At 38.5% G+C, this 258,274-nt stretch overlaps 7 protein-coding genes across 19 annotated transcripts; 4 read left to right on the forward strand and 3 right to left on the reverse strand.

The window, feature by feature from the left end:
- Positions 1-5,006: 5,006 nt before the first annotated feature.
- On the forward strand, positions 5,007-50,655 carry RFC1 (replication factor C subunit 1). The gene is made up of 25 exons (XM_075091656.1): positions 5,007-5,141; positions 11,018-11,146; positions 12,922-12,997; positions 15,105-15,224; positions 28,597-28,829; positions 29,539-29,613; positions 31,433-31,510; positions 32,403-32,490; positions 32,585-32,877; positions 34,000-34,107; positions 34,621-34,800; positions 35,117-35,221; positions 36,355-36,751; positions 37,695-37,804; positions 39,385-39,499; positions 39,958-40,046; positions 41,065-41,202; positions 41,629-41,724; positions 41,895-41,993; positions 43,098-43,252; positions 43,369-43,486; positions 44,422-44,567; positions 45,017-45,230; positions 46,270-46,461; positions 47,020-50,655. Exons 1-25 carry the CDS (start codon positions 5,139-5,141, stop codon positions 47,113-47,115), a joined length of 3,453 nt encoding a protein of 1,150 aa, XP_074947757.1. The 5' UTR covers positions 5,007-5,138; the 3' UTR covers positions 47,116-50,655.
- Positions 47,962-98,085, reverse strand: WDR19 (WD repeat domain 19). 2 transcript variants are annotated; one of them, XM_075091654.1, is made up of 37 exons: positions 98,013-98,085; positions 96,472-96,563; positions 96,322-96,387; positions 93,348-93,473; positions 90,438-90,553; positions 89,732-89,847; positions 88,495-88,575; positions 84,272-84,384; positions 82,821-82,994; positions 81,561-81,631; positions 80,632-80,804; positions 80,420-80,534; positions 79,590-79,696; positions 79,053-79,175; positions 78,134-78,283; positions 77,437-77,584; positions 76,612-76,816; positions 75,881-76,040; positions 75,160-75,270; positions 74,800-74,909; positions 73,879-73,936; positions 72,779-72,925; positions 72,586-72,668; positions 71,185-71,268; positions 69,963-70,109; positions 69,428-69,552; positions 67,934-68,046; positions 66,956-67,024; positions 63,517-63,594; positions 57,475-57,571; positions 55,302-55,426; positions 54,574-54,655; positions 53,781-53,931; positions 51,538-51,661; positions 49,788-49,864; positions 48,938-49,058; positions 47,962-48,140 (listed from the first exon to the last, which is right to left on the reverse strand). In XM_075091654.1, exons 1-36 carry the CDS (start codon positions 98,055-98,057, stop codon positions 48,944-48,946), a joined length of 4,077 nt encoding a protein of 1,358 aa, XP_074947755.1. In that variant the 5' UTR covers positions 98,058-98,085; the 3' UTR covers positions 47,962-48,140; positions 48,938-48,943. The 2 variants fall into 2 exon arrangements, with proteins under 2 accessions (XP_074947755.1, XP_074947756.1); XM_075091655.1 differs by lacking the exons at positions 89,732-89,847; positions 96,322-96,387; positions 96,472-96,563; positions 98,013-98,085 and having other exon boundaries at positions 93,348-93,467.
- Positions 98,086-98,277: 192 nt separating this feature from the next.
- Positions 98,278-166,077, reverse strand: KLHL5 (kelch like family member 5). Of its 5 annotated transcripts, none has more exons than XM_075091658.1 (12): positions 165,888-166,077; positions 163,010-163,105; positions 131,121-131,303; positions 123,336-123,472; positions 122,697-122,893; positions 114,840-115,052; positions 110,632-110,818; positions 109,466-109,690; positions 109,012-109,174; positions 104,912-105,124; positions 101,897-102,068; positions 98,278-99,803 (listed from the first exon to the last, which is right to left on the reverse strand). In XM_075091658.1, the coding sequence occupies exons 3-12, from the start codon at positions 131,261-131,263 to the stop codon at positions 99,747-99,749; spliced, it is 1,707 nt and encodes a 568-aa protein (XP_074947759.1). In that variant the 5' UTR covers positions 131,264-131,303; positions 163,010-163,105; positions 165,888-166,077; the 3' UTR covers positions 98,278-99,746. The 5 variants fall into 5 exon arrangements, with proteins under 5 accessions (XP_074947759.1, XP_074947760.1, XP_074947761.1 ...); XM_075091659.1 differs by having other exon boundaries at positions 131,121-131,306; XM_075091660.1 differs by lacking the exon at positions 165,888-166,077 and adding an exon at positions 165,429-165,447.
- A 1,847-nt stretch (positions 166,078-167,924) lies between these two features.
- On the forward strand, positions 167,925-193,632 carry TMEM156 (transmembrane protein 156). Its single transcript, XM_075091662.1, has 7 exons — positions 167,925-168,051; positions 171,295-171,576; positions 173,108-173,368; positions 175,466-175,573; positions 178,722-178,823; positions 184,138-184,242; positions 192,296-193,632. The coding sequence occupies exons 1-7, from the start codon at positions 167,952-167,954 to the stop codon at positions 192,307-192,309; spliced, it is 972 nt and encodes a 323-aa protein (XP_074947763.1). The 5' UTR covers positions 167,925-167,951; the 3' UTR covers positions 192,310-193,632.
- Positions 193,633-197,498: 3,866 nt separating this feature from the next.
- Positions 197,499-234,606, reverse strand: FAM114A1 (family with sequence similarity 114 member A1). 4 transcript variants are annotated; one of them, XM_075091668.1, is made up of 14 exons: positions 234,198-234,606; positions 231,310-231,659; positions 229,090-229,177; positions 220,027-220,140; positions 219,759-219,862; positions 218,136-218,270; positions 216,130-216,282; positions 213,778-213,901; positions 208,485-208,567; positions 207,169-207,336; positions 205,793-205,932; positions 204,428-204,500; positions 201,661-201,714; positions 197,499-200,095 (listed from the first exon to the last, which is right to left on the reverse strand). In XM_075091668.1, the coding sequence occupies exons 1-14, from the start codon at positions 234,484-234,486 to the stop codon at positions 199,994-199,996; spliced, it is 1,977 nt and encodes a 658-aa protein (XP_074947769.1). In that variant the 5' UTR covers positions 234,487-234,606; the 3' UTR covers positions 197,499-199,993. The 4 variants fall into 4 exon arrangements, with proteins under 4 accessions (XP_074947769.1, XP_074947768.1, XP_074947771.1 ...); XM_075091667.1 differs by having other exon boundaries at positions 208,485-208,570; XM_075091670.1 differs by having other exon boundaries at positions 208,485-208,570; positions 229,094-229,177; positions 234,198-234,249.
- Positions 234,607-234,643: 37 nt separating this feature from the next.
- Positions 234,644-241,595, forward strand: LOC142056585 (toll-like receptor 1). 3 transcript variants are annotated; one of them, XM_075091671.1, is made up of 4 exons: positions 234,644-234,746; positions 235,172-235,364; positions 238,371-238,535; positions 239,506-241,595. In XM_075091671.1, exon 4 carries the CDS (start codon positions 239,581-239,583, stop codon positions 241,504-241,506), a length of 1,926 nt encoding a protein of 641 aa, XP_074947772.1. In that variant the 5' UTR covers positions 234,644-234,746; positions 235,172-235,364; positions 238,371-238,535; positions 239,506-239,580; the 3' UTR covers positions 241,507-241,595. The 3 variants fall into 3 exon arrangements, with proteins under 3 accessions (XP_074947772.1, XP_074947773.1, XP_074947774.1); XM_075091672.1 differs by lacking the exons at positions 234,644-234,746; positions 235,172-235,364 and adding an exon at positions 236,460-237,661; XM_075091673.1 differs by lacking the exons at positions 234,644-234,746; positions 235,172-235,364; positions 238,371-238,535 and adding an exon at positions 236,460-237,661.
- Positions 241,596-242,406: 811 nt separating this feature from the next.
- LOC142056583 (toll-like receptor 6) lies at positions 242,407-253,337 on the forward strand. Of its 3 annotated transcripts, XM_075091663.1 has the most exons (5): positions 242,407-242,957; positions 244,932-245,036; positions 247,926-247,983; positions 249,157-249,241; positions 249,358-253,337. In XM_075091663.1, exon 5 carries the CDS (start codon positions 249,448-249,450, stop codon positions 251,902-251,904), a length of 2,457 nt encoding a protein of 818 aa, XP_074947764.1. In that variant the 5' UTR covers positions 242,407-242,957; positions 244,932-245,036; positions 247,926-247,983; positions 249,157-249,241; positions 249,358-249,447; the 3' UTR covers positions 251,905-253,337. The 3 variants fall into 3 exon arrangements, with proteins under 3 accessions (XP_074947764.1, XP_074947765.1, XP_074947767.1); XM_075091664.1 differs by lacking the exon at positions 249,157-249,241; XM_075091666.1 differs by lacking the exons at positions 242,407-242,957; positions 244,932-245,036; positions 247,926-247,983 and having other exon boundaries at positions 248,884-249,241.
- The last annotated feature ends 4,937 nt before the right edge of the window (positions 253,338-258,274 follow it).

Genomic DNA, 258,274 nt, shown 5'->3' on the forward strand with positions numbered 1-258,274 from the left:
CCAATTAAAAGGTGATTTATCCCGTCTGTGTATGGTTGGGAGGGTAGCGCGTCCTTCCTCAGTCCTGCCCTGCTCATATATCCTACTTCTGCTGGAAAATTCTCCTTGGACTCGTGGGAAATTTTGTTGTGGACAAGAGATGTACGCACATCCCACTAATTAATAAAACGCAAAGCAAGTCAGTATTTCTTTCAAACACCTTAAACTGGTTTTCTATCCTATATAAAAGCCTGCTGTACAGCTCTATGTACAGCAGCAGTACAAAATTAATAGGGGTCTTTTCCAGTCCTTAAGCAATTTCCCTGGATTTCTTCAAATAAACACAATTAGCAAAGATAATTAGCCCCAAAAGATGCTATTCCGGTATTGATCAATTTAACAATCTTGGTATACACAGCTGGGGCATCAGTACAGCAAATATCTTACAGAGTAGTTAAGCAATATAATCATTTAATGTCTTTGAAATTACAGCAAAACTACATGTGTTGAGATACAGTGAATGTACTCTATAGAGTAAGACTGATGCCTGCCACTTTGCTTTTCTTGAGGTACAGCAGAGTGTATCCACACATTGACCACAGTTGCTGACAAGATTTGTGGAACGAGATAGCAGTGTAGAGTAACTTTACATGCAAGAAAGATAGGCACTGAAATCTGAACATGAATGGGAACAACTTACCACCTAGGTATAGCACCTAGGATGAATTAGCCCTGCTGGCATGTAGGCCATGAAAGTCCAGATGGACTGCTGGGCTACTGCCACTTTACTGCTCCTGCTACCCATGAGAGTGTGCTTGCAGCATTGCATAGTGCCATTGAGACATACCTTTAGTTTGACAATAAAGCTGATTAATCAATAGAAGATGGAAGACATTTTATTTATTTGTTAGTTACCGTGATTACTGGATGTTTGAATTCAAAACACCCATGACAGCTCTGTAACACACCCCACCGCTACGTATTGACAAGGTAAAGACAATAGGCTTCTCCCCACTAACTACAGCAGATCTAGCACCACTGGCATCTTATTGCAGACAATGTGTTGCATCTGCACGAGATGTGAAAGGTGCAGCAGTCACTTGTGCTCCCAGATGCCTGATCTGGAGAGTTATGAACTGGATTTCTTTCCTTATTACTGATATAACTGGGAACATGCTATAATCAAGATTCTAAAATGTTTTCCAGTACAAGACTCTGAATCCAGTTTCCTACTGTTTTGTCATGTCTAATTGTTTGGGCTGTAATGTTATTTGATAAAGTTAAAGAGGAGACAATTTAACTGATGAGAGTCATATAGTGACTTGAATTTGGAAGGAGTTTTTGATTAGCTGAGCAAAGAGTTGGGGAAACACTGTCACTGTTAATTTGGAAAACAATTAGCACAGATGAGTGAGATGTGATGGGGCTGTTGAGAAGTGAGGGTGAAAAGAGAGGAGAAGGGGAAGGATTTAATCATTGCACTAGCTCAAGCAGCAGAGCTGGTACAGACTTCAGTCCTGATGCTGTACGTGAACATCGACATGATGCTGCACCGTGGGATTTCCTACCTCTGGCCACGCAATTAATGAATCTGTTTTCCAAATGAATCAGGGCTGGGAGAGGCTGTGGTCTGCGGGGCACTTGCTGTCACTGTTACAGTAGTTGGGAAGCCTAAAGATTATTCAGTTAATTCTTAGCTATCCAATTTCCTTCTCTTCTTTGCCTCTGCCAAGGCAAGTGATTAAAATTGTGAACCCAACTTTTCCCCCGACCATTGATTATGCATTCTCCTTGTTTTAGGGGCTTGGCTCTAAAACCTGGGTTTTGATCTGCAGAAATGATGAACACATTAGTAGAAAGGAGTTTTGAATGTCTGCAATGTTAGGCTGAGTAGCCGAGTTAAGACACATTCATTCTGCATAGATATGCAAACTAGAGAGAGAAAAGACCTAAAGACAAAGTTCACTTAGAAGAAGTGTAATGTTTACGTTAACATCAGCTGCTCAGCTCTGCTAGCGTTAGGCGCTCAAAACAGCGCAACTTATGTAATTGCCCTCAACAGTGCGATGTAAATCAAGAACTTATCTTTACCTTATACCTTTACTTATGAAGCAAAAACTGTTTGAGATGGGATCAAGCCTTTTCTAAAGGCACATAATTGTGATGGATACTATAGAAAGCCTAATGTAAATAGAAACTAGACCACAGATTTACAAAGAATTTTTGGAATTTTTGGTCTGCAACAAAATGCTAATTCTTTTTTCTACAACATGAGAGAAATTAGATTTTTTTCTTTCCTTTAAAACTAGGGACTCTAATAAGTAGAATATTCCTTACAGGATTCCTCAAAATAGAGCCTAACTTCTAGTAAATGAGTATGTTAATGTCTATTAATGTTATGAAAAGAAGTAGAATTCAACCCAAACTGTCAGTTCCAGGAAACATGTTGTTGTGTTTTCCTGATCATCTCAGCATTATAACACTACACATCTTTAGGGCAATTCCTAACCCCTGAGGCCCTTTGGACGCATATGAAGCTCAGAATATCTCTGTTCCATTATAAAGATTTCCTAAATTATCAAGTGTATTGTCCCCTAAAATTATGTTACAGGTTTACCTGCTTTATACTTCAATTAAGTTTCAAATAATTCCAGTTACAAATGCTGTAGAGTAGTACAAGTAAAACATTACTCCAAAACTTACAATGAAAGGTGATTTCATTTTCAAAATTGTATCAGCATATCAAAATAAAAAGGAAAATAAAATGAATGAGAAAAAAATAACAAAAAGAGGAGACTATATTTTATTTTGCAATATAATAAAATTTATTTTTCTTATAAACCTCCTCCTCTCTCAATAAACAAGACAAAGCCTTCACTAATAATAACAACAGTAGTCCTGGTTTTGTCCAATAGGGGAAAAAACCCTAAAGCTTGAGAATTAATATTTCAATTATTTATTCATTTATTTTGGAAACTAGCAACATAAAAAGACAAATAGTCTGTGATTTTCAGAAAAGTAGAAAACAAATCTCATTTCTTTAATTATTTGTCTTAGTTGTAAATAGAATGATGACATTGAGTGTACTTTAGCTACTTTTTAAAAAGCTTTACTTTTAGTTGGGTAATATGCCTTTAAAACATGACCCGTGATCAATTATGAAGCTCAAAAAGGATATTGCCTTCATTTTATCTTGCAAAGTGCATCATAATACGAGTATTCCGTTTTGTTTCCTATGGCAGAGCAAGGTTTTTCCCATTTCCAGTGGTTTCATAGCCATGCATGTAGAAACAGAGGTATCCTTTGTCTCCCCACCATACCCAGGAGTGAATTACAGTCATTCCAGGTGTTCAGTCTGATCTCCTTTTGTAAAGGGTTAAACTCTTGCCTTCCAAGAAACATGAACATGTCACAAGCCCACAGATACTGCTCTGCTGGGTGTTATTCTAGGTAGCTCTGTCAACCACAAACAGAGATAACCACCTGCAATAATTCTTTTAGCATTATTTAAACAGTTTGTCTGGCTCTTACGAACGTCAGCCGTTTTAACTCCTCTTTAGTTCTGGTATCAGGAATCAGCACAGCTTTAAAAATTACATAACGAGAAGTAAATATGTAAATACAAACATATTGCTGGAGATGATTTTCTAAAGTGATATCAGTTTTGTTTGCATAGCCATTATAGTTGAGTGCATATGGAATAACTTGCAAAATGGGCTGAAAAGCACAGCCCGTCCTGTGGGTCTGCTTTTACAGCCTCGCTCTGTCATGTGTTTTTTATGCAGAAATCCAAATTCACAAGCTATGCTAATCTTGAAAATATGAGTCCATCTGACCGTGTGCATTCATAAAAGAACAGTAGCAATTTCTATACAAACAGGGTCTTACAATTACCTAAAGGCCAATTTAAAGAATTAAACAGGAATGGTAATAGTTATTTAAATCCCTGTTTTCTCAGATTGGACAAAAAGATCTGACTTTTATCTCTATATAGTTATCTTTGCTGGAGTTTGACCATGCCACCAAGTAGCGGCATGTCTCTTGTTCTTGAAAAAAACCCCTGTATACAAAGTATACAAATGATAGCACTGGAAATTGCACTGTGAGACAAATAGAAATTGAGCTCGTACTCTTCGCCTTTTTTTATGCGTTGTTTTCTAAATAAATGGCAATATTTTTAATGTCACAAATTCCCCCACTTCTTCTCCAAGACTAGCAATAATAGCAACTCAGTAGGTTGGCAGAATCTAAACGTCAGAGAAGTAATTATTGAGAGGGGAACTTTTTATTTGGTTTGCACAAGTTTATTCTCTCCCGGTATTGGGCAAGTAGAGGAAAAACATGGAAGAAAACATGCAAGATTTCATTACAAACTGATTAGAAATGAAACAGTCGGTGGGTGAAGATGAAGCGTAACTTTCCAGTTTCTCTTGGACTCCTCGGATGGGGACTCCAAACTCTCCTAAGCCTTAAGGCATGGGAGAAAATACCGTGGAGGAATTAAAGCCCGACGCTACCTGCACAACCAGGAACGAAGAAAGAAGGGACCAAATCACATTTATTACAGGGAACTGACTTTTAGGCGCTGTGCTGATTCAGACGGACTCCTGGTGACTGCACTGCCGAGTTATTAGCTGTCCACCTATTTAGGATGCTTCGTTTGCCCCAGGGCATCGCAACCCGATACACCTCACGGAGGCCTGGCGCTGCTCACTCGTTTGTTAACGCCTGCCAGCTCGGCCCTGTCAGAGGACACACCGACCCGCCGCGGAGCCGCGCGCCCTCAGCCCACCATTTTGACTCGCGCCTCCACGCGGGTTCCATCCCTCTGCCCCCAGGCCGGGACGGCCATAGCTACCCAGCCTTCCTGCCGGGGCCCGGTGGAGCGGTTAAAATCGGTTAAACCGCCACTGGCATCCGCACAGAAACCAGGAGCGGGGAGAAAACACACGGCAAGCGTACCCCCAACGGCCTCGGCCATACCCCAGCGGCCACGGAGCCCTGCCCCGCCCCGCCCCGCCCGTCGCGGCTGTGACGGCAGCGCCGCGCGCCGGGCTGCGGGAGTTGGCGCGAAGGCGACAGCGGTGGTGGGGGGGTGGTGAGGGAGGCATGGAGCCGGAGTCATCCCGCTAGCGAGACACACCGCCGCTGGCAGCAGCATGGTGAGCCCGCCCCGCTCGGGGACGCCCCCCCGCCGCCGTTCTCCCGCGGGCGGGGGAGGGAAGGGAGCGCTGCGCGGTGTGGTGTTCCGCCGGCGGGTGGGCGTCTTCCCCGGCGCGTGACTGCAGCCCCGCGGCCGTTGCGGCCCGATGGGGGCTGAGCCGAGGCGGGACCCTCTCCCCTGAGGACGGCCGCGGAGGCCCCGCGCCGCGGCGGAGCGGAGGGGAGCGGCCGCCGGCCCCGCCGCGCATCCGGCAGCGCTCCCGCGCTTCCCGCCGCTCCCATCCGCGGGGGCCGAGGCCTGGCTCCCCACGCGTGGCCGAGGGAGGCGCCGGCGATTGTGTCCTTTCCCCTGGGGGTGAAGCGCCTGAGCCTCCCCAGCTTCCCTCCCGCCTCCCGGGAAACCGGGCGGTGAGTTAGGTGTGGGCCCGGACCGTGCCCGGGCGGTGGGTGGGGAGGCTTCTCTGAACGCAGTCTGCCGAAGGTTTAACTCTTCCTTTAATTTCAGTAAGAGCATACACGAGGGCGTTTCTGCTGCCGAATTGGACGGTGTACGATATTTGCCGGGAAACAATTCAAGTGGGGAAAAAAAAACCCTTAAAAGTATAGAAGTAGGCACTTGTTTATAAATAATGACGGATGCAACCTTCAGTAGGACGTAAAGACTTTGTAAATACAAATATGTGTGTGTGTGTGCTTTCTAAAGTGCTGCTCGCTGGTGCAGCCGTTACAAGATAGTATCCCCTCTTCACCTCTGCCTCAGATAAATTTGCCGCTGCTCAGATGGAGTCTCTGTGCAGATGTTTTACTGGCTCGGCTACAAATGGCACTCAAAGACAGCTAGGTTCAACTTTGGGTTTGGACTCTTCATAGAGTTTAACCTTGCTTATATTTTACATCTGATGCACAGCAATGATGGGCAGTACAGTCTGAGTCTTTCACAGTACTGACAGAGGTCTGCCAGCACTAAGAATCCTGAAACAAACTGTGATATTTTTGTAGTTTGATACAGGGGTGGCCGATGACTTTAAATTTCTGTACAAGGACCAGTCTGGATCTCCTGTTCTCCTGCTATCACCTCTTTAGAAAACTGATGTTACTGGAAGACTTGCTTCTTCCTTTCCTGCCTTCCTGGGACAGTCTTTCTCCCTCTACCTAGTCTTCTGAATGTCACACATCTCACAATGTCTGGCACTTCCCTAGATGGAAAGAAGACACCCATCCTTCCGGGGGGAGGATGAGTTGCCTCAGCCCTTTCCCTTTTCAGTGCTGAAGAGAAAAGGCTGTACCACCATCAGTGCTGCAGCTGCAGAGATAGAGGCCAAAATGCAGTGATGTTAGTAACCGTGTAACCTGTTCTGCCTGAGCAGTGACAGCACAAGTGTATTGGAATTTGATATCATACCCTTGGAAACAGACTTTTAATGTAATGTCAGATGTAAGTAGCCCCTGTTGGATTGGTTCTGCAGCATCTTCTCAGCTGTGTTGCACTGATGCGTGTAGTTACACAATGAACTGATTTGTCTTAGAAGGGATTTATTTTTGTACGCAGATTAGTGGCCTGACCCCATTCACAAGCAGAGAGCTATACTGGTCCAACTGAGGGACTGAATGACCAGGAGTAGGGGCTACTTGAGCTGCCTCCAGCTGTGAGTGACACTCATATGGCCAGAGCTGTAGCATCAGCTGGTGTGTACTTAGAACTGTGACACTGCACGAAAAATACTGTATAGTACCTGTGCTGCAGTTACCACTATTGGTGAACATTAATTAAGCAGGGTTACCCAAGAAAATATTGGGAAGTGATACCACAAATTTGATTTCAGTTAGTGCAGTTTTTCTGGACACACCAGATGTCGGAGCAGAGTTTGCACAAAACTTGCACTGAAATAGGCAACTGTAAATAAATATGATTCTTTTGATGCAAGGCCCTCATGGGCACACTTCAGAATACCTGAAATAAGGTGCAGTACTTTCTATTGCAGTCATTGAGCTAGGTTGGTGGAATCCGGTTTTCTATCTTGTATTGTGTTTTGATGTGTAAATTGAATTATATGATGTTATTTTGGAAAATATTCTGCCTTAGCAGACGCTAGTCTTCTACAAACATTGTGCCTGTTATGGTTAGGCTGAGATGGTTCTGTCACCCAAGTGTTGGAGTAGTTGATCTTTGGTTTAGGATGCTTTTGAAATGCAGGAAAAAAGCCAGTATGGAGTGTTAATGACTTTTAAAACTGATTTTCTTGAGCTGGGTATTTATTAAAGTCTTAAAAGTCACTCTGACAAACCTTTGAGTAACCAGTCTCTGTACTACCTAGCAAAAAGGTTTCAGTTGCTATTAATGTTATTTCTCCTCAGTAAAACTGACGGATACAAAACTTTCAAGAGAAAACTTGCAACCTGACATGATTAATTTCTATGGCCTTCTCTTACTGCGTGAGATGGAGGATTTGAAGCAGTAGTCAAAACTTGCAAGAGCTAGCTGGCACAGCCATTACTGAGATCATTTGATTACTAAGATAGCTCAGCAGGAAGCCATGTACCTGAACACAGCTTTTTAGGCTGTTCAGATGCAGCACCTATGGGGAGCCACACTAATATAGACTCCTCACTTCTTTAATTTTAGTCTTCTGGGTGAGGGGACCACCTGGGACAGCCATGCTGGCATCTCCAGGATACCCAAGGCTGATGACTCCTTGGGGAAACGTCCCGGAAGGAAACTTGCAAGTTATATTGGTACATGCCTTTCCTTATTTCAGTGAGCACAGTTAAAAGCTAAACACATGCAGTTTTGCCACCTGGTGAACTAATATTTATATACCAATAAGATGGTCAGTCAGAGTATGTTAAGTAGATCAACCCAGAATAGAGGCAAGTGATCCTACGTGGGACCTAAGCTTATATAATACTTTATAAATAGTCTTCAGACTTGTAGGATGGGAATCAGTCCGATACATACTTATACTGCTTCATTTCTGCAATTAGTTATGCAACGAATTATGGATTTGCCTGGCATTGCTTAATAAATGGCATGAAAAAATTGTCCCTTATGAATCTTGGGTGAAAGCTTCATTGAAAGATAACTGTTGTTGCACTCTGGAGCATACTTTTCTCCTGAGCAATTCTGAATTCATCATCTGTTATGGTCCAGCAGTGGATAACAAGGTTGTGTTTTCTTGTGAAGAGCAAGGTAGCTGAAGAAGATTGGAGGTTTTGTAACTCTGAAGATTGAAGAAGGTTGTCAGTTTTCCTTTGTAGCTTAGGGCTGTATAGTTTAGTCACTCAGAAGTAGATGGTCTCTATGGGAAATTAGAATTTACTACCCAAATACAAACTTTTATTCAGAAACCTCTAGGTGGCTTGTGTGCTTTTATATTCACAGTATTTTCTGAAAAACACCTTAGCACAAGCATGTATCAGTAAAAGAAAAGGAAAAAAGCTGCCATTTTTTGAGGACTGAAATGCAGTTTGTGTGAAGAGGATAGAACGAGTTGTGTTAAAATAGGGAGGCTGTTTTGGAATACACAGCTGCTGTAGCACCATGGTATTTTCAAAGAAAACAGTATTTGTATGGATGGTGGTTTCTTAAGAAATAGGTAGAAGATGCTGCTTTGAATAAAACAAGCAAGCAAAATTGTTTATTCTCATTTGATCTGTTGATCTAATGAAATACTACCTGCGTTATGAAAGATAGTAGCAGTTGACTGTCACCCATTTATTTCGGATGTTTGTGAAGTGATCTGGGGAAAATAGCTTGTAAAGTTGACCCGGATTAGATACTATTTTTCAAAAGTTTGAAGTGGCAGTTTAGGTCCTCTACAGCACGTTAAATGTAGCAGGGCGTATAGCCATGGCATTCATTTTGTGACTTGAAGGTATTTATGAAGAGCTAACTTGATACCTCATGAGAACTGATGAGGCAGAAAATAATTTACGTGTTAAAATTTGGGCCTTAGCAGTTCAGGAGCTGTGATACTAAAATTGTGGAAGAAGCTGGGGCAGACAGGACAATTTAATGTATTTTCTTTACTAAGTCTGCATTGCTTAAATGGGGAGACAATGGTATTTCCTTGTATAAATGCATTTTTAAAAAATTAAATTATTGCACGCGGTGTTTGCAGAGCAGCTCACTTACTAGTTAACAGATTTTAGTTAAAATACTAGAATTAATAGAGCGTTACTATTGATCTAAAATTAATTCTTCTCCAGGTATTTTAAGACTAAAATTAACAACTATAAAAAAGAAAACAAAACTTAAGGTCACTTTATTTTGCAGCTATGTAGTAAGTATTTAAAATATTTTACTATGTCAAAGATCTAATGAGACTTGTAATCAGTTCTTCTCTTGCATATGTTACCTTAAGCCTGAAAGTAAGTCAGTGATAATGATTGAGTGATTGAGTCCATGAACCTGCTTTGAGACCTTTTAAATAGATGCTTTCTTGAAACCTGTTAGCTCTAGGTATCGACAGTCAAAATTTCAGAGCTTATATAGTACTACATTTATATTGTAGGAGTATATGTAAACTAGCAGAGTGTTGCAAATTTATGCGTCAGGGGATGAATTCCATAGATGGAAATGTGTGAAGTCTCATTAAGGAAGAATGCTTCCCAGTTTACCATTGTCTGTTCGCTGAATCCATATTATTATATGCAGGTAAAATATAATTTTTACAGGAAATAGCATTTCTGATTCTAGAAAATTGTTTTAAGCTAAATATACTAAATAAATCTATACATGTCCCATATTTTGTGTATGCTTTCAGATTACATAATCCATTGATTCTAAGCCCTATAGGCTCTGCTAATCCAAATCCAAACTGCCAGGGAGCTAGCTGGTAAGAGAACAGGAGCCTGAAACACCCCTTCTTGACAATCAGATCTATGGACATTTCTTAAGAATTTACTACTTTACTTGTAGTTCCCTGTAATCATCAAAAACTACCCAGATGAACTCTATGATGGGGAACAGCTGTCAGCTGGGTAGAATATAGTCCTGTGCCACACCTTTTACCTGCTATATATTTAGGCCACATGGGGTACTTTTTTTTCCTCTAAGATGGCTACTGCCCCTGGAGGTAGTGATACTAACCAGGTACACATTGTCTCAATTGCTTTTTAATAAAATGGAAACATTAGATTTTTTTTTTAGCAGAAGTCAGCTTTGGTTTTGTGTGTACAATATTGCTTTTAAAAATTGAAGGTTCAGCTGCTGATTTTTCAGATTTAGAATGCTTTTTTTTTTGCTTGTGCTGTTGTCAGATAATAAAACAAGGTTACAAAATGGACCTTTTTGGAGCTCTTCATATTCTTTCTCTTTATTTAAATCTTATTTAAATTTGTTTCTTGCTGGTTTTTTTTTTATTGAGATGAGAGTTACTGTCCTAAATGTATAAGAAGGTGGAGGATGCAGTATGTTCCACTACTTGCCTGCTTTCTGGTTCTTGGTCTTTTTTTATCTTTTTACATTGGACACTACTTCATACCTGAGTTGATCATTTTACCTATAGAAATACTTCGGACTAGGTTTATGATGATTAATTGGGGGAAGAATTAATTATACGTCTGTCTTAAGTCACTGTACTTCAGTGCTAATTGAAGTTTGTTTTGAAATGTGTATTTGTGAAGATGTCCAACTAAGGGAAAAATAAACTTTTTTTGGTGACTCAAAGACAAAAGAAAGGTGGTGGTGTGTCTGAGCAGCTATGTTTAAGTAGCTGGTCTTTGTTTTCTTGATTGTAAATAAAATGTCCAGGTCAACAAATATATATAAGGAGCTGCTGAGAAAGTAACTTAAGTGCATTGCTGTTTTGTAGTGTGAAACTTCTAAGAGCTATCTGTATTTAAAAATTGATAAATCTGTTTTCCCCTTTACTAGGATATCCGGAAATTCTTTGGTGTTATACCTCCTGGAAAGCAACAAAAACATGAGACTGTGAAAAAGAGTGAAAAAATCAAAAATGGTGAAGAACCTTCAAGTGGAAAGAAAAAGGGAAAGGAGGCTAAGGTTAGTTATGCTTTTCTTATTTGTGAAGTGTTTGGTTTCTCTGATGTAGGATTGTTCATCTCTCTAGCATTTTTTTAAAGTTGTAGTTCTTCCTATATACTCAAAACCAGACTATGTGTCAGTCATTTTTATAGGCATGTGAGGAAACTACCACTCAGTATTGACCTCTAGCAACAAAACTTTGTAGGTGGTGAAGAAATTTGACAATTTAAAAAATATTTGGGTTGTAGGGCAAAGGAGACGTAGGTAGAAGTTGTTAGGTTAGGTGCTAATGTAGGAACAACCTGATGTATTTGAAGTTATTTTAGCTGTAGCCATAGTTCTCTAAGTAGCTCTGCTTATTTAATTTTTAATTTAATTAAGATTGAGGCTTAAGTGCAGCAGATGCAGGCATATCATAAAGATGTCATGCTTTCAAGTAAGGTAAAAGTCTGTGGTGTAGGTGCTCTCTGACCAATCTTTGACATGGTGGTTTTTTTAAACACCTGTGGGAGAAACATTAACGCTGCCTTTCTTGGACAGGGTCACTTATGTAAATGTGATGCAAAGACCAAATTCTGTAAAATGACAGGTTAGGGTCAGACTGTGTTCTAGTCTGAGTACTTTTCATGTTAGTCATCTGTACTGGTATAAAAAAGAAAGGGAGTGGATAAAGAGGGCTTTAAAATCTCTTAGAGAATGGAAGGATTTCTAATAGGATGGAATGTTTAATGTGAAGCATCAAAATCAAGAAGTAAAATGTTACTTAAAATATTTTGACTGTATAATTTCATTTTTTTCAAAGTGAAAGTGAAGAGCCATTTAGTGGAACTGAAAGACAGCAGTTATGTGATCTATTACTTTTACTTCGCAATTCTTCAATTATATCAAGGATTTAACAGGTTTCAGATTAGAACTGAATGTGAATTTTAAAATGTGTAGTTATGTTTATTTAGAATTATATTTTTAGAAGCACTTACAGCTGTGTATGAAACAAGCACTATAAAACACTATAAAAAACTATAAAACTATAAAACAAGCATAGTTGGTAGTTTGATAGGCCCAGGTCTTATCTCTGCAGCTTGTGATTTTTTTCTAAACATCTAAAACTTGTCAATTTCTTAAAAAACCAAACCAAAACAAAAAAAACTCCAGTCACAACTTGGGACAGTTTAATACTAGCTGCTGCTAGATTGAACATGTTTGTCGACTGTGACCATTGGTGCAATCTTTTATGGTAGTTGCACGTCGTAATGGGTGAGAGGAGAAGCTGCAAGCAACCAGAACGCCGAATAGGAAGCCAGTCTAGCTTCAACTGTTGTATATGCTTTTTTACCTTTTCCAGGTGGCTATATTTTACTCTGAAGTTGTGCTGAATTCTGGTGGTTACAGCAAAGCCATATCCAGAATGGAACCAAAAGTGAAAGCTGAATTCTGTACCAGTAACTTATTGGCCTGTACCACCTCTGTTTCTGGTGGGATCATGCAATTTCTTTTTTGGATCAGAAGTTGCAAGTGCTTGAAAATCTGTTTGTGACATTAAACTTGAATATTTATTGTCAACACAATCATGTATGGTTTGCTTGGAACACGTTTAGCTTTATTGCTGCAGTTTCTTATTTCCTCTGCCCTGCACCTTTCACCCTCCCACTCATGAGTTAGCACAAGACTCTTCGTCAACGTGATATTGGGAAATAAATAATTTCTTAGAATTTGTTTGAAACTCATAAATTTGAATGTGTAACTGAGCTTGAAAGACCCGTTTACTGATTGAACTAATGGACTGTTATTCTTAGGTGGGTAATTCACCCAGTGAAGATGATTCCAGACCAAAGCGGATGAACAAGAAAAAAAGAATAATATACGATTCAGGTAGTGTTCACAGTTGTTTCTGAATGTTCCTTTGTATCTTTTGCATCAGCATTCAAGCTCAGTTAGGTAAATGGTACATCTGAAAGCAAGCTGTGGTTTGTTTGGTTTTTTAGTAAATGCAGTTTAAAACATTTTTCACAGTAATTATTGCTGGATAGCTAAATATCTTTGATAATAATAAGAGTGCAAAGTATGGCATGCATATAACATACGGTGCAAAGTAACTTTTACCAAACCCTCTGTTAAAACAAAAACAAACAAAACAAAAAACCTAAACCAAAAAGTCCATTCCCCCGTCGTTCCCCCCCCCCCCCAAAAAAAAAAAAAAAAGGAATTTACTACCTGAACCATCAAAGCTCCAGAACTTTCTTTTTGTTATGAATAAGTATATACATTGTGGGGAGGTTTAGGTTTCCTGTTCTGTTAGGGATAAACAACATCCTAGGCTGGGTACAGGAGGCTCATCATATAATATAATTTCACATTTCTCTACGTTCTGTGAACATAATATAGGAGATTGTTTTAAAAGGCTAATTTGTGTTTCCATATGCATCTTTCTCTATTAAAAAAATCTAGTAAATGTTCATCCTATAGTATTAAATTTACAGTATCAAACACGCAGAACATATTTTAAAGCACTGCTATCACATTCTAAAAATATTCTTTGGAGTATTATAATCAGGGAAACATCTTTTATAGTACTTGTATTTTAAAAAAAAATGCCAACAAACAAACCCCCCCCAAGCACCAAAAAGCATGACCCCATCCAAAAAAAACCCCAAACCCTTGCATATCTAGTTAGCTTAATTTAAAAGCTTGAAATTTCCAGCGTAATCTTTCTGAGCTGTTACATCATGTGACCCTTCTTTGATTGGATTCTAAATCCTGAATATTTCTTGTGAAACTGTAGAAAAGATTGCAGGAGTTTCTACAATTTTTGACTCCTACTGAAGACTGCAGCTTGAATTTTTAGAAGCAATCTTTCTAACTATAGAAGATGGCTTCTCCTTGTAGAAGAAAAATGATCACACATCTGTCAGAATAATGCTATAGTATACAGAAAAACATGTTCAAGTCTTCAAGAGAAACTGTTCTATAGACAGTTCCTGTTTAGCAGTGAGGAACAGCAGTAGAAATATTTCTGCATTAAAAGGTGGAGTAAAAAAGTAATGTAAAACTCAACTGCTGGTTTTAAAGTGCTGATACTGTCTAGATATTTTGCAAATTCTAGTCCAGTAATAGTGGGGGAGCAAAAGAGAAAGAGTGCTCTAAGTTCTTGAAGATGGAAGATTGTGTGTGTTTTACCTTTTTTTTTTTCTTTTAATAATTGCAATATATATTAGTGTTAAACATGGAAAAAGTTAAGTGCTGAAGGGTAGTCCTCTGTTACACTTGCTGGCTGCCTTGGCTTCTTCAGTTTGTCCTGCTTACTCATTCGGATGTTGGGATAAATAATCCATAGTAGTCTAAGTTTGGCATCTTGACAACTTTTGGGATACGGAAAATGGTCAGCAAGGTGAATGGCAGTCTGCCAGCATTTTGAAAAATCAGAGTACAACCTCAGGGATCTATTTTAGCCTGTTGTTAGCTTTTGGAATAGGTGTCATGGAATACACCAGCATAATATAATACTGTATAAACTTAATCAGGCTAATGAATCTATGTTGAAAGTTTGTTGTGGTGCTTTTTCTTCGGGGGGGGGTGTGTGTGTGTGTGTGTGTGTGTGTGTGTGTGTCAGTGGTGTGTTTTTTTTGTTTTTAAGTAATCTGATGTAGTACTCTTGATGGTTGCATTCCTTTTCAGAAAGGTTTTTATACAGGCATAGCAGTTCTTGGAATAAGTAAGAAAATATTTCTTATGTAAACAAAACCCACTGTCTAGACTGAGTTCTGACCAAACTTTTAGTCATTTATATTCTGGAATAAATGATGGCTAGGCTATTAGATGATGGAGAAAAATGAAGATGTGCTCTGACCTTCGATATGATATGTTTTTCTCACTCAATTGAATACGTGTGAAACCGTGTTAACTAATGTTATGTGATCTATTACTTAAAGCCTGTATGTATGTGGTGTACATCTACATTTATGTTGTGGTCAAAATACAGATTCAGAAGAGGAGGTGCAGTCAGTGAAAAAATCCAAGAAGACACCTGAGAAAAAAGCAGCTACTTCAAAACTTGGTAAAGTTCGAAAGCAGGATCCTGTTGTTTATATTTCAGAGACAGGTAATAGAAGAAATATATCATTATATGTTCAGTTGTAGGGGGGTGGATTATGTTACAAATGGGATGGATTGTTTCAGTAATACACTCTTAAATATGACCATAAAACCTAATACTAAGAAAGACAAATCATGTTCTCCTAAAAAAAAGCTAACCAAAAGCACTTCAGAGGTTTAGCCTCAAGTATTGTAAAGTCAGGAGCAGGGTAGAACTCAGGTGATGTTTGCTAGGTTGATTTAAATATGCATATAATTTCATGAGCTAACGCTTCCCTGGTTCCTTCCATAGGGGAAGGAGTTAAGTAAAGGAAATATTTTAAATATAGTTAAACTGCTCACTAGGACACTTTGTGAAGTGACTGTAGGCTGTCATAAATAGGTTTGAAAACCTCGATTTTTATTTGACTTGGTATATGACTTTCCATGTCTTTAATCTCTGCCTAATATGTTGGTAACTGCAAAAGTTCTTGGGTTTAGGAAAAACTGGAATTGGAAAATACAGTCGTAACAAGAACTTGCATTATACCTTGTATATACCATCCTATACCATACTTGTGAGTCCTGGATTTCAGCTTTCTAAATTCTGTAGCTATTTTTGCCCTTGGGGAAAGGAGTGAGTGTAATTAACCATTCTTGGTCATTTTCAGGTCTCCTGTAGCCTTCTGAAAAAATTGTGACAGTGATTAACTGCTAAGTTCTCAGCAGAATTTGATTTAGATTCAGTCTCTTCTTTTGAAGCTGTATAATTAAACGTAAAAGGCAATCTTAAGCCAAAAGTACCATTCAACTGAACAGATAAGGGCAAATTGTCAGTTTGATTGAAGAGTCTTATGCATTCGTTTTCATGTTTGCATGGTGGTTATTCCTTAAAACTGCTTGCAGTGTTGCTTCTTGTGTGATTCTTGACCTTGGTGCTCTCAAGAGGAGTTTGACTGTAAATTTATAGGGAAGACATTAATCTACTATATGGAAGTTTCATCCAGCAGAATTGCCACTAAATGTGTTTCCTTCCCACCTTCAAAACAAAAACTGATAATGATTTTCTCTGCCCCGCCCCCCCGCCCTTCCCATGTCCTTAATTCTATCATGAAGCAGTTTTGTTTCCAATTACTTCCTTAATATTGTGTATTTTCCTCTACTATATTGGAGATATTATGGAAATGTTTTAGTGGCATTAGCTACTGTTGTTTCATAGGTGAATGCCAGTTTATGTAGACTCAGTCTTTATTATGAATGTAGCATCCTTAAAGGTATGCCACCAGAATAGGGGAAGCTACTCAGGTTTTGTGAATTCTGTAAAAATGCATCTGAAAGAAGGTTAATAGAGGTTCTAGTATTTAGCTTAATATTTCAGTACTTCTTGAAGATGGACTTTAAAAGTACTTTTTTTGGCATCTGAGAGCAGTTAGCTGAATGTGTATGCATGTGCATATTTTTGTTATGTAGAGTTGTTTGGTGTTTTAAATTTTTTTCCTTTTTTTTATAATTTGAAATGCATATGAGTGCTTGCAACTTCAGGGCTGCTTCTACTACTGGTTGTTCCCTTATCCCATCTTAACTAAGAGATCTGCTAGTGGCACTTAAGCAAAGATTAAGAGTATACGTGGGCTGAAAGAATTCACTTACTAAGATTTTGACGATAGGATGAATTTAATTCCTGTCTTACTGAATGGCATAGATTGCAAGCATCTTAAATTTGACTCAGTTAATTTGTTAGATTAGAAGCTTTTTGAATTGTCTACTGTTCAGAGCTGATAGCATCCCAGTTTAAGTCTCTTGTCATGTTAGGTTCATTTTTTTCTGATTTGCTTTTAAAACAGAAAGGTGTCTTTCTGCTCTGGATCTATTGTCTTTTCACATTGATTTGTAATAACACAGATAAACTGAGGTATTTTGCCATTGGATACTGGTTACCACACTGTGCTCACGTGTACAACACAGGCTGTAGAATTTCCTGAGAGTTGCAACACTAGGTGGACACATTTTGGTCGCAGAGGTGTTTCTTAGAGTGGGTGAAGCATTTCTCACTACTTACCCTACCTTAGGCTTGAAGTGAGAGAGACTTAGCTTTTTGTCAGTTGCTGCTGCGGTTGGATGTACTTATTACATCTGGTCTGAGTTCAGCTGAGTCTGTAATGATCAGGTTTTCTGTGTTTGTCTCCTAGATTGGGTTTCACTACTTTGCTGGCATGGATTCTTAGAAACTGTGATAAAATTAACAGACAGGAATATTGATAAAACATAGTTTTCAAGTGTTAGAATTCCAGGAGTTCTTTTGTGATCCCTCTTTGAGTTTTAGGATGCATGAAAAGTAGACACAGTCCCTGGGTATATTATATCTTTTTTGTAAGATCATTTCTGAAAATAAACATTGCCTCTGTATAATCATACCATGTATTTTTAAAACAAAAAAAGTTGTTTGCTGCAGCATCCCATTAAAAGTGTGGCTCAGGGGGCTTTTTTCCTATACCTTCTTCCTCCTTAGGCTCTTTTTAGAATAATTGTTTCTAAGATGGATTGTGCTTCTTTTACATGTCCTAGATATTTGGCTTAGCATTAGCTGTACTATGTCATGTATTCAAATAAGCTCAGTTTTCCAAAGTATCCTGAACATTTTATCTATCTTGTTGGTCCTTTTACTTAAAACTTTGTTTCCTTTGACACTTTTGCCAACAATTCTTTCCTAATTAAAAAGGATCTTTAATGTCATTGATCCCAGAGTAGATAAATTATCAGGTTCCTGGGGAATAAACAGTGCATATTTAGGTTTATTATGCAATTCAAGGTGGTGTAATCAAGGTTTTCTGCACAGGGATACCATGGGAACACAGGTCAAGGTTATTAGTGAAAACCATGGCTCAAGGTTACTCTTTAGATAAGAGTGTTAAGTACACACAAGGTGGCCTTAATAGTCCATGACTAAAACAATGCCTTTATAACCTTGAGACTTAATGCTCAAATTTTGTTTATATTTAATCTGTATAAATTGTTTTTTTGGGCTTAATGGAGCTGTTAAACTGAGGGTGTTTCAGTGTTATTGATACAGCTATTGGCTTGAGGCAAACATGTTTTTATAAGAACAAGAATATAGAAATAGTAGATAGAAAAGATCCTAATGAAATTTGTAGGCATATGTCCTTTTCTCTTTTTTTAGTGTTATACAGCTGAAAACTTAAGAATATGCTTGTTGGACTCGCTCAAAAGTCAGAATCTCATTCTTGAGGGCTCTGTCAGTGGCAATGTGTTGAAAGAGCCTTTTGGCACCAGTCAGTCAGTAGAAGCTTGGTAGTTAATTGCCTCAACCTATTTTTCAGTTTCATGTGAAGCTTTCTTCCTGTTGCTCGAATTTCTTTTCAGCTCTTCAGTATAACTATGTGGGATATAGCTTTCTTGAAGAATGTTTGGGGAATTAACTTTTTGGTTTGTATAAGAGTGGATTGATGAGATTATTGCATTGCCTTTTTCTTATTAGCTTGTGAAGTTGTCTTTTTTCTTAAAATGGCAAAAAAAAGAATAGTTGATTTTTGTATTTGTATAAGAAATACTATTAAAACAAAATTAATTTAAATTGTTTACTGGTGGCTAAAGATAAAGTGAAGTTATTCTAGCAGGTAACAACGGGGGAAAAAAGAGCCTTTCTTTTTGATAGAACAGTCTCAGTAGATTGGGAAAAAATCCAAATGTTTGTTGTATTTGTTTAAAATAACACTTTGTTTGATTGTTTAATGAAGTATGGAACCTTGACCTTTGTTTGTAGAAGTTGACCTGTTATTAAGTTGTGTTGAACATTGTCTGGTTTCATCACAGGTGGTTATTTGGCAGGAATTGTGACTTCACTTTTACTGAATACTTAATCTTCCGTGTACATTGTATAGGGGTAATTATGCATATGTAGCAATTGCCTTGACCACTCGAATATTGCAAAATACAACTTAAAAAGAAAAAGCCCTGTTCTATTGGTAGGCTGAATTATTTACAAAGCTAGAAAAATCAAAGTGGTAGAAACTGAATAGGTTTGTAGGTTGCTGGAAGACTGTTCCTTGAGAGCTTAGAAGACAGGAGGAGAAGAATAGCTTGTGAATGTGCTTGCTGAATATAGACTCTCTTAATATAGAGAATACTGGGGGGGTGTGTGTGTGGTGTGTGGAACAACAACAACAAAAAACCCCAAACACCAGAAAAAAGTCAGTTAAGTACTGGTGGCCAAAAACCAGTCCCCACATCCAAACACTGGTTCAGATGAGCAACAGATTTTCAGTGAATAAGCGTGTTTTACATGGAAACATTTCATGGGAGAGTAAAAAAATTGTCACTGTTACTTCCTGGGCAATACTGTATATACTTATGGAAATTGCTATACTTATGCAAAAATGCATATGATAAATAGCATTCTGTGTACCAGCTTTCCTCCAAAGTGTTTCCTGAAAGGTCAGTCGAGAATATGTAGTTGGATTGTAAGGGAGTTTGACTTGAAATGCACTTGAGGAATGAGAGTATAGGTTCTGGCAGAAATCCTATGAAGAAACAGGGACTAGTGGTGCAGAGGACGATGTGAAAGGTATTTAGGAGTCAGCCTCATTAAAATTGATTTAGTTAAAGTTGGTAATACCAACAGTGCGACATAAGGGTCCTGTAATGGTAAATGTGCTGTTGTATTCAAACATAAGTGGTGAGAGGAGTGTTGCATAAATACGGTAAATGTATGCTACTATCTGGAGTTGAACAGTCAAGTAAGTGGAAAACAGAGGTGTGGATGTAATAAAATATAATATTTTTAATAGACATGATCTTTTTTCTTGTCTCTGCAGAATCTAGAATAACAGCAACATTGAGAAATAAATGTGTTAACTTTAAAAATGAATGGGATTTATTTATCAGAAGACAGTGATTACTTTAGGATTACTTTGTCAGCCTGTATTTCAAATGTGGCAGGATATGAAATAAATTCATTACAGTTTAATCTCTGTAACAATGGTTGTTAGATTTTAAGTTTTTAATAATGGGCCGGTTGTAGCACTTACTTTTAGAAGTACATGGTAATTTTTTACTACTTTTTGGAGGTATGTTAAAAGATGTTCTGGTCAAGTAGCTGGCTAGCTGTAGTACTGTGCTGTTCACTTGATATGTTTGGATTGCAAAATGATTGTTTTAATTGTCAATTTATTTTGAGGAAACCTTCTGGAAAATAATTTTCATAGATCCTTCGTGCTTGTTCCTTCTTTTAAAAATGGCTTCTGTGTAAAAGCTATTGGTTCTGTAGGCTGCTTTTGATATTTTAAAGCCCAAACTATTTTTTAATCTGTTTAGAAAAGGAAACAGGTTTCTTTTCAAATGGATTTTTTTTTTAGTAGAACTGTTTAGTGTTTGGGTTGTTAATGTGTATTGATATTAATGGGAAATATAATGGCATGAAGTACCGCTCTATTTAAAAGAAAACACCCCAAACTTCAGGCCTGTAGCAGACTGGATGTGTGAGCCTCTTAAATAGACGGATCGGTAGCTCCATGTGCTGTTACTTTACATTATAATTTCAGAGAGTTAACACTCTCTAATCCTTTTCTTTCCCTGAAAAGCAGTATGAAGTGAATTCTCCTTTTCCTGAATAGCTGGATGCAGAAGTTACCTTGGATAAGTGTAGTAAATGTATCTTAAGTCAAGGAACTGAGATGGTATCCTTAACCCAGTGTTAATTTGATTGCCTGATAGTTCTGTGGAGATAACCTGTTCTTGTAAGCGTTATACTCTTCCATGACTGCAACAAGCACTTTTATTGGGTTTTCTTTCCCTTTACTGTTTCAGTTGAATTTTTGCACGCTTTTAACGGTACAGTGAAAAAATGGAATGTCCTCGCTGTGAACTAGCAGTGAATTGCATGTATGCAGGCTGTTTTTTTCTTTTATTAGAGAAATACGCACACATTGTAAATATATTAAGTACCATGAGTGTTTACATTTTGCATTTCTTGGACATACAATGTAGTTGTATGTCTTCAGTGTTGTCTGCCTCATTTTTGATGTTGTGCATCTGTGTTATTTTCCAACTGCGCCCTGACTATTTTTCTCATGCTGGCACTTTGTTTGGCTCCTTATGGCATTAGTGTAGTGAAACACAAGAAGTATGTTCTGCTGGCTATTCATGTGCACATCGGAGCAAGGTGACATTAATGGTTGTGACACTGTAGGTGGTACAGGGTAGTAGAAACTGAGATCTCAAAAGGAGAGCATTTAGAGTAGTACCATGGAAATTGTAGTGTAGGGAACAGCCTTTTTATTTTCAGTCAATTAATGTCTCTCTTCCATCTCCAACATGACTTATGAACCCAGCTGAAGATTAGGTATATTAAATTTTTAATACTTAAACAGATTTTAATGTTTTTAGTCCTGTAAGTGCAAATGAATCTTACTTCTCTGCTGTGTGTCCTACATAAGACAGCACATTTTTAAGGTAGGACCTAAGAACATAACACAGAGGTAGTACTTATAAAGTACTTTTGAAGTAAGGTAAAACTTTATAAAAATACTGACTCGTGCAGGTTATTTCTGTTTATGAAGTTGCTCTGCCATTGAAAAAAGCAACGCATTGTTCTTTACAACATCAGTAATTCATATACTGGTATTGTAGGCATTTAAGAGTTATGGATACAAATAACTTATTTGCAGGTACCTTTGGTTTTTTTCCTTTTTTTTTAATAGCGGTTATGGTTCAGAGTTCACATTAATTTATTGGGGCTTTTTTAATGGTATAGGTATTATGTGGTGCACCTATGTTATTTGCTCTGTAGTTTTTCAACAGTTAAAAAGGTACGATGTAGGAGTTAGGGTTTTCTTGGTGTGTGTTGTGGTTTTTTTACAGGTTTCTTTTAGGTTTTTAATTATTTTGACAAAGATTGTGAAAATGGATGCCGGATTTTTGCACTTACTAAAGACCAGTGTTTTCAGAAGATAAAAAGTAGAATTTCAGAAGTTCTTGAGGTTCACGTTGTTTGCTGTAGAGGCTGTCTCTTTGTTTTTTCCAATACTTGCACAAAAGACCTTTGCTTAGAAATACTACTAACTTATTGTAACCATTCAGGATATTGCATTTAAATGATGTTTAAATGAAATTGCTAGTTCCCAGTTTCCTGAACAAACTTTCTGTGACTGTCATACTTAAATTTGTTAAATTTATTTGTTTTAAATTTTTGTGGGACCAGGGAATGAAGCATAGTACCTGTTAAAAATACTCTTTCGTTTGGACCTTCTGGTGCAGCAATTCAGTACTGACTTTTTTCAGTTCCTTTGTAGTGCACATGCATTCATCATTCCTTTTATAGTGACTATTACTGTGTTGACTGCTAATAGTTTTCTGGAATTACACTATTAGGCATTAAAGTTGCAATTTTCCACATATAAAGCTATTTTTAAGGCCTTTCTTCCTTTCAGATCTTATTGAGCTGCTTGAGTAACTGGGCTTGACTCAGTTAATGTGCTGGGGATTAGTTTAAAATGTAAATGTAAAAGAGGACCTTTTTTTTTTTTTTTGGCTAGACTAGTTAGTTTTGTCTGAAACAGAACACTCTGTCCTGAGTGGTTCAGTAAGCTGAGCTGCCTGAGTTGCAGCTGGAAAAAAAAAAAGAATGTGTTTATACTTGCCTGGATTATTTTCAAGTTACTTTTTTTTCCTGTTTCCTAATTATTCAGTTGACATTACTGAATATCCCTATCATGCAAGTAACTTACGGCAATTAAACTAGAACATGAAGTTTCATTGCACGGTGGGGATTCAGATCTGCAGCTGTGAAATAATAAAGCTGCTATTATGGTAAAAGTAACCGGTTCGAGTGAATAAAACTCTCTTTGATAAACTGGAAAGAGTTAATGGACCAATAACTTCTCATTGCATGCCAAGGTAGTACACACAGAAGTTTCTATGGCAAGTGTGAGTATTTCATTTGGAAGGAGTTGCAAAATTGATGGTTTTGCAGATGAATATAATTTACTTCAGCTTACAGATATTCAGCCTGCTCATATATTTAAATGGTCCCAAAACTTCTTTCTAAAGATATTTTTAAAAGGTAACTATACATATTTGACTAACAGTTTTCTTTGGTATGTACTTGACAGAAAGGTATCACAGGCTATGTAGTTTGGCACTGAAGTGTATAATTGTAATTAGATGTGGCAGTTACTGCATTAAGGTCTTGGATCCCAGAACCTTTTTCCTCAAAGTGAAAAATATGACGGAGGCAAGTTCTTGAAATTATCTTTAATAACTGGAAAATCCATATTGTAAATTGATTTCAGGGAAGTAAAGCTGGAATGGTTCTGGTAAGCTTTATATTTTTATAACAGCTTGGAACCTTGACATGTCAATATAGGAAAAGTGCTAACAATTATGGTTTAAAGTACATGTTTGTAGACATCTAAAATCAATTAGCTTGTTGAGAAATGACATTAAAAAATCTAAATGACTGTACAGACCAGTTTTTTTTTAAATGTAGGTTGCAACTAGGTTTTTAAATGATGAGGAAGATATGAAAGAAAATGCAATTTGCTAGTCACACATAGCATCTGTTCTTTTTGGAAAGAGTTACAGGGGTTGAGTATTCATAAACTTGATGGCTTTTTTGAGAAGTGGTGGATATCTTAAAGATAATCTTTTTAAAGATTTACTTTAAGCAGAAGATGGATACAAAACTTAGTCCTACCAACTGTTGGGACTGTTGAGTACTGATCAGTGCATATTTAAAATAATCAAAACCTGATACAGTGACTTCTTTTCATACAAATGTTATTTTCTCTACCCTCTGTTTTAGCTTGGACTATTCCTCTAGACTGCAAGTTCTTTAGGACAGGAGTTGTTTTAAGTACTTGTGCAGATGTGGTGCCATTGAAACCGAAGAATGTCCAGAATATTGTAATTTTATACAAGTAATGTAGATTTAATTACTTTTGGGTAAGATATAGTCCTTTAGCTCTGTTACAAACACCACTTTAATATGCATGTATCATAATAAGTTAGTTATTATTTAACCTGTAGATGCCCTGCCTATATTTTGAGTTCTTTTTATAAAATCATAGCAAGAGATTGTCTCTGCCTTAAAAATTTTGCATTCTAAACAGGAAGCAGGGACTTATATTCTGTACTGATGAAGAGCTCAACAGTACAGAAATAATAGATGAAGATGAATAAAATACATTGTTCTGAAGGCCACCTGAGGATCTCTGCTATGCTGCTTGTCACCATTGTCCCTTCCTGCAATAGATTGCTGCCTTTTTAGATTGGCTGATGTCATTCCTGAATCTGAGCCTTTTAAAATTATCTAATTTAAACAAATTGTTTAGAACAGCCTAGGTAGTTTTGATAGACCTCAGTTAGGGAACAACCATAGATTTGCTCTGTAATCCGCAGGTGAAACCCTGTTGAGAAGGGGTGAGGTTAGGGAAGAGGAAGAGCAATAATAGTTACAGGTGGGCTGCAGGTGTTAGTTTATTAACCTAATTGTGCTACTGCAAGAACAGCATATAAAATGAAAGCCAGATGTGCTTTAATGTCATGGAATAGTTCTTAAAACCCCCAGGATTTAAGTTGCTAGGGAAGTTTGTCCTTGTACATTGCCTGGCATAACAGGTCCCTGCTTTATGTGTAGTGTTTGCATCCAAGGTAATTAATAGCAATCTCCTCCTGGTTGTCATGCCTGTCTGTTCCATTAATCACATGATTAGCTTTCTCTTTGTTGCATCTACTTAATTTCCAGAAAACTCAACTAGAATACATGGTCTTGACTTGTGTGTGTGATTCAGAGCTAATCCTGAAAAAATACAGATGAGTATGCTCAGGGTATTTTTTCATGGTATAGCATATATATAAAAAAAATCTGTCGATGTAAATGGGAAATACTATTCTCGGAGTAGTCTTGTTGCACTATGCAAAGATTTTGCAACATAGAAGTGATCTAATTGATGATAAAATTGATTCCTGTTTCTTCCTTTGTGAAGTCCCTGCCCCTGGGTAAGGCTATCTCAACGGTTCACCTAGCAATTGCTGTAAGAACGCAATTAATCTCCAATTTTTGTAAGCTAAAGTCTGAGTTTTCACTTTCATTTTCCCACAAATTATTGGCTTGCTTGTGTGAGAGAGAATACCTCTCTCCTTTTAGAGGTCATATGCTGAGAAAAGCTGACCTGAACAGTCTTACAGCAATACTAGGTCTCTCTTGATATTTTTGAAGTTGTAAATTAAGTCACCTTCGTGCTTGTAAGGAAACTGAAAGTGTACCACTGATAAACTTTGTTGTTCAGGCCTGTGGCAGTAGGCACGTGTGAGCAGTTTGTTTCAAAGAAGAAGTCTCCAGGTTTTACTGAAAAAGTTGATGTTCTTAAGTACTTGAAGTAAGGGGAGTGCCTGGAGATGAGGCAAATTTGTGATGTGCTTATGAATTTACTGAACCTGGGATGAAAATGTAGCCTGAGTATCTGTCCCTTAAAGCATCTTTTGAAACCCACTTAATAGAATTGGGGTGGTTTTGTTTCCTAATGACTACTTTCATGTTCTCATTCTGCCTTTTCTTTATTTACATTTATAGATGACTGTTCATAAGTGCTGTGAGTCTCTCGTCCTTTAGCCACCACTTGCAGTCAATAAATGCGTGTAATCCTGTTGTTTCTAGGAACGACATAATTAAAGCAAAGCTCTAATTACTGGTAATACTTAGTACTGCCATCATAAATGACTCAAATCCACATTATTTTAATTAAAACCTAATTATATTTACTCTGTTTCTTTCTACTCGAGAGAAAGCAATATCCTGTTGTTTTTTGTTGTTAGTCAAATGGTTACAAATGAATAATGAAAAAAATCAATATTGCACACAGATCTGATAACAATAGTGATGGGTAAAGATTCCTTTCTAGCGTGGAACGGTCCTCAGCTTAAGAAAAGCTGAGAGTGGTGGAGCAGAGTAGGATTTGTATCTTCTTTCCAAGACAAATAAATGTAATTATATCTATGTTAACTCTTGAGTTTTAGTAGTAGGTTCATTTTACCTCTGCAAATGTATTTTCTTGTTAAACTGAAAAATTTCAAAGAAGCCAAAATACTTCTGAAGTTTGAGACAAGCAGTCTCCTATGCAGACCTTAAACTATTGTAAATTAAGAGCCTAAAGCATGTAGTGTCCAAATCTCCCAGATATGTAATCACAGAATCACAGAATGGTAGGGGTTGGAAGGGACCTCTGGAGATCATCTTGTCCAACCCCCCTGCTCGAGTAGGCACACCTAGAGCAGGGGGCACAGGAATGCGTCCAGGTGGGTTTTGAATGTCTCCAGGGAAGGAGACTCCACACCCTCCCTGGGCAGCCTGTTCCACTGCTCATGGCGCTAAGAGATTTACTGCTGCCTGGGGAAAGTAAATCATGTTGAGAATAGTAAAGCTTTTAGCTTTGTGGTAAAATGTGCTGCTGTCAACTGTGGGCCTGGGCTTGAGTTTTCTCTTCCATATATTGCTTTTTGAATTGAATTGACTAAAATGCTACTTTCTCATAGATAATTTTTTATTTTTAGGCATTCTTGATTTAACTACTGAAACAATTTCCTCCCTTACAGGTGTATCTCTGTTTTGTTTTTCTCTGAACTTTCTCTCCCGGGAATAGTCAGGAATATCCCTTTGTACCTGCTATATTCTGCTTAGTAAATGTTCAGCAGCAGAAAGTTCCAGCTGATGCCTAAAAAACTCTTGTTACTACCATCTATTGAGAAAAGGTGAAATAAAAAATAGTTTCCCTCCATCTTTGTCTAATATAACAGAAATTATAGTTGACAGACATATGACATAATCTAAACTTAGGGAAGAGATTAAGAAAACAAATTTTTGTATGAAAAGAAAAATGGGAGCTTAAATGAGAGATGACTGGAAATTGAATGTATTTTTGTGATAATCCTGTCAATTTAAGTTCAGTTATAAAACAGATGTTTAGAACATTATGTGTTTATGATATGTTGAGGGGAGTGTCTGAAATATCTCTATTTTGGGAAAAGTAAAACCAGACTTCGGTTAGAGGCATGCAAATGAGGTGGCCTCTGTTTCTGTTCCTCTCCTCTTTGTGCTTTATTCTTTCTGTGTCTAATGTTGATTTTTGGGATTTTTCCTGCAGTTAGCTTCTTGGTCCTTGCACACTGAGCTTTTAGAAGATTTCACAAAGAAAGTGCTTTTATCACTGGTCACAAAGTTTGTCTGGTGATGTTTGTCTTCTGTGCTGTCATATTAGTCTAATCATTTGTCAGTGATATCTGTAGGTTTTTGTATGCTTCAGTGATAGCGTTTCATTTGTATAACTGTCAGTAAGATTTCATGACATGACACAAAACTCTTTGAAGTCCTTGGTAATCTTTTTATGTTGATTGATTGTCTGAAGTGTTTGGGTCCAGAATGAATAAATGGCCATCATACCCTCTTTCTCTTTTTCATTGCTGGGAAGACCATGCCCTGGCTATTATAGAAGAGTCCTAAAAGGAAAGATTGAGTTTTTTTCAGTGGTCTGTGGGATAGTTCTTAATGAGACTGTGTATGCCATTTTCCTCCTCCTCTTAAATTAAAAAAACTATTTTGTATGCTGACCTCTTGTCTGATTCCTGTGTTCTGTGAAATGGCTGCATTTCTTTGAGATGGTTTTGACTGTACTGGAAGGAGAGTGTGTTTCAGCACAGAAATGTGGAGGGTGTAGAATAGCTTATAGAATCTCTAACTAAAATGGAAAAAAAAAATATGGTGTTAACGTGTTTCTTAAAATTTCATAAGCTGTGAGTGGTACTTCAAAAATAACTAGTAAGCTTATTTAAGAATCTTCTTGTAAATACAGTGTTCTAATATTTTCCCCTGGTTTATAGTGTAATATTGAGAGATTCTTAAGAATATACAAGTCTACAAAGCCTATATTAGCTGCTCTGTTAATGAATACTAAAAAGTCATAAAATAAATGTAGCTTTGTACTTCACCTTTTATGTGAAGGAAGAGTTGTGCTGCTCAATTTGATTTAGCATTAATTAAGGAGGGGGTTGAAATTTCAGTGACTTAGATTTTGTTTGTCATCTTCCCTGTGTAAGTAGGGAAGGCAGTCTTTGTGAACTTCTCTAAATGAGAGGTAATATATGAACACAAGAAACAAACTTTATGAGTCTTTATTTCAATACTTGATCTATTGAGACTTGAGCTATGCTATTAAAGGTGCTAAATACTATGTGTTATGCAACTCAGCCTTTCTTCAAATAACTTCTAAACACCTGTAATATTTTTTTAGGATCTGAGTTGATGTAATCTGCCAGAATAGTTCTCTTGACTGTTCTATTATAAAAACTTGACTTCTGTGTACTAGAAGTAATAGAGTACTCTTCATGCTTAGATGAAGAAGATGACTTTGTCAATAAAAGAATTTCTCTGAAACCAAAGGAGAATGGGACATCAGCAATCGGTTATCCAGGAACAACTACAGTGATAAAAGAAGATGTAAAACCACGAGCTAAAAGCAAACCGTTATCTCCAGTGAAACAGACTCCCACCTCAGCACTTGACTACTTTGGGACAAGTAGTGTCCAGCGATCAGAAAAGAAACTGGTAGCAAGCAAAAGGAAAGAAGTGAGTACTAGTGATGTTCCTTTAGGCTGCTCATGTGTCTGATAGCAGATCAGAATGGCCATCTTAATGACTGCAAGGAGGTACTTAACTGTTTGTCCTACTTAATGTTACTTTTTAATGACCAGTTGAGTATAACTTCAATTCTGATGATATGTGCAGGCATATCAAGTCCTCAAATGCAAGCTTAGAGTAGCATTTCCGTGTATGAGAAGATAGCATAAAGTTGCTTCTTCTCAAGTGACTTTCCTTAAAATTAAGTAGTTTTCTGAGATTAGTGAGTGGATGGGATGGCTTACTGTTGGGGGCGGAGGGCAGGAGGGAGAGGAAGGAGGTTATTTTCCCAAGCTTTATGGCACACATATTCATAGAATAACAAGGCACCAAATAAAGTATGGAGGAAATTAAAAATTCACAATGTAGTTATTGATTTCTCTTTCAAGCAGGCCAATTGTGATAGCCTCAGAGATGTTCAGCATTGTTTGAAGAAATGAGATATTTATATTATACCATGTTTTTGTTTTGAATAGTAAAATCTCTTGAACAGCCTTGTTTAATAGTGTTTAGGTTAGAGAGCTAGGAATAAAATCCTGTATGTCTCATTTCCAGTCCTTTTCTAGAAGTATACAAAATTAATCCGTACATATTAAATTATTATAATTTACACAATATTGGGGAAACTGAACTCTTGGTATTTTTTTCATAAATATAGCCTTCACAAAACAGAGACAGCACACTAGATGATGAGGCCATTGCTAGGCAACTGCAGCTTGAAGAAGATTCAGAGGTAAAAGCTCTACAAATTTGCTGCTGTGTGCCAAGAGCAGCTTGTTTAACTTAAAATTATTTTTCCTTAAGAAATTAAGATGGACTTTCCATGTATGCTATAAATAAGTGTAATAAAATTAATCTGTATGCTAAAATCTTGCCCATATGTGCAAACATAGTCACGCGGTTATTTTTATGGGCATTATTTCAGTCATGTAAACAGAACATCTCAGTCTATTTTCTGTCTTTCCAGACTTCCTTTACCTGTGCAGTTGACGTGTCTGTAATCTTGCTTTTCACACAGAATTCACTTTCTGCTTCCTCATGTGTTTTGTTTTTTGGCCTTTCATGTGGGCTTTATTTTTTTTTTTCCTTCATTCCCTGGAGTGAAAAATTAAAAGCCATTGTCATCCAGGATCTGTTTCACTTGTCGTCATCTGAGTTTTTCTCAGCTATAAGTCGAGAAAAGTGTGAATGACTGTTACGTGCATCTCCTAAACTTCCCTCTTTGAATCAGTGTGAATGTGAGTGAAAGGTACACTTGTCATACATATTTACTTGCTTTTGGGAAAATAAATTAATTTCTCATATACTAGTAATATTGAGTATCTTTTGCAATAAATACATTGTACATGCAAAACTTGGTCTCATCCTTGACTCCCCCAGAGGTGTGATGAATCTAGCTTTAATCTATTAGAAAGTTAAACAACCTGTCAGGAAAAACAAGGTTGTGTCTTTCTTTTGAACTGACCATACCTATTACACTCTCACTGTCTATAAGTATCACCACAGGAGTGTACTTTATTTCAGGTGTATCTCTGCCTCTGTCTGGTTTGTATTTGGTAGTTGCTGCCATTCCCCTTTGTCACTGTACACAGGGAAGGTAGAGGCATTTCATCATTATGGGCACATTAAAAAATGTCTGTGGCATACTGGTTTTATAAAAGTCATCTGTTTGAATCTTATAGGATGGCATGTTGGACTTCATGACAATTACGAAAGGATTTTTGTTGTTGTTTTGTTGAAACAATGGTCAATGTTTATTGGCAACAATATACACTCTTCAGGAATAAAAAAAAAATGTTTTCCCCAAGGGGCCATATTGGGTAGGGAAGGTAACCCGATGATGAGTTACCACTGTTGATGTTACACTTATTTTGTTAGGTGAAATAAAAATGAAACCAACCTGGCTTTTTTTACAATTAATAACTAACTTTATGATTTCATGTATGTTATTTGTTCTTACTTTTTCTTCTGCCAAATAAAATCACTTGTCAGTAGAAATATTAAAAAGTTAAAGTATATTTATTTCCATAAAGTAAACAGAACTGGCAACAAGAGCTGGGCTAAGGGCAGTAGCTAAATTTTCCAAACTGCCAGAATGTTTTTCATATGATATGTTTCTAGCAGTAAATGAGAATAAAACATTCGTTATTGAGACACTTGTAATATTTAACAGACATTGTTCCTACTTGTCTTTTGGGACGGCTTTTGGAAGTTTTCTAAAGCCACCAGGCTGCATCTTGGTGCAAGCTGGTTGTTTTGAGATCCTGCCTTCAGGTTTTGACTGTTTATTAAATGGAAAGGATACAGAAAAATAAAAAATATGAAGGGACAGAAAACCTTTGAAAAAAGATTATACAGGCTTATTAATGTTTCTAGTGCAACAAATCCAATCTCTGCTTTTCTCACTAGATGTACTTTTTCTAGTTATGTGCTGTGTTATTTTAGATAAACTTTTTGTCTTGAACAGCAAATGGTTTAAAAAAAATTATAGTAGAATCAAAACTTGAGACGTGAGCTTAAAAATCTTTTTATCTCCCTCCACCCCCTTTCAGCTGGAGAGACAGCTGCATGAAGATGAAGAATTTGCTAGAACGTTGGCCATGTTGGATGAAACACCACAGAAGAAAAAGGTTGAATTCTTTTTAAACTTCAGTTTTTAGCAATTGCATTGTTGAGAGTGTTCTTACTTAGACACCTAAGCTTTGTTTTGAGGCTTCCATACAAATGCATTACAAACAGTGAGAAAGTGTGTGCATGAAAATAGCATACTTTTTGTACTTTCCTCCTGGATTTTCCTCGCTCAGTAAATAGTGTCCTTCCTAATCAGAAGCAGGTATCATTGTGTCTTTGTGCTATCTGCTTCTGTTGAAACAGGATTTTAAGCTCTAGTTCTGAGTGAAGTGTGTTGCTGAAGAGAAACACTTTAGATCAGCATAGCTCTGTGGTTTAGGAGGGCCAGATCAAGTAAAATGAGTCAATGGCACAAGTTGGTGAAACATGATGGGAGTAAAAGGAAGGAGAATACTCTCCTTGCTTTGAGAGAAGGGGCAAGCAGGGATCTTGGCAGTTCTGAGACTAATCCCAGTGGTGGGTATCTTCCCAGTTCTCATAGCTTGTGGTGTAAGGCACAGTAAAATATTTGCTAGGTCTGCTACAGAATACAGAATGGAAAATATTGCTGGGATTTGCTACATCAAGGCTCTTAGAATTTAGGATTGCTGGTTTGAGTATAGGAAGTATTAGTATTTCGAGCCTAAGCTGTAAACCAGTTAGTCTCGAAGTTTACTGTAACCTGGAAGTTTGTCTGGCCTGTGACTTAAGGAATGATTATGTTCACAGCTGAGTGCAGAATTTGCTCATCTGCCTGCCTTTGATAGCTATTGTATTCTGATTAGTGATAGGGATCAGCTTTGTTAGACGTTATTCAGTTTGTTGTACTTAACAGTAGGGAAGCTTGGTGTTCTGGACTTCATGGTAACTCGGGACATGCATCTCTGACTTCTGCATTGTGTGTTTGTTTAGGCTCGGAAAGATTCAGGAGGAGAGCAAATAGTACTGAGCACCAAGAGCAGTCCTAACGTGACAAAAAGATATAAGCAGTTGGAAGGAGGTAGGATGTGGAATATAGAAACATTTCAGCAATTTATAGTATCAGTGAGATGCATTCTTACACATGTGCGGTCCTCCCTCTGCCTCCTTTCAAGGGGAAGCAACAAACTCAACAGGTGAAGCCAAGAGTTACACTGCCAAGCAGCAAACTAAATCTGAACGTTCAAAAGGCTCTCGTTTATCCCCACAATCATCTGATGGTAAAATAGCAAGAGAGTTGACAGGTAAGACCACGCCGTTGAAACCCAGCTCTAAGCTTGTGTCTCTGAAACAAAAAGAAGAGACTGCTGAAAAGGAGAGAGGTTCAGCATCAAAAGAAAAAACTACTTCAGGGAAAGAAGAGAAGACAACACCAAAGAAGGAGAAAATTTCTCCCAAGAAGGCTGAGGTAGGATCTATCAAAATAAATTTAGTTGACTTGGTGGAGTTTGCAGGAAAATAGTTCTCATTTATTATTGTTTATGTGTTACTTTTGTAGCTTGGTACTTTGAATCTTCTGGGCAATTTTTAAGAATTTGAATTCTGGTAAAGCTTTAAGTTCCGAGCAATTGTAAATATATAGGAAAAAAATTAGCTGGAAAAGCATAAATTAAATCTATGAAGGAACTGAGAGTTATTTAATGCTCAGTAAGGTATGCATATAAACTGCTAAGCCAGTTCAGTGCTTTTTCACATTTAATTTCCCTGAAAAAAAAAACAAATGCAAAATGCATGACTTATTTAATGAAAGATTACGGTTTCTGTCCACGTGGTGACCTTGTGGATCTGTACTGGCATTGTTTTGGGGTTGTGGAGCATTTTGGTTTGGTGTCGTTTCCCCCCCCCCCCAGTTTCCTGTTTATGAAGGATATTTCTTATGGTTGATACGTCGTTATGTAGAAATAGAATTTAGTTTTCTCTTAACCGTCTGATTCAGTAACTGTAATTATTGAGCACACTGTCAGTTATTGGCAACCTTAAAACATCCTTTTTAATCATAAGGTACAAAATATCCAATTTTGACACTTAAATAACAGTTGTAATTGGGAGGGAGAGCCTGCAACTGTAAAACTTGCTTCCAAAAATTTTTTACTGATTAAAAAGCTTAAATGTCTCTTAAAAGTAGAAATGCTACAAAGCAGACTTTATGTAAGTGTAGGTTTTGTCTATACCTGATCATCACTCTGAAATGAAATAGGATGTGAATTTAAAGCAACAATTTATGAATTGAGCATGTACATGTGGAATACAGATGAATGTATAGAAACCTGACAATAAGCAAGGGGTATGTATTTTTTTTAAACTCTCAGATGAGTTTTTGAAATCTTTTTAAAAAGAACAGCAAAAAATACCTCAAAACACAAGCACCAAAACCAGAACAAGCTTCGGTATTGCATGTTAATCTGTTTAAAAACAAATGTTATAACTTAGTTTTCCTTTGGTGCATAAAAATATCTTAAACTGTGATGCTTGGGTTTATTTTGTTGTTTTTATATATGTAATAAGTGTATTAATCCCCTCCACCCCCAAGTCTGTAAGTCCTGAGGACTCTGAAAAGAAACGAATTAATTACCAAGCCTACCGAAGCTTCCTGAATCGTGAGGGTCCAAAAGCGCTGGGTTCCAAAGAGATACCTCAGGTAAGTTTGGCTACAGCAAAATTCTATACGTAGAAGTGGAGTGTGTCATAGTCTTATTGTTCTAAGTGATCTAATAAGTATAAACTAAAATATTTAAAAGCTGATATTTTTTTCAAAAAGGAAGTATGTATTGGAAAAAACAAAATTGTAATGCAAAACAGTGACTAAATATAAGGAAATATACTAAGAAATTATGTTCGGTACTTGGTTTATGAAGTAATAATGATGAAAAATAGCTACTAGTCTTAAAGTTGAAGATTGCTGTTACTCATTTTACTGACATGCTATGCTTGAAGCACAGAGTTTTCCAAGGTCAGGTGAACAGTGTGTGAAGCTCTGTTGGTAGCTATTCCTTAATGGCTTTTGAACTTCTAAAAATAAGCCTATGCTACCTAGCTAAATAATAGTTATAAAGTTTCATAGGGTACTTGACATAGTAGGGGGTTAAGGTGAAGAGGTATTTGGTAGAACTGCATCCAGTAATGGCATTTTCTGCAATGCTCTGGTTGTCAGGGAGCTGAAAACTGCTTGGAGGGCCTGACATTCGTAATTACAGGCGTCCTGGAGTGTATTGAAAGAGATGATGCCAAGTCTCTGATAGAACGTTATGGAGGAAAAGTAACTGGCAATGTCAGCAAGAAGACAAACTATCTGGTTATGGGGCGAGACTGTGGCCAATCTAAATGTGAAAAGGTGAGCGTTCCTGTGCCTGAGCAAAGTAGGAATGAAACTGTGAATTGTTTGTTTCTAACTATTGATTTTCAGTATCTCTGCCAAAAAGAGGTAGTACTACCAATAAAGTGCATGTTAAAAAGGAAACGCTGCCTAATGTTCTAGGGCTTTGTTTTGTTTTTATTTATATGTATGCATATATGTATAGATATACATATTTTCAAAAACCCTTTTGTTGTTGTTGTGTTCCTAAACATAATCTTTACTGGAAAGCACTTTGAAGTGAATCGTGTAACTCCTGACTTGATTTGACTTTTAATTTTTACTTTTGCTCCAGGCATCAACTTTAGGGACAAAAGTTATTGATGAGGATGGCCTGTTTGATCTTATTCGAACTATGCCAGGCAAAAAATCCAAATATGAGCTGGCAGCTGAAACAGAGGTGTGTTATAAACTTAAGGGTGGTTTTTTTGGTGGTGTGGTTTTTTTTTGTTTTTTTTTTTTTTTCCTTTGGTTTGATTTTAATTGAAAGGTGTTTTGGTCTTCTGTTTCAGTAGCAGTAAGCCTATGATTGTCAGTTTAACCTTCTAGGTTAAAAGTATCGAAAGTGAATATTTTATATTTGTGTTTAAGACTTCTGCTTGGGAGCTATAGGGGCTTTTCCCCACCTTTTGTTTTTATACTCTGAGATGATTCTGTATTTTAGGTACCGGGCTGAGGATGTAATTGTATCTCCTTAGATGGTTCCAGTTTTAAACTTTGAGTATATGTTTATTTTTGAAATAAGACAGGCCCAATATAAAATCGTACTGTACACATAGTTTACATATGGTTGTCCTATGTCTACACATAACAGATTTTTTTTTTTTTTTTAACGTGGTACTTGAGCTAATAACATTAAATTTCTTCAGGGAATACTGTGAAAACAGTAACAAGTCTTTTGTATGCAAATTTAAATTTAGTCTGTAGTGGCTGATAAAATGTTATTAATCTCCATTACTCTAGCATGTTGTGCATTCAGTGTAGATGTTGCTTTGGTACTTCTGATGTGGCTAGACATGAATTGTTGTGTGTAAAGATACTGTTGGTGTCTTACGGAAAAGCAACTCTAAGCTTACTAACTAATGACTTCCACTCCCTTTGACTTGTTTTGGGTTGAACACGTTCTGGAAGCTTCACGGGTGTCTGGCCCATTTGTTCCAACCTTACAGCCTGACAATCTGACAGGCATCAGTTCAGCTTTTTTTCATTTACTTACTTATTTATTTTTAGTTTTTTTAAATGATGCATCAGGGAGTAAGGGGTTTCAGCCTTGTAAGGGGACTGCTCTTGAAATTACCAGAACATTTCCTGCCTCTTTTTTGTGGGTTGTGGTACAGAACCAGGTGGCATTGTGTTTGAGTGGTTTATTTTTCAGAGAGGAATATTTCTTTATCTGCTCTTGAAGTTTTTTTAATCAATACATAAGCTGTGTTACTTCTTCAGCACTCCTGTACATGTGTTCAAAGACATGTTTATTTACTAATTGGGTTTTTTGAAATTTCCCTTTAATTTTCTTACCTTTATTTTCCGAAGGCAAAGAAAGTGGAGTCAAGACCTAAAAGGACACCACAGAAAGCTGAAGCTGGAAGAAGGAATTTTAGCCCCTTCAAAAGGGAGGCTGATAATAAAAAATATAAGTCTACTCCTGAAAAAGGAGATACAGTCACATCTGTCAAGAAAGAAACCACAGCCGTTCGAAAGCTTATGGACTTTAAACGGCAGACTGTAGAGAAGAAAGAAGCTCCAAAACCAAAAGAGAACTTGGTTTCTGAGGTTAATGAAGATGGAACAGAGAGATTGCTATGGGTAGATAAATACAAGCCTGTGTCTTTTAAGGCAATAATTGGACAGCAGGGTGAGCAAAGCTGTGCCAATAAACTGCTCCGATGGCTCCGAAATTGGCACAAGAATACCTTGGAAGATGGACAAGGTGACCAGCATGGTTAACTTCTCTCTGTATTCTTCTGTGCCAGTCACGCTGCTTGGTTCCCTGGACTGAGGCAGGATTTTGGGTTAGCAGAGTGACTCTAGAAATTGGGAATGAGGCTGCAGTTGGATGCGTTCTTAGCAGCAGTTGAGCCTTGAGTAGTGGTGCTTTTTTTTTTTCCTTTTTTGTTGTTGAAGCAGTTGTTCACTTACCACCACTACCCTGTCATGTCCCACCTCCCTCACCCCCAAAAAACCCAACCCAAAACCAGAAAGGTGAACTGCATCTGAAGATATTTTTTTAAGTCTTGTGACAAACCAAAATAACCTACCAGTAATGTATGTAGAAATGGCCTCATATTCAGCTAGTGAATTCTTTCTCACCAAGAGGAATGTTGGCCAGTGCTAACCTGTTTGTACACATCATGAAAATACATGATAGCAACATGCCTACATGGCTGCCATCATGCACAGGGAAGAGATGAATTTCTAGGGTCCTGGTTCTGCCTGACAAGTAGCCTGTGTCACGAGTAGTGTATCATCCTGTAGACAGTTTTTTCCTGTGATTAAAATAGTGTTTAAGCATCAGTGCTATTGTAGTGGGTAGTGGGGTGGTTCTGTGTATGGGTTTGGTTTGGTTTGTGGGTTGTTTTTTTAAGTTTGTTTGTTTTTTATATTTTAATAATGTGGAGAGAAAATTGCAGAAGTGATTTTATTACATGAAGAGCATTTTTGCTATTTTTCACTTTAGAATCACTGCAAGTCTTAAACTAAGAGGGTTTAAACAGTTTTTTCCCAGTTAGGATGCAGACGCACATGGATTTTTCATATCTAGCCTTAAATGAGGAAAAACTCCAGTGATACTTGATGCCTTTAAAGATTTACATGAAGTCTACAGTTTGTATTGTAATACATACCTAGGTAAAACCTGGAATCTTCTCTTATAGCAAAGACCAATAAAGCTGGAGGCAAAGATGATGGTACTGGTTTTAAAGCAGCATTACTTTCTGGTCCACCTGGAGTTGGTAAAACTACTACAGCTTCTTTGGTTTGTAAGGTGAGTTCATACTAACAGTTGTTCCCAGCACTATTTGTTAGATATTGATGCTGTATGTAGATACAGATACAGTGTGCAGGTGGATATCCCCTAAATTAGCAGGGTCTGCTCCCAGCCTAGTTCCACCAGCTCAGAACAGGGTTACAGGTGAAAATACGTAGATATTTAGATACCTTTATCAGATCTGGGGCAAGAACGTCGCAATGGGTGTCTGAATTTTCCTGTTATATTGAGAGGAAGCATATTGGAAATGCTTTTCAAAAATTGTGAGCGTTCGGTGCTAGTTCTACAAGTGCTGAATAGTTGCACTACATTTAGTGGGAGCTGAATTCTAGCAAGCTTTTTTAAAGTTTCTGTACAGGCGGTCATGGTCTTTATATATCTAACAAAGAAGTCTTTCCCAGACTTACTATAAATTTAAATACTACTTTAGGATGAAAGAAGTTGACAGGGCTACACATCCATTTCTAAATATGAATTTAGAAATTAGTTTTTCCTAACTTACTGGAACACTGTGTCATGAGAATCGGCTGAGAACTCCATATTGTAGAAACACCATTAAAGCTAACTAACTAATCGTGGGGTTGTAACAAGTTACAGGTTATTTTTGTTCTTCTTTGACTTGCAAGAAGAATGTGATACTACTAGCTTGGAACAGTTGAGAGCTATTGTCAGCTGTCTGATCTTTTTGCTGGGAAGGAGTGATTACTTACCTCAGTACCTGAGTTGTACAGAGAAACTGCCAGTCTCCCCCCGCCATAGAGCTTTGCACTAGCAAGCTGATGCTACGCCCAAAACAAGACCTGCAGAGAAGCTGTATGTGCTGACTTCTGCTTATTTCTGCACTAGCGTGATCTTTCCTGCTTCTAGTTTCTAACCTAGCTTGCTCACAGCTGCTTCAGGTATCTGCAGAGCACTTTGCTGTACTCCACAGGAGCAGCCAACAAAACTGGGTTGTTCACACGGCAAGAACAAAGCTGTGTGCAGCTCACTGCTGTGCTGCGGCATGCCCCTGGCAGGGGAGTTTGCTGATAAAGGAGCAGCGGGGTTAAGCTCTCTCTGAGACTTGACAAGCAGCCCAGCCTCATTCTGAAGTGCTAGGACTGCTGGGGAGCTCGTGTGTTTCCTAGCTGTTAAATAGTTAAAAGCTTGTCTTTTCCTTCAGCTTTCAGAGGGGTCTGGCACGTTTCTTGTCCTTACTCTTTGGGCATAAGACTTTAATATGCAGCTGGAAATACCATGGAGCTTAGCCAGCCTTGGCTCATAGTTCTGTTTCTATCCCTGGTGGCAGGTTCTGTTAATCCTTCAGAACTGAATCTGTGCCACTGACTTCCCCCCACCTCCATAAAAAAATCCTCTTGAGAAAATATGTTCTGTGTCTGGTTTATAAATATTTTTGGAGTGCTAGAGAAAAGGAGTATACGGAGAGAAAGGAATCAAAGCCACAATTTATATGTGACAGAGGTGTTCTAAGAGCTTTCTGCTGGAGCTCTGAAATACTGTTTCTAATTCTGAGTGTCTGTATGCTCTTTCACTGATCTATGTTCTCATTTGTTGTGCGGTTTTTGTGTTTGGACTAGGAACTGGGGTATAGCTATGTGGAGCTGAATGCCAGTGACACTCGCAGTAAGAACAGTCTAAAGGAAGTAGTTGCTGAATCGCTTAACAACACCAGCATCAAAGACTTCTGTTCTGGTATGTCTATGGTTTGAAGGAGAATTTTTGTTGTGTTAACAGTCCAGTTACAGGAGGAACACAGCTTCCTTCTTACACAGTATTGTTAGGAATTTAACTTGCTGAACACATGGAGGGATCCAGCTCTAATAGGGATGGCTTCATTTAGTAAGCTGTTTTATTTCATCTTCACTTGTAGAATTAGGTCCTGCTATCAGTAGAATCAGTTGTTAATCTGCACAAACTACTCAAGAACTCTGCTGTTCTGTTGTATGGGGCTTGTTTCTTGGAAGATGACACGAGGTTATAGTCAGTTCTGTTCTGTGAATGTAGATTCATGTGATCAAGGGGTAGAGCAAGAGGTTCACCACCACCTCAGTTGTCTAGGATGAGCTTACTTAACGTATAAAGCATTGGGTAAAACTGAGCAAGACCCTATTTTATTCCCATCTCATTTTCTTGTCCATATTCATTTTCAGGCACATCCTCATCAGTTAGCGGGAAACATGTATTGATCATGGATGAAGTGGATGGTATGGCAGGCAATGAAGACAGAGGAGGGATTCAGGTGAAACTGCTATAGTTATTAGCTAATGCCATTGCTTAGAGTACATACCATATATAGTACAAAATATTTCAAGCCAGTCCACTGTCCTCAACACACAGTCCATAAACTGTACTCTACAGAGACTTTCTATCTGACCTATTTCAGAAGTCTCTGTAAGAATTATGTGTTGGGGGGAGGGAAGATACTTCTGTAAAAGAAGCCTGGAGTGATGAACTTGGGTGTGTGCACTTTAGATGTTTATTCCTGGACAAGTGAATCTATCCTAAGGTCTCTGTAGCTGACATCTACCTGCAGTGGGAGGTTTGTAATCGGACTGGGACAGTTGTTCCCTTCAGTAGGCAGTAACACTGAATAAATAGCGTGGCAGAAGCAGTATTCCCCTTAGCAGCTCCAGTTTTAGCTTCTGAAGATTTCCTACAGTCATGTGCAATACTGTGACAATAAATGGCATACAGATCTTTAGCTCAGATGTGGACACTTGCATTGCAGGAATATGAAATTGAACTGAATTTCACCTTCATTAGGGCAGGCAAAGTTTGTTCTGGTAAGCCCAAATGCTGAAGCCTCAGGGTGGAGCTCTTTGGGTGGGAAAGAGCTGATCTCTTTACTTCCTGCTGCTTCTTTGTTTGTGGCAGGGTGCAGTCAGGAAGATGTGTGCTCCCTCTGGGCATAGGCCAGGTCAAACTGACCTTTGGAGAAATGAATCTAGTTCTGCAGGTGGACGGTTCTACTCTGGGCTAGTGATCTTCATTGCTTCATGCAGAACAGTCCAAAAATGATTACTGGAAGTGGAAAGCAGAAGCGGGAGGACCACAGATTTATTGCAGCTGAGTAGAGCAGCAAATGAAAAAGTAGAAGAGGGGCTAGATTTTTCACTGTGCAGAAACAGTAGGAGGAGTTTTATAGACTTGCATCTGTCAAGGATCTGATTTAAGGCAGGGACTAATGCTGCTTGGTGTGACGTTTTATCATTCTTATTCTCTGAGGTATCTAATGTAATTTTGTGTTTAAATCACAGGAGTTGATTGGTTTGATAAGACACACAAAGATACCCATCATCTGTATGTGTAACGATCGCAACCATCCTAAAATTCGTTCCTTGGTCCACTACTGTTTTGATCTCCGTTTTCAGAGACCTCGTCTAGAACAGATTAAGGTAAGGTGGCTGTGGCTGTGTGGGCTGCACTGAACTACTATCAGTAACTTCTGTCTTCATGAGGAAGAATTCATACAGAATTGGAAACACCACTTAAAACTTCATGGATCACCTCATTGAGTTACTCTGCTTTTCGAAATGGCTTGTCTGAGGTTTTTCTTCCCAAAGAATGAAGTATCCCAAAGCCTTTCAGATTTAGAAGTCTATATCCAAATATTTTTTTTAAAATGGTCGTGAGCTTTTTCTTTTTTACACCAATGACAATGGACGACATGTTTATGAGAGAAAATTTAAATCATACATGCTTAAAAAAAAACCCCTAGAAAAATACAGTAATGCTCTTTCATAGATGTGTCAATGTGTTCTGTAGGGGGAAGAATTTACAGGAATTCTCTAGTGACAGTTTCTCAATTGTGTGCATTACAGGGTGCCATGATGTCTATTGCGTTTAAAGAAGGTTTAAAAATTCCACCACCTGCTATGCAAGAGATAATTCTGGCAGCAAATCAGGACATCAGACAGGTCAGTGCCAGTCCAGCATCAGTGTCTGTTCAGAGAGCCTGTCATGTACATGCCCTTGACTTCAATTTGAACAGTGTTGTTATTTTCATGTATAGAGATGAGGCTGTTTTCTGCTTGAGTCTTCCACTTAAATGCTGTTATGCTACCAGATTGTCAATTTTATTCTTTAGGTTTTACATAATCTTAATATGTGGTGTGCAAAAGATAAATCATTAACTTATGATGAGGCTAAAATGGATGGCAGCAGAGCCAAAAAGGATATCAAACTGGTAAGTGTAAAATACTGGACGGGCTTTTACTGTCATACTGCTAGATTTTTCTAATCTTGGACTATTTATGTTCAGTTACATGTGAACACATTTCTTTGGCATTTGAGCCGCACAAAATCTGTGTGCGGTTTCAAACAAGCTTTAATGTGCCACCAAGTTGTTCCCCTGTACTCGTCACTGGTGAGGCCCCACCTTGAATACTGTGTTTGGTTTTGGGCCCCTCAGTATAAGAAGGACATTGAGGGGCCAGAACGTGTCCAAAGAAGGGCAATGAAGCTGGTGAAGGGTCTAGAGCCACAAGTCTTATGAGGAGTGGCTGAGGGGGCTGGGGGTGTTTAGGCTGAAGAGAAGGCTGAGGGGAGACCTTATCGCTCTCTACAACTACCTGAAAGGAGGTTGTAGCAAGGTGGGGGTTGGTCTCTTCACCCAAGTTGTTATTAGTGATGGAATAAGAGGAAATGGCCTCAAGTTGTGCCAGGGGAGGTTTAGATTGGGTGTTGGGAAATCTGACTCTACTGAAAGGGTTATGAAGCATTGGAACAGGCTGCCCTGGGAAGTGGTGGAGTCACCATCCCTGGAGGTATTTAAAAAACATGTAGAGGTGGCACTTAAGGACATGGCTTAGTAGTGGACTTGGCAGTGCTAGGTGAACAGTTGGACTTGATGATTTTAAAGGTTTTTTTCCAACCCAAATGATTCTATGATTCTATATTCTGATATAATCACTAGGCTTTATAAGCATCTTCTGAAGGAAAGCACTGATAGCCTAGATGCAGGGGGCTGTCAAACTTGCCACAAATCATTGAAGAAGCTGTAAATCCAGGACTGAGTATGTATTTTGATGTACTGGTCTCTTACGTAAGATGCAATTACGAAGCTTGTACTCCTCATCCAGAGTCCTCGCTTTAGGCCATAATTCTCTAATATCTGAAGTAAAACTCAATTCTCAAAACCGGTGAAGCAAATACTGACCGTTGAACTTGTACTGATGAGTCCAGATATTGTTGGGTACCACCACTGAAGTAATTTTGTTGATATTGTGCTGTGTCTTATTGTTTGTGTTGACCTGCAACCCACTGACTTCTTGAAATATCATTTACTTAGGGCCCTTTTGATGTTGTCCGGAAGGTTTTTGCTACTGGCGAGGAGGCTTCTCGTATGTCTCTTATAGACAAATCGGATCTTTTCTTCCATGATTATTCCTTAGCACCTCTCTTTGTGCAAGAGAACTACATACATGTGAAACCAGCTGCTGCTGGGTGAGTTATTGCATAGCCTAAATTGACATAGGCTTTCGTGTCAGGGAGTAAAACTAGACTAAAATGTATCTGATATTTCTGCTTTGTAATAATGATAAATTTTGGTTTTTTTCCAGAGGAAATCTGAAAAAACACTTGGTGCTCTTGAGTAGAGCAGCTGATAGTATATGTGATGGTGATATAGTAGACAAACAGATCCGTAGCAAGCAAAACTGGAACCTTCTTCCGACGCAGGTGAGCACTTAACACTCATTTTGTGTCCTTTATGGGTGTCCAGTGTAAAAGACTGATCCCTTGAAATTGATGTTTCAGTATAATTTTATGACCTGTATAGTTCATGTTTCATGTAGTGTTCTGTTCTGCTGGTGAGTAGAGCTGTTCCCCATATTCATGTTATTGAACCCATGCTGTATCATGAAATGAAGTCTCCCGACACTTTGAAAAGCTTGAACTTTCTTTATGAAGCGTAGGAGCGCAAGGCATGCATCACTTCTGATGTGTAGTTACAGGCCTACTCTGTTTTATTTATGTGCTTCCCAGGCCAGTATTTCTCCCAAAGCACAGAGGACGGAAGCTCTGTCACTGCTTCTGTTAATGATCACCGAAACACTGACAAAGCCTGTGCTTAAAGGATTATGACTGGCATCAGAGAAAGTATTGTAGATGAAGTTGGAACAGACCTCTGGAGGGTGTCTAGCCTCCCCTGCTTAGTACAGGTCCAAACAGCTAAGTGCTTAGGAACTTAGCTAGCAGAGTTTATGTAGATTTGTGGTGGTCTTTGGAAATGTCTCCTTCACCGTGTCTGTCTGCTGGAGACGACAGCATTGTTTGTGTGAAGTCAGCTGCTTGTCTGGCTGCGCTTTCAAGTGAGAAACAAACAGGCTTTTTTTTTTTTTTTTAAATATTAATTGCTTTTAAACCCCAGATAATTTTGCAGAGATTTCAGAACATGGTAATGAATAGGGTGGTGGTACAAGAGATGAAGCTGTAACAGAAAACGGGTTGAGCAGAAGCAAGCAATGAAGAAAAAGCTCTCTTAAAATGAGCTGTTTCCACTGTGGAACTATATTCACTCTCTGCTTTCAGGCAGACAAGTAGGGTAGTGTGTCACTGTGTCAGCAAGACTAACGCATTGTGACGGGAGTTTGGCACGTGTGTTACTTTTCCAGGCTGTTTATGCAAGTGTTCTCCCAGGGGAGCTGATGAGAGGTCACATGTCCCAGTTTCCTGTCTTTCCCACCTGGCTGGGGAAGTTTTCATCCACAGGCAAACATGATCGTATCATTCAAGAACTGGCGATGCACATGAGCCTCAGGTAGTACCAACACTCCTCTTCTGATTTATATTGACACAGATATTTAGTTCTCATGTAGTTCATTACCTACTATTAATTCCTTGCTGCGTTCGGTACACACTTCAGTGTATATTCTGAGAGTATGCTGTCGGTGACACTTTCTTAGCATTTAATCTGGACAACAGACAGCAAACACTTTCAGTATAGTTAGTAGTACTGTGACTTTTCCCCCTCCCCCGAAGCTGTTGTTTCTCTAGGGACGTGTTTCCCTAGAGTGTTCGGTGTTGGAACGCCTTGCATCGGTTATCCCTAATGCATGTACGGGAACAGGAATGGCACAGCACAGCTTGCAGTTAACTTCTAGGGTAGCTGATTGTCTGTTTGCTGAGGCCCTGCCTACAGGTTGCTTGTGTTTAGAAGTGGGTGGTGGCGGTTGCACAGATTTACTTACTGCTTTCCATTTGACAAAGAACCCAGGCATGCAAGAGGACAGTAAACATGGAGTATTTGTCGTATTTGCGGGATGCGCTTGTCCAGCCCCTGAAAGAGTTTGGAGCAGACGGTGTACAGGAAGCTATAACGTTCATGGACTCTTACTGCTTGATGAAAGAAGATATTGAAAATATCATGGAAATAAGCACATGGGGAGGCAAACCCAGTCCTTTTTCAAAGCTGGATCCCAAGGTAAAATTCAGTAGTGAATTTTTTCCTTCTGTATCTTTAAAAAGAAATCCTAGAATAATAGCTGTGGCATGGATGTGCTGCTGGAAGGCTGAACTTGGTGCAGCTGCAGATGCGTAATGTTATTAACTGCAATTTAATTAATGGTAGTCTTTGCAAATCAGCTGTCAAACATACTGCTGAAGGTTTTAGGGGTACGTCCTAAAAGATAGTCAGGCTGTGCTTTGTTCAGCAGTCTTATACCTGTCGCTTCTGGTGCAAAGGATCGCTGGGAACCTGCTGCATCTGGGGTGTAGAAATGGAACAAAGAAGGGACAGGGAAAGCCAGTACCTCTCTGCAAGGAAGCTCCTGGCTATACACTGTGTCACCTTCGTGCATTGCACCGCCTTTCTTACCACCATGCAAAGGAGGAAGGACACACAACTGTGTGTGCTGCAGCAGTGTGGGCACTGAACTAGGAGGCTGGCTTGCAGCTGGCATCTTTCACAGTGATGCTCCTCCAGTGTCCAGCCAGGCCACTTCAGTGGTTGGGACCCTCACCTGGTACAACCTGAGCCTAAGCTCAAGTCCCTGCTACAAACTAGGCACGTGTGGGATCTGAACCACAATCTCCCCTGTCTCAGGTCAAGTTCTCAGGGAAAGAGAAGAATCTTCTCTGCTGATGGCTAAACCCATGCTACTGTCAGGTGTTTACCCCTCATCTGAATATGCAGTGGGGCATGTGCTCAGTGCTGCTGAGGGTAACTGGTGTAAGCGGCTGGGATTAGGTGGCAGCAGGGCAACAGTGCTGAAGTTGTCGGGGGCCCTAAGTGAGAAGTACCTGCCGATGCACGCTGAGGATTATGTGGGACTCATTTAAAATGAACCTTCACCGTACAGCTCTTGGATGCTTTGTGTCCTTTTGAGTGAGTGTCCTCTTCTACAAATCTTTCATCACATCTTCCCAAAGGAAAAATGATGTGGAGTCGCTAGCCAAGAGTTGGCTAGCTAATGATCTACAGTCCCTAAGTTGATGCTCAGTGTTTCCTTTCAACCTAACAGGTCAAAGCAGCTTTTACACGTGCCTACAACAAGGAGGCACATCTGACTCCATATTCACTTAATTCTGCCAAGACATCTAAAAGGCAGTCAGGATCTGTGGTGACCTTAGAACTGAATGAAGACTTGAATGTGGAGGAGATCCAGTCTGATGAGGATGAGCAAGATACTGTCGAAAGTGATGCAATGATTAAGGTGACTTAGTTTCCTCTGTGTTAAACTACCACACTAAACTGTTTCCGCTTAAGTTAAATTTCTGGGACTTGTGATATCATCTGAATTAAACACAAACCAACCCCGCAGTAGATATAAAATACATCATCTCTCAACTTTTAAATTCTTCACTAGTAGTGGTGTGAAGAAGTCTGATTTCTATCCATTGTCTTTTGCTTGAATGTTGGACCAAAGTGAGACATCGCTGCAAACTCAGGAATGCTGCGTCCAATTCCAAAACTTGGTATTTAGGTGTTGGTGGGGACGGTGCCATTGGTAAGGAGCAGCCACAGGCCTTCGCTTGTGGCCGTCACAGACGGCAATTCCAGTAATACCCTGTGTACCTATCACCAGATCAGGGAACTGCTGTCAGCCGTCAAGCCTGAACCTTGCAGAGTCTGTACTTCCTGGGGCATTCTAAAACTGGATACATGAAAGGGGAGGGGAAGAGAAGAGATGACTTTTTCTTTTAACACTGATTGCGTTTTGGCTTTTGTCCAGCTGCAGATAGATTTTCAACTATCTGTATATTCTTTGTAGCAAAAAAAGGTGAAGTCTTCCAAGCCACCAAAAAGAGAGAAAAATGAAGAAACAACAAAAAAAGAAGGGAAAAGAAAAGAGAAAACAAGACAATAAAGAGAATGAGATCTTGCTCTGGATGCAGCTTTGCTTATCGAACTTCTGGCAGGAACATGGAATGGATCCAGTGATGGAGCCAGGGAAGTAGAGCCAGTGCATTGAAAATGCTCCTCTTATAGAGGTGATGTAGCTGCCGCACTCTCTCACTATGCAGTGCTTACTCTGAACGTGCTACAGTGTTACAAGCTATAAATATCCCTGTACAACAGACATGGAGGTGCATGAATATTATGACAACATCATGCTTAGTTACCTGGCAGTTCTGCTAAGTCTTCCTAGGGCTTCACTTTTTTTTTAAAAAAATAAACACCCTGATATTACGAGGTCAACTCTTGTAAATAGTACATGATGCAAAAAGAAACCCCAAACAAACCACCAAACCCCAAACCAAAACTGCATATTTGTACATTAGAGAAATTAAGCAGTGTATAAAATTACAATAAAATGTTTCACAGGAGTCATTTAAAATTTTGGTTAAGTTCATGAAGTGTTCTGTCTCCCTCCCTTTCTTTTTTTTCCAAGGTTCTGGCTTTCCAGCATGTATGTGGTTATATTCTTTTCCTACACCTTCCCTTTTGCTTAGTTAAAGACACAGAAAAGCAGTGGGGGATTTTGTTCCAAAACGTGAGGAGCCTGTCCTTGTGAGTTGTATCTTCAATCAAAACCGGAAAGGAATACTTAAAAAGTAAGAAATGTGTAATAGAAAATAGTCATGAAAGTTCAGAACTGATGTTGGAAAGACAACACTAGTGTTGGGTTTTTTTTTGCCACTCACATACCACAGAATGTCCCTTGGTTTGTCTTTGCTGCAGATAAAATGCAAATTTTGCTTGGTAAGAAGAGTTAGTTATCAATCAGTTTTATTACTATAATAAATCAAAGTACAAAATTTATCAAAAGCTAAATATTTACAGGCTATCACAAAATAGAAATGACATGGTTGTTATTAAATCTAGTGGAGAAAAGATGTGTAATGTAGTGATAGAGCTTTCCTTGCTGCTTGCCAGACAACACTTGCAGGTCTGAAATAAAGAGAGGCAGTTAGTTATATCCCAAGATAATAAAGACTGTGATAGCAAACTACAACGTTCTCTCAGACTGGGAAAAAATAAAGTTATTGTTCTGTATATATGGTTTTATAATAGCATTTCTACAGTACTTTGTCCTATAGGTCAAAGTTTTCACACAAGGTGTTTGCACTAGTAAATCTACCTTCAAATGTAAAAATTACTGAGGAACTTTGTTAACTCATTTTCAGTGACCCAAAACAAAACCCAAGTCTCGGATCTAAGCATATGTTATAGACAGAGGGGTGGTCTCATTCTTTGAAATATAAGTATTCAAGCCAATACTATGTTGTTGTTATCGCGTGATGTATTCTTCTGTTTTGTTAAATGTAGAAGCTCACATCATGTAACCTGTGCTTGGGACCTGCTCCTTCTGTGTAGCATGCGTCTCCCTTCCTACATTTAAACATGTTGGTAGAGCTGTACGATTTGATGATGTGGAGATCTGTGCTGCTAAATCAGAGCTGGTGTTGAGGAGTATGTTGCAGAGGACAGTGTGATCAGAGGTGAACTGGTTTAAAGGCCCACAGCTGGAATGATTTAACCACCATGTTACTTGCAGTAGCAAAACCTGCTGCTGTTTGCAGGCCTGAGGGCAAACACATGATAAAGCTGAGCTTCAGTTACCTGAGGCAAGCACCCAGGCTGCAAGTTAAGATTCTTGAACAGGGCATTTCCCTTGCTGGGAAAAAACTCCCACTGTCCTCTAGCATGAGCCCTGTTGAGTAAAAAATACAGGCTCTAACACATACCTGAAGTTATTGGTCTCCTTCTTCTGGTTTGAGGTACTGTGTGCAATCATTTATTTTCTTCAGATGAACAATGTTAATCCTTTCAGAACACATTGGGCATATGTTTTCAGTCTGTAACATGCTGTTTTAAAAGAAGCGTGACTGGTCAAATGATAATTCTAACATTTTCAAAGGAAGAGCTGGGCCTGAGGCAGAAAGCAGAGACCAGAGTTCTGACCTACGCTAATGGGGCAGGTGCAGGCTGCAGCAACAGCTGCTTCTGTCTAGGCAGAGCAAGGGTTTGTTCATTTTTAACATTTGAGAATGGACATCGTGGCTGTTTGCAAGGGCATGAGGAAAATTTGGTGATTAAAGCATACACAAAGAAGCTTGGGCTAGAACATGAAGTTTCTGCAGCTTCACAGTTCCTGACAGCTGAACAGAGCTATCCCTTCCCATTCTCACACAGGTGATGACTGGGGAGATGAGATTCTTGCTGCCTTAGGCTGGGCCCAGTGCCTGTGTGGCTTGTTTGTGTTGGTGCCTGCTGCTGTGCCTGGGTTCCCCCCACCCCTGTATCAGGTTGTCTTCCTGGAAGGAGCTGAGAACTTACACGAGCCCCCCCCATCCACCTTCATTACTCTTCCTGTTGTTGGAGCCCCGCAGCTTGGGCTGGGTTCTTCTGTCATAGTTTTCACTCCACTTTGAAGCGATATTCTGTATGTTAGCTGAAACTGCCAAGTCAGGGGGATTCCTCTTCCAGCCTCCCCTCCCCCCCCAGCTGTTACATGTTTTTTACTGCCAAATGAAACAGCTTGCTGCTAAAATATGAACGGACATTGGAATTCTGCAACAGAAAAAACTAACTTACTTCTTGAATTCTGAATAGAGGGCAGGAAAGTCACAGTGTGGGCAGACGGTCCAGTCATCTCGTACCATATGGCGACCCTGAAGGCAAAAGCCACAAGTAATTCAAGGGCCTGTGCTGCCCTGGTACACTGGGTGTTTTGTACCTGTTATGTTGATGAAGTCTCGGCAACTGAGCTCTAAAGACAGACCTTGAGGAATTAAAAAACCCAAAGCCATAATGGTGTTACTGTAGTCTGATTACTGCATAACTTCTGTAACTAGAAGAGGAGCACTCAATGAGAAGCAGTGTTTCCATTATAATTTGCATTCCTTTTTTTTTGATTTAAAAAATAAATCTAAGAATGTATTGAATTACAGCTTTTAAAATTCTTTGAGATTGGCAGTTCTAGAATGTTATCTGTAGCTCTATGTCTAGAGATGCACGTAAATCTGCTGGGATTTTGGTGTTGCATATAGCACTCAAAAAATGCCCCTAAAGCCATGTCACCTGCACCCAGGGGAGTTGTATTCAATACTGTCTGACTGCCTGGCACTCGCCTCTTTAAACATAAATTATTTCCTCTGTTTTGGTATTGTTTACTAATTTGCTTTTGATAGAAAGAATTCATATGTACCTTTTCAATACTATAAAAACACACCAGCACCTTGAACTGTATTGAGACACTTACGCTCGAATACGATATGCAACAGTAGACTGTTTTGCCACTGACTCTCTCCTAAGATACTTAAAAAGCCTTGCTTTTCTTCCTTAATATTTCTGAAATGTACCAGTCATCTCATTATGCTAAACCAATAAAAAAATAGATAATTGCTATTAATATTTTTGTAAGACTTAATTCTTTAGTTTTAATAAAGAATGTTAACTCCAACATTTGATTCCTGTGCAAGTAACTTTTGATTTTTCTGTAATTCTAGTGTGACAAATCACTTGAACCTAATAAAAAAGTGTTAGTTATACAGTAGCTGACCTCAGTATAAATATTCTGTACTGATGCTGGTAACAGTGGGACGCATGGCTCTTCCCCTGGGAAATGCACCCCATCCCTACCTATCCACTCTGAAGAATCCTGAAACAAAAATGTTAGAACTTTGCGTTTCTGTAAGGATCAGTAATACAAGAAATGTTGAGGTCACAGGTGCTGAACTATTAATCTTGGAAGTGCCTAAAAATGCTGTTAGTCTGGCCCTTCCCCAAAACAGATTTTTGAAGCATGGTTTGTTTTTTATTTGAAGTCTTGGCAGCCCGGAGCTTAGGGGAGGAGAGTAGTGCCCTCCACAAGCTCCTATACATGGAAGAAGAAAGGGGGGACATCCATCTCTGCCATTATTGCTGTGCACACCGCAGCAGCTGAGCGCTGGGCTGGGCAGGCACCGGCACCAGCAGCACAATCCTGTCTGTGCTCTCCCAAACACTGGGTGTGTGCTGGGTGTTCGGAGGAGTCCTGGTGCACGCCCTGCCCTCTCAGCATGTTGAAGTCTTCCAGAACCACTTCATGATCTTACTGTCACCCTCAAGTGCCTGCAACTTGTAAGTGGCAACTAAGGACACTGTGATAGTTAAAGACAACAGGAATGGTCTTCACAGTTTTGGTAACAGCTTGGGGGGTAAAAAAAAACCCCAACAAACCAACCCACGAAAACATCCAGCTTGAATCTACTACCAAACCAAAGATGTTCCGATGAACTTTTAGAAGGAAAGAAAAGCTTTGCACTCGCGTTCTCACACTGCAGGAAGTGCTGCGGACACTTACAGTTGCAATACAGTAGGGGAGATTGTTTTTACAGCCAGGACACAAAAGTTCACACTCTGGGAGCTGGAATGCACAACAGGGACAGGCTGTTGTTGGCTCCTCTGCCTCTGTTGTGTCTGGACGCCTAGAAGTGCGATACAAATGTGAATAAAGATGTTTTACAATGCTGTCAATATTTAGCAAAGTGTTTCTCCTTGGAGTCATTTGCGTAGCTTCCAGTTGCTGTTTTATAGTCTACTATATAATTCCTTTTAACGAGCAACCAAACTTCTTCATAATTATGTAAATGCAGAAAGCAGGTATTTTCCATCTAACTTGAACCAATACAACCTGTTTAAAGTTGTAACATCATAATACTTTAAAATATTTCAAACCTCATGGTCTTTTTGTATAGACTATAAAGCTATGGTTTCTGTTTCAGTGTTTATCAGTGACGGGAGCGACCACAAAGACCTGAAGCAACAAGACACAAAACTGGCACCCTGGTAGACTACACAGCTTGTAACTCCGCCTTTCACAGGCTGGTTTTCACCCACGTGCCTGTCAGTGTGATGGCATGGCTCCTGGGCTGGGGGCAGTGGGGAGGAGGCGCCCTTTTTTCAGACCTTAATGTTTAATCTTCTATAGGTGAAGAACTTAGATTCGCTTTCAGCATATTTGCCAATGAAGAGGATAGATCTTTCCTAATGTTTAACCTAGGAACCTTGGAGAAAATTATATGGCTTCTTCAGTTCTCTTGGTATTTTCGTAGAAAGCCTAATTTCTCATTTTATTAGCCTGGGCACGTATGTTTCCCTCAAAATGGCCCGTCCCTTCGCCTCCACTTAAGAAATCCAACCTATGGATAAACATGCTAGATTAGGAATGTGTCAACATGGCTATTTACTTTAGAAGCTTACTGGAATGTTCCAGAGATAGATAATAACAACAAGGCAATAAGGAAGTACGTTGGATGACTTTAAAAAATGGTTAAAAGATACTGAACAGAATAGGATAAATGTCCCACAGGACACATCTGTGGTAACCTACTGCTGTGCTGTACGCTCATAAAATATAAGTGAAAATATTGTGATGGCACGGGGGGAAGCCAAAGCAAGGCCTGTTGGAAAAAAGTTTCCACATACAAGATGATGGACTCTGAAATGCTGTTGCTTAGGAACAAGATCTTAAAATTATAATATAGGCTATGAAAACATCAGCTCACTTTAAAAAGTCAAAGCAAATCAAGTAGGCTGGAACAGACCTACATTCTGCTACTATATAAATCCATGGGTTGCCCACATCTTAAATACAGTTTGTAGTTTGGTCCTGCCTCCTCCAAAAAGGTTGTAAAAGAGTTTCAGAGAAAGGCTGTAAGGACCAGTATCCTTAAAAGAATAGCTATATAAGCTGAGTCACTGCAAGTCCTGAAAAGATACGACTGACAAAGGGATAATGAGAAGAAAAAAAAAAAGGTGTCTAAAAAATCAGAAATGATGCAGAAGAGGCTAGAGCTCTCCCAAGAGGAAAACTATGAGGCATCACATTAAACTAGCCAGGGACCAGTCTTGGCACAATGGAACGTCCTGTCACAGGAGTCATCTGTTGCTAAAGGTTTACATGGCTTCAAGCAGAGAGATTGGCTAAGCTCATGGAGGGCGCAGAAACTTAATAAATCCCTAAACCACCCATATGGCCTCAGCAAGTCCCTGAGCCTCAAAAATGGTTAGAGCCTAGTAAAGTAAGAAAAGCATTACATATGCTTGCCCTGCTCTTACACACCCACCTACGCTTCCTCCTTCGGCAGCGAATATTGGCTAGGATCTGTCAAAACAGAACTTCAGATAAGGAAGAAAATATCAAGAATTAATCTATTTTATTTGCCCGTCCATTCTTTTTTTATCTTAGCCATTTACTCAGTAGCCCAACTCACAGGAGAGCGTACTGCTGATGCTGTAGTAGCCAACAGTTTACACCTACATTCCTAACTAGAGAACAACTAAAACCGTATGGCTGCACCTGTGGCTGTATGGACAAGAAGCAAAATGCTAGTGCTGGCTAGGAAGCATCTTACTTGCATGTTCCATTTAAGGTTTATCGCATCCAAGGAAACAGAAGAGCCTTTAACTTTCAGAGTATGGGGGAAATGGCTCTTAGCCTTCCAAATTTGAGACAGTGAAATAACATGAAAACAGGATAAAGCTTGTAAGCTTTATGAGGGAAAATAACATCACAAATAAAGCCTTGATATTAACACTGCTCACCTGACCATTGCCTCAATTTTCTTTTTGTATTTAAGATCTATTTTATTACGATACTCAGGTCTCATCAACATAGCAGCAAAACTGAAGGCTGAGTTCTTCAAGCCTGCTCTATGACACTCGATTACAGCCGAAGTCAAAATTGGCACAATGTCTGTAAAAGAACGAAACAATGATGTCAGGTATTTATTTACCAATATTAATGCTGAAAACCTTTGAGCTAATATGGCTAAAAAGGTCCTGATGAAAAATGACAGTATTTTGTTTCTTCCTCATGGTGCACAGTTGCACAATTTGTGCAATTCCTGTAACCATATACAAGAAAATAACAGTTTCACCTCTCACCGCCTTGCATTTCTGAAGCTCAGCATGGCAGCAGGAGTGTTTTGATTATAACCGTTTCTCCCAGATCTGGTCTGCGCTGTTTAAAGTCTACATTTCATTCTACATTTTCCATGTACCCAAAAAGTGTTTTCAAGAGAAGATTGATTCAAATTTTGTGATGAAGTCACAGCACTGGTCAGTTCACTACATACGATCCTGAGACTGTGTGTGTGGTTCAGGCAGCTCACGTGCAGGTACAGTGGGTGAGGACAGATTAAACTGCTGGTGAGGAGCCCATCCTGGAGGCTGTTTAACAAAGACCTATCCTGTGGAGGATGGCAGAGCACACTGTGTATTTAACACTTTGTTGTGTGCCCTATAGGATCACCGGAGAAGAATGTGCCTTCTAATGCAGTGATTAATGAATTGTCCAGTAGAGCACAGCATGCTCTTCTGTGCTGTCAGCACTTACGTGATGGGAACTTGCTGATGTTGTTGGCTACACGTATAAGCATACGTGCTCCCTTCATGTGATCACCACGTTTCACGTGAGTCTGGAATACAACAAATATATCAAATTAACTGCAGCCTTTAGAGAGCAATTCTTGCAGCCTGCTCTTGGCGTTCATCCTCTGGGAGCTTCACACCCACGGCTCTTTCATGACACTGAGCAGAGGCGTCACCACGCACTTGAGAAAGAACCAGAGACTTTACAGTGGGTCTTTCCCAGAACAGGCTTTCTGGCCTTCCACCCACTTGCCTGCTCTTGCCTCATGGCTTGTAGAGAGGGAGGCCAGAAGCTGGCTGTAGGCTGAATGGATATCCTGGGGAGCCGTGGGTTAACTATTAGAAAGCATTTGAGCCCCGCTTCTTAATTTCATGTACAGACAAGCAGCGATCTGCTTATGAATGATAATTAATAGCAGTAGTAGTAGCATAACATATTTGTAAGTATGAATGCAAAAGAAAGAGAGAAAGCGAGATGTAGGTTTTTAATTGTTCGGTATTTAAAAAACAACATGCTAATCGAAGAGACAGAAACAACCAAAAGGTATGGACTGTCCCTGTTAGCATGCACTTGGATTCTCTGATACAACTTATATGACAAAGTAATTTATATATACAGAGCATCCACACGTACAGTTCAATAAATCAGACACTGTGCAATTTATGCATAAATTCAGTTTCTCAATTCATTACCTTCACTAAAATATAGCTGTGTAGAATCATAAGGTTTGTAGCCATCTCAGAAGGAATTTTAATCTTCTGGGTCTTTAACTCTGAATACATACTGAAAAGAACATCATGTGCATTTCGGTAGTTTCCTTAAAAACAGAGAACACTGAATAATTAATTTCTCATAACAATTTCTTTACTAATGACATATACAGAAGCTGGACAGGAAATTATGTCAATTATTAGAGCAAAACATTTGCATGACAATTTCTCTGGAAAATCACAAGCAGTTGCTTGTCACGGTATCCTATACAATCAGGGACTTAAATATGAAAAAAAAATTACACCTGGAGAAGTTATCTAAACAGTAGCAAAATACGTATGTGGATGACATTTCATATAATGAAACTTAAAAAAGGGAAGACGCTCTACCCAATACATTGCTTCCACAAGAAAGAGGAGAAAAGTATTTTGAGAGCATTTAGAGATGTCACTTCTTTTTGTTCTTCAATGCCAGATATTCAAAAGCTGTTGTTTAAATGTTAATTTATCATTTGCTTTGGCAACTCCTTACCTCTGCAACCAAATGAACCCCAAACCTGTTAGAGAGGTAATTAAACTTTGAATGTTAATTCCCTAGATTATACTGCTTCAAGGTTACTGTCAAGGATTGTCCAGAAACCACAGAGTTTCATTAAATTATCAGTGTAGCTGAAAACAACCAGTGCTTAGTATGGGTAGTCTTACTCTTAGCTAGTTATTCTTGCTTTGTTTTGGGGTTTGTTTGGTTTTTTCCATTATTAAAGTATAAGGAAGTTATTACACTCTTTGCAGTTGGAGGCATTTAAAGGAAATTTCAGATTCAGTTATTTCACCAAACTTTTCCTCTGTCTCTCTATATTTCTCTATCAGCAAACAATTTTACTCTATAGAGCAATTTGTTATGCGCTGTTACACACTACAATTGAATCATCCAGTCGAATTTGCGTGAGGCAGCTAAATATCACTCCAGACTTTGTTGCTGGAAAACAATATTAATCTTTCATGCTGTGTTACTGACTCTCAGTGTAACAGGATCAGTCTTAAAATCTTGTGATTACATTAAAACAACATAAAGGAAAACTGCACATAAAATGGCATATCCAAAGGAAAATACCACACAGTTTGACTTTTAAGGAAAGAATAAACGATATTGGTGTAAACTTCAGAATCAATTTCACTGAGATCTCCTGAAGGAAGAGGAGGACAAACTAAAACTGTGCCTCTGCAGGGGAAACAGTTACTGCAAGATTGGTGATTTTATGGAGAGAAAAATTGTGTTTATTATTGCACTGCTGCAGAACACATCTATACTATTAGGGAATATGAAATACAGTATGGGATATTGCATTTTAGATATAAGTTTTCAGATTCAGAGAAGCTAGTAAATATTTAAACCCGTGAGCCATTACATTTCCTGCTTACAAAATTAGCACAAATGCATTATTCACTGCTATGATGAACTGGGAGATCATGCTTGCTAAGGGTTTAAGAGATTTTCCACTCTTTAGGCCAATGCTGAGGAGCAGTCCATAAATGTTAATTTGCCTGGGCTGCTCCTGAGGTTGCTGTTTTTCCTTTATAGATATTTTTCTTAACTTACTTGAAATGAAAAGCAAGCAACGTTATGGTAGGGCTGTTTCCATGGCTACAGAGGAAAATGAATAATGGAGGCCATAGCTATTTTGCTTCTAGCCCTGTCCCTTCTTATTACTTTTTCCTATTTCTTATTTCAACTACGTATTACAGGAGGAAAAAAGGCTTAAGCAAGCAGGTGTCTGATCCTTCAACAGAAATCATCTCCCATTGGAAAAAATCATGTGCAAAGACTAAAGGATCAGTGTCTAAGTTGGAAACTGCATGTAGAAACTGCAATTCTAAGATCTATGATATACAGAAAAGTTGCAGGCAATCTTAATCCCTATGTTTACTTGAATGCAATAAGGAATGCAGGTACAATTTTCTTCTTTCCAATATTTAATAAAAAGGTACGAGTCCCAACCTTTTCACAAAGGCTACTTCAATTTCAAAATTAAACTCTAATATAATTAAAAGCACTGATACATATCTTTTCTAAGTATAATCCTATATAAATAATGGCACTGTAAGTACTGCAAGGATGTCAGAGATGCTGTCATATCAGAGAAAACACACTTACCTGAACACTGCTCCTCCCTGGCAATTATTATAGCAGTTCTGGCAGCTTCTCTGTATTGCTTTAGTGCCATGTATAAGCGGAATAGGTACTTGGCATCCTTAATTAAATCATACAAAAGCAATTAACACTAACTGAACACATACCACTGCATTCCCTTTCTTTACCTGCCCATCCCACCACCACATTCTTCAAAGAAAGCGGACAAACTGGCTTGTTTTGTGAGAAGCTCTTCGTATCAACGTGCTTTAGCTACGCTATGTTCCCCTGTGAAGTTTTGGCCATTAGGACAGTCATATAAACACCCACTTTTAGGACCCTGGCTGAGTTGTGGCATTAGTTGTCAATATGGATGCAGAAAGCCACAGACCATTAGGCGCAGAGAGAGTTCTGCAGGTGGAAACCCGATAACTTCAGTCATGCAGGTTTTTTATGGTGCCAGAAAAGAACCAAAGGATTCCTTTTAGAAACTGAAATCTTGCTAGAAATGCTTAAATTGTGTTACAGATCTAGATGCGAACATTGATTAGTGTGTATAAGGATGACAAAACTTGCCCATTAAAGAGCATATTGTTTTGGGACCTGATGGCAGACATCCAAGACAGCTAAATGAATTAAAAATTCAGGGGACAATCGGCTAACAAAATGCATAAGATTTATAATTTGCTGTACTACATACTGTTGGTATATTACAGAATTCAAGAATGGCAAATGTTGCAGAGTCCACCCAAGAACTGGCAATCCAACAGCTTAACTGAACATCAAGAAAATTAGTGAAATAATTTTAAAACAAAACTTCAAAAAACAAGATAGCTCTATTGAAGAAAATAAACACGAGTTCTGTTTTTTGAAGTGTACTGAAATTTCTAGCAGACTAGTTAAAAAAAAAATCAACAAGAGAAAAGAGAACTGGTCTTTCATAGGGATTTTGAGAAAATTCTTAAGAGAGGTCTTTCCTAAAAATACAGCTAAATTACAAAATAAAATGACCTTGCTTATGATGAAAAGGAACTATTAAGTAAAAAACCCCCAAAACCTGGGCTAGTGCTACTCTTTTATATCTTTAGTGGTGATTTCTAAAATGGGATCAATAAAAAGTAAAGTCTGTACATGACAATCTATCTTTTAGCTAGTAAAACAAGATTAAATAAAGCTGAAATATTCTATATAATGGTAAGGTTCCAACTTAAATACAGATGAATCAGAAAAATCACTGGTAGCTTTATAGACAGCTTAGTGAAAAACCAAACCAATGAATTCTGCAACATTATTAATAAAAAACAAACACTGGCAATGTGTATTTTGTTAAAATGGTATAAAAGCGTCCTTAAAAAGAATTGTATTAATCAATGTTGTGCTGTTCTCTGGAATACTGTGTGCTTTTTGTATGCAAGTCTCAAAAACATAGCAAAAAAAGGCAGAAGTTAAAAGGAAGAGAACTACGAAAGATATAAAGACATTTCCTTATAAAGATGATGGCTGCAAAGATTAACTCCCTACTTGAGAGGCAAAGAAAAAAGATGACAAATCATAGAAATAAAAGCAAGAGAGGAAGACTGGCATACAGAAAAAAAAAAAAGCCATGTCAAATTCTTCTTTTTAACTTGCAATATAATGAAAAATATTGAGTGACCAAAAATAATTACTTTTACACTAATGATAGAGTACAACTTTAAGTAACACATGATCAAAATGTCGAACATCCATAGGAACCATAATTTAACAATAAGGAGTACTTTATCTGGAAAATAAAGGAAGCACAACTACTTATACTAGTGGATGTTATTTATCCACTGTAAACTTTCCTGCAAAAAGGAAACTCAGGCTGTTCCCTGAGTGGGGTAAAACAAAAAGTATTATGAATAGTAGGTTATGATGTAATTCTTCCAAAATTCTGACACCTCCATGTGACCACAGATGGCTGTTCCACTGATGACAGCAGAAGGCTGCACTTCTTCCCCATCCAGGCTGCTTCTCCCTTTTCTCCAGCAGGAGAAGGATCCTGCCCCTGCACGGACCAGTGGTCTTATGTGGCATTTTCCATGTCCCTAATTATACTTTACTTAAATAATATATTTAAATTACTTACATGGCAGTCATATGTAGGAAAAAAAAAAGTAGAAGGCATTTAAGAAAAATTAGTCTCATGTTTTACTTTCATATTCTTACCTTAAAGTTAGCCATTTTAAAGGCAAAAAATGCAGGAAGGAATTTTCAATTGACAAGACATTTCCTAATGTCTTTGGAAAATTTCATTATTGCAACCTGACTGATCTTAATATTAGATAGCCATGATTTTAATTTAGTTTTACTTTTTAAAATACATGTACTTAGCAAATATGCACACAGAAAACAGCAGAACCTTGCTAGTTAATGCTCCCTGAAAAATTACAATTACACGTGACAAATTAAGAATCTTTATATGTTAAAGTTAACAGATACAATAGTTGACATATTAACACAATAAATAGTTTGTAATTAGACAATAGTGTAGCAAAATTTTGGTAAGCATAATAATTTTGATAATATGTACTTCGTCCCACATAACTGCTGGCTGTGAAAGATTTAAAGCAATCAGGCTGCTGTGAGCGATGCCTGAAAGCATTAGCAAGTTTCTGCTGTATGGCTACTTTAAGTTTACTCTTACTTACAGCTTTACAAAAATACTACCACATAAAAGCTGCTATTCTCTAAAACCAACCCCATTTGCTTGATAATTTCAAAAACACTGACTCCATAGCATAATGAGAAAGATGAATTGTTTTTGAAGTAGATTTTTAAAACAAATATGCATGACTTGATATAATAAAATTTTGTTACTCACTGAGAGAGACTATGGCAGATTGGATTAAAGCATTCAGAAGAACAAGAGAGAGCTTTTAAACACGGGAAAGCAAGCTCTACATTGAAGTTCAAAACAATGTTAAATACGGCAGTTACAGTATTCACAAAATTCCTAAGTGTTTTCTAAAATCTTTAAAACCTCTTCACTACAGAGACCATACTGTAGCTCACTTCTCTTATCCAGTCCTACGCACGTCTTTCAAGCAGATGGCTAGGTTGCTGCTCTGAGACTTGATGCTCCAGTTTCTGTCCATCCAACTTTCAGCATAAATGTGAAATTAATTCTGCTTACACTGACGCTGCAGAGATTTTTTCATCTAATGCCTCCAACAGCTTCATTCCCTTCTGGTCTCTTGCAGTTGAATTTTGTTTGTTTCACTATGTTTTGCTTCTCTCATAATTTTATTAATGTTCAAATTTCGAATTACAGGTGAATAATATGAGGTAAATAATAGGAAATAAATAATGATAGCCACTGGGCTATGATTAATGGAATGAAATTTAAAAAGTCAAAATGCCAGATTCTGCACTTAGGACAGAGTAACGCCGGGCACAAGTATAAACTGGGAGTGGAATGGCTGGAGAGCAGCCCTGCAGAAAGGGATCTGGGGGTGCTGGTCGACAGAAGGCTCAACATGCATCAACAGTGTGCCCTGGCTGCCAAGAGGGCAAACCGCATCCTGGGGTGCATCAAACACAGCACAACCAGCCAGTCAAGAGGCGATTATCCCGCTGTATACAGCGTTGGTGTGGCCTCACCTGGAGTTCTGTGTGCAATTCTGGGCCCCACAACTTAGGAAGGATGTGAATGTCCTATGAGGGGCAGCTAAGGACTTCAGGCTTGTCTAGTTTGGAGAAAAGGAGGCTGAGGGGCGACCTCATTGCTCTCTACAGCTTCCTGAGGAGGGGAAGTGGAGAGGGAGGTGCTGAGCTCTTCTCCCTGGTATCCAGTAATAGGCTGTGTGGGAATGGTTCTAAGCTGCATCAGGGAGGTTTTGACTGAACATTAGGAAGCATCTCTTTACTGAGAGGGTGGTCAAACACTGCAACAGGCTTCCTAGAGAGGTGGTTGATGCTCCAAGCCTGTCACTGTTTAAGAGGCATTTGGACAATGCCCTTCACAACATGCTTTAACTTTTGGTCAGCCCGGGAGTGGTCAGGCAGTTGGGACTGGATGATTGTTGTAGGTCCCTTCCAACTGGAATAGTCTATTCTACCCTATTCCATTCCATTCTATAAAGAGATAGAGGGGGTTTGGGTTCTTTTTTAATTTTATAAAAGCAAGGTTGCCTTGGTCATCAACTGTCCAGTTTCTCTAGAATTCTAAAATATCAAACCCTTAATCTCTAGCCACCATACAATGAGGAAAGAGACAGAATTTCTTATCTCACAACAGAATCATAAACTACAGCTGTAATATTAGCAATGAAATAAAATTACTGCACCAAGACCGTGTCATCTCCGTTGTTACCAAACCTTACTCCCCTCAGTAAGGCAGAACTTATTCTTCCATATGTATAATTTTGCACCTGACTGTATTTACTCTGAGTTTGGATGAGACCTTAAATTCCTTGACTAAGGAATTAATTGCAGACTGCAATATCTGCACCTGAGGTCTGGCTTTCACAGTAGAGAAACACAGGTGCAGCACCACTTAGCTCACATTCAAGCTCTGCTTTAACAGGCAGCAAAACTTGTTAGTTCCATGAACTCAAACCCAAATGTGACTGAATGTACCACAATCTCTGTGGACATCAAAGCCAAAAGTGGACTGTAAAACCTGCTTTTTTTAATAGATTGAACTCAGAGAAACCAGACAGCCCATCAGCAGTCACTCTGCAAAAGAGCTGTTTGTCATCTTAACCTCAAATGCTGCTGTTCTGATGTCTAACATATTTACAGTGGACATATTTAATCTGTCCTGGTAAAAAAAAAAAAATCACACCAATGTAATAAGGTCAAAATCTACTTGTATTGTATACATAGCACAGATCTAATCTATGTTCTGCTTAGTCTGTGAATGATCCTCTTCCTTTATTTCCAAACCTATGGCATTGGCAACTAATACACAAAAATCTGTCAGCAAGTATCTTCCAACTCCAAAATGCATATACACAAAAAAGAAAAAGATGAAACAGTCTACCAGTCTGCCAAAAGCCTTTTATTACACCCAGTGAATGGTTTGCTTTTAACAAAGGAGAGGGAAACCCAGAAGAAAGTGCAATGGCCCTTTCAAAATTTTATTAATTTATCACATGACATTAAAAGAAGCCTCATAGCACAGAGCACCTCTTATCTCACAAAGCACCTCCTAAATAGCATAAAATAAAAGTATGTGAGGTTGTAAGGATCCAAAGAAGATTTTTTTAGGACAATGATGAGTGACAATGTAAAAATCAGTGTCCACAGTATTTTATTCTCCTATTAATCAAAACTTCCACGTTAGGAAGGTCTGTCACCAAGTGTCTTCAAATGTGCTTCCTGTTTTTTATTTTCCATCATAAATTAAATATGCAATTGCATTCTCCAACACAGAAGAGAAACTTGTGTTTTAGTTTTCAGAACTACAGCCTATATCCACAGATGAAGCTGACTATGAATAATCAATTCAAACTTTAAATAGTTCTACACAATAAGAAATCAAAAAAGAAAGCTTTTTTTGGGAACATGGTCATTAATCGCTTAAGAAATCAGCAAGTTGCTGGGCAATTTTGAAAATCTGTCCACAATTTTCTATGTCTTAAGTTGATGTATGATTACAGGAACTAATGTATCCTGATCTTTGGGTTTTTGTCTTTCACCTCCTATTTACTGCCTTACTTTCTTCCACTGCAACGGTTAGACCAACTCCCCACTCCGCAAGAAGGGATCAGTGCTGTAGCTAGCCTAGAGACACACACGTGCTTGACCATCTGTCTGGGAAAAGCAACAGCCAGCTGGCTAACTGGCACGAACAAAGAGCTAAGCCTGTCCAACTACCTGCTTTCATAAAGCTTGGAGAAAGATGATTATATCTAAGATAAGTTACTTTCTTATCTTTCTGAAACTGAAGTTACTGGGTCAATGACTCACAGAGTGATCGCTGCTCTTTAACGAAATGGAGTTAAAACATAGTCGGTGTCTACCAAGAATTTTAGGACAAAATACGCTTAGAGATCTTGTAGCACAGCAACGTGACACAAAGCGATAAAAATACAATACCTTGGGCATGCCGTCAGTCTCTCCCATAAGATAGTCTATCAGCTGATTTGTTAGGGCTTCATCTTTTGCCCGTCCCACCTATTAAAGACAGAGCAATTATAATATGAAAGAGAAAGGAAAAATACTTACAACAAGACTTTCCATAAAAACACTGAAAATAAACAGATTTAAAACATAATTTTTTTTAATTCTGTGTGCTCAAACCAGATGATTAGTTGGTTCATCAGCTTTAACATACAGTAGTTCATATTTATTTTCTCATGTGTTATGTCAGGGGATTATAACTAAATCAGTCTCTACCAGCATGAACTGTTCCTTTGCTTCAGTGTTGGGAAGGTGTCTGAATCTAGGGACCATGAGCTGAAACATGCTGTCACAAAGCTACATCTATCAACCTAGCACAATCTGTGTCTCAGAGGAATATTCAGCGCTGGGCACTAGACTAGAGCCAGCACTATCTGGCCAGTTGAAGAAACAGTCTCAAAAATATGGCTGAGATGTTGAGATTCCACAAGGATACATATGGTACAACTGCAGCAATAGTCTTTGGGCTGTTTCATAGCCTTTGGTTTATTCCTTTGGGCTGAAACATCTGGATCCAGAGGAAAGCATTAGACACCTCAAACTTCAGTCTTACAAGCCCTGCCAACAGCTCTTTGAGATGGAGGGCCTCAAGAGCAGCTGCACTGGCTCTAGGCAAAGTCAGATCTACTGTTTAAGAGTCTGAAAAAACTCTAGTAATACTTAAGATTTTCAAAGCTGTGGGTTCTTCAAGGGAACAGAGGCCGTGTGAGCATGGTTTGGATGACAGAAAGTGACAGTCGCAGAGGATGCTCAGATGGAAGTTGGCAATGGGCCCGCACAGGCTGGTTTCCAGCATATATTGTCTAGAAGGGAATCTCAAGAAACAGAGTAGGTTCACATGTACTGAGGTACAGCATGAGCTGGAGACCTGATGGCTACAGAATTTTGGAGATCATAAGGAAAATAACTAAGCAAAGATTGCTTCATACCAAATTTTTTTTTTTAGCTATGAACAAGAGATATTTAGAGATAATAACGATGAAACCCGAAAGGTGTTAGTAAGACAATGCTGTAACTGGTCCTCTGTCTGACAGTGGAAGCTGAGAGCAGTGGATATTGTCCACCTTGACTTCAGAAACGCTTTTGACACCGTCTCCCATAACATCCTCATAGAGAAGCTGATGAAGTATGGGCTGGATGAGCAGAACACAAAGTGGACTGAAAACTGGCTGAATGGCCAGACCAGAGGGGTGTGATCAATAACACAAAGCCTAGTTGAAGGCCAGTAACTAGCAGTGTACCCCAGGGGTCAACACTGGGTCCAATCTGATCTGGATGATGGGGCAGAGTACACACTTTTCAAGCTTACTGATGATACAAAACTGGGTGGAGTAGCTGATACACCAGGGGGCTATGCTGCCATCAGAAGGGTCCTTGACAGGCTGAAGAAATGGGCTGACAGGAACCTCATGAAGTTCAACAAAGGAAAGGGCAAAATCCTGCATGTGGGGAGGAACAACCCCATGTGCCAGTACATGCCGGGGGCCACCCAGCTGGAAAGCAGCTTTGCAGAAAAGGACCTGGGGGTCATCAGGTTGAACACAAGTCACCAATACGCCCTTGCAGCACAGAAGGCTAACGGTGTCCTGGGCCTGTTGCCAGCAGGTCGAGGCAGGTTATTGTTCCCCTCCACTCCAGGTGAGGCCACATGGTGTCCAGTTCTGGGCTTCTCAGTACAAGAGAGAGAAGGACATACTGCAGAGTCTAGCAAAGGGCCAGTAAGATGATGAAGGGCCTTGAGCATCTTACAGAATCACAGGATGGCAGGGGTTGGAAGGGGCCTCTGGAGATCATTTCGTCCAACCCCCTTGCTTGAGCAGGCACACCCAGAGCAGGGGGCACAGGAACGCGTCCAGGCGGGTTTTGAATGTCTCCAGGGAAGGAGACTCCACAGCCTCCCTGGGCAGCCTGTGCCACTGCTCGGTCACCCTCACAGGAAAGAAGTTTTTTCTCATATTGAGGTGGAACTTCCTGTGTTCCAACTTGTGCCCGATGCCCCTCGGCCTGTCATTGGGCACCACTGAAAAGAGTCCAGTCCCATCGCCCTGACACCCACCCCTTAGATATTTATAGGTATTGATGAAATCCCGCCTCAGCCTTCTCTTGGCCAGGCTAAACAAACCCAAGTCTCTCAGCTTTTCCTCATAAGGGAGATGCTCCAGTCCCCTGATCATCTTCGTAGCTCTCTGCTGGACTTGCTCAAGGAGTTCCACATCCTTCTGAAACCGGGGGGGGGCCAAAACTGGACACAGCACTCCAAATGTGGTCTCACTAGGGCAGAGTAGAGGGGGAGGATAACCTCTCTCAACCTGCTCGCCACACTCCTTTTAATGCAGCCCAGGATACCATTGGCCTTCTTGGCCACAAAGGCTCATTGCTGGCTCATGGTCAACTTGCTGTCCACCAGCACTCCCAGGTCCTTCTCAGCAGAGCCGCTTTGCAGTAGTTCAGCCCTCAGCCTGTACTGGTGCATGGGGTTGTTCCTCCCCAGGTGCAGGACCTTGCACTTGCTCTTGTTGAATTTCATGAGGTTCCCCTCGGCCCAGCTCTCCAACCTGTCCAGGCTGGAGAGGCTTTACTTTCTCCTGAGGAAAAGCTGAGAGAGCTGGGACTGTTGAGGCTGGAGAAGAGAAGGCTTGGGGTGGGGTGGTGGGGCGGATCTTGTCGATTATATAGATACTTGAAGGGAGGGCGCAAAGAGGAAGGAGCCAAGCTCTCTTTAGTGGTGCCCTGTGACAGGACCAGTGGCAGTGGGCACCAGCTGAAACACAGGAGGTTCCATATGAACATCATGAAACACTGTGAGGGTGACTGAGCACTGGCACAGGTTGCCCAGTTGGGGGGTCTCTCTCCTTGGAGATATTCAAAAGCCATCTGGACATGGTCCTGGGCAACAGGCTCTATGAGGTCCTGCTCGAGCAGGGGCATTGGATCAGATGCCTTCAGATGTTCCTTTCAGTCTCGACCATTCTGTGTTTCTGTGACAGAGAGCGAGAATGAAGGCGTATTGTCCTCTGTAACCATAGTGTGCAGACTGGAAAAACCTCGAAAACCGAAAAATCATATATGGAAATTGCTAAAAAAGAAAATTCTAAACTCAGGTGTCTGTCGCACAGCCACAAAAATCTGAATGAATTCATAAACCCTCCTTTGAAGACTGAAAACACATTTTCCTCTGGTGTCAGTATTCACTTATTCTACTTTTTAAATGTTTAGGTATCACCTTTAGTGATACAGTTTTCCTTCTACTTGCAATCTGTCCAAACAAACTCACTGACGCTAGGAAAATGTCACAATACTGAAGGTAAACTTCTTTAAAAGATGAAGAATTTTTTGTTTTATCAAAGTTGCTTACTGTTTCAATTGCCATTTCTATAGCCAAGTTATCTTCTGTGCTTGGACTTTTCATAAAGTGCTTTAATGCCTAAAAGGATACAGAAGAAAAGTTAGAACTGAGACACAGGAAATTCACATTTTTCTAATCTTTATCAAGTTATTTCTCTCTGCATTTTGACAGACAAGTGTCTCACTGAAGGCTTTTCTTGACTATCTTACAGCCATTTGGTTAACCACATTCACTACAGAGGTAGCAGCTGCTCTTACAGATACTCCTGCAAGAAAAGATGAGTTGAGCCTTTGCCAAATTCTGGTGTATACCTTCATCTAACTTTGAAAGATCTTCACAGCAATATGGTGAGAAGAAATTAATGATTAATGTGCCATTGGACCCCCCCCCGCCATGCCCCAGCTGAGCTGAAGGAGTGCTCACCTACAATGCTGTAATTTGCAAAAATCAGTAATATATTTCTGGTATGTGTTCAGTATGCAGAAGTCAAACATTTAATAAGCATCAGTTCACTGGTTTGTAGCTGATCAAAAGGAAGTGTGTCAATCGACATACTTCAATTAACATATTTCCTTTTTTAAAAAAAAGCTTTAAGTTGGCATGCTACAGTATTAAATGAATTAATTAGTCAGCAACCAAGTCTTCACTGCTCAAGCTAATAAAATATAAATAAATTCTAATTCTATGTTCATGACATTTAGAGGGTCACTGAGAATAGTATAGCATTGATCCACCTGGAGCCTCTACTGCTATGAAAAAGTTATGTGCATGGCAGTGTATAATTCACGGAATAAAATGTAGATAACTGTAAGTATAAATAGCTTGCTTTTTACATTTACGTTTTTTTTACACTTTTTAAAAATACCAGTATTGTCATCAGTTAAGGCAGCTAAAGTCTACTGTGATCCTCCCTGATGTTGAAGTACTGTATTTTGAATGGTTTCTATGAATGTTTGACTATCACTGTTTTATCCTTTAAGTACTTACCCGTCCATATTGACCACACAGCAAGAAAAATTTTCCCGCCTCAAAATGTTTCTTTTCTCCTTCAAAATACAGTGCGATGCTCTGATAATCTTCATTGGTAGTACTTTCAGAACCTGCAACAGATAGTTAGCAATGACAGCCAAGTATTCTTATTAAGTAAGATAAAAGCCCTACTGAAGGAACAAATTCCTATTCTACATTTTTTTCCTACTGACATTCAAAGAAAATCAAAGCCAGCTAGACTCAAATTATATGTTATACATTTTTTCCTATTTAATCAGACTAAATGTCAGACATTAGGAGCTAATATTGCAATGAAAAAATTGTTTCCATAGGTTTCATACCGCAATAGGACTCCTGTTTTTTTCACAGACATAATAAAATGGCATAACTATGACCTACTAATTAATTTTTCCATTATGTCTTGACAACAATAAAACAGAGCAAGTGATTATGATATTAGCTGAATTATTTGCACAGTTTTAAGGATACACAAGTATATCTTTATCGCACAGAACAAGACTACCAGGACCAATGTAACCATGTGGTAGCATGGAATACTAGTCTTCTAACCAAGACTCCATTTTACTGTATACGTCAAAAACAAAGACAGCCACTACTCCAAAGTTAGTTTTAAGCCCTCTTCCCACCCACTTAGGTTACAGTTTGAGACATCTTATTTTGGATAGGAGAGAAGGAAGAAAGCACAAGGAGCAGTAGAACAACAGTGGCCACCTTGACAAGCAGCTGCAATGGTACGTCACCAAGTTAGCTGTTACCAAGATTTTATAACCTTCATAACAAGAATACATTTTTTACACAAGAGAGGAATTGAAAATATGAGATAACTTGGTAGATACGTATGTGGAGCTGTTTCCACAAAGAATGGTGCCTGATGCAGGTGAAAAATATAAAATTTATTGCAAATTGACAAGCTAGCCACTGACTTGATGGCCTGAGGTAAAAGTCAGCTTCTCAGCAAGATCCCCTTTTTGTCTCTCACTGAGAGAAGAGGAGGCCACAAAGGGCCTTAAAGGGGAAAAAAAGGAAAGACAAGTGACACATACATGTTAGAAAATTGCTGGAACCATGAAAAAAAGGAAAGAGGGGATAAAAATCAAGAACTGTACCAGTAAAATTCTCAGTTTTGGAAAAGCAGTACTACATATACCAAGGTCAAAGAATGGGATTCCTCAAAGGACACAAGAAAATAGTCTAGACAAAGGCTTTACCTCTATGGATAAATCTCTAGCACAGGCAAGATTTGAAAACAACTTGGACTGAGGACCAAGTGAGATACCTAAACTGAAAGCAAGGCCTAGTTTATAGGCCTGAATTAGACACAGATTACCAAATCTGTCCATGGTGACTGGAAATGGAAAAGGCTGGGAAACAAAATTTCACACCCCTTGTCTTATGATTTCAAATTGGTCTAAACTAATTAAAAGCACAGCAAAACATACTGTAAACAAACTATTAACCTGGAATACTCACTGATGATATCAGCATAAATCTCCATCTTGTTGTGCTGTTGAGCTAATGTGAAAGCTTCATTATTGCACTTGGACATGACCAGGAACTGGATGGCAGAACCATAGTCACCAAGCTGCAGAAAGAATCTAATCAGAATGAACAAATTAATACCTTAGTACTAATTAGCATAATGAACACACCAAATGTTTTACGAATATAGTGTACTTTGTGGCATACAAATATGATACATTTCTAATCTACTTTAGGTTACTAAAATTAACCCAGTATAAATAATAGAGTATGGCAACTTTTATTATTGTCTAAACTTATTACTTCAGGTTAATATAATTTTAATCAGAAAGTTAAAAAAGGAGAAGAAATCAGTACCTGCTTAGCTGTCGAAATTTGAGAGAACTCAAACCAAGTAACTGAAATACAGAGTCACTGGCCAAGTACCAGCAACTGGAGTCTGATATGTTAGCAAGCCTCACCAACTTCCAATAAGTGCAGCCTCTTTCACCCTTTTTTTTTTTAACCTGCATAATATGATTGTTACCTGGCCACCATCTTTGCTCCATCAAGAGACTGTGTTTCTCTCACAATATTAACAGCCTTTTCAGGATTATTAAGGTGATCCAAATACAGACGAATTACACTGTCCCATTGTTTTGCATGCTCATAAGCTATCACAGCTTCCTTGTACCTGCAAAATAATAGTTAGGTATCAGTTTTTCTAACTTTTAACTAACTCTATAATACAGTGTGAAAGAAAAACACAGTATTTCACTTCTGAGAGGTTACTCTGTGACACTTTCCTTTCAGTTTGCATGTGATAGTCTTGTTCTGCATTTACCATGTTTTTTTTGTCTCTATTTCATTTTCTCTTGGGAGAACGGAAGGTAGACACAACAGAAAAATGTCTACCGCAATACTATTTTTGACATACTCTGCCAGCATCTCTTTTGATACATCTTAAAAGCAGTTCATCTGTTCCGTCAGCAAACATACTTTGTTCCATAAGTTTCATATGAAATCACTTGGGCGTGAGAGAACAATAAAAGCCAAACATAGGATAACTACTTGTACAACTTTAAAAACTGAGACTTCTTTTCTGTTCCGTAAACAAGATCAAGAAATTTCTCATTCTCACACTACACAATTGACATAAATAGTATTTTCTAGTTTCAGCAGAGCAAACATTTAGCTTTGGTGCTGTTTCATATTATAAAGTATCATTATTCTGAAGCACATTCACTTACAGGTAAGGACTAGTAGAAACTATATTCTGTGATTAAATGTAACATATTTTGGACTTTCAGTCAATAATTTCACATTATTCAATATTTTGCAAATGCAGCCATTAAGATGTAACAGTAATTTGCTTCTAGAGTAAAAATTTTCTTTCGTGTTTATTCCCCCTTTGAATGACCTTTAAAATCATAGCTAAGGAGTCACTAGAAACAAACTGAACTTCAATACTCTGCTAAGTGGAATATTGCATTGGGTGCAGTACTTTAAAACCCTTAATGATTCTTGTTAAAAAGACATTAATGCTTAGACAGGAAAACAATCAATTAGAAACACTTCTCTGATACTAGTGGAAGGTCCTTAAATTATGTTTAAAACTGTTACACAACACCTTCAGTTTACATATTTCAGAATCCATTTTCCCAAGGCTATTTTATACAAAATGTAAAGTCTTTATTTTAATTTATTTTACAGAAAGATTAACGTATAACAACAACGTTTTATAAAAGAAGATAAGCATTCAAATGCACCTGCCATCTGCTTCTTTGGCCTTTGCATATTGTAGGTGAATCTTTGGAGATGAAACATGAGGAAGAAGTTCACCAACCTTTGCCCTAGAAAGACAAGATAGTAGTTATTTAGTAAATTTATCTGGTTTCATATTTTCTCCAGTAAAGCAGGCATATTGATATCAACACTGAAAAGGAGGCTAAAAAAGAAGTAATTGAACATTATGTATAAGCTTTGAGGGCACTTTAATATTTTCAAAAAGCTGCGCTTTATAGATGTGAGAACTGGGAATTATAGACTGCTTCATGAACATACTGGCTTAAAGAATCTTTCTTGTCCCATGATTGTGTGCTTATGGCCACAGGTTGCACAGACAACTCCAAGCAATTAGAACCAGATTCTCTGAGTGATGACATCCTTAACAGCAGTGTGGAGGAACACAGACTATGTCAGTCCTTCCATAAATCTAGCTTCAGGAGTTGCACACAGTGACACGATCTATAAAAGCCACCAAACTAAGCAGTGGGCCTCAAGGCAAAGGGTGTGTGAGAGATTGAAGAGAGGCTGACCTTAGATCTCACCTCTCTGCCTAAAAGATAGAACACTCCCCAAACTGAACCTCATTCTGCCAGTACCTTCCAAAGCTTGCACCTCCCACCTTCCAAAGCAAGGCTATCATTATATACAAGCTGCCCTACTTAACAGTGTTCTCTGTGTCCGTTCTGATGCCACTGACGCTTCTATGATGGAATAAAATTTTCCTTAGTAAATGAATGTAATTTTCCATCCTAACTTTTAGAGCACTCATATGAAAGATGAGGGGTCTTTCTGACCTCTGCTCCAATCAGTTCTTAATATCAGAAGTCCATAAAAATGTAATCAGGGAAGAATTAAACCCTTAAATCTCTCAGTAAATTGTACTTTTCCACTGGAAACTTGACAATAAACAAATTCACTTAAAAAAATTAAAAATGTCTTGAACATAACACCAGTGATTTTGACTACTCATGATACAGACTCCACTTGAACCAGCAACTTAGAGTAATTTCCAAGTACCTGAATATTTGGTCTCAGCTATGTATCTTCTAACTGCAGAAGTTTAATGAACTAAACAGTAACTACACAAATAAAATTACTAAATTCAATGCGTGCATGCACACACACACAAGAGACTCAAAACTGCAGGTGACTTTAAACATAACACAAAAAAGAAAATACTATCTCCCATTTACAGTAGACTATATTTAAACAACAGAAGCTTCTGAGAGGACACTGTTCCTAATTAAGCGTAGGGGAGGGAACAATAAAGTCAATGAAACATAATTAGTAAGACATCTGGGCTATTCAGAGAATCATTCCTTTCCAAAAAGCACTACAGCAAGTCCCCTGAAGTATAACACTTCCCTGAAACCTGTACTTACCAGTTTTTACACCGGATGTATACTGATGCTGCCTTGTCATAATATTGTCCCCTTTCATACAGTTGAGCAGCTTCTGAAAATTGCTACAATATTGGAAATCATTAAAATATAATTTCTAAATCAAGATTACAAATAAATAAATAGTTTAATGAATTCACATATTCAGCTTTGCTTTATTAATTCTTTTGAATACCTTCATACTCTCCAGAATAGCTCCACAGTCTCTTTTTAGTAACCTACTGGGATGTTTAATGGCCTGGTTTACCCCTCGACGGATATCTCCCATTCGAATGGACATTTGAGCCACTCCAGCAAGGCAAGCTTCATCATGTTCCTGGTACTGGCAATCAAATGAAAAGCTGTAACTATACATTATACATCAGAAATATCAGGTCACAAAAGCCACAGTAACCAAGCACTGAAACAAATTAAGAAAACACTACATGGGCTTAGTTAAATAAATTTTTGTCTCAAAATTCTTGCCTAGCTGCAGCTGGCACTTATTTAGAAGAATGGAGCATAGTTTTCCTCTTAAGCTTTGTCTTTAATTTTTACATTTTACTTACAAGATCTGTCCAGACCAAGCATACATGAGGAGAACCTGTTTTACAGACAGCTCACTACCACTTTCCTCTTTCCTCCAAAACCAACAGTAGAGAAATGGAGAAACTATAAGCAGGATATTTCCTTTATTTTTTTTTAAAGGTGGTAAGGCCACTGATGTTTCATAAAGCCAAATGGCTTGAATTCACAAAACATTGCTATTTCCCCTATTATGTTCCCTTATTATCATTTAAGCTGCTTCATAATAGACATTTTGCAAATATTAGGGGAAATAATGCCAGAATAAGGGAGGATCTACTTATGTTATATTATGTTACTTACTATGTTACTTATGTTATATTATGTTTATTTTCTAACACAATCCTTGCTTGTCTCTATATAGATAACAATTCTGTAAAGAATGGAAGGAATAATTAAGACTTTTGTCATAACAATGAAAATCCTAGCAATATTTTCTCTGACATTTGCACGTCTATTATGAAACTACTCAAATTATAAAAACCTATGTCTAGTTATGCCATGTTAATACAAAAGCAATACTGCTTTATATCTAGAGAAAGCATCATTCTGTGTATTAAAAGAGAAGTGCAAAGACTATTGTCCCAAAAGCAAGTCACATAGATTTATAGCAGAATAAAAAAAAATCTAAAATCAAATTAGTCTGAAACATGACAACTTAAAATGTGTAGGATGGTATTACAAATGCTACCATTACTAAAAAAGAATTACCTTATTGTTTCCAGTGATTCCCTTCTCATAATGTGCCAGAGCATTAATATAATCACCCCTAAAAGAAAATTGGAATTTATATGGAAGAATATTTTAATAGGAAGAGATGGTTACCTTCTTACCACACAGATTATGCATGTATATGTCTTGCTTTAGACGTAATGATGCCATACAAGGTTGTGACGTATGCAAAAGATGGACAGTTACACAGTATATCATGGCACTTCCCATGCACTGAAAAAGTTGTTAGTCAAAGAGGCAGTCCATCTCTCAGTTCCATTATACTGAGACCAATAAACTTCCCTTGAAAGACAGGCAAAGAATCTGCACAATACATCTCAATAATCTCATCTCTACTTCCACATTTTTCTGGAAGATAAATGAAACTAAGCTTCTAAAATATCTAAAACTTTCACAACATAAAAACAAAGACAATTTTTTTTCCTTAAGAACATTCAGAACTCAAGTTACAGATGGTTGCATTGCTTCAACTGCCTCCACTCCTTCCTTTCTGTGACCAAGAAGTGTCCTTTCTCAGTGCTAGGGGCACTGTCAAGGGGCAAGAGCTGTCTAAAAGCTCCATTAATAGACAAGTGTTTTTCATCTTGGTTTAAACAGACCAGGTTTCATCTGGGAAGAATCAGATATAAAGCAGTAAACAATACTATAATATAGTGGACCTACCAGTCACAGAGAACCCAGATATACTGAAATTATTCTAAAGTAAACTATTATTTGCTAACATATGTCTCTAGCATGAAGTATTTCTTATAAAACTACTCTTCCTCATTCTATAGCTGCAAGACCTCACCGAATTGTCTCAACAATGCAGTCAGCTGAAGTATCTCAATTCCATGTTTTTCTAGAGAGCACGAGTATTGGTTTAATATTCTTATACTGCAACTTTAAAGGAGAACTTACATGAACTCAAGCTGCATTGCATATTCCTTTGATATGAAAGGGATTTGGTCTGGGGCCAAACGCCTAGCCAGCTGCAGTGCACTGTCCCAGTGTTGCAAGTCTTTTCGCATCTGTTAACAAAGAACAGTAACATTTTCTGATGCAAGTATCAAATTCTAAATTCTAATATGAACTTGATCTTATTCTAAAATATAGACCTAGTATTCTAGAAAGATTCAGCCAATCTGAGATAGATTCATCCTAAAAGAATGTCTGCCAGTCACACAATGGCAAGAACAAAACCATAAAAGGGTAAAATATTCCAACATTAAGGTGGAAATGAAAACGGCAGAAAAAAATTTATGTATCTTAAATGAATACCTCAAGTGCAGCAATAGGACAGGAGGATGCTAGATATAAATCCTGAGCCAGATTAAAATCACTAGTAAACATGGCAAGATGTCCTGCTAAAAGGTTGTGGTCTTCTATTCCCTGTAAAAAGATGCAATAGGAGCAAAGGTAGTCCAAAAGAAAAAAATTATTTTAGGTAACATAATCTAGTAAGCACAGTAAAACAAAATATCATTACATTTTACAACCATGTGTGTCGGATTCTACAAACCAGAAAAAGCCCTCACTTTCTTATTGTAGCTCAAAGCCATGACAGCTTATACTGTCTAAAATCAGCAATTTCCAGAAGTATATTTTTAAGTTACTATTTCACACACATTTTTTGATGTATAATTGCAGTCTGTTAATTTGCGTTGTGGTTTTTTTTTTTTAAATAGTAATACCAGCCTTAAACATTTTCTCAAAAATAACAAAGGGAAAAAGAGCTTCCAAATGCCCAAGACATGAAGATATTCCGCTGCTCTCAAGCAAATGCAGAAAGGAATGTTGTGCATTCCAGCAGAGACTGCAACCACTTCAACAGAAAACTAAGCAAGAGTTGTGTGGTTTGGACACTTTTTCCTCTGTAACTATTGAAGATAATTCACCTCCTATTTAAAAAACCTAAATCCCCACAAAAATAAGATTCAGCAATTCTTAAAGAAGAATTAAATCGCTGTACCTCCTACTTAAAAGGAACTTTACATTTTACCTTTATTTGCTCTAGTGACATCACCATCCCAGCATTACCAAATGTCCGATAAACACGTATCGCAAAATCCACCTCCATATGATGTAAGCAAGCTTTGGCCAGCTCATTCCAACCAGACTGGTCATTCAGAAGTCTGCACACCTCCCATGCTTCAGAAAACCTATAGAAGGTAAAACACATTTAAAACTAGTGTATTACTCATACCTAAAATTCCCTCTCAACACTTTTTTTTCCCCAATATGATGGAAGGGAAAATGTAAAAAGCATTTACTTCTAAGCCATGGAGGCAGAGATGTGTCAGGAAGAAAGGAGAAATACAAATGCATAACTTACAGTTCTGTTTCTCCTGTTTCTACCACACTTTTTCAGGAAACTGTCTGCTTTCCCTACTCTGGCATTCTGTCCATTATACTAATTTTGCATTCGTTCATTACACTGGGACGGAAGCATGCAAGAAGCACCTTCAGCCAGTTTTGTAAGAGCCACTGTCACAGACCCCCAAATCAGTCTTCAAAAAAATTACTTTAGCTTTGACTTGACAGTGGAAAAACAAATAAAGCACCGCTGGGTAACTTATTTTGCTTGGTCTGCATACACAGCTACATGGACTCATGGATCAACCTCATTTGTCAACAGTCAGCATGACATTTTTAAATCACCAGGATATGCTGCACTGAGCTACAAGCACAGGAGAAAACAATTTACACAATATAATTAAAATGCAGATGTACCTTTTCAACATTAAAGTCTGAGTAAGCATTTGTGTCAGCTCATTAGGTCCAAAATCTTTCAAATTGCCAAGGAAACTGTGAGTGCTTAGATAGATATTGTTTGTTTTCCCACTCTGAGTCTGACAAGTTAATTCTCCATTATACAACAACAAAGGTTTATGGGAAAAGGGGACTTCCGTGCCACCTGCCAAAATAATCTTTGATCCTAGATTCAAAGATCAGGAAGAAAAGAAGACATAATTTTAAAAAATCCTTACATGGTAAAAAGTGTAGCAAGCAGTCACAGCTGAAATAACATATATTTGCACGGTATTAAATCGAGGTCTCTAATTCTGGTAGTCACCATCTACTCTACAGTGCATATTTTTCAGCAAAGTAAATATACATAGCTTAAATCTTCTAAACTAGTAAGGGCATTTTCCAAATGTCTGTAGGTAAGTTTCTTAATATTTCTCTGTCACAAATACAGAAATTGCTATGACTACAATTTTGGTTAACAGCATAAGTGAACACAAGTTTTGTCACCCTGATCCCAATATTTTCTCATTAACATTTCAAAATACAACTGAAGCACAATGTGTAAATTTCGGACGAAAGGCTATAATGGCAAGAGGCTTAGGGAGTTAAGACCAAAATGCTTTGTTGGAGCATTACAGAGAAACCTAGAAAGCAACTTGTTTTCTATTCATCAGTTGCACTTCAAAAGTTCTGTAAATACTATTTATTTTTATATGCAGTTATGAAAATATTTAAGACAAATGAAGACTCAGAACATGTTTGACTTTATTAACTAAAGTAGTAAGTTTTAAGAAGCATTTACAATACCTTGAATTGCATTCTTATGAAAAACGTAAGTGTACACTTTGTCATCATCAAAAGCAATAAAAACACCTTTATCCATTGGCCAGTTTTCCCACAGGATTCCTTTAATAGTTGGTGAGAAGTTTGGAATCTCATATAATCTATCATCTACCTACAAAAAGTGCAAAAGTAAAATTACTAGTAAGTGACTAAGGAGACAAACCAAATATCCATCCCAGCTATGATTTAAAATAAAAAAAGAATATAAAAAGTGCAGAAATATGAAAATTGTATTAAGAAAAAAGTTTCTTATAAGCAGTGACTCTGAATAACATAATAGTTTAATTCAGAAGGAAAGTAAATGGAGAAAATGCACGATATATGAACGTTATTTACTTTTCTTAGAAAAAAGGTATGGGGACAGGCAATGAAACTGGCAGTGCCTGTTAATGGGCTAAAAAACCTGTATTTGAATACACAAACATATACATTTCTAAAAACTATTGATCAGGTCTTCAGTAAAATGAAATTGTTCTGATCTGATATGACAGATTTTATTCCCTTACATTACCATTACGTCATCTTCAAACCTCCTTGGCAGTTTCTTCTACCAGCATACATGTTGGAGTGAAAAAAGCTTCTTCATTCTCTATTAAGAACACTATACAGTTGAAGACCCTGCTTATAAATGTAATTGTATGGGTATCCCACACTAACTTACTGGACAATAGACAAAGCCATCACTTTTGTCATCTATGAAAGCCAATCTGGTTCCATTGGGATCTGGAAAAATTTTTCTCACACTGACAGGATGCCGATATTCATTCACATGTTGCCAGTCTTCAATGTAGAAATAATGAATAACTCCAGTCTAATGAGAAATAACAGAAAAAAACATTAATGACAACAGTAAGTGGCAAGTAGGTAATTAACTTGGTTGTAGTTTCTCCCATCTTAGAGTGCTGAGCATGAAAATGTTTAAAGAAAATACTTCCAGGGTTGTTTTTTGCTTCCTTCTTCATTCACAGCTGGTTTGGGCAGGATAGGAAAACTTGAGGCTTTCTGTGGGTGGGGAAAGCAGCAATTTGGGGGTGGAGAAAGCAGAGGTTTGAGGTGTTTTCTGTTGTGTTTGTTGTTTAGCTCACTCTGCTTTGTGGAGACAAGCTGTATTTACTCTGCAGTTCTCTAAATAGGGCAAGTGCCTGCCTTGTTTCTGAGAGCAGCTTAACCTTCAAAGCTGAAAAATCTGCCTCCAAGGAAGAACCACATATTCTTAAGATCAGATGTACCTAATTCAGGCGAGAAGAGCAAACTGATTTGTGATTAACGTTGTATTTCAATCAGTGTCGCATAAAGAACACTGAAAGTAAAAGGCAGCTTTTGAAGTCAATTTTAAAATTTGCACACATCAGATTGATCAGTTGTGAACAAACACTAGTAAAAGCAAAACTTAACCTTCCTGCCAAAGCATCCCATATAAATGCAACAGTAAAGGAAGTTGGATGCACTTTTGACTGTATTTGCATAAAGTTACTGCATAGAAGTACCTTTTTTTTTTGCTGGAAGTATGAGTAATAATTCAAATAACTCAGAAATATATTCCATATAAACAGATCTCTAACAACAGAAGCAATACTCACATCTGTACCGTATATGAGGAAGTCACTAGTTAAAGCATGGCACAAAATTCTGTATTTATCATCATCTGCTGGGAATAGTCGAGTTTCTCGTTCTTCCTGAGCATCCAAACCTTCACTTTCTATCTAAATATAAAGAACAGAATGAACTGAATAACTCTACTGTTAACAATAAGGTATCATAGTTTTACCTGTATCAAACTGTAAGGCAATGAAATGAAAACACCTCGCATGTGTATCCCTTAAAAACCCAGCATCTGCTTCTGTCACATTCCCACAGACTTTTAGAATAAAACTACTAAATAGTTCACAAGAAAACAATTTTTCTTCATGTGCTCTAGAATAGGTTGTATTTCTAAAGTCTACAAGAACTCAGCTCCATATTTTGATTAGCTGGCAAAAAAAATTCTGAAGTATTTTTAATTTTTACCCTTCATTAACTGAAGGTCACTCAATTTTCTCTCGTTTTTAAGATTACATTAACTTATTCAGCTTAGACCAACTCAGCAGTTCAGCACTCCAAACTGCCAGAGCTCTTACCATATGCAACTGGACTTTACCCTCAAAGAGAGCAGCGGCGTAATCAGAATTAAGATGCATACTTGCTACCGTCCCCAGGTACTCCACATCTTTAAGCTTTTTTACATCTGTGGAATTCAAACGGAAAAGAAAAGGCAAAAATATTTTGATTTTGTATAGGTCTTCTCTTATCATATCTAAATTTACAGCTGAGCACCAGATGTGAAAACACTCAACCAATCAGAGAGGGGACAAGTCACATGTAAAGACACTTTCTTCCTAGCAGCCAGAGAACTGGTTAGAAAATACAGAAGCTCTTTTCCTATGCAACTCTGACTAGTATTCTTACAGTTTTGATAATTCATTATTAGTCAAAAAAGGTGATGCTTAGAGAGACATGAAAGCTTTAAATCCACTGTCTAAAATTTGGACATAGCATAACCAATTTTACCTTGCCCCGCATAAAAAACATGAACATCTACCAAACCAAAGTCCCTAGGTACTTTGCCAAATTTAGTATTTAAAGATACGGCCAAATAATGTCTTGAACACCTCTAAGTCCTTCACTGGTTAACAACATGATCTGAAAAAAACAAACCAACCCCAGAAAGGAAACATTCTACATTTCGTTACCAATACCTTGAGGCTGAAGCTTTATTTCTATTATTTACAACGCCTTGTCATAACTGCTTCAGTTTGTGAAGGTCATTATTCGGTCCTAGCAGGACCATATGGCAATTCAAGTTGTTATTGTACAATGTGGAATATCCAGAACTGCTAAACACAATACCGAATTAATAAAATAAGACACAATGATGCAGTAGTTTTAAGAGAACTAAGTTTATGCTTACTATTCTCTCCAAGTGCATAAAACCAAGCCCGATTGTTCATTCCTACAGCCAAATGATAAACACCAATAGCAACAAAATTGGGCTCTACTTCAACAGAGACTGTGACTGGTAGCTCCTGTAAGAAAATAAAACAATATAAAATAATTTTCATCACTATTGAGACTTACTTTATTTATATCTAAACGAAATTTAAAAGGAAGAGGTTATCATACTCTCTCCACATGATTTGCTATAGTAACTTCAAGAAGAGAAGTGAGGTATGCAATCCGTGTACTGCAAGCATCTCCAAGGATTGGAAGCTTTGTCAAGAAAACATGGAGGGATCCTCTTCGTGTAGATACTGCCAATAACTGTCCATCATCTGTCCAAGCCAGCTGATCTACACCTAAAATATTCACAAGTTTTTGCAAAGAAAAAAAAAAAATCCTTTCTTTAACTACCGAAACCAAAAACAATTACTTTGCTTTAAAATGTAAAAATGGTAGGAATGAATACCTAGGAATATATGTACTAATGTATGCAAACATAACCAATTAATATAATTCCAAGATTAACTGGAATCACTCAAATCAAACCCATAAATTACTAATTTAGCATTTTCCTAAGGGTGAAGACTTGACAATAACGGAAGTATTTACAGACACTACAAGAGGAGATAATGGTGGTAACTCATTACCCAAGAACATAGCCTTGTAACAATGTCCTGGAAGCCACAGGCACAAAACCTGTATGTCAGGATGAGAACAGGTTAAGCATCGTATGTCGGTACAAGAGATGCTGAAAATCTCAAAAAAAACCACCAAAATGAAAAAATGGAAAGAAGCAGAAACCAGTTAAGTATATTACTTTAGTAATCTGAATTATACTGTATTACAGATTCAAAAAAGCAAAACACTAACAGATCAAATATTCTGAGAGCTGTACTTATCTATACTTTGAACAGATAAAATAAAACATGTTCCTATTTTGCTATGGGTCACCTAATAAATACAAGTTGAGAAAGAAGGAATTTATGATAAATTCTACATTTACACAGTTTTTCCAACAACAGTACTTTCACTTACGTAAATAAAGTCACCATCAAAATTCTCTTTTACTTAATTTGCAAAAATTTCTATCCTAATGGAGACTGTTAACATACCTTTGTTTTCATCATCCAAGTTTATTATGGCATACATTTCTCTCAGGTCTGACAGATCATGGATTTTAATGCTAAAACAAAAATAAACAGTCATTCTCACTAATACAAAGCTCAGTCATCATAAACTGGAAGAAACCCAACCTAATGAAGACAGCCTAATGGAGCAAAAAATAGAGCGCAAACGCAAAATTACTTCTGTTTCCTGAAGAGCAACACACACTCATTGTTATCCATCACTCTAAATAGTATACCACTATCCCTGTACAAAAAGATTGGCTCAGAGAACTAAAATTGGAGGAAAAGGCACGAATGCAATTCAAAAGAATGAAGGGGTGGGAAACACACACTATTTTTGCCTTTTGACCTATTACAATACAGGTTAGGGTGAAAACACATCCCTGATGGACAAACACTGCTTGAAACACAGATGCAAAAAAACTAGCTTTCAATCCTGCTTCATATAAAAAGGGACAGAGTGAGAGTTTACTTACGCTGTCATGTTACTCAATATATGCTAAAGAACTCCGTAAAGAAATAATACAATAACTGAAGTGCTTGAAGTTGCACCATGTTTTGCTCATAGTTATACCACTCTTGATGTGCAAGCATGGTCAGCAAATCAGCAGTCTGTTAAGGTCATACACAGAACTGAGGACAGACAGAACAGTCTGACTCCTCAGCAACTTTTCCGTTGAAGAATTCAGGTATCACAGAATCAGGGAGTAGCAGATGAGGAGCAGAAGATGATATTCTATCATATGCACAACATATTTTGAAAAAAACTTCAGTCTCTCTATTTTTTTTCTTAATTGCTCACATATTTATACTTTTGTCTAGATTGTAGGTAAGACCAAACACTAGAGAGGAGGATATCAGGATATCAGCGTGCTCAGTACAGCTTTAAATGAATGGTTCTCCTATTGCTAAGCTGAGCAGATATTTATGTCCGATCAATACATCAGAGTAAAGAAATTTGGACATTTTTGTAGCCAAATAACATAGTAGAAAGAGAAAGAATCAAAAGGAATAGTCTGTAGTTTAATTTTGTTTGGTTTGCTTACAATTAATTACAGTAAAGTTAGTTACAATTGTAGAGATTTTGGTCAAAATTAGCTTCTCCTAACTTTAGGCAGAGACAGTTCCACTGAGCAATTCATCTCATCTTCTCCACACTGACTTCTTAGGGAGCCTAACTTTAAGCCTAACAGGTACAGTTATGTGAGAGGAACTCCATTCTTTATGTATAAAACTACCACTTACCAATTGTCTCCACATGATGCGGCTTTGTTTAATGACTGTGATATAGCAATGCTGCTTAGATTATCCTTATGATTATGAGCTTGAAAGATTTCTTGACCTATCTCACGAATGTGGGTAGAAATTACTACAAAACACCCTCGTGAAAAACCAATCATAATGTAACCATCACCATACCTGTTACAAAAAAAAACAATTAAGAGAGATCTATTTATGCAATACGCAAAATGCATTTTTTTAAAAGACACCAGGAGTAACTGTCAATGCTTCCCTTTAATAGGAAAAATAATCAAATTATGGGTGCATATATAATGTAGAAGAAGAGTATAGAATAGATTAAAGGAAAAACAACCAAAGATTATTTAAGGACAAAACCATGTTTGTCCCCAGAGTTTACTCATAAGTCATCTTTATTCTCTCTTCTACATTCTATAATGCCACTTTACTTTCAGCAAGCTGCATATGTGGCAGTGATGCCAGGAGAAAGATCTCTGGTATCTTCACTGGAATAAGCATGCCAGAAGGTGGAAGCTTCCATTTCAGGGTTCTGGCTGACTTGGTCCCATCAAAGCTATGCTAGAAATAATAATGCCAGCCACCGTGCCCTTAAGGTGTACTACTGCCAACACAGTGGAAGCACCAAAGCTACAATCTGTATTTGTGAATAGTCTGTTTACTTTTCTTAGCATCAAATAGAAATAATGAGGTTAAGGCAGAAATACATACATCCATACAGCCTGTATGGATGAATTCAAACACTATCTCACCAGCCTAGTTGCAAAATAATAATTTCAAGGTTAACAGCCCATGTATGCCTCCTTAGATACACAGCCTTAACTTAAGAAGCATATAGCCACAGGTTTTCTTACACAGTTGTAGTGTAAAGGGACAAATGTCAATTCCATGTTGACTGAACAGGCATTAAAAGACAGGTGTCATGATTCAAAGATATAGAAACAGTACAGCTGCTTTTTGGGTACAGAGTTGAAACTTCTAGTTTGGGATTTCTTCAAAGGAGCATTACCAATAGGATTACATAGCAGGGAGGCTACAAGAACTCTGCACAACTTTGGAAACAAACAAACAAACTGAAGGATACTGCTCCACCCCTACCTCTTTCATCAGTTACTCATCCAAAAAGAAAATGACCTGTGAAACCCCCAGTTTCATCTCCTGTCAGGACAGCAAACAGTATTCGTGTTCTAAAGCTGAGTGTAGCAACAGCAATTACATTTGAAAATACTGCTTTTATAGCCATTGAATTGTCAAGCAAAACAATTACAAAACGTAGACTTCTTTGCATTTGGAAAAGAATTAAGGCGGCCACAATACATCCAAGAAAAATCCAGTGTAAGCAAGAGATATACAATTTAATTTCCAGCATTTATCAGAACTACATGGAAAACCTTCAGCTTGTTAATACTAGAATGCTTCATTAAGAAAGTTCTGCTCACCATCTGTAGGTTACAATACTTCCATAAGGCTGCTGAAATTTCAGATCAATCGGGTTATCAGGATCATTCAAATTAAAAAGAAAGAGAGTCTTCTTGCCGACCACAACACTTACCTGCCAATGAATGAAAAGAAAAATTAACTCGATATGAATGGCATAATTTTAAATTAAGGCCCTACTTCTTCACTAAAAGATGAGATTTAGGACTTTCAGTAATCCTTAAGAATCCCATGGGATCTGAATTCTGAATCCTTATCAGCAGTGAAAGAGATTTTCACGACATTCCCGTTGTGAGCCAGTGGCTCACAGGTCTAAATGCAAGCCCAGCAGAACATACGTCTCAAATTCAAGACTTTTCCCTACAGAAGCATTAAGTCAGCTCCATTTCCTCAGAGGAAAAGGCAGCAGGTCACAGGGAGTTATCCTGATGGACTCCTCTCACGTGAACTACGATGTGTTTTTTGACCCACAGAATTTTTATTTGGGAGGTTGAAGGGAAAACCATCATAACAATGCTGTCTCAAGTAGCTTCCTGAGATTTCAAAGATAGAAAGACAGTTCCAAAAGAATGCTTAAGCATGCAATATTTACAGTTTGATATCAGTCTAGGTCAGTGCATTTTATTTGATGAATTCCATAGAGATGTTGTACTTCATAGTGGAAGACAGGTCGAACTCTGTTTTTTTTAAAATGATTATTTTTGTTACTAGAGTGCATGTTATTGTCATGCAAGAGTAAAACACTCATTTTAGAAAAAGCAAGGAGAATCAGCTTGTTTCACCTTATTTTTTGACAAAGACACTTTGAAGGGCTATTTACAGTTTACTTCACATGGCCTTCTGTTCCAGCTCTCCTTGTCTAAAAAGGAGACAATGGTTTATTCCTAAAATAAGAGCTAGAAGAATGAAATACAAAGCTGGTATTTTCAAACTGAGAAAAAGAGGCATATGTTGACCTAAAGATCCATTAATCCAGAATTACAAACTCAAATTCTGACCTATAATTCCTAAAGTTAACCCAAATATAAAAAGTATGTTTTCTGCTTTTTAAAACAGTTTGCTTATATTCACAGAATCACAGAATGGCAGGGGTTGGAAGGGGCCTCTGGAGATCATTTCGTCCAACCCCCCTGCTTGAGCAGGCACACCCAGAGCAGGGGGCACAGGAACGCGTCCAGGCGGGTTTTGACTGTCTCCAGGGAAGGAGACTCCACACCCTCCCTGGGCAGCCTGTGCCACTGCTCTGTTCTACCCCCACAGGAAAGAAGTTTTTTCTCATATTGAGGTGGAACTTCCTGTGTTCCAACTTGTGCCCGATGCCCCTCGGCCTGTCATTGGGCACCTCTGAAAAGAGTCCAGTCCCATCGCCCTGACACCCACCCCTTAGATATTTATAGGTATTGATGAAATCCCGCCTCAGCCTTCTCTTGGCCAGGCTAAACAAACCCAAGTCTCTCAGCTTTTCCTCATAAGGGAGATGCTCCAGTCCCCTGATCATCTTCGTAGCTCTCTGCTGGACTTGCTCAAGGAGTTCCACATCCTTCTGAAACCGGGGGGGGGCAAAACTGGACACAGCACTCCAAATGTGGTCTCACTAGGGCAGAGTAGAGGGGGAGGATAACCTCTCTCAACCTGCTGGCCATACTCCTTTTAATGCAGCCCAGGATACCATTGGCCTTCTTGGCCACAAGGGCTCATTGCTGGCTCATGGTCAACTTGCTGTCCACCAGCACTCCCAGGTCCTTCTCAGCAGAGCCGCTTTGCAGTAGTTCAGCTCCCAGCCTGTACTGGTGCATGGGGTTGTTCCTCCCCAGGTGCAGGACCTTGCACTTGTTCTTGTTGAATTTCATCAGGTTCCCCTTGGCCCAGCTCTCCAGCCTGTCCAGGTCTCACTGGATGGCAGCACAGCCTTCTGGTGTGTCAGCCACTCCTCCCAGCTTGGTATCTTCAGCAAATTTGCAGAGGTTACACTCTATCCCATCATCCAGTTCATTGATGAATATGTTGAACAGGACTAGACCCAGCACAGACTAGCGGTGGGGAACACCACTAGTGACAGGCCTCCATCCAGACTCTGCCCCATTGATCACGACCCTGAGTTCTGTTGTTGAGCCAGCTGTCTGTCCACCTCACTGTCCACTCATCCAACCCACACTTCCTTAACTTGCCTGTGAGGATGCTATGGGAGACAGTGTCAAATGCCTTGCTGAAGTCAAGACGGACAACATCCACTGCTCTCCCTTCGTCAACCCAGCCAGTCACACCATCATAGAAGGCTATGACGGTGGTCAAGCATGATCTTCCCTTGGTGAATCCATGTTGACTGTTTCTGATAACCTGCTTGTCCTCTACAAGCCTGGAGATGACCTCCAGGATGAACTGCTCCATGATCTTTCTGGGGATGGAGGTGAGGCTGACTGGCCTATAGTTCCCCAGGTCCTCCTTCTTGCCCCTTTTGAAGACTGGAGTGACATTTGCTTTCCTCCAGTCATTGGGCACCTCTCCTGTCCTCCATGACCATTCAAAGATGATGGAGAGTGGCTCAGCAAGAACATTTGCCAGCTCCCTCAGCACTCACAGGTGCATCCCATTGGGGCCCATGGATTTGCAAGGATCCAGTTTGCCTAGATGATCACTGACCCAATCCTTCTCAACCTATGGTAAGTCTTCCTTTCTCCAGATATTTTTCTCTCTCTTCTGGGAGCTGAGATGCCCAAGGGCCAGCCTTAGCAGTAAGACCGAGGCAAAGAAGGCATTTGGTAACTCCACTCTTCTCTGCATCCTGCGCTGCCAGGGCCCCTTCCTTGTTCAGCAGTGGGCCCACTGTATCCCCAGTCTTCCTTTTACTGCTGATGTATTTAAAGAAGCCTTTCTTGTTATCTTTGACATCCCTTGCCAGATTTAATTCCAAGTGGGCCTTAATTCCATTGCAGCTTAATGATGAAGTATTTAAGAAATGCTATTTCTTAAACTCTTCTAAGCAATTACAGGAATTATTTTTTGTTACAGGGGAAGATGTTAACTCTAGTACTACTTATTTTGATTCAACTTGCAGATTGGTGGTTTTTTTCTGATGTCATAACAGCCTGGAAGTAATTGTTATCAAGCCAAGCCCCCCGCCCCCAACAACAACAGACACCTAGACAAGAAACGCTATGTGGTTTAGAGCTGCTGACGGACCATCCAAGCACAAACACCAAGAGCTACATAATTACAGAATGTTGTCTAACATTTTACAGCAAACTTGAGAGCTGTAATAAAAAAACCTGCAAAGCCTAGGCTATCACATGCCCCAGGAAACAGCAGAAGAAATAAAGGCTTAAGTCCTCAGTTCCTGCATTTTCAAAATATCTGTTAATTAAATTTCCCTAGGAAGCAGAAAACATTTCACTCCACGCAGAGACAAAAAAGCCCTACAAGTCCTTGTCAATGTAAACATGGGGAAAAATTATTTCTTGACACCTGTGCTCCATAGATCAAACCTGACTGTGATAATTTAATTATGTTATGTAACTGTATAGATCTGGACAAATTCTAACACTCTACCACCTTTCTATCCATGCATTTTCTATGTCTTGTCTTGGTATTTCATTGCTGATCATTTAATAATATCCTCTGCTAATAGTTATAATTTCTCCATTCTTCTGTACTTCACCATCGACTGAACTGATGAACTTTGATTCATTCAAGAAAGACAATGAAACTGTAGCCATTTAGACAGAGACACGATAACGCTCATGCCAGAAGCCCTGACACCAGGGCTTTTAGTCTTATTGATGCTGAGGTTTGCATAAGATGAAAACCTAGAGAACAGTAATCTGTCCCCAAATTGAGAGCTGAAAACCTGCTCTCTGAAAGGCACCATCTCTGCAATTTTGATAATTCTGCTCCATTTCCATCTGCCGTATTGCATATACTGTTCTGTATTTATTTTATGTTGTATGTATTTCTTTAAGTCCATCTATTATATTAACCACTACTGCAAAACTGCTATGTTATGTGTCATATTGCTAACTGCTGCACTTTTCATGAACACATCCTTAAAGAACAAAGGGGTATGGCTTTACTTTAAAGGAAAGTTTTGGAAAAGGAAAAAAAAAAAATCGTCAACACCAAATTTTAAGTCAAGGAGGAACAAGTTGCTTCCGTCCCCATGCTGGTTGCCAGCAGAATCCCTGAAACATCAGATTAACACTTTTTGCAGTATTTTGTATTGACTTCTTACTGTGCTTTCCCTGGTGGATATTCTTTCATCAGTCTTCATAACTGAAAACTGCATATCACTGGGATCTGAGCTCACCGAGGTCTGCAAAAGAGAAGTTCAGACTGAGAAATCAACAGTTATTGTAGCAAATAGTGATGATAAATAACTGCATTATTCCTGCCCTGTACATTTCAGTGTTAAGGACAGATAGAGTTGTTATTGCATTTAGTACTAAAGCTAGGAAAAAAGTTGGAGAAAACACGACCTCTGTTTGGATCATAATGACAGTACTAACTGAAGCAGTACAAAGAAGATCTCTCCAATGCAAAGTCAAAGAAGACCAAGAATAAGGCATACAGGTTAAATATTTACAATGCATTTTAATGTGGACATACCTGATCTGGTTTCGGTAGTGATAGCAATCTAGTTGCTTTTGTAGTCAATATGAGGTTACAAAACCTCATAAGCAAGCCTTGCTTAGGTCTCTGCTGTCTCAGCTACACTGCTTCTACTATCTGAGTCAGCTAGTTTAAAGCACAGACATATCCTAATAAATTTATTTGGGTATTCTTCTCCAGTTGCAATCTTCAGACATAAAGACAGAAGCATATGAAATGAACTATGAAAGATTTGTCCTTCGATATGAAATGCTGTTCGTTAGAGTTAAAAAAGTGAATTATATTCATTTGCACATTATACAGTAACTGTTGTTGCTTGGAAGGACTGTGATGTATGCAAACAAACAGAATGCTTGATTAGAGAATCTGAGGGTACCTGGAGGAAGCACTGGAATCAGCCTCTCAACAGCGCAATGGAGGTCCAGCCTAGGAGTAATCCTTGCACTTCAGAGGCAAGACCTTTGTTTAATCGATCTAAAGCAAAACCAACACTAAAACTACCTCCTAAAGACCTTATAAACAGCCATATGAGAGCTGCCCTGTACTGCTACTGGGGAAGTCAACCTAAGACTACAGTCAGAGGATGCTCTTGTAACAGACACTGATCAGGATCAAGCATGAGAAGCATGTTTAGGCAGGATAACAACAGAACTGCAGACGCTAATATCATAAATCACATTGCATAACACAGAGGCTCAGATGTTTAGATATGCCCTCATCCTACATGAGGTTTCCCAAAGGCTCCTTGTCCTTGAAAGCAGCGGGACTGAAAAGGCATAAGCTCCCATAGGTCCCAGGTTTCTGGCGAACCAGGAGTATTAATGTATGCCTTAAAATCAAATGGGGGTTATAAACACTACCTGTCTTATAGTATCCCCTTCCTGATTGCTTATAGTAATCATTTTGTCTTCACCGCCTAGAGCCAGAAGGTTTTCAGTACTCCAACAACCACAAGTAATCCGCTTAGTGTGCTTACCTGAAAAGGAAAGAAACCTATACAACACAAATGAACACAACCACAAAAAAACAAAAACAAAACCAACCAAAAACCAACCAAAAAAACCTGGGATGGAAGTATGCTCTATTTGCCACTCAAACACAGATTGTCATAACATGAAACAACTTGTCAGAGCAATTACAAATTCAAGAGTAATTTTTAAAAAAAATCTTCTACTCCCAGATGAAAGTCTTTTGACCTTATAGGAACTTGCACAGTCCCTGTTCTTTGCATCAAGTTTCTGGGGACTGTGCTATATCCTTAACCTTTCTGCCCAGAAGTACTCAAGAAGGTAAGAAAAAGTAACTTAGCAACAAGAACAACCACACAAATCCTCTGCAAGAAAGATAACACAAGTTTCCCATGAGGCAGTATCAGGTATGTGTCTATATATTTTTAACTTATATACCATAAAAACACTCTGGTATGCACATCAAAACAGAAGGTGCAAGTTGAGTACGAGCACATTTTTGACTTGCATGTTCATATACAGAACTAAAAAAGAATCTAAGTATATCAGCAAAATTCCACTTTCACATGTGCAAGCTTAGTTTCAAACCAATGCATACCAAGGACAGGAATCTTGCGAGAAGTCTGACGGTTATATATAAGTAAGTTTCCCTTTGTTGTTCCGACAGCAAGTAAAGTTCCAACTCGAGACCATAATAAGAAAGACATTGCATCCCTAAAATAAAGAAAAGTTTTACTTTGTATAGTAGATTCCTTTCATGTGCTTACATATAAAAATATTTTGCGTATTTGTTTTGAAGTTCTGTGAAATCACACAGACTGAGCAGAATTTTTAAATTAAGTAAATGTTCTCTAGAAGTTTCAGAATTATTTAAGTGTGCACAAAATAGCTGAAGCAATAAAAAGTTGTATGAGGTAATGTAATAAGACTTGTACAAATGAAAATGTGTCTGCAAACGTCAGCAGTCTTTGATGGACTCATGGGTAATTTGGCTAAATACGAAGCTTGAGAAAACACTCAAAGATACCATGAGGGTATGTGGAATTTTCCAGTCACTTTCTGCATTGTTTTTTTCCTCCTTCAACAATCCTATGAATTCAGCCAACTCCAAGTAAGTAGGTCTAGTTCTAGTCAATGTAATAAGAAAGTAAGAAATAGCCATTTTAACTTGAAGTTTTTGATTCAGTAAGGCCTATTTTAGCATAATTTAAGGATACACAGATAACTACTATGTATCACATTTAAAAAAAAAAAGCCTCTTAAGCAAAACAGTTTTAATCAGAATTTTCTAATTATTGCAGTTATTTCCATCAATGCCTCTCCTATCTTTTTAAATTTTACTGAAAGCATGCAATAGTGATTTGAAACAAATTTCAGATACTGACACATGATATAACCTCCAATATATATTTGGTTTGCATGTGAGGGGTTTTCTTTGTGCTTTCCTACTGTTGAAAAGAGGAGGATGCCAGAAAAGCCTGATTACCACACTGTTTATATGTCTTAGTGCTTACTCTGCCTAACCAATAACACTGTGACAAAAGAAGGATTAGGCACTTAAATTGACACCTACTGTTCTAGCCAGACTGCCTCCAGTAAGTGATTCACCTCAGATATTAGAAAGAATGATCATGAAGGACTGCAATAACCACATACTCCATTCTGGTAAGTACCTTCTATGGTCTTTTTTGCTTGCATACTGGCAAGTTATTCTTGCCCCCCAAATACTTGTTCACACATGAAAAGGAGGTACAACATGGTCTATTCCTTTACACAATATAACATGTATATGCATCTTCATAAATTGCTTTGATTATATAAATAGCTATCGTTTAAAACTGACCTATCAAAAAACCCCAAACCCCTACTTGGGAAAACCTCACCAGAAAAATTTTTTTAATGCCAAACTTGCTGTATTCCACCAGAAAATAAGATTATAAACAACAGTCATGATAACATATGTGCTAAAAAGGCATATTGTTGATAATATGTAATAACTAATAAATAATACCAAAACTGTAATGACTAAGAAATACATGAGTAATCCACAAATACCTAAACAAGATGCCTATATAATGCTGCATATAATTAATTAGACAGTAGGAAAAAGCAACCACTTTAAATTTCTCATTTGTATATACAACCATTTGCTCGTTTTCAAACATGTGACATGTGACACAGTGACATGTGTTACTTGTCACATGTGACAAGCCTAACATGTGACTTAACATTCTACTGACAAACAAGCTTCAAAACATAACTTCATTAATCACGTACAGGTTAAGCCACTGTGTATTTTGTGCAAAGTGGCAATTCTTTTACTTTTTCAGGACTGGAATAAGTTGTATAGAAGTTAGGTTTTGTTTCAGTAAAGTTAAATTCAGTTTCAATGTACACATAGAGGATGCCAGGCTGTAACATATGGAAATATCCCATAATAAAATGTCCAATATTCCAAATTAATTTTACAGAGCACAAGTGCACATGTTAATGGAAATACGGAATATGGAATATTCCAGAGACAGAGTTTTCAACCTAAATCTGGAAAAAACACCACCCTCTCAGAAACCAACATATTCCCCACCTCCCAGTTTTTCCAGCTGAACTGAATTTTTTTTCTTTAATGGCTAAAATGCTCCAATCTCGGTATCTTTGACTACTTAAACAAAACAAAGCACCAAAACCCCACAAAAACATACACAAAGGGAATTTAGAAATGAAGGGTTCAAACAGAAGTAGTGTTTGTTTCAACTCAAGTACATAAAATAGCAGCTGTTTCTCTGCTCACATGAGTGCCCTACCGAACATGGGGTAGATTTATTTTCACTCTCTTTCCTACAGACAGAATGTTTATGTAGAGTGCAATAGTTCAGTGGAATAGATTCAAAGAAGCTGAAAGTTTAACTGTTAAACCAAGCTATGTGTTAACCCAATGCTTGATTTTTATGTAGTCCTCAGGAGTTTTAAGTCTGTGGCCAAATTCAGAAAGGTAGGGATTTGAAGCTTAGAGTAGGATTGCCTTAGATCTCTCCTCCCGTCCTAAACCTATCTGCTTTGTGAATAGCATTTTAGTCCCCTTATAAATCCAAGGGGAAAAAATCCTAGCACTGCTAAAATCACTTCTGTTACTTTTAAGCTCCCTTTCAGTTGCGTGAAATACTTTGGAGAAAATGTAGCTGGTGCAGATACACAAAAAATTCACCCATCCTTGTTGCTACCACAAAGTGGAATCATTAAAGAGAAGCTCTCTGAGGACTTCAGCGTTGTAGACAATTAAAAAAAACAAACAAAACCACTACCAACCCCAAAACCCCCACCCAAAACAAACACTTCAAAATGAGCAAGGGGTACAAAAAAGAATTCAGCAACAAACTGTAGCATATGAGTTTAACAGTATATGTGCTATGAGGACTCCAATAATATGATGCTCTTTGCAATATACCCTCCACGTCAACATGCCACAGTGGTCCAAGTCTTCAAATACACACTTTACATGAAACTTTCTTACCTCATGCCACTATCTACTTGGCTTGTTTTGTTTGTGTTCGCATCCCACAGAAATATGGCACTAGATTTGTCTGTGATTATTGCTAAAGTATCTCCATCCTTATCCCAGTCCATAGCAACACAGTTACTGAAGAGGAAAAAAAAAGACAACTTTCACTAAAAATGTTAAAATATGTTTGTAAGTGTACAGAAACCGCCAGAATTATTCAGTTGAAGTCCCTGTCCTTCCTTGTCCCTCCCAAGGAATGCCATGACAGACTGCAGATTTATTTGTAAAGTGTACTTTCATAGCAACCACGCCCTTACTCAAATCTCACTGAAATGGCAGGGGCTGAGAGGAAGGTCATAGAGACTGCTACCTACATTCTAGTACTTGAAATACTGCCACCTTGATTTTTGAAAGACAGTGAAAGTCCCCTGTAAGGTTCTATTTTGTTAGAGGCTATTCAGTGTTGGGATTCTTTTTCTCATAGTTCAACAAGCATAATAGACTTGGACAAGAAACCTATGCAGAAGCAGGAAAAACCTCTACTTGCATATAATTCCCAGAATGAAGAGGACAGCAGACTTACCCATAATTCTCTAGTAAATTAGAAACAGTGTTGTTTACAACACTTATTTAAAGCATCATATACTGCAGACTAAGAACCTATGCTATCTGATACCACTCTTTTCTTTCTAAATAAACTCATAGTTTCAGGTTAAAAAGGTATCTCTATGAAAAATTTCACTTTCATTACCAGTCAAATGAAAACTCATGCAAGCAATTGCAAAAGTATCCTACTGAAACATACATTGCTGTAAACTAATTCCATAAGCCTTCAGTTCCACTTTCTTCTGTCTTTCTTTTTAAAACCTTAGCAGTTTATTCTAGAGAATAAGTATGGCCTATTCCCAAAATGCACCCATGAATACTTAACAGCCTGTCAGAAGAACATCAAGAGTGGGAATAACAAGGACAAAAACAAAAAAAAAAAAGGGGGAAAACGCAGATTGATAAGTAGTAAACAAAACAAATTCTGTCAACATAATGGTAAGAAGGTGCTTATAACATCAACTGTTACAGCAGAGAATATCTGACTTTCTGACCTCCATTCTTATGCAAGGAGAGGTCTAGCAGTTAACAATTGCAGTTGGTTAACAGTTAACCAACAAATAAAGAAGCAAAGTTTGTCCTGAGGGGGAGAACCTCCATATAAGAACACTTGTTTCTGTTTAAACTGTGTATCATAAAAATTGAATTTTATTCTAATAGTCATAATTAGAATTTATTCTTTGATCACAGCAAAAGGTTGGAAATAAGAATTCAAAAGAACTACCTAATCTAGGTAGATGATTTGCTGGTGGGCCTCAAAAACTCAGTACAATTCGAACTACCATAAGCAGATGTCAATTACTTCGGCAAGCATTTACGATACGTGGCTATTATATGAGTTTTTTCTCTTCTTTGCCTTGCCGTGAGAACACAACATTATTTTAAAACTGGTTTAGATGTTATATGTTTCCCTGAGAGGTCACATCTGTCCATCAGTGTCCACCAGTCAAGGTAGGCTCCCCTTCACCCTCACCAACCCACAAGACGGTAGAGGATCCCCAGTTCAACACAGGCTCTTCTCAGAGTTCACCACTGATTCCACACAGCTTTCCTCATTTTTGGAAGTTTGCTGGACAGAATAAGCATTTATCATACGTTTTGCAAAATACAGCGCATAACAAGCTGGGCCATGGATACTACCAAACAAAAGACACTGGCATTGCCAGCCCATGTTACGTGTGGCACTTAACCAGAACAGGATTTTGAAACAAAGCAGCAAGATGCGATGGTCAGTAAGATACAAGTGAGTCTGGTAAAGACAATGAGAATTGCATCTCTTGGTTTGGTGCAGGGTGGCAACTACCATGAACTGCAAAAACCGGATTTCTGAAGAGTTCTTGGGGAGCTAAGCGATTCTGGCTCACATCTAGTGATGATACAGAGATATGTAAGGGACATTCCAGAAATGAAGGTTAGAATTCCGGATTAGAGGATTCAGACTTAAAGCCTTAGTGCGAATTTTGCCTTGACTAAGGGCTCCACCTTAATCAAAATGAATCAGGTTGTTAGAAATGAAATAAAAAAAAATTCAGGAATTTGCATTGATACTTAAGCTAAGACCAGGTAAAACGCTAAAAAGAAACGAGGAGTACACAAATGAAACTATTGCTACATCAGGTAGCAATGGTGCCCAATAAAAGTAGATTGATAGAGCTAAACGGTGTGATGACCTAATGTGGCAGTGTTTGCACCTAGGGAGGTTTCCTCTGGGCCATATCTATCCTGTTCCTATGGATGATTGCCTTTTAGCAGTTGGACTGCATCTTCCAAAGCACACCCCTTTTTAAACTTCACCTGAAAGGAAACCAGTTCATATGCTCCACTGCCACTCTCTGATGTGAACACAAGCGTGATAAGCAAGAAACCTGCGAGATTCACTTCAGAAGTACACTCTCAATCTAAAGTAGAAATGCCAATGTATACATTATACCAGTGACATTATACCAGTGCAAAAGCACTAAACCAAAAGGGTATCTTTCCTCAGTACGGGTACAATAACAAGTAACTAGAAAACTGACAGTGGAAAGAAAGCAGTCGCAATAAGCATGACGTGGATGTATACAACCTCATTATGCTCCTTCTTAGTATGACAGATTTTTCTCTAACATTTTAATGAAGTAGATTGAGTTTATTACTAATAAGGAGTGCTTTGGGTAGAGAATATATTTTTCTGACTATCCATGATAGCTTACTATGAGTTCAGCTTTTACCGTCTCAGATTCCATGCAAGCTCATCAGTTTGTCTTCATTTTTAGGTATGTTCCCCAGAGATAGTATCTCTTCCTATGAAGTTCTCACATTGTATAAAGACCACACCAGAAGAGGAGCATGCTTAAAGAAAACAACAAAGAAAATAATTTAAACCCATCTTAGTACCTACCCTGGTAAGCTGATTTCATTTCTCTTCTGACCATGACGATCAAAAATTTTCACAGTGCGATCACCTCTAAAAAAGATTAACATATAGAATAATTCTCTTTCTTCATCAGTGATTTCTATGAACAAATGCAATAAATATTTGTAATCTTACCCTGTTACAGCAAGGAAATTTCCCGAAGTTTTCTGCCAAGCAAACTGCACAGGGGAACCACACCAAGTTTTTTCTAATAGACTGAATACTTGCTGGGAGACAAAAAGAAGTGGGAAGTTACATATCTTAAAATCATAAGCATGTAAAAATAAACAACCTCCTAACACATTAGCATGTGTGAGCACTATGGAGGAAAAAAAATCCCCAAAAATCTCAAACACAACTTCTGGGTGATTCTAATGCACCAAAGTACCAAAATTCCACAGAAAAATCTTGTGGTTTGTGCTAGAAAAATTGAAGTTTCTGGTACTGGGAGTCTGCATTGAGAACTCCTGTGACTCTATGACAATTATTATTTTTTCTTATAGAGTTACTGGAATTAAAAAATGGCATGATACTCTCCCCTTCATGTCCAAAGACCAGAATGTTTAGTTTCATAAATTTCATGGGAAAGTGTGAGACCAGAAAGCATCCTTAGTGTGTAAAACACAGAACGCTCAACATCTATGCTTTTAAAAGGGAGAAAAACTATTTTCTCCCTTCTGAAGTGTTGGGTCTTAAAAGCTGAGACCTAAATGCTAGCTACTCAACCATAAAAAAAGATTCCAACTAAGAAAGTTTCTCAAATTCCTTTTCCTTACACACTACCTGATTTTTCTATAACTTGGATGTAAAATAAAGTGCACAACTTTGTTTCACAGCTTGCTGTCATGACTTTTTTCCTCCCATGTCATCAAATAAACGCCAACACCTGGCGTCCCCCAAATGCCTGGCAGGCTCACTCAAGTCTTTGCCAAGGGTCCCCCCATTCCTTCTTTTGGGTGAACATAAACTGCAGTATTGTTCACATTGAATTTGCATTTCACTCATAAAAAGGGTAAAATTATGAGCAACACACCCCAAAAGCACAAAGAACATCTGACAATTATGTTTGAATTTGAAAAGTTTAATAAAATCTGTAATAAACCAAGGATGAAGAAAATCATTATGGGAGCGCGGGCGAGCTCCAGCTCTTCGAGCTCTCGCTGCAGGGTAACGCACGAACCAACCCCCCCAGGGGGGCTGAGTAAGAAACTTCCCTTTCGGCCCAACGGTTTAACGGCTGCCCGAGGAGGGTCTCTCGCCCCCAGCATTACGGCACAGCGACCAGGCGGCGGGAGACGTGACGGGGGAGGCAGGAGACCCGGCGTCCGGCGGTAACGCCTTCGGGCGACGCGGCGGCTCGGACAACCGCCGCGAGAAGGGCCAGCCCGGCCGGAGCTCGAGCCTCGGGCGGCCCGTCCTAGAGGCCATGGGCACGGCGGGCGGCGGGAGTGGCCTGAGGAAGCCCCATCCGCGGCCCCAGGCTCCCGCTTGCCGGAGGCCGACACGAGCGGGCGGTTCCCGACTCCCCTCCCCAGGCTGCCCGCCCCTGCGGGCCCCGCTCGACGCCCCCGAAGGGGACCGTGCGGCAGGGACTAGGAACCACGGCCACTGCCCCGACGCCGCCGCCCCGGGGCCTAGGCTCCCCGCCCGCCCGTACGGCGGCCGAAGAGACTCACCTTCATCGCGCCCACCGCTGGCTGCGCGCCCCCCTCCCCGCGCATGCGCCACCCGCCCAGGTCGCCGCCGTCACCCCGGAGACGAAGGGGGCGGAGGAAGGGCAGCACCATGGGCACTGGAGGGCGGGGCCGCGCCCCTTCGTCCAATGGGGAGGCGGCGGGCCGCCCGATGGCCCGGCCCCCGCCGGCGGCGGGAGGGATGCCTGAGGCGCTGCTCCCCACAGCCGCGGGGAGGCGGAGAATAAAGGCACTGACCCAACAACGGCGCGCTTAGGTTGAGCTGTATTCGATTGCAAACAGTGCAGGTTTCAGCACAGAGTTTCACGGCTTAGTAATTTCTTTTAAAACAATAAATAGTTCACTGAGAGCGTTAACGCCTTTAAAATTACAAATGTACAAAGACTTTGGGTATCAGACGTTTCAAACTTTTGAAAAACATTCCATGAGCTCACATCTTCCCCTTTTCCTTACAAACATGCACATATTGCCCACTGTTTTGAAAACAAAAGGAACAAGGCACAGAAAAGAAAATACAAAAAGACGTTCCACTCAGACCATTCAAAGCAATTCTGTGTAACAGCATAGGGCTCAGGAAAGGCAAATTATAAAATACCTGAAAAATTAGATAACTGTTAAATAAGGTAACTGATTTGATACAATCCTGCGAGGGACACACAACTCCCCTGTAAGATGCTGGACATGCTTACGTGGTGGCAGTTAAGCATCTTACAGGATCGGGCCCTTTACACTTCAAAGTAAGCTTACTAGAAAGGCAGACAATTGTTTCATCTTATAAAATTATACTTTTCAGATTAGTGCAAAGCCTCATGTAAAAATGTATTTAGTCTAGATGTAATGGAATGCTTCAAAAATTCCAAAGTGCAAATATTAAATATAAATTGGTTAACTTTTAATCACACTTTAGAATTCTTCTAATAACTCATGCTTATAGATTTTTTTTTTTTTCCTTAAAAATAGCAAAGTAAATATAAGAACGAATGTAGAGGAAAAAGTATAATGTTCTGTATCTCACGTAGAAACTTTGAAAATCCCAAAAAGTACACTGGATCTCAAATCTCCAGCAAAAATTATTAAATAGCAGATTTCTGTTAGCATAATAAGACAATATTTAAAATAAGCCTTTGGTTAAATAAAAAGTTTGCTAAACTAGGAATGATGATAAAAGTGCAAAAGATTCACCAAATACACAACTTCATTTCCAAGGCAGGCATTACGCCTGCTGTTTACAATGGTTTGCATTGGTTTGTCAGCCTGCACTGTAATAGCTGAGATACCTACACCCACACATTCATTACAGGCAAACTAAATATATGGGGTCCAATCCTATTACTTTTTTCATCCAGAGACAAGACGCAATTATATCAGTGGATGCATATCCATTTAGAGCCATTCCTCTGCAGGTTTGGACTGGTAACATTTGATTATTACAGTGAGTTCTCTAATGAGCTTACTTATTTTTTCGCACTTCCTAAACAGAAGTCCTCTGCTGCCAACTGGCTGGTGGCAGCTAATCTTCTTACAAATAGAATTCCTGTGACGTATGGGTTACAAAGTGATTTTTTTTAAAAGTGCTTAAGACTTGAGACCAAACACTTCGCCGTGGGAGATATCCTGCACCTTGTGGGTTTTTTTGGTGCACTGGTAGTTTGCTTGAGGAAAAAAGAAATTGTCTGAGTCTATGGAGGAGAATGTCATCTTCATAGAGAAAATAATTTACAGTTTTACAGTCACGACACATGCTCCAGCTCTTCCTAAGCACAATGGTGCAACCTGTAAGCAAAAAGAAAAAAAAATCCATGAGATCAATGCAGTCAGCTTTAAGTGGTTTGGGTTTTTTTTCCCTAAAACTGACAGTGTTTAGTTAATGCTTGTAATAATATTTGTACAGCTGCAGCAGAGTGGCAATATCACTCTTACTCTGTTAACGTGACAAAAAAATTAGCAACTTGGTCCAAAACCTGGATAAAAACACACAGAAAAGGTGAAGATATTTTATATTATAGAGTGAAGCACTTTGGAAGCAATATCAAACCCCAAGAATATGAAACACTTCCTATTGATAATTTTAATTTCTTGGTGTTACAGCAAAAAGAATCCTGTGTTATGGTACAAACCAGACACCTGAGCTAGACAGTGCAACAACTCAGTAATGGTCGGCAAAACGATGCAGTTTTCTCTCAAACAGAAAATGCCAAACCTGACAGAGGCAACCTCTCCCTTTTACTTAAATATTTGTTAAAATCCTGTTAAAAGTTCTTGAAATTAGAGTAATTTCCCAATCTCCATTATTTTTTTGTAAACAGAAATTACTTCAGGCAAGACCCTTTTCTGCTGAGAATCTGTTGGACTTGAAAAGAGGAAGGTAGTTTCTAACACTCACCTTAGCTTCCGCTTTTAAATTGCATAGTACTAAAGTGCGCGTGAATATTAGTCCGAGGTCAAAAAAAAAGGGTGTTTATGCCAACTCCCCTATTTCTTTTTTTTCCCCAGTAACAACAGACTTATCCTGAGCTGTTTGTGTCTCTGAAAAACTTCAGTTGAGAAAATTCCACTACCCTCTTTTGAGTTGCATGTAGATGAAGTGGTAGCAGACCGCTGACGTAACGAGAAGGAAGGTCCACAGACACTTCCAAATCACTCTAGGAAGCGTTCAAAACTGTCCTATATAGTGGGATCACAGGATTCAGTGTGATATAGAGGGTCAAGGCTAAGGATACAAAGGTATCTACAGTCACCACCTAGACATTATGCAAGATTCATTTATATGCAACGGTGAGAAAGACTGTTTCTCTCCTCTGGTACACACCTTTTTTTTTTCCTTTAGCAGGGGTTGTCATTACCACTGAAGACCCCAAGCTCTGATGAGGTTCCTAGATGACTTATGTTTTAAGATCTTGCAGCAGTATGAAGTGAGGAGAAATAGACAGCTCAGTTTTCTGTGTTACAAAGATTTTCATAGAGAGCAGTTCAGTCCTCTTTTTGAATTAGCCATTTGGGGCCATTACTGGGATAGTATATTCAGGAGGTCAGAATTCAGCTGCCTAAATACTGGTGTCTAATGCTATCCTAGATGACCTCGGACACTCATCCTGGCCTGCTGCCGGACTCCAGAATGGCCTTGGTCTCCCATAGATTCTGTGCTGTATCTGCCTTCTGTGGATGTAGACACTTTTAGGGTGTCTCAAATGGCAGTAGATACCAAAGGACAGCCTGCCCAGCATATCCTTGTGTGTGCTCCTCCCACAGAGGAGCACATTCCTAGAGCTATAAAAAAGTAAAAGTAACCAAGCTTTGAATTGACAATAATGGTTTCCGATTATGAATTGAAGATTTTTTTTTTGTTTGGGGTGGGTTGTTTTGTTTTGGGTTTTTGTTTGGTTTGGGTTTTGGGTTTTTTTTTTTTGAGCTGGGTAAAGAGAAATGGGAAAAGGCTTCCTGGAAGTTGCACACACCATACATAGCATTCACATCAGGACGGGATTATTTATGAAAAGGCGTCTAAAACCGTGAAGAAATTGATAAACTTGCTGAGAGACATATTAGAGCTAAAACTAATCTACATTTATCATTGATCTTCAGAACAGGAAGTCATGTAAACAGAACCCTTTCTGACAGTTTGGGGAACATGTCAATATATTTCATGAACAGTAGCTGAAACTGTCAAAGAAAATAGCTATACTCTTGCCAAAGAAAAAAGGGCAGTTTATTAGAAGTTAACTGTCTGTTCAAGATAAATCACTGAGATGGCAGACAAAGAAAGAAAGAAAGAAAGAGAAAAAAAAAAAAAAAAAAAAAAAAAAAAAAAGAGGCTCACTTGAAATAACACCATAAATAGTAGTGTATGGTCTGGTCAGAAACTATACCTGTGTCCATTCATTTGTCTGAGGGTCATAAGACTCCACTGTATTAAGGTATGTTTGACCATCATATCCTCCAACAGCATACAACTTGTCACCAAGAAGACATACTCCCACTGCATCTCTACTAATGCTCATAGAGGCCACAGCAGTCCACACATCTGTTTTTGGATCATACCTAAAAGATAATTTGTGTTATGCTCTAAAGCCATTGCCAAAATTCAATGGAAAGGACATACTGTAATTGATGCTCTCAAGGTAGTAGGAAACATGTATTATTAGGACAGCACAGATTTGTGTGTTAATGTCGAAGGACTTTTTCCCCCAAATACTCTCTTTGAAAAGGTTTCTTTAGTCATCTGGCAACATAGTCAGTACTAGCTACATACATACTTTGTGCAGCTTTCCATATAGTAATACATACATACATACACATAGAGCTGCTCTTACTACATTTCTTATAGTATGTCTAAATGTACCACTCCAGAAACAGTTCTGCTGCTACACCACAAAAAAGCAAGTGCTTGCTTTAGGTGATAACTACTACATGTCCCAGCACAGGCTGTTAAATTTGAGTGTGGTACTAGAGTTACTTGCCATGAAAGATTACCATTTTCAAAAAAACAGCCAAAAACAGTTTGAGAAAATTCTGAGAAGATTTTGAGTTTGAGAAAATACAAAACCCTTAAGATTATTTACACCACTTCTTTAATCATAGCTCCTATCATCAGAAGCATCAGCACAGTAAAAGACAGATGGTTTAATGAGAAACATTAAATGTGATTCTAGAATAATATCAAAATTCTTTAGAAGTCAAACTGAGAACTACGCAGGAGAGTTCATGCTATTCGTATGTCAAGGAACATATTTTAACCTGACGGAAAGAGACAATGTTAAAAATTACAGATGCTTACAGCAGAACCAATGTAATCGCAGAGCTCTGAAGGGCTCTAAAGAACTATGCAAAGAAAATGTTTATTTGGCTAAGAGATAATAGTAAGATCATACTTGCTAAAAGCAAGTTTGGAAGATACTAGTCCTAATTTGTTTGCATGAAAAACATAGATATAATGAGCTCTAACAATTTTAGCTGCGGTTCGCTAGTCAAAGTACTGCAGAAATGCATGCAAGCATCATAACATGAAAATACTGCCTGAAGCACATGCTGCAAATAGAAGTATAACGTAGTGAAAGAGGGTGACTGTGAGCTACACATAGAATTTACTTTTCAATTTAAGTTATTTTATAATTAATTTATAAAGCAATGTATTTATCTGAGAAAAGCAAATTTTATTGCAAAATACAATGGTAAATACTCAGAAGCTAAGTGTGGTTTTATGAAACTGGTAATATTTTAAAGGAACTTACTTCCATGAAGCTGATGGTCCTCAATTTCATCTCACTTAAAGAATGAGGACAAAATGCATTACAAAATGGTTTATTAAAGTAATGTGTTCTGTAACTTTGTTTCAGAGAATATTGATGCAGAAAAATATATCGACTTACTGCTTTTCTCTTGGGCTTCTAATTATCTGTATTCCTCTAAAACTTTGGTATTTTCTGAGATTTAGGTTCCCATATGCAAATCTTTCTGGGGTCTTTTTAGTGCTACTTCCACACGTTAAGTGGTTAACTGCTTGAGCAAGTCCAGCGGAGAGCTACAAAGACGATCAGTGGACTGAAGCATCTCCCTTATGAGGAAAAGCTGAGAGACTTGGGTTTGTTTAGCCTGGCCAAGAGAAGGCTGAGGGGGGATTTCATCAATACCTATAAACATCTAAAGGGTGGGTGGGTGTCAGGGCGATGGGACTGGACTCTTTTCAGTGGTGCCCAATGACAGGCCAAGGGGCAATGGGCACAGGTTGGAACACAGGAAGTTCAACCCCAATATGAGAAAAAACTTCTTTCCTGTGAGGGTGACCGAGCAGTGGCACAGGCTGCCCAGGGAGGTTGTGGAGTCTCCTTCCCTGGAGACATTCAAAACCCGCCTGGACGCGTTCCTGTGCCCCCTGCTCTGGGTGTGCCTGCTCAAGCAGGGGGGTTGGACAAGATGTTCTCCAGAGGCCCCTTCTAACCCCTACCATTCTGTGATTCTGTGGTATGGGCCACACTATGTATTTTGGGGTCTATTACGACACTGAAAGTTTGAAGACTACAGCCCTGTTTTGTGGTGGGGGTTTTTGTGGTGGGTTTTTTTGTTGTGGGGTTGTTTTTTTTTGAGGTTCCATCCCGTGTCCCCCCCCCCCTATTTTTTTTTTGGTAGAGGGCAAATCACATCTCCCAGCATAAAGAAATTTAGTAAAAGGAAAAGATGGGTAATGAAGAATCACGGTAATTGTTGGGAGATAATAGGAAAGAAGAGAAGTTTTGCAATTTGGGGTGGGGGGAAGGGAAGAGAATTAAAGCATATTTCAGAAATATTTGAAATGCCAGTGAAGAATTAATGCAGTGCATTATAAAATATTTACTGTCATTTTTAATTATTTTATGGCTCACATGGGCTTCTGCAATTGTAATACAGTCATTCATAAATAACTTCACGTAAAAACATACCAGCTTCGGAATGACTGAATTACATGCCACTTTCCCTGTGTTGTCAAGGGATACAAGAAAGAACAGGACATTTAAGGATTTGCAAACCCTGACTGTTAACTCTTTTAGAAGTTATTATATGAACCGATACAGACTTGTCATGTGAAAAAAGTTCTGCTTCATTTTTAAAAGCATTCCATTCCAAGTTGTTCTCAGCAATCAATCATAATTAATTCAATGAGAGTGTTAGGGAAAAAAAAATTTTCTAGATGAAGTGCATTAGGGAGAATACGCTTTAATCTGTCTTGGCAACATTTTGAATCATATTATGACTACATAGGATGGTTTTATACATAAGTTTCCTCTGCTCATGCTAAAAATAACACAGCTATTTTATTGGGTTTCTACTTACAGGTCTTTTCCATAAATCACTCTATAGACTAGTACTATTAGAATTAGTAGCAGGATATGTGTTCATCAGGATATTACCTTTCTACGCAGTCTGACAGCCTGGATGTTAAGTTTGATGCTGGGGCATCGTGACCACCTATTGCATACAAGAACCCATTCCAGGTGGTTACACCTACACCACCTCTTCTTTTCGACATCTGAGCACAGAGAGTCCATTTGTTTGTATGAGGATCAAAACATTCTACTGACTTAAGACAAGAACTTCCATCTCGACCACCAACCGCATAAAGCCTACAAAGTTAAAAAAAAAAAGTAAATAAATATTGTCTGAACAAGACAAAGTCTCCAGTGATGTATGGAGGACTTTCAAGTTTGTTAAAAAGGGAAGTTTAGAAAGAAACTTAACTTTAAATATAATGTTCTGTTGCAAAAACTCTGATAAGATTTTGCTCCAATCTTTTCCTATTGTGATGATCAATGCATAATAAAAATAATTTACAGAAAATTGATATCTACAGCACAGCATTTATGTTCCAACCCATACATATAGCTAACATTTTCAAAATTACTTATGCGCCTTCACAGATAAAGGCACATTTCTAGTAAGATCAGAGGGACAAATTCAGTAGTGGATCTGTGCATGCACCAACTCTGCCCTGCCTCATCTTCAGCATTCAAGTATTTTTCTGGACCTGGGCTTCAGTTTATGAGAGTGCTACATCAAGTCCCTCACACCCACTAGGTGGCCTAGTTTGCTCATTTCTAACAAAAAGGTTTCTAGCATTTGGTATTAACAAAGGATTACAACTTTTTGGAAAGGCTAGAAGAAAAAGATTGCTTTTTGGAACGCTCCATCACCGATGAATCTTTAAAACTAATCAAATAATCAATCTTGAGAAAGAGTTTATGCACAGAGTCTGTGAGCAATCTATGCTTAGAAGCAGAAATGCCCAGCACTATAATTTGCAAAGGTAGGAACTGAGAAGCCATTCTAAAAAGAAAGCAGTGCATCAGAAGTAAAGTCCAGTTTGAGAGATCACCTGAAATATCATTAATGAAATTCTTTCATAGCCTAAGGCACATTATAGATTGGTTAAATAATCAGGCAAACATTAGCTACTGTATATGATAATAGTGTGAAAAATTACAAGTTACTATGAAACACTATTCAAGAGGTCCTCAGTTTGAGAAACACTGTTGTTTTGTTTTTTAAATATACCGACCAACCAACTTAAATACAAACATCTTGTATATATGGTTGACCTACTAGTTCTCAGTAATAAATTTAATATCCTTTTTAAAAAAACTCATTTCCATAGAAGTTCCCATGTTTAATAAAACAACATATTTAAGGTAAGGAATGTACTGAAGGATAGTGACAAATACTGTTGCAGTTCCAAAAAGTTTGTTTAAAAAAAAACCCCAACAATCCTTTATGCAACATAGCATTTAAATGAAGTACCCCACCTTACCTCCCCCCAAAAAGTGACAGTTTTGATTATTTATGCAGTGATTTCACATTTTGGACATGGAGAAATCTATATTAATTTCTCCATATGAAAGTTTTGAGAAAATAATCTGAAATACATCAAGTTACAGATAGATATTACTAGAAAGTGCAGAAGTTACTGCTCGCTCAGCTGAAATGCTGTACACAGTTTTAAGCTTTTTAGCTACTGGCTAGTGTTGCTGCCTACATTATAAGTCCAGGGAACATTCTATAATAACAGAAAAATGCGAGGTTCTAATTCTGGTGCTTTTCACACACCTGGGACCCTCTGCTGAATATATGGGAAGCTTCAGACCTAACTTAGGCATCTGAAACTGCAGCTCCAAGGCAGCCCAAGGCACTCTGCTTGCTGTTCTTCAAGTTCTTCCCTCCTTCCTGCACCCAATGAGCATTTCCACTCATTTCTGGCCTTGTTCCAGATCTCACAGGACCCTTTGTAGGTGCATTTCAGCTGTACTAATTTAGCAGGTGACTAACCTTCCAAAATAAACAAAATAGTGAAAAGCTTTTTGCTACCTTACAGTATTCAAACAGCTCAAGGGAGATGCATCAGATAGTACATAAGCAGGAAGTGAAAATCTGCGGTCAAGAGAGTGTAAATGGCCTGCCACAACCACAGTACTACTCAGCAAATCAGGTTAGCTTTGTCTACTATGGCATTCCCATTGCCACCCTGGCAAAATATTGTTTGAATAATCCCACTACAAGGCTGGTGGAAAACTGGAAGGACTACTGGGCTCAAAGGGCTGTGATCAGCAGTGTGAAGTCCAGCTGGCAGCTGGTTAGTAGTGGCATTCCTCCCAGGCTGATATTGCTCAATGTCTTCATTAATTGTCTGAAAGATGTAACAGAAATCAGCCTTAGCAAGTTTACTAATAGTATCAAATTAAGGGGTGTTGCTGATATGCTGGAGGGCTTGGTTACTATTTGGAGAGACCTAGACAGGCTGGGAAAATGGGCTCACTGTAGTGTCATGAAGTTCAGCAAAGGCAAATGCAAGGTCCTGCACCTGGGATGGCACTTCCCACATGATACTACAGACTGGGAGCTGACAGGAGAGGAGGCAACGTAGCAAAAATAGACCCAGAAGTCCTGGCAGACAAGAAGTCATCAGTATGCCCTTGAAGTAACGGCAGGTGATCCCCTTTATTCGGTACATAAGACTAATTCTGGATACTGTGTCCAGATTTGGGCTCTCAGTACAAGAAAGGTCTTGCCAATTGGAACAACTCAAACTGATGGTAACTAAGATGATGAGGGAGCTAGAACACATGACATACGAGGAAAGGCTAAGGAAGCTGCTTTTGTGCAGCATTAAGAATTCTTGAGACAGCTTAGGAGACATCTTACTGCTGTCTTCAGCCACCTAATGGGAGGTTATATAGAAGACAGATCATTCTCAGAGGTATTCAGTGAAAAAAGGAAGAGCAAGAGACACGTTCAAACATGGGAAATTTCAATTGGCTATTAGAAGAAGAACGTTCAGTTCAACGGTTGTCAAACACCAGAACAGGCTGCCCAATCTCCATCCTTGGAGATACTCAAAATTCATATGTGACCTGAGCTACCCCAGGTAACTTTGAAACTAGATCCAATTTTAAGGCTGGCCCTGCTTTGAGTTGGTGTTGGATCAGATGACTCCAGAGGTCCCTTCCAATCCAAATTTTTCTATGATTCTGTGATTTTCGGAACAGCTTGATTCAAGTACCACTAGTATTTTGGGATGCTATACTTAGCCCAAAGGAAAACAAAAAAAGGAAAAATCACTGAAAGTCTAGGAATCATGGCCTTCCAATAAAAACTGAAGAAGCTGGAGTTTTCAGTCCTGATAACAGAATACTGGGGGGGACATGTGTCTTTAGATACAAAAGGCTGTTGCAAATAGGAAGATAAAGATGTATTTTCCACGTTCACTTTGAATAGTACAAACAATAGTAGTATAAATCAGCAAAAGGTATTTAAGACTTGACATGAGGAGAACTTCACAGATATATTAATCGTTAAGCAGATTGCTTTGGGAAGTTACAGAAACTTTACCACTGGAAGTTAAGAACAAGATCACTCTGGGTATGAGTGTTTTAGATATAACTGATTCAGCTTTGGGGTAACAGAATAGATTAGGGAACTCCTTGAGGTCACTTCCCAGCCATTTCCTGTGACTGCAACACAAAATGACCTAGTTGTCTGAATATGCTTTGCATTAGGAATCAGACATATTTTCACTGAAAAACAGCTGTAGAAATTTCAGATACCACTCCAGATTAGATTAATTCTGCCAGAGCTTACTGTTCTGAGTTAATGCAATATAACATAAGTACTCCTCCATGACTTTACAGTAATTTTGGAAGCTGACTGTTCAAACTGTCACAGTAAGAGGAAATCACTGGAGTCTCAGTGAAAGAAAACAACCATTTGCTCCTTTCTGTATTAAGGAGATGGTAAGTACTTATTAAACTATAGAGATGGTGTCTCATAAGCAATACTGAGGGGTACTGTGATGCTGTGGAGAAGCTTGCTTGACCCAACACAGTATCTTTTCTGTGAATGAAAAAACTTGGTTCTTAATGCTATCAATAGGTATCTATCAAGAGAAATTAATAGTAATTTAGGATGGTCCTGTAATTACATTAAAATAATGAAATAGAAAATGGAAGTTGCCTTCACATACTTTCCATTTAATATTGCTACACCAACAGTGCTCCTTGGAGTTGACATACTAGCTACAAAGTTCCACTGACGAGCCTGTGGATCCCATCTTTCTACTGTATTCAGGTAACTCCAGCCATCATGTCCTCCTACAGCATACATGGGACCTTCCAATACAGCTACTCCTAGAAAAACAGATATGAAAAACAATCACCTCTGGATAAGGGCAAAAAAGATCATATTTTCCTAGTGACAGTCCAGTGTGCACCACAAAATATTTAAAAACAAGTAAGAAGAAATTTCCTTTTGGTAGCCAATGCTGGATATAATCTGAAGGAGAAAAGACATTCAATAAGCAGTTGGCATTAAAAAAAAGTTTCCACTCCCCTAAACTTAATTTTTGAATGTTTTTTGAGCAATCCTAAAACAGATAACCTTTAAAAATATGCATTCAGCCTTTACAGAACTCTACACACCAAGACCATGACGATGAGTGGACATAGGTGGCATTACACTCCAAGTTTTTGTTCTAGGGTTGTAGCACTCCACAGTATTCAATGTTTTCAGTCCATCTCTGCCACCAACAACATACAATTTATCATCTAAGACTGCAACTCCAAACTGTAATCTTCGTCCATTCATGTTTGCAACAGGAGTCCACATGTTGGTACGAAGTTCATACTTTTCAATGCTTGTAGCTCCTGAATGAAAACGTATGCAAGTTATTAAAAACAAAGTCTGGATTATTAGGATAGTTTTTACTTCAGCAATATGCTGATCCCACAAGACAGCATGGTATCCTGCAGCATGTTCTTAATTCTGTGTATACAAATAGTCTTTTCGGACTTCCTCAGGAATTAAGTGCACCATTATAAAGAAGGACCTTCTCAGTGCTTTGTAAGGCAAAAAATCTGATTTCTAATTGCTTTGCAGAATCAAGCATTTAGAAATACTAATGTCAGGAATATAGAACAACCCTTATGAAATGCAGTTACCTCTTGAAACGGTTTTGTAATATGAGAAAAATCTGAAGCTATGTGACATGAAGTACTAGAAGTGCTAACTTTAAAACAATAAAGGAAAGAAAACACTTTCTCTGCCTTAACTTTTCTAACTTGCCAGATTTCTTCTAACTACCATTAAACACTATGGAAGTGTCTATGAAAAAGAAAATCCGAGTAGCTCTGACAGAACCATTTAACAACTAGTCAAAAAGCATCGTGTTTTGGGGCTTTCTTGGTTGGTTCTTCTGGTGGTGGTGTTTGTTGGTTTGTTTTTTTTTTTAAACAGGTGCAGGTCAGCTTTGTGCCCTTTCTGTCTTTTCCTTCCTTTTCCAAATGACTTCCCACTCAAGTAAATAAAGATTAGTTTTCATTCAATTCAACATTTCACTACTTGGAAATCAGATATTCCCTTGATAATTTCCAGTTAATCATAACTCTTTCTTCCAGAATGTTTACAGCATTATCAAAGCTACATAGGTTTTTCTAACCTAATAAACAGTGTACATTTAAGATGTTTCATGTTCTATACTGCATAATCTTTGAATTTTAGAATTAACATGTTTTAAAAACATCTATCAAACATTTCTTTTGACAAGAACCAAAACAGCTCGTCTACTAATCACTACATAAGCCAACACCTTTTGTTGCATCCATTCCTCCAACTGCAAACAACACGCCCACTGTAGATTTTCTAGGTTTGGTGCGAGGACTTTGCAACATAGGTCGTCGCTCTGGCAACAGATGGTACTTCATTGCTTCCATAATGAGTTTTTGACATTCAATGTCATCCCTAAAGAGTGCATTATTTTCCATATCTGCCAGAAACTGAAAAAGAAAGAAAATTAAACAAGCTACATTGCTATAAACCACATGTAGACTAAAACCAAGATTACAAGAAAACATTTTATTCAAAGACTTCCACTGCCTGATTTAAAATTTATTTTCAAAATGGTCATATACAAAAAAGCTAGGGTAAAGATTAACTTTTAGTAAACAAAACACATTTTAAGCTAAGCCATTAAGTACAAAATTTTAAAAAAAAAAGGAGGAAGGCCATCTGATCTTAATGAATGATTTAAGCTTAATTTTCCGAAGGAAGAAAACAAAATCTCCTTGTGTTCCAGTGCCACTACAGGTACAGTCAAGGGAATGGAGTCAGGCTCCGGTTGTATAAATCAGTTTAACCTCATGCTCTTACTCCCAATTCCACCCAATCCAGAGGTCTGTAAAAGCCGCTTCAGGCACAGGCTGAATATTTTCATATATATTCTATTCCTCACTCTGACAGTGAGCCAGATCACAGTATATCAATTAATACAAGCCTTTGCTATAAATTTTAAGATCAAGAATGCAAGCAAATTTGACAAGTTTTAAATTTTATACCTGACTTAAAATTCAAGTTAAATAAAGACTACTAATAAAAGTTATTGAGTTTAAATATTCTGCAGTCTTTTGTACTCAGTGTTTGTCAGACTGCAGGAAAATATATTAGTAGGTTGAGTGTCCCAACTTCAATTATTAGAAGTCTAGACAACCGGCATTTTTTTCTGAGCTGCAAGACATCGCCTGAGTAACATAGGAAAAAAAGCAAGTGAAGTGCCCCACTAGGACTTAGGCAGTTGTCAGAACAATGAGACAAAGGCCAATGCCTCTGAACAGCCATCACAAAATCCACACTTTGTGAATATTAGAAATATAAGTCCACAAACCAGAATGAGATGTCATTGTTGAGCTGTTGACAGCCAACCAATAACTCGTACAAAATTGCTGTGAAATTAGTAATCAGGAGTATTAAATGGACTTGTTATGAAATAGTTGTGCATAATATGGCGGGCATATCCCTGGCTTAAAGCGGCCTTAGGACAGCAAAGTGGTAAATATGACATCCACAGTTCCAGAAGAGATACAAGTACAGACTGCTAAGCCTGAACATCTCAGTATCAGGCTAATCAAGAGAAACTATGACCAAAACCCAAAAACTTTCAAAGCCCTTCACCAGCGACTTTTGAGAAAACAGAGCCTGATTTTGCAGTATTTCTCTTATTAGCTCATGTTCTAATTCTATTTAAAACAGCAAATTAAAATGTTCTCATGTAAATTAGCAGAGGGAACTTAATTTTTGTTCTTTACTTTCAGTACTTCCCATTGTTTCTTCTCTGGACCCAAAGCACAGTTTGCCACTTGTATCACTTCACAGGGACACTTCACGATTGTAATATATCAAACTAAAAGCCATCTTTTTATAGAATTGCATGCTGGCAGTTAAATTGCACATGGTTTTTAAAAATAAAAATCAATTAATTATTACTGTCCTAAATCATTGGCATAGTTGCATGCATGAAAATTAAGACTCGTACACAACATGACCAATTCAGACCAATCTATTTTCCTGATATACAAGCAGCATTTAAAGCAACACCACTTGTATGTATGAGTTTTGCAACAACAAGATGCAACCTGCTTTTCTCCAGTTTCTAACACCCCTCAACATATAAAAAAGTTTTCTCATAGCCTAGAGTCTCAGTCTCTGAAAGCAACTTCATCTCAGTTAGAAAGAAGTGCAATCTAAGATTGTTTTGGTACCCAAGAAAACCCGCAGGCTCTTGAAACTAAACCTACTGTATTACAATTTTCTGTAAATATCATTCAAAGAACTTGGAATGAGCTTACTTAGAGAGAAAGCCAGGGTTTTTTCCCAAGTTTTATTATTTACATAGCTCCTTGTACTAAAACATTTATAACTGAGCAGTTACAAATGGTGTGTTAACATGAAATTATAGTCATTGAAAACCTGATGAAGAGAAGGGTAGTGCAGATACTTCAGTATGAAGAATTTCTGTCTAAAAGGAAGCTGAAGCATCTTGTAATTCAGAAGTTGCTTAATCATATTTTTAAATAATTTATCAGAGGTGGAATACTTGCCACCTTACAGCTTAAGAAGCTGACAAATAATTCATCTTCAGCCTTTGTAAAAGCGAAAAGAAACTTACAAATATTTAGGACACTGCTTGCATTAACTAAAGACACAACAGAATGCTATGTACAAAGAAATGCATAAAAACATAACCAATAAAACTGACAAGTCATTACTATTTTTTCCTTTCAGTGCTAGTTTCACAGTATTTCCCAAAGGTTGGGATGTTGTTTTTTTTTTAAGTGTGTGAATCTAATATTCTTTGCATTTCTGCTTGCAAAGTTATTGATTTCAGCAAGTTGTTCCATTTTCTAATTTCATTTCTTTCAAATAGCTTTAACCCTTCAACCGTAAAATTGGAAACCTTTTCATTATGTTATGTTTGCTGTCAGACTGCCTAATGTCACGTGATCATGAAGCAAAACAGGATTCTGAAAACGTTAAGACTGTTTTGGGCCCTTCAAACCAATTTATTCTATGCAGTAATTGTTGCCATATTCAAATTACAGCTTTAACACTTTAATTTGTTAAAGAAAGTAATAAATAAAAATGCACCAGAAAAATATTGTATTATAAATAAAAGTATATATTTGGAGAAGATATGAAAAATTAAAATAGTAAGTGAAATACGATATTGCTTTTGAGTTTCATTCTGCTATTTTCTTAATCAGTTACTGAGTGGACATAATTTGATTTTAATACATATTTCTGGGATAAATTCTGTACTTTCAGTTTCTAAAGATGCTTCAATTACAGTCAATTAAGTAAAAGGAGTACAGCAGTGGTTACTTAGTTATCAATTAATTAAATGCTCAACAAAAGAATTACTTCCTCCAGGTCAACTGCCTTACACTGTATCATGTTTCTAGAAAAAGTGAATTACCAAGTCAAAGCCACAACTGAGAAAATCTTGCCATCGCGTATATAATAATCAGTATAGAAATGTTAACAGTAAAATGCTTGCTAGTGAATCTTACTATCCAGCAGGAGGTAGTACACAGAATGTTGTGTATGTGATATATCACTATGCATTAATCTAATTCAGTTTTTGTTGTGTTAATGATTTCTACTTATTATTCAAGTCCATTTAAAAAAATAATATTTTCTTTACTTAATAGTGATAATTCTCACTAAACAAACTGAAAACTGTAAAACAAAATCCTTTGACCGTCTAGTAAGTGTTAAATATTACTAGTGAAGGTCCAACAGGGAAGGCTAGCACAAGAGAAGAAGGGGGTGGTGCGTCGGTGGGTGGGAATCAAACCTAGTTTACATGCATGCTATCAGATAACAAATACGATGCTACACATGACACTAGAGTAGTCATTCCTGCAGGACTAGGAAAACTGTAATTCACAACTATTTAAACAAACTGAGCTCAAGCCTTCCTCAACATTGTGTGGAAATGGCCAAGAAGGAGAAAAAGTATTGATTGGGAAGAACATAAAGTACCCAGAGATGGTTTATCAAGAGTTAATAGCAGAAAAATCAATCCAAATAATTTATTCAAATAGTATTTCCTAAACATCAAGGTTTAGGAATAAGTAATCAATAATTATATGAAGGAAATGTAATGATCCAAATAAACTGTGCAAGTTCCATAAAGAAATTTAAAAAGGGGCACACCTTCTAGTGACAAGCATACCCTCGATAAGCATTTTTTCTAGGCAACAGAAGTGATTTTCTTCTAGCAGCTCCACGCCTTCTTGTGTCCTGACTGATCTCAGGTTAGGATCAGAATATGCTGCAGTTCACCAACACACACAAACTGCCATGCCCATAAACATGCTAAGGCCTTATATACAGCTTTAAGAATCCAAATCATTGAGTGTCCTGAAAATTTTATGATTTGTCACTATCAATATATCAATGCCGTAGACATTACGCCCACTGTAACCATGGTATAAACTAGAGAGGAATTGAACAATTTACTTGTGGAGCAAGTAGAGGCAGTCTAATGTAAGCCAGGAGTTTACTGAGATCCTTCCTTCTCTGTTCCAAATCATGTCGAACCCATGTAAGTAGTGCATTCAGTATAGTTTCTTCATTAGGAATATTCATGTCATCACTTGCTAAAAGCTTTGCAATTTCAGTGGCTGGCAATAATAGAAATTCCTGGTTTCTAATTACTTCCATGAAGTTTTCCTGAAAAAGAAAAGTATTTTTAATACAGATGACATCATACTTTGAAAACATTTTATGGAACTCCTACTATATCTTCCCCTCTTTTCCCTCATTTCACATCATCTCTCAGTTGTGCCAGTAAATACCACTGGAGAACTGACTGGGGAAGTGGGGAGGCAGGGGAGGAAGTAAAATAAAAATGTACTGAGTTGTTTTGACACCTGATCATTTCCCCAACCCAATCATTCAGTCCCATGTGTCCCCCATTGTGCTGAAACAACTGAGGGGGAAGCATATGCACAAAAACAAGCAATGGGTTAGGGGGGTTACTATCTTGGCACTGAAAATTGAAGAAATACTGTCTGAAGTACAGTTTAAAAATATAAAAGGTGAAGTTTGTTCCTGTTGGCAATGTAGAATACTTTGTAAGAGCTTTGTCAAGCAAAGAGCAAAATGTGCTACAACTACTGGGCACACTGTTTTCATTACTGCTAGATTAAACTATGATGTTAAGTTTTCAGAGGAAATAAACAACACTAACAATTTTATTGTTGATTTTAAATGGATTGCTTTAAGTTTATTTTACTATTTTGTAGGTTTTGTACAGCTGATCTGATTGACTGGGGAACAAAACATACAAAGAATCCACAGTATTGTACATGCCTTGCTTTATTAACAATATTTACTCTGACAGGATTCAATTTTCTCTTTCATCCTGTCATTTCCAGCAAAGAATCCTTACTTAAAAATGGGAAAGTCACAATACGTAACATCTCCGATACTGATATCCTGTTACTTCATAATACTAGGACTTGCATAATATTCTGTAAGGATTCTCATTAACTTAGGCAGGAATAGCAAAAAAGTATGTAGAAATACAGTCAGCACTATGAACTTACAGTGAGAAACCTGAATGTAACAGAAAAGGGTGAGATCATGTCTATCCTCTTTCCCCATACATGTTTACAAGGCAGCAAAGTAAAAGCAGTCTATGAATCACAACATGGTCTTATATTTTGTTAGCTCAAACCCCAGTTAACCTCATACTCCGAACTGAGAGTAACTTTAAGACAAAAAAAACCCAACAGTATTACAATCAAGTTAGTAAACCTACTGTTGTTTGCTAGATAGCTAGCCAATGGGATGCTGGTTTTGCTCTGCCATCACATGTACCTCCAAAACACCTGGAGGATAAAGTGCATTAGACCCACAGACAGGGAAGTCTAACAGCCTAATATCAAAATTAGCCTTACTTAGTATTTTGCTTGATAGTTTAAAAAGAAAGAATTGCACACTGTTGAAAAAACTCTGGATTAGCAGCACACACATGGGGAAAAAAAATCCCAGGATATTTAGGTCAAAAAAACAGGGAGAAACTTGGGAGCAAAAGCAGGATCTGCACTGCAAAACAGGTATGAATTTAGCATATAAAATGGCAACAAAAACATACAGTACAGTTTGGCATTGCATATGCAAAGGACATAATGACAACAAAGCTAAAAAGGTAACACTTCTTCCTTTTTATTGCTTAGTCTAATAATTTCAAAGCTATACCTCAATATTCCAAAAATATTAACTAGTTAAACAATGCTAAGCAAAGAGGAAAAAACTAGTATGTAGTAAACCAGTCCACCTTACATGAAAGCCACACATACATAAGATAGCTACAGGATGTCTAAGGGAAAGATCAAAGTGACTCCACTCCACAGGTAACTCTGGAGTTGAAATTAGGAGAAGAATTGAAAGTATTACCTGTGCACATAACTATATTCCTGGTTAGAGTTTGGAAAGGAAAATTTTACATTTAATATCTGAAAAGCTTTCCTACTAGAGAGATCCAATTGGCTACACAAAAGTAGTGCTTCCAAGTGAAAACTGTAGTAGATTAGAAGAGAGATAGAACTGTCTTTTCCTCTTTAATTCATTTAACTCTCTGTATTACAAAATGAAAGTTAAGAAGATTAGCAAGTACAGGAATTAAAAAACAGTGAAAGGACTGTACCAGTATTCAGTAGCACTACACATGCACTGTTATTTATTTTACTCTGATCTTGAATGCTTGGGAGTAAAACTGAAGCTGAAAAACGATCAAAATTCTTTCCACAGTTTAAACATGCAGTTCACAGAAATTCAGATTCCACCAAGTTCATTTTTTTCCACTGTTTTTTTGTTGATTCTCTGTCCTAGAAAGTATGCAAGCTGGACCTGTGTTTTTAGTTTTGCTGAATAAACAGGCAGTGAGCACTGAAAAAAAAAAAAAAGCCAACATGTACTACCTTAAACTTTCCATATTGTCTATCCGGGTCACAGGAAGAGGAAGGGGAAAGCACCTGCATAGAAAGTTTCCTTTGTCTCTGAAGGCAACGACAAGCTGATCTTGCGTAAGTCAGTCAGGGATCCTCTTTGGAAAGTTTTTTTCCAACTGGATTTCATCACTTCAACAGCTGTTGTGTGTAAAAAGCCTGATTTTTCCTTCTTGTTGCTTGCAGACAATTGCTTTCTGATGGGAACAAGTTCAACTTCCTCTTGCTCCCACTCTATTTTTAAAGCAGAGACTCCTTTTGAGCATAGTATCAAAGCATTCCACTGGGAACACAGCCACTCTTTGGCCTATGTCTGGGGTTTTTTATAATCAGAATCTGACAATTCCTCTTCCTCTAAAGACAGAGATTCTGAAGACAAAAAGGAGGAGCCAGTGTATCTCCTAGCATTCTTAACCTCCTCATTAGCCTTTTCTTTCCTTCTTCTTATGGGAACTCTCTGTGGAAGAACAGGATATTTCAGAGAACAAACGGCCTGTAGTTTCAGTCCCTTGCTTTCTGGTCCTGAAAGTGAAGAGTTTCCCACCCCCAAAATTAGCTCCTCAAAGACCTTGGCAACTTTATCAAATGAGTAGTCTTGAGGTTTATGTATTAGCTAAAACAGGGACACACAGTCCCCATGCTCAATGCTACGCATTGCTCATTCACATCATAACCTTCAATTCACCCTTCAGCAACTGCAGAGTGAAAACTACTAATATTCTTAACCACAAGTCTGCCTTGCACTTGATACAGAGCAAAAAAAAAAAAAAGAGCACATAAAAGATAAGATGTCATGACGTTTATTTTTACGTGGTACTTAATTTCCACAGTGGGATCCAGCCAGATGACGTTAGTCTCCCTCTACGCTGCGTCTGAAGGCTTAGAACCTCAGAAAGCATCAGAACACCTGCAGGCTGAGAAGGACAGTACACTGAGGTGGCCGAACAGGCAGCTTTAACCACATGGCTCTGTCTAAACTCTGAACCTGGGCAGCCAAAAAGTAAGAGGTGCCTGACTCACAGGATCTGAATGAGAACAAACAGGGAATGTAATTTTGTCTACTGGCTGCTTTAGACAGCTGGGAAACTGAGGTATGAATTCACTAAGAACTGAGCTATCTGACCTCCTGGTAAACTAATCGTCAGACAGATGTCAGTTTGCAGCTACTTTACTTTTAGTCAGCTTTGACTGCCGTGTTAAGCAACAAACCAATCTAGTACTTTCAGTGTGCCCAGGGTTTGTGTAGAGTACAACTACTGTAGCTTGACTCCTCTCTGCATAGTTTCTGGATGCCAGCCCAGGCTGGGCAGCATGCAGAAACCATTTAGTCTTGCCAAGGCAGTACTGATCTATTGTGCTAGGCAGAACTTAGGGAACTTGAAAGGCATAAATGTCTTAGGTTTTCGTAGGTGAAAAGGAGTGAATAAGTATTTTCCCAGTCAGATAATTACTGAGCAGGGTATTTTGGACTGCAACTTCAGGTGCAAGGCACTAACATGATCTTTGGGTCTGGCCCTTTGTGGACAAAAAAACTACTGAAATCTCTCCCCTTTTCATGTTCCCCCTACCAAAAGAACAAACTCTCCTGGCTATTGCAAGAAAAAAAGACAAATTATGCCTCTCTAATTCCTCCTCCCAAATCACAAACTCCATATTACAATGATTTTTTTGCTACCCAACTCCTGCCTTACAGGAGAAAGCAAATCCAAGTGTCCCACATCTATTCTTCTGCAAAATTCCTAGCTTCTGTGCTTGGCCTCGATCGGTTACTCTATCCTCTCTAGGTTTTTCTTCTTATAAACAGCCATTGGCTGTGCTCAGAAATCATGCAAATTCCAAAATTAACTTTATCTGAATCTTGTAATGTTACCACTGCTCATGTACTTCTAAAGACTTGTGATTGAAATCAAAATGCCTTTCACTCTGCTTTAAGCACGGAAAACTGAGCAACAAAGATTACAAAGCCATCTACACGGGGATTGACTCAGGTGCTATCACGTATAACATTTAGAATGTCTGGGGTTTTTTTTTGTTGTTGTTGTAATTAAGAAAGTTAAAATCTAACTACTGAAGAAGCTGTTGACATATACCTATGAACACCTCACTCTTCACCATAGATATTTCATGTTCTGGAAATAACACAGGCTAGCTTTTCCTCATCTGACAGTATTAAATTCCCCTTGGTTTACTTTTTTTGTGGAAGAGCAGCCATTGGTTTTTTAATTCAAGGTGCACCATCAACTGTTTCAAACAAACAAGATGACAAAAGCGGTGTTTCTTTTGACTTTGTGAAGACAGCAAGAAAAATGCACAGAAGGGATTTTGTGCAAAAAGGCTTTACAAATTAAAGTGAACAGATACACTGCTGGCCAACCTAATAAAATTCCAATATTTATAATTGTATGACCCCAATACTATATATAAACTACAGCAAAACAGGATAGCCTTTGTACTAAAGATACCTTTATCCAGATACATCTCACGAGCCTGTCAATTGTATTTTAAAACCCTGATGCATAAAAATCAGAGTTGCCCTTTATACAGCATTAAATCCACTGATACCTTCAGTTGATTTCATGTTTCACTTAATGTATCCTGATGATTTTTCAAGCTTTAGCTTGCAGTGTCAAAAACTGACCTGTTTTGATGATAATCTTAAAAATTATTCTCCTCTGAAAACACAATTTATCAACTGTCAACACAGCAAGCAATAAAATAATGGAAGACTTCAGTCCTTTTAGCATAACATATATCTACATCTTTAATATGAAGTGCAGCATTTAAATCCTTTTTTTTTTTTTTTTTTTTAAAATCGCACTGTATTATGAGATTAAAATCATGCCATAAAATCATGCTAATTTTTTCCAGCGACACTAAATGAACATCATTCAGATAGAGCAGGTCTATTAACAAAGGTAGGTCTACTGGGATAACTCACTGATTGGTCCTTCAGTTTAACCAGAGGCTCATTTATCTGAATTTCTAGTCTTCATAAAAAGAACTAGTTCAGTGAAGTGGGTAAGATGATGATTAAATTAGAACATGTGTCATAAAAACCTTTAAAACTGAGAAGCTGTTTTAATTGCAGAAAACTAGTTATATGCCAATCTGATATTTTTTTTCTGCCAAAGGAAAATAAAACCTCATAGAATATAACATATATAAATTAAAATTTAAGTATTTTATATTATTAATTACCTTCTACTTCAAGTGCTTTAAAAGAACCAAAATTACATGTAAAATCCAGAAGTATATACTACACTCGGTGTAATCCCCCATTGTTCTATGCTGCCCACTGCAGCATAAAAATAATTCATTGTTTTAACAAACAGAATTTCCAGGTACTAAGGGTGTGCTTAACCCTTATGCTCCAATACTTCTTAATGGAAAGAGCATCAAGTGGCTAGCACTTACTACTGTTGAATATTTTCTTTTTTCAAACAGCTTTTAAACAAATGAAATTACTTGGGGATTTATTTTAATTGAAGATTCAATTGGACTATACATTTCTATGCAGTTTCCATAGCAACATTCACTTCAAACTAAAGAATCTGCTTCTCTATTACTCATTATTACTAAAATTCAATTTCATGTCTCTGTTGGAACTAAACAACATTAAAAGAGGCCTTGGGAAGAATCCATCTAGCACAACTAATTAATTTTGAAAATGGCTTTTTAAAATCCACCTAATTTAAATTTCATCCATGTTGAAGCCTTAAAAGCAACAATTTTGCCACTGAAGTAAACAATGGCCAAAAGGCATACAACTGTTTTCCTGTGGCCTGAACAAAAGAAAGATAGGTGGTGTAAAAGAATAGCTTTTAGAAAGTTCACATCCCGTATCTGCCACAAGTCATGAATCGCCAGTCAAACCAGTATGACTATAATCCCTAACATTCATCTTTAAAGGTGCATTGGTCTAACATTTATTACCATTTTGATCTCAGCAGTCCACTTATAAGGCACATGACAATAGCACAGACCAAAATATATGCTTATTCTGAAAAGGAACAGATAGGTCAGAGGGGGATGTTATCTTTTTCCGTACTTTTTGTATCACTGTCTTGCTCAACATTAATTCTAATATTCCTCAAAGGCACAAGCCACATCTATCTTTACTGTTTCATCTTACAGTCTACCTAATTGCAGCCTCCTTATTTTTGTGTGAACAATAATGAAGATCAAGAATAGAAATACCTAAGTTACAATCTGCACACTATTGACCTGTTTTTGTAAATTTCAGTGTGTACATGATTTTAAATACATGGGAGATCCACTCACTGAGGAAGAACATTGTATCATATTAAAAAAGAGAGCTATTTTAAACTGTTATACATACTAAACTAAGTTATTTTACGCTAAGAAGAAATAATAATAAAAATAATTTTAAAAAGTTGTTTTTAAACCAGCAAAAACTAAGGCAGCAAGAGAAAAAGCCATGGATTTCTAATACTAGTTACCAGGCACAAATTACAGCTCTTGGATCTAAGCCCATAGCTTAACAGCACAATGCCACACAAGCAAATTAAGTACTATCTTGATTCCCACATCTCTTATGCAGTATCTACATGCCCTCATTCAGGTCCCAAGAGCTTACATAGGCAAAATTTCATCAAGAAGAGAGAAAAATGCCTCACGAAACTGTGAAGAACAGATGAACTGACTTCCCTCAGAGGTAATTCTCCTGCCTTCTTCTGCTGATAACATTACTAAAATACGCTCGTGAGAAGGAAGATAACATTTTACATTAAAATAAAAGGATTACTATTAAGAAGATGAAGTTTAATTAAGTTGGCAGATCAGGCTTTCTATAAATTAACACCAAAAATATCATTGGCAAATTTGTATTTAGTCACATATTGCCTAGCCTAAGATTAAACTGTTTGATGCCATCCTGACATCCCATTACTAAGAAATTAAGGATAATGCAGAACCTATATTGATGAATGCACACATTCATACCCCAAGTGTAACTTAGAATCTGATTACTCCAGCTCATTACAAAACAAGAATTGTACAGTTTCATTTAGTAATGTGTTATTTTGGACTAGATGGCAGCTTGCCCATTGTTAAGTTTGTAGTTTTTGGCTGACAGAAATAAGAACAACCTTTTGAATGATTTTATTAAATGCAGATCTCACAGTCCCATTACTGCTAGAGGGAACCATTAACGCTTGCCTGTTTCCTTCCAACCAGCAACTTTATAGTTATTTTGTAATTTCTTATCATGGGAACATATGTGCATTTTTGCTTGGAAAAAGATCAAAGCTTTCCAGGGGGAAAACATTAGTATTTTATTCAGGAAAACATTCTGTATTTTCCTTACTAAATAAAACAGATGATACTTAAAATAACAACATACCATAGTGTAATTGTGAGCCACCTTGTGCAAGTCAGTGCAACCCTGCGCATCAGCAAAAGATCGGATTCCAAGGCAGTTGGATGGGTGAAGCTGCTTCATTAGGAATTTACAGCATGCTTCTACAACCTGAGAGAGCTGGAGAAGGCAAGCTGTGGACAACAGGCACTCAATGTTATCTTCTTTTAATTCAAGGCGACCTAGTAACATTAAAAAGGAGATCACATTAGTTTGCTCTTATCATTTTTTAAATTCCCTAAAACTCAGAAGCAACAGAATTATTTACAGATTGTACGACAAAATACAAGACACAGCAAACATCACCCTCAGCAACAGATAACCAGCTTTTCAAAATTAGTACCTTTAATGATGTAAGGAATGGGAAGCCTAATAAGATCCCTCTTTTTGTCAGTCACGATACATTTTTTAAATTCATATAATTTAACTAACTGAATATAGTATTATCAGAGGAACTATATCCTACCAGGTTACCTCAGGTAACAGCAATGATTTCTTTTTATTTATAAGAAATTAGATAATGAGAATAATAACTTCTAAAGAGCATTTGAAATCTAGTAATGGAATATAATCCTCACAGGAGGACAATTCATGAGATGAAATTCCCATTTTCAGTCTAGTTACCTGTATATGCATATTGAACCAGAGCCCACAATGCATTTGGCTCCACACCTTCCATCTTGATCTCTTCCTGTCTTGCTTCTCTTACGTCATTAGTGAACATTGCCGCAAAGTAGTCCGAAACAGAGGAGAGAACCAATCTGAGTACATCGTGCAAGAGAAAAGGAGAGACACAAAGAGGAAAAGAAAAAAAACCTTAGTCAACCTGATATTTGTTAATTTATGGTTCATTACTTTGCCCTTTGAAGAAACACTGTACTGAGAAAAACATTTTAAAATTGACAAACTGCTCCATGGTCTAGTTCCCCTCTATGAATAATGAAGTACTGTTACTGAATCTACATTTGCTGATGAAGTATATGAATTACCCTTTCAAAGCTCAATGACTTTTAATAGCCAACACAGAAACAACCCACAAAAACCACATAAACTGAAAATGGAATATAAATATACATTACAGAAATAAAAAAAAAGTGAATTGACATGCATTTATATTATGCCAGTTGAAAAGGACTAGTAAGTAATTCTCCAAGTGCTTTAAAATGCTTTACTTTTGGTGCACACATATGCATTCATTTACTAATACTGACAACAGAAGTAGGCACAGTAAACATGGAGATGGTACAGACAGAGCAATCTTTTGTGGGTATGTATTTTGCCTTTTCTTAACAACACTGAGTATTTTAAGATACTGAGTAAGTAAACATGTCAGTGCACAACAGACATTTCTTTGGATTACTAAGAGTAAAACGCTGAGGACCTGTCACAATGCCACCCCACAAAATGTGCAAGAGTTTTGATGCCTCAGCATGTCATCACAGGACTAGGGTGAAAGACAAAGGAAATCACGAGGAGCAAGAATATTCAACCTACAGTTCTGCTGTATGAAACCTACCATAACTATTCATGAGGTCTGCTGGTCTCTTACCTAAGAGACTTGCAGGAACAGCCTTGTGGTTTGGATCAATTTTTGTGCTGCAGCAGTTCACTGTTGCCTCGCTCACAGGGTATTCAAATACAAATACACTTGCATATGTACTGCGCTATACAAATAGCAAGCCCAAGAATCAAGCCTACAGCAGATACATCACCCAGTCCATCTGTGTACATTCAATGAATCTAATACTTCATTAAATGTCAGTTTATTCTGTGTAGAATCATTATATTAGCTTGTTAAGATGACAGGTCAAGAACCACAAAACAGTAAAATTAATTGAAAAGGTGAGCACCAGTGCTTAGGAGTAAACCTAAACATGTATTAATGGGGAGGATTTGCAGGTACATACACAAAGTCACTAACTACAAAGGGCCATCTCTTAGTTAACTCCAAACTAATAAATTGTTGACTAATTTCAACTAGTTTTTTCTTGCTGATTTTCTGACCATCAGGCCTACATAGGGTAATCCTCAGATTTGAGTTAAAAAGCATATGGGGAAAGGTTAACTTTATTTTAATATCTTGCAAGATTAAAGTGAAGTTTTGTAATGAGAAATAAAGTTCTGTTCTGCTAAAGAAGATATTGTTCTTGAAATATGAGATTTATTCTGTGGCTGACTTGTGAGAAAAATTAGAACATGCTGCCAAGGCAGCCCCCAGGCATCAATTCCTAGGCATTTTAACCTCAGGTTTAATGACACCTGCAGTTGAATGAAAATAATGCCTCCTAGAGATCTTTGGAAGTTTAGTGAAATTAGAGAGCACATCTATGTAAGCATCAAGGGAGAGTTTCTGCAACTGCTTTTGATGCTAGAATGAGATGACAGATCACTTGTATGTACAGAATAGGGGTTTTCATTGGAAAGCAAAGTGTGTAGATGGACAGATTTGAATAATGCAAGTATCACTGCAGGTGCAATTCAGAATTTAAAAAAAAAGCAGCAAACCAAAAAACTTGAAATGTTCACCTCTGGCAATACTGACTTGAACTTCTACACAAAATAGAGCTTGAAAAAGAAAGGTCTCTGCAATGGGAAACAGAACCTAAAACCTAATCTTAACACTGTATTGGGTTTGGTTTTCTTTTTTTTTTTTTTTCCCCTTCCCCCAGCAGTGCAAATGGTTTAGTTAGTTGCATTATTATTCAGAAAATGGCTGGACCCTACATATCTTAGCAACAACTGTTGAAGAAATGCCAAATAATAACCTGAGGCTCCAGACAAACACCTTCTACCAGCTGTCTGATATCAGCAAATTTCTCCCTGTAATTTCCAGTCTCAACGTCCTCCAAAAGAAATAAGAAATTTAAAATACAATCCATTTACTATTTTTGCAAACTTGTGTTCAGATTCATGAGAAGGTATACATGCTTCACAGCATTAAGTGCTTTCCAGAGAGTGACTTGCATATGCCGAAACAGGATGTGCAGCCCAGGAGTAGATTAATACCAGTAATAAGCATACCAAAGCATAAATTATACTGATAACAATTTTGTAATTATTTTAGCCCAAGGAGCATGTTCACAATGAAAAGCCTTAGAAAAGATACAGTGACAATGCATCAAGGTGACACTGAGCTAGCATAAAAGAAAACAAAAGGCAGACTTCCAGCCAACTGGCCTTTTCTTGTTCTATGTTTTTCCCCTAGTCAATAAAAATCAATGACTTCTTTACTCATGCCATTTGACACTCACTTGTTCATTGATCTTTTAATCTCCTAGTGAGTAACCGATTTTTCTTTCAACCTTTTTTTGGATTCTCTGAAATTAAACTGCATTCCTACATAAAGATTATAGAAGAAGCAGCTAATACCATCATGTAACTGAAGAATCCACAGAAGACTTTCCCCATCCATATTTGACCTTTTTGCTAAAAAAATCTCTAAAAGAGCTAAGTGACAAGGATGATCTTTCAAAAGAAAATCTGTGCAATGACTATAAAAGCTTCACTTATATTCACAATCTCCTTGTTAAATAGAGCCATCGTGGCTCTGTTAGTATTTAACAAAGATAATCTCATTGTGTTATTTATTCATAATTAAAATTAACATATTCATCCATATTGAGAGTTCAATGAGAACTACTAGTGCTACAAAATACTGCCTTTCCTCAGTTTAGAAACTGAAAAAGCAAAAAGCTATGGGTTTTGTATTCTGAGTTTGTAGTCTTTTTTTCCTCCCAAGGGTAATATTTTTCATAACTGGCCCAACTAAAATGACATTAGAGAGGCCTCTTAATAGTACAAAAAAATTTTTTTCAAGAAAAAGCCTTAATACAGTTGGTGTGTTGTTCGACTGTGGATGTTGAACATACATACCTTTACTCTCTTTAATTACCAGCTACTGCCAAATACTCAATTCTCCACAGATAAGATTACAAGAATTTGGCTACTGAATTATACGCTGTAGGTTGGCTGCTCTTTTTCAGAGCACAGAAAAAACGTAGAGAAAAAGGAACACACGAATACCAGAATTTTTAATCTGGGAGATTGTATGACATCCAAACAATTAATGGAAAAACACTCAACATCTATGGGCTAAATACTGACAAAATCTGGGTGTTTCAGTACTTCTCCCTGTTCTTACAGGAGGTTCCAATGATACTGATGTCTTTAATTTCTGTTGGTTTTACTGATCAAAAAATAGAAAGATCCACCATGACAGCTCAACTTATTTTGAAGAGTTTTCTATTAAGAGCCAGTAAAATATGTGTAAGCAGGGTGGCACACCCGAATCAAATTGTACTACTTGTTGGAATTGCCACAAGCTGCATAATCGAGACAGTCTTCAAAGCAATTATTACGTAAAATGGTGATAGCTGTCAAACCTGGCAATTTACAGATTTAGTATCTCCCAACCTGATTCACCTGACAGAATGAAGTGAAGCTTCTTAACATCTTAGAAGATAAAAGGGATGCTTCCTAGGCAACTCCTTGTTTGCGGCTGTGTAACAGATAAAATCATCCTAGGGAACTCACTAACAGCATTCACTGAAGTTGTGAGGTGATACTGAATAGTTCATGTGTCCTAGTATGAAGCACCCCATCCGCTGGTGGCTTCACCTAGTTTCTATTCTTGATAACAAACCATGTCAGTAACAAAAAAAATATATGAAAGTGGTACTATCCCACACTATCAATATAGCTATATTTATTTAGGTTAAATTTGTTTAAAAGCAAGCAATACCTAAAAATATGTGCAGTATGTTTATGTTAAATGATTTCCAATTATAGCTCTGTTCCGGAGAAATCAAACCTTTCAAAACTCATTTGCTGCTTCTGACACTGAAATGATTACAATAAACCCTTTAGTAAATTTTTCAAAACAACAACAGTGTTAGTACCAATAGTACTTTTGAAACATAAAGCTATGACAGAACTGCTTTTTTAATGTATTTTGACTTTTTATAAAGACACTTTGAGTAAAACCTTTATAAACATGTAGCTAAAACAAAAAAAAAAATGTAGTGAAGGATTTAGAAACTAAGGCAACACAGACTGTAAAAGAAAGTAAGCATTATTAAGCCATACAGAAAAGAAGTACAAAGATAAATAAGCCTCAAGATAAAAATTGTGTGCGAACCAGGATTTGTGCTCTTCCAAACAAGCTCCATAACCCCTAGAGTACTTGAGCTTCCATTTGCCTTCTTTCCTTCAGTCCCATGGTCTTTTGTATTTCCATCTTTCAGTGTCAATAGGAAGAAAGAAAATGGCTCTGCACAGATTTTCAGATTGCCGGTTAAAGGATGCAGAGCAGGCTTTAAATCCCCTCCGCCCAGGAATTTACAGAGACCTCCCTTTTCTTATGTGAATGCTCTGATCAGCAGGTTATCACAAAACAAAATAAGCTGTTATTATGGATATAGCAGTTAGTTGAATGTAATAAATAGAATACTAATAAAGACATAGACATCTGAAATTGCAGTGGATACAGAAAAAGCACGTGATATGAAAAAATAATTAAAATAAATTAAAAGTCTGGCAAAATTTCTTTATGGAACTGTATGCTAAGGGAGTGGGAATACAATGCATTTTTTTCTTTGTGGAGAACTGTCCCCTTTCCTGCTTGCTTCTTGATCTCCTAAATAAGTTGTTACCTATAATGTCATAACAGAATGAGAAGATAAACAGTCTTAGAATAATAGAAAATGCCATATTCAGAAAAATCATGACTACATGTGATACTCTTATTTCTAGTAAACTCAAAGCCTGAATTCTTTGAATAGACACCAACCAAGACCCTTCAGAATTTTACAGTAATGTATTACACGTGCATTACTATGTGTCTGTATTACTATTGCAGACACCAAACTCACTTTTCTTTTGTCTAAGAACATACATCATACACCTAAGAACATTCAAGTATTATCAAAAGTAGAAACTGAGAATTAAGCAAAATAATACAGGAACTATTAAAAATATCAGGTTCAAAACAGAAAATCTGAAAACTCTATATATAAGCATGATGATGATGATGATAATAATGACAAGTGTTCTTTTTTACCAATTCTATGTGACTGCATATTGAGAAAAACCCTTTTATCTTTCGTAAGGAAAAAAAGAGCTGTCCAGCATAAGTGAACTTCATATTTTCTTACACACCTCATAATGCCAAGCCATTAAGCTAATACCTATTTAATACATCTTTTGGTGCTTTTTAAGTCTTAAGATAAAATAATCACTAGTGTTCAAGAATACACTGACTGCTCCAGCCTGTGGGCAATACTAAAGAAGTCAGAACTTGGATGCAGGCAGTAAAAAAATCCTACAGAATTTTTTTCTTATAATATAGGCTACTAAAGGACATAAAGCCAGTCTTCTTACTGAATTCCTATCAAATTCTGAACCAAATTTAAGATTTCCATCTTTGTCTTTCCCACTATGGAAAAGTTCAATTTTCAGTGAGGTACTTTGGATATACTGAGATGAAGACTGTAGTTATCGCTATGTTTCTCTGTAAAAACAAAACAGTAAGAGGAAGAACTTACTGTGCAAAAGGCAAAGCTTCAAGTTGCTCCAACATTATAAAGTGAACTAAGGACAATCATAAGCCTCCCACCTCCTGCTACAAGCACAAGGTATCCTTCTTTGGCCTTAACTTTCATGCATATTTAAAACACAATATACCAACTACAGCAAGATGTTTCTCCTCCTAAGAGAAGACCATAGCAAGTAACAGGTGGTAGCATATGCCTAATACACCACAGAAATACAGAGTAGCAGGCACTGAAGCAGCAAAGTCAGTACTCTAAATGAGAAAACCACATTAAAGAACTTTTTAGCATGTTGTCCTTCTGTTTGTTGCAAAAATAATCTTCCAGTCCTTACAAGATATTCGCAGCTGTCCTCTGCACCCTTGCTACACTTTTTTAAGCATTACATAAAACCATACTCCAGAACTGTATACTGCAAAGGTGCTACCTTGGCCACATAAGGAAGTAAAATTATTTCCTTATTATAATCACTATTTTTCCTGTTTAGAGCACTCCAAAGCTCTTCAACTTCTAAATTACTTCAGTGGGTGCAAATCCACTGGCTGTGTGTGTACATCACCTGTTTTCATCTGATTCACTCTTTCCAGAGGGACAATGCAGTTTTGCAACTAATTTGAACAAGCTGAAGACCAATCTTAAGGGACTCTGTAGCACACAAAAAGCCAAATCATCTTGCTCACTCTGTTGTCTCTCCAAAAAAGATTCATCATCATCCACTGCTACGTGGCTGTAAGAGTTTACAAAGGAATTCAGGTCAAGGGTTGGGTGGAGAGCAGGACCACCCGTTTTAGCAATAACTGCAGTAAGATCTGCTTAAAACAACTTGGAAAAATCAGGGGTTGTCTTGACTGTTTAAAAATTAAGTTTCATGAAATGAAGTCTCTGAAAGCAATAGTAAGTTACAATACAACTGTCTCCCTGCTCAAGTTAGTTTCCAACCCCATGCTATCATTCCTTCAGTTGTGTCAGCGCAACGGTGTGGATGATACCTGAATAAAAGCAGAGATCTGGATTCTTAAGAAAAATAATAAACCCAAACCAGCAACCTCTTCCCATCTTTTTACTACTATTGCAGTATGAAGCTGTAGTTTCATTGAGGGGGTAGGAATGAACAACAGAAAACAGGATGCTTTAGGCTGCTATTTCTGTTGTAGACCTAATCTTATGAAACCACAGATTTATTATACCTAGGTTCCTATTCAAACTATTAATACTGTGCATTAAGTACTGTAACGTGCTTCAGTTATTCATACTTTTGTTTCACAAAAGCTAGGAAAATCCCAAAGATTAAGTGGCATGCTATATGATCTGTTAATTACACAGATGACAGATAGGGTAACATTTGATCTAATTTAGCCCTCTGACACTTATTGTCACTGTTCAATAGTCTATTGTCAAAGGACTCTCCTTACTATAGGAACTAAAAAAATTTATGCAGACAGAAAACTATCCTTATTGCTTATTATGGCTCCAACAACTTAACTGTTAGTACAAAGAAAAAATTATATCTAAGAAAAACTTTTTATGCCATTTTATGCCCCTGAAACCACTACTTTTGATATTCTGAAGGGTGCATTTGGGACTTTTGGGGGTTTTATATTGTTATGCAAATATCTTACTATGAGCTTGAAGAAAAAAGCAAACGTGAAAACATCATGATTACTTTTGATGCTGTATCACATACAACAGAAAGAAATTAACTTTTAGTTTCCAAATAAATGTTTAAAAAAACATAAGGATGTTTAAAGTATTCTAAATTGTTTAGGATGTTCTGACCTTTTTCAAACAAAAAACAGGACACACTTTGAAGGTGCATTTGTCAACAAATATGAAGTTACTTCTTCAAATTAAATAAACTTACCTGTGAGCTGGAATTCTACGATCACCAGCAACTAACACCACATCACATAGTTGTTTGTGCCTAAGATAATTCTCCATCTTTTTAAAAGTTTGTTCAGCGTGGTTGAGAGCCTGAAAAAATTCATCCGAGGTACAGGGCTCCATAGTTTGACAAGATGATAAAGTATGACTGCTGTTGGAGGTTCTGCTGAAGACAATAGCAGGAATCTTAGATCACACAATATTAAGGTACAGCAATTCTATCTACAGATGATAAAATAAAAATCACATGTGATTTTAAAATTGACATACATGATTTCTTTTAATATATATTCCCTTGCTGTTTTATTTCCCTTCATATTCATACTTTCTCTCTTCCTCCAAACCTAATCTAAACCCTTGTGAATAAAGTACGATCATCTAATGTTGTACTCTTCAACTAACAGACACACAGTAATCGTATCTATAGCATTGTCAGATGGTTAAGGAAGAACAGACATCAACCAAGACCCCACAAACTAAAAAAGCAATGGAAGGATGCAATCAGGAATCAAATGTCTCCCTGCCACATATGTTAAAGTCTTGTTTCACACTTAGCCTAAGGTGGCTAGAACAAAACTCAGCATACATGGAGCAAGTAAAAGAGCATGGGCATGCAGGGGGAAAAACACATAAAGAAACACATCAATATACTACCACTCCTACTGCATGAAGCCTTGTGTGTCTGAAATAAGATCTAGCACAGTAGAAGCCAATACAGGGGAAAAGGGTGGACAGACAGAAAAGTAATTCCTGTTCATACACACAGCAGCTTGGGAGAAAATGGGAGCAGAGAAAACGTAACAGGAATGCATGGACCTAGGGCCTTAAGGAGATTAATCCTTATTATGTACACTGAGGGAAGCATCTTTTATTGCTCACTGTTCTTTAACTGACTACTACTTACTTTTCCACAATGTAGGCAACTTATAAAATACTCTAGACCTACCATAATATTTGGAATAACATGGATTCACAAGATCTGCATCCAGACCCCTGGTTTCACAAAGATGTCATGAACTCAGGCAACATGCTCAGGGCTAAATCCACCAAGAGACTTAGCTCTGTTCTTAGCCTGTGATATACATTTCAAGACAGAACTCCTCAAAATCAAAGTCTAAATTTTCAGCAGAAAATGTTCTGTAAAGGTTGTTTGGTGGGGTTTTTGGTGGGTTGGTTTTTTTTTTAAATTTTTGGGGTTTTTTTATGTGCCCAGCTAGCTAAAAAGGCCAAGCAGTTTGGCACTTAATTTAAACCTAAATCTAGTAATGGATCAGAAATTAGATACCTGCCTACCTGCTTCCCTTGGAGGACTTAATTTTAAACGTGATCTCTGAAGCTGTGGTTCGCCATATATTTAAGCTGTATCAACATCTCACCCCCTGTGAGTCACTTTTTCTGTTCTACCACTGGTCCTCTGACAAGCTGGAACAAGTATGCTTTGAGGACATTTTGGAAACTAAATGAAGGAAATCATATGTAAAAAATGTAACCATAAAAGCCATTATATTGGCAAAACTGGGTGGCATTCTCAAAGTGAATGAGCAAGAAGAACTTAGGGAAAGAAACTCTCAAAATCAGCAACCCTGCAAAAGAAACAGAAGTGGAAAGAACAGAGTGCTGGCCAACAAGAAACTGCTTACAAAATTCTTGTTCCCTATCACAATTTAGCACATCCTCAATTGTGTTGATACAATGTGCTGGTTTTGGCTGAGAAGGGGTTAATTCTCTTCACTGTGGGCGTCGGGCACCTTTCCAGTTTCCCGCGCTCTGCTGGTGGGCGGGAGGCTGGGAGGGGCACGCCTCTCATGGTTTTCCTTTCTATTGCATTGTTGGGTGGGTTTTTTTTGTTTATTTTTTTATTTTAATTATTAAACTGCTTTTATCTCAACCCACGAGCATTACCCTTCTGATTCTCTCCCCCATCCCACTGGTGAGGGAGTGAGGGAGCGACTGTGTGGGGCTGAGTTGCCAGCTAAACCACAACATACAAGTTGGTTGGTTTTGGTTTTTTGTTGTTTGTTGCTGTTTTTGTTGTTGTTGAACCATATTTTAACCCAAATTCCTCAAATTAACCCCATAAATAATTATTTAAAAATTACAAGATATCAGCTATTTGATTTATATTACAACCTCACGAACAGTTGTGCACATAGAACTGAAGAAGCAACAAGCTTGGATGAAGAAGGAAAAAACTTTCTAAGCCAGCACTTCGCTGGACCATGCCCTCACTAGAACTATTGCCAGCCCCAAGACTGTACGTATATATTCTGCACGGAACCCAGTGGCAGTCACTACTTTTGTTCAATAAGGAAAAATAATTGCAGTGGTGTCCGTTTTCCACTACCCATGGTAAAGCACTTATTCAGGACACAACAAAGCCACGCTTAGTTCTTTGCCTCACCTGAAGAAGTTCAACTCTATACCTGTCCTCTAGCCTGTAACTTACAAACCATTTCCCATAAGGAAGGAAAAGGAAAGAATGTTTAAGCTTCAGTGGTCCATAAAGAGAACATGGAAGAGATAGTCTAATAGCTGAGGTACTTGCAAAAAAAGGAAAGATATAGCTTCAAGGGCTATTTATGCCTATTGCCCAATGACTGGTTATGAAAAATTAATATCTCCCTCCTTCTCCAACCTGTTTTATGAATCTGTTTCTCAGTTCAGTTTGCCACAGCCCTGACAGCTTGGGAGGATACACAAATAAGGAAAGAATAGAGGAAGGGAAGGACCTACTTTTCTCTCTGCCAGTAGTACTGAAATGCCTTCCAAAATTCTTGGCCTACATCCCTTCCATCTAAAGAGAGGAAACCTGGGTTTCTAATGCTGACCTGTGAATCACATGCTCAGAGCAAACACCCAGCTGCAAGGGCCTGCAGCTCTCCTTTTGGATTTGGTTCTTGACTCAAATTTAGCTTCAAGTATAGTATGAATAGGCTACAGCTATTGTTCTCTCTCTGTAGTTACGTAAACTAGAGGTATTGCTACTACTGCACACCTCACACATACTGCTAAGAAAATTACATTAAAGACTGAGGCTGTCAGTGCATGAGATAAGTGTATCAAAGAACCCTTTCTGCATATTTCTTTAAGATAGTATTTTTAACACGTTAAGTGGAAATACTGTTACGAGTATCTGAGAACATTAGTCTGTAGGGTTTCCTTTTTGTATTCTTTCTTGGACTTTCTTTTCTTTCCCTATTTATGTCAAAAAAATCCCATCTAGCACTGACGAATGTTTATTAAGTATGGTACAATTTCAGGATGACTGCAAAAATACAAGTTACTCTAAGGACAAGGTCTTTCCCTAGCTAGCAACACATTTTACAACCCTGGTGACAAATATTCACATACTAAAAGGATACTACCTTTCTTCAACTTCTATGTCTAATAAAGAATTTATGTAAGAGGATGCCTTTTGAAATCAAAATTATGTATAAGCCATGCTATAAACATATGCATTTTTAAAGGATTTTATTTCTTGAAGTAGGATGTTTGGAACAAGGAGCTCTACCCAATACAACAGTTCATTGCAAAGCAGTGAAGCAATTAACTGGGCTAGTAAAGTGGTGATAAATGAGTTTCAAAAGTAAAAGTATATACGACGATGACAACCAGAGAGGTGAACTCACACCTTTCCTTCTGCTGCTGTTTCAGGCTTCATTGTTGTAGCTTAAACAAAGCCACAGCACAGCCTTCAACATAAAAATAAACCAAACCATAACATATACAAGCCTTCTTTCCTCCAACTTTTACTAAACTCTCTCTTTCAAAAGAGAGGCAGCAAAGTCTTTCAAATATTAGGGGGGAGAAACAATCTGTCCCTATTAACAGGAATTGTTACTTTCATTATTTTAAAACATTTAAATTTGTTTTAAAGGAAGAGTTACAATGGTTATTTTATTGCAGTCACACACATTAGTTAACAACCTATGAATTCCAGAAAGTATTAACCTTGGTTATAACAAAAGGTTGCAAAACTTTTTTCAATAATTTTATTTTATGCATTTTAAATTAATTTTAGAAAGACATCTTTTAGGTTAAATGTTTCAATGTTTGTCTTTGAAATAAAAATGAAGTAATAGAGACTTCATTATGACTAAGAAAAATCAAATACATATTTCAAACTTCATTTTGGAGCAGAGATAGAGGAACAAAATCTCAGATTCAAAAATAATTTTAAATTTTTTTTCCTGAAAAAAATGTGTAAAATTCTTCCTGAAAAAAAATCTCTGAAAATTATGTGTAAATTTACTCATATTTAAAACTGTTCTATTGTCATGATCGGTTCACCTAATTTAGCCATAACCTCATCTGTACTTCTAAAAAAGGTCAACTTCTCCACAAGATAGTATGAAACCCTTGAGTCTGCAAAATGTCGTTTTACTGCAAGATAGGAGTGACACGGCTAGATCAAAGGTGTGTAGTACAGATGCTGACCTTTATATATAAAGTACCACCTTGCCTCTTCTAACCTGTTGCAGCAAGTAACAGCTTATTTCCTTGCATTAAAAAGTCATATTTCTTTTGACAGAAACAACATCTGAAGTACAGCTGGTTACTAGAGCCCTGACTGGACATAAGAGTCAGGCAGCATTACCACAGGATTTCTATCTGCAAAATCTTGATGGAGAAATGTGCTGGTTTTAGCTGGGATACAGTTAATTTTCTTCACAGTAGCTTGTGTGGGACTGTGTTTTGGATTTGTGCTGAAGACAGTGTTGATAACACATGGATGTTTTCGTTACTGCTGAGCAGGGCTTACACAGAGTCAAGGCCTTTTCTGCTCCTCACCCCACCCCACCAGCGAGTGGGCTGGGGGCGCACAAGAAGCTGGGAGGGGACACAGCCGGGACAGCTGTACCCAACTGACCCAAAGGATATTCCACACCATATGACATCATGCTCAGTATATAAAGCTGAGGGAAGAAGAAAGGGGGGGACATTCAGAGTGATGGTGTTTGTCTTCCCAAGTAACCGTTACGCAATGGAGCCCTGCTTTCCTGGAGATGGCTGAACACCTGCCTGCCCATGGGAAGTAGTGAATGAATTCCTTGTTTTGCTTCACTTGTGTGCACGGCTTTTGCTTTACTTATTAAGCTATCTTTATCTCAACCCACAGTTTTTCTCACTTTTACTCTTCCAATTCTCTTCCCCATCCCACCCGGGGGGAGTGAGCGAGTGGCCATGTGGGGTTTAATTGCTGGTTAGGGTTAAACCACAACAAGAAAATATCCCAAATATACTGCTGCTATGTCTACTCAACTGGGTGGTTCACAGTATCAACAAATAAAGTCTGTTTTTCCAAAAGTTTTCTATGCTCTGTCTCCCTTTCCCACTCCATCTACCACTGCCCTCAATTCCCCTACCATTCCCCTCAATTCCTTAAGGCATTGCCTCACTAGGCAAGAGACAGCAAATAATGTGACTAACTGGAAGTTGTGCTGTGCAGCCAGCTTTGCAGCAGAATTCTGCCCTTTTTCAGTGAAGGCAGTAAGCCGGGTTTCTCTCCATTAACTATCTGCCATTTGTGAGGAGCGACGTTATCTTTGAGAATTCTGCCTACCCTCACATTAAGAGGAAAATGGCCCACGGGTTTTAAAGCTAACAGGGAAATGGCAGAGGTGACACAGAACACAACAGCATAAATTCAGTCCCTTTAGGAAAACAAAGTAAAAGCAAATGCTGTATCTATGTTACCGAAATTTGTGGGCAGCGCTATACACCAATCCAAATGGCTTTCATAGATACAACAAAAATGGTGCAAAAAGGGAACAGAAGCAAGAATGACCTGTGCATAGAATTGGCTTAAATTCTGTTTTACGTATGTTTCTCTAACACAAACTGGGGGTAGATGAAAGCCTTAGAAGTAGTAAACACTGACAAAACTGTAGAGATGGGAAAAAAGTACATGCTTTTCTCCTCACTACTGTTTCCAGTGAACACCACTTTGTTTCTCAGAAAATGAAGTAAATGACATCAACATTTAAAATATTAATTAATGCATAACGAATATTACCTTTGTAAATATGACAAACAAACAGAAAATCAAACAAAATAGAAATCTCAATGTATACACATACTAAAAAGCAAATATCATGACATTTCAAAGAATAAAACCAGTAAAATTATTAGTTTTATTCACACCTCAAGATGTTTCAAAATAAAGTTCAAAATAATAAAAAAGGTTTAGAGATAAGTGATGAAAATTATTAAGCATGTGCAGGAAAATGGGTACAACTGCGTTGTGGGTAGACAAGACAATGAAAGGAAGAGAAGTAATGCATAGTACCTCGGACTGTAAATTACATGCTCCTGTTTACATTTGTGTAATGCAAACCCAAGAATAATGTCAATGAAATCAAAAGCCAATGTTTGACTGGTCAAAGGAGAGCTCTGCATTCATAAATGAAGCATATGGAATTTACTCTAAGGAATCACCAATAAGCTATAAGTTTCACTACTGTTCAAAACCAGCAAAGGCATTTATTCTACTAGAACAAACAAATCTCCAGTAGCTGGACTTTCTAACTTTTTCAAAAAAAATGTCCTATGCAGCCAAAAGGTAAACTAATTGCCTTCTTTGAGACAGGACACGGCATTTGCTATACTGCATAACAAACCCATGATCTCAAGGTATTTTTTTGATAACAACATAAATAGAAGATCTGTTGCAACTTCAAGTCATCTTTAGGCTAGGGTAGTCAACTGCTTAGGTCATACACATTAGAGAAGGTAGAGTATGTCTCCCTTTGGACAAATTAGGATACATATTGAGACACATCTTTAGCATTTTTAAACAAATCTTAATTTTGCAACTTTCTTGCTGCATTAAGATGGCTTCTTGCATTGCAGTTTTTACATACAATGTTTCAAAATAGTCTTAAAAATATTTTTTCAACAATTTGGTTGCTTACACTGCTGTCTTCAAGCTAGCTGACATTTTATAGCAGAGACCAGAACACAACTTACTAAAATAATAACATGCCAGCTTTTAATCCAGCTTCCACAATTTTATATTTTACTTTGTAAAGAGTAAAATATTTCCTTCTTCAAATTTAGTAAAACAAGAACCTCAGCTGCAGAGAATGGAGTTTATTGAAAAGAATGGTGAAAGGATTCTTGAAAAAAGCAAGCAATGGTAAGTCAGGACACTCTTCCAAAGGCTGGCAAAAGCATAAATAAAAGGAGGAAGCCATAGATGGTAACAACAGAGACTTCTAAAAATCCATAGTCTATCATAATTCAAGATAAGAAAAGGCAATGGAAAGAGGACAAAAATGAACTGGAAAGATCGAAGAGCACAGTAAGGCTATACATGCATGTGAACTTGAGGGCTGGTGGTTTACTCTATGCTAGAGAAAAGAATTATAGCAATAGACAGAACTACAATCTTGCAATCAAAAGGCAGAGGTTCAAGCAAACACAAATATATCTGCATTAACCTTAATCAAACTGGCATGAACAACAACAGACCCAAGAAGCTGGAGCACAGACTCCAGCATTACCTATGCTAGCACAACAAAGACATTTATGCACAGCCTGCTAAAATAATACCACTGCATCTTTACTTGTTTCTAATTTTACTAAGAAATAATGTAGGCACGTTTCATTGCAGCTAGAACTTTGGTTATAGCACTGATGCTTCCTGTGTACTTTAAGAGGTATCTTGGATTTAGTGCAACAAATTTGTATACCCACGCAAATGTCACCAGTAACATGCATCCCATTTGGAAAACAACTACTCACGACTACCTCACAATACATCTACATTGCAGTATGATCGAGAAGTCCAGTAGTACAAAAACATACCTGATGAAGCTTTAACGTAGTCAAAGCATGTGACAATCACTGCAAAAATACAACCGTCTTGCATGGAAGCCCATTCCATCCAAAGAAATAGCTGGAATCCCCTGTGGCTTTACCAAGTCCACCCTGAAGCCTCTGCTTGTTACCTTACCTTCATTACAAAATCTATTATTCAAGCTTACTAGATTTAATCTCCCTCATATATGCTATATAATTGTGCTGCACTAACTCTTTTCAAATGTGCATAGACATAATCCAAGTGAAGATGTAATAGGCACAGAGGAAAATGAAAGAATTTTAGCAGTAGCACAGAAGAAAAGAAATGAGGCTAGATATTCTTTCCTGCAAAACAACTTGTCTTTCAGTAACAAAGTTTCTTATTTTTGTTTAATTCATGCATCTATCTAGTAAAAAATGATCTTTTATCGTTTCTCAGTTAATTTCAAGTATCATATTACTATCATGCCACAAATAGGGAATCTATCAACTGTCCTTATTTCACAGTTTGCATTATTTCATGATAGGAGATATAAAGAAATATACAGAACCTTACAGCCTCAAAGGTCAGTAAGACTGACATGAAAGAAGAGTCATATCAAAGGCTTCTCTAGATTGAAAATCTCTAGATTGAAAATTTAGAAATCTGTTGGGGGGCAGGGGAGAGCAGACTTGGATTGGAAATTACGACATATTAACTCCACAACTTCATACAGAGCAATACGGCTGAGCAGCTACCACCCGGTACCTTCTGACTCTGTCTTAAAATCAGTTACAAACATCTTACTAAACTGTTCAAGGTTAGGACACAACTGATGAATTTTGAAATATTGGTTGTGCTTAATGTTCAAAAATAAATATGCATTTGATATTATATTTTAATATATTTCCATACTTAAATCTACAGTAAAGTAATTCCAATATTTTAATGCATGCCTGGGTGAAATGAACCAGATACAATACTCTGCATACTAGGTATGTTCTAGGTATTTTTAGCTTGATATCCACTGTGCCTTCAAGGTCTGTGGACTGCTGTTAAGGCACCCACAAAAAGTTAAGAAAAAGAAATCTATTGCTAATAGGCTTAAATTTGCTATATGACAGTCTGCGCTGCACAGCTGTTGGAAAATTTTAAAAAGTGTGCAAATCCAAAATTATGACCATCAGCTCAGGAATGTAGAGAGTCAACAAACAGCAGCAATAGAGGAAATCTAGGAGACAAAAACCAGCAAAAGAATTCAGTCCTCACTGGCCCAGTAAACAATCATTCAAGCTAATAATGCTGGTTACAAACAACACATAGGAGTATGATGTGAACACCATTATAGCTGACTAGGTCTGATCCCTGAATTCAGATGATCTGTTTGCATCTCAGATGCAGCCTTTGTCAAAGATATGGTAGTAAACTTGGAATTTGCTTATCCCTCATGCCACCAAGCTCTATACTAATAATAAATTAATTCTACAGCAGCTCTCCTCCAAATGAATCATGTAATGATCTAAAGCTTTTATAATGACAAAGACCTGATCTAAGTGCTTTTCTACCTGTGCTACATGACACGGCAGAGAGGAAGGATGATTGATACAGACAAAGCAGTAGAGCTGCTTCTGTCACTTCGTGCTTTTAGGGCTTGTAACTGGGCAATAAGTTACAGAGTAACGAAGTAAGAAGGTAACTCCATAGCTTCCACAGAAAGTTTTTTTTAAAAAAGGATATTTTCATACACACAATTTGTTTCTAATGGAGGTAACAGGGTTTATATGGAAAAAAAGCCTGTTGAAAACTACATAGATGAAAGTGTTGGGTTTTTTTATCTCCAGTCAATGGATAAGAAGCTATATTTCAGACTAATGAAAAGACCATTTAATTACGTTCTTAACATCAGAAAAATTCCAGCTGTTAGGCAGACTTATGTAGTCTGCCCAACAGCTTATACATTCTTAACAAAGGGAGTGAACAAAACATGGTTTAAGTAGTCTCCCCGTGAGACTAGAGACACAGATAACAATACAAAGCAAGTTCTTATATTACCATTAGTTACATATTAAACTGAACTAAAACTTTATCTGAAAGATTTATTTTAAAGCACAAAGGTAAAACACTAGCAAGCATTACAAGACAATAAAGGAATTACAAATAACTCTAGATGCTATAGATGATTAAGCTCATAATTAAAAAGACACTTCAAATTTACTAAATTCAAATCCTTTGTGCATTTCCTGTAATATACAACTCTGCCTGCAAAAAAAAAACCCCACCCAAACCCCCAATGCTGTATAGCCTTCTCATGTGCCCTAAATAAGTTCTCCAATTCCAAAAAGTAACAAATTAGTTTTGTCATATGTAAATTCTTCTCCTACAATTAAGAACAAATTTGTCAAAATTTCAATCTATACATTTATCTCTTAAAATTACATGTTTTTTCTACACTGATTGCTTTGCTATGGTGAAAATATCCTATTTGGGGTAATGCTGCACATAAAAATTTCACATCACAAGTAGAAGTTGCTGAAATGGAAGGTGATGTTACACCTATATCATACATATTATCCAGTGACACAGGTATTGAAAAATTCATACCTGAATATAACTTAAAATAGGACCTCTTCAGAGCTATGTTATTTATAGCTATATAGTTGTTGCAGCACAATAAGACTGCTGTTATGAAGCATCAGTATGCAGGATTTCCTTTCCCTGTAATTCTAGGACTTTTGTCATTTAGTGATAAAAGCAAATAACACTCTGTTGACCCCTAAGCATTTTTACCCTCCCTCCCTTCCTTAAATCTTTAATGGTTATACAAAACATAAATAGTTAGTGTTTATATTATGGGCTACTTTGCCATTACACTAAATTAATTCTTCTCCTAGGGAATGCAAAACACTAAAACTGCTATAACTAGATTGATCTGTCTTTAATAGGCTTTATTACACAGTGAAATGCCATATCATCACAAACTTATCTTAAAAGCAAGAAAGCAAAGATCATAAAATTTACTTGAAATGATAAGCTAACTATAGTGCACTATGTGCACTATAAAACAAGAAAAATACTTTTAGCGAAGAATGGCTGACCTATGCAGTAAAAGGAAATAAAAGAATTAAACTGATCCTTAACAAGAAAGATTAACTTGCCTAATTTACAACAACCAGTAAACACCTTTCATTTAAGAACAAATTTTACAGTTTCATCTTTAGTAACAATATGTAAGAGAAGAACATCAAAACATCTTTATAGGCACAATAAAACCATTTTTGCTTTTTAAGCTAAACACAGTTTAAGACACCTGGACAGATAACTGCAATCACTTTAAAGTACGATGAATTTTTTTTTTCCTTCAAGTTGCATATGCAGAAGAAAAAAAAAATTTATTTTTATAGTCTGAGTATTTTTTACAGTTTCATCTCTCTCATTTATAGAAACATGTGGAAACATCACGTAAGAGTCACAAGAAGCTTACATTTTCATAGTTTTCTCCTAATGGCATGGGACTAATTCTCAGCATAACTAAACTATCAGTGTCACTTCAAAATAATTTAGAAAGCACCCTGTAACATTACCATGTAATGGACAGTATCCTGTTCATAGCAGCCTGTACTTGGCATACTATTTAAAACACCAGTGAGTGCATCCATGCTTGCACTTTATTTATCCAAAGTTCTCTTTTAAAAAGGTCCTAGTAAAACACACAGAACACTGTTTATAAATAATTTTCTATTTCTGATGCACAGCAGCTGCTAGGTTTCTGAAGCATTTTAATCTAGAACAAAGGCTAGCCTATATATCCATGCTATCTGTAAACAGGAAATGAAAACACATTTCTCACAACAAGAAAGTAATAATTAACCTGCACGAACTGCTGTCCGATTCATTTTCTTCTTCGCTTGCTCTGTCATCTGTTTCTTGTCTGTCAAGCAAACGTGCACCTCCACAGTCTTCTGCTGAGAATTCAAACGTAGGGATTTCTGAGGTGGATGCCATTGGCCAAGCAGGTGAATTCTGGAAATCCTGTTGGCTGGACCTTCTGTAACCAACTGATGTTAAAGGTAGGTTACCTGCATCTAAAAACTTTGTGCCACCAGTTGTTACATTTTGTCCTCTATTCCAGAAGTCTCCCTGGTGGCTTTCAATTGCGGAGTTAGGGGCTGACGCCTGATGACCAAACCACCTCCATTTGATTTTTAAAATCTGCTTCACGTCAAACTCTTTACGAGAACCAGACATCCTTAGTGAAAGCCACTGATCGTCTAGGCAACAGGGCAAGAAGCAGCACACATAAAAGAAGATTTGTGCACCGAACCAAGACAAGAGAAACACATGCTCTGCCTGTCTGTGGCAAGCAGATTTTCTACAGAAGGAGGCGAGAAAGCATTGCATTCACACAGGACAGGCTTCTTTAACGGTATGCCATTTGAATATAAACAAAAGGCAATAGACGGTGAAAAATCCTGAGATAAAAAGGAGGTGAAACAATCCCCTCAATCGGGAAAAATGCCAATCGGTTTATCCTAAAAGCTCTAAGGCTGTTTCTGTTGCTATCCTCTGACCATTAGCTTTCGAAAACACCAAACAGTATTCATTAAAGCCCTTTCAAGAGCTGAATACCACCCCCTTTTCTTAAACCACAAATGACAGCAAACGTAATTCCTGTACTGCATCTCAGAATCTCTGCTTCTTTTTCTGTTAACTCTTGCTACTACAGAAGGGAAAAAAAACTGCAAAAAGGAAATAAAATTCTTCCTGCACTGCTAAAGAATAAATTTACAGAAAAGACTTAAAACCAATCCAAAGATAGGTGATTATGCCAAGGAGAAACTGAACTGTAAATAATTCTTTTTCCCATTACAGGACATGCACTAACTTAAAAAGGACAAGAACAGCCTGGAAGGCTCAAGGGACTAGCACTGGGTTATACAGCCTTTCATCTTGATGTGCTTTGATACAAATCTAGGTCTGCAGTAACTGAAAATTTCTATCTGAAATGAGCTAATGGTTTCCATTCACTTATATGTTCCTAAAAGCAAAAGCAAGAAAAATCTAACTGGTCACTACCTAAGACACCAGAAACACCCCCGGCAAAACAGACAACAAAACGCGACTTCTCAAAAGGCTTCTTTCTAACCATATACAATCAGCTGTTCCAGATCAGGTTAGAAGTACTGCGACAAAACAGTAAAAAAGAGAGATGGATACTTTTGAGACAGAATTCCCTCTGTATAGGTAATTTATGTAATGTATTGAAATATCCAACAAAAGTTTTTACTTGAATGAAGAAGAGAAAGCCAAAAAGTCAAAATACACAATTACCAGTTTACATTTCCTGTGAAAAACAGCCTATTTCCCTCTATGACACATCAAGCTAGTTAGGTATAAAATGCTGACGCTCATTTGAATCACATGCAAACAGTAATAACAAATTTAGAATAACAAAGAGGCAATGGATTTTACCAGCCCTTGATAAACACAACTATGCTTTCAGTCTTCACAGTTCAGTTAGTCTGTTCAACTCTCCAGGGCACATATGCAACTAATTTATAATAAGTGTTTCTTTTCTACCTACAGTTTTCATCAAAAGTGAAAGTCACTATTCTCTCAGATATGCAGTTCATTATGAGCTACAAAATATGTGATCTTGTAATTAGGTTACCTGCAGTGTCCTTTAAAACAGGATACAGGCAGAGTCCATATGAAAACTTAAACAGTGCCCAGGTTTACCACCCAAAATACACATGCTCTGTTTCATACTCAATGACAGGAGTAAATCATGCTATTTTCTTGGGAACCACAATACTGAAAGGGCTAGTCTTAACCTGGAAAGCTCACCCATCTACTGCTCAGAACACAGTTATTTATGAAAGTCCTTCTCACAATGCTACAAAAGCTCATTTCTATAGAAACAGCATTCCAGCTGTTCTCTACAAAAAGATGCTGCATTTCAGAGTGCGTGTCTCACCAGCATCCTGGCCTACCAGAAACTATATACCAAGGCCTTTGCAGCATGTCCAGAAAACAGTTGAAGATACTTGGAAGGTGAGATGATTAAGTAGGTAAATATACAAAGTTGTTACTGTCTTTGCTGTGGATTTATTTTAAACAAACAGGGAAATATTTAAGAAGGGCAATGATTTAATATATCAGCATAAACATTGTACATATGTTTAACCAAAATGATACGAGACGCAGACCCTACAAGATAAGTAGGGTAGCTAATTGGTAAAATCTTACCTGCAGTGTTCAAACACCATTATTTGTGCAACTGCAAGTTGGGTGAAACTCCAGTACAGCTTAAGGAGTAATAACAAAATGGCTTCTCTTTATTTATCCTCTCCTTATATTTTGTGTTGGTGTCAGGTGTTCATCAAGGGTGCTTGTCAGCAGGACAAGCAACTGCTGTTATTTGCTAACAGACATCACAGCCACAACAGTAGTATTTTAATTACCCATTTAGCTATGAAAAGTAAACTTTAAATACCTTTATTTCTGCTAGTATTGTAAATCCATTATACTTAAGGACTGACCTGGATTATCTTTCTTTTGTAACAAACTCATTTAAAATTCAAACTGTCCCAGCACAAGTCTACTAAGACAATGGCAGATTTGCTGATTTAGTGCTTTTTCAGCACTTTCTCATGACATACGGGGAAATACTGCCTAATTACTGCTTTTCTTCAGCTGTGAAACTACGCACTCAAACAGAGATTAGAAAACAAAATGTGCTGTAGTTTTAAGAGACCAAAACACAAAAAACTGTTTTCTGTTTTCTTTCATTTTTTCTAGATAATACAAACTCTTGCTCCTCTATACACTCTCCCAAATTACAGTTCTAAGACAGACTGCATAAATATCTAAAATATTTCTGTTTCATATAAATTTGATACAAATTTGTATTACAAGATGACAAGATGAGACAAGTGCCACTTAATTCTTCAGTTTAAATTGACATTGCTTGGAAGTAATTGAGGGCCTCTTCTTGTTCTGGACAACCTTTATTACTGTGAATAATGCGATAGCTTTTATCAGGTCCCCTGCTGGGAGTTAACAGACTTGAGAGATCTCAAATGATGAGCTGTTAGGACTTCCATTTACTAGGACCACCCACACCTCACCTTTGATATCTCCTCTGGTGAAGGATGCTCACAAATCCAAATGCCCACTCCTAGTCTATGGCCTCCCACCATGTGTCTTTCTAACACACTAACACATTTCTGAGAAACCTGCTAAAAAGGTAAGCTGAACGGGACCATCTCAGTCAAACACAACATACACAGACTTTGGAAGGATTCTGAAATATTTTTTCCATTTACTACAACAAAAGTTTTCATTTAATGAAAAAACAAGAGTGCTACACCCACTTTTTCTGACTTTTGTCACTGTTGCAGCTGAATTTTCTATTTTGTGGTGAATCATAACAATATTTTAAATTCAGGTACACTGTCCTCTTTGGGAAGCATAATGCTGTTCATATTAATGAGGTTGTGTAAGCTTACTGTGAAGGCAATTCTGAGAACTCAGATTTTGACAGATGAGATTGATATTGCTAAGGGTGGAGCACCTGAGCATTTAAGTACTTCTTTCATATGAGCAGCTCTACTGCAGTTTGCAGTGGGGGACAGTTTCCCAGATTCTGCCTTGTGAAGAAAAGGAAAACATTTAAATGCATACCATATGTTGAATCTCCAATTGTGCAAGTAGGTCACACCAAGAACATAGCATAACAACTTTATAAATTGCTCTTTTCAAGATCTTCAGAACAGTTTATCTCCACTGAGATAGAAAAACCTTTATTTTTTAATAGCCAAAAACTTTGCTACACTGACATTCTTTGATATTATATATAATATGTTAAAGGAAGATTGTAATCCAGCCTAACTAGTTAAAATTTAGACAACATTTTTACTCCTAGGATACTTCTGCTGTATATTTTGAGGAAAGATACACTCTAAATATTAAGTACATCACTGGGAAACAAGGAAAAATTATTATTTAAATAATCAAGTCTAAGCACATGCATTATAACTTCCTTCTTCACTAGGAAGTCAGTTAAATTTTCAAATAAATAGGTTTATGGAATTTTTTTTTAGTCACTTTTAAGATTTGAATCTCAACACTACTTTTCATGGTAACATTTTTTCTGTCACTGCTATGTTTTGGCTTCAAAAAACTATCATCACTCAACTTCAGGGCAAATCAGACATAATATTTTAAAGGTATTTAGTCTCTCAAATTGATTTAAAACTATTCATTTTTAAATTGAAGGTCTAGGGGCATAAAGGCTCACCTAGTCATTAGAAGATATTAATCATCCTTTTAAATGCCAATTAAGAATAAAAATGTCAAAATAATTAGATAGTCTGTTTTGCCTGCAAGAGTTGTTTCTCTTGAAAAAATACTACTTCACAAAAGCATTAAATATAAAAAGATATACTTTAGCAATAACAAGACTCATTAAGATGTGATAAAGTAACATATTATTGCCAATGTTTAGCGATATGTATTCTAAAGCACAACAAAGGTTCACCAACCGTAAGATGTTCATCAATTAATCAAATGCATACTTACAGCATTAAGGCTTTCAAAATTTAACACTAATTTTTTAAAAGGGATTTTTAAACCTTAAAATATTAATTTGAGGCATTAAAATAACCATTCAAAGAAAACTGCTATAGACAAACCCCAAACTGCAATCCTGCTTATACCTAAGCTTATGTTAAAAGAAATGTTAAATGTTTACTTTCTTTTTTCTTCCCTATTCCTGTGTTCCAGTCCCAAAATTACAGAAATAGCTCAACAAAGACTTCAGGAAGATAACTATGTTCATACTCTGTGATTCTATAAAACAATAACCACTTCCTATCCCAAAGTTTTTTATAAGTGCAATCACTTCTGGTTCATGGTTATGTGAACAGTCTCTTGCAGCAGCCACAGCATAGCTCATCCAGGAGAAAAAAAAGAGGAAGACGCCCTACAGTTAGTGACTGTATGTACTTAAATTCATTGTTCTGACTGGCAGAAATGAGATGCAGCCAAATTACTGGCAGTACATCACAACTTTCTGCCACTTTGCATTGTGCATTTCCCTTGAGAGGTACAAGCCATATGTTTAGAAACACTGACTTTTTTCACTCAGCTTAAAAGGAGCATGAAAAGACCTGTACAGAGAAAGAGTCTGGTTTGCTGTTTATTTTATTCAGATAAGGTGGGGGGGAGAAAGATTTCCATATGTGATAGAAGACTACATTGTCAGATCCTAGATTGATTTTTTTTTTTAACTCAAGCATCATACTAGTTCACACAGAACAATAGTTGTGATCCAAGACATTTAAATTGCTTTAACATTAAAACATTAACATTGATTTCTGTTTATCAAAGTAATACCCAAGCATTATCAGGGACTGCACCATCTGCGAGTAAAACCATAACACAGAGCTATTCCTGAGTAAACAGCGCATAAGTCCCCTGAAGCTTATTCACCCTCAAAAAGTTTGCATTCCAAGTCCGTCAGGTCAGCTGTGGTTTTTCAGTTAAAACTCATTTATTATACAAAATGGACAACACTGTGAAAGGCCAGTCCCCCAAATCACAATATCAGTCCTCTGTACCAAAAGGCTCAAGCAGCCACACAAAGATTAAGACAGGCAAAAGGTTCCCCATTCACACACTCCGGGAATACTGGTACTGTCAATTCTAATGAAAAAAAGGTAAAGCCACCAGTCTAGGGACAGTAATACTCCAGCACAACTCATCTCCTCTAGAAATTTCACTGTTAAGGAAGAGTGTTAACAAAAACACTGTTCTGCAGATATTTAAGGAAGTCCTGCTGAAAGTAAAGCCATTCTTTAGAACTAATTTCAGAAGATATTGCCTGATAAAGCTACAGAAGGCCATATACCACAGATTGAAGGACTACAGCAAATCCAAACAAAAGAACATGGAGATAGTTTCCTTTTATCAAGATAATATAAACACAGCCAAGGTCACAGGGGGGTCTTTCTACGAAAATTTGCAGGCAAACTACAGAAGACATTTTTACATATTTCCAAGAGAGCAGCAGCTTTATTTCACCACAAGGCATTCAGTTTTCCTCAAAAACCCACAGAAAAACAGGTAAAGAGCAACTCTACCAACATTGTCAACAGCAGAGTGGATGCTTGTTTGAAAAAACATTACAGGTACTCACAGTTCTACATTAGGCCCCATATAGAAAACTACCAGATTGTGACACAGTAAAAGAACAGTGAAAAAGTAGATTTTTCAAGTGATAAGGTAACACAAGATAGTGCTCCATGCCGACTACACAAACATCTAAGAGAAATATATAGAGGTCCGTGGGCGAAAAGTTTACACTGTGTTTAAATGTCAATCTATGCAATGCCACATCTATTGAAGCGAAATATTTCAAGATAGAGACTTGAGCATTCTAAATGAATGATTTAACACCAAAAGACACCACAAGAGACTCACTATTTCTCTCTCAATGAGGATGTCTGTTTAATTAGCAGCTTCACTTAACACCCCCCACCCCCCAACTGAGACTTTCAGCTGCATAAGGGATAATACATGAGGAGATCATACTTTATTACATATTTATAAAACAAATGGTGTGACCTCATCTGGAATTCCTTCTGTGCAATTGGTCACTGCAACTCAGAAATAGCATTGCAGAACAGAGGGTTCACAGAAAGGCAAAACAAACGATCAAAATATAAAACCAACAACCATCACACTAAAAGGCAGAATGCTTATGAGAGTCATATCAATGTTTATAAGTATCACATTAATGTTTTGGAGAACCATATTAATGTCTCATTAATATGAAACCCAGAACTTTTATTTAGTTTTAAGAATTAATATTACATCTCCACAAGACACACTTGTGACATTTTAGGAACCCAATTGTGCGTAACATCACAGATGCCAATCAGAATTTCTCATAAACATCCTTGCAACATAAAGAACTCTACCACTGTATGCCCACCTGGAGCTGAATCTCACAAGGGACATCAAAGGCAACACGAGTGACTTCTAAAGGTACACAGGTGACAAAAAGAAGACTAGGGAGAATGTGGGCCTGCTGCTGAACACGGCAGGGTCCTGGTGACACAGGAGATGGAAAAGGCTGAGAATGCCCTCTGAGTCTGTCTTCACTAGCAAGATTGGCCTTCAGAACTTCATGAAGTTCAACAAAGGAAAGTGCAAAATCATGCACCTGGGGGAGAACAAACCCATGTGCCAGAATATGCTGTGAGCCTCATGGCTGGAAAGCAGCTTGACAGAAGAGGACCTGGTGGTCGCCAAGTTGAACATAAGCCAGCGATCTGTCCTTGCAGCAAAGGTGACTAATGGTATCCTGGGCTGCATTAGGAGGAGTTTTGCCAGCAAGTCATGGCAGGTGATCCTTCCCCTCTAGGCAGCACTGGTGAGGCCACACCTGGAGTGCGGTGTCCAGTCCTGGGCCCCTCAGTACAAGAAAGATATGGCCATACTGGAGGAAGTCCAGCGAAGGGCCACAAAGATGATGAAGTGCCTGGAGCATCTCTCATGAGGGAAGTCTGAGTGAGCTGGGACTGTTCAGCCTAGGGAAGATTCAGGAGGGTCTCATCAGTGTATACAAATATCTGAAGGGAAGTTGCAAAGAAGATGGAGCCATGCTCTTTTCATGACGGTCCAGCAATAGAGCAAGAGGCAACAGGCAGCAACTAAAACACAAGAGGTTCCACCTAAACATAAGGAAACACTTTTTCACTGGGAGGATGCTGATACAGGTTGCCCAGGAAGGTTGTGAAGTGTACATTCTTGGAAATATTCAAAAGCTGTCTGGACATGGTCCTGGGCAACCTGATTTTGGTGACCCCACTTGAGCAGGGGGGCATTGGACCAGATGACCTCTAGAGGTCCCTTCTACTCTCAACCATTCTGTGAAATGTTGATCTGTTTGTAAGGTGGCAAAAAAGAAATCAAGTATCTAGTTGACCACCATCTACTTATTCAATGGACTTATGTCCCTTCCTTAAACTGACTTTACAAGAATGGCTGCTGGGACAAGTAAAGAATTCTTTTAACTAATAACAATCTGCATTTATCATACAAGTAATATAACAGCAACATAACCTATCAAATGAGCATCCTAATTCTATTTGTACACTCACATTGATGACGTGCATTTATGGCATCAGAGCCTTAAAAGTAACAGCTGGATAGAAACAAACCATTTTGGTAAGCTCAAGGTTAGACAGATAAAAAGGAAAACATTTTGATCTACTGCCAGTTTGTGGTTATGATCCTTACAAGTACAGAAGATGACTGCCAAGCATGGTAATTAGATGTATATATGTGAGAAATACAACTCATCAGTTCCGTGCTGCTGAATGGATATGTTAGTCCATAACAGGTTATTCTCATCCCCCTGCTAAATGAAATATTTTTCATCTTCTAGACATATAAACAAAAGTAATAAGTGCCTTACTTTTTAAAGAAATACTTTAGAAGCATTTTGTTTGTTAGAACATTATCAAAAGAATACTGTACATGCACATGTTCTCCCTTCTCCAGCATGGTATTAAGATTTTCTGTGCCAACTCTAAATATATATTATTTTCTTTAATACAGCAGTAGGGTACAGACAAGCATTTTACCAATTCATCTTGCCAGTGATGATCGCTCCTTACACAGTTCATTGAACACAGATGAAGCAATGACTATGTAAGAAATGCCACACAAAGAAATTATTTCAATTTCTTACAAAATATATGTAGTAAAGATTTTTAAAAGAGCATTCATGTGTTCATACTCCGATTAGGGACTTTGAGATGAATCATCACCAATGATGACTAAAAATCCTGTTTACAATTAGACCCATTAATAGCTGACAGATATACATTACTAGAAAGTATTATCTTGTAGAGCAGAAAACCCAACTCTTTCATCTTATTTCTTCGTTACAAGTGACATTTACAGCAGTAACTGTAAATCTGAAATTAAGCACTGAAATAAGAGATCAATATCAGAGAACAGTATTCATAATCAAATAGTCCCAGAGATGTTTAAATTGGATTATACGTATATTTGTTTATAAAGACACAATAAAATGCCTTGTATTATGTGCTTTAATTACAAGCATCGTATCCTGATGATAGATTTTTCACATTACAATAAACTTCACAAAGCTGTAAAAGCAACATGATTAAATCAGAGATGATAATTAAAGGTTTCCATTGATTTTACCAGTGATTTGGCTCAAGGAAGTATTATTAGGGAAAAAGCCCATGCAGAACAAATCACAACATAGTTAATTTTCACCTTCACTCCAAAACTAGTTCTCTGCCTTGGGTCAACATTGCTTAAAATAATGTGTCTGAAGCACATAAGGAAAAATATCCTTTAATTCTGTATTTGAATACTATTAAATCTCAGAGTAAGCTACATATCAAGTCACCATGTATTCCTAATTACAATTAGAAAACTGGTTTCTTAGGCTCTCCATTCTGTCTCTGCAGTTTCACGCAGAAATAATCTCAGGTTCCCCACTATTATTTATTTTCCAAGCTCTTCTAAAAATAACTCCAGTTCTCCTGCATGCTTCATCTCACATAGCCTCCCTCACCTACATACACATATATCCCTCCCTGCCAGGTACCAGGACAGGCAGGACAAGCAAATCCTTTGTTGTATTCAGACTCAGAAACAGATGAGCTCATCAGCTGGCAGGTTAAGTAGTATTACTTACTTGGCCATCCCTGCCTACCCATATTTTCAAAACTTTTCAGGAATTTAAACACAATAAGGGCTCCATTCTGCCAGAGTTTGACTGAAATTGGCAAGTAGACAGAAATGTTATTAGGGAGGAATTGATAAACAAGTCATAAAGCTAACTCGTCTGCGGAACTTACAGACTCACAAGCTGCATATCTTTTGCTTCTGAGTATGCACAACTGCCTTACCTTGAGTGGCCACATCCTTTTCTGAATTCTAAGCCCAGGATTTAGAAAAGAAGTAGAACAGAAATAATGACAATACGTGACTGATTGTTCAAACACAACTATGAGTTCCTACCCCACCACAATTGTGTAAAACTGAAATGACCATGAGAAAGAAGGTAACAATGGTAGAAATCTCAACCACTTATTCAACCTTTAAATCATTGAAGTACTTGCAGAGTTGACTGTCCAGCTATCCTAAGAGGCATACTGATCCCCATCCTAGCTGCCTCACCCTTGTTTTTACAGGAATCCTAAATAATTTCCTGTTCTGCACAGAGTGTGGTAAGTAGACATCCGCAATATAAATAAACTGCTGGGAGGAAGACAGTATACTAATCCAAACTGTTGGCACTCCTAGGGGCAGGAGGTCCACTACTGAAGTAGCATCCCCAAAAAAGAAAACACTTGAACCCAGATAGCTAAAATGTCAGAAGAAGAAGGCATAGTTGAGAAAAAGCTTTCACTGTTTGCTTACCAAGTGTTTTTTTCTTTCTCTCCTATCACCTCTGGCTAAATCTTACGGGAAATACAAAACTAACATGTTGTACTACTGCATGTGGACCTCATCAGATTTAGATAGTCTGGAATCATTTGCCCATCTATCCTCCTCATTAGCTCAAAGTTCTAAGAATTCCTAATGTAACTTTCAGTATTTATAAACAGTATTTCTCATTCATTGAGCTTGTAAGTTTTCAAACAATAATGTTTTAATATTTATGGAAACTATCACTTAATCTGTTTCAAGTACAATTGTTCTTTGGTCAAAACATCAGTCAGTTTCTTATGCAAATCTGCAATTTAAATTTGTATCTGTTAGTGAAAAAATCTATGAAGTGAGAAGTCATACAAAGGAGTGAAGTTGTGTTACTTATCACTTGATCTACCTATGTTTATGAACTCATAGATTAATTTTAGTTAATTACTTTTATTTACTTGGAAAATAGTTTCAAGCTTAAAATGCTATGATTCTTGGTGAAGAGCTTGCCAAGCCTTATCAAGTTATGATAACATTATTAAATGCTCTACTTTCTTAATGTTTTGATTATAGTTTGAATGCACAAGCTTGTGATTACATTTACATCCAAAGTACCATTTCTCTTATTGCATGTAAAAGAACAAGATTTAAACTTTGATCTCATCTTTGGCAAGGACCAAGCAATCATTTAATATGCAAAAGTACTTCTTTTTAGAATATTAGAATATATTTTAGAATATCCATCAGACAAATGCATATGTCTCGTAATGAATAATCAATGTAGAATGTTTTACTTATCTGGAAGGCAACTGTCAGGCTAACAGCTTATTTGTGCAAAAGTCAACATAAAATGTCTACTCTGGTAACAAGTAAGAACTTGCTTGCAAACAATCCAACCACCAAAACAGCTGACAAAAACCTCATCTTCCTATGAGCTTCTCCTATGTCTCCTCATCACATACACACTACTTGTAAGCATTTAATTAATTTGGTAATTCAGTCATATTACCATTTGTATTCTTTATAGTTCAGGTTAGTTAGTAAACCTCTCTGCACTTGATTCTTGTCTTATTGTACACTATGAATATGTACCATATTACCTAGCCAGGTGCTGTGAATATTTCATCTGTTCTATGGGTGTACTTTAGCCTGATTTTGACAAGTTCTGTTGGCTTTGAAATTGAGGCTACAGTAAGTGTAAGAATGGTGTGCGCTTTTTTAAAAAATAATGAATTATACTATCTCCACCCAAACCAACTGAAATCTGTACCAGACAGATATCATCATCTCACCTATACAGCCCATTATCAAAATGTTATCAGTATTGCCTCTTACAGCTTCATAACACTGAAGAAAGGAGGGGAAGTAGAAGAGATGGAAGACATCACAAAAAACACCAGAATTTTAAAAATAATCTAAAAGAGGTTTGAGATAATGTAGTTCTCTCCTCTTTTTGGTTCTGAATAGCTATGATCGCACAATAGCGTAGCATACTTAGAAATAAATTTTTAAAAGCAGGATGGTATAAAGACCTGACCACAGGTTCTTCTTTTCTCTCTGTTCCTTCATTTCTCTTTCCCTTTTATGAACAACATATGCAGAAAATAGATTCAAAAGTGCCAGAAAAAAAAACCAAGGGGTGCTCAGCAAGTTAAATTGCTTACAGTTTGATACGAATGCAAGATCTTCCTATTCAAAGACAGTATTAAAAATGTATTTGTAAACAGTTCCTGTAGTTGAGAACATGGCTGCTGATAAGCAACACTGAGCATAGAAGGGTTACAAAAGGTACATCATACTACCACACCCTTTCACCTATTCTGAAAAAATTGTGTGAAACTTGGAGGGAAGAATAGGAAACACATTCTGCTCCATCTAAGTCCAGCTTTAAAAATGTATTGCCTATTAATTACACTGATTAAAATATATGGAAAAGAGAACTTCAGGGAAACTAGTAGGAAGCAGATAGAGCAGAAATAGTTTAATAGAAACATTTCACTCAACTGAAAGCATAAAACTGCAAAGCTGAACTATTTTTGTTTTGTGTTTAGCTTTTCAGAAGATTGGGATCTTTTTCTTTTCTTTTTTGGTAATGGCTATTAATATGGCATTTCAGAAGAAAGCTGTATCTTGGATACTAGTTAGTAAAGAAACTGTTTCCTGCAGACCCTCTCTTCTCACAAGTTTAGGTTCTAATCACAAATGAGATTGGAGGGAAAGGATTTCTTTTTAACCAAACACAGAATACTATAATCACAAAACAAAAGAGTGATGAAAGAAATAATCACAGTTCTGGCCTCATAATACCCAACACTTCACAAAATGAATTAATTTTTCTTTTAATGTTGTCCTTTCCAGTGCTACTGGTGTTAACACCTCGCCAAGGTGAGAATTGCTTTACTGTTGGGAGACAGAAAGCCTATTTAGCTGAACAAAAAGTCTTCAATTGCAACCCACAGGAAATAATTAAGGAAAAACTGTCAGAAACAGGTCTGAAAACATAAAGCTGTCCACAGCACTCTTGTTAGTTTCTTAGGCTTTCACTCTTTTTAGGTAAGATACATTCTGCTCCTCCTCCCCCCATGAGCAAGGTCTGCAAAGTCCCCTGCAAGGAGAAACTGTACCAGCAACATACAGTAGACATCGTAAAAAAAAATGATGAGTGCTTGTGGTGGGTGACTCTCTGTTGAAGGGTACTGAGGCACCCATCTGCCGGCCTAACAGGGAGTCACGAGAGCTATGCTGCCTCCCAGGAGCCAAGGTTCGAGACGTGGCTGAGAAGGTGCCACAACTCATCAGGAGAACAGACTACTATCCACTGCTATTTCATGTAGGCATGAATGACACTGAGAGCCGTAACTTGGGTAAAATCAAGGAAGACTTTCAAGCCCTGGGAGAGCAAGTGGAAAACATTGGTGCCCAAATGATCTTCTCTTCCATTGGCCAGTTCAAGAGAGGGGAGCAGCCAGAAACAGGCACATAATGTATATCAGCTCCTGACTACGTGGCTGGTGCTACCGTGAGGGGTTTGGCTTTTATGACAATGGGGTGTTCTTCAATGACTACAACATGCTAGGGAGGGATGGAATCCACCTGTCCAAAAGGGGTAAGAGAATTTTCAGCAGTACGCTGACTAACTTGGTGAGGCGAGCTTTAAACTGAAGGACTTGGGGGGTGGGATTCATTGCAAAAACGCTCACACCAGCACATCCAACAGGGGAGTAAGTCAGGCCAAGCAGTGTGGTGACAAATGTTCTGTAGCTGTCTCCCAAGAGGTGAAACAGAAGAGTAATGATCTCAAGTGTACAAAAATGCACGCAGTCTAGGTAACAAACAGGAGGAACTCGAGCTCTGTGCCCACTGAGGTGGTTATGACATCATAGGAGTAACTGAAACATGGTGGGACAACTCAAATGACTGGGGGATCGCAATGGACAGTTATAGGCTCTTTCATAAAGACAGGCAGGGTAGAAGAGGTGGAGGAGTTGCACTCTACATTAAGGAAAACATTGAATGTATCAGAGTCAGCTATGGTGATTGCGACTGCTCTATTAAATGCCTCTGGGTTAAAGTCAAAGGGGTCATCTCCAAGCAGGACCTCACAGTGGGCATCTGCTACCGACCTCCTAACCATGATGACAAAGCCAATGAAGCGATGCTTGGGGCACTAAAGCAAGCTTCTGGCCAACAGAACATGGTCCTGATGGGTGACTTCAACTGCCCAGACATCTGCTGGAAGAACAATACGGCAACTTGCATGTCATCCACCAAGTTCCTGGAATGCACAGAGGACTGTTTCCTGATACAAATGTTAGGTGTGCCAACCAGGAAGGAGGCGCTGCTGGACTTGCCATTCACAAACAGAGAAAACCTGCTTTGTAATATCTTGGTTAGTAATAGCCTTGGCTGCAGTGATCACAATATTGTGGACTTTGGGATCCTCCTGAGCGTGCTGAAGGTCAGCTCTAAGACAAGAACTTCAGTTCACTAAGGGCTCATTTGGGAACGATTCCATGGGATGCTTCCATGGAAGACAAAGGAGCTGGTGAGTGCTGGGAGTTCTTCAAGAACTCTCTATTGGAAGCACAAAGCCAATTTATCCCCTACAAAGGAAAGGGAAGTAAGCGGAGCAAGAGGCCCCCTTAGCTCAATCATGACCTCCTGGGTCTACTCAAATCCAAAAGAGAAGCATATCAGAGATGGAGAAGTGGAGGATTATCCATTGAGAGCTACAAGGGCATTGCCAGAGCGTGCAGAGATGCAGTTAGAAAAGCAAAAGCCCAGCTCGAATTGAAACTGGCTGTAGATGTCAACAATAACAAGAAAGATTTCTTCAGGTATGTCAACCACAAGCAGAAAAAGAAGGAAAACATAGGCCCACTGTTAAACAGAATAGGAGAGTCAATCACCAATGATGCTGAAAAGGCAGAGGTCCTCAACACTTCCTTCACCTCTGTCTTTACCAACACTGTTGGGTCCCAGGCTTTGGGAACAAAATTGCCAATTGATCCAAACACCGACCAACCATCAGTGAAGTAAGAGTTAGTACATGAATTATTACAGGAGCTTGACCCCTACAAATCAATGGGCCCTGATGCCATCCACCCAAGGGTGTTGAGAGAGCTGGCTGACATCATCGCAAGGCTATTCCCCATAATCTTCGAGAAGTCGTGGAGAACGGGGGATGTCCCAGAGGACTGGAGGAAGGCAAATGTTACCCCTATCTACAAGAAAGGCTCGAAGGAGGATCTGGGTAACTATAGGCCCATTAGCCTTACTTCAATCCCTGGGAAAGTTATGGAATGAATCCTCCTGGGGGCCATCACAAGTCAAATGAAGCACGTGATTGGGAAAATCCAACATGGCTTCACTAAGGGCAGATCGTGCTTGACAAACCTGGTGGCCTTCTATGACAAAATGACTTGCCTGGTTGACATGGGGCAAGTGGTGGACATTGTCTACCCGGACTTTTCCAAGGCCTTTGATACGGTCCCCCACAGCCTCCTCCTGCAGAAATTAATGTGTTGTGGCCTAGACAAGTGGTCTGTGCAGTGGGTGGGGAACTGGCTGACAGGCCGCACCCAAAGGGTGGTGGTAAATAACTCCTTTTCCAAGTGGCAACCTGGCACAAGGGGAGTACCCCAGGGATTGATATTGGGCCCAATGTTATTCAACATCTTTATAAGTGATCTGGATAATGGGATCAAGTGTAGCCTGATGAATTTTGCGGATGACACCAAATTGAGCAGGGAAGTAGACACTCCAGAAGGGAGAGCCACTCTGCAGGAAGATCTGGATAGGCTGGAAGAGTGGGCCAACAAGAACCTTATGAAGCTCAATAGGGACAAGTGTAAGGTCTTGCACCTGGGAAAACATAACCCAAGAGTATAGCACAGACTGGGATCCACCTGGCTGGAGAGCAGCTCTGTGGAAAGGGACCTGGGGGTCCTGGCAGACAGGAAGCTCAACATGAGTGAACAGTGTGCTGCTGTGGCCAAAAAAGCCAATAGGATGGGGGGTTGCATCAAAAAGGGCATCACCAGCAGAGAGAAAGAAGTCATTATCCCACTCTACTCAGCACCTGTCAGGCCACACCTGGAGTACTGTGTACAGTTCTGGTCCCCGCTCTACAAAAAGGATGTGGACAGGCTGGAAGGGGTCCAGAGAAGGGCCACCAGGATGATCAGAGGACTGGGAAGCCTGTCATACGAGGATAGGCTGAGAGAACAGGGTTTGTTCAGCCTTGAGAAAAGGAGGCTTAGAAGGGATCTCATTACAATGTACCAGTACTGAAGGGGTAGTTACAAAGAAGACGGAGACTCCCTTTTTACCGGGAGTCACATGGAGAGGACAAGGGGGAATGGACATAAGTTGCTCTTGGGGAGATTCCAATTGGACATGAGAGGAAAATTTTTCACAGTGAGAACAGTCACCATTGGAATAATCTCCCCAGGGAAGTGGTTGACTTGTCCACGTTGGACACTTTCAAGATTTGGCTGGACAGGCTGCTGGGCCATCTTGTCTGGACTGCGCTCTTCCTAGAAAGGTTGGACTAGATGATCCCTGAGGTCCCTTCCAACCTGCGATTCTGTGATATAAAATCCAGGGAGTGTAGGCATGAGAAACACCTTACATTTTCAAGATGTTTTTCAAAGGCTTAAAAGGCTGTAATTATGCAAAACACTTCGGCAAACTGTGGCTTTTTGAAATTGTAAGGGGTGACATTCCTCAAAATTAAAAAAGTATTTAATCCTTAAGTAGGAAAGCACTTATATTCTATATCTAAAAAGATGTCTAGAACAATTAATACAGTCTTTCAAGAACTTCACCCCCCTCCACTGAATGAGTAATACAGGGCCATAGGATTTTGTCACAAAATAAAAGTAGAACGTCAATTTAAGTGGCAATTTATTGAATTAGAAAGCACTGCAAATTTTAAGCAAGGTGGTGAAATTCTTGTTAAGTTTTAAATTAAATTCTTTTCAATAGAGTCAATACAACGCACATTGACTATTTTGACAAAAATATCAGCTAAGGCAGGGGGACAAGTCTATCTGGACACATTTTAGAAGAGTTGACACCAGTGCTCTACCTTAAATTTCACTGTTTTACAAAACATCTTGTAAAATTTTATACAGTTTTCCATTAATTCTGAAAATCTGATGGATGCCCTTGGAAGAATCCAAGGAACTAATAAAAAATTCTTCTTCAGAGTATATCCTGTTGTTATGGAAGACACCAGGATTTTTAACATCAGTTGCACTTAGAATTGCCAGAAGGGGTAATTAATTGGCGAAGTATTGCTCTGAACAGATTGAAATCAATACCTCTCTCAACTTTACAGAAATCTGTCCTCTGGAAAAATGCCAGCATAGTCCATAAGATATAATTATTAATCAGCAGCCCGGCTTGATAATTAGTCATTCTACTTTGCAGTAAGACGGGAATAAGGATTTCTCCCGTAGTTGTGCACCTTTTCAGTTTCTCCTCTTTGGAGTATATTTTGGCATTTGTTTCAAATTCTTTTTAACTTCCATGACCACTAGAGAAAAAGGTGCAGGCCAAGTCTAAAAATTCTGACAATCTGGAGGAGGTCAGCTATTTTGGTGACTAACACATTTTGAACTACTGCAAAATAATGAAAATAAAACGTCTGTTCTCAAGCTAATTTCTGGAGAACCTTAGCAGTTCTAATAATTTTTAAAGCTCAGAAAAGTGTTGATATCACTTCTGGTGGAAGATACCAACAAGGATATAGGTTGACTGAGGAGAAAGAGAAATGGAAAGGGGGGAAAAAAAAGGGCAAGGGAAAAAAGCCTTACTGGAGGGCAATCCTTCATAACCAGAAATTAAATAAAGCCTATTATTTCCCAGAAAATATGGTAGTCAAGGAGGACTGGTTTCCCCAATTGCTTGATGCCATTCATATACGACTCAATGACAATCATTTTCTGATTATCATTGCTGTTGCATTAACAGATTATCTAGGAAAGGCTTCTAAACATACAAGGGAGAGGATAAATAAAATGGTGTCAACAGCTTCATAGACAGAGCTGAATCTCAAGGTACTTGAAGGAAGACCAACTGACACTTGCTTGAGTTTCAATCTCATGTTCTTTATAGCCCTGTGCTTTTAATTTATCAGACCTTAGTAAAGACAGAGGAAGACGTCAAGCTTAAGCAGGTGCCTCCCAATCTCCATCTAGGCAGTAAGTTGGCAGCATCAGGTACCAGAAGCATCACACTGCTATGCTATGCTAAAATATTTGGTATTGGTGAGAGTAATGCAGAGTGAGAAACAGGTTCTTGGTTTGGTGCTATATAAGTAAGCCCACATTGAAGGAAAATGCACAGTAGACTAATATAACACCAAATACTCTCCCGTTGTTGGTCCTGGTGATTATCATAGCTAGTTCCAGTAGTTTGACTGACAATCACTTGCCAAAGTCTATACCACTTTGGCAACCATAAACTTGGAGCAAGCTCCTTGGGCGTCTTAGAAGCATTTTCTTCTTTGGGACCACAGAAATAGGAATACTAAAGTGCTATTTTGATATATGTTTCTAAGTATAAGAAGCTTATAAGGATTAATTTCTTTTAGCCCAAATACTCACTATACTAACTGAAAAAACATTATCTTTTTTGGTGCACTAATGAGGGAAGAAGTGAGTATCTGAAATATGCAAGAAATTTATAATTCATCTATACAAAAGAAAATAAGAATACTGAAATTTCTCCCAACAGTTTAATAAGGAGCAATACAAAGAAATGAGAGGATGGCAATGGACTCAAACTCTAATCCTCCCAAACTGATGATTGTCAGCTCATGAGTGTCATGGCCATGCACAGAAAATGCCTCCCCAAAAAGCAAGATCTTGTAATAACTACACCCAGAATTCTCAAGTACTTTGTCATGACCCTTAATAAAAATATGTATCGAGAGTTGTGTACTTCTAGGCTAGAACTGTCGCAGCAGATAGCCACGAAGGACACTACAGCTGGTGCTCAGCTATCACTGGGCTACATTTATTTGAAACAGACTTCCTGTTATTCCAGCATGTAGAACTGCAACATTCCTCTAGAATTCTTGCTCCTGGAAAGCTAGTCAAAGGTTACAGCCCCCCAAAATACAATTAATAATACAATTATTATTATGCCAAAAAGTTCATCAAGAACCAGAGAGGTAGAAAAATCCACAAAAGAAGAAACTAAAGCATCTGCTCTTAAAAATGTTATGTATATGGTAAATTGCCAGTGATGTGACAGACAATAACATGGACAGTGAGAAAGACCATCTCTCTTCTATATTTGTAGTGTGACATCAATACATTCTAGACAATAAAGGAGCATGTTTCTTTATCAACATTCCCAAAGCAGAGAGATATCAGTCAAGATAGCAGATTTTTTAATTGTAGTAAAACTTAGCATTCCTAAATTAATTGGAGTGCTTTTCTCATCCTCACCACTGTTTTTTTCAGCAGTATTTTACTTTACAGAGAGTTCAGATAAAGCTAGATTCTTGCATGTATTCATGTTTTCAACATCCTTTTATCCCTTTGCTTTGTGTAAATGTCAAAGCTATTCCCTTTGAAAATTACTTTAGCTTAGACCAGTCTTACTACTTTCCTGCTAGAAAAATGAAAAAGTGAAAGCCAGTCAGTATTATTGGAGTAATGAGATCTGACTGGGCAGTTGGTGGGCCTCTATTCATAAGCATTTCTCTAAAGCAGTATTTTCTCTTAACAGGTTCAGTATCAGCTTTTCCTGTTTTTCCTATAATGATTAAAAGATTCAAAGTTAGAGGTTTCTCATGCATTTTGAAAAGATTAAAATTGAACTTTATAGTAATACTGACAGTCTTCTATAAAGCATGCTTTGATAAAGAGCAGAAGTGATGAAATCACATAAAAGTGTTCCAAACACTGGGATGTGAAGTCCACAAAAGCAAAGTCAATTCCTGCTTGTGTACACTCACCAGAAGGAATGCCTCAAAAGATGTATAACACAAAAAGGACGACATTTCATATGTAAGGAAGAGCCAGTACTTTTGTGGGATAAAATCATGTTCCTTATAGCATGACTTACTGTTAGAATTGAGTAAATACAATAATTACCTATAACACTGGAATAATCTCTAGGTGTTCAAAGAATCACGTAGTTCCATTTGCCTTCCTCCTTCCAAAAATTTGAGGTAGCAGGAAAAAGAAAATCTAGAAGCAGAAAAATAACAATGCAAACAAATAAGAACCAGCCATTGGAAGGGGGAGAATCTTGAAAGCATCTTGCCTACTCTATTCAGATATAACTTCCTTCCATTTGTCCTGTGATTCCTAAGTTTCAGGAAAAAAAAAAAAACAAAAAACAAAAAACAAACCAACCCCAAATACATAAACTCTCAGGTAACTCTGGGATACAAGACAGTTTTTTTGTTTGTTTGTTTGTTTTTTTTTTAAAAAAAAAACAACCTTAGTGTATTTTCACCCCTATTTTTGGTTAGCTGTAATTCCATGAAGCAAAAAGCAGTGAAGAATTGCTCTGCCACATGAAGCACTTAAACTGAACACTGTTGCCGAAGAGTAACATTGACCGTATTGGTGAATAAAGCCAAGTACTACCACTAAACATGCTTCAATAAATGAAGTAGCTCTACAAGAATTCACACTTACTGTTACAGTGGTTCTCAACCCTTTCCTATTTACAGGCCGCTAAAAATTTTCCAGATAAAGAACCTCTACTCAAAAAACCTGGCCTGCTGAAATAGCATGTCTCTACTTTCAGCTTGGCACCAAACAAACTAACTATACGTGTTTTAAAGTAAAAGAAAATGTAGCCCCATAGGCTACCTCTATGTATAATGTGACACCTAGTATCTGACCTCTCATGGTCTGATCTTTTTTACCAGCTGCAAGAACCTCCTAGCTGTCTGAATAGTAGTATTCCCTCGTTCTTGCATCTGGAGCGTGTAACCTCATCTCTCCCATAGGATTAGTTTTTTTAAGGCTATACAGCCAATTAATACATGTATTTATGGTCAGAAGTTGCTTTGTTGGTAATTTTGAATGAAAGATTTTGTTCTTATGAAAAAAACAAATGGTGGGTAGTTAGGTTTGTAATTAACACATTCTTCTACTTGGTAAGATTGCGGTAATAAAAGGCGATTAAATTGATAGGGGAGTAGGCACCCTTTCCTATTGTAAGAGCTTTGTAAGGGAAATGTAAAAATCACATTGTAATTTCTTAAGAGCTGCAGAAACTTTCATCATGGGGTCACGTTATGTCTAATTAGGTAATCTACCACATCATGAAACACTGAATTACATCAACAAAAACACAAGACATCGACACAACCAAAGAACAATCTTTTTAAAAGCACTGGTGATACAAAAGTCCAGAGAGTTGGAACAAGTTCATCAATATGAATTGTCATTGTTAGCAACAGTTTGCAACTACCGTTTGACCGTAATGGTCTAATGGAAGATTTAATCTTCATTAAAATTATTTTCTATTTTAAATGTGCAGGCATTGCACTTCCATGAAACATAATGTGTTAAAATTTACTGCCGTGGTGTAAACATGCTGGCTTGGTAGTGAACCTGCCCATCCAGAGGATGGTTCAATGAAGCTGATGCTTGGCAGAGGAAAACACTAGCAGACTTGGATTAGGGTTGTTATTATTATTATTTTGGTTTTATCCTGCTTTATGCTCCTTAGCATTGCTCAGCAAGTGGAAAACAGGAAAAACACAGGATGGGAACACAATCTCCTCTATCGGGAATGCACCTATGAAGTTCAAGAACAAGGTGCTTTTTTTTTTTTTAATGTTCACCCACATATGCCTCTGGAAATTCTCATGCAAAAGTACCTTCATGAGAAACGATCAGAGATCTTTTCTGGCAAAATTAATGAACGGCTCATGAAAACACAATTTGTGGTCTGTTTTTGAAAAGGATCCATCCTCACAATACAGAGGATTTGTCTAGATACAAAAGCTACACCAACATCACCATGAGTTCAAATTTTTACTCCTATTAATGCTAGTAAGAAGACTTGCATGATAATTTTTACTTGAAAATAAGACTGTATTCAGAGTTTAGCTTATATAATTTGATAATTAACTTTTAAGTAAAAGAAATCAGCAAACCCAAGCCTCCCTTTTTTACTGTTCTGACATCAGTGGCTAAAACCTGACACTTCTGCTCGAACACTCTGATAACGAGCCATGGATAGCTTGACTTCAGCTGGACTGCCAAACCAAAGCACTGCTCGCGCAGCTAAACCAGCATGAGTTCAAAGCCCAAAACCACAAAAAGGATTTAAGAACATGAACCAATAATATATATATAAACATCAGTCCTCTGATGTTCAGCAGTTATACTACTTTTTCCCCCATGTGATAACATCTCTCCACATTTGGGCATTTGGCAGTCCCTGCTCTACTCCGTTCGACCAGTCTCGAAAAAGAAAAAAATTTAGTTTTTTCACTATTTCATACTACGACCGTGAACATTAAGAGACAAACAAATGGGCAAATACCTAAAAGCCTACTGTGTTAAGTGCACTTTTACCGGGTCTTCGCTCTGAACCGAGGGACCCACGGGGGCTGCCCCGCCCGCCGGGACACAGACTCCCTCCCCGCCGGGCTCGCTGCCCACCCCACCACCACCCCCCCGCATCCGGCCGCCGCCCGCCGCCCCCTGCTCGACTGCCGGCACTTGCCGCTGGCAAGAGTCCCGCGCCCCCCACCCGGCGGGGCGGCCACCGCCGGGAGGGGGGGGGGGAGAGGGTTCCCGCCTCAGCCCGCCCTCAGCCCGGGACCGTTACCCGCCCCGCGGCCGCTCCTCGGGGCGGCAGCCGCCAACCGCTCTCCGCAGCCGGCAGGCGGGCGAGGGCCCGCCCCTCGCTAGCCCTCACCCTCCTCCTCGCTTTCTCCTCCCCCTCCCGGCAACCCCAGGCCCCCTCCTCTCACCGCCAAGCCCCGACCGCCCTTCTCACCTCTCAAGGTCCGGGAAGGGGGCGAGGTTGGGCGGGGAAAGAGAAAACTCGCAGGGGAGGCGCCGGTGTCCCGCCCCGGCGGCAGCCAGCGCTCCCGCTCCGCCGGGGGAGGCCGCGGGCACCGGCCGATCCCTCCCCGCCGCTAACGGGTCCCCGGGGGCCCCGCTCACGGCCCCTCCCCCGCGCGCGCGGGGCGGGGAGGGGCGGGGCAAGAGGGCCGAGGGGCGGGGCGCCGCGCCATGCCCCCACCCGCCCTGCCGAGCTGCCGGCTCCGGCTCCTGCCCCAGAGCGGGAGGCGCGCGCCGCCGCCGGGCAACCGCCGGCTTCCGCGCGCCCGAGGGCATGGGCAGCGCCTGGCTGCCTGTGGCGGGGCAGCGGCCGATACTCTCAGGGATCAGGCGGGCGCTTTTGCCTTTCGTGGGGTTTCTCTTGATGAACCCTAAAAAAGCTCTCCTCCTGCCCCAGTGTACTCTCGCCTGTCCTCCAAAACCACAGAGCGAAGCGTTTCCGTAACTTCCCACTCCCCCGTTTAAGTGAAATAAATCTGTAGTGACACACAAAGCAACTGTTAACCGCCCCTCAGAATCCTGGCACCGTGTGGTGCTGAGGCAGCCTGTACTCACCATCTAATGAGCAAACACGCTCCAGCCTCTGCCACCCTTGCTATGTAACGCCTTACGGGTGACCTCTGCCATACAAAGGTAGAATAATTTTCCCAATTAATCAACTGAGTGACAGTCAGATGTGCCTCTTACTGATGAAACTAATTTAAAGGCATGTGAGATTATTGCTGAGGCGTGGTTGCACGAGTCTGATGTAGTAATGAGGCATATAGTCCTTTCTTTGCCTAATTCTGTGAGGAAATGTGGCCTGCGTGGCCGCGTGCTTCATCTGTCTGCCAGTTCTCCTCCCGGCTGACTTTAAAACATTTAGCCAATTTTAACGACATTTGACCAAAGGATAGAGTTTTCAGAGGTACTGATTGTTCCAGCTGTGTGAAAATTATTAGCTAGGTGGATGGAAAACCCATATTTTTCACTTCAGTTGGCGGGTCAGGCCACACACATGTATGTGATTCAGCTAGTTTACATGTGCACAACTGCTAAGGGTAATAATGTCTAAAGCTTAGGGTGTCCCTGGGATGTGTGGACAGATCATATGTGGGCCTCCTGAACTCAGACACTAAACTAAAATGTGTTGTACAGTAGCTCTAAAATATATATTCCCCATCTGCTTATTGCAGAGTTCTTGGAAACCTTCTTCTGTAGAACCTGAAACTCAACACATTCCACGAGCTATTATATTATTATATGATTATATCAGGCTGAACTTGGGGTGTGATCCTGTACGGCAATTTCTATTCTATTCTGACCCTGGATACTACCAGCAACGAAAGTCTGAATGTATCAGAAAGGGATAGATACACATATTACCTGACAAAGTTCTTCTGTTATTTTCCAGTACTTTCTCCATTCCTCTGGGCAGAAAGGATGGGTGAACACCATGCAACATGAAAACGAAAATATACATAACTGATGTGGAAGATATTTCAGGGGCAATGCAGTATCTCACAAAGTAGAGCTAATTTGCTAACATGACAAATATAAAGCGCACATATCTGACTCACGTGGTTCTGACTCATTTTTATAATGAGGGTCTGACTAATTTTAAAAAAATCTTCTAGGACAAATGAGAACAAAATTCCTTCACAAAGGTGATCCATTTACTGTTTAGAAGATCTATGAAAGTGGATGTTAGGGGGTGGTGTTCCTAAAACAAAACTACCCCAAATGAATAAAATAGCTTCTATGCATGATTTTTCTCTTATTTGCATTGTGGTACATGAATTTTATCTTCAGCATGTGCATTTCAATGACCCTCATCTGTACCACTGTAAGAACAGACTTGGCCTTCTACAGCTTAACGTAATGAGAAGTAAAAAGAGAAGTTGTATTAGAAAAAAGAAATGAATTGACGTTATTTTGCATAAAGTCTGCACTAAGTTAAAAGCTAAACCAGGAAGGAAGTTACCACCACTATGCTAGATGGGAGTGCTTCAGTGACATGTGCTTGCTTTTGAGAAACTCAGAACTCTTCAGATTAGGACTAGGAATAATTACCATGTTTATTTTATGTTTACCTGATTTTTTCAAAATCCATGAAGGTGAGTGATCAGCTTTTAAATTAGCCTTTTATTTATTCTAAAGTCTGATTGCAATTGAAAAGTTGGCACATGCTTTCCTAAAAGTGATGCTTAGGATGCTGTACTCGTATGGACTTTGCAAAGCATATAGGTTTTTTTCATTAGATTTTTAACCAACAGTTAATATTATGCATATCATGGTTTGTTATTCATTTTTGTACACTGCAAAATTTTTGGTAACTATTTCCATGCAACTGTACTTTTACTTACTATCTTTGTCATTAAGAGAGTAGTTAAAGCATGTATGTTCTTTTATAGCATGTACTCATGTCTTTAAAAATAACTTTTTTAAAGTTTCTATACTTAAATGCCTACGAAACTTTGTACAATTACTGTCTGGTATGAGATGCTGTCTGTGAAAGAGATATGCCGTGGTAATCTGGCAAGAAGTAGAGCAGAGTAAGTGTAACTGAGTGAAGAAAATCTTTTAACATAAATCCCAAATATATCTTGGTGATCCTAAAGGTTGATACTGGATTTGGTATGAATACAAAATATATGTGTGGAAGTTATGCATTCAGTGCTTTCTTACAAATCCATAAATAAATTAAAATTTGAATAGTTTTGTCATATCCATTCCTAAGTTTTTGAATAGGTAAATGTTATAATCAAAAGCATGCCTTTGACAAGTGGTGTGTATTCCCAGGCGTCATGAAATACATTATTTATGAAGCATAATTTTCTGAAAAAAATTAATATCAAAATATATCCAGATTAGCTTACTTATATTTACACATCTATTTTCATTAACCGCAAAGAATAAACATGACAGTAACTAGAATATAATTCATAGTTCATAAACAAACAAACTTGGTAAACTGTCATAAGTTTTGAATGTCACAAAATTGATGAGTCAGTTTACAATGTTGGAATAATTAATGGTTTACCTCCATGCAAAAGTAATCAAAGTATTTGCTAGCACAGACTATGTAAATAAACAATGACATGACTATTACCAGAACAAAACACTGACCTTACTGTCAAACATCAAAGAGTGAATAATTTCATTTTAAAGGAATTGGATTTTCTATGGAAAAACACCCTGTAAATAGAGGCTTAATAAAGGAATTTCATAATCACAGAACTTCCTAACATTAAGCATGTGGGTTTCAGATCTTTGAATATACAGCAATTTCCTAGAGATGCTTTGCCTGGTTTCATCTCAGTGGTCCTCTTCACTTTTCAGGCTGCCTGCATTCAGGTTTCACGAAAACCTTTCCACATTTCTAGTGATTATTACATTTGGGAGGGCTCTTCCCCATCCTGCAGTAAGGAGCAAGCCTCTTGTGGGTACGGCTCTCTCTCTGCTATATAATCCACTGGGAAAGTCTAGTCTTTCTGCAGCCCTGCTTACAATGTTCAACAATATATATCCCTCCCCTAGAAAGTCCACAGTCCTCTGAGTTGGAAGAAAATAAAGTTTACTGATGCTAGATAGTAATTTGAATGACTTTCTCAGTAGAGATCTTTCAAGAGGATGGTAAGCACCTTCCCTAACAGGACAGAATTAAAACTTTTTCCTCTCAGGTAATGGGCTTTTACATGTCTACAGTGTGGCTCACAGGCAGCTCTGGACCCCGTCTAGCCCTGTGTGAAGTCCAAAATGGACTTCATAGTGCTGTACATGGACTGCTGCCACAGCACAGTCAGTGGATTCCCAAGTCCCCCTACAAATTTCTTGGTGAAAGGGGTATGGTAGGGAATTACCATTAGTTGACCTTGACAGGTGTAGCAGTGGTTTTAGACTGGTTGCCCAGATGCACACATACCTTGCCAGGAGTGCAGAATTAGCATTCAGTTTCTGCTCCTGGGTCATCTCCACAGAGAAGATCTGCAAAAACACCTACTTCAGCTGGAAGAACTTGTCCTCAAGAGCCTGCTCCACTCCAGGTTGCATGGGTCAGACCATAAGTGCTTTGAGGAAAACGTTTTGACTCTCCTCAGGGAAAGATCAAGCCCCAAATTTTGTCTGGCATTTTTCCTTTTTTGATTAAAATGAATTATTTTCTTACCTGCATTAGGATGTGTATCTTACATATCAACTTATTTTGTTTTACGAGGAGTTTATGACTCTCTTATGCAGTGTTAGTAAAGTGAAGATAATTGGCTTTGGCATTGGGTTTTATTTCTGTATCCTGTCTGAAATCCTTCACTGAACTGTTTCTGAGGTCAGACTGCTGTGATGTGAGCACAGGTGGCCTTTTGAAACTGTCAGATTGCTGCTGAGCACTGGAGCAATTAAAGGCTATGTTTTTCTCTCTACATAAGGATTTATGAACATGTTACTCCAATTACTCCTAATGGAGTTCGATGCAAAATTTCCTTTTCATAGAAATGCAAGGGTACTACTAGAATTGGAATCCCAGCTACAAAACTCTAGGTTAGTGCTGCATCAATGTCAGGAAGTGGTTATTTGTGTTCATAAATACGTATTTCATGTTGGGATTCCAGAAATGTTTTATTCTTAATTTATTTTTTCATGTTGAAAAAATAGTTCAAAGTAAACTCAAGTAAAAATGCATGTTTTGTACAGTAAAGCCTTACTTTAACATGGAAGACAGCTAAAATAACACTAATTAATAATTAATTCTATGTGTTTTCTGGTGCTTCCCAGAACTGCATTAATGTACTCTAGCTACAGTAATTTGATACTGAAATTTGACTGTGGATACCAAAAGCTGTGGTCGTAATTAAGATTAATGTTTGTTGACTGAACATAAGAGAACAGGAAGGGTGTGGTCAGAGGATGCAGCAGCGTTTCTGTGTATTTTCAGTGTGGTTTCAATGTTGTTGGAAAGAAAGTTTTTGTTATGATTATAGCTATTTTGCAACATAATTGCACTGGTGTGTTGCAACTGCACAGTTCTGGGGCTAAGTTACCCTTCCAAACACGAGTGCTTTCATCTTCTTTTGAAGTACAATCAAAACCGAGGAGCTTTGAAACAGGGATGTAACTAGATACCGCCGTAAATTCAAGTTAGTATTACAAGACATTTCATACAATTCAGCAATAAAGTCCAGTACTGAGGTTGTGGGAAGACTGTGCTTGCTGTCTCTCACTTGTTGATGCATTCAATATGCTGCCATAACCCTCAAGAAAGAAAGTGTAAGATGGTTAAAGTAGATGCTTCTGTGCACATATTTGTCCATTGGTCCTATATGATTGTTTGCTAATATAGTACCTTTTTTTTTTTTTTTCCCCAGCTAACACTGTAATTGTCTCATGCCTGGATACCTGTTCATCAAATAAGACCACTTTTCCGCTTTGTACTTTTAACAATTCTTGCAGAAGATCACTGCAACAAAGAAGAGAAAACCAGACTGTTTTACTGAAGGCAATTGTAAACCATTCCAGTTTCCAAAATATTCTATGTATTTGCCAGTCCTCCAGGAAGGAACAAGAGTCCCATGCTAAACACACAGAGTGTGAATCCAAGAGAGATGTGAACGCTGATCCTCAAGGATCAGGGTCAGGAACTAAAAAAAGTAAGTAGGGAAAGAGAAATACTTAATTTTTATCTAGTTAATTGTGACATAAAAGGCATGATTTCATTTGGTAGTTAAAAGAAAATTATAATATGCTGCTGGTTCTCTAAGGTGTTTGAAAATCTATGAACTTTTTGTTTGTTTGTTTGGCATGGCTAGAAAATGCAGGTTTTATGCCAGATTCTCAGTAGCATTCATTCCTGGCTCTCACTGAAACATGTCCCTAGCAAAATGCTGATTTCTTTTCTTTGAAGATCTTGTATAAAATTGGGGGGGGCTGTCATTATCTTCAGGGGGCTTTGTACTTGTTGGGAAGAAGGACGCTGTGAGAAAGGAGTGCCTTATCCAGCAACCACCTGGAATATTTCTGCTGCAAATTTGACCTCTGCCACCTGGCTTTTATGAATGCTCTTGTAACCCCATATTTATTCTTTTAATCTTGCTAAATTTTCTAAAATATTTCATTTATTTTTAAGGAGTTGTAGTTTCTGATTTGTTTTCACACTAAATTGGATTTTGAATGTCATTGTGGAACTCTACATGTTGATTGCTGATATTATATGAAGATAGGTTGTGGGCAAATATCTGAAGTACTAATTCAAAGATGGTAACTATTCAGATGGCAGCTATACGAGAAATAACCATTTTTGTGCTTGTAGTCTATGATGTCCATAACTGCGATGTATCAGAAATGGCCTTACATGTTTCTTAGAAGGCAGCACTGAATAAGGACTGCCACAGCAATACAGAGAAGAGTTCAGCAACATACACATCTTTTCAGAGCAGTAGCAGCATATTCTCTCTGGGCCGTATAAACTTGCAAAGTATCTGGAAACTTTTGGGGAAGAGGATGCCCCTGGATTTTGCTTTCCTAGCATTATCAGCAACAGAGTGAACAGGCCAAGTCCTGATTGTGAGAAATGCAGTTCTTTACCAAATGCATAATTTTCTTACTACAAAATAGCTGTCTTAACAAATATGGAAATTAACAAAACAAAAAGATGTGGACAAATTCTGTTCTCTGTTATACCTGTAAAATTCTAACACTTTTGACAATGTCTCACCTGCCTGTGTTTCTTGTTAACATTGAGCAAGTCTCACAGCTTGTGTCAACTGAAACAAGGACCTTCTGCAACTGATAGCAGATAGACTAGATGTACACTTCAAAGCTCTATCAACATATGGCGTTCATTTGGTTTTTATTTATTTCATAGCCTGATTTTTGTCTCTGTACCTTTGATAACAGACCATAAAATAACAAAAACCTGAAAAGTTCTGAAGTTGGTAGTAAAGCAAAAAAGGGGCTATAATTTGCAGGGGAAATATATTTTGTATGGATAATAAATACTTTTCAGATCTGTTCAGAATTACTTTACATGGTATCCTTTTGTCCATTTTATCATAGCCAATAATGTAGAAGCCTACTGTACCTTTTTGCAAATGAGACAGAGAACTTATTTTATTTTTCTTTCTGACAGCCATCTCTTTGTCTACCATGTTATATAACAGTGGGTTTTTTTTTTATTTTTAGTTCCAAAAGCAAAAGGCTTACCTGAAGTGAAAAGAAAAGATGTTATTTATTTTTATAAATATTTTAATCTCACTACGACTTCCAAGAAAGAAGAAGTAGAGCATAATACTTCCTATCTGCTGGAAATCCACATCAACAATTCTATAGTCAGAGGAAGAAATGCAGCTGAAGAATACCTAAATCATTCCTGCCTAGTGGCAATGACGGAAGACCAAAACGACTGTATAAATATTTCACTGCAGCTGAAGTCTTATGTGGAACGTAAGTTACAAAGGGGAGTCAGAATGAAAATCGAACCAGAAACAATATGAATCTGGCAAAAAATCTCCAGTAGGTAGTTCCCTGCTTTCAGCAAGCATTTGAAAGTATTTAAGTATTTCACAAGAAAACAATACAATTTTGGTCATCCCTTAGTAAAAGACCAGTTTTAGTAGGCAACTGACATTATTTATAGTGATTTAAAGCAAGTTTAATTGTGGCTTTTTCTTTCCTAGAAGCAACACAGCAAAGTAAGTGTCTGTACATTTTTTTGCTTAGCGGTGATGGACTCACAAATTGCATGTGTGACAAAAGCTGGAATTACTTTTTTCCTCTCCCCTCCCCCATAATGGCATAACCCTGTTTTCTTGGAGGTAAATTAAAAAATTCCTGTTAACTTCAGCAGCAGAAGAACCAGGAGACAGGTTTGGCTTTTCTTAATGTCATACTGCAATATCCTACTATACAGCCTTACTACAGTACACTTAAAAGAGAAATCTTCAGCTGAACTAGGCTTAGTTTTCCCAGAGGACAGCAAGTCAGCTTTTTACATTTCCCTCTGTGCTGCAGGAGTTTTTTGGCTGCTTGCCTGACCACATGACCGGAGCTTCCAGCACATCTGTATGCAATGCTTGCCATCTGGGAACTGCTGAATTATTACTTCCATTTAGTTCTGTATGGCAAATGCATTTTATACTATACCTTTGCCAGAAAAAAAAAGTGTTTTGGAGTTGGCTAAACCTATGTTAAATAAGTCCAGGTAAAATCCTAGAGAAGAGAGGGCAGCTTAGGTTTTTTTAAATAAGTAGGTCTAGCTATGAGAGGAGTACAGTTTGTAACTTGCCTGCTAACTTGTGTCAAAACTATGAGCTAACCACCCTTTGCTGATGGTGATTTACCTGGGAAGTAGTTATCTCAAATTAACAATAAAAATTAACAACACATCTTTTTTCTCTTTACTTCAAAATAAAGCTAGAGAGGTGTTCAGGGCTTTGACTAGGCAAGGTTGATGCACGAGTCATTACCAGTCACTACAAGATGGGGTAAAGTACTCTGAAAGGAGCCAAAATGACTGTATAATAGATATTTTCAGTTTTGAATTAGGAGGGATGATCTGTGCTTACCTCAAAGAGCCATGGGGTTACTGGCAGTTAGCTCATGACTTCTCAGTGGAGAAGATACACAAAGGAAGTTGATGGAGGTCTAATTATATTATACTAAGTCAAGGAAAGCAAAACAGTGGTTTGGCTATAGTCTGTAATTTGATTTTGTATGAATCATAGTAACATAGTTGGTTTCAAAAATAGTTATTTGACAATGCTAAGGTATGCATTAACATGCAGCTGCCAAAGAAGTTTGAAAGGTCTTTCAAACAACTGGGGAGAAAAGTTCCCCAAGTCCTTTCTCTGCAGTATATAGTCCTGGCTTGTACTAATTACTGAACTAATTCCCTGTGGAATGTGGGTGCATTTCTGCAGCAGCTGTTGTCCGAAAGAGCAGCCTACCTCCTACACCCAGTCCCATGATGATCCTCCCCCAAGGCAGCTATGGTTAAAAGAACTTCCCAGAGGGGCCCTGTTAGTGCCATTACTTCACTTGTTGATAAGAACATTTCTATGTGTAGTATCTTACCTTCTCCTGTATATGAAGATAGGCCAGGAGGCTGAGAATGCCAATACAGGTCAGTGTTGGACAGTGGACCAATTCCTTCTGTGCTCCATCCAAACATAGAATGCATCCAAGCAATGGGATATATATTACCCTTGTTCTACCTTAAAAATAGATGTTGATCTTTGAAGCATTCTTTCCTGGCTGAGTTGCTTATAGCAGTTTATACAAATAGGAAAAGTTTTCATTCACTTAGCTATGTATAACTCTTTCAGACGTGGGGAGGTACAGGTGAAATGAAGCTAAATTCTGGGTAGGAAACTTAATTTCAAACAATAAAGAAGGCCAAAAGAAAAAGGCATAATCTCTTTTGCTTTAAATTTTCATGTGTGGGGATAGGCATGTTCCAAAAACCTACCAAGATAGATTGTTCTGCTTTTTTCTGCCAGTGATTTCCTGCTTCATTTTATCTCTTCTACATTTTATGGACAGATCCAATGTGTATGACAAAGATCATCTGGCTCACTATGATTCTAGTAGTTCTTGTGTTTACTATTTCAGTCGTCATCTACAAAATAGTCCAAGAAAATGAACAGAACTGTAAGTAACAAAAGGTTAATCTATATTAATTTAAATATCTGTGCAACGAAAAATGTCTTAATTTACAATTAGAAAGCTCTTGATTATGAATGTTGTTAAGACACTAATATTTTAATTGTATTAATGTAAAAGCTTCTTACTGAGGGATTGAAATACTGAGATAATTGATACCATCACCTGTTACTTCTGAACTGTAGATGCAAATCCAGGCTTGTTGATGGTGAATGAAATATGGGGGTTTTGATAGATGCTTGGTGGCCTATGATCTTTAGTGATATAAATTTCTGGTTTCAGACTGCTTCCAGTAGATAAAACAATTACAGTTGAACCTTGTTAAAGGCCTGAAGCAGAAATGCCATTGACCAATATAAGCAGATTGAAAAACCCTTTCCTTCCTGAGGATGATTCATCTAGGTCAAGGTCAAGAAAAATTATAGGATAGATATGAGGAGATATGCGCTCAGCTGTCTGTCCTGAAAACTGGTTATCTAAATTCAGAGGTGGTGTAATCCCATACAGGTCAACGAAGGTGTGCCTTCTTAACCCCAGAGCTGAATTAAGCACAGATAACGTTTATTCTCTTTGCTGTTATTTTGGCAAAGAAAATAGTGCTGTGGTTTCCAAATCAGCACTATTTACTATTTCAAGTGATTAAAACTTTCCTATGAAAGAACCTGTCCTTAGTTCAGAGACTGAAACAATTGTTTCTACAGAAAGCCTTCACCAGCCAAGACAGGCTCTTCCTATGCAAATCACTTGGGTTACAGGCTGAAATTGGGCTTTTCAGTATTTCTTCTAGTAATATACAATGCAGAAATCAAGAATAAAATTGTAGGTGTTCCCTGAGCAAGAGACTTTTGAGCAATCAAGATACAGTCCTCTGCACAAAAACAATGCAGAAAATTGACCGCTTGTCAGCTGCTGGTCTCTGTTTTTCATCCCAAGTCAGAGGTAGGTGGTACAGGGAGCATGCTCCCTTTCATCAGTGTAAGAAGAGTGTTACTTAACCTGTTACCTGAGATAATAGCTCTTGGTTGCTTTTCACAGCAGTTTCCTGAGGCTTTCTACCAGTGTTAGCCCTGTGCGGGCAGAATGCCTCCAGAGAACCAGCATTTAGTTGCTATTACCAGGCGGATGTCCATTACCCTTGTAATCCAGAGCAGCTGAATGGAGACCTTGGTCACAGGGGTAATAAAAAAATGAAGAGCCATATCCATTTCCCTGATCTTCCTTACTGTATCCACAGGCAGTTTTGTAATGAAAGAGCAATAGGAGTCTGGCTTTAATCATAAGAGAGAAGGAAGAAGAGTTCCCCCACACAAAATGTTTCTGTGATTTTTCCGCATAATGTAAACATTTTATGCATATATATTTTAACGAATGAGCAAAATAGTTGCTTGAAATGGCAAATCTGTGCCCCCCCCAATGATTAGAGAAGCTCTTTATGAGATTATATTGGTTAAAATACGTGATCTTTTACTTATTGCTAGACCCAAATTCTGAGACCTATTTTATGGGTATTAAAATCCCACAAAGTCTAAATTAGGTCTTTATAAGTGGGTTATTAAATGCTATAATGTAAAGGACTTTTATTTGTAATTTCAAAGCTACCTATAAATGTCATATGATTTCTAAGCTTTGGGTCATAACATCCCATTTTTAATGCAGAACTATTAGTAGTGATGAGTAATGATTTACTGTCTTTATTCTTAAACATCAGTTTTCTATTAAATGCACTTTTTTGAGAATTGTCATGGACACGAGCAGGGAGAAAAAGATGCCCTTCTGAGGCTTCTAATTACTGATTTGCTTCTACAATACTGTTAATAAAGAAATAGTGTTTTTATTAGTTAAATTTACAATATGTAACATTACAAAAAACATCAATGTGTTACTGACAAAAAGACAAGCACATAAGAATCAAATTTAAAGGTCGTATTCCTTATGTGTATCTATTGCAATGCCACCTTTAATTGCAAGTCTACATACTGCTTTTTTCAGTGCTGCCCAAGGAACACAGCAGAATATTACTATGTGCCTAAAACAGCTGCTAAGAATTTTTACAGTCATAATTCAGTTAGTAGTTTTTCTCTTGATTTCTGAGTGCTACTGAAATTTGTTAAGAAATACAGAATTATTCATTTCCTCTTGAGACCTTCTAAGACATTATGCTAGGCAGACTCTAAGAATCTCTGAAACATTAATGAAGTTATTTCCATGAGTGCATAAAATAAAATGTCCAAATAAACTTGGTGGAGGTTACTACCAATGCATGACAAAGGAGGTAAGTTAGAAATTAGTCCTTTGCCTTTTCCCTTCCACTCTTGTCTTAGGACCACTTCCAGAGCTTGCTTTGACATTGACTGTTACAGTGCATGCTTAGGGCTTCAGTGCATTAGATCTCCACTGGCTATTCATAAAAAAATCGTGACCAAAATAATGTAATGAATTTCTTAAAGAGGAAGTTTTCTAGTGTTCTCAAAGGAAAAAGATAAAAATCAATTCTGTTATGTAGAATTGGAGTGAGCCTGTAACCAGAAGCCGGCTGAGCCCTGAACAGCTGTCATTGTAAACCAGGGCTAACCATAAGAGCTGCACATCAACAGCAATAACCCCACCAAGAGCATAGTATTAGGAAAGCAGCAGAAGGATGGAAAGACTGAGTAGTTTATGAACTGGGTGCTGAGGAGAGTCAGAGGTGCTCAACACCGCTCTATCTTTCTCTCTCTGGGTGGTGTAGAGCTTGGTCTCAAACTGTGCTTCTGAAGATGAACACCCCACATGTGCAAAGAATTCATTAGCTCCCTAGGATGCCAGTACAGCCTTTCTGTTCCACTGTCAGCAGTGTGAGTCTGAACCTATACTGGAACATGTATTTCTTTTATAACCTTCCAAAATTTGTTCAAGGTGTACAGTATAGAGGAGGGAAGGAATAATTTGAAGGGGAAAGCCTGAATGGAATTTCCAGAAAATTTCCTTCAGGAAAATATAAAATGTCTGGCCCTAGGTTTTCCTTATCACCTTATTTCAAAACCTTCCTGTTTTTTGATGGAAGGTGTTTAACAGTTGAAGGTGTTTACCAGCTTTCTGTCTAATCAGTGCCATATGTAATTCTATGGTTGAGGATAATGCATTTTGTTTAAAACAGATTGTAAACACAGAGCAGCAGCAGTCTCTACCATTCTAAGAAGAAAGAGTTCTAGACATGCAAGAAGAACCATATCTGCTACTAAAATCCATCCTTTTCCTGGTAAGTAATACAAAAGTGAAATAAAAACCTAACAATTCTTGAGGCATGAGGAGGTCAGGAAAGACCTTTTAAGTTTTTCCTGTCAGAGGATGCTTCAGGTTTGTTTCAGAGTTGCCTTGATCCTGTACAAATTTTATCTGGCTTATATTATGGAGACATTTTTGTATCATAAACAAATAATTCTGATGATGAAACTACAAGAAGACTTATGTATATCTTGTGGGAATGCTTCTCCCAGTCTTCCAAATATGTTGCATTAATGGCTTTGGGTTTTTTACCTCCATTTCAATTTTTGATCATGTTGTGTGCCACATTTGGGGCTTGGCAGCTGAGTGCTTTGTGTGTGTATGAAAAGTATACAGACATGGACCCACACATACGTATGCTCTATGTGTTTAGGACTCTTGATAAAATCTGCTACCAAAGGATGGAATGGGTGGCTGTAGCAGGACTCAGAGAATTACTCTTCTGGCACTTTGTAGCCTATTTCTAGGGGAAAATGTCCACAAAGTACAATTCTCTAGTCTCAGATAGGAATTCAAATGTGGTCTTCTGAGACTGTAGTATGTTTAGCACCAAAAAATTAATTGGCATGGCTAAACTCAAAGTTTTGGTTCCAGAAATTCTGATTTGGTAACAAATCTCTGTGTGAGGGGAAATTAGCATCTGTAGCTCTGAGTGTTACTGATATTGCTGGAAAAGTAATATGTTTTAATGAATTCCATGGATTTTCGGTTCATGAAAGGAGCTCTGTCTTTAAAAAGATTAACATGGACATATAGAATAATAGCTCTGAATGGCGAACTAACCTCCCTCCAAAACAAGAACAACTACAAAGCTGGCAAATGGAAAAAATGGTTTTAAATTTGGCTAGGCTTGGGCACCTCCCTGTATGTTTTGTGGGTTCTTCAGAAATAAGGGGAGACTCAATAATTTCTCTCTAGAACTCAGTAACTCATGGCATTTCAATTTTACCTAGGAAAGAGTGAATAGTTCCCTGTCTGTTTGAACTCTCCTGGGAGTACAATTTATGCTCCTCACTTTTAAAGCACTGGCTACATCTAAGATGTATTTATGAGCTCATTATTTTCATCCTGCAGGAGAGGAATTATCTTTCTGACATCTTTTGTCTTGAGTATCTTTACTGATACCATACCTGTTTTATCAGCATGTTCACGATGGCATTTTTAGTGTTGTATATCCAGAGGCATTTTTGAGAATGGATTTTTATGGAAATTCAAATCTAGTTTTACTAGATTTTACTTAAGAGAATAGGAATCCCATATTGGTCTGTCATCCTTACTTCTATGTTCCTCCCACTTCAATCTATCTGTTTAACACAGAAAGATGCTTAGTTGTATGAACTGCTATAATAGGTTTTATTTTAACAGGAAATTCCTTGATTTCACACACCATAATTCCAGTCAATCCAGTCATTTTCCCAATTTATACCAATATAATTTAAAGTGGAATCAACACCATATGAAAAGAGTTTCTTTTTTTCCACAGTTGCTAAGTTTAAGGTTTGCTACTGTGATAATGGATTATAAATAGCTATAGATGACTACTTCGAGAACCATTGTTAATATTTTCACTGTCATTAGTCCATAGCTTGGAATGTTGAAACAAAACATTGAGATCCACTGAAGACAATTCAACCACCCTGGAATCACCATAATGAGACTAAACAACTATGTATCTGAGAGGATGTGACAGTATCTCATACAGATGAAAAGATGTAGAGGTACTAATAAAAGTTTTTTGCAGTTTAGAAAGGATAAGGGAAGAAAAAGAAGAAAACCTTTACTTTGAGAATCAGAATTATTTCCTAGGTAGACTCAGGAAATTACTGTCTTAATACCACTGTCATCCTACAAAAAGATAATTTACAGCAGGGATGCTAGTTTTGGGAAACTGTTAGTGGCTCTGTGTCCACAAATCATTACCATTAAGTCCGGTGGCCAGAGGAAAGGAGGAGTAATGTGTACTATATTCTCTAGGGTAGGATTAAAATTACAGCCTTTCAAATTCATGGTGCTACAAAGGATTGAGCACATATAGTGAAGATAGGGGAGCTTTAAAGCATTGTGGTTATAAATGTTGACTCAACATTGTCTGTGCTGTTAAGCCAAAAAAGTATGCACTGGAGCGTGGGCTGTACAGAACGTGTTTTGTAGACTTTGGATCTGTTCCTGTCATTGCATTTATGTGAGACAGCCTCTTGAATGGTATGCATTGACAAAACACAGTTGCCCTTAAATGAAGCCACATGAGAAGCGAAAGAGTAGAGGGTGTTTTTTCTTCAGTGCAAGAGGTAAGTATTCCTCAAGTGGCTGATCCGTTTTTCTAGACACAGAGCATTTTTGTACCAAGTAGGACTTGATAGTAGTAGCACATGGAAAATAATCCATAGAAGAAAAGTTAATTCTTTGCTTTCTGTTTATGACAGAGAATCTTAGGGAGATTCCCATATAAGAGACTTTTATTGCAAGAATTTCTTTGAGGAACTTTCTCAAATTGAAGAGGCAGTAGAAGAGGTTTTGGAACAACCTAATAAATTAATAACAGCAATTAGAAGGACTCGACAGTGTTTTAAAAGACCTCAGATAGAAACTGCTAAACTGTCATGTGCAGCTTCCTGCTTAAATCAGCCTTAGTTCCAGAGAAAGGGAAGGCAGCTATACTTACTCTACTCTTTTACCTTTCCCTTAGCCCACTTTCCCTAAACCACCTTAGTACCTTTTCCACTGCTAGTAACTGATTTAGTATAGCTATTCTCATATAGCTGTATCCTGAAAAAAAAAAGCCTGGGAACATGGCACAGAACTACTTGTTGGGAGCAGGCCAGTGTGTGTGAACACTACATCATTAAAAAAAAAAAAGTTGTTGCACAGGAAACATTGCATAAATCAGGGCATTTAACACCTAGACTGAATCTGGCTAACAGGGTCTTTTCACACTGGAACTTTCATTGATATAATTATATGGGTTATACTTAAGTGTGAATTTATATTACTAGAAGTCTACCACTATAAATTTCCATATAAACATCTTACTGTGGCATAAGAATGACATTTCTTGTTTATTCTTATCATGTTTTGAAAGTCCATTGGAAAAAAGGCCTTCTCCCATTCCTATGCTAGAATGGGACCATGCAGATAGGGACTTGTATTGTCAATATAATAATTTATTGCTCTATGGCCTGTGTGGACAGTAACCTTAGCTGAAATACAATGCCTTGTTCTACACTGCTCAAACAGTACACTTCTCTTGTTTTCAGTGATACTCCATTGGCTCATGGAGTCACAGTTTGGTTCATTACAATTTAGGATACAAACACAGGATTCCCTGACTCACTTGTCTGGCTCACAGTAATGCAAAGTTAATTCTGATGGATGGTAATTTTATAACTTATCCTGAAAGAAGGACATTGTAAGATCATGGTGACAACTAGGACTCAGAGAATAAAACCTCAGGGTTTCTGGCCTGCAGTTGTTTTCTGGACTGTTTAGATTTTGTGACATCCAAAGCATTTGATGTAAGTGGGCTTGACAGCTGTTATTTGCACAGAAGATACAACAAGACAGATTTCCTCTCAGTTATTTGAATTCCTGTATTATTTTCTGTGCTATCCTATTAAAATAATAGTTCCTCTGCTACAAGAGTAGAGGAAACAGGCGAAATTCTGCCATCTCTCTGATGTATTGCTACAGCTTCAGGTTAGCTGACAGGTTGGAAATAGACGCAAGTGCTGGCTCAGTAGCGTCAGGGCTGGCATCCCAGTGAATTCAGACTCACTCCTCCTTGTATTCTGCAATACATTTTCTTCTTAGCAAAGAAGACAGGCAAGAGACATCTTCTACAGCAGCAAATAGATGCAAAGCCGAGAAAGGAGAAATTTGTTTAATCTTGGCCAAGTGAAGCATCACCTATTTGTTTCTAATCCTTCTCAGTTCCTGACATAAATGAATAGTTGTCTTTTCCTCTGCAACTTAGATGAATAATGCCGGGGAAAGCAAAGCTTGTCACAGTATTCAATATTTAACACAGACTTACATATTTCTGAGGCGCAACATTGCCAGAGAAAGATGTGAAGCCTTATGACTTTGTGTTTCAGAAAGGAGGATAAAATCTGTAGGATGCAGTGAATTTGGGGGAGCTTTTCATAGCCGCTGTAATGCTTTCAGTAGCACACTGATGCACAAGGGGCCATTTGTCTGCTCAGCTTGCGTGCATCCAGAGCAGTGGTACACACAGGCTCTGAGGGGATAATCAGCCTACATTCCCATTCTCTCCAGGTTCATTCGGAGTGTGAAACAAGATCCATTGCTATTTTTAAATCTACCCCTTTTTTATTTTATCTTTGCTTTTCATATCTAATTACCAAGATTGAAACTCCATTTTTTAATTGCATTTGTAAAGAGAGAAGCCCAAATGACATAGTAAGTGGAATAGGGATGTAGCTACATATAAGTGACATGGTTCATCCTCTTGTTATGAACTCAGTAGAAAATCCATTTATAGGTTTACAGGAGTTATGGCTGGGGACAGGATGGACCTGGAGTTAAGATATTATTTGTGTTCTACAGTATTGCTTTGAAAAATGCATTATATCAACAGCTCTGACTTCATTAGCCTGACAGTGCTATTTCTGCATTTCTTTATCTGTATCCCAGTAAGATATCATATCAGTATCTGTGTTGCCAGTGTGCTAAAGGCATCACCACTCTTTTCCCTGCTTCTGAGGTGCATGCTGTCATCTTTGTAAACAACTGGATGACACCCAGTAGCTGTCTGTGCGTGTATGACAAATTAGCTGAGGCCACACCATGTGTTTCTGAGTGGCAATCTGGGCTGCCCTTATGTGAAAATGAATCTCAAGGTTCACACTCTAAATTTCAGTTGCTTCCTCTTAACTGGCCAACTGTAGGGTTTTGAATTTTAGGACACTCTTAGTTAACCCCAAGCTTGCATGCTTTTATATTTTCACTACTCATAAAATTTCCAAGAGCAATTTAGTTGTCTACCTTTGAGCTGCTTCCCAGGGAGACTTAGGACCAGTAGTCCCATTAGTATTAAGAGGAAGTTAAATAACAGGAAGTTAAATACAAAACATTGTTAGTACTTTCAGGAGTTCCTGACACATATCTGCATCTCTAGGCACTGCAATCCCACCGGAAAACTGGCTGTCCACCTCTGCCTTGTGTTCAGATAGGTCTCAATTATTTTCAGTCTTGCAGATTCAATGTTTAACAATCTGCAGATGTATTTGCTGTGTAATATTATTGATAAAAATGCTTTTAACATTCAATAGTGAAACCCAGCAGACAACAGATTCCACTTACTGCACAGATCACAGAGATACTGCCCGTAATTCCTGAACAAGAGCATTGTCATGTGGGTGCATCAACTGTAGAAGGTAAGTAATTATCTTACGACTCTGATTATTCTGTTTTGCCTCATATGTTTAGAATTAATAGTATGCTCAAAATAAATTACTACTTTTTCTAGCCAGGTATATGAGATGACAAACCGGAAAGTGAGTTCTGGGAGAGCTAGGTGGCAGGGAAACAAAATCAGTTTTCCTTCTGCTACCAAGAGTCATCTATAAACAAACGTGTTAGCCTTTTAAACCCTGTGTGTCCCTGACGGCCCCAGTGCAAATTCAGACACTATTTTTCTCAGGTAGAATATTGTGTCCTGGACTTCTGCATTATGTTGACATTTGTTTCTGACAAGGGCAGAGGAAAGAAGTGATCTGCAAATGATCTCTGAAGAGAATTACATGTTTGAAATGAATAGTTTGCTGGTCAAATTCCCCAACCAAAAGAAATCGATTGCTCAGTTGTTTATTACACCAGTCAGAAGGAGTGACAAGAAGCTGGTTTCAGCTTGAAGCTAAAACTAGTCTCCCACTTCAAACTTTCTCCAGCCCTTGTACTCCAGTAATTGTTTCAGGAAGTCCAGATGTAAGGAAACAAGTCTGAGAAGAAACGTGCAGTAAGAGATACCTTTTCCTGGTGATACTTGTAATGCCTAGAAATGGAACAGATGCTGCTTGAATAAGTAATACAGACTATCAATTGCATAGGCAAGGTTATGGCTACTTGCACAGATTATATTACTGGTTGTGGTGAATTTTTTAGGTGAAAAGCTTAAGATCTTTCTTTACATCTATTTAAATTGGATGGAGTTTTATTGAAAACTCAGTATCATGTCATGCTACCTTTTTAATGTGCTAAAAAAATTGATGTACTGAAGAGCGGTTTGATTTTTGTGCTTCATGTGGAACAATAAACAATTAAGTTGTATTCTGAGAGCAGAGCTAAAGAAGAAATTTGAACAGCATTGCTGACAAAAGATGAGGTACTGCCATAATAAATTAATAATTGAGCTAGATTATTGTTTGGCTTTTGAGAGACACTAGCTCAGTTACATGACAGTGTATTATAGCAATTAAAAATAGTGACCACTTTTTAAGTGATTCCCATCCATAGATCTTATGAGGATTTTCAGAGGTGGAAAGTTGTCATTACTACTATTCTAAAATGAGGATACCAGGAGGCAGAAAAAGATAACATGACTTGGGAAGTCTGTGACGTAGATGAGAGCAGTTCTCAGATCATCCGAGTTCAGCTGTTCACCATTTGGACATCATGAGCTTTTGCTGAGCAAACAGGTCCTTTTCCAGAGCCCCATCAGCCTTTCTATGGGGCAGCTTCTTCCTTTCTCCAGGGCTCCTCCCAACCACATCAGTCCTAGACCATATTTTTCCTGATGCCTGTCAACTGTCTCTCAGGTACAGCTTTATCTTACTATATCCCTGTCTGCCACGTACCTGCCCACCTTAATTGTTTCCTGTAAGACCATTTACTCTTGGGTTAAAAACAAGACATTTCTAAGGTTGTAGTAGGATGTGTTGCTAAGGGGGTGCTCACTAGTATTCATTGCCTTCATTTATACAGTATTATGGCTGATCAGTAGCACACTCTGTTCTTCCAGGATGTTTGGTTTACTAAAACTCATCTTTTAGCAGAAAAAAAAAACAACCACCCATGGCTCTTTCCCATGCAAATTTAACCTCTGTGTTCCTAGAGGTGGGAGTAACTGCTGGGATCTACCTGCTAGTACTCCTTTGCTGTCATTATCTTAAGTGTTATGTATTAAAGGGCAGAGATAGAACAACTTTGCAGATCTTTGGTTGCTTTGTGAGACAATATATGAGATCCAGGACGCTTTGGGATGAAGTTATCCCTTTCCTTAGTCTCTGGGTCAGTGACTGAAAGCAAAAGATCTTGAGAAACCCTAAATACCTTGTTCCAGTGCTGCGCTGTGTAAAAACAGGCTTGCTTTCCAGATCCTAATGCACTCTTCCTGCCAGAAGGACTGCTGGCAGTGATGTGAAAGCTGGATGTGAATTGTGGGATTAATGCTGAATACATGAAATTGCAATGTTACATGACATTGTGTGGAAAAATTATTAAAGGGTGTGACTGGAGAGGTATGAACTTAGATCTAGATCTTGCCTTTCATCACGTTAGGTTTTCAATAACATTTCTCAAAGGAGTACTGTCTCAAAGCTAAGTACTCTGAGAAAATAATAAAAGCTTTCTGCTTTAGTTTTGCTTCACTTCCTGCAAAGAAACACTTCCCCCTTCATCTGATAAGGTCAGTTTCAGCTCACTACTACTTGTGTTCGTGGGCGGCTCAGTGACTAATGACACTGCAGTTACAGGAAAGCTCACTAGCTAGAAGTCCTTCCGCTTACTCAGGCTGTGGAAGGAGATTGTGGTCTACTTTTCTCTGAGCACCAGGGTTGTCTCTAGAAAGTCTCTAGGATGCTACTAAAGACTAGATGGCTCAACAGAGAGGAGCTGGCTGCATTAGAAGTACTGCTTATGAACAGCTGAGTACTGAGAATGAAAAAAAACACCAAGGTGATTAAATTTCCAGAACCGGCAAAGACAGTTACAGACTCCACCAACTTGATAAAACCCAGTAAGGAGGTGGGGTGGAGTTAAGAAGTGCGTACTTGGAGCTTCTTGATCAAAAGCATCATCTTTGTATCACACTACCAGTTGTTCCCCTGAGGCATGTGCATTTCAAACCACCAATACAAGAGCCTCAAACAAGGAAGGGTTCTAGCCTGACCTAGAAACCTGAGAGAGCTCCACTGGGGATAGTGCTTACATCTGCCCTTCTCTGGTTCAAATTGGGCTTCAGTCTCGTTGCTAAGAGTTACCTCAATGCCTGCCCTGGATTGAACAGGCAAGATGGGGACAGGCAAACCACTTTTGAGTTATGCTTCTCCTCATTTCCAGCTAGCTGTAGCTGCATTCAGAGAAAGCATTAACCACAGCACACAGTGTTTATTTGATTTTTGTGTGAGGAGGCTAGCTACACCAGAGGTGTGCTAAGTATATCAGCAGCTGTAAGGAGGATGAAATGGAAAAGAAAGGCTTGCTCTTACCACCATCATTACTGCTACTGAGCTGATGGTTGCAGCAGCAGCTCTCAATCCAGCACACTGAAAGCTGAAAAGCCCAACAACATCTGTTTTAGCCACAGGAATTTAGTAAGTTAAAGCCCAGGTCAGACAGGAGAGCAAAGTATAAGGCATATAATTTGCTCATTGTTCCAGTCTGCAACAGGGAAGTATTTGTCTTGTTAATAGATGGAGAGAGAGCAGTAATCAATGACACATTGCTACTTTCTGCTGAATTTTTCTTTTTATGTCAGAAAAAGACATGTTTCTTTTTGTGTTTTTAAAAATGTCTTTTTCATGTCCTTATATTTACAACAGTACTCTTGATCACAGAATGTAAGTCTATTGATAAACATACAGCCACACACATGGGTGTGGGCATGTTTATCAATATGCTTATAGGATATGTGTGTGTATATCTATATATCTGTAGGAGCCTGTGCACACCGAGGTGCATGCACATGCTCTGTTACTTCCACTTCATCAGTTACTACCACACTGGCAGCTAATTCAGCTAATAAAAAAATGTACCAGCATCTGCACTTGTACCTTTGCCAAAGAGGAATCTTCTCAGCGTAGGTCACTCAATGTCTCTGTATTTTCATGGTAACTATTGTTATTACATTTGAGTGCTGAAGTTGAGAGTCCTTTTCTGTTTCTGCCATCTTTCATTAAACCACCATATTAGTAACTGTCCTGGAAAAAATGAAGGAGCCAAGTCTCTCAAGTGCTTTAAGACAGTCCTCTCGTTACATATGACAGCTGTAGCTGTATTTCCCTAGTGCTGTCAAAATTACTGTGAATTTCATCGCTGCTGTTTATTTAGATAGGAAGCACAAATGCTTTATTCAGGGCAAACATTTGCATTTGGAGGCAATGCTGTTCAGGGGACGGCACACTAAAACAATGCTCTGGTGACCCAACTTCTTCTTTCTCTGCCGGTGACACATCATTACTATTTTGCATCGTGGTAGTAACTGTTTATCCTCAGCTAAAACAGAGGTTGTGTAATGCTTTTAATTTTACAAAGCACTACGTGCATCAACTGGTACTTTTAACTTTAAAAGCACTTCTTGCATCAACTATTATTTTTAGCAGCTCTAAAGTGCTGTGGGATGTATATCAGGGTCTGCTTTTTTTTTTTTTTAAGTAAATACTCTCTCTTGTGACAGAAGAAAAGACAGAGACAAGCTGGACTGATAGCAAGAAATCTGGGAGAGCAGACCAGAAGGATAAATACAGAATTTATACATTGAAGTGAGGCTACTAGTCCCCTTTACTTAAAACAATGCAGCATGTGAAACCATAGAAGGAGTAACATTTCTGAATGTATGTGGTTCAATGGCCATTCTCTAAAAACAGTAGCAGCAAAGAATTGACAGAGTAAGAAACAAAAGCGGGCAAATAAGAGCCAGATCACCATGCCCATTAAAACACCCCTATGTACAGCGAACAGCCTATCTGAAGGTATCAGAGCATTCAACAAGATGATTTTCTGATGGTTAGCCCTGAAATCGTTGTTATGTAGGGAACATTTTGGCTAAACTTGCCCTTAGAGGCTTAAGAAAGCCTGTCCCAAGGAATGACTTCTCTCTGTGTCTGCATCCTGCCCTTGTGGCAGTCTGTCTTTCCCCAGCAGTAGGGCCACACGGAATCCCAGAAGACCGGCCTCTTCCATGCTAAAGGTGCACTTCAATCTTCCAGTGATCAGGGCAGAATAAAAATCACGTGTCTATAGCACGAAGAGTAATTGTGAGCCCTCTCCTGCAGTAGTTCTGTCCTCTGCTTGCTTAAGGGGAAGCAGCATTGAATTCTCTGAATCAAAAGGAGAATTAATGGATTTCATTAACTTTGACTAGGGACAAACCAGTGTTCTCTCTTATTTGGGGAAATTAGAGACAGATACAGACATACCTGACAGTTCCTGGATGAAGTGCTGCCATTTTATGAGGAAAGAAAGAATGAAGACTCAGTGTCTTAAAGCCAACTGTTGTGGACTTTTTTGTTGTTTTTGTAGAGTGTCCAGTGTCATGCTCTGAGATGTTGATAGATCAAATTCACACAAACTGGTCACTTCACCCCAAACACTTTATTTACTGCATCAGTCTCTGACAGTCAATGCTCCAAGGACAAGATGAAACAATCAGTGTCCTGCCTCCCACTAATCCTCTTAATAAAACTGGTGGATGTGTCAAAGGCTGCATAAAAGCTAATGAACATTCCACATCAGCAATTGCCAATGATTTTTAGCACACTGCTGTTTGCCATCAGCACTTCCATCTCTCTTTGTAAAGGGCTTTGAGATCCTTGAAAATGTAAGGTGCTTCATGTCTCTCTATTTCTGTCTGAGTAACAGCGTAGCTGTATAGTTAGAGAAGACAAGTTGGTTTCCCAGTGAATATAGAATTTAAGCCACAACCTTATCTTCAGGTGAAATGGATTATAAAACTGGAGCATAAGGTAGATGACAGGTAACTGACAGGGAGGACACACAGGGGAAGCATGTATATGGCTAAAAAAGGTGAAAACCTCTTCCACAGAAATTGTAAATAAAAGAAGTTGATGGGTTCCTTTCCTCTCTTACAATCTAAAAGCATGTGGACATGAAACCTCCCATGTGGGGTGGTTGGCACATGAGATTAGTAAGCAACTAAGTGTACAAGAGGCTGATTCCTATCCAGGTACGTTCAGAGTATCATCACTGCTGTAATTTTCCCAGGATACCCCCTCCTAGAAATTTACAAATTTAATTGTGCAGAGTCCAGCCTAATACCAGGAAAATTCAATGCAGGTCCCCTGGGGTCCACCTGGGCTTTGGCTCAGGCCCCTGCTGCCTTTCTGAAGAGGTCCTTAAATGCCATCATCATAGAACTTAGTAGCATGAACAGAAAGGGCAACTAAAAATATTCTGCGCCTGGTTTTCCTCATGTGTTTGGGGCTTTACAAAATGTTTTTGTATTTAAAAGAATCTTTCTCTCTGTCTTCAAGCAAGACACCCACACAAACAACAGAAGATACAAATTATGCAGGGGAAACAGTGAAACTTGTAGTTCAAAACATTCTAGCAAAGGCACGTAGCGAGTGTACTCAGAAGCCAGAGGAAGGCTACAGTTAAGCAGTTTTTATAAATCATGCATGTATTTGTGATTTTAAATTGCTGGTATCCTTCCAATTATGCTTTTGACACTCTGAAAAGCACCATTCCAGTGCTCAGTAGTGATAGTGCTGTGGTTAAAGTCATCATAAAACTGGGTGTGATGCTGCTGAAAGCAGGAGTTCCTACTAGTGCTGGCATACTGGGTTTGCCAGTTGGACATTTTTGTAAGACACAATTTTTTAATGCTTTCATGAATTCCTGTAGATAACTATGAAAAAAGATTTATGCCCACATGCAGCTTTAAATTGTTTTCAGGGCTGCATGCCGTCACTCAATTACATACTTATTTTTTAAGTATCACGAAAGATAATTCTTCCTCTGTTTCTGCTTCCATAATTGATTCAAGTTTCAATCATACATTAAAATGAAAATTCCTTTCAGTACGAAAGCTCACAGAATCACATTGCTGAGCACATTCCAGGGTACTTGGCACAATTATTGGGCTCTGCATAAAATGCATGCCGGGATGCTTTTTACTCTGAAACAGACACTTGGAGGTTTTTGAAGGGAAGCACTCCTGCTTGCTTGCAGAACTGGGCTGTAATGGGAACCGTGCAGGCTGTTTAAACCCCCTGTTCCATTAGCTGGCATCAGTTTTTGATGCATTGTATCCTGCCTACACTTGTCATTTTCTAGCTCACTTCAGCAGCTGCTGCCTTCAGTACGATTTCACAGCCAAAGACACTCCGTATCCTGGTTCTTATGATGTAAAGGAAAAGGGAGACAGATGTTGTTATTCGGCCTGCAGCTACATGAACTACCAGAATGGGCGACAAGCTACATTTGCTTTTTCACTCAGTCTGAGAATAAGGAGTTCAGAAATCCTGTGCTTTTACCCCCAGCATTGTCTAGTTCCTAAAAACTAAAGATGAGCTTGGCTGGGACCCAGGCATTTTCATATTTTCAGGTTCCTCATCACATGCTACTTTGGCAGCAGCAGTCCAAACCCCAGAATTCTGTCTCACTGATGATTACTGAGGAGTATTTTTCACTTGGCAGTGTGGAAAAAGCTGTTTTTATTTAATCATTTCCATTTTTTTTCCTACTGTAAAGGAGTACAGTATGGAAAATGCAGTTGGGCACAGGTCTCCAAATTCTTCTGTCCGGCTGGTGGTTTGGATTGGTCTATTTTTATTTTTTTCCCATTAGGTTAATTTAGTTTATTTTGGCTCAGCTGCAGTAAGACCTTGACAATACCCCAGATTTACTTCTGAACACTCTGCTGCAGGTGGAGCGGAGTAGTTCATGCAGAGATGCCCAGGAGCTAACACAGAGCAAGAGATTCTGGAGGGGAGGCAGATATCACACAAAACCCTTCTCCCTTTCTCTAGCTGCCAGGAGGGAAGAAGAGAGCAAAGCTTACTTGGTAATTTGGAGGGAAGAGATCTACCACCACCTACCTTTAAAAGACAGTTCCAGGCTGAACCCTGTGTAGATGGAGACACTGCAGAAAATCAGTCTGAGGCACTTCAGGGAGATCCTTACTGGCGCTCCTCATCCTGGTGGGTGCAGTGAATGCTCTCGAGGGCAGCCGCTGGCTCTGCCCGTGCCCAGCTCACCAAGCTTCGCTGAAAGTGACTAAGGTCCAGCGCTTCTCACTCAGGTTCTGTATCGCACTCATGCGGGGCAGATGCCATTCTTAGGTCTTTTGCTCCAATCTGGTGTGTGTCTTCTATTTTTCCTGCCTCTTTAGTTATATTGTTGTTTTCTTTTGCAATAAAGAGGAGAATTCATTACTGCGGAAGTCAAAAGAATGACATCTAAGATAAATTGGAAAAGACTGCTTTTTTAACCTCCTCTTTTTTCTGATATTGTCGTCTTTGGTTCCAGATGTTGCTGTATGAAATACGATTACTACTGGATGAAAGGAGACACACCATACACCCCAGAAGAAAGAGGGTCCATTTCTGGTTTGTGGAGCTACGTTACCCATCTTTTCACAAAAATACCAACTATGCATTTTAGTGGAGAAGCTCCATTTTATCTATCATGAGAATTCTTTGGTATTAAGAAATATGAGTGATGGACAAACATGTTTTGCTATAGAACCAAATTCAGTAGGAGAGTATACATTTCACATCAATTTTCAGTTCATTCATAATTTACACTTAATCATACGGGTGTGAGATAATCCTTGCAATAATTTAATTTTCTATCTGCGAAGAAATTTATTTTGTATTCTCCATAGGATAAGAAAGGCTGTTTAAAGATAGAAACGATCCTGTATTTTCATGGAACAAGTACAGTTTTCAGCTTATTTAATGCTCTAGGTGACTGGATGCTTAAAAGATACAGTTCCTGGCTGTTGTGGAAGGTGGCCAAAGGATCACAGGCGAGAATTCTGCAGTACATTTTAATTTCTGCAGTAAACCGGGAAGACCTTGACAAATTCTGCAACATCCTAGTGGATAACGATAAAAATGTGGAAAAACACTAATTTGGCTTCAAACCACAAAATCATTATTATTGGTCTTTAATAACTCATTAAGACCACATGGGTTTCATACTTTTTGATAAATTGCATTTCTATCTTTTGTACTAGCTTAGGGCATTAGTAGCCAGAGCCATTAGCTCCTGGGACTTTCCTTACTTTCCACTGCTCCTCTGAGCGTAACGGAGCTGTTTGGGCTGAGCAGGGTCCCAAAGTCACTCTGTGCTAACACATTATTTGTAGGTGCGGTTTGGCCATCAATTACTAGGCAGAGACAGAAATTGCAGAGCCAGGACTTCAGACTCCCTTGTGCTAAATGCATCAGGATGAACAGATTGCAAACTGCCCATTGCAAATATGACACGCAGCGATTCAGCATCATGTTAATACCTGATAACCTCCGTCCCTTACATTTATGTGGCTTTTCCCTCCTGAAGCTTTCTGAAATTGGTTCTCCAGTCATTATACTGCACCAGGCAGTTCAGATCTAATAGGAATAGTCGTGAACATTAGCTTCTGAATGATTTGAAGCCATATGGAATTTTTTATATGTAGTTGGATATGTCTGAAGCATTTGTTTCTATTGTCTGTTACCATCTTATAAAAAAAGCAGAGAAAAATACTGACTTTCTTGATTTGGGGACTTTTGAGGCTTTATTGCTTATCTGTGACAATAAAGCTTTTCAGAAATGGAATTTTTTACTACAGTCTATAAAATAAACTGCTCACAATTTGTTTCTGGTTGTTTTTTTTCCTTCTTACTATAGAACAGCAACTCACAGATGAAGAGACAAACCTATCTCAAATCACTGCTGAATTGCTACAGGCATTCTACTCAGTGTTTAAATGCTTCAAATGATGATAGCTATCTATCACTCTTCCCATCAGTAACACAGAGATCTTGTTGATAGGGACAGCCCTGCTCCCTGTGACCCCAATTTAATGTCCTTTCTCCTGTAATTTAATTCTTTTGTTCTTGCTGCCTGTAACCTCCCTCTTGTCTTTTCCTTGGATGGCTAAACTGTGACTTACTGTTTTATTACCCACAATTATCCCACAGCTCTCTGTTTGATTTGACTACCCTGGAAGGTTCCATCTTTCAAGTTACCTTTGTAAAACACCAAGAACAAGTAAACCTAAGAGGCTTTTACAAGATTTAAACCTTTGTTGAGTAGAGCTTACCTTGTCCTGCAGCTCTGACCCAACCTGCAGGGAGCAGTGGGAGAATGGGGAGACATTGGTAAGAATGGCAAGAAAAAATATGTGATCCTAAGGTAATTCTGTCTGAAAGGGACCTCAGGCAGGCTCTAGCCCAACCTCCTTACACTGGAGGAGGGAGAAGCGGACTGAAAAGCAACAGGTCTAGTGTCTTCCTGTTTTCTCCTGAGGTCCTCTTGGTTTCTCTCCTCCCATGTTGCACTGGTTTTGGCTGAGAAGGGGTTAATTCTCTTCACTGTGGTGGTCAGGGACCTTTCCAGCTTCCCGCACTTGGCCGCATGGCAAGAGGCTGGGAGGGGCGGGGCCACAGCCCAGGCAGCTGACCCCGACTGGCCAATGGCAGGTTCATTCCATACCATGTGACACCATGACCAGTATATTAAGGGGGGGCAGTTTGCAGCTCGGGGAGATGCGGCGTCGGGTGCGGTTTGTTTCGGTGGTTCGTTCCCCTTCCTTCCTCCCCGCCTCCCCAGTTTCGCACCTCTCGTTGTTTTCCTTTCCGTTGCATTTTTGTTGGTTTTTTTTTTTTTTTAAATTTTATTTTATTTTAATTATTAAACTGTTCTTATCCCAACCCACAAGCATTACCCTTCTGATTCTCTTCCCTATCTACTGGTGGGGAAGTGAGCAAGCGGCTGTGTGGGGCTGAGTTGCCAGCTAAACCATGACACACGTTCTCTCATCCCCTTGTCTTCATCTCTGGCTTTATCAAAACTGAATGTCTGAGGAGAGGAAGGATGTCCTGGTGCAGCTTCTCAGGCACAAGATGCTGGGCAGGAGGGAAGAACCTCAGAGACCAGTGGGGGGAAGGAGACCTGAAAGTGGAGGAGAGTGGGGGGAGCAGAACCAGTGGGGAAGGCAGAACTGGTGGCCTACAGAAACACGCAAAACGGACAGGGTGCAGAAATGGTGAGGGAACTGGAGGAAAGGAACAGGCCACCTTAAATACCAGCGTCACATAAGCCGCTGACACAGTGTCTGAGATAAGCAAGGGCAGGAGAAGCAGGACCGCATTTTTCCAAGTCTAGTAAATGGGCTGAGAGGCTTCTGGAGGTGTTTAAATGTTGTTTGAATGACGTAGTGTTCTGCCTTTCAATTAGGTGACAGCAGCTGACTCCAGAACTGGCACCTGTGGTCCAATGCCTTTCAGCCTCCACCCTGTAGTGTGGAAGAGAAATAGCACACATCCGTTTGAGTAATGCCCTCACGCCTTCCTCTTTACTGCAGCAGCAAATTCAGTTCACCAGGAATTATGATTAATCCTTGCTGCTGTTTTTTTAGACTCCTTTTGCATGTTATTGTAGCGTTGCATAAGAAATATTCTTTCACTCCTTGGGTAAAAGGTTTGAAAGGCAGAATGAATAGCTAGTGCTCTGCTTTGAGCCTATTAGAGCACCTCCTCAAAAGACTCTGAAGGGAAGCTGTGAAGAGGAGATCAAAGTGGGGAGACTAATAAGAAGTTCTTAACAGATGCGTGCTCAGGCATTTTTGGGGTGCAGGCAATAAAGGGAGACTGAGCACTGCAGATCTAGAGCGATCAAATCAGCTGTCTTCTTTCCTTTGAGTTCTTCCTCTTTGAATGTTCTTATCTTTGACTGACTTCCTTCAAGTTCATGCAGATTTTCATTTTACTTCAGAGGTGCCATTATTCCAGTTCTGCTGGAACTAATCAGATGTCATCTCCTGTTTATTCTGAACAATGCTGAAAAATTCTTTTGTCTTTTCTCAAATCCAACCTCGAAAATTGTTGCAATTTCCAGAGAGCACATCCTGTTTGTTTTCCTTTGAAAATAATTTTCCCACTCTCATCTTTTTGACACAGCTCGATTTTCGACACTTAATTTTCAGTTTTTTACTTCTAAAGCTGCACACCATTGGCAATATTATGAATGCTGAAGTAGGAGTCAGAGCACGGAAGATGTAGAGGGTGAACACTAAAAGCAGCTGGTTACGCCCTCCTGTTCTCAGCAACAAATGCTGACCTGAGAAAAAAAAGCATTTAAAGTCCAGGGGGCTTTCTAGTCAGACCATAAGAATTTCAAAGGAGGTCAGACTGGCTGATGGTGTCACGTTAAGTCTTGCTCCAAGATGGTTTTAAAAAGAACTCAGGAAAGTCCTTTTACACTCTTTACATTCCTTTGAGACTAACAGAAAGGACAGGGCTGTCATTTGAAATAGAAGTGGAATGTCTCAAAGATAATCCTATGAGCTGGGTGACTGCTTGGATGATAAAAAACACTTTGGTGAATCAGAAAAAAGATGAAAATCTGTATTTGTCACTCAAAATACTGTGGTGTTTCAGACCCACGGAAGTTGTTATGAATTCCGACTGGTGGGTGATGCTGGAAACATCATTAAAAAGCATCTCAAATGGTAATGATTGTGATTTTGTATTACACCATCGAGGCACATTTTAGAGGAAGGTATTGCTTCGGCGGATGATCTAAGCAGCATGAAAAAAGTGGAAGAGACAGTTCCTTTGTTTAGCTGTCGCAAGCAATGGATGCTGGAGTGTAGGAGCAAATCATGGGGAAGAGATGTTTACACATGAATAGATGATACCCTAAAAAGCAGCAGAGAACTTACAGCTTGCTTTGTTCTGTTCGCCTAAAAAAAAAGGCAAATACCTAAAATATACAACTATAGCAAATGACTTGCCTAATAGCTTACTTGTAGCTCATCCTTCATTGATGGCCTGTAAAGGCTGTAGGTATGCAGGCATTGCTTTAAGCTTCATTGTGATAAATTTCTCAGCTTAGCGAGTGCAAAAGCCTGCCTCCTTTGTCTCTGCATTAGAAGGGGTGCTCAAAGGTGAATGGAATGCCACAAAAAACAGATCTGCTCAAGAGAACAGGTAATTTTCACAATCACCTAGGTTGTTTTTTAAAAAGTACTTAAAACCTGGTAGTTTGAGTTCCAAGGCACACCCAGCGTACTGACCTGGAAAAAGGCGGTGATGAAAGAAAGAACAGCCTCCCTTAAAAGCTTAAGGCAGTGTCTGTTTTTGTCAGACTCTCAATAAAATCATGCTCATCATTCCTAAGGTAAATCACAAAATCAGAAAGACTTCACCAAGTACATCGCCCCATCACATCATTCTTCAAAACATTCTTTTTTAGTATATTGCCTCAGTTCAGTATCTCAAATGATTTGACAGATGCAAAACCACAATCCAAATCCAATGTAAACAAAATATTATTATTATATCCACATAGTCCTTTTCTACTGAAATTTTATTTACCTAAAATTGATTTAAAGATGTAACATTCAGTTTTCCTAGGATAAGACAATGGCATCTGTGATCGGATGGAGTATCCCTGTGCTCGTATTCTGCCCTGTTTCCCTTCCCACGTTGCATGGATGTAAACACTTTAAGTCCACACGTTATTTTTATAGCTTCTTTTACTTTAGGGTAAGGTACTTTATTCAATACATACATAATTTAAGCAAGACAGTGAAACCTCTAGTAAGGAATATCTCAGACAAGCAATCTTTGTCTTAAGAATGCCCCTCGATGATTTCAAACATTATCCCCTGAAGCTTCTCGTACTATATTGTTCAGCCTCTCCTAAAAGGCACCACTACTAATTGACACATTTTTCTGTCATGTTTAACACTATATATTCTGCACTGTATTTCAGAGAAAAAAACAAGATCCATACAAAAAGTATCTAAAATCATTTATGTCTGAAAGCGTTAACTCGGCATAGGAACAATATGAAACAGCCACTGCTATGCTCTATGCCTTGTTTGGCAGTGATACCACGTCTACAGACACCTGATGCAGAGCTCCACTCCAATGTGGATAGAAGGGCTTCTTGATGAAAAATAATGATGAAATTGAAGTAAAAATAAATCCAGGATGTAATGATTGATAGGTGAAAACACTAGACTCCCAGGCACTCTTCATTTGAGAAATTAACAAGCTTTTAACCAGGTATTATATTCTGCTTGCCAGCACAGAACAGGAAAAAACACTTAAACAAACAGGCCTTTTTACAAGCTGCTGAATGCTTGCACTTTTGAAAAGATGCTTTCAGAAATAAAGCAATGCCAGATGGAAGTGTCATGGACATAAGGGCTGGTGGGAGCTGTATCCCACTTTTGGGCTAGTGAGTCTGCTTACCAGTGGCATTTTCCTGTGTCCCTCTTTTTCCCATGTTGTGGTAACGGTAGCTGTTCACTATGGCATAAATACCAACGATGTCAAGCTTTGTTCCCCTGTTCAGCTGCCAATGGGCTTTCTTATTTTTGTTCACATCGCTGTAAGTTCTTTTTTACATTCTGTGCACACGGATTTGAAGACTGTACCCCTTCTACTTACCCAGAAAGATACCTCAAATCTGTTAAATTACAGGGTGGTAGAAAAGAGGTTTTGTGTAATAAACCTTATCTCAGGGGTAGTGAAAATTTCATCTCTAAATAAAAAGAGATGGAAAAGTCACAATGCGTATGACAGCAGAGCAGGGACAGCAAAGGTGTAAGAAACAAACAGACCTTTCGTTCTGCAAAGCCGATACAGTTTCTCATTTCTGACAAACAGGACAGTATTTCCTCACGCCCTATTTCATTAATTTTATGACATATGAACTATGCTTCTATGATTAAACATATTCAGACATTAACTACAATTAAAAAGCATTTGAATACAATTAATAGAGTATATCAGGAGGGGAACAAATACAGAATAGCTGAAAGAAATCTAATAATTAAAATCCAGGAGAGCAGGCCACATAAAATATTGGAAGGTTCTTCCTGTCTACGAGGTAAACTAGCCTAAACAAATTCTGAGGTTCACAGCTGAGGATTTTAAGCTAAGGGTATGGACAAATTATCACGGTTGCTAGTATCGCTATGAAATATCATTCCTGCTGCTCAGCTACTGCCTCAGAGAGCATGTGGTTGCTCTGAAATACTGCCTCCTCGCCCACAGCGAAACTTCTTTTCACAACTTCCTGTCTATGCCCAAAACCTGCATTGCTGAATTGTTAGTATCAGTAACTCAATTTGATAAAAAGGATCATCATGTTTAAAGCCCAAATTAAACCCCAAAGTGCTAACCTGGTAACACATCTGAGAGAAGATTGTTTTGGGGGTGTTTCAACTGCCAAACAAAAGGGAAATTTTCTATTCCTTGCCTATTAAAAAGATTACTTTGGCTTGCAATGTTGTTCAGCCATTGGAATTAGGGCATAGGCATAAATGAATATAAAATTATGGGTCAGCAAATATGGAGCTTTACCTGTACTCTTAACTGGCTCAGAAAATTTCTTTTCAGTATAATTCTGTATGCATACCCTCCATGATTTTAGTAAAGTTAATGCCTATTACTGTACAACTCTTTCAATAGGGAGTGTTACGTAAGTGGTACAGTTTATTATGATGTTGTTATTATTTGCTACTATAAAAATATTTAACAAGCAGAACACTATGATAATTTGTTCATGTTGGCCAAAATTAAATACTGAAACCAACTTTTGAAATACACATTTTTAACTGACAGTCAGGATGCAAACAATGGAAATGGTCATTTGGGCCGAAATGTTTTAAAAATCTTTACATTCTAATTTGCTTCATGCATCTGCTACAATTGAAAGGGTCAACATTTAGAATCTGTATTTAAGTCAAAGCTAATATCAGTAAACTTCGGTTTAAATTAATGCCAAGAATACACTCTAATGGAAAAGACATGACTCACTTTACGAACTACTTCTGAAGTTTGAGAGTTTCAAAACGTTGTTCGATATTGTATGTGCAAAACCGCATTTAGTGTCTTCAGAGGACTCTAAGTGGCCAGGTATCTCTTCTATCTGCATATGATAAAGACATTAGCTCTGTGGTTTCTGTTAAGCCCCGTGGTGACAACTGCTGGGGAACTGTCACTCTTGTGCTTTCAAACAACTGGTCTGGATATGTGAAATCTGCAGAACTGGAAGCAACAGCTGGAAAGCATCCTGAATATAAGTAGTACTGTTGCAGCCCTAATAGGGAGAGAAAACATGGGGTTCATCAGGATAGCTGCCACGTATTTCAGGAATTACACTGTACTTTTTAAATAAACCTGTTTTTTTTTTAACGTCTGCATCATGCTACATTAGCATATGTATTCACACAAGATTTTAGAACCTGCAGAGAACAAAAATGATAAATTACAACAGTTCACAGCTTACAAGTTTACAGCCTGAATCGCTACATAAAAATCTGATTTCCCCTCAGTTTGAACTCTTGGATAGTTTTGTTTGTAATGTGAGTACAATAAAATGCCACAGTGTTCAAACATAGATTTGACTTTTTAAATACAAACCAGCTAGTCTTTCCATCAACAGAACTAATTTTGAATTTGCTGTAGGTGGAAGAAGTGTCACTGAAATTAACAGTTTGAATTATTATAATGGTTTTAACACGTAGTACTATTTGTGGAATTTCTAATACTGAACGGTACAGTGACTTGTAATTTTCCATGAACCTAGGCTGTACTAACACATATTTGTATACAAATATGGGATTTAAGAATTACAAAACATCATATTCCACAATTCTGGACGTTCCCAGATTTCGCAATTCCTGGAGAACAAAAAGATACATCAGCTGCAACAGCAAATTTACCTTATAACATAAGGAACCGTATAGTAACCTTTACTACAGCTCTAGTAGAGTTTCCATGATTTTCCTTAAAGCTATTGTTAATTCAATGCAAAATTGCTTATTGTAAAACAATCTTTTCCTCATTTTTAAGGGAGCACAGCTATTAGATACAGAATGACAATTTGCAGTCACTTCTGTATGTTTATTTATAAGAAAAGTGTGATTAATTAGCACAGTTAAAAGAATTCGTGCTGCAGATCATACACATTTTAGTACTTTATGAGCATATTACTCCCTCTTGACATCATCTTGGCAAAACTGGGGCGCATTTTACTCACTGTGCTTTTCTATTGTGTCTAATAGAGTAGGTCACTCCTAGATCATGGAGTCTAATAAAAGAAATCACTCATTAACATTTTGGTAATGTCTGACACATGGTTATCCACATGCTGACCAAGCTTGCTGCTAGACAGGGAGCCTATGTAGAAATCTAAATGCCCATGGATGGGAAGCACTGTAGCATACCTGCAACTCAAATTTTAAAGAAAAGAGCAGTCTGAAACTCTCTGCCAGCCAGAAGTACTTTGCAATATTTGAAGCAGGTAACGGAACAGTAAGAACAGACTTATCCCAGGCAACTTGTGAATAGGTTAGAAAAGCGCTCAACATCACAGCGCAAACTGCTGTGCTCTGACCAGTGCAGCAGCAGAATTTAAGAACTGGCCAGTCTCACTGCAATCCTACAGTTCTTAAGAATCCTCAGTAAATGCAATATTACTACTATAGTATTTGTGGGAAAGGCTGAACACAAAAATGAGAGGTTTATGAGCTGGTATTGAACAGCCAGAATGATATTGTCATTGCTTCTTATATAGTTCGTTCTTCAGACATAAATGCGACTCTTTCATTTCAAAATCATTTTACTAGAACATTTCCTAATGTGAAAAAAGTGAAGGCTTACCTCTAATAGCACACTGTTGATGATGGGGTTAAGAACCTCTGCCTTCAAACTGCTCTGTAAACCGGAAAATAGAATGAAATGCCAGGAAAATAAATACATTTAACAGAAATACACTGATATCTGAGAAGTGTTTTTATGAATTCTATAAAGGTCTTGCTTCACCTTGATTGTTATTCAGATTGTTTATCACAGTATTCCTGACAACTGTGTCTAAATTTCATACACACTTCAGTACACCCTATGTATTTCTATCATCGAGTACAATGAAGCAAGACGGGCCCAGGGTTTTTCTTTTTCATCAATTTATGTACCACAGAGTTTCAAATTGCCTGTTTCCTATGGATGTGAGATTTATGTGATGACATTATCTGTCCATCTGTCTGTCAGTGCCCTTTTCATCCCCCCCTCCACCCACAATTTTTTAGCCCCTTGCTCATTTTCAAGGAAACAAGAAGGAAAAATACAGGTCAGAAGGAAAATTAAGTTCTTAGAAGTTTCACAGATATCTGTGGTTAGGAGGAAATGAAAGGCCCAGATTAGCTGCCCTACAGAAGGAAAACCACGTGAAACTCAGATCCCCAAACTGGAGGCAGTATATGTGGAGTTATACAATGTAGGCTGGCCAGTAAACATAGCTCAGCATGCATAGCATTTTTCTCAACCACCAGATAGAAGTAAAGATGGGTACAGTAAGTAGTGGCACTACTAGAGGCTAGAAAACCATGATTCGTCAGCTCCTCTACTTTTTACAATGCTGAAAGTTCTTTTTTTTATTTTCGCTGTTCTTTGTACTGTTTTTTTAGAACAACAGTAACCTCCAGCAAGAGTTGCTCTCTTTCAATACCAAACGGTGGACTTTATTAGAACAAAGGAAAAACAATACTGATTAATTTAACTGAAAGATTTCCACCTACAACCTTGCACTTTCATATTACAGATTTAAAGAAACATGAAACACCTTAATTTTAGTTTGTAGAAAGATGGCAGAACAAAGGGAAGATGGTTAGAGAAAAGAAGAGCAATTTTGCTGTCAGTTACTAGAAAATCCATTACTAAGTGCACTGTCTAGTTGATTGTCAATAAACTGAAACATAGAGAACTGTATCAATTAAATATATTGATTGTATGAATCAATAAGTTAAAGTTTGAAAGAAATCTTGTGTAGCAAGCAAAGCTGTTGTTTCTTACTTCTGCATTACTGCTCACTCAGAAACATCGCCAACATGAGAGACCATGTGTACAGCCAGCACTACCGCCAATGTCTGAATTACACAGATGTAACTACAGGGATGGCGTTATGTTTGAAAAAACCCAGTATTTTCTGTTCTAAGCTATTTCTCAGTCTCCCATGAGTTAATGCACGTTGCAGGATACCAGAATGTGTTTGTGAACCCAGGTGCTGTTGGAAGGTTAAGAAGGAAGTTGAACAACTGGGACATGCAAGAAAACTGAGGTTTTCTACAGTCCTGTGTGACAGGTGCTCCTTTTTTCCTACTGATCATGGTGAGCAACAGGCCCACATCTTCCTCCAAAAGCTGACAGAGGTGGGTCAGCACATAAAGATCACCCGACTGCCCTACTAAAACTCACTTCTAGGGAGTATTTTGACAATGGGAAGTGTCTTTGTGCTCAATTTCTTATGTGACAAAACAAATGTCCGCAAAAACAATCTGGTCCTAAAAACTGAGTACAGAGTCGATAAGAACAAAGGCTAATGCAATGCTTATGAAAGCTTTAGTTTCCTATTTTCTGAGCTGGGCCAGCTTAATATTTAATGTGCAATTTATTTTTATATGTCTGTGCATGTATTTATTGCATGCATCACACAAAGATATGCTAAAATACAATCCCAAAATGCAAAATAAGCAGTTTCTCCCAGAGTAATGGGAAAGAATGTAAATTATTCAGAATAAAAGCAACCCAATAAATCATGTTCTCTACAAATAACTCTGAAAAAACCTGCTCAGAGATGAGCTGCAAGAGCTCATGGGGGAACTGGGAAAATTTCCTTTGATGTACATTCAAGTTTTCATGGAATAATCAGGAGAGCCAGAGTTTGTTCTTCTCTGACGTTTACAGAACTATTTCAGTAACAGCACAATTTTTCCCTGTGGATCCTGCTAGAATACTCAGAATACTCAGTCATCTTTGAAACATCTTGAAAGGCAGGATACTAATTCTAGCAAAGATGTTCATAGATAAATGGATGTTCCTAAACGGAGTATCTTGAGATACAAGACAGACTGATTTTTTTAAGATGGATGACCAAACAGATTTTCTAGTCTCTTAAAACTTTTGGAAACATGTGGCCTTAGGCCAGGGGATTTAGCAAAGGCTAAGGCGACAGCTCGTGAAACCATCTTAAGGTACTGGAAGTGCTATCTGTTAATGACTTTTACACAAAGGCGTTCAGAAGGGATAGGGTCAGTAGAAAAAAATATCATCAAGGTGTGGGATCTCAAACGTGGGGCCCTTTCAGTACAAGAAGATAAGAAGTGTGGGTGGTGATCAGGAATAATGGGAAATGGTGTCTAGAAAAAGATATTTTAGAAGGCAGGGGACACAGTGCAGTCTATCAAGGCTTATAAACCTTCTCTGCAACAGGGAATCTGCTGTAACAATGCTCTGTGTTCTTGATCTGAGGAAAGAAATGCCCTCTTTGCTGGTACCTCATGTAAAGCCACTGGACTCAGTAATAATTTCTATTTTGAGAAGTGAACTATGTTTAAAAAAAGCCCAAATGCTACAGAAAATGCTGTTATCTTACCCCAGCTGCTGTTAAAGTATCGGAAAACTTCTTTGATAAAGATGAAACTTCATTGCACATAGCACTTGTTAAACTGGTTTAAAAAAAAAGAGACAAATATAAAAATACATCCTTGTCCTGTCAACGGATAAAAACCCTATCACTGTCCCAGGCATGAACTTCATCTTAGAAGCCAAAAATGTTTTTAGGGCAATTTTGCTCCTAGTAATTTTTAAAATATTTTGGGGTAGACTTTGTTAATGATATAGTTTTTATATTCCCCCACTCAAAAAACTGATTGCTGACTACAGCAGCAAAATTATGTCATGTTGGCTCAGACACTAGTCTTTTTTGATAGGGCCATGTTTCAATTTTTTAAATTGTAAACTTCTAGTTTAACTATTGTTTTTCTGATGATTTGAGCAACACAGCTCCTAAAAATACTGTTGGAAATAAATCAACCTTTAATGAGAACAGTGAGAAGTTTCCTGTCTAAGCAATAAAACATCTACTCTATATTAAAAGAGGAAGTACTCTTGTGGTTAAAATAAAAGAGAACAAGGAGATCTAGTTCTCTTCCTAGACTTTTCACTGTTTTGCTAAACATTCACAAGTGCATCATATAAAGCCTCATCCTGCAAGGTGCACCATACCTTAGCTCTAAATGTGAAAAATACTTGTTCAAGTACTTTGTTATCGACTGAAGTGTTCCTATGGACTTTGCTATTGTTACTAGCATTCCTAAGGATAAACACTTGCTTAAATACTTCATTTACCTAGCAGTCGAGTGCTTACAATATCTGAATGTCAAAACCCACTGAAATCGGTAGAATTGATTACTACAAAATTTAGCTTGAAGTCTGAATTTTGAGTCCTACTATATGAACTGGCTTCTTGAATTTATGTATCTTTTTTTATGGTTTACTACAAAGTTGCTGACAAATTTGGTCTCAATGTTTAGAATCACAGACCGATTTTTGTATATTTTTGGCAGATAAACACTAGGTAATAAAACTATTGGCAGATATTAAGACTGCATTATGTGCTCTAAAAGTGAATTCTATATATGCTAGCACAGTATCTTTTGCAGAGGGAACAGGAAATGCAACCCAAATTAGCATGTGAATTCACTTGCTGGAGCAGAACTAACTTTCAGCCTGTGAACAGGTCATGTTTTTGTAAACATACATATGTTAGCCATGTCAAAAAATGACAGGTAGCCTATGTGACTTGATTACATGAGAAAATATAGCACCAAGACCCCTAAAGCCAATGCTGTTTGTTGATCCATGAACCTACTATGCCTTCAAGTGCCAAAAGCTGAGCAGAACTTTGTGAGTTTTAAGCAAATGTCAAATGTTCATACATGAAGTACATAATACTCACTTTGTCAGTACTTTTGCTTGATCTTGAGCTGTTTTCTCTACTTCCTGTCCATGTAGAATTAATTCTGCTACTTTATGAAGCTGTTCAATACAACGAGCAGTTACCTCAGCCAGACTTTCAATGGACAGCATGTAGATTTCCTTAAATTAAAACCAAGGAATAATACAATCAATAATAAAAGCACTGATAAATATACATATAGATATACATATACAAAAGAATTTGAAACACAGAAGACCCACCCCAACCCAATTGGAAATACCACTGCATACAGAGTGAAGTAGTATCAGCCATAATGCTATCCTCACAAACAATACTGGCAATGAAATATCCACAGATTATAAAATACAGACCTTATACTCATCCTGAAAATTAGTAAGAACAAGTCTACTATTTATTTGATGGGAACTAGGTCAGGCTCTTAGATTTTCTAATGTAGCACTTTTAAACCTAGTCCTACCAAATACAAAGATATCTTAACTCATAATCATAAACTCATAAACTCATAATTACGATCTTAAGTCATAATTACTTTCATATGGAGCCAAAAGTATTGAGTCATCCTTCAGATGAACCTCCAGACCAGAAATAGATAATATTCCCAATAAAAAAAGTGGCTTTTATCAGCAATGATAAAAAATTCTACCTAGCACTATGGCATTACAGCTTTCATAAGCTGATGCCAGCTGGAAGTCTGCAATCACATAAAAATCTGTAATATATACAGTGTAACTGTGTCTCCTTTGGACCTTTTCTGTAAGGAAACATGACACATAATTTCTTTATTAGAATTAATTCACAAAATCTTGACAAAGATACCAATCACGTTTAATATTTCTATAACTTGTTGTAAAACATTCAATCACAATTAACCTTATCAACAAGAGGGGCTGTCTAAACGGACACAATACTTTTAGCCTTAACAGCTATCTTTCATAAGGAGAACGAACACTTGTGAGCTGCCTAAATAACGTCTTTTCTGTTTGTGATTTAAACTGTTGAAGAGTTTAAATAAAGTTTGAGAATTTTTTCCATGTATTGTCACTTTGGGAAAGATATGCCAAGGAATGCTGAGATATAACTTTGGATGTGCTATTGACATTACACCATAGAATCCCTCAGCTCACTGTATGTTGTGTTTACACATGCATACACACAAAAACATAAAAAAATAAAAACAATGCAAAACTAAAAGTAAAAATATTTTTTTAAGTTAGTTTCCTATTGGGTCTACAGTGAATAGCTATATATTAGTATTTTTAATACATCTGTAAGTTTAAAAAGTAAGGACAACATATAAAACGGACACACAAAGATAAAGAAGTGACAAAGTATGACAATTTGCTTAACGAAACTTATCCTCCGAAAGCTTTTACCTCCACAGTTTTGTTTTTATCTGCTTCTGCTTTAACACTGTCAGTTTCATCTTCTTTTTCAGTCTTTTCTTCACTAGGTTCTCCAGGTGTTTCTTTCAGCTTCTTTTCTATGTCTGCTGGGGTTGAAAAACTGGCTTCTTCCAGCCATTCATGAGCTTTTTTCCTAGCCTGCCAAACAAAGAACCCAAGCCCAAAGTTCAGTTCAAATAAGGGAATATCAAACAATATTCCTGAACATTAATTAACAATACATTTAATTATGCCCTTTTTACATTCAGAAGTTTAAAAATATCAAGCCTCTGCGTGGCATTTAGTTAAGAATATATTTAAGAAACTGTAGGGAGAAGCACTTCTGATTGCATAAAGATGGATCAGCCAGGGATAATTCCTCTACAGGTATGATATTTCTAACCAACACATAGAATTGGCATCAATACCAAAGTTATCAATATTTCAGCTTTATGAGGTATCTTTCAAAGGAATTTACATAGACGTAACTTTCCCAAATAAAAAATAAGAAGGTGGTATTAAAAAAAAAAAGGAAAAAAATTTTGGAGAGGTAAGAAAGATGCGCTAAATCCTTAAAGGAAAGCTAAATAGAAAATCACTGTATTTTCAGCTGCCTTTCAGGCATGAAAGTAGATCAAAGTGGAAAAGCCTTGAAGTTTTATACAACTTCAGACTACTGTTATGGTTAGTAGGAAATTTACGATGTCTCTTTTTAACATAAAGTCAAATTAAAATATGTTAAGACCTAAGCCTAAGCTAGTTATCCATAGTCTGTCTATGTAGCCAGAGAGACAAACATTCATCCGAGCCTAAGATCAGCAGGTGAATCACCTTTAAAGGGGCCTGATAGTACAAATATGACTAGTGATGTGACTAGCTTCTAGCCATCTAACTTTTAAATGATTGAAGCTAGATGAGAGAAATCTAAGACTTTGCTTTTAGCAAAGAAGGTCTGGACAAGTCCCTCAGAATAATAAACATGATGAACAAGAAAAATAATTCTGAACCTGACCTTTGATCCCAGTCCATAAGACCAAATCTGCTGTGCTCATAAACTCTGTTCTGCTAAGACCTCCCTGGTTTAAGGTTTTCTAACTAGCTAGTCACTGCCACTGGACTGCCTTACTAATCTCACTTCTTCCGTGAAAGCTTTTCTATATTCATCATTTTAGTCCCACCCTCCTGTACTTCGCTTTCTGAACTGTCTGAACTGAGCTAGATACTGCTCTGTATCACAATTCAGAACAAAGCCCTCCCTCTTTGTCTTTGTCCAAGAAACAGAGAGCAGCTCACTAACAGGTGCTAACCTTATTAAGTTTGTCAGGAGTAGCAGCAACATGCAATTCAAACAGCAGTTCAGTGAGCATGCTGACAAACTCTTCTCCCATATCTGCTGCAAGAAAAAACAAGACAATTTTTGTTAGGGTGTTATCTCTGTAATATTTTACACAATCAAATCCATCCAGTCAAATAGTTTTCCAAAGCACTCTAGCACTTGAAAAACAGTGACAGTGATACAAGAAAGGGGGGTGTGTGTGTGTATATGCTCAAATAAAGAAGAGAACAAGCAACAGAGATACCTGTACAACCAGATACGCTAGCTTGACACTGACTACTCTTTCCACCCCATTCTAAATTTCACTGAGTTTCACAAGAACAGGTAAGAGGAGAAGAAGCTGCATATCCCTTAGTTACAAAAATACATGACCCACAAAATAACCACAGAAAAGATACCAAGCTTTTTGTTCATACCAAAGAATAAAAACTGCAGCCGGGCCAGATACAAGTAAGTTTCAGAAGAATCATACTGGAAAACATGTTCTTTACTGCTCTGTCTGCAAACCACAGCTAAGAGGTGTTTTTTCTTTCTATCTTAGGATTGCGCTTTGCTTAAATGAAGAATGTTTTCTGTTCTACCTTGGAATAACGACACTTAAAGAATCTGCACTTTTATTTCACAAGATTCATGAGCAAAGATAAGTATCACTCGTACTCAAACTTCATCTTTATTTTATATATTCCTTTGACTACTTGCAATTGCCATATTCTAACACGCTCTAAGTTCCTAAAAGTTGGTATTTTGGTTGGTTCTGTTCATCTGCACTTACTGAGCTTGGAATCTCCATTAACATTTCCTGGTGGAATATACAAAATCCAGGTTTTTTAGCCTGATGACGCTGAAAAGGCAAAGTCCCCATACTGAGCCTGATAAAAGTCCAGCTACTTCAAAAATTAATTTCATGTCTTGCTGTATTCCCGCTTCTTTTGTTCATTTGTTAGGTAGGGCCAGTTTTTCCATTTCTATGCAAATCTTCAGTACGGGACTTAAAAGTGGACGGCCATTACTCTCCAGTGAGTTTGGGGATTTTGGTAGAACTGTTTACAGTCCACAATACCTTACGACATGTGGAAAGGAGGTGGAATCAGATTATACTCTCCTAGAGCAAAGGATATCCCACCCTTGCTTGTAAGGAGAGTGCCCATCTTTGGCACTATTAAATAAATTAGTATTTAGCACAAAGAACTCCCTACTTGCAAGGACCAAGAGACTGAGCTTTCTCTTTAACAGCAGGGGAACAGGTGAAGATTGTGTTCTGGCAGGCCAAAGAGATGCAAAGAGTTCATTCCATTGCTGCCCTTATCAGTAAATTTTGGCAATAGGATTTCCAGGTTTTGCAGTACAGCACCTCTTGGATACACTGAATTCACATGTTCTTAAAAAAATGCCAAATTGTTTTGTAAAAGGTAGCATGCTGAAAACTGATACGCAGTTCACTGGATGAATGGAAAATTACCAAAATTTTTGATAGTTGATTACTGGCATACTCAATTCAATACTCACTTTAGTTACTGTCTCCCTTAACCTCACATATGAAATTTTTGGTGTCAATAGCTTTCAAGATGTAGGTAAAGCTACTTTTACAGATATCCTCCGCTCATTATTTTTTAAACAACTGAAAAGAGGCTGCAGTAAAAAATACATTAAAGGGTTGCATAATCAAAGTGAGAGTAAACATTAGAGAGATGGGTATGCATTTGGCTTTCCCCTACTTGTATCAGAAAATATCTTTTCCTTTCCTTTCTTTTTGTATTGATTTGGCACCTATCTGACTGTTAAGCAAAGACACAAAAAAACTACAAATCCAGTTTCAAAGTTGCCAAGAACAAAGCCTAGCCCCAATCTTTTCCCAAAACAGTCCTCCAAAGATCACTACAGTAATTTCTCCTTGTGTAGGACTGAAAGTGTTTATGGTAGAAACTAAAAGCAGCACTGACATCTCTGAATGAGATCCTGAGAGTCTAGGATAAGAAGGGATCCTGAGAGTTGACATAAAACAAACGGCCACCCTTTTCAAACACTTGAATGCAAAGTACTGGCTTTCCTCCCAGCTACTCTTTTTTTTGCTGAATATACAAAGCACTGACAAATGACACCATACAAATAGCATGACTTTGATTATGAGAAAGTGGTAACAAATTAGCAATAAGTGGTAATTAACTTGTTTTCAAATACTGCTCAGTGGTTAAATGAGATTTAACGTTTTCAAACACCATTAGTTAATCTCTGTCTTTTTTTAGGGGTGTGGCTTCCTAACATAAAGTAAAAACCTGCAAGTTTATTGAGGTAGAAAGCACAAATCAAAATCCTACTGAAGGCAAGTTAGTTGTAGTTTTAAACTGTTTAGCAAGCAGGATTAAAACTCAAAACTCCTCCACATAATCTGCTACCTCTTGCTAGATTAGCTAGTTTAAGTAAAAATATATAATTCTGTATAAAAAATACACTACTAAAAGAGTGTATGAATTACTGACTTGATTTCGTAAGTGTAAAAGATAAGTGTAAAAGCTATTAATGTGCTTAACAGGACCTTAATTGTATTAACTAGCTTGAGCTAAGAACATGAACTAGAATAAAGCCTTCTCTTCACAGCAAGACTTGAGCTGCATTTAATCCTGATCAGCCAAACTGGTGTTAAATTTTACTGTCTTTTATCTACACTGGATGTCAAAGGATGTTTAAAATTTTTGGTAACATTAAACACAGACCATTTTCTTAGCCTAAATATTAATTACACCACAGAAATATGCTTAAGGTGCCAACAAGTAATTTCAGGTAAACAATTCCAGTTTAAAAAAAAAACCCAAACCCAAACAACTCAAACCTAGACCCCAAAAGATCAAGTGTGCTCCCAAAAGGATGCATATTGATGCCCCCCTGAAAGCTAAATTTATTTGTAAAATAACCTGGAATACTAAGCATAGGCAATAGTAAGTCACTGGGGTCCAACTTAAATTATGCAAAGATTGGCAAACTGAAGTATCAATGAAACATTAAACTGTTCAATAGAACTGTCCTCCATGAGGGGAAATGGATATGCAAATAGCATACAACATTACAGGGAAAGGCACTAGATATTGTTTTTATCTAAAAATGGCAGATGATTGTCATATAAAGGCCTATTAATTGAATTCTTTTAAGTTTTACAACATTTTATGCATTTGCTGCATAAATGCACTTAATAAAACCTCTTTTGGTCTTGTACATTAAGAAGTTCAGGGGAAGGTCTGTTCTCCCTGACTCACGAGGATCATAAGAAGCCTTCATTCACTGTGACGAAGCTAACATATTTTTGTGAGGGGAAAGGTACCCAGACTAGGACACTGTCTAGAGGGGATGTGCCAAAGCACTATACTATGTCAAGAGCACTATTGTTGTAGTGTTGCATGTATTATGGGTGAGAGGCTGAAGAAAGAAGTAAAGGCCACATGTCCCAGGTCAGGGGCCTGACCACAGAATTGTAGGCTCAGCCCTAAGAGTAAGCTACTTTGAGAAGCGATTAACCTTTCTATTATTTTGGTGTCCTCCAGTAGAACTAAAATTTATCCAACTTAATACTAACAAATGAAAGTTATCTGTAGTTCAAATACTAATAAGTCTTGACACTGATCACACTAAAGGATGTGAATCATTTTGAACTGCAGCCTGAAGTAAAACCCACTCAGCTGTAAGGTGGAGACAACATGTGTGTGGTTATTATTTCCGCTGTCACAGAGAAGAGGATATGTTTAACTGCTGACTGGTTTGCTTTTGCCGGGGAAAACCTGCAGCACACTCCGATTTGGTGTTTTGTTTTTTATGGTGCTCACTGCCTTGGCCCCAGCCTATTTAAAAGGCCAGTGCATGTTTCAGGGAGCATGATCAGCAGCTGTGCTATGCTTCACTGAAAAAAACAGAACTTCTGACCACCAGAGAAAACATCACTGTTTGCAAGAAATAGAGCTTTTGCTAGGGACTGGTTTCAAAGCTAGGAACTATTTCCCACAGAAATTAAGGAAAACCAGACATCTCATGAATCCTCACTCTTAAGCACAGAGGAATATGTGGTTTTAGAGAGTAACAAGGGGAAAAAAAAACCCAGCATAAAACTCTACCATACTGAGGCTTTACACTGAACACTCGCTGTCCCCTGAGCAGAAACAATAAGCTCCCTGTGAGAGACATCAGGCATACTGAGTAAGCACTGCCAGAAAGAGCAGTCTGAGCGGAGAAGACTTTCCAGTCAGAGTATGTGGATGTTAACACATTTTTTCTAACTTTTTGGAAGGCTAGGGAAATCATACCTCACCGTCTTGCAAAATGTAGGTTTTATGGGCAAAGCACCCCTGAGAAGATCAAGAAGATATGGAAGAAATATCTTTTTATGTTTCTGTGTTTCTGAAACACAACATCATGTTGTTCAATGGCATAAGCCAGTCTTCAGTCAGGTCAAGGGGATTGTTTCTATTAGCTAGAGGAGGTTTGGTATGGATCTGACAGACCTGGAGACATGAACTATGGTGGTCTTAAGCTAACTTCTTATCATTCTGTTCTCAGCCTGTTCCAAGGAATGCCAAAATTCCCAAACTGTTTAAGACACTTATTTTGCCCCTAACCAAACCACCCACTCATTTTGTTGTAACTTTTGCGAGCTGACCTACGGACTGTCATGCTGGTCCCATTCTCTTCAATGCTGTGCACTATGTCATAGTTATGGTACGTTTCTGCTACTTCAGCTTCTTTCTCACACTCCACATGCCACGTCTTCCCAAGCAAAACCTAGAAAGCAGCTTAGCCACTATGTTTCAGAGTGACCTTCCTTGAAAAGTTTGGGTTCTTAAGCCTCTTTATAGCACTCTTATCTTTTCCCTACCTAGCAAGGGAGGGTGCAAAGTGAAGATGAAGTTGCTGAACAGAAAAGCATTGCTAAGCACTTCAAAATTTTCAGATTACACAATTTCATGAACAGATTCTGTAAGAAAACCAGTTATCAAAAAGGTTATTAATTTCCCTTATTTTTGTTTTGCTTTTACTGATGATATGGCAAAGTAATACAATACTTCCTTATGTTATATTTTCTATTTTATCATACTTCAATTACAATATAAATTCAAAATTAAGCATTGATCAGCTTCCAGAACTTTTAGAGTATTAATTTTAGTGACTATCCTATGAAGAGTACTAAGATATCAGAAATTATAGTTTGGATTGTAATATTTTACATTACTATTTAGAGAAGTAACAATTATTCATATGGTGAGGTCTCTGTATTTCTAATTTACCTTCCTGTGCCTGCACCACTTCATCATCTGATTCCTTTGGAACAAAAATCTCTTTTATAGCAATTAAATCACTTTTCACAGTCTCCAACTGCTCTCCATCAAGTGTTGCTAAATAGGACTGAATCTGTAAAAGAAAGGACAGTAAGCATTCCTAACCAAAACAGAGCATTTATTGAATTGCTAATTTAGACCCTGATACTAAAATATGCTAAGAAATGGCAACTTCCATTATGCTCAAATCTTGTCTCTAACCTTCCAATGTAGACACGTTTTCAGTTCTCATCAACAAAATTTGTTGAGTATCACAAAAATTACACCAGCCTTGCAAGATCATCAGGTCTCTACCTTCTCCCAGAACATTAGTTTTGAATTATAAATCTATGGCTTAACTGTAAACTCTAATAAGCATTTTGGGACTACCTGGATGAAGGCAGCAGGCAAAAAGAGCATGGGCAGAATTCACGCTTAGTCAGCACACTCAGGAAGAGTTGGAAGAAGCAGCCTGTTTTCCCTCCTTCAAAAAGCAGCCAAAATTATTGACAGTCTACCAGTCTGCCTGTTCTGAAGAATGTATTGACAGGTCTTTGCATGTCTCACGTATCTGCATATCTAATAGGGTGGCATGCCTAAGAGGGATGCAGACAGATTCCTTGAATCTGTTTGCACTGCAGTTATGCGGAGTTAATCCAACGATTGCAATCTCTACCTATGGAAGCAAGAGAAATGCCTTTTCTCCCTTTGATACAAAATTTCACTTTTAGGTTTGTGTCAAGGTTGTTTTTTTTTAAGCTTGCTAGACAGAAATGCAGACTGGCTCTGTGACAGACTGGAGGAAGGCATTATATTCTTCCTTGATGTGTCCAGCTCATGTGCTCAGGATTAAATGCAAGATAAAGCTGAGAGACCCAACTCAGGCTGTGAAGGCCTAGGGCTTTTTGGCCCCCTCTATAGCATTGCCAATTTCACAGGATTCATTGGGACCTTTTTTTTAATGGAAACTTTCAAAGTACAAGCTTTAAAATATTTTCAAACCCCTGCTGTTAGAAGGACATAAGACATTAGCAATGCCTTCAGTCTCTCTTGTCCTCCTGTGGCCCATCGGAGTGTGCCTTTTGGGCTGTTAGTACAGGTCTCAAGCTTACAGTACTGTGAGTGAGTATTTTGTGTGTGTGTGTGTGGTAATTGGAATATACTCCGTGAGTCTTTTGGAATATATATCAGGGAATTGGACTTGTTGACCCAGAGAGTTGCCTTCAGTCTTGTTGGAGAGAGCAGGACTATGAACCAGGGGTTATCTAGGACATAACATAAAGCACATCAGAAACCTCATGGTAACAACCTGCACAAGTCTTTCTTACCCTGTGGTATTTCACAGTACAAGAAAAAAAATCTTGCCACATGCAATTAACCTGAACTTGTTTTCTATTTACCTCTTTCCTGTCTTCTGGTTTCTGTCTTTTTTTTTCTTTTTCTCAAAAGCAGGCCTTTGAACCTTACCTGTAGGTTTTGAACTTAGAATTTTGCATTTAGACATAATTGCAAAAACAAAAAGCAACATGGACAGTATGTACCTAGCTGTTTCTAAAATAAGCTTCTTTTATTTGTGACAGTACATAAAATGTTAAAATAAAAAGTTGGTTATATTTTATTAAACATAACCCGGATAGCAAGAGTGCTAATTACTAAAACAAAAAAAGAAGAAAACATGTATTTCAATAAACTTATTCAGAAAATTGTTTCAGTACAAAATACCACTGCTGGGAATCTATAAAAGTTCTATTAATCTACTGTAAGAGATCTACTGACAACTGAAATTCAAGAATGTGTTTATCATATAGGCCTTAGTAACTTCAGAATGTTCTTCAGAGACATAAAACTTTTGTATACTTCCAGGAATTTTATCTTTGGGTAGTTTTATGTAAGTTTAAAAACTAAGACAATAAAGAAAACTTAGAAATTGAATAAGTAATCTGGAATGCATTTTAATTCACTAGCATCTAGGTGTAGTAGGTCTGCAGTTCCTGAATGTACATATCAGTGCCTCATACAAAACCAAAAGACATCAACCTCCTTGTAAATTCTGAAAAGATGTCTGCATGGTATCACAAGCTAAAAAATACACACTGGTGTATTTTTAATCCTAACAAAAGTAACTTTCAGTTGTGAAGTTGTTTGTTTTGAGTTAATCTGGGAGTTAAATTTTACATGTATTGAGATTGATTTCCTGAAGCCAAGGACTGGCCTATGGGACCACTCCAGCTTTGATGAAAAACTTAGTGTTCATTTCACATGCACCTGCAAAGCATACATTTTTTACCAACCGTTTTGATTTATACTGTCTGAATACTGTACCTGGACTTCACTTTCATTTGACAGGATTTCCAGAGCTTCAAGATGAGACAAACCCTGGAATTCATCAAAAAGTAGTCCATAATGTGCTGTTCTTTCAACTGTAACTTGCTGGGCCCGTCTCTGTTTCTCTTTTTCTTTAGCTTCTCGCAACAGCTGCAAAAATAAACATCATTCCTGTTGTTTTACAGGTAGGGCTGTAGGTATGGCAGATTTTATTACTTTCTGCTTCTGCTTGTCTAGGAAGCAGTAATAAAATTTGGGATTATATCACACCTGCAGAGCTGGAATTTTAGAGATGAAGTATCTAACTTTTTTTTATAAACTTACCTAACAAAACAATTAAGTAGCATTCTAAGCATGTTTTTTTTCAATGGTAATAGCTAACCATCTCTTTTTTTTAAAAGACACTGAACAAACAAAAAAATCTTACTTATGTTCACAAAACCAATGTCAGCTATGGATACCATATAATAAATTTAACCAGCAGCTACAATGAAAGAAAAATAAAAAGGATTATTTCATACGCAGCCTTGAAGGGTCATGCAATCCATTCCACGGATCACAAAATGGGAAGCATATTATTTTCAGGACCTGCCTACCTACTTGCATGAACAATGCACCTACATAAATATTTCCTATAAAATATTTTCAGCAGATACTACAGTCAGTTTTATGTGACAGCATGACTGCAGAGAGGTTGGCCTAATAAGGTATGACTTCCCCCAAAGGTGGGGCAGAGCTATGCTCCACATACTTGGGGATATTTTGGAGTGATGATCTTATACACTTCCATTAGTATATAAATTAAAGAATTATGTAACAAATAAATAAATAAAAATCAAGGTACCCATTAAAGAACAAGGTACAGAATAGGATCTTGTACTCCTTCTGTCTATTCCCAGGAAGGAATGGCCTCTCGTATGAATTTGCTACAGTAAAGCTGATAAATACATTTGAACTGCATCTTAAGTCACATACAAGCTTCTGAATACAGATGAACTATTGCCACTTACACTATTCCATCATTCAGATTTCTACAAGCTTTTCTTCAGTTATTAATTTGCTACAAAGGGCTAACAATGGCAAATTTTTCAGTCTCCACCTTCAAAAGATCACTCACAAAGTTTTATTTACAAATTGCCAGAAAGGAAGCACTGTGTTATGTGACCCATGAGAACTGATTTATGTCACTTTCTGCCTCAGATTTTATGTGTGAATTCATGCATATTGTTTAGGAAGATATTCTCAAAAGGTTATTTTAAACCTGTGGGCCTTAACAAGAGTTACTGGCTTTTGGCCTACTACAACAGTATCAGTCTGTTCACACTTAAAATGACCAACGCTAAAAATGAAACATCTCATTAGAAGAAAAATACCTTACTCCTCTCTACAAGGAAGTAAACATGTAGTAAAATGACAGTTTTTTCAATGTGTATTGATTTCCACAGTCTCTCTCCTTTCAGTGTCTGGAGAGCTAAAATAATTTTGTACTGACGGCACTTATAATTCTGATCCGTTGTTATCATGTCTCTGAACTTTTAAATATATGAGTCACAACTGTGTAAAGGTACCAGTAGTTTAGATGCACATTAAGACAGAACTCTTCACAGCTTTAATTCCTAATGAAACATATGTCATATTCCAGTATTGCTAATTTCCAAGGAAAGTAGTATAGTGATGCTTATGCTGGAAGATATCTATCTACAGCTGTTACAAAAACACCAACAAATTGATTCTGTCTCCAGAGCGTAATGATGGATCACCACATATACTATCTTATTAAAATCATCTATTGTACATGTGATTATGCAGAAAAGATGATTTTACATTATCTTTTGCGGTTCTGTGAAGAAAAAGAAAGTGGAGAAAATAGGAAGCATAATATTTATATCCATAAGCCTAGCCAATATCCACCGCAATAAATAAAGCCTCTCCCTGAGGCATCTCAAATTCTGGAAAAAGAATCTGAAACTGCATTGACAGAGCTGTATTGAAATAAATCCAACCTGAGACAGAGAAACTGTTCTTGCCATCAGCGTTTTGGTTCTCTTAAATCCAGGATCGCTTTCTGCAAGGACATTCATGGTTGTCTTCCCAATAAATTCCAAAGCATCTAAGCCTCCAGATAGTACACTTTTCCCCTGTATAAAATAATGCAATGTGGTTATTTTCTTTCCACTTTATGCTAATAAGAACTGTGAAGAGTATTGCTTTTGCTGACCCATCTTTGAACATTCAGGTCCTGAGATTTTCTAAGCTTTAACTAACAATAGGATTGATAAGTTTATAAAATTATGTTACTTTGTTCTGAATATATTTTCAAAAAGAAAAAAATTAACTATACAAACATTTTTAGTTAATTAAAATGCACACTAAAGAAGAATTTTCACTGGCTAAAGATTTCCATTTCAATCTGTATTATGCATCTGTCAGATACTCACATGCTGATGTAATCTGATATATACTGGAAAACTCTATCAAAGTCTCAAATGGCATTACAGGCAACTTTGTGAGACCTTAATTTATTCTTTTCGGTTGGTGACATTCATCACTTTGATACGGTAGCTTCTCTAGGTTTGTATAAGAGCACATTTCTCTCATCTGAAGATCTTATACAATGCTCAGGTAATCTCACTGGTGTCCAGCTCTGACAAGCCCTATGATGCTCCAGATTCCATAGGCACAGTCTTTGGAATGGTCTACAGGAATCTCCCTCTGCTCCCAAAATCTCTGATATTAAAGTGATGAGGCACTCAGAGTGAGCTGGATATGCACTAAAGAACGAACTGCCACTTCATAAAATATGCTCAGTGGGGAGTTAGTCTTCTATGCTTTTTTAGCCAATGCTTAAAGTATTCTTAGTACGGGGAAACACCATACTGAGAAGGTCAGAGAAAAATCCCTTGCTATGGTAATAGTGTATAAAAAATATTGGGGAAGATGACACAAAAATTGATTTGGAAACACCATGTTTCCAAACAACAACATCATGTATGGTACAGGATTTTGCAAAAGCTGAAACACAGGAAAACAGAAAAGGATGAAGTGCAACACACAGGAGATATATGGAGAGTGTAATAGGAGAGAATCATGGACAAAAGAATTTGCCTTACTGAGTCTGCAATCAGACGACCTTCTGGGAAGGCTAATATGAAATGAGAGACTAGACAGAGAGGTGAAGGTAAGGGCCAGAGACTAACAATACAGAGTTTAGCAAAAGCCTTAAAATAAGCAAATGGAGTATCTTCTTGTTTTATCTGCCTTCAAAAATGGTAACAAACCTTATTGTACTTTCTCTGGAAGGACTTAATTGTAAAAAAGTTTGATGATGGTACCATAACTATAAAATAGATTTCCCAAGAATTCGCAGAATTCTATAGTTTAGGAGAAGACCATATTTTTCACTGAAACTGGTGCCAAAGTGGTAACTGACTTAGTTGTGTTTAACTTTTTTTATTTTGATCCAGTTATTTTGCCATGGAAGAGACTCTAAACAGACTTACAACAGAACTGCTTTTACAAAGACCTACAACTTAACAAACTCTACCTGTTAAATGTGACCTACTGTGAAGTTTCACCTAAAAATGATGAAGAATACCTAGAGCAGAAAGGCCCACTAAATGACTCACTGTGTTCTGTACAGCGTTAGTGATAGCTGACAACATGCCACGAGATCCAGATGGAGAAGAAGGAATATTCTCAGAAGAACTTTGGTCCAGAGAATCTTCTGCTTCTAGAAAAAAAAAAAAAAAAGAGAAAGCTACAGCATGCTTCCAACTCTAGAAGTCACAAATTACAATAAACTGGACTCCATGATCAGAATCTTAAAATTGTGTAAATTGGACTAATTTGGCAGTGTCAAAGAATTTTGTCCAATTTTAGTTAACTTAGACTTACGTCTAATTGGTGTTTCAGCTGCAGGAGGTTCTCCTGTTTCTGAAGATGCTGAACTTGCATTATGAATTCCTAGGGTAGTTCCTGCTTTTTCCTTTACTGCTGTTATCCCATGACCTGCAGCAGAAGCATATTTTAAATTATATGATTTGAAAACTTATTACTAGCAGTGCATAGTATACTTACAATCCACGAATTATAAAAATCAGAATAGCTATCAAACTTACCTCAATTGCTTAATTTTTTTTCTAGGTTAACAATTAACTTTTTCTACTCTATCCAGTATATTAGCTGACTAGAAATTATAAAGCTGAAATATAATATAGGCGACACTGGATCTGAAATGTAAAACTTGTTTCAGTGGCACATGTAAGTTTAATTCCTTGCTTTTCAAAATGCTAAATATTCTATTACAATTAGTTTAAAGAGAAATCAATGGTCCTCCTAATGCTGTAGGGTCTGGCCTCATCTAGTTTTCAGAAGTTTAGAACAATTAACCTACAATTAATGGACTGGGTGACTGCAGGGCTGAGGTAAGGAATCTGTTCTTCAGTCTGCTGCATTTCTTAGATAAGTATTTTAGGAATACTGACCTAGGTCCTCAAAGTTATTTCAGGATTTAAGCTCCTCAATTGCTCATTTGAAGTCAAATTCTAAAGTGTCTCCCCCTAAAGCTGCTGTTCAAATATACTTTGTAAAGTCTGTTGGTGTCAGATGACACAGACAGAATTATTGTTCCAGTGGTAGCTAATCTCCTAGAGATTTTACCACCTTTACCTGACACATATGTAGTGACTCCCTAACTCTGTTCTATTAAAATGGTCTAGTTTAATGTAAAGAATGTATGTTGTTAGTGGTTTTATCTGAATAATTTTCCAAAATGGGATTGTTTTGCTGTTTTTCTACACAGAGTTTATTTACACCGGCAGATCACACGGACTGGTAATATCCTGCTATAAAACAGGGTAGGATTGTCTGGTAGTCAGCAAAAGGAGGCAGTAGCTTCCTAATCTGCATCAGCTGTAGTTGAAAAACACTGCCCTTAAAAAACACTACCCTCAAGTTGTCTGCCTATTCTGCTTTGGGATATGTCTGTAAGTATGTTTATGATATGCTTCTCTCATTACAAATGATCCAGCTAGCACATCTTCCTTAGCTAGAAGTTTCTGCACATGAGCTGAGACACAAGAAGTAACCAACCAACCAGGCAGGCAATATTTCTTTCCAACCAAAATGAAATGGCCTATTTTATTTTTTCTTGCACAGTACACTGTTACTGCATCTCACATAAAGCTGATCACTTCTAGCTGTAGGACAATTCAGAGTGCTTTAACTATCTGCCTAACTACTTATGAGAAGTATTAATGACAATTTCATACTACTTTGTTTTGTTACCTTAAACTGACCTGTAATAGACAAAGGATTTCAGAAAAGCCATTAATATAGATGCTCAGGCAGATACCTAGACATCTACGGCATGAAGTCAAACATAACGATTCATTAAATGTTGTTCATACTTTCCCACAATTGTGTGCACTTACTGTTAGAAAGCATATCTTCCGAGTTACATTAACTACAGTAAAACAGCCTATGATTTACCAGTGCTCTGCAGTGTTCTGAATATAAATATACATATACATGTGTGTATGTAGTCATACAAATATGCTTTTGAATATCTCATTAAAGAAGGATACAGCAAAACTATTTGAAATGCCATAGGAAGAAGGAAAGCTTATATTTATGATTCTATGATCTCCAGATGGGTTGCACATCAGGTGCTCTATGAATTCAATAATAAATATACTCTAGAAAACATTGTGAAGCAGCACTACTGAAAGATCACAGACATGAAAACTGGAATATCTGGAGGTAAACAGAAAGAACAGATGTCCCCTAAGGAACAGATGAGCAGAAACAAGTAATTTTCTATATGACAGCATAAGCTGCATGGGGTCCTGCTGGTTTACACTGAAACAGGGAGACTAGGCAGGTAAATGCTTTTACCCACCTAAAGAAAATATGACCTTTGTCTATTTTATCTCATGTCTTACAAAATGGAGCAGCGTGTCCAACTGTACAGGACATACAAGGTCATGCACGACAGTGATATAAGTCATTGCTGGATAACTTCTTGCCTTTTGCAAAATCTGTTCCAATGCAGATACTGGAGAGCAGCATACTACATCTAATCCCAATCTCCTGCACATTTTAATTGGTTCAATGAAAAAATTAGCATTAATAAATTCTGGAGTCATTTATTTACTCTCCAAATCACTGGAACTCACTTAAATAACAATTAATTGTTCTTTTAAACTACTGTAATAGATACTCCTTTCCATTTTTCTGCTCACAACTTTTTAAATGAGCCGAGGAGCTCTCTTCATTCCATTGACTTAATTTTTTTAAGGACTTGACTTGATAACAAAATATTATTGCCTGTAATTATATAAAAAATTAACTACGAGCATTAAGCAAAAATTTCCTTAAACCGTGTGCAAAAGAGTTACGGATTTTTGGATTAGTTTTCCAGTTTTTTTCTGTATCTAAGGATTTTTCTTTTTTTGATATATATTCTGTACTTTGATTCTCATAGTTTTGCAGACAAGCTTATACTTCCAAGAAAAGGAAGCACACAGTTCCTGTACTGATACTTACAGACTTACAAAAGGCAGCATTTTCAGGGCTGGGGTTACATGCACTAGAATGATAAGAAAGTATTTCAGGTCAGCTAGGAGTGGTTTTGCTGAACTAAGCTGTATGGCACAACTACAAAACAAGATGAGATCAGAAGACCGCAACTGAAGCAAGTCAGCACTGTTAGATAAACATACATCCACAAACACGGCAGAAGCGCATGTTGCTCTGGAAATGAAAAGGATTATTTGTAATTTCAAAAGGCACAGAAATCAGAGGTTATGGGAGACGAGCCTACATTTTAGAGATAAAGGTGTACTGGTTTGTTACACTGGGTGTGGTAATACAACTGAGCTGATACTGTAAACTTAGGAACACTTCTGACGTTTCCATTGATTCATCTGTAACAGCAGTGTCAGAAGAGCTATGCAATGAGTATTGTTAACTGCTTACTCTTTGAAGAAAGCATTCTTTTTTTCCTGTGTTGTTGCTTGTTTTTCTTGCCTACAAGATTTATCTTTCTATTGGCTGGCCATTTCAGCAGAATATAGTTTTCATCTTGCTAGCTGGAATCTTTCATTTGAAAAGGAAGGTTTTGCAAGCAGTGGCTAAAAATGTGGCCTGCCTTTGAGTTTGCCTGATCTGCCCAAGGCCGGATCACAGCGCTCACAAATGCTTTAGTCAGAAACACCCCACTTCACTTTAGGCACTCTTATCTTCCACTTCCCAGCTTAGTAGCTTTGATTCCCCACAGAGCTGAAAGAGGCAGACAAACACCTCCGGAGGGCAGTTCAGCATGCCTGAAACCTAAACCATTCTCTGTAGGAATTGCTGTCCCTCATCAGTCTAGTAATCCCAAGCAACTGGGCTCCCTGCTCCTGTGGTACAGATAGGGAGGATAAGTTTCAGATTTTGTCCCTGGCTACCATACAGTCTTTGTCACCTGTGCAGCACCATGAGGACACTTCTGATGAACAACAAATCAAAATTCAGTCTAGTAAGATGAATGAAGTTTCATCTGGTTCAAGTTAAAGATGAAGATTGAGGCCTTAAATTAGCATCTGACACTGACTGAGAAACTGAAGAACCTGAAGATGACTGGGGTGGATATCACTGCACTAAAAAAATGGGCCCACATTGTGCTCACTTTCAGGCTATCCTAATGGCACTCCATTTCCTTCAAGGCTTCAGAAAAATTCTCTTCCTTGTAGCTAAAACAAAAACACAGGCTAGATTCTGATAACACCTACGCTATCCAGTCTGTAAATCAGGAATAACACCAATTAAATAATCAAGATAGCAGAATGTTAATTACAAGCAATGCAGGAGAGAGATGCATTAAGCAGCCTTATAATATGAATTTCAGAGACCATGTAAATTTAATAGCTGGGTTCTATTTTTTACTACTTTTATTGTGTAAGATGTATTGACAGATGTTAGTCTTACCAATGGCACTAGAGGTAAAAGACCCCAAACTTACATGGAGGGAAGCACACGCGTACAGCATGACAGAGAACAGACTTTGCTTGGAAACGCAGCTTGCTGAGCACCATAACTTAAGCACCTTATGAATGATATAATTCATCCATACAAAACAATATAGCATATGAAGGGCAAGGCCTGTAGGAGAAGGTAGTAACTTTCATTAAGCTAGGAGATAGCTTAGTTGGGAAAAAAAGATGACAGGCAAACTCTCAAGCATACAAGCTGTTCTTGAAAATGGACATCACAAGCTTCAAGTGCAAATGTATGAGAATACATTTTGCCTCACTTAAGCCCTTCACACAAAAGGTTTGTGTTACAGCTCAGCTGGCCTAATGGCTTCTTGGTGCTGATATGGGAGGTTCTGCTCCTTCTATGTTCCATATTTGTCCCTACTGCTTGCCCTGGCACTTACCTCAGTGAGTTGGTTCAAGGAACTAAAGTGGCAGAAAATGGATTTTTCTTTCCTCTAGAGTTACTTATGTCAGTTTAGCTTCCTGAACTGGATTACCAGGAGCTCAGAGGAGCATAAGTGTTGGCACAGGGGGGAAGACAAAACATGTAAGGAAAAGAGAGGTGTAGGACTGCACATTTCAGTGGCTGCTAGCCATTAGATTGGCTTAGCTGCAATAGTAACCCACTGTTAGAGCAGAGTAACACCACTGTTACTAAAACACAGGCTGTTGTAATTACTGATTTACTAAAAATTAAAATTTAAAAGAAAGAGGGTAAAATGGTGACAATAAGTACAAGTTGTTTCTCCAGATCACAGTGAGCCTACTTCTCATCTCATCATCGCAGCAACTATTCAGTGGCTCTACCCCACTGTGGTTCCACAATGAGGAAAACCAAACTTCTTGCACCTTTTAAAAACAAAAGTAACCCTTCACCTCATTAATGAGGCAGATTCACTACCTTTCTTAGTGTGACATCTAGTGTCAGACACTAAGCATGGTTCAGGCAGTGACTGCTACTAATCCAAATGCAGTATAGATTCTGTTTTGTAGAGGAGTACATCTGCCTTGTGGCAGGGACCTTGATCCAAATGCCAAAATCTGTTCAAAGAAAACAGACATTTTCTTTAGAATACCCTAGAAAACCATCGCCAGAACAATTGCTCGCTATATGTGTGCAGTTAGTTAAAGAGAGATAAGATACTAATTATATGGAAACTACCTTATTGTTAGAAACTAAAATCAGCTATGCTAAACAAATTATAACGATGCAGTAAGAATGCTAATCAGTTTGGGATGTCTAAATCAGGGTTTGAAGGATAATGAAACTGAAATCCTTGGAACAACTATTTCAGCTCAGTCTTAAAGAGAAAGGAATGTAAGGAAGACGTTTTTTACAGTAGGAATGATCATTCAGTGGAACAACCTCCCCAGGGACACGGTAGAGTCTCCATTACTGGAGGTTTCAAGATGCAACTGAATAAGGTGCTAGATAATCTCATACAGGCACCCTTTCCCACAAAAGCCTGGACTAGATGATCTTTCGAGGTCCCTTCCTACCTGGGCCTTTCCATGATACTATTTGTTAAAAGCTGAATATTCTTGGTTGGGCCTTTCAGATGTTATCTAGTCCACTTCGAACTGTTTCTGTTATTTTTAGAGAGCACAATTTTGAAGAAAAATATAAGGAATAGTAAGTATTTGTCAAACTTAACCGGACAAGCTGCTGTGTCATACAAAGGTATGACAGAGCAACAGAAAAGTCACATACCAAAGGTGTTGCTGATAAGCCCAATTCCAAGAAAGCAGCTTTACTTATACCATTTGCTACACTGAAGGAATAAGCAACATTAAAACAGACTGGATCATGGCAAACCTGTTTTCTGATGTAGAACAGGAGATGAAGTTTTAGTTGAATTGCTCAGATATTATATAGAGTAACTTGAAGGGGAATAATAAATATTTAATAGAAAGAAGAAAGCTTATAGAAATTCCCAATAGCTTTATTTTTTCCCCCTGTCTCTTGCTAGGAATTATCACACTGAAGCAAATACATGGTATATGCAGTCCCACAACCTGTCTATGGCACTGACAGGTGGGAAATACTTCACAGGATCAAGCATGAATTTCCATACAAACAATGAGGAAATAAGCCATCTGTATCAGGAATAGAAACCATTATCTGCTGCATTGATTTCCTGGAACAAATCTAAGATTATCTCTGTGGTCTTCCAACTTACCTTGGGTTCCATGAACATGGAAGAGTACGTATGATTTCTGCTTAATTCAAAGTCTATTTTATTTAATAAATTCACAGAGAAAAGTTAGATCCAAAATTATTAGATAGTGATAAGGGAATTCAACCCTACCCTGACCCCAGGGTCATGAAGTCTAAGTTGTAGATCCCAGGAAATGGAAAGAGAAAACAGGGGAAGTGCTGCTTTACATATATCTGGTTTTAGGCTCTTTTCCAGCTGCTCTTGGTCACTGCCATAAACTAAATAGTAGATGGGCCTTCAGTGTGACATAGTGTGACCATTCTCATGGAATATTAAAATTATTTTAAAATTTTCTTTTTCCTTTATTGCATGTGGATGCTCCTTTGCCTAGGCAACTTGACCTGTTCCAACTGTGCTCATTTTTAAATAATGATAATTCTAAAAATACATATATACATGGTGGTGCCTATGTGTGTGTATATACATATGTATGTGATGATATGCCTATTCAAAATAGACAACATCACACAACTTTATCAAGTCAGGCTGCCTAGACAACAAACTTTTTTGCATATTTACACTCTGTGAAGATAGTTATGATGCTATACAGTCAGATGTTACGTTAAGAAGCCAGTATCAATTAGGCATGGATTTTAATACATATGAACAAAAATGTTATATGACCTATTTAAAAATTATATCACATAATTAAAAATTCCATGGAAATCCACAGAGACACGACGCTGGCAGCAGGTTTCACAGACAAAAGCAACAAACAGCTGTAAAAAGATATGTCTTGTTTACTTATTAGACAGTAAGAAGGGATACAGCACATGTTCTTGTTTGTCTCCCAAACTTTTTGCAACAGCATTCATTGTTTTCAGGCAAGCTCACATCAGTTGGGCAAGAAAATACCTAAGCCATACTGCCCCACAGAAAATGCATATGCTTGGTGACGCTAAACTGATTGCTCAGCGAGGCTGAGACTTCTAAGCAACAGAAGACTGTAGGTGCGATTGCCACTGCAAGCCTGCAAGAACTGTAACTGCTTGATAACAAATACTCTTATTACTCACAAACAACATTAGAATGTCCATTTGATAGAGTACTATTTATTGCAAAAGCTAAACAGAATATAACTATGGCTATCTCACAGCAAAAACTGAATAACCTGAAAGAGCTCTGTTCCAAAAAAACGCACTGTGCAACTATAAAAATGAACTGAAGAATTCATCAGCATTACAATTCCAACTGATCAACAGTAAAATTACCTTTATGCACATAAATTTTCTTCTTTAGTTATTTACACTAAGCAAAATTCTTTCAGAATGGTGTTGTTATGATGGTCTGAGAATGTAAAACAGGTAAGGCTCATGGAAGTCTGTGAAAGTAGTACTCTTTATTAGACCTACTAATAGTGTTGAGCAAAAAATGGGTAAAATTTTCACACAGAGGCTCATCAAGTCTGAAAGAGAAGCACTAACTTTAAGGTTAAATAGAAATTGAGACCACTTTTGCAGTTCCACAGTGAGTTAAGCTACCCTTGGATCCATCGGCATGTTCCGTTTTCCCATCGTTCCCCAGCATTTGGGTGATCAAGTGGTGAGCCAGATTAGGGAATTTACAAACTGATCTAGCTGAAGATCCAGCTCTTACTTCATTTGTACTTTTCAAAATCAGTCCCATAAACCAGCTCCCCACACCGCTACATGAAGGCTACCATTAGCATAAGAGAAGGAAGAAATATATTGCTGGGCCAGGGCAGGCCTGCTCCTTTCAGCAGCAACCTTCACTTATGCCAATTTCAAGACATTTTAGAAACCCATTCTGAGCTTAAATACATTAATCAGTCAGACTATCCGAAAGAAAAGGTAGTTACAAACTTTTGAGTGCGGGTGCTACTGAAAAAAGAGAGGATAGGGAAGTTTCCTCCTTTTCTGAAAAATAGAAATAATTTATTGCCCGTGGAAAAAAGGAGGATAAGGGGGAGAATTATTTAGCCTTCTATGGGATCATAAACCCAAAAACTCTGTTGAATCCATTATTTTTAGTAACTAGCAATTAATTTTAATTCTTAGGTTCATTTTTTGAAGGTGTTTGGTGGATCCTTTTATAAGAACTGATTAGTTAACAACTTAGTGGCTGTTTTGTGAGAAATTATTTCCCACCAATAACTAGGTGTTTGCGTGCTTCACTTATTGTCTCTGAGTTTTTGATGTGAAATGATTAAGTTTTACCTAAAGCCTTCACAAGGACATTTTGTACTGACATACTATCAGAAATCAGAGTACAGGGAGAGGGAGTACAGGGGCCATGTTTCAAGAAGTCTGGTGTGATAGCTTAACAGTTTTGCTGGGTGTCAGTGAAAGCTGGAATGACTTACAAGAAGTGAATTCATATTGTATAGATAGAAGTCATGGTGTATAAACCACAAACACGCATGTCTATGAATCTGTGTTGGCATGCTTTGACTTCAAAAACCATAAACCTTTGGCTGTTAGTATTAGATGCTGTGTCCTTCCCGTGAAGAAGCCACAATGAGGTAACTCACTAACTTTACAAACAAGCCTAGTACCTTGTCCATAATCTCACACGAATAAATATTTATACGCTTTGACAGTTTAGCAAGGTCCTTCTTCCTATTAAAAAAAAAATCATGCTTGCCAAGCATAGCAGGATGAAACTGTCTATGAACCTTTGAAATACAACATTAATGCATCTAATGACACATTAAAATTACGATTTATTTCCACGTACTTTACTGATTGAACACTTACCGACTGTGGCGGAAGCTGATGACAGGAGAGACTTCCCCCAAGTACCCCAAGCTCCCCATCTACTTGCTTTAGATGAGGAGTCTGTGGCCTATAAGAACAAAAGTATTACTTCACTGTCTAAAATTTATGTTATCCAAAGGCAAGATGAAACACAAAGAACTTGTCAGGCAACAAAGTCCAGCATGTAATAAATGATGATATGAGTAAAAATGGTTGTGCCACTACTTAAAGGGTATACGACCTGAAAATCGGCACTTTGTAACATAACTCTTGGCTTCCCATCAAGGTGATGCCTTCAGAAGAATGATTTTCAAGAGGTAGAACATACAGAGAAATAGCCCAGAATGATGACTGACAGAAGCTTTGCCAGCAGCTCCTCTGGCAGATGCATAAGCTCTTGTGCAAAGTAGTCCTCACATGAAAGGCAGCACTGCAGGGTTCTTGCTGTTCTCACCTCACACTTTCTTCCCCCAGGATGAAACCAAGGTCATCAACCTCACTCTATGCCTGTGAAATTGATCATTTGGCTGTTTCAATACCAAGTCAGATAGGCTAATTTGAACAGCCTTCTGTAGTGGGTTAAACTAACCTTGCAGGCTTTAACAATAAAAAGGCACCATAATGGGTTCTGCAGGCTCTACTCACAGTGCTAACTTTAGCTGAAGAATTGTAACATCTGATTGGGAAGGTGCTAATACCAGCACACACATCTGTGCAGTGAACAGGCGACCACAACTTCAATGTGAAACAAGAGTCTCCATATGGAGAATTAGTTAAGAATTTGGTGTCATACTAAACTGAAGTTTATTTCACATATAGTAACCCTGGGCAGAATGCCCTTCTCTAGCTTTATTATAATGACTGATTTATACTGCCTTTATGTTCACAGTTTGGTCACTAAGGCCGATCTTTAAAGGTCTTTTCATTCCTAGAAGTGCAACAGATTCTTAATGGGATCCTAAATGTTTACAGCCAGTGGTAGGTTGGGTATTATGTGGAGTTCAAGCTTCTGTGCACAAGAAAGCAGAATGGGAAGCTTAGTTCAGGTCACCTATTCCTGAAAGTGCCTAAAACTCCAGAGATATCTTTACACGTGTCCTAATATTTCTTCAGGCACTCGATTCTATAAAGCCATACAAGTTTATTGGGCTATTGTTAGGGAGAGGCAGGAACCCATCTCCTTCCTGAATTCCACCACGAGCCAGAGTTAAGGACTTCTCTGCCTGAATCTCCTCAGAGGTATAACCCAGTAGATATGCACAGGGAACTCTTAATGACTGAATTCAATAAAAACACAGCCAGAGGAGGTGCTGCCCACTTTTTACATTACTGTGTGGTACTAAGCGACTATCAGTATTCCACATTTAAATCATATTAATAAACTGTTGTCTCAAGAAAGTCTCCAGTCTACACAATCAACTCAAAACAAAAAGCTGAAGTATCCCAAGACAGCTCTGCGCTGTGCAGTGTACAGATCCCATCACCTCTCCTGGATAGGTCCCTCTCACTTGTGGAGGGATGAAAACCGTGTGTTTTAACCTTTTCCAGTTTGTGGATGCCTAAAAATTTTTCAGTGGACATGAGAACATCTTCAGCTGTGTCACGTGTATTCCATTTGGATGTTGAGTAGACCGTAAAAAAGCCTCATTTTTCTTATTTTCTTTTATTAACTTATTGCAGTTACTCACAGGACTCCCAAAAGTCTGTGGATCACAAATCAAACACTACCGGCCTACAACAAATCAAAAACTCCCAACTGTTTCAGAGTCTTGCGAACCAAACACTGTTTTTGTAAATTCAATTACTTCAAAACTAGCAAGTACAAGATTCAGTGCTGCATATGCAGCTTCAATTCTGCCCTCTTCTAGTTTATTCTGTGAACTGAATGAAGCAGATTTGCACAGAAAGCCAGATAACAAAATCACAGGAGTATTATATCTATATAAAATGGAGTAGATTCTTAATAAGATTTAGGCTCTGGTATAGTTTTACTGCAACCAGGCTAGAAAGACCAAATTAATATCATATTGGCAAAGAGAAGTTCAGCTGTTCCTAGTTTCCAGAAGCTTGGTGTTGCAATTGAACTTATTTTATTCCCACGCAGGTTCTCTGTATATAACTCCCTAGGCTTTTGTGAAAAACAGTATGTACATTGTACAAAATTCTGTCCTTACAAAGCAGGGACAGGAAGGCTTTTATGGAAAAGAAAGGATTACTTACTGGACTGCTTTGTTCATGCAGTGTTTCTTCGGATTCAGGTTCCGCATCAAGGCTTACAGTTTCATTGCACTCAGTGGGCACGTCTTCAGTCACCTCTCCACTGGAAGTCAGACTTTCAATTACTTTTTCAGTCAAAGGGGTTTTGTTAATAAATATGTCTCCTTCCTGTCCATTACTGGCATTCTGAGTGGCCTGTCCATGTTCATCATGTGAAGACTCATGCAAGATCTCAGCTTCCACGAGGTGTGGTACTGACTCCTGAGGCAATACCTCATTGCTGGGAATTTCCATTACTTCAGGTTTTTCTTCAGATGGGATGCCATCATGTATGTCTTCAGACATTTTCAGTTCTGAATATAGAAAATAAATTAAGGCTTGTAGGTTCCATAAATATTTGAATTACTATAAAATAGGCAGAATTTACCATAAGTTATTGCTGAAAAACAACACAGCCTTGATGTAAGGCATCCTGAAGCATGGAGCCCTGTGGCACATGCATCATGCCGGCATTGATATCACGATGATGCTGTGAATACTCTATTCTCCTTGCAGGATATCACTCAAGTACAAAGAGCAGTGCTACTATTTTCCAAAATATGGTTTGGTGAGGGAGAAAGGGTGTTCATTTGTCTGGAGAAGTCAAATATAAGAACTTCCACATGGTTAATTCCTCTGTTCCCTATTAGATGTGTATGAGTGACCATTGGAGAACAGGATAATCTGAGCTGCAACGGCCAAGCAGCTCTTGCTCTCCTCATCATGTCCATGTACACAGATTCCTACAGCCTGCTCACTGATGGAGAGGAGGATGACAAACACAGTGTGACTAGAACTGTGGTGATATTTATGTTTTGGAAAAGGAGCATAATTAGAGAACATAACAGAGCACGGTCCCTCCAGCCATTTCATAGAGAGGAAAGATTCACTGCTAACGCCTTTTCTGCATCACTTGTCCCAGGGGCTTACTGTTGGGGAGTGCAACACTTCTCACCTGCTCCTAAAAGTCCAGACATCAGTTCTGGAATTAAGCTGTGTGATTAGATTTCAATTCTGGAGCCAAGATAATCTTGCATGAGGTACAGTTATTGATTTTTTTTTCCCTTTGGTAGGTTACGAATGCATTTTCTCCTATTTACTCCTTACCTTCCAATGCAACTTTCTTTTTCTAAGTATTTTCCACCACTGCACAGCCATCAGGCTGAGGATCCAGGAAGAGAAAGAATGGCCATTTTGTGAGCTCTGCAGCTGATTAAGGAGTGGCACTGGCAGAGTCCAAAAGGACTACTGTACAGTGATTGATACCATTTACTTGTTGGCAATAACAGTATGCCTGGCACTCTACTCAGAAGACAACCCTTGACAGAGAGTTGTAATTGCAAGTTCTTGACTATATACAGTTACACAGCATAAATTAAACTCACAGAACCCTCTCAGTAGATGCCATCTTTTCACTGACTCCCATATTGATTAAACATGGTTTGAAGCTTTGTACCTGTTAGGAAAGATCGAGGTTCTAAAAGAGACCAAACAATGGGGTGGGGGGGAAAAAGCAAAAAGCAATGTAACTGGGATTTAGAAGAAGTTTGCTTACAAAACATGTACTTAAATTATCATACTTTATTAAAGTCTATAGAATTGTGTATGTTTCTGGCTTTAACAGCCTGTTTATCTCACTTGAATACAGGTCAGCTGTTTGAACAGTCCAAAGAATAGCATTTGGGATCAGTGAACAAGAAACATAAATAAACAAATAAGCGCTTGGTACCACTTATATTACTTTACCTTACACTATAACTTAATTATCTTTAGAAAACATGCCTTTACCAGTCAGAATCTTTACATCTGCCACAAGTGTTTGCAGTTTTCCATTACAAATATAGCAAATACTACAAAATGCTTCAGTGTAGGGAAATACTGCCATTGTTTTAACAGTACTCGCTGTGTGATGGCCAACATCACCTGAAGAAAATTTTTGTATTTGTAAACCAAATTCCACCATCAGAGATGAGGATCCTCTATGAAAAACCTGTAAAATCTGTATATGGGTGCATCATAATTTTGCATGGGGATTAGATCTGAGTAAGAAAATGCCCAACACCAATTTGTAAAGGGTCACATATAGACATGCACATGAATTTTTGCAGGACTGGGTCATCTTTGGGGCCACTTGGGCCAAGGTCCCTGCAGTTGTCTGCTAAACCTTCCTTACGAGAGCAAAGCACCTAACAGCAAACTATCACAGATGTCAGAAACCCCGAGCTGCGCTTGACCCTGGAGTAAGGCGTCATTCATGCCGTCATCCGTGAGGCTATACTGATCTAAACCAACTCGGACAACTCCGCCCAAAAGGAATTAAGGGAATGAACTGATAGTTCATGAAGGCGACGCCAGCGCCAGCTCGGGAACGGGGGCCGGGCAAGGCCCGCGCCCGCAGCACTCAGCCGCCCTGAGGCGGGCAGCGGACGGCGGGACCGGCCGCCCCTCAGGCGGCACCTGCCGGCCCGTCGCCTGAGGAGTTCAATCTCGCCTCGACAGCACAGCACAGCCCAGCCCAGCCGCCGACAGGCGCCCTCCGAGGCGGATCAACGCCTCCGTGAGGGATAACTTTTTTGACCGGCGGCATCGCGCTCCCCTTTCGCTCAACGCCCGCTCTCGCTTCCCCCTCCGCGGGAGGCGGCGAGTACGACCAACTGAGGTGGCGCCTCCGCGGACGCCCCCCGCCCGAGACGCATCAGGACCAGGCGAAGCGCCGCTCCCTCAAACCCGCAGCAGCCACAGCTTCCCCTTTTTTTTTTTTATTTTCGAAATCCCCTCTGGGGCAAAGTTATTAGTGAGGAGCCCGCAATTTCAAACCCGTGAGAGAAAGAAGAAATCGCTGTGCTCCTTACCGCTCAGCGGTCCCCTCGCCGGCGCGCCCCCTCCTCCGTCCCCTTCCCCGCCCCGCCACGTCGGCAGCCGCGGGGGGAGGAGGCAGAGCAGGCCGGGCGGCCGCGGGCCGGCCGGCCCGCGGGTTGGAGGGAGGGTTGCCTCTCCTTCCCCCGCTCTCCTTCCGTCTCTCCAGGAGGCCGCCTGTTGCGAAGGGACTGCTCCGCGCCGCCACCAAGCCGCCCCAGGGCTTCGTGCTTCGGGACGGGGCGGCGGCGGTGACCCACGGCGGAGAGCCGCCCCGGCCGCCATGAGCGCCCCTCACCGCTGCCCCCGCAGCCATGAGCTCCCCTCACGGCCCCCCGCTTCCTGCGGCCCCGCTCGGCGGCGGGGTGCCTGCGGGACACGGCGCGCTCTCCCGGCGGGGGAGGCGGGCCCCCGCCGGGGAACCCGCCGGCCAGGGCCGAGGGTGGAGCAGGGCCTCCCTCAGGGGCGGGCGCCCGCGCCCTCCTTGAGCGGGCGAAGGGGGTGAATTTGCAAGGCTAATGTTACAACGTCCATACTGAGGCATTGTAAGTGTAAATGAGTCTAGTCACCCAGCTGGCGTCAATTTTTTTTTTTTTTTTTTTTAATTTTTTTTTTGTGGTAGAAAGTTTACTCCTCAAAGCGAGCTGCTGCTAACCACCTACTGAAGCGTGGAGCTGCGGAATTAAGTGTCTGAGAGTTCGCTTTTCAGATGTCAATTTGCACCTTCATTATAAACGAAACTGAGAGGTGCAGGCACACGTTTCCAGTAAGTTAGTGTTAGCACTGGGTGCCCGCAGCCACCTGAGAAATACTTGGTTGAACAAGGTTCTTGCCCAAGAACCTCTGGTTCTTGTCTCTAATTCCTCATCCTCTTTCCTCTTTTTGCCACTTCATTTTAAGGCGAAGTGTGCCCTTTTGCAGTGACAAAAGGCAGTTCTGCGATTCATTGTAGCACCCTTTCTATCATTAGTCTTACTCCGCCAAAGAAAGAAAACTTACTGTTGTCACAGGAAGCAAAAGAATACATGTGAATCACTGAGGAGAGCTGCTATAGGAGGTCACAAAATAAAGCCCCAGTTCTCAGAAGTGTGCTTCACAAATATGGATCACACTACGTGACTTGTACGCTTATCAGGCAAAAATCTCTGAGGTTTCCCATTAAGGTAAGTGCTAGAAGAACAAATAATTGTGTCACTACATAATAGGTTTATTCTGAAGGTGTTTCAATGAGAATTTAAGTATTGGGGCATGCTGGCAGTTCTAGCATCTTTTAGGTTAATTTGTTAACATTTAGATGTATTTATTGAAAACTAAATCTAGAGTGGCCCTAAGACCAGAGGTCCCTCTGCTTTTCAGTGGAGATTGTGGAAGAGTCAGGGCAGTGTCTTAGGAGGAGTCACGATAGATGAAGCTCAATAGCTGGAAATTGTTTTTCCTATGATGGATGGTAATTTTGACTGTAAAGTGGATCTTATGCTGCCAGTTTTGCAGATTCTGTACAAGGCCATGCATGTTTTAGAGCTGCAGGACAGTATTAATCACTATTGTAATATAAAGTTATTAATTCAGAATGAAATTAACATTATAAGTGCGTAAACGTGTATGCCTGCCTATTGGAACAGAAGAATGTATTAGATTCCTGAGTTCTGAGATCACTTTCCTAAATATAGGACCTGCATTTTCTAATTTTCTTTCTCTCTCACTTTTTCACTTGTATTTTCTTACTATGGTAATATTGCAAATGGTTTTGGAAAAAAATGAGCAATAGAGATTGAACACCTCACCTCAGATTTCGCTGAAGTTTGTTGTTACTGTAAGTTGAGTGTCATCATCTTCCTAGCGGGTTTCAAAAAAGATACTTCCCTTTTAATAAATAGATAAAGAAAAGATGGAAGGAAACATCTACATTTGACTGCTTTTAACAACACACAGAAGTATGGATAACATTTGAGGAATATAATAATCTTCTTCCAGTGACTGCACGGGTAAATCTGAGTTGTAAATATGAGGGCTAATGGCATGCAATTAATGGTAATATGTTTATTTTGCTGTTTAATGTATGCTTTATCTGCCTTTATAGTGCATAGACAGAACTGGAGAACTCAAACTATTCCAGTGGCCAGCTCATACTGTTGCTTAATTGAAGAAATACTCTCAAATAAGAGTCTCTAATTTGAAGCAGTTATTACATGCTAACCAAATGTATGTCTGGTGCTGTTTTCATTAGACTAATAGGTAGGTTATGGTCAAGCAATTAAAATGTTACATTCCAAAACAGGAATGAATGTTTGGTCATCCTAAGGTCTTGCCTTAGGATTTTATCTAATCCTAAGGATGGATAGCAAAATCTTTCCAGCTCTAAGGGCAGACAATGGTGAGATTTGTATGTAACAGCAATTATGATGTGTCATGTGGAAGCCAGATGTGAATACTCTTGTCTGTATTGACAGAAATGAAGAAATAGTCATAGAGTACTACCATAAAGCTCATCGGCATAACAGCTGAGAATATGAAGTGTCCATATTCTGTCGCTTACTACTTGTCCTGCCTTTTCCTTCCTTTTTTTGAATGACCTCTTTTCACTTGAGGCTGAGAAATGAAATACAGTGTGCAGAATAAGCGTTAAAGTGAAAAAGTAATTCTTAAGATAATTTCCTCTGCCTCCTGAATCTCTGAAATGTTAAATCTTGAATGCGTTATGGTATGCTAACCCAGAAAGGTAGGTTGTAGTGTGGCAGTTCTGTATTTAGATCTCAGCTAAGATGGGATATCTGACCAACATTATACAGAAATAAAGAGACTATTTTATGTCTTTGCTAGGACAACAAGTCAAGTGTTTGGACATTCAGTACCGAAGTTGAGTTGCTGCTCTCTTTTAATTAAAAAAAAAAGAAAAAAAAGCGCCCACCCACTGTTTCCATGTCCACTATTTAACCCAGTCACAACTCTGTTGGAGCAGGAGAGAGAGATTATTTTTCCATTCCCATTATGGAAATTAAAATAAGACAAACAGGACTTTTATTTACCAGCCTTGATAAGAACTTGACAACTGAATTGGTATAGCTAAATGAAAAAAATCAGAATAATGCATATAAACTTAGATCATTATTATTGCTCAGAAAAAGTACTTATTTTTGCATTCATTTGTATTAATTTGATGAAGACAGAGAGTGGGTTAAAAGATAATTTTTTTCCCCTGCTTAATCTCTTGCAAAGCATGAAAACACGTAGTTCAATTATATTTAAATAATGGGGAAATTACAGTACTGTTGTACGTGGAAAATACATCTGGAGGAAAGCAAATGCCATTTCATAAGGTGTCAGTAGGTGGCGCAAACATTTACATAAAAGGTTTGGGCGTTCCTAAATGTTATTACACAGTAGGATAGAGTTACAGGAAGTTTTCTTTTTGTCTTTTCCCGAGTACATTTTCTGCTTTTTCAGAGCGCAGGGATTTCTGGTGAGAAACTTTTCATTTTATTGATTTTATGCAGTTGCTAGTTAGCTAAAACTGTTTTATATTCTGCATCTTCTTTTAAAATGAGCCATGTTTTCTACAGAGGGTTATTGGCAAGTGTGTGAGGTACTTTCAAATGTATGAGTAAGAAATGAGAGTAAAGTTGCATATGTCCAGTAAATTTATCCAAAGAAGCTGGCCAAATAGCAGTCTCTTTGTATTAGCACTACACCCCTAATTAAGGGGGTCACAGTGATTTAATGGCAGTCATTTTTTTACAGGTCAGGAATGGGTCTAACTTGTTTCATCCATGTGAAAGATATATTTTTAACATTTAAGTTTTGTATTATGCTGATAACTTGCAAAGCACATGCCTTAGTACTGAACCATCATAGCTCAATGCATTCTGTACATTTCTTATATGGAAGTTTAGTCAGTTTATACTGAGTTTATACTGGAAAAACTCCTAAAATCTCAATTTCGATTTCTTCTCTCGCTCTTTAAACAACAGGACAATTTCTTGTTATGGCCTTGGTTTGCTACCGGATTGCTTCTCTGCTTATATCTTGATAATATTCTTTTTGTCAAGTTTGAAGACTTGAGGATACTTCTGAATTAAAAGGGATATGACTATAAAGGATGATTTATCCAGTGTTAGCTCCCAAATCAAGGGTCATGTGTTATAACAGTTGTTAACTTTGTTGCTTCATAGGATATTCTAAAGAAAGTTTGAAGGTACTCGTAAATAGTTTGACCAAATACAAGGATACAGGAACGAGAAAGAAAATTAAGTACATGTGGAAGAATCGTATCCTTCTTTCACCTAGTCCCTGGTTACTGCTGAAATTTTGTCCTAAGAAGAAACAATGATTTGAAGGTAGATTTTTTTTTCTTTTCAGATTTCTCTTGAAGCTACATAATTTGTTTGATCACATACACATTAGTAGTGTTGCCCTAATAATTGAAAGAACAGGATAGAGGATGCCGATTATCTTTTGTTATCTGCGTGTGCCCAAATGCCTTTTGAGAGCTATGATGGTAAAACTGCATATAATTTTTCCAAATGAAAATCTGGAAGAAGGCTGGAAAAATTTTGCTGCTTTTCCCCACTATTTCTAGATAATTTCCAAGCCTAGTTTAATATATTCTTTAAAAAAGAACAACTCAGTGGATTCTCTGGTTTTTGTTGTATTGGTGAGATATCATAATATAGGTTGTGTAAAATCAGGCAGAATGTACATTTTAGACCCGGTAATGTAATCCTAAGAAAGCTTGTGGAATGGTTAATGCTGCAGAGGATGTAGTCCTTGAGTTTGCGGCTTTAGTCCAATAAGTGACAGCTATTACTGTCTCATTGGAGGGTCACTAGAAATCATGTTTCAGTCCAGGTTTTATAGTCGCAAGTCCATATAAAAAATGTCTCTTGAGTCTAGTTCATATCCTTCCAGAGGGAATCTGATGAGAGGATGACCGTACTGACCTCAGATACTCTACTTTCTGATCAAAGTGTATTGTACAGTTGTAGAAAGCCTTCATAATACATTGAATCACAACAGTAATTCTGTAGGTAAGCAGCAAATTTTAGTCTCCTATGAAATCAGACATGTTTTGTAAGAAACAGACTCATTATATATTAAATACAGCATTTCTACCAAATAGAAATTTCAGTGGTGTTCTCTTAATAAAGAATGCCTCTGCTGAAAGATGATAGGTGCCTTCATTGTTTTTTGAGTCAAAGGGAGAGCTGAGAAATTGGAACCTTAAAAAATCCATCTCTGTGGTGGCTCCTGCAAAGCCACTTAATGATACAATATGGTTTTTGTTTTTATTTGTTTGTTTTGGTACAGGATTAGAACAAAGATGGACAAATCAGAAAAGTATTGAGTATCTCCGAAGAACAAGAAACCAATATTTCAGAAAATATGAGATCTCTCAGAAACTTTTTTCTTTACAAGTGTCTGTTTGCATTAACTTTTTGGAACCATATCAGCCTGTCTGTGGAAAATGAACTCTTTACATCTATTTCTAATGGTTTTCCAGAAGATGGTTCTGACAAAAAAATCAAGACCCTGCCACTCCTGTATACAAATAGTCATCAGTCCAAAGCTAATTTTGACTGGGTTGTGATACAAAATACTACAGAAAGCCTGTCACTGTCAGAAATCACAAATGGCAATCTAAAAAAATTAGTAGCTTTATTATCTAATTTCAGACAAGGCTCCAGGCTACAAACTCTGACACTGACAAATGTGTCAGCGGACTGGAATGCTATTATGGACATTTTTCAAACTGTATGGCACTCATCCATCGAATACTTCAATATTATCAGTGTAACACAATTGTCGGACATCACAGCCTATAACTTTAACTATTCAGGTACCTCTATGAAAGCACTGACAATGAAGAAAGTTAAAATTGAAGATCTGTACTTCATACAGGATGACCTATACAGAATATTTGCAGACATGAACATTGCAGCCTTGACAATAGCTGAATCAAAGATAATACATATGGTGTGTCCTTCGTCTGACAGTCCCTTTAGTTACTTAAATTTTTCAAAGAATGATTTAACAGATCTTCTTTTTCAAAAATGTGACAAATTAATTAATCTGGAGACATTAATCTTGAAGAAGAATAAATTTGTGAGCCTTTCCAAGGTAAGCTTCATGACCAGCCATATGAAATTGCTGAAATATTTGGACATGAGCAACAACTTGCTGAGTCACGCTGCAGCTGATGTGCAATGCCAGTGGGCTGAGTCTCTGACAGAGTTGGACCTGTCCTCAAATCAGTTGACGGATTCCGTGTTTGAGTGCTTGCCTGTCAACATCAAAAAGCTTGACCTACAAAACAATCAGATCACCAGTGTGGCCAAGGGGATGGCTGAGCTGAAATCCTTGAAAGAGCTGAACCTGGCATCAAACAGGCTGGCTGACCTGCCAGGGTGCAGTGGCTTTACATCCCTGGAGTTCCTGAATATAGAGATGAATTCGATCCTCACCCCATCTGCCGACTTCTTCCAGAGCTGCCCACGGGTCAAGGAGCTACAAGCTGGGCACAACCCGTTCAAGTGTTCTTGTGAACTGCAAGACTTTATCCGTCTGGAGAGGCAGTCTGGATGGAAGCTGTTTGGCTGGCCGGCGGCATACACGTGCGAGTACCCGGAAGACTTGCGAGGAACGCAGCTGAAGGACTTCCACCTGACTGAACTGGCTTGCAACACGATGCTCTTGCTTGTGACAGCTCTGCTGCTGACGCTGGTGCTGGTGGGTGTTGTGGCCTTTCTGTGCATCTACCTGGATGTGCTGTGGTACGTGCAGATGACGTGGCAGTGGACGCAGACAAAGCGGAGAGCTTGGCACAACCACCCCGAAGAGCAGGAGAGAGTTCTGCAGTTCCACGCGTTCATTTCCTACAGCGAGCGTGATTCGTTGTGGGTGAAGAACGAGCTGATCCCAAACCTGGAGAAGGGGGAGGGCGGTGTCCAACTGTGCCAGCACGAGAGAAACTTCATCCCTGGCAAGAGCATTGTGGAGAACATCATTAACTGCATTGAGAAGAGCTACAAGTCGATCTTTGTGTTGTCTCCTAACTTTGTGCAGAGTGAGTGGTGTCACTATGAGCTGTACTTTGCCCATCACAAATTATTCAGTGAGAATTCCAACAGCTTAATCCTCATTTTACTGGCGCCCATCTCTCCGTGTATTATCCCTGCGAGGTATCACAAGCTGAAGGCTCTCATGGCAAAGCGGACGTACCTGGAGTGGCCGAAGGAGAGGAGCAAGCATGCCCTTTTCTGGGCTAACCTGAGGGCAGCTATTAGCATTAACCTGCCAATGGCTGATTGAAAGAGGTGTGGGGAAACAGATTAAGAATCTTTCTAATGGTATTTCTTCTGTTTTTTCTTGGTGAAGCAATAAATACTTTATGAATTCCATTGCTTGTCTATGTATTTAACTTTCTGTTACAGAACCTTGTTTCTATGTAGCTGTCTATGCTGCCTCCGAACTGTAGGCAAAATTCAACTACCTTAGTGGAAATGTCTTGAGGTTGATACAGAGATAACAAATCATAAATGAATTTCACTGTGGATTTTGAAATACAGCTTGAAATACTGTAGTGATTTTTTTTTCAGCAGAATAAAATCTGGGGAAGTTGCTATAGTAATGTGGAAGAGTGCTTGAGTTTCTGGAGAGTTTGCAGAGCTGCATTAATCACAAGGCTTAGGCAGCTTGGTCACAGGACCTCTTTGTGAGAAAGAACATTACGCATCCTGAGATGATGTCTAAAAGTCTAGAGCTTGAGGTGATTCCTGGGTAGTGTTTTCCCAGATTCAGTGAAGCTTAAAAGGATAAGATCCAGGTACAGGGCTCTGTGACCGTTCAGCACAGGTGGACAAAAATGGCCATGCCACAAAAGAGGACTGAGTGAGGAAGAAAGGTTTTGGGGTTTTTTCCTTAAAAAGAAAAAAAGGAAGGATAAGCTACTTCACTCTTTGTGGTTCAGAGTTTGGCACTGCTGTGAGGGAGAAGCACTGAATTGACAATCAGAGCTCTAATTCCCATCCTCTGATAGAGTCCTGGTACCGTTTCGATCCTGAGAGATACCCTGACCAAAGGGACTGAGAGGATATCCGCAGTAATATGACTGCCTTCATCATCGTTGGCTATATGTTGAGAAACTTTTGACTTCTCTATATCCTGCTTAGTTTATGCTTATTATTAAACGAATCTGTGCTTTTCAGCCAAAACAGTATCTTTTGCAGCACAGCTATGGGTTCTGATCAGAAAGGCAATAACCAGTCAGAGGCTGAAAAAATTTGCCCGGTCTTGGACAGCAGGTAACACCCTCTATTCATGGAGTCAGAAAGACAAGCTACATTTACAGTATTTGCTGTCCTTTATAGAAATACAGCAGGCCCTGTTATCTGCACTTGTGCTGTTTTGCCTTCAAGAAAAGGGGCTGGGCTCCAACAAACATTCACAACTGCTGAAGATGATCACAGCGAACTTCCTCTTTGCCCCCAGAAGGGTGGGTGTTTGCCATCCGGAACACCAGACTTAAATGACCAGCAAGCAGGAAGTTTTCCTTTCAAAACTGCATTTCAACATGAAGACGAGAGAAGAACGAATGTTAAAATGAAATCCTCATTTAATATAGAATGTTCACATTTTATCTCATTCTTGTCTTCCATTATTATTAACAAAAGATATTAATTTTGTGTGGGGTTTTTTGTTTTTGTTTTTTTTTTTCCTGATGTCTAAGCAGGCCGAGGTCTCTTGACCTGAAGTTGTGAAATGTAAGTAACTGTTTCATGATTTGTAGGGGAAAGATCAAATTTAACACCTTGAGCTCTCTCATCCCACTTAGCCTCAAAATTAATATAACATACCTATTACCAAATTGCAGGCATTTCATTCAGGACTGTGGAAAGAATGGTTTTCTGTACTTCCTCCTTCCCCTCTAACTAATGCTTCAGTGTATGTCTCATTTAACCCTTAGAAAACTGAAGATGAACAGACAACTTGGTTTGCCTGTCCCTTTCACATAGCCAGGGACAGCTGGGTTGTTACACAGTGTCTTGCTTGGAAATTTTCTTTGAAAGCCTCAGAGTTTTAGGTCAGCAGCCCTTGAAACTTCTGCAATACAGTTAACATCTCATGTTGCATGTGAAGCTTTAAGAACTCGTATGGCTTCTTTTGTTGGCTGGAGGACAGAGAAACCCTCTGAAACTCAGAGAGTGCACTAGAAATCCTTCCTGTTACTCAGGTGGGAGAACACAGCTGTTGCCAGAAATTAATTATTCCTTTCAGGAGTGAAAGGTTTTAGCAGGGGGTTGCTTGCCACTTTGGAAAGAACTTGGGAACTACATGACCTCTGGCAATGTAGCTGATGCAATCATAAGCAGAAATATGTAATTACAGGTTTCTGGTATATATCCAAAATCCTTTTGTGAATAATGTTTGAAAGGGAGGCTTGTAATGAGCATGGGAAGTAATTGAAACTTGTATTTTGTAACCAGAAGCCCACATACTATTAGATTTTTGTCCATGCTATGTGCCAGATAATTGCCAAAACAGGTACACGTACAGTGAATTACTGCATCTAGTTGCTCTGATTCCACAAGAGAGAATGAGTTTCTCAAGCAGAACATATCAGAATATTTGAAACAACTATTTTGGCCTCCACCATAGTCTGAGCACTTTCTTTAAAAGCAGTTTTAGTCCAAGAAGAAATTTTTCACATAGGTGGGCCCTTGTGTTAGTCTCACAGCCCGTGGCAGCCACTTATCTGCACCTTGTTGATGTGAGTCTGCAGCTGGTCCTGCACTGAAAGCTGCAACTGCTAATGCACTCCAGGGATCAGGAAAATGGAGTATGTAAATATATTCTGATGTCAGATACTGTATCAGAGCAGATTCTTGGCACTTGACTAGTCATCTTGGTGACTAGCACGAATGCTATTTTTACATGCATAATAATATCAGCATACAAAACCGATAACATGGGTGTTAAACACCCTCTAAAACCTAGAAAATATGCAGAATGAAGTGAAAGTGTAAATGTGTTTATATATATTTAAGTAGTGTGTAGTATAAAGGAAACCGAACAGCGACCAACTGGCTGTTCTGACGCAATGTGGGTTGCCCTGCTGAGAACTCAGCTCTTTTTTAGCTTCGGAAATATTACGAAGCATCATCACTGAAGCTCAGCTACAGATAGTCAGAGCAGGGAACAGCACTTTAGGGAAGAATGGGACTTGGTGGGAGATGAGGCATTCTGCTGAGATGAAGGTTCAAAACCTCTGTGAAACCCTTGTTTTACTCAGGGCTTCAACCTGGCTGGTTTTTCTTTCAGAAACATTTACTGAGATTGACTATAATGTTCTTTTGTAGTCACTGTTCAGTCAAGAGGAAGCAATGTTGATAAACCAATAAATGAGAAAGTTCTGTATTCTGCAAGGTGGCTCTGGGTTACCAGTTTGATTTCCACAGCTTTGATCCTTGTGTCTGTCTATGCCCAAGCAAAATAGGCTTGGGCATAAACGCAATACAATCTCTGCTCATTTTGACTTGTCATAGCATTTAGCCCATTTCACCTACTTGACACACAGGGTTAAGTTGTGACAATGAGAATGGCAGTTGAAGATAACGTCCTTGATATGACCAAACACTGGCTTTGCAACCTTTAATAATTGTATTAACATTTCATGAGTGCTTGGATGAGTCCAACTGCTCTGGCTATGTTTTAACTCGGTGTTTTGCACGTGTAAGTTCCCTTCTGCAGTTCCAGCGGAGAGATTCTTCACGTGTTTGGGCATAGTTCTGGTCCTGAGTAGCTTTGGTACCCAGCCAAGTACAGCTGCGGTTCATCTCTGGGTAAGTAATCACAATATACAGGCAGAAGTGTAAAATGTACGTTGAGGAAAGGCTGCTTGTGAAGCTAGGTGCTTATCAGCTACAAAAGCACCCAGCAATATAAACTTCAGAAATGGAACAAGGTATCTGCATGAGTGTACACACATGCTGACTGTGGAAAGCATGGTATTTAGCTGGTACATTTCAGGATGCATGGATGGAAATACACTGCTTTTTAGTTTTTGTGTATCATGCAAAACGACTTAAGCATTAAACTGAAACCAGCCCCAAACACAGCTTTGCTGAATTGGTTAGTAAAAATAACGTTATGCAATGTTCCTAATGATTTAACAGAGGTATTCAGGAGTATCGGTTTTATTTTAACTAGTTTCAAATTTTTCTTTATGGCAAACTGTTTATTTGGATGTATTTTAAAGTCTCAGAAATAAGGGTGGTAAGGAAATTAAATGTACTACAACTAAATGTGTAGATACTTTTGCTTTTTACAGCTCTGTGTGCACTGGAGTCAGTTCTGATGAAAGCTGATGGTGTATTTGATTTTGTCCATGCACCAAAGCTTATTCATGGATCACATTGGAAGTAAAACTGCCACTGATTTGCATAATTTAGTTCTCAATCTGATTATGATATTAATGTTCTGTCAACAAGTGCCTTAGTCTATTCATTTGCATGGATTAATGCCCAGCAACGGGAACTTGTCCTTTAACTGGAAGACAAGACAGTATCAGTTGACAAGAAACTCTTGCTGCTTATTGAGAAATGTTCATAATCCCTGGTCTTGTCTTAGGTCACAGACATCTCAGAGTTTTCTGTAATGTATTGCTCAGGTTTGCTGCACTGAGGAAAGCAGAATGGTTTCAGTTCAGGCTATCTTACTCATCAATCTCAAAATGAAGAACAGACATTTTCTTTCAGCAAAGCAAAGGGTTACATTCTTTACAAAATTGAAAAGGTAATTGCAAAAGAAAAGTTTAAAATGGAATTTAATGCAAGCTTGAAATATAGCTGGCACTGCTATCTGGAATAAATTTTCATACTTTTCAGCTTTCTTTTGCTGAATCCTTTCTTGCCTACAGCTCTCCTCCAAGACGCTGTTATATGGGGCGGACTAAGCTCTAGACTGAGTCCAGAATAAGCCCCCTCCCTGCTAGTTTGTTCATACCTGAAGAATTCATTACATACTTCACGAATTTAATTTTAAACTTCATTAAGATTAAATAAAGCTTCACTCATTTATTCATCTCTGCTTCTTTCTCCCTTGCTAATTAATCTTACTGAAGCATGTCATATTATTTCAGAGGCTTACGGGAGCAAGGTGTGGGTTTTGGTTATTGTCATCTGCCTTTGCAATGCCCTCACTCTCTGCTCTGCTGATTTGCTCCCTAGGCTCATGTCCCTATTCAACACATTAACTGAATGGCTGCTTTACTGGGTTCCTCCATCCCCAGATTGCTCTATATTGCTGTGTTCTTCATGGCTTCTTTACAACTTTCGCATCGCAGCAAATATTCTATATAGTTCATTTTTTATAATTTTTTGAAGAAAGCTAAAACGTGGGCATCCCTGATAACCATCCGAGGCACCTCTAGTGTAAAGATGACTGACCTGTAAAGGTTTTGAACTGTGCCAGTTTGCCCCTGTTACTAGCTTTTGAGATCTAAGCTTTGCCATCTGTCAATGTGCTACATTAATTAGTCTGCTTGCTGAGGAGAATAACTCAGCAGGGTAGAGCTCTGCAAGAGATTTTGATAGGAAGAGACGTTGGTGGTGAGGGTTCTGCTTCCTCTTTTCTGTGTGTGCAAAAGAGGAGATGCAGTCAGCGAATTTCTAGAACATCTGTGTAACCATCAGAAGCAGATTTGAAATTAGAAATGCAGAATTATTTAAACAATCTTGCCTTGGTGAATATTCTGTACCGCAGATAGGTTTATTTCCTTCTAAACTGTACAGTTATGTAGATATTACAGAAGTAAATGTATTTTGAGTCCGGACTGTTAGAAGTTTACTTTCATTGTGCTCTTAATACCTGTACTGTAGGGAAATTCGATTAATTCTTAGAATTATATAGCCTATATAAGAAAACCCTGTTCTTTCTACTTCCTGAGGTAGTAATTATTAAGGAATTAGCATCTCATGTGAGATTCCCCAGCCTGAAGATTACATATGCTTGAAATTCTCTTCTGAGGATGTTAACCGAGTATGCAGAGGTCTTTTGCTGGTTCTTCGATTGGAGATGAATTCCACACACAAATGGTGGGTTATATTTGCTCCATTATCTATATTTTTTTTCTTTTTGCTGTATGTGTTTTGGACTCCATCAAATCTCAGGTGCTGGTCTTTCTTCACTGTTGGAAGATATTCTTGCATTTTGAAATTTCAGAGAAAATTCTCATCTATATGTTGAATTTCAACAAAGAAGAAAGGAAAAAAATGCTTGGTATGGCATTTTTCATTCTCAGCCATCTTTAATACTATCATAAAAGTGTTGGAGGGGTAACCGTTGATCCTTAATATCGCTTTGCTACACGTATCTGCTTTATTCTTTGACTGTGGCACTCTTCAGTGCTATATGGTGTGCATCATCCCTTCTTGCAGTGTATAGCATAACATGAACAGTAAACTAAAATTCATCTGGCAATGAAGCATGGACCATTGTTTTATTTCTCTCTTCAGAACATTTCTTGCTTTGTCCCTGATGTCTCTTTTGCCCAGTGGAAAATTCCTCCAGATACTTCTAGATAAAAGTTTATTTGATTCAAGAGGTTCTTTACCAGCCTGGACTCTGAAGCACAGGGTCAGCTGCTCTTTGAAAGAAGCTGGGTCAGATTTCCTTGTCTTGGTTCTGTATTTTGACCAACCATCCCAGCTCCATTTCTATTCTGTACTCAGATACCCCAGCACAACTTCCTGAAGACAGAAATTGACCTCTCAATTGTATTTTACTGAGGTAAAATTTACACTTTACTGATTATTCTTTTATTGCTTTTGGTGATGTTAATTACGTGTATTTTTGCTTTACATATTTGAAAGAAAACTTGATTAAGCTTGGTAGGAGACTTGGAGGGGAAAGGATGAGTTTTTATATCAGTCAATCAAATTATTGGGACTAACACATGTAGAAATCTAGAACTGAAATAGGCTTTTGGGTTTTATTTAACAAAAGATTACACAGGGCCAGAATTTTAAAACTTTTTTTTCCCCCAAACAAAATCAGCACAGGAGAAAAAAAATGGGGCTGTTTGTCTCCTGAAACAGTTTATGAGTTCCTTATACTTCAGGTTGTCTGTGTGTTGTGCTAAATGCTTGATGACAAGAGAGTATTGCCCAGGTCATGCTTTTTCATTATAGGACTGATGCCTCTCCAAATCTGTGTAGGCTATTGATAGACATGACCATATATTAATTCTATTAGACCATTTTCCATATCTACAAAACATTTCCCTCCCTGGGCTTTTTGATCCTTGGAACTAGACTCGTTGTCCCTCATGGTTTCTGGAGAGGTTCTTTGTCAAGTTGCAGCTGTGGGGTAATTTGGAAAATGTGGAGAATTTCCTAGGACACCTAGGAAATCCTGGAGTCTTTGGAAGTGTCAGGTGTTTTCTTTCAGATTTTGGGTACCACTGTTTCATATGTGGTGTCCAGTTATGCTGTGGTTTTTCTGTTAGTATGCTTTTGGACAGACCAGCATTACAATATTCATGAGACATTGTAATTCCTCCTCCGGCTCTTGGCTTACTGGAAAAATGGACCCCTATGCCTTTGTGCTATAGCAAAGACAAAGTTGGTCAGCTTCTCTGATCGGCTGACCCTGAGGGGGTGCATGACTGTGTTCTGGGTCTTTGGGGTGTGAAGAGGAATATCCTTTGGCTTTTTTGACTGAAGAGGTTGCTTTTGCTCTGGTTCCTGTGAGGGTGCATGGGGCTTTTGGAGTTCTGTCCCCAAATGTATCTGGACATGGGGCGTAGTGAAAGAGCAGATAGGAGGCTTCTTGTGTTCTTCTTTACTCCTAAATGCATTGATGACTGTTTGAGTTTTTGAAGATTGTTGAGAAATTTGCATTTCTTAACATCTTTGTGGTTTTTTTTAACTCACCACTGATTGTATTCCTCCCATTGTAAAGGAATTAGTTTCTACTTAACTGAGAAAATCAATAACTGGAATTAAAGAATGGGAGTGAGGAGGATTGATAAGAACTTAGAACAAGGGTATGTAAAAAAAATTTTTTATGATATAAATTTTGTATTGAATTTTATTTTAGCAGTAAAAAGCAAATTCAACAGTTCAACAATTTCAGCAAATTCCATGTGTTTTCTTTTCATAGGGCTGGACTCATCACTGAGACATGTTGAACAGCAAACAAAGATATGCTTCTATATTTCTGTAAGGAACCAAGATAAACCTGGAAGGCATAATGGGACCCCGTACAAATGTCTATGTCTTTGCTTGTGTCTCTACATTCATGCTATGGAATAGTATCCAGGCAACTGTGGAAAATGAATTTATTGCAAATTACTCAAGCAGTTTGCTAACTAACATTCCAAACAACATTCCAGTCCATACTCGTGTATTAGATTTATCACATAATAGGATCTCTGGACTCAGTATCTCAGAGTTTATTTCTCTTTCTGACCTTCAAGTATTAAATCTTTCTCATAACCTAATTACAGAGCTTGACTTCAGTGCCTTCATTTTTAATGAACATTTAGAATACTTAGATTTATCTCATAATAGCATTTTGAAAGTTTACTGTCAAACTCTTCCATATCTTAGACATTTAGATCTTTCTTTCAATAAGTTTACTGTCCTGCCCATCTGTCAGGAATTTGGGAACATGTTTCGTTTGGAATATCTAGGATTAAGTGCCACAATGATGCGAAGGTCAGACTTCAGGTATATTATACCTTTGCAGCTTCACACAGTCTTCCTAACCTTAGAAGACTTTTCTCTGTATGAGCCTCAGAGTCTGACAACCTTGAATACAAGGAGCCTCTATATTGTATTTGCAGCAAACCAAAACTTCAGTTTTTACCTCCTGTATGATGGAATGAGCACTTCAGAAACTGTAAAAATAGTTAACTTAAGATATAGCTTGAGCTACAAGGATTTCCCCTCTCCTACTTTAACGCTTCTGAAGAAAATCAAGACAACAGCTCTAATGCTTGACACTGTGGATTTACAATGGCCTATAATTTTGCAAATTTTCCTGTTTATTTGGTATTCACCTGTGGAGCATTTGACTGTGAGACATTTGACTTTTCGGGGTCCACTGCAGGAGCTGAATGAGTATGAATTTCTACTATTATTAAGCTCTCTGGAACAATTAATGTCTGTGGGTGGCCAAATGAAAGCGCTAACTTTGGAGCATGTTCGTAACAAAGTCTATTATTTCAACCAGGAGATTCTATACAGACATTTTTCAGAGATGAATATTGCCAGTTTGACAATATATGATGCATATATGCCACACATGCTTTGCCCCAATAGGACAAGCTCATTTCAGTATTTAAATTTTTCTCACAATGCCCTGACAGATGAATTGTTCCAGAATTGTGGCACTCTGACAGATCTGAAATTACTTGTTTTGAGGAGGAATAAATTTGAGAGCCTTTCCAAGGTAAGCTTCATGACCAGCCATATGAAATTGCTGAAATATTTGGACATGAGCAACAACTTGCTGAGTCACGCTGCAGCTGATGTGCAATGCCAGTGGGCTGAGTCTCTGACAGAGTTGGACCTGTCCTCAAATCAGTTGACGGATTCCGTGTTTGAGTGCTTGCCTGTCAACATCAAAAAGCTTGACCTACAAAACAATCAGATCACCAGTGTGGCCAAGGGGATGGCTGAGCTGAAATCCTTGAAAGAGCTGAACCTGGCATCAAACAGGCTGGCTGACCTGCCAGGGTGCAGTGGCTTTACATCCCTGGAGTTCCTGAATATAGAGATGAATTCGATCCTCACCCCATCTGCCGACTTCTTCCAGAGCTGCCCACGGGTCAAGGAGCTACAAGCTGGGCACAACCCGTTCAAGTGTTCTTGTGAACTGCAAGACTTTATCCGTCTGGAGAGGCAGTCTGGATGGAAGCTGTTTGGCTGGCCGGCGGCATACACGTGCGAGTACCCGGAAGACTTGCGAGGAACGCAGCTGAAGGACTTCCACCTGACTGAACTGGCTTGCAACACGATGCTCTTGCTTGTGACAGCTCTGCTGCTGACGCTGGTGCTGGTGGGTGTCGTGGCCTTTCTGTGCATCTACCTGGATGTGCTGTGGTACGTGCAGATGACGTGGCAGTGGACGCAGACAAAGCGGAGAGCTTGGCACAACCACCCCGAAGAGCAGGAGAGAGTTCTGCAGTTCCACGCGTTCATTTCCTACAGCGAGCGTGATTCGTTGTGGGTGAAGAACGAGCTGATCCCAAACCTGGAGAAGGGGGAGGGCGGTGTCCAACTGTGCCAGCACGAGAGAAACTTCATCCCTGGCAAGAGCATTGTGGAGAACATCATTAACTGCATTGAGAAGAGCTACAAGTCAATCTTTGTGTTGTCTCCTAACTTTGTGCAGAGTGAGTGGTGTCACTATGAGCTGTACTTTGCCCATCACAAATTATTCAGTGAGAATTCCAACAGCTTAATCCTCATTTTACTGGCACCGATCCCTTCGTATGTTATCCCTGCGAGGTATCACAAGCTGAAGGCTCTCATGGCAAAGCGGACGTACCTGGAGTGGCCGAAGGAGAGGAGCAAGCATGCCCTTTTCTGGGCTAACCTGAGGGCAGCTATTAGCATTAACCTGCCAATATCCTTTGAAGCAAATGAGGAGCAGAGTCATATTACTTCTACTGGTAGTGTAAGTCAGTATGTGAATAACTGACTTGAGTGTCTTGCATTAAATTGTGTTAATCAAATTTTTATTGTATCTTACATCATTTGTTGTTTATAGCAAAATGTGATTGTGATACATGCAGAAATTGCTCTTGCTTATTCTAATCATGAAAGTAGTTAGAAATCCTCTTTATTTGCCCACCATCGACAAAGGGAAGGAGAGAGAAATTTTCATAATGATTATACTGATTTTTGTAGACTTACGTTGCCTTTATTTTGGACTTTTTCCATTGCTTCTAGCCATATTCGAAAGTAACAAAAGTAGTGGTTGGTTCAATGTCATCAGGACTGTCAAGACATACATTTAATCTTTGTTCTTACATGGATGTTTTGCCGTTAATGTGGAAGGGATTTGCTCCCTTGGGTCTAATTAAATAATACAAAGAAGAAAAATATTGTTTAAATCCTTTCCTGTACATTGGTCTAGTAGATGTCAAGGGTGCAGTATCTGTACATCTTCAGATCTCACTGAGCCTTGTTAGGAGTCTGTTTTCCCTTCCTGGAAGTCTTTCCCTTCATCACAGACAGAGACTTTTCTAGGTCAGAGCTGAAAGTTGGAGCCATTCATCCCTGTTTAATATTCTTCTTCCTTTGCTATACTGAACATTCCCACTTACCTAGATTCATGTACCAAGTCACAATTTCACAGAATTTGCTATTCATTATCTTCAAAATAATAGCTAATATCTGAACTTATGAAATGTTTATAGTATTAGAATATTGCTGCTTTCTGCTATGATCATGTCAAGCTATAGTGGGTTGCTTGTTTTCTTGTTTTCTGAAACATAGTTATGTATTTCAAGAAAATATTTTTCTTATTATGAGCTTTTTCATCTGTAAGAGGATAAAGAAAAATGAGATGCCTCAATCTATTACCATTTCCTTACAAAAATTTCCCTCAGTTGTGCCACCGTAGTTCTTCTGTTAAATTACGAAATATAGTTTATTTCTAACTCTCTGCAGCAGCTAATAATAACCTACATTATAATGTAGTTTTATAGGTATTTAGAATATGTTTTACATTATAATAACAGGAAACCCCCTCATATTTATAGAAAATTGGCAATGCTGCAAATGAACAGGAGGAAACAGAAGTTGTGCAACGATTGAGAAAGAGTGGTATTACCAGAACTGTCACTGAGTTAGGTCATTTATTAAGTATTTAAACTCAGAAGCTTGATATTTGGAGGTAAATCCCTTTTATTGCCAGACTTTCACTGAACTGTATTACCTTGCCCTTTTATTAGCAGGTACTGAGGGGCATCATGCAGATGAAAAAGGAGTAATTTTCATTGGGAGATAATTTATCTGCTAAAATCAAACTGATTAAACTAACGGTGTTTGTGGATAGGAGACATCTAATCATTTGCTGTGCTTGGATTTAATTTGACAATCTAATAAACCTCTAATTTTTTATCTGTTATTAAATTTCCTGCTGTCATTTCACTGGTGATGAGCAGTTGTGTAATGTACCACTTCATGGAAATGCATCCCTCTGCACTCCCTCTGATCACAACCATGAGTGGCACGTGAGGTAAGCAAGCCAGTAAGAGGATGTGATCCTTGACATTTGCCAAGGCAGCTGACCGAGTGCCTGCCAGGCGTGTGTGGTGGTAGCCAGATGAAGCAGTGGCCAGGCAGCTACAAAACAGCCTCCTGGTGTCCAGAGGTGCTGAGACGCCACCATGCACCCACCTGCCAGCTCAGGTTAACTGGGTGTCGCAGTAGGATGCTAGGTGCCTGGCTCTAAATGTAGGCCTTTGGAAAGAAGGGCTAAAAATCTCTGTTAGGTCTTAATTTCAGGTGAAGGGAAATTGGCCACTGACTTGTCTGATAACACATAACTAGGATCTCACTCTTCACAAAGCCAGGACGAAGCTTTCTTTATGTACATTAAAAAGTGCTGCTAAACTCTCAGTACTTCAGAGGGAGCTGGTGGATGCAGCGTGCTTGAGAAGCAGGTTATTTATGATGAGGGGAGATGTCCAAAGACACAGAGGAGCTTAGTGCTCTGCAGGAGTTTGAGTCAGGAAGGCTTTACCCTACCTTAAGAGTCACTTGTGTTTCATGGCAACCCAACACAGTGGCCAGGGGCATTGGGCACAGCAGGGTCCTGCCAAAAGTGCATCACAAACCTCATGCACCAGCCAGCCTGCCACGGCTCTGCTGCAAGGTGCTTTCCACAGAAGTAGTGATGTTAAACCTGAGGCTGCAGCCTGAATGCACCCCTGGAGCTGAGACATTTCCTTCTTAACAGGTTTTTCCCAACAGTACAGCATCTGTCTGGGTGCAGGTTCTTCACTTCCTCGGGAACATCGCTGTCTGCTCTTAGGCAGTTGCCTGGCTGAGCTTTAGTGGCTTCTTTATTTCAGCTACAACCGGAGTTAAAACTGTCTATAATTTAGGGCTTGTGTGCTATACTGCTCTCAGGTACTCAAGGAACTGTTGAGTCGCAGAGGCCACTGCACATTAAGCTGGTTAGGAGTTTTGTAGCCTTTACCTCTCCAGGGCTCCTCTGTGCTTTACAGTGCTACCAGAAAACCTGTGCCCCTCCTTCCTAAAAGACTTCTCCCCCTCCCAAACATTACAGTCTAAGGACAGGATTAGCCTTCACACTTAGTGGTAATGTTTTAATGGGCACAATTTCTGACCTGTTTACTAGATGAGAAAAGAGGAAGTAAAATTTATCGTATCAGGCTTTCTGGTCTCTACAAATGTAATGCATCAGCAAACTGGGGTTTATGTCCTAAATAATGTACAGGGTCTGGGCTGTGGGAGAGTCCCTCACCGTTAAGACTGTTCTGAACCTTAAGTCGTAGGTAGGCATGAAAGGAATAATTTGGTTTCTGAAGTCTGCCAAGTATATTGTTTTTGGATATTAACCCTGTACACCCCTTTATTCTGTCTTTCCTACCTCACATGCACAGGCCAAGTATTTCAGTTATTTACACACTGTACCATACCCAGTTGCTGCTTAAAATACACCTCTGAGTTCCTTTGATAAAGCAGGTTAATTCTGCATTTTGGTTTTGGTTTTTGTTTTTTTTTTTAAAGTTAGCATTTGACCGTGTTTCTCATCGCTTCTCTGTTGGAACTTCCTTTTTTTCTTCCCTGAAACTGTTTCTGTTCAGAGAGTACATAAAGTAGTGATTATTTTTTTGTTTGGCCCAATGTAGCAAATTCTTTTCTTTACAGGTTTTTATTGGGCAATGTGCTATTGAATATTTTTTTTTAAAATGTGTTTGTAGAGGTGTTTCTTGAGGAGAAGCTTTCAACTGTTTCAGGACATGAGTATCTGGCTGAACTCTTGAAATACTGTCATGCTAATGTACATAATTATGAAAATTATGTCAGGTGCTGCTTTCGCTGAGCTCACAGGCCTGGAAGCACACATTAAAGCAACATTGTGTATCGACTTTGTTAGTGTTCAGCCAGACTGGAGTTTTAATTGTAGAGGATGTATTGAATGTGTTTTTATGGCTAAAAATTGCAGTAGAGAAATGAAGATCAGTCTTGAATCCTTGAGCAGATTTCTGTGCATGACAGGATCTGACTCAGTGATAGAAGGTAAGATAGAGGGAACAGCTTAATTTCTTAACTGTGAGAAAAGAAATATTTTCTTAAATTGCAATCTCCTAAGCGTAAATTTTGCCATTTTTCTCAGATTAAGGGTGACACCCAGTGGCTGATTAAATTATTGCTGAATATTTCCTAAAAATGATTGCTCATGCAAGAATACATACAATGCATTTTGCCTCTGAGGAGAACTGAAGTAAATAATCACATTGGCCCATCAAATGCAGGAGCCTCTTGCAGGTGCGTGAGGTCTAGAGGAGGCAGGTCAGGATACGCCCTTCCTGGTGGCAGCTCCCGGGCTGAGTCAGCGGCTGTGACTCGGTCCCCTACGCCATCAGTCCCTCCTGCCGAGCAGGCTGTGGAGCGCAGCAGGTACTGAGCGGGTCGCTGACAAACGAACCGTATAAATCAACAGCATGGTGTGAGCACTGACTCTTGCTTTATTTTCAAGCAGAACACTGAGACATACAAACCAGTCAGTTTCTCACATTTTGTTTGCTCTTTGCAGTGTTTTGCTTTTATGCCTCGTTTCTGCTGTACCTGCTTTCCCTTCTGTACATCACCACGGCATAGACTAGGCGCCACAGGCTGATCCCTGGGGTCCCAGGCAGCATTTGACTGACATCCCGATGCAATGACCTCAGCAGGAATGGAAAGTGTTAAGAGATGCATAGTGAATTCAACTGGGCTCACTCTTTTTAGGCACCTGAAAAGGTGTGAAGAAATAAAAAACATTCTTTGCCCGCTCTACACATCATCAGCTCTATCATCAGCTCTCAGCAAAGCCTGCCGGTGTGCCCAGAGGTGAGCAGGATTTGTGTGCATTGATGCGTTGGCGGTCTGTCTGCGGTCTGCTCCGGCACCCTGGCCTGGGAAGGGGCTGTGGGGGAGACATGGCTAAAGGAGCAGGTCCAGACAGACGTTTTACAAGTGATAAAAAATGCAAACTTGCATGTCTGGTGCTCCAGTCCCACCAATGGACTAATTAGAGTGCCCTAATTAGGAGTAAACTATTTTTGTGAGTTTGCCACTAAGTGCACTGCTGGGCACAGCTCCTCCACAGCACAGGAGCTAGAAGTGCAGGTGCCTATAGGCAGCGCCCGCAGTGCCTTGCACTCCTGCCCTGCCCGCTCCTGCTTTGCCTGCTCCTGCCCTCGGTCGTGTGCGGGGCAGGTACAGATGGGGGGTGTGCGGGGGCGAGGCAGAAGAGCCACCCGAAAACCCAGGGGCTCCCGTGTGCTGCCGGGCACCAGCAGGGATCCCTGGGCATTCCCCGGACCCTTGTACCTGTGACATTGCTCCTGGTCATAGGGCGTATGATGACATGACCACAAACAATATTCTGAGGGTTTTATTAACAAGTATAACACATACGCATTGTATACTATATATAGCACGAGAACTGTACAGTACAAATTTGTGTTCACAGTTTGACATGACAAAATGTCATTACTGAATTCCCATTGGACTACCAAAGTAGAAAACAGTGAAAGTATATTAAACATTCACATCTTTAGTAAGAAAAGATTACCAAAATGTCTCCATATTTGCAAGTTATAGTAATGCACGCTAGAAACCCTTACCCATTCAGTCTTACTAGCTTATAAAATATATTACATTTTATTAAAAAAATTCTGCATAGTTTATACAAGTATTAAAGTAAATAATATCCCTGCTATATTTGCAGGTGAGAGATGCTAAGCAGAAAGATTATTTTGACCCTCTAATATTTTAAAGTACATTAGAAAAAAGTGCTAATATCTGTAAAATATAATGACAACTGGTGTAGCCCTCTTTATATGTAAAATGCTTTGTAATTTTTTTATAGAAAGGATTTGTATTCATCTACGTGTTGCTAATCTTGACAGAGACAACATATCTGGACAAGATGCGGCATTGGAAATATCACTGCAGAATGGCGGTGTGTATTTAAACAAAACCATACACAGCAATACCTGCCTAGCTTGTTGTGATTCTTTTAGAAACTAGTAATTCATTGTAATCAAATGGCTTAAACAGGCACATTTTAGTAAAACAGTATTACCTGTTACACACTGCACAGTGCAATACTGCTAGTGAAAATGTGTGGGTTTTTTTTAAATATATGTGTTCTGCAGGATTAGGGTTTGGTATCTTTATATTTAAAGTGGCTTCTCTTCAGGGCAAAGATGGAAGGACTGGCTTTTTAGAAGTATTTAGTTGTGTATATTTAAAAATTACGAGATAACCCTCAAATCAAAGTTTGCTCGAATAAGTCAACGAGCCAGTTAGGATGTAAATTCATTTTCAGCTGAAAGATGTATGCGAATTTGTGACTTTTCTGACATTCCACAAAAAAGACACCAGAGACACAAGTGGAAAATCCTATAAACAAGGCATTTGCATAAAATAATCTCAAATATTTATGCTTAATATTTAAATTTCTGTTGTCCTAAATAACAAGGCATGTGGATAAAGATATTTAAAAGTTCTATTGCATCTTCACTGTATTTGTCCCCCATTAGTATAAATATTTTCAGGAAAAAGGTACATAGGCTAATGAATGAACATGGTAAATAACCTAGATTAAATTCTCCAAAGTAACTCTTAGTTACAAAGAAGTTCTGCTTTTAGGGTATTTGATTTTAGATTTCTTGTTTTAAAAAGTTAAAGGAAACTTTTTGTGAAAGCCTTGAAGACCATTGGAAAGAAATGTTCCTTAAACATCCCAAATTGTATGCATTTGCATTTCTTAAGCTAAAATGGGATCAGTTGCCATTAAGCTGCTTATTTTTGTAGGATCT

This window comes from Phalacrocorax aristotelis, chromosome 4 (genome assembly GCF_949628215.1).
Source record: "Phalacrocorax aristotelis chromosome 4, bGulAri2.1, whole genome shotgun sequence".
Classification (NCBI taxonomy): domain Eukaryota; kingdom Metazoa; phylum Chordata; class Aves; order Suliformes; family Phalacrocoracidae; genus Phalacrocorax; species Phalacrocorax aristotelis.

Excerpts from the sequence above, each read along its gene's own strand:
- KLHL5 (XM_075091657.1), bottom strand. The coding sequence starts at position 143,321 with ATGCAATGCTTTCTCGCCTCCTTCTGTAGAAAATCTGCTTGCCACAGA. Across the intron at positions 131,307-142,791 it reads TCGGACAGCAGTTCGTGCAG|CAGAACCTCCAACAGCAGTC; the intron begins GTTAATTATTAC and ends TATTGTCTTCAG. Across the intron at positions 105,125-109,011 it reads GTAGCAATATTAAATGGAAA|GCTTTATGCGGTTGGTGGTC; the intron begins GTATGTGAAGGC and ends TTAACTTTGTAG.
- LOC142056585 (XM_075091671.1), top strand. The coding sequence starts at position 239,581 with ATGAGATCTCTCAGAAACTTTTTTCTTTACAAGTGTCTGTTTGCATTA.
- FAM114A1 (XM_075091667.1), bottom strand. The coding sequence starts at position 234,486 with ATGGCGGCCGGGGCGGCTCTCCGCCGTGGGTCACCGCCGCCGCCCCGT. Across the intron at positions 208,571-213,777 it reads AGTGGTGCAGGCACAGGAAG|CAGATATGGGAGAAGAGTTT; the intron begins GTAAATTAGAAA and ends TTTTTCTTGCAG. Across the intron at positions 201,715-204,427 it reads ATACTTTAACAGCAGCTGGG|AGCAGTTTGAAGGCAGAGGT; the intron begins GTAAGATAACAG and ends TCCGGTTTACAG.
- TMEM156 (XM_075091662.1), top strand. The coding sequence starts at position 167,952 with ATGTGCTTGCTTTTGAGAAACTCAGAACTCTTCAGATTAGGACTAGGA. Across the intron at positions 168,052-171,294 it reads TTTTTTCAAAATCCATGAAG|CTAACACTGTAATTGTCTCA; the intron begins GTGAGTGATCAG and ends TTTTTTCCCCAG. Across the intron at positions 171,577-173,107 it reads AGGGTCAGGAACTAAAAAAA|TTCCAAAAGCAAAAGGCTTA; the intron begins GTAAGTAGGGAA and ends TTTTATTTTTAG.
- RFC1 (XM_075091656.1), top strand. Across the intron at positions 35,222-36,354 it reads AGCTGGCAGCTGAAACAGAG|GCAAAGAAAGTGGAGTCAAG; the intron begins GTGTGTTATAAA and ends TATTTTCCGAAG. Across the intron at positions 41,994-43,097 it reads CCAAAAAGGATATCAAACTG|GGCCCTTTTGATGTTGTCCG; the intron begins GTAAGTGTAAAA and ends TCATTTACTTAG.
- LOC142056583 (XM_075091663.1), top strand. The coding sequence starts at position 249,448 with ATGGGACCCCGTACAAATGTCTATGTCTTTGCTTGTGTCTCTACATTC.
- WDR19 (XM_075091654.1), bottom strand. The coding sequence starts at position 98,057 with ATGCGCGGGGAGGGGGGCGCGCAGCCAGCGGTGGGCGCGATGAAG. Across the intron at positions 81,632-82,820 it reads GCATCATGTGGAGACAATTG|CATTAAAATCCATGATCTGT; the intron begins GTAAGTGGTAGT and ends TTTTTGTTTTAG. Across the intron at positions 49,059-49,787 it reads CTCTATTCAGAATTCAAGAA|CATGTTACAGACTGAAAACA; the intron begins GTAAGTTAGTTT and ends CTTTTAAAACAG.